This window comes from Podarcis cretensis (assembly GCF_951804945.1).
Source record: "Podarcis cretensis genome assembly, chromosome: 1".
Lineage (NCBI taxonomy): Eukaryota > Metazoa > Chordata > Lepidosauria > Squamata > Lacertidae > Podarcis > Podarcis cretensis.
In genome coordinates this window covers 3,764,490-3,967,943 of record NC_137170.1, presented here as the reverse complement: position 1 = coordinate 3,967,943, position 203,454 = coordinate 3,764,490, and the positions used below count along the sequence as shown (strand labels likewise).

At 47.4% G+C, this 203,454-nt stretch overlaps 5 protein-coding genes and 1 long non-coding RNA gene across 12 annotated transcripts; 3 read left to right on the top strand and 3 right to left on the bottom strand.

Moving 5' to 3' along the window:
• The first annotated feature begins 12,611 nt into the window (after positions 1-12,611).
• On the top strand, positions 12,612-111,225 carry MAP4K5 (mitogen-activated protein kinase kinase kinase kinase 5). Of its 3 annotated transcripts, XR_013841828.1 has the most exons (34): positions 12,612-12,758; positions 20,997-21,292; positions 50,027-50,084; positions 59,671-59,761; positions 60,502-60,566; positions 60,837-60,892; positions 63,208-63,255; positions 63,352-63,394; positions 63,846-63,918; positions 66,374-66,505; positions 67,556-67,618; positions 70,621-70,702; positions 72,708-72,824; positions 73,083-73,161; positions 78,421-78,479; positions 79,202-79,269; positions 85,736-85,780; positions 87,344-87,386; positions 88,107-88,317; positions 90,500-90,597; positions 91,434-91,475; positions 93,108-93,192; positions 93,294-93,373; positions 96,243-96,303; positions 96,616-96,730; positions 98,057-98,115; positions 98,454-98,557; positions 100,120-100,297; positions 101,309-101,377; positions 103,684-103,776; positions 105,718-105,788; positions 108,489-108,544; positions 109,416-109,976; positions 110,076-111,225. XR_013841828.1 is itself a non-coding variant. In XM_079988100.1 (33 exons), the coding sequence occupies exons 2-33, from the start codon at positions 21,185-21,187 to the stop codon at positions 109,501-109,503; spliced, it is 2,640 nt and encodes an 879-aa protein (XP_079844226.1). In that variant the 5' UTR covers positions 12,612-12,758; positions 20,997-21,184; the 3' UTR covers positions 109,504-111,225. The 3 variants fall into 3 exon arrangements, 2 of the variants coding, with proteins under 2 accessions (XP_079844226.1, XP_079844227.1); XM_079988100.1 differs by having other exon boundaries at positions 109,416-111,225; XM_079988101.1 differs by lacking the exon at positions 85,736-85,780 and having other exon boundaries at positions 109,416-111,225.
• LOC307209088 lies at positions 65,136-66,361 on the bottom strand. The gene is made up of 2 exons (XR_013835305.1): positions 65,957-66,361; positions 65,136-65,915 (listed from the first exon to the last, which is right to left on the bottom strand). It is a non-coding gene; the product is annotated as an uncharacterized lncRNA (long non-coding RNA).
• A 4,573-nt stretch (positions 111,226-115,798) lies between the features above and the next one.
• On the top strand, positions 115,799-149,761 carry CDKL1 (cyclin dependent kinase like 1). 4 transcript variants are annotated; one of them, XM_079957060.1, is made up of 11 exons: positions 115,799-115,848; positions 116,635-116,811; positions 119,909-120,181; positions 131,637-131,758; positions 138,581-138,653; positions 139,602-139,692; positions 139,936-140,136; positions 143,576-143,658; positions 144,661-144,717; positions 146,625-146,780; positions 148,968-149,761. In XM_079957060.1, exons 3-11 carry the CDS (start codon positions 120,014-120,016, stop codon positions 149,073-149,075), a joined length of 1,059 nt encoding a protein of 352 aa, XP_079813186.1. In that variant the 5' UTR covers positions 115,799-115,848; positions 116,635-116,811; positions 119,909-120,013; the 3' UTR covers positions 149,076-149,761. The 4 variants fall into 4 exon arrangements, with proteins under 4 accessions (XP_079813186.1, XP_079813189.1, XP_079813188.1 ...); XM_079957063.1 differs by having other exon boundaries at positions 115,802-115,848; positions 116,672-116,811; XM_079957062.1 differs by having other exon boundaries at positions 115,828-115,848; positions 116,666-116,811.
• A 4,056-nt stretch (positions 149,762-153,817) lies between these two features.
• Positions 153,818-162,619, bottom strand: DMAC2L (distal membrane arm assembly component 2 like). The gene is made up of 5 exons (XM_079963292.1): positions 162,595-162,619; positions 156,824-156,937; positions 155,357-155,565; positions 154,542-154,713; positions 153,818-153,948 (listed from the first exon to the last, which is right to left on the bottom strand). The coding sequence occupies exons 2-5, from the start codon at positions 156,928-156,930 to the stop codon at positions 153,834-153,836; spliced, it is 603 nt and encodes a 200-aa protein (XP_079819418.1). The 5' UTR covers positions 156,931-156,937; positions 162,595-162,619; the 3' UTR covers positions 153,818-153,833.
• On the top strand, positions 162,601-177,987 carry L2HGDH (L-2-hydroxyglutarate dehydrogenase). 2 transcript variants are annotated; one of them, XM_079957951.1, is made up of 10 exons: positions 162,601-162,863; positions 166,337-166,452; positions 167,040-167,191; positions 168,228-168,359; positions 171,025-171,187; positions 172,822-172,856; positions 173,696-173,863; positions 174,755-174,912; positions 175,853-175,984; positions 176,669-177,987. In XM_079957951.1, the coding sequence occupies exons 1-10, from the start codon at positions 162,745-162,747 to the stop codon at positions 176,862-176,864; spliced, it is 1,371 nt and encodes a 456-aa protein (XP_079814077.1). In that variant the 5' UTR covers positions 162,601-162,744; the 3' UTR covers positions 176,865-177,987. The 2 variants fall into 2 exon arrangements, with proteins under 2 accessions (XP_079814077.1, XP_079814076.1); XM_079957950.1 differs by lacking the exons at positions 162,601-162,863; positions 166,337-166,452 and having other exon boundaries at positions 167,053-167,196.
• Positions 177,988-193,095: 15,108 nt separating this feature from the next.
• On the bottom strand, positions 193,096-198,306 carry LOC307224156 (uncharacterized protein; the record flags this gene model as incomplete). Its single annotated transcript, XM_079990654.1, has 2 exons — positions 193,096-194,265; positions 194,314-198,306. 2 exons carry the CDS (start codon positions 198,304-198,306, stop codon positions 193,243-193,245), a joined length of 5,016 nt encoding a protein of 1,671 aa, XP_079846780.1. The 3' UTR covers positions 193,096-193,242.
• Positions 198,307-203,454: the final 5,148 nt, after the last annotated feature.

The following is a 203,454-nucleotide window of genomic DNA, read 5'->3' as shown; positions in this document are numbered from 1 at the left end:
TCCAGCACCAAAATTCAAAAGCATCCATTCTTTGGCGATCAGCCTTCTTGATGGTCCAGCTCTCACTTCCATACATCACTACTGGGAAAACCAGAGCTTGAACTATACGGACCTTTGTTGGCAAGGTGATGTCTCTACTTTTTAAGATGCTGTCTAGGTTTGCCATCGCCTTTCTCCCAAGGGGCAGGCGTCTTTTAATTTCGTGGCTGCTGTCACCATCTGCAGTGATCATGGAGCCCAAGAAACTAAAATCTCTCACTGCCTCCATTTCTTCCCCTTCTATTTGCCAGGAGGTGATGGGCCCAGTGGCCATGATCTTCATTTTTTTGATGTTGAGCTTCAGACCATATTTTGCGCTCTCCTCTTTCACCCTCAATAAAAGGTTCTTTAATTCCTCCTCACTTTCTGCCATCAAGGTTGCGTCATCTGCATATCTGAGGTTGTTGATATTTCTTCCAGCAATCTTAATTCCGGCTAGGGATTCATCCAGCCCAGCCTTTCGCATGATGAATTCTGCATATAAGTTAAATAAGCAGGGAGACAATATACAGCCTTGTCGTACTCCTTTCCCAATTTTGAACCAATCAGTTGTTCCATATCCAGTTCTAACTGTAGCTTCTTGTCCCGCATAGAGATTTCTCAGGAGACAGATGAGGTGATCAGGCACTCCCATTTCTTTAAGAACTTGCCATAGTTTGCTGTGGTCGACACAGTCAAAGGCTTTTGCATAGTCAATGAAGCAGAAGTAGATGTCTTTCTGGAACTCTCTAGCTTTCTCCATAATCCAGCGCATGTTTGCAATTTGGTCTCTGGTTCCTCTGCCTCTTCTAAATCCAGCTTGCACTTCTGGGAGTTCTCGGTCCACATACTGCTTAAGCCTGCCTTGTAGAATTTTAAGCATAAACTTGCTAGTGTGTGAAATGAGTGCAATTGTGCGGTAGTTGGAGCATTCTTTGGCACTGCCCTTCTTTGGGATTGGGATGTAGACTGATCTTCTCCAATCCTCTGGCCACTGCTGAGTTTTCCAGACTTGCTGGCATATTGAGTGTAGCACCTTAATAGCATCATCTTTTAAAATTTTAAATAGTTCAGCTGGAATATCATCACTTCCACTGGCCTTGTTATTTGCAGTGCTTTCTAAGGCCCATTTGACTTCACTCTCCAGGATGTCTGGCTCAAGGTCAGCAACCACACTACCTGGGGTGTGCGAGACATCCATATCTTTCTGGTATAATTCCTCTGTGTATTCTTGCCACCTCTTCATGTCTTCTGCTTCTGTTAGGTCCTTACCACTTTTGTCCTTTATTATGGTAATCTTTGTACGAAATGTTCCTTTCATAGCTCCAATTTTCTTGAACAGATCTCTGGTTCTTCCCATTCTGTTGTTTTCCTCTATTTCTTTGCATTGCTCCTTTAAGAAGGCCTTCTTGTCTCTCCTTGCTATTTTTTTGAAATCTGCATTCAATTTCCTGTATCTTTCACTATCTCCCTTGCATTTTGCTTGCCTTCTCTCCCCCGCTATTTGTAAGGCCTCATTGGACAGCCACTTTGCTTTCTTGCATTTCCTTTTCATTGGGATGGTTTTTGTTGCTGCCTCCTGTATAATGTTGCGAGCCTCCACCCATAGTTCTTCAGGCACTCTGTCCAGCAAATCTAAATCCTTAAACCTGTTCCTCACTTCCACTGTGTATTCATAAGGGATTTGACTTAGATTGTATCTTACCGGCCCAGTGGTTTTTCCTACTTTCTTCAGTTTAAGCTTGAAATTGCTATAAGAAGCTGATGATCTGAGCCACAGTCAGCTCCAGGTCTTGTTTTTGCTGACTGTATAGAGCTTCTCCATCTTTGGCTGCAGAGAATATAATCAATCTGATTTCGATGCTGCCCATCTGGTGATGTCCATGTGTAGAGTCGTCTCTTGTGTTGTTGGAAAAGCGTGTTTGTGATGACCAGCTTGTTCTCTTGACAGAACTCTATTAGCCTTTGCCCTGCTTTGTTTTTATCTCCAAGGCCAAACTTGCCAGTTGTTCCTTTTATCTCTTGATTCCCTACTTTAGCATTCCAATGCCCTATAATGAGAAGAACATCCTTCTTTGGTTAACCCCCAGCCTGGTTAACCCCCTAAAAACTCTGATACAATATGCTAAATATATAAATTGATATATATATAAATATATACAATATATTAAATACAATATACTCCCATAGAGATTACCTTAAAGGTAAAGGGACCCCTGACCATTAGTGGCCGACTCTGGGGTTGAGGCGCTCATCTCGCTTTACTGGCCAAGGGAGCCGGCGTACAGCTTCCGGGTCATGTGGCCAGCAGGACTAAGCCGCTTCTGGCGAACCAGAGCAGCACATGGAAACGCCATTTACCTTCTCCCCAGAGTGGTACCTATTTATCTACTTGCACTTTGATGTGCTTTCAAACTGCTAGGTTGGCAGGAGCAGGGACAGAGCAACAGGAGCTCACCCCGTCGCGGGGATTCGACCTTCCAATCAGCAAGCCCTAGGCTCTGTGGTTTAACCCAGAGCACCACCCGCATCCCGAAGAGACTACCTTACACTGCGTTTAAAACCAAAATCACATTTGGATAGAAACTGTTTCTTAGGCGGCTAGTCTTTATAACCCTGTACCTTCTTCCAGAAAGCAGAAGCTGAAAGAGATCATTTCCGGGGTGTGCACTATCTTGTACTATCTGTGCAGCTTTCTTATGACACCTGGAAGCATAGATTTGATCTAAGGTGGGAAGAGTGCACCCAGTTATTCTCTCTGCAGTTTTTACAACCCTGGACAGCATTGTTTTTCCCCTGACCGTGCAGCTCCCAAACCACACACACAGACCATAAGTGAATACACTCTCCACTGTACAATGGTAAAATGCCATCAACAGGTCCTTTGAGAGATTGTTTTTCCGGAGGATTCTCAGAGACCCACTAGAGACCCAAGTGAGATTTCTTCGGAGTGCTGCAGCAATTTCTAGACGGGGGCAACCTGACCGCAGGTTTGAGAGATTATTTTTTCCGGAGGATTCTCAACCAGATGCCTGTGGAAGGCTCACAAATGGGACCCGAGCGTAAGAACCACTCTGCTCACCTGTGGTCTCCAGCAAGTGTTATTCAGAAGCCTGATCCCATGTAAATTACTTCCCCGGCATATCTACTTAACATGGCAGAGGGAAGGGCTTACTGGCAGGCGTTACACTGGTATAAAGGTAAAGGTAAAGTGACCCCTGACCATTAGGTCCAGTTGTGACCGACTCTGGGGTTGCACTCTCATCTCGCTCTATAGGCTGAGGGAGCTGGCGTTTGTCCGCAGACAGCTTCCGGGTCATGTGGCCAGCATGACTAAGCCGCTTCTGGCAAACCAGAGAAGCACACGGAAACGCTGTTTACCTTCCTGCCGGAGTGGTACCTATTTATCTATTTGCACTTTGATGTGCTTTCGAACTGCTAGGGTGGCAGGAGCAGGGACTGAACAACGGGAGCTCACCCCGTTGCGGGGATTCGAACTGCCCACCTTCTGATCAGCAAGTCTTGGCTCTGTGGTTTAACCCACAGCACCACCTGCGTCCCTTTACACTGGTATAGAAGGCCAAAAAGGGGGGTTACGCCATGGGCAGGGGACGGATGTGTTGGAGGCAGGGCGACGGGTAAACAAAGCGACTGTATTCCCAGAATAGCCAATGAGCTGCCCTCCAGATGTTGGACTGCAGTTCCCCTGTCTGTTGGCCATGCTGCCTGAGGCTGGTGGGAGTTGTAGTCCAACAAGATCTGCAGGACACCACATTGGTCAGCCCTGCTGTACCCTAACTCCCTTCATTCACTGATTCTGTCCACATACCTCAGTGGAGTCTTTGCTATCAAAAATGCAGGTGCAACTGAATTTCCAGGAGTTGGGGTTCAGTCAAGTTGCTGCAGGAAACAATCAAAGTCCTGACAGATTAAATCAGATCTGTCAGTTAAAAGAACTGACAGATGTGATCTCAGAACCACTGGCAGTCATCTTTGAGAATTCCTGGAGAACAGGTGAAGTCCCGGCAGACTGGAGGAGGGCAAATGTTGTCCCTATTTTCAAAAAGGGGAAAAGAGAGGACCCAAATAATTACCGCCCAGTCAGTCTGACATCAATACCAGGGAAGATTCTGGAGCAGATCATTAAGCAAACAGTCTGTGAGCACCTAGAAAGGAATGCTGTGATCACCAATAGTCAGCATGGATTTCTGAAAAATAAGTCATGTCAGACTAACCTGATCTCGTTTTTTGACAGAATTACAAGCCTGGTAGATGAAGGGAACGCAGTGGATGTAGCCTACCTTGATTTCAGCAAGGCATTTGACAAGGTGCCCCATGATATTCTTGTAAAGAAGCTGGTAAAATGCGGTCTTGACTATGCTACCACTCAGTGGATTTGTAACTGGCTGACTGACCGAACCCAAAGGGTGCTCATCAATGGTTCCTCTTCATCCTGGAGAAGAGTGACTAGTGGGGTGCCACAGGGTTCTGTCTTGGGCCCAGTCTTATTCAACATCTTTATCAACGACTTGGATGATGCACTCAAGGGCATCCTGATCAAATTTGCAGATGACACCAAACTGGGAGGGGTGGCTAACACCCCAGAGGACAGGATCACACTTCAAAACGACCTTGACAGATTAGAGAACTGGGCCAAAACAAACAAGATGAATTTTAATAGGGAGAAATGTAAAGTATTGCACTTGGGCAAAAAAAATGAGAGGCACAAATACAAGATGGGTGACACCTGGCTTGAGAGCAGTACATGTGAAAAGGATCTAGGAGTCTTGGTTGACCACAAACTTGACATGAGCCAACAGTGTGACGCGGCAGCTAAAAAAGCCAATGCAATTCTGGGCTGCATCAATAGGAGTATAGCATCTAGATCAAGGGAAGTAATAGTGCCACTGTATTCTGCTCTGGTCAGACCTCACCTGGAGTACTGTGTCCAGTTCTGGGCACCACAGTTCAAGAAGGACACTGACAAACTGGAACGTGTCCAGAGGAGGGCAACCAAAATGGGCAAAGGCCTGGAAACGATGCCTTATGAGGAACGGCTAAGGGAGCTGGGCATATTTAGCCTGGAGAAGAGGAGGTTAAGGGGTGATATGATAGCCATGTTCAAATATATAAAAAGATGTCACATAGAGGAGGGAGAAAGGTTGTTTTCTGCTGCTCCAGAGAAGCGGACACGGAGCAATGGATCCAAACTACAAGAAAGAAGATTCCACCTAAACATTAGGAAGAACTTCCTGACAGCAGTAAGAGCTGTTCGACAGTGGAATTTGCTGCCAAGGAGTGTGGTGGAGTCTCCTTCTTTGGAGGTCTTTAAGCAGAGGCTTGACAACCATATGTCAGGAGTGCTCTGATGGTGTTTCCTGCTTGGCAGGGGGTTGCACTCGATGGCCCTTGTGGTCTCTTCCAACTCTATGATTCTATGATTCCGCTCACACAAAGGGTCATTCTCTCACTCCACCCCACCCATCCTAAATCTGCTCTGGATGGCCTGGGGGAATCCCACACTGTGTGCAGTTGTGTCTATTAACTTCACTGGACCTACCCAGAGTAAGACCACCATCGAAACAATCCAAAAAAGCATTTTAAGATTTATGCAAAGGATTAGGGTGCGTCATTAAAGTGGGTGGGATTCCCTTCCTAACCAGCCCTGCTTGCTTTTGCAGTTGGGCTCCCCCCCCCCCCAGGTACCCCCAAAGTGGCTTTTGAGTGTTTGGGAGGGCATGGGGTGGGAAAAGGGGGGGGGTTGTCAATCCGCCTGGATGCTCGAAGCAGACAGAATGACTGGAAGAGTGCAATATTTAATTCCCCCCTCTGTCTGCCTCATTGGCACAATCTTGCGCTTTGCTTTCTCAGAAATAAAGGAACAGAGGCAGGGGGATCTGGCCCACTCTGGTCTTGCATGTTAGAGATACAATGCGGCAGAGCAAGAATATGTGTGTGATTGTGCGTGTTTTTCTGGGCAGGCTGTGACAGAAGAAGCCTGTTTTACTGAACCCATGTGCAAGAACAGATTTTATGCGGCTCACCCCAAGAATGTGACTTCCAAGGGCCATATTGCTTTCTGGGCAATCTCCTTGGGGCCACATGCTGTTAGTGGGCGGAACCAAAAACAGGTAGCACAACAAATGTAAATGTTACCTTTGTACAGGAGATTAGTTTGCATACACATTCACCCCCGCCCCTTTGTATCCTCCTCCATCCAGGCAAGAAAAAGGCATTATCAATAATAATGATGATGATAATAATAATAATAATAATAATAATAATAATTTTATTTATACCCTGCCCTCCCCTGCCAAGGCCGGGCTCAGGGCGGCTAACAACCAATAATAAAAATGAGTTGAATGAATGCAACTTAAAAACATGATTAAAATACAACATTAAAACAATTAAAATGCAGCCTCATCACAGAAGGAGAAAGGAAAAAGAAAGAGGGAGAGGGAATCAAGTTGACTCCAAGTCAAAGGCCAGGTGGAACAACTCTGTCTTACAGGCCCTGCGGAAAGAAATCAGATCCTGCAGGGCCCTGGTCTCATGAGACAGAGTGTTCCACCAGGTGGAGCCAGTGTTGAGAAGGCTCTGGTTGAAGCTAATCTGACTTCTTTGGGGCCCAGGGTGTTGCTATTTATGGACCTTAAGGTCCTCCATGGGGCATACTGGGAGAGGCGGTCCCGTAGGTATGAGGGTCCTAGGCCGTGAAGAGCTTTAAAGGTCAAAAGCAGCACCTTAAATCTGACCCTGTACTCCACCGGGAGCCAGTGCAGCTGGAAAAGCACTGGGTGAATGTGCTTCCATGGCAGAGACCCCGTGAGGAGCCTCACTGCAGCATTCTGCACCCGCTGGAGTTTCTGGGACAGCTTCAAGGGCAGCCCCGCGTAGAGCGAATTACAGTAGTCAAGCCTGTAGGTGACCGTCGTGTGGATCACTGTGGCCAGGGCAGGGCGGGAGTTCTAGCCAAAACTAAATAGGATGAGAAGTAGGGTCAGTGATGAGTGTGGCCTGGGGAGAACTCCAAGGGCCAGTTAGAGAGGCCTGGGGGCTGCATCCAATCCCTGTGCCAGAGGCTCCCCAGCCCTGGCCTAGAGTTTTAATTTTTTTAAATTATATTGCTGACACTTCTCCACCGCTGTTTTAAGGTTCGTGGAGATTCATATTTCTAATATATGTTTACTTATGATTCCATGACACCACGGCAGCTGAACCAGTAGCATTCCATAGTAAGCAACAGCCCTTTTGTTAGCCCATAGTGTCTAATTATCAGCTTCAGTGATAACCCACATAATTGCTTTGGTTGGAGTCTTACATTACATTACAGAACCACTTCCTGTCTTTGGCAGGTGGGTTTTTAATGGTTTCTGATGAGAGTACTGATTATATTTCTGGTGGGCATGTATAGCCACAGGCCCTGCAGAGAATGCCACTGCTATATCGGGGGAGCAGCTTATTCTGCTGCTCCCCCAACAGCCCCCACCCCCAATGAGTTAATGCAGGATTTTCTCAGCCACTCACAAACACTCATCACGAGACTAAAAGCACTCATTTCAGTGGCGTTTTTTAAAAATAGCTGATCCTGCAACAATCAATAAAAATGCTAATATTTGAGTGGTCAGTTAGTTCCAGCTTGATACAGAACTATGCCATTATTATTATTATTATTATTATTATTATTATTATTTGCATTTCATGACCATTTAGTTTCACTGTTATAATCCCCACCCATGAATATGTCCGTCTGTTGGTATAGGCATGCATACATACAGCATATCTGCAAGATGTCGGTAGCACTTCATTAATCTGATAAACTGGGCTCTAATCTACTTATGCCAAAATTAATCTGCTACTTTTAAGCTTCTATAAGTCTGTTTAGAGGGGGGAGATACAGGCAGGAGCATCCGGCGTGCAGATGAGTTACACACAGAGATTAGCCATTTAACTTTATCCACATTCTAAGTGGAAAGCATAATGGACTTTCTCCTTACCCTATACCTTGTGCAGGATGCTTTGTAAGTGGAAACACACTCATATCAAGCTGGGTAGTCAATCGGGCTTCCAATCCAAGTAAGTGTTTGTGTGAATACAGAACCAGGGGAGTGGTGTTTATACAGAGCAGAGCCACAATGTGCGTTTAAAGCAAGACACATTTGAAGCACATGACTTCACCCAAAGAATCTGGGAACAGCAGTTTCACCCCCACAGAGCCACAATTCCCAGCCCTCTTAACAAACTACTGTTCCCAGAGTTCTTTGGGGAAAGTCATGCATGTTAAATGTGGGCTGGATGTGCTTTAAATGCACAGTGTGACCTTTATATTTGTGAATTTGGTGCACAGGTAGTCTTTCCTGCTGAAGGCCGTGGCCCAAGAGGAGTGAGGAAAGTATTTGAGGTGAACCACTGGCTTTTGGCTTCCTGGATCATGGTCTCCGCTTCCTTGAGGTAGGACTTCTGGCAAGAGATGGGCTGCACCTCACAGCAGTTGGCAAGAATGTGTTTGTCAAGAGTCTTGAGAATCTGATCGGGACAGCTTGAAACTAGATCTTGGGGAGGGAGAAAACAATACGGACAACAAAAGAACACCTGGGACTGGGGGCAACAGCTTCATTGATGCACAGGAAAGTGAGGTGGTGTTCCAGAAACCTGCTAAAGGGCAAGAAACCAAGGGAGGGAACCAGCTGCAGGGAACAACTCATGGTTCTGGTTGTCTCTACACAATGCACAGAGTATGGGATGAAGGAATTGAGGAGATGCTCATCAAATTTGCACATGGCACCAAACTGGGAGGGGTAGCTAATGCCGCAAAAAACAGAATCAGAATTAAAAATGACCTCAACAGATTGGAGACATGGGCACAAGCTAACAAAATGAATGTCAATAGGGACAGATGTCAGGTTCCGCCCTTAGGAAGAATCAGAAGCACAAATACAAGGCGGGTGACACCTGGCATACTAGCAGTACATGTGAAAAGGATCTAGGGGTCATGGTGGACCACAAGCTGAACATGAGTCCACAGTGTGATGCAGCAGCAAAAAAAAAGCGAATGCTATTCTAGGTTATAGAATCATAGAATCATAGAGTTGGAAGAGACCACAAGGGCCATCGAGTCCAACCCCCTGCCAAGCAGGAAACACCATCAGAGCACTCCTGACATATGGTTGTCAAGCCTCTGCTTAAAGACCTCCAAAGAAGGAGACTCCACCACACTCCTTGGCAGCAAATTCCACGGTCGAACAGCTCTTACTGTCAGGAAGTTCTTCCTAATGTTTAGGTGGAATCTTCTTTCTTGTAGTTTGGAACCATTGCTCCGTGTCCGCTTCTCTGGAGCAGCAGAAAACAACCTTTCTCCCTCCTCTATGTGACATCCTTTTATATATTTGAACATGGCTATCATATCACCCCTTAACCTCCTCTTCTCCAGGCTAAACATGCCCAGCTCCCTTAGCCGTAACTCATAAGGCATCGTTTCCAGGCCTTTGACCATTTTGGTTGCCCTCCTCTGGCCACGTTCCAGTTTGTCCGTGTCCTTCTTGAACTGTGGTGCCCAGAACTGGACACAGTACTCCAGGTGAGGTCTGACCAGAGCAGAATACAGTGGCACTATTACTTCCCTTGATCTAGATGCTATACTCCTATTGATGCAGCCCAGAATTGCATTGGCTTTTTTAGCTGCCGCGTCACACTGTTGGCTCATGTCAAGTTTGTGGTCAACCAAGACTCCTAGATCCTTTTCACATGTACTGCTCTCAAGCCAGGTGTCACCCATCTTGTATTTGTGCCTCTCATTTTTTTTTGCCTAAGTGCAATACTTTACATTTCTCCCTCTTAAAATTCATCTTGTTTGTTTCTAATCTCTAATCTGTCAAGGTCGTTTTGAAGTGTGATCCTGTCCTCTGGGGTGTTAGCCACCCCTCCCAGTTTGGTGTCATCTGCAAATTTGATCAGGATGCCCTTGAGTCCATCATCCAAGTCGTTGATAAAGATGTTGAATAAGACCGGGCCCAAGACAGAACCCTGTGGCACCCCACTAGTCACTCTTCTCCAGGATGAAGAGGAACCATTGATGAGCACCCTTTGGGTTCGGTCAGTCAGCCAGTTACAAATCCCACTGTTGCATCAACAGAAGTCTAGTGTCTAGATCAAGGGAAGTAATAGTGCCACTCTCTTCTGCCTTGGTCAGACCACACTTGGAATACTGCGTCCAATTTTGGGCATCACAATTTAAGAAGGATGTTGACAAGCTGGAAGGTGTGCAGAGGAGGGTGACCAAGATGATCAAGGGTCTGGAAACTAAGCCTTATGAGAAACGGTTGAAAGATCTGTGGATGCTTAGCCTGGAGAAGAGAAGACTGAGAGGAGATATGATAGCCAGCTTCGAATATCTTAAGGGCTGTCACATGGAGGAGGGAGCATGCTTGTTTTCTCCTGATCTGGAAGGTAGGACTGGAACGCATGGCTTCAAGTTACAGGAAAGGAGATTCAGACTAAACATTCAGAAAAACTTTCTGACAGTAAGAGCTGTTTGGCAGTGCAACAGACTCCCAAGCAAGGTGGTGGACTCTCTCCTTCCTTGGAGATTTTTCAGCAGAGGTTGGGTGGCCCTCAAACAGGGATACTTTAGCGGAGATTTCTGCATTGCAGGGGTTGGACTAGATGACCCTCAGGGTCCCTTATTATTATTATTATTATTATTATTATTATTATTATTACTATGAGCTTGCCCATTGGACGCACGTGTGCATGAGAGATAAAGATTGCCTGCTACTCCTTATGAGTTAATCTGGAACATTACAAGAACTCTGCCAATGGCCCCTCTAGCCTAGGATCCTCACAAGAGCAGTTCTCTCCGGGGTGGTTTGCAGCAAGTGGCCTTCCGAAAATGCTTCTGGCCCTGGAGGGAGAGCAGATCCATTGTGGCCAGTTGTAGCCACAGGCAGCTAGCTGCCTTCTCCACAAATTTGTCGCCTCCTCTTTTGAGGCCTGTTGTCTTTGTCCATGGAGTTTTCTTGGCAGGGATACTGGAGTGGCTTGCCGGTTCCTGCTCCAGGTGGATCACGTTTGGTCAAAACTCTCCACTATGACCTGTCCATCTTGGGTGGCCCTGCATGGCGTAGCTCATAGCTTCTCTGAGTTATTCAAGCCCCTTCGCCACGACAAGGCAGTGATCCATGAAGGGGAACAACTGACTGGTTCAAAATTGGGAAAGGAGTACGACAAGGCTGTATATTGTCTCCCTGCTTATTTAACTTATACGCAGAATTCATCATGCGAAAGGCTGGGCTGGATGAATCCCAAGCCGGAATTAAGATTGCCAGAAGAAATTAAAGAATCATTTAATGAGAGTGAAAGAGGAGAGTGCAAAATATGGTCTGAAGCTCAACATCAAAAAAACAAAGATCATGGCCACTGGGCCCATCACCTCCTGGCAAATAGAAGGGGAAGAAATGGAGGCAGTGAGAGATTTTACTTTCTTGGGCTCCATGATCACTGCAGATGGTGACAGCAGTCACGAAATTAAAAGACGCCTGCTTCTTGGGAGAAAAGCAATGACAAACCTAGACAGCAACTTAAAAAGCAGAGACATCACCTTGCTGACAAAGGTCCGTATAGTTCAAGCTCTGGTTTTCCCAGTAGTGATGTATGGAAGTGAGAACTGGACCATAAAGAAGACTGATCGCCAAAGAATTGATGCTTTTGAATTCTGGAGGAGACTCTTGAGAGTCCCATGGACTGCAAGGAGATCAAACCTATCCATTCTTAGGGAAATCAGCCCTGAGTGCTCACTGGAAGGACAAATCCTGAAGCTGAGGCTCCAAGACTCTGGCCACCTCATGAGAAGAGAAGACTCCCTGGAAAAGACCCTGATGTTGGGAAAGATGGAGGGCACAAGGAGAAGGGGACGATGGAGGACAAGATGGCTGGACAGTGTTCTCAAAGCTACCAGCATGAGTTTGACCAAATTGGGGGAGGCAGTGGAAGACAGGAGGGCCTGGCGTGCTCTGGCCCATGGGGTCACGAAGAGTCGGACACGACTAAACAACAACAACTTTTGCAGCCGCCCAGGTTGGTGGCCCCCGCTGCTGCCTCCTTGTGGGCAGGAGTTCCGCAGGTTAACAACGCGCTGCTTCGCGGAGGGGGGAAACCAACAGCCTCCATTTCCTCTGCCTTGAATCTCCAGGGTTGTCCCCGAGGGAATGGGAGACCCTTTTCCCTTTCTCCTTTCCCCCCGCTTTCATCCTGCCGCCTGTCACTTTCTCCCAATGAAGCAGCGCGGTCCTGGCGGATCCACCTGGCGGGCGGCGTTAATCCGGATTCCTTCACTCCGGATTCCTGAATTCGGAGTGGGAAGGAGGAGGAGGAGAGCGCGGCGGCGGCGGGGACCATGGCTCCTCCGAGGCCCGAGGAGGAGGCTGGCTGGGCGGCGGAAGCCCCGCTTCGGGGCGCTGTGGCTCCGCCTCAGCCGGGCGGCGGGCGAGGAGGCCGGGCCGAGGGCGGGGGAAGGCCAGGCGAAGGCGGCACCGGCGGCGGCGGCTGCCTGGGTCTGGCGTGGCCCGGAGAGGGTTCGAGCGGCGGCGGCGGCGTCGTCGGTGTGGGGCGAGGCGGCGCGGACTGAGGAGACCAGGCCGAGCCTGAGGAGACCAGGCCGGAGTGGCGCGGCTGAGGCGGCGGCGGCGGCGGGACAAAGAGGGGCCTCGTCCTCCTCCTCCTCCCTCCGAGGCCGGCTGAGAGAGGTAAGGACCCGGGCCGGGCCTGAGGAGAAAGGAGTTCGCTTGGTGGGGAATTGGGGGGTTCAGAGCCCCCCAACTAGAGGCCCCTCAGGCCTGGGGGTCAGGTAGACTGCGAGGCGGAGGGAGGCTCTCCTCGCAGGCTAGGCGGGAGGAGGTGGGTGCGGGGAGTCCATTGCCCCCCATTCAGAGAACACAGGCTGACCAGGGTGGGTGTGTGTGGGGGGTTTGGGGGGGCAGCTGGGATACCCCCTCTTTTGCACCCCCGAGGTGGGGTGGTGAGGGAAGGGCGTGTGAAAGCGGGGGATAGCGAGGCTTCTTGTGCACACGTGTACACGTATGTGTGTGTGTGTGCGCACGCACCGCAAGAGAACGGATGGTCTCCAGATAGGTGGAAAGTGGATCTGCCTCTCCTGGAGGATCTTTTCTGGGGGATCTGGAACAGACGCAGCTGTCTCCAAAAGAGAAGGATGGAGAAAGCTTGGAGGGACCTGGAGTGGGTTTGGGGGGGGGGGTGAGATCCACTCACTTCTGCCGCTCAAGACAAACCCCTGGACTCTGGAAATTTAAATTCTGTGTGTATGTCTTGACCACCAGGTTCTGAGTGGTGGTTCTTTTGGGGGCGGGGGGCGGGTGCCTAGCAAAAATACACACAACCCCCCCCCCCAAAAAAAAACCAGACCCTGCAAGCCTGAAGTCTGCCAAGATGGAAAGATGCCTCCCCAAGATGGTTTGGGGTAAGGTGGGTGAAGCCCCTGCCTTTATCCCTGGAGTTAGGGCTGAATGACTGGGTTTGGTGGGTTCCCACCTCCTCTTGCTTTTGAGACCCCTTGAGATCCTTTTGCTCTCTCCTCCATTCCGCCCTGCATGCAGTCACAGTCTCTGGTGGGCTGGATCCGGACATGGCCCATCTAGTGCAGCATCCTGTCCTCCAGGTGGCCAACCAGATCCCAGTGGGAAACCCGCAAGCTGGACCTGAGAACCTGAGCTCTTTCCCCTCCTGTAGTTTTTCCAGCAATCTGGTCCAGTAGTACCTTGGGTTACATACACTTCAGGTTACAGACTCTGCTAACCCAGAAATATTACCTCGGGTTAAGAACTTTGCTTCAGGATGAGAACAGAAATTGTGCTCCGACAGTGCGGTGGCAGCAGGAGGCCCCATTGGCTAAAGTGGTGCTTCAGGTTAAGAACGGACCTCCGGAACGAATTAAGTACTTAACCTGAGGTACCACTGTATTCAGAAGCAGAACAATGGAAGCAGACCAGTGACTAGTAAAGGGACCCCTGACCATTAGGTCCAGTCGTGGTCAACTCTGGGGTTGCGGCGTGCATCTTGCTTTACTGGCCAAGGGAGCCGGCGTACAGCTTCCGGGTCATGTGGCCAGCAGGACTAAGCCGCTTCTGGCAAACCAAAGCTGCGCACAGAAACGCTGCTTACCTTCCCGCCAGAGCGGTACCTATTTATCTACTTGCACTTTGCTGTGCTTTCGAACTGCTAGGTTGGCAGGAGCAGGGACCGAGCAACGGGAGCTCACCCCGTTGCAGGAATTCGAACCACCGACCTTCTGATCAGCAAGTCCTAGGCTCTGTGGTTTAACCCACAGTGACACCCGCGTCCCTAGTGACTAGTAGCTATCAGTAGCTTTCTCCTCCATCAATTTGTCTTATACCCTTTTAAAGCCATCTATGTTGGTGGCTATCACTGCCTTCTGTGGGAGCGAATTTCGTAGTTTAAACTGGCGCTGCGTAAATAAATACTTTATTTTATCTGTCCTAAATCTTCCAACATTCAGCTTATTAGGATGCCTGTGAATTCTAGTACTGTGAGAGGGAAGGAAACTCTTCTCTCCTTTCTTCTTGCCATGCATAATTTTATAAACCTCCATCATATTGCTTCTGACTTGCTTTTTCTCTAAACTTAAACGTCCCAAATGCTGCAACTCTTCTTCATCAGGACGTCACTCCATACCCTTAATTGTTTTGGTGGCCCTTTTCTGAAGCTCTACAATATCTTTCTCGTGGTGAGGCTACCAGAATTGTAAACAGTATTTGAGATTGTATAATGCCATTATGATACCAGCAGTTTAATTTTCAGTTCCCTTCCTGATGATTCTTTACATGGAATTTACCTTTTTCATGGGTGCCACACATGGGGTCGACATATTCACTGAGCTTTCTGCTACGACTCCAAGGTCTTATTCCTGGTCCGTCACCTCCAGTTTAGATCTCATGAGCATATATGTGAAAAAAAATATTTTTGGCTCCTACATGTATCTATCTCTGTTTACATTGAATTGCAATTACCATTTTACTTCCCATTCACTCAGCTTGGAGAGGTCCTTTAGGAGCTCCTTGCAATCTCATTTTAACAAGTGACTCCTAACTCTAGATCGTTTATGAACACGTTAAAATGCACAGGTCCCAGTCCTGATCCCTGGGGGACTCCACTTCCTACTTCTTTCCATTCAGAGAACCGTCCATTTATTCCTGCTATTTGCTTCCTGCAACTTAGCCAAGTCCTTATCCACAAGATGACTTCTCCTCTTATTCCTTGACTGCTAAGCTTACTCAAGAGCCTTTGGTGAGGTACTTTGTCGAAAGCTTTTTGAAAGTCCAAGTAAACAATGTAAGCCGGATCACCTCTGTTGATATGCTTGCTGACACTCTCAAATAACTAGGTTCGTGAGACAGAAGCTGTGCTGGGTTAGAAAACCCTGGTCTGTACGTGTTGGAAGCGCTTAAGGAAAAGTCTGCTGCCCATATTGAAATGCCACAATTTCCAGCACAACCCCTGGTGACAATTAAGTTCCTGATGTTTTGCTTTTTAATCTGCAACCCCAATTGGGCCTGTGCTCTTCTGATGCCATGTGATGTGTTTGAGAAGATCTGACTCCCTCTGATGGAATCTTCCTGGCTCAGAAGCCCGCTCAGGGTCTTCCTGCTAGCAAGGGGTTTATCTTCGGCCTCCTGTTTATATGGTTTAGTAAGAGACTGTGCAGGGATTCATGTGAAAGCAATTAGCTTTGTTGCAAACCCCTTTAACAGGAGCAGAGTAAGCTCCGTGCTAAGCGAATCCAAATTCAGCATCCGTGCTGTCTGTGCCAGGCTAAGCTGGAGGCTGCAGTAGCCTCTCTTGGTCAGCCAAGCAAGCAAATGTGAGTTATGTCTGTCCCTTGTATCCAAGTCTGCTTTTGTATTGACTCGTGCCTCCTGATTGCTGGAAATTCAGCTCTGGCTCTGCTCTTGCAAGTTTAATTGGTAAAATCGTCAGCTAAAGCTCTAATTGCCTCTTCAGTGGTGGAAGATCAAGAGGGAAGGCTCTGAAAGTTAAGGGCAGGCACACATTTTTGGTAGGTGGGGGGTTTTTTTGGAAGCGATTGCAGTTCTATTGGATTGTGGTCTGTTTGGCTGACAGCGAATGGTTGCTTTTGTTTATTGAATTCTGATTTCTTGCATGCCCTTTTGTGTCTCAAAAAGGTGTCTGTATTGAAGTTTCTGTAATACTCAAATTCATTTTGATAGGAAAGGCCATTAATAAACTAAAAATGTTTTTGACTTAGTCAGTTCTGCTTTGTTAGATCTCACCAAGCCTTGTACTGTACATATATTTTCAAGCCCACCTTTATGGTCTTGAGGGCTAGAAGCTTCATGTGTTTGTAAAAGCTGAAATTCTCAAATTGCTGAATTCTCTGCTGTGCATACATTCAGCATTCAATCATCCTGCCATAGCATACTTGGCACCCTGACCATAAAATGTATTTTGCCATTCTAAAAAGGGAATTTCTGGTGAATTTCTCTTTGATATTAAACATTATGAGGGCTGAAATAGATCCTTTGTTATGTAAATAGTTTTCTTTTCTCCTTTCTGGTTACTATTTGTATGGGGAAAACACTTTTTGAACCAAAGCGCAGCAGCCAAATAGTTTCTCTTGCAAAAAAACGTTTAGCCTTGGTCACTGTGAGAGATTTTTCCACTGGCAAATGTAGGGCTTCCTCTTGTGGGAGAATCCATAGCAGTCATCATCCTTATGGGGCCTGCCAGCTTGCTCTGCCTCTCCCCTGACTGTTTTGTCTGGCATTTGGAAAAGCAGCAGGTAAAGGCTTGGAACATGGAGAGACGGAAGGCAAACCTGTAGGAGACAGTGTGTGCAAGGGTACATACGTTGTGTTTCATTTCCCCAGTCTTCACTCAGGTGAGCAATCTGTTACTTTCATATAATATATTTATAAAATATAATTCAAAAATACCACAGATGCATCCAAACATAAAAACTAATAATTGTAATGAAACATTATCATCCCGGGAGCTACCTACCTAATTGGCATTTGCATTTCTATTTTTTGGTAAATACGGACATGCGCAGGATAATGCATTAATAAGCTTGGCAAAGAGAGAATACCTGGAAGGAATACTGTATACTTACCAATATCCCTGTTATATTGCTTCATCTAGTTAATAAGTGATACTCTTAGCTGCTCAGTATTGCTTATTTTATCTGCCTTTAATATATTCTGGGCCTTCAGTAATATCTGTTGCAGCTGAACATAAAAATCAGAAAATGATAAAAGCATCAGATAAACCACTATAAATATAACACATGGGTGGCTATTTAGACCCCTGTGACATGCAGTATCTCCTGCCGGTAACTGACAGCTCCTGTGCCAGTTTATTTCCTGGTCGAAGGAAAGACCTATAGGCATGTCAAGTCAGGGATGCAAACATTAAAGACAAGAGCCTTCTGGTTCCTGGGAATCCAGTGATTGTGCATAGCCAATCCCATGCCACTGCCTGCAAGATCAGATCACCACCTGGGGCCGTCTCCCAGTCTTGATATCTGTTCTCCAAAGGGAGCCTTAATGCTCTCTCTTCCCCATCTCTCCAGCTATCAAGGGTTATTAGACTTTTCTGCTGTTCAGAACCAGGCAGCTGGCACTCCTCTGTTGTGGTCATTGACTTATTTGTTTGCTTAAGGTGTTTCTGCACTCCCCCCCCCCCGAGGTTTACAATGTAGTGCTTCTTGTGTTTCTGTCTGCGTAAGGCCCAGAGCTGGGTTCCGTCATCCGTCGTTCCATAGGCAGCTTTTAACAGCCATTGCACCATTTCCCCATTGCACATTTCCTTGGTGTGTCCAGAAGATCAAAAGATCGCTGTGGCCCAGATGCCCGAGTGGGCATGTAACCTGCCTTGGGACACTGCAGTTGGGATGCTTCTAAGCTGACTGATGTTTCTGTCCCTGTGCCTTCAGGGAGGGGCTGAACACAGCCAATGCACGTGTAAACCTTTTGAAGGGACCTTGATACTGCAGCTGTTATTATTCTTTTTTTAATACATTTTTATTAATTTTTTAACATATCATTTCCAACAATCATTTAACATAACTTCTTATCTTATACAATATTTTGAAGATTTTCCGTTCTTTATCACTTATCACTTTATCACTTATTCTGCATTTCTTAATTTCTCTATTTTAATTATCATTAACAAATAGTTCTCTTCACAGTCTTCGTTGCAATATTTCACATAATCCTCCTTACAGAACTTCTTGCAGCCCTACTAGTGTAATCTGTTTATTACAGTTGCTTTTCAAATAATTCAAATATTTACCCCAGTCTTCTAAGAATCTCTGGTCCCGCAGGTTTCAAATCTTTCCTGTTAATTTATCTAATTCTGCATAGTCCATTGCTTTCATTTGCCACTCTTCTTGCTTCCATTTTTGTGCCAGTAGTAGTCTTGCTGCCGTTATTGCATATAAAAACAATTTACAGTCCTGTTTGTTAATGTCCTCCCCTACAATGCCAAGTAAAAATGCTTCTGGTTTTTTAATAAATGTATATTTCAACATCTTTTTCATCTCATTATATGTCATTTCCCAGAAGTTTTTCACTTTTTTACATTCCTGCAGCTGTAATTATTCTCGTCCATGTACAATAATCTTAGGTAGGGCTGCCTTCATTCATGATTTCACAGTGTGTGGACAGAAGAAACTGATATGTAGCACCTGCCAGGCTAAGAATCTTGAGTTGCATTTAAGAAGGACCCAAGTTCCTAAGAGATGTGCTTGCAGCATTTTATAACAAGATTTGCATCTGTGTAGGAAATAGATGTTATTAAGTAATGAAATATCAAGACCAGTGTGGGTCAATTGCTATTTACTCTCCCAACATTATGAGAGATGTTCACAAGTGTCTGCCTTCTCTTGCTCCAGAGGGAGCTCTTTGCAATCTGTCCCTCTGGACAATTAGTATTTTATTGGTCTCATTATGTTCCTGTTTCATTTAGGCTTTGAAAGTGTTCAAGCATCAGCTGGCACACTCTTGAAGTGTGGTTGGTTTGGGGTACCACATGAGTTCTAGTCACTGGGGGCAAAGTGACCCCCCAAGACAATTTTTTCCTGGAACTAGTAGAGGGATGGGAGTCAGATGTATTCTGAGAGAAGAAAGATGAGCTTATAGATATGAGAAAAATAAACAGAATCAATGATGAACGCAGCAAACTTCACAGAGGGCACAGAGTTTCATTTATACAGAGACTTTGAGTTATGTGGCGCAGAGTTTTAGCTGTTCTTTAGTGCATGTCTTTTTAATTTGGACAAACGAGATGTTGTGATGGAGCCTTGCCTGTGCTCCCAGTACCCTCGTAAGGCTCTGTTATTTTAGCAGATGAGTTCGGCCTTGTTTGGGCGTGACATATGGTGTCCCATGACGCTGGAAGTTTAAGTCTCGCCTCAGCTGCGAAAGTGGCAAGGTTTTTTTCTCTCCACATCAGCTCTCTCATTTGCGATATGCAGATAACGCTACTGGCATTGGGTTCTTGTAGTAAGTCACGGGTTTCCAGCCTTTTTGGCCCATGGGCACATTTGCAAGCTGGAGAAACTGTGGTGGACAATACTAGATGTACATGCATCCTGTGACCAAACACACCCCACAGCTACCATAGGATGCTTCTTTCAAGCCTAATCTCTAGGGCAGGGAAGGGAGGGCACCAGGGAAGGCCTCTGTGGGGATCAGGTTGGTAGCCCATGTCAAGCGTTTGAAATACTATTATTTATTAATTTTATATCCCGCCCTTCCTCCCAAAGGAGCCCAAGGCGACACCATGCACAGTAGCGCTAAAACAATACAGCTAAAAATAGGAAGCTGAAAACCACTTTAAAGTCTCTAAAACATTTAAATCAATCACATACCCCTCACAGCTAGTAATCTCAAGGTTGCTAGGAACAGTATCTTTGCCATCAAACGCCTGGAAGACAGACACACCTCACCCGGGTGGGCATTGCAGAAACTGCCTCCAAGAAGGCTCTGTCACGGGTCAGTGCCCTTGCCACTGACTGCCTTCGAAGACAGAAGCGTGGGTTAGCTAGCCTGGGTTGGTGAGGCTGTTTTTTGTGGCATGAGGCCAGGTGAGGGGACCCTCCTCTGCCAGTTACAGACAGCAGGGCATCTGAAGCCCTTCTCTATGTCCCTTCTCCGAGAGGTTTGGAGGGTGGCAACAAGAGAATGGGCCTTTTTTGTGGTCACCCCCTGTCTGTGGAATGCTCTCCCCAGGGAGGCTCGCCTGCCGCCATCATTACATGTCCTTAGGCACCAGGCAAAAACGTTCCTCTTTACCCAGGCCTTTAGCTGTTAAATAATAATTGCCCTGTTAAAGCTATCATTATGATTATTTTATTGCTATGCTGTCTGTTATTATGCTTTTTACAGTCAAACCTCGGTTTTCAAACGTCTCAGCTGCCAAACACCGGAAACCCGGAAGTGAATGCTTCTGTTTTTGATCACGCCTTGGAAGTCAAATGGCTTCCAAGGCGTGTTTTTCATTTTTTCCTGTTGACTTTGCAGCCAGCTCCTTGATCCTTGGTTTTCAAACGTTTCGGGAGTTGAACAGACTTCCGGCATGGATTATGTTCAAAAACCGAGGTTCCACTGTATTATGTTTTTATTATTGATGCTCTGTAAAATGTGTTCATAATGTTGTACAGCACCCTCGGATCTTTCGATGTTATCATTGTTACTATTATTATTTATTTGATTTATAATAATTGATGGAAAGATCCAACCCATGGGCCACAGTTTTCCAGATTTTTCTCTTGCGCAGGCCCATTGAAGTGAATGGAATCTGTACCCAGCAGGGCTGCCCCATGTTAGCTAGCAGGGATTCCATTTGGATTTTCTGCCTGAGCCACCAGAGCGATTTGACTACTTTCCAACAAGCTCTCATGGATGTTCCTTTCCCCTTAAATCTGCTAGGTCGAAAGAAGAGTGGACGGAAGCTATGCCTGCCGCCAGGGGATCACCTCGCTAGGACCTTGCTTGCGTTGCTTCTCGGTATTGCAAAAGCCAGAAGCAGGGGAAGGCAGAGGCGGCTGCACACCATTCCTGTTCCCCCTCGTGGAGGGGGGGCAGGGGGGAGGAAGTGGAGGCTGCATTACGGGACAATGGATCCTCTGGCCCGCTCGAGTGGGGATATTATGCGGCGGAATCCACAGCAAGACTACGAGCTGGTCCAGCGCGTGGGGAGCGGCACTTACGGAGATGTCTACAAGGTGAGAGTCCAAATGCCAAGGCCTTTTCCGCAGCGGTCATTTCCGTTGCAAATTGGGATTTCTCTCTCCCTGCCTCATGTGGCAGCTTGGGCTGCTTTACCGTTAAGGAAGGGTAAAATCAACATACGGTCATACCTCGAGTTGAATGTGCTTCGGGTTGAGCGCATTCGAGTTGTGCTCTGCGGCAACCTGGAAGTAACGGAGCGCGTTACTTCCAGGTTTCACCGCTCGCGCATGCACAGACACTCAAAATGACATCATGCGCATGTGCGGAAGCGGCGAAACATGACACGCGCGGACACGCCATCGCGTCTTGCGTTCCGTTTGGGATGCGAACGGGGCTCCGGAACGGATCCCGTTCTCATCCCAAGGTACCACTGTAACTGCTTCTGTGGGGAGAGTCATGGGCATGGTAGCTGGTCTCTTCGCCCCACTTTTGCATTGGAAGTCGCATTTTCACCAGCCTACAGAATTGTTACAATATGCAGATTCAAGTAGCTGTCTTAAATTATACGAATCAACCCTTTCTGTGTGTTGGGTGGGCTTCACCTAGCGAAGCCCATCAGCGGAAGCCCTGCGTGAGGATTTCTGCTTGTGCAAGAGAGTTGCCCCCCCTCTTCTCCCCTTCACCTGCCCCCTGCAATTGGCTCAGGGTGGGGTGGGGGAACCCCCAGAACAGCAGGTTCAGGGCGGGGGCTCATCGGTTCATCTGGCAAGCTGATATGCCTGTGCAGACAGAACATTGGTACACAGCGCAAGGCTGAATTCCACCTGCGGCTCCCCAGGTTTTGTCACGGAATTGGTTGGCATTTCTTAATGGGGCTTTTGCTCATTGTTCTCTTCACCCCAACACTGTAAAACAGTTTGAAATGGAGGGAAGGAGAGCAGCGAGAGCGCCCTGTATTCCTTACTTCAAGGGTTCAACATTACGGTGGTACCTTGGTTTAAGAACAGCTTAGTTTATGAACAACTTGGATTAAGAACGCTGCAAACCCGGAAGTAGGTCTTTTGGTTTGTGAACTTTGCCTTGGAATAAGAACGTGTTTCGCTTCCTGTTGAGTGTGTTCCATTTGTAAATTGAGTCCCCCGCTGCTATGGGAAAGCATGCCTTGGTTTAAGAATGCTTTGGTTTAAGAACGGACTTCCGGAACGGATTAAGTTCATAAACCAAGGTACCACTGTGCTTGTTCAGCATTAATTTTGAAACCCTGGCTGTGGCGCAGGTGAGGATTCTTGACTCAGCGCTGATAAATGAGGCTGCTGTTAGAAAGCTGGGGTGCTTTTTTCTGACTAGCGAAGAGAGGAGAATTCCCCCATATTTTTTCTTTAAAAAAGAAAGGTTTGCTGTCTGATTTAGCTCTGAGGAAAGAGGCAATTGGTCAGAGTTAGCCTGGTGGACTGGGCAGGCTGGGGGTAGGAAAAGAAGAAACTGGATCTGCAATGGGAGGGGTCAGGGTTGTTGGAGTTTGAGATCATCCATGCTTGTCTAAGAAAATTGTGACATCCCTGAAATCGGCTCAATTGCCACAGGTCCCCTTCCATCACTGCAGCGCGATTGACCTCACTTTTGTCTTCTCCTTGTGCCCTTCCCTTCTTCATGAGTATACTCATTTGGACTTTTGACTTGATTTTATATGACTAGGTGTCGTCCCAAGTTAAATGTGATAGTCAGAGGCTGTGAGGCAAAGTGAAGTGGAGACGTTTAGATGCTCTGAAGAGCAGCGGCAGCAGGGCAGGATACAAGATGGATCCGTCCCATGAGTCACAATCCCCTGGGAAGTTCTCCTGCACAAGACCCAGTGGGAAGGAGCAGAAGGCTGCTCACCAGGCTTGTGCAGGGGTGAATTTCTCACTGAATAAAGGAGGAGGCATGGTTGTGATTTTTCAACTCTGGCTCCAAATATCTTTGATGTGATCTGGTAAAACGTTCGACTATGGTCACAGTGACTGCTGCCCCAAAGGTTTGCTCCACAAACTTTTAATAAACTTGCCCTACAAGTCAGCAAAGTGAAGTCCAGCTTTAAAGGCTGATTAATTCTGCTTCTTTTATATCATGGGTAGGCAAACTAAGACTCGGGGACCGGATCTGGCCCAATCACTTTCTAAATCCAGCCCGCGGACGGGAATCAGTGTGTTTTTACATGAGTAGAATGTGTCCTTTTATTTAAAATGCATCTCTGGGTTATTTGTGGGGCATAGGAATTCGTTCATTTCCCAACCTTCAAAATATAGTCCGGCCCCCCACAAGGTCTGAGGGACAGTGGACCGGCCCCCTTCTGAAAAAGTTTGCTGACCCCTGTTATATGCTTCAAACTGTTACGGCGTTCTGTAAACAGTCCTTTGGGCTCTGTGAATTCAATGCTTATTGCAGAATTCCAGAATCCTCAGAAATGCAGTTTTCATTTAAAAAAACAAATAAATTACACTACTAACTAAATTTTATAATCCAGCTTTTGGCTCAAGAAACACCAGGGTGGTGAATGAAATAAAACCACCTTTAAAATATCAAGACACTGAAGCAATGAAACACACAAATAAATTCCCATGTGTGCCAGCAGCAGAGATGGGAGAGAGCAGCTCCTGTAGCCTTAGAAGACAACAAAACAGGCCTTAGGCCCAGCTGGCAATGCTTCCATAATGGTGAGGTTGCCATTGCTATGTGGCCCCATCCCCTGCCATTCAGATGATGGCGATGATATTGATATTTGTACCTCGCCCATCTGACTAGGTCCCCCCAGCTGCTCTGGGCAGCTTCCAGCAAAATATAAAAACAAATTAAAACATCAGCCATTAACAACTTCCCTACACAGGGCTGCCTTCAGATGTCTTCTAAAAGTCAGGTAGCTGTTTATTTCCTTGACATCTTATGGGAGGGCATTCCACAGGGCGGGCGCCACCACCGAGAAGGCCCTCCGCCTGGTTCCCTGTAACCTCACATCTCGCAGGGAGGGAACTGCCAGAAGGCCCTCAGAGCTGGACCTCAGTGTCTGGGATGAATGATGGGGGTGGAGACACTCCGCCAGGTATGCTGGGCTGAGGCCATTTAAGATGAGCAGAGGAAGATAATATTGGAGACAGAGAGAGCAGGTTGGGAGGAGCCGGTGATGTGGTTGTTACTGCCCCAAAGGCAGGAGACTTTAGTGTTTGGCACAGCCCCAGAGGCCAACAGGTTAGGTCAAGTTATGCAGATAAGTTATAGTTTCGCTTTGTGGAGGGACGGGGTGTGTGTCCGTTTTTATGTCTTGGCTGATTTTAAAGTCTTTTGGTGTTTTCCATTGTGCTTTTGCTATTGTTGTTATGTGAGATTCTCCTCTTAAAAAGTGGGATAAAAATCGGTTAAATAAATAATTCAGATAAAAGAAATTGGCTTTTCCTTGGCATGGAATTAGGATTTTTGTAGTAAGCACTGCTGCCCTTAATTAATTGGCTACTTCATATGCGCTCATCCTTTTTTAAAAAAAGAGTGGTTACATTTTTACTTTGTCAAAAAAGAGGCCCCTGCATCACTTTGGCCTAAGTCAGCCTGAACTTGATTTGATTTTAAATCAGTGCACTTATCATTCTATATGAAGAAACATTGTGTTTTAACACATTGGGTGAAGCATTACAAAGTATTAAAAAGCTGCAGAACTCCTGACTAAAACTGCTGCCTTCTCTATTCCTGACCCTCTCAGAGCAGGTGACTGTATATTTGTCTCTCTCTTGTGAGAATGTGGCATTTATAGGGTCAGATTAAAAGGACACAAATTGATCCCTAGGTTAAGAATAGCTCACAGGAAGCAGATTAAGGTGCACAGGCGGCTTGCAGCATGACTGGAGTTAAGATACGCCCAATTCCAGAGGTGCTTGTTTTGGTTGCTCTAATTCCATTTCCATCTTTGCTCAGGATTGTTCATATGGGCTGCCCTGGTTCTGGAACTGGTACCCAGTGGGGCACTGCCGCTAGTGCAAAGCCTGCTGGCTGCTCCTGGGAAGAATGCACAATGCTTCCTTACCTTATGCTGTCCGTCAAGGTTTGCAGCACTTCTCCAAGGTCTCAGGCAGCAGAAAAATATGATTTTCCCACAGGAAGCAGAGCATGCTGGCCAGATGACATTTCCAGTATGCAGAAGCATTGTAGGGATAGGATAGGCAGAATAAGATCCAAGAGAGGCAGTGCGATGAGTGCTTTTCATGGTATTCTTATTGATATTGTAAACGTGGTCCTCAGAAAGTTTTCAGAAGAGCAGGATGTCAGTGTCTTCTTTAAAAGGTAAAGGAATCCCTGACAGTTACCGTATTTTTCGCACCATAGGGCGCACCGGACGATAGGGCGCACCTAGTTTTGGGAGGCGGAAAACAAGAAAAAATTATTCTGAACCCCAGAAGCCAGAACAGCAAGAGGGATCTGGCTTCTGGGATACCGTGTGGCTGTTCTGGCTTCTGGGGTAACCGCGCCAAGCCTCTTCAGGGCAGCGGGATGAAGGCTCCCCCTGCCCAAAGAGGCTGCACAGGGCTAAAGCAGAAGCCAGGACAGACGCGTCGCTGAAGGAGCACTGCGCCTTCTCTCTCTCTGCCCAGCGCCCCTCCTTCACAGGAGAGGTGCTGCGCAGAGAGGGAGAAGGGGCATCGCCCTTCAGCGAACCTGGAAAAGGAACAGAAGGAGACCCTTCTGCCGCCCCAAGCCTCGCGCGCCTGGCGGGACCTACCGCCGGGCGCGCAAGGCTTGCAGACACTCGCCCGAAGTACGGGGAGCCCTCCGGAGGGCTCCGCGTGCTTCAGGCAGCAAGCTGCCGCCCCAAGCCTCGCGCGCCTGGCGGGACCTACCGCCGGGCGCGCAAGGCTTGCAGACACTCGCCCGAAGCACGGGGAGCCCTCCGGAGGGCTCCGCGTGCTTCGGGCGGCAAGCTGCCACCCCAAGCCTCGCGCGCCCGGCGGGAGCTCCTGCCGGGCGCGCAAGGCTTGCAGACACTCGCCCGAAGTACGGGGAGCCCTCCGGAGGGCTCCGTGTGCTTCGGGCGGCAGGCTGCCACCCCAAGCCTCGCGCGCCCGGCGGGAGCTCCTGCCGGGCGCGCAAGGCTTGCAGAAACTCGCCCGAAGCACGTGGAGCCCTCCGAAGGGCTCCCTGTGCTTTGGGCCACAGGCTGCCGCCCCAAGACTCGTGCGCTCGGCGGGACCTCCCGCCGGGCGCACCAGGCTTGTGGACACTCGCTGGGGCTGCAGGCTGCTGCCCAAGCCTTGTGAGCTCGCGGGAACTCCCGCTGGGCTTGCAAGGCTTGCGGATAGCTTCCTGAAGCCTGGAGAGCGAGAGGGGTCGGTGCGCACCGATGTCTCTCGCTCTCCAGGCTTCAGCGAAAGACTGCATTCGCACCATAGGACGCACACACATTTCCCCTTCATTTTTGGAGGGGAAAAAGTGCGTCCTATGGAGCGAAAAATACGGTAAATCCAGTTGCGAATGACTCTGGGATTGCGGCGCTCATCTCGCTTTACAGGCCAAGGGAGCTGGCGTTTGTCCACAGACAGTTTTTCCGGGTCATGTGGACAGGAGGACTAAGCCACTTCTGGCACAATGGAACACCAACACGAGAGCACACAGAAACGCCATTTACCTTGGTGCTGAGCCATCACACTCTCAAAGTGTGAAAGGAGCCTCTTTGTTGCAGAGAATGTGTTCTGAAAGCTTTTTTGGATTTGACTCTGCATACATTCAGTTTGCAGGGAGAGAGTCATCTCGACTGGTTCCAAAATCCTCCCTTCATCTTTTAAGCCCATAGAACCTTGATATGGAAAGGAGCAAAGGTCTTCCGGTTTAAGCCAAGACTGGCCTTCAGAGGCTGAATTATGTTCTTGTGTCCCTGCTGCTATTCCCAGAGGAGGTGCCTGGGACAGCCCCAGTTTTATGAATTATTATATGCATTTGTAGAGTTGCACACCAAAGTGTCTCAAAGTATCTGATTTGATAAAAATAGAAATAATGAAACATAGTAACACCAAATATGAAAACAGCAGCACAAGGCTTGTAGGGCAGCGGCTGAAGAAGGAGCAAAAAGGGTTTTCTCCTGTGTGTGTTTCTTGTGGCTGATTAGCTGTTCTCCCTGTGCAAAGGTCAGAGGGGGCAGGGTTTCTGTTGAGGCAGGTGATTAGCTGTGGGAGGAGCTTATCAGAGCTTGTAGGGCAGCGGCGCGCGCCGCCAGACGCGCGCAATTTGATCTATCTTTAGATTTAGGGGAGCTAGTCTCAAACGTTTGTGGGGGGAGACCTAGGGTTTTTTGAGGGGGAGTTACCTGTCCCTGTCTGCACGCTTCTTATGATGGAGGACCACTGTAGCCAGCCCCAACGACACGTTCTCAAGATGGAGAGTGAGGGAACAGCTGCAGTCGCCTGCGGTTCCTGCACAATGTTTGCCATCTTGCCAAAGGTTGCAGGCAGCTTTACCTGCAGCAATTGCATGTTGATTGCCCTCTTAAAAGACAAAGTCCAGCAACTGGAGGAACGTGTGGCTACTCTCCAAAGAATTAGAGAGCTGGAGCTCTTCTTGGAAGCAACAGAGCACACCGTCTCCACCAAGGAGGAGACAGGGGACTCCCCTGAGAAGGAGGCTAGTTCACCAACACAGGAGCCAGATATATGGAGAAACGTGACTCAAAGAAGTAGGAGGCCCAGGGTTCGCTCTGATTGTTTAGAAATACACAATCGCTTTGAGGTCCTCTCCCCTAGAATGGAAGACGAAGAGCAGACTCCATTTGAGGATCTCTCCCTCGTTACAGTCGATCAGGTATATGAAGACGAGCAGCAAAGTCAGTCCTCAGGGAATGTGCAGGCGACCTTGGAACGGACAGATTACGGAAGAACCCCGAACAAACCTAAGAGGAGGCGTGTAGTGGTGATAGGGGATTCCCTACTGAGGGGAACAGAAGCAGTGATCTGTGGGCCTGACAAGATGTCTCGGGAAGTGTGCTGTCTCCCCGGGGCTAAGATCCAAGATGTAACTGAACGACTACAAGGAATCATAAAACCCACCGACAAATACCCCTTTCTCTTGGTTCATGTGGGAACCAATGACACTGCAAGCAATAGCCTCCAGAAGATCAAAAGAGACTATGAGGCTCTGGGCAGGAAATTGAAGCAATTAAATGCACAAATTGTCATCTCATCTGTCCTCCCAGTTGAACGACGTGGCCCAGGGAGAGAGGGAAAAATAGTGGAAGTGAACAGCTGGCTTCGCAAATGGTGTAAACAGGAACGGTTTGGATTCTTAGATCACGGACTGCAGTTTCTTGAAGATGGACTTCTGGCAAGCGATGGGCTGCACCTCACAACGGTTGGGAGGAATGTTTTTGCCAAAAATCTCAGAAACCTCATCAGGAGGGCTTTAAACTGACTAATGTGGGGGAGGGAGACAGTGCTCCTGAAGGTAGGAGTCTATCAATTGATGAACATGATCATCCAAATGTCATAGACCAAATGGAGCAAACAGCACGCAGACCTAGTGGTGGGAGGAAAAAATCCTTAAATAAGAGACACGGGGGAATGATTAATGGACTTCAATGTCTGTACACTAATGCGCAAAGCATGGGTAATAAACAAGATGAGCTTGAGCTCTTGGTACAGCAAACTAAATATGACATAATAGGCATCACTGAAACCTGGTGGGATAAGTCCCACGACTGGAATGTAATAATGGAGGGTTACAATCTATTTCAGAGAAACAGACCAGACAAGAAAGGAGGAGGACTGGCGTTATATGTCAGGGATGTGTATACCTGTGAAGAGATCCAAGATTTAGAACCTCAAAGCCAAAGTGAGAGCATTTGGGTCAAAATTAAGGGAGAGATGAATAACAGGGACCTCATTGTGGGAGTTTACTATAGATCCCCAAGCCAAACGGAGGACATAGATGATGTCTTCCTGGAACAGATGGCCAAGCATGCAAAAGGAAGGGAGATAGTAGTAATGGGGGACTTCAATTACCCGGATATTTGCTGGATGTCAAACTCGGCCAAGAGCATAAGGTCAAACAGATTCCTCGCTGGCCTTGCAGACAACTTTGTTGTCCAGAAAGTGGGAGAAGCAACAAGAGGAACAGCCATTTTAGATCTGGTCCTAACCAATGTTGATGACCTGGTTAGTGGGGTAGAAGTGGAAGGATCATTAGGCGCGAGTGATCATGCTCTTCTGAAGTTTACTATACAGCGGAAAGGAGCAGCCAAGCATACTAGGACTCAATTTCTTGACTTTAAGAAAGTCGACTTCATAAAACTTAGGGAAGTGCTGGGTGAGATCCCATGGACAGTAATACTAAAAGGAAAGGGAGTTCATGATGGCTGGGAGTTTGTTAAGAGGGAGATAGTAAAAGCACAACTTCAGGCAATACCAATGAGACGGAAACATGGAAGGTGCCTAAAGAAGCCAGGGTGGCTATCTAAAGAACTTTTAACTGAGTTAAGATTAAAAAAGGATGTGTACAAAAAATGGAAAAGGGGGGAAACCACCAAAGAGGAATTCAAACAAATAGCCAGCACGTGTAGACACAAAGTCAGAAAAGCTAAAGCAAAGAATGAACTCAGGCTTGCTAGAGAGGTTAAAAGCAACAAAAAAGGCTTTTATGGGTATGTTCGTAGCAAAAGGAAAAACAAAGAAACAGTGGGGTCACTCAGAGGAGAAGATGGTGAAATGCAAACAGGGGACACAGAAAGGGCTGAACTCCTCAATGCCTTCTTTGCCTCAGTCTTCTCCGATAAAGAAAACAATGCCCAACCTGAAGAATTTGGAGCAAATGATTCAGCAGAGGAAACACGGCCCAGAATAACTAAGGAGATAGTACAAGAATACTTGGCTAGTTTAGATGTATTCAAGTCTCCAGGGCCAGATGAACTGCATCCAAGAGTATTAAAAGAACTGGCAGGTGTGATTTCAGAACCACTGGCAGTCATCTTTGAGAATTCCTGGAGAACAGGCGACTGGAGGAGGGCAAATGTTGTCCCTATTTTCAAAAAGGGGAAAAGAGAGGACCCAAATAATTACCGCCCAGTCAGTCTGACATCAATACCAGGGAAGATTCTGGAGCAGATCATTAAGCAAACAGTTTGTGAGCACCTAGAAAAGAATACTGTGATCACCAATAGTCAGCATGGATTTCTGAAAAATAAGTCGTGTCAGACTAACCTGATCTCGTTTTTTGACAGAATTACAAGCCTGGTAGATGAAGGGAACGCAGTGGATGTAGCCTACCTTGATTTCAGCAAGGCATTTGACAAGGTGCCCCATGATATTCTTGTAAAGAAGCTGGTAAAATGCGGTCTTGACTATGCTACCACTCAGTGGATTTGTAACTGGCTGACTGACCGAACCCAAAGGGTGCTCATCAATGGTTCCTCTTCATCCTGGAGAAGAGTGACTAGTGGGGTGCCACAGGGTTCTGTCTTGGGCCCGGTCTTATTCAACATCTTTATCAACGACTTGGATGATGGACTCAAGGGCATCCCGATCAAATTTGCAGATGACACCAAACTGGGAGGGGTGGCTAACACCCCAGAGGACAGGATCACACTTCAAAACGACCTTGACAGATTAGAGAACTGGGCCAAAACAAACAAGATGAATTTTAATAGGGAGAAATGTAAAGTATTGCACTTGGGCAAAAAAAAATGAGAGGCACAAATACAAGATGGGTGACACCTGGCTTGAGAGCAGTACATGTGAAAAGGATCTAGGAGTCTTGGTTGACCACAAACTTGACATGAGCCAACAGTGTGACGCGGCAGCTAAAAAAGCCAATGCAATTCTGGGCTGCATCAATAGGAGTATTGCATCTAGATCAAGGGAAGTAATAGTGCCACTGTATTCTGCTCTGGTCAGACCTCACCTGGAGTACTGTGTCCAGTTCTGGGCACCACAGTTCAAGAAGGACACTGACAAACTGGAACGTGTCCAGAGGAGGGCAACCAAAATGGTCAAAGGCCTGGAAACGATGCCTTATGAGGAACGGCTAAGGGAGCTGGGCATGTTTAGCCTGGAGAAGAGGAGGTTAAGGGGTGATATGATAGCCATGTTCAAATATATAAAAGGATGTCACATAGAGGAGGGAGAAAGGTTGTTTTCTGCTGCTCCAGAGAAGCGGACAAGGAGCAATGGTTCCAAACTACAAGAAAAAAGATTCCACCTAAACATTAGGAAGAACTTCCTGACAGTAAGAGCTGTTCGACAGTGGAATTTGCTGCCAAGGTGTGTGGTGGAGTCTCCTTCTTTGGAGGTCTTTAAGCAGAGGCTTGACAACCATATGTCAGGAGTGCTCTGATGGTGTTTCCTGCTTGGCAGGGGGTTGGACTCGATGGCCCTTGTGGTCTCTTCCAACTCTATGATTCTATGATTCTATGATTCTAAGGCTCATCTAAAAACATAAAGGGGGCTAAATTTTCCCATCTCACTTAAAAGGGTGAGCACAAATATAACTAGTTGTCCTCCCAATGAAAAACCAAAGGCCTGGGTAGGCAAAGTTGTTTTTGCCTGGAACCTAAAAACAGATAGCAATGGCTCCAGGCATGCTTCCCTGAGGAACCTACCACGGAAAAGGCGCATTCCTGTGCCACCACCATCCAGATCTCCCTTGAGGAGGACACACAGAAAAAGAGCCTCAGTTGATGACCACAGTGCCAGGGTTGGTTCATGTGGGGAGAAGCAGTCCTTGAGATGTTGGCGGCCGTGAGTCTCCAAACCAGCACTTTGAATTGTGCCTAGAAACTAATTGGTAGCACGTCCAGTTGTGCCAAGATTGGGGCTATAAGTCCAGGTCTACTTGCCTTAGTCAGCAATCTAGCCACTGAATTCTGCACCAGCTGCAGTTTCTGAAGAGTCTTCAAATGCAATGTAGAACTTAGAGGTGACCAGAGCATAGATAACCTAAGTTAGGCTGTCCCTATCCAGCTAGGGACATAGCTGGGCCACCAGCCGAAGCTGATGGAAAACACTCTGTGCCACCTGAGGCTCATGTGACAGTGATGGATCCAGGAGTAACCCCATGCTAAGCACCTGCTCCTTCAGAGGGAAGGTAGTGTCACCCAGAACAGTCTGAACCCTGCTCATCCAGTCTAGGGAACCACTCACTAACAGTGCCTTTTTCTTACCTGGATTAAGCTTCCATTGGGTCTCATCCAGTCTTTTACTGAGACCAGCCGTTGTTCTACAGCAGGGATGTCCAACAGGTCAATCGCGATCTACCGGTCAATCACGGGGTGTTTTGGTCGATCCTGGTTGATTGCGAGACCCCGACCCCCCCCCCCCAAAATGTTCAACAACTCTGGCTCCCTAAAAAAGCTCAGCAACTCTGGTCAATACAATGGGGTCTCTCGGAAGTTGGACATCCCTGTTCCACAGCATCCGCTGCCACACCTGCAGATGTAAAGGAGAAATAGGGCTGCATATTTCTAAACATTGGGAAGAACTTCCTGACAGTAAGAGCTGTTTGACAGTGGAATTTGCTGCCCAGGAGTGTGGTGGAGTCTCCTTCTTTGGAGGTCTTTAAGTAGAGGCTTGACAACCATATGTCAGGAGTGCTCTGATGGTGTTTCCTGCTTGGCAGGGGGTTGGACTCGATGGCCCTTGTGGTCTCTTCCAACTCTATGATTCTATATCATCAGCCTATAGGAACACTGGAAGCTGTCTTCTACTGAGTCAGACCATTCTCCAAATAGTCAGTGGCAGTGGTTCTCTGAGGTTTCAGACTCAGGGACATCCCCAGCCCTACACTGGGCTAGGAGCTAGAGCCATTGCCCTGACAATGCACGCCATTGAACAGCACGAGGGATAAGCTCGAATTCTGCAGCACCCAACACCGAAAGCTCAATGGTCCTGAACACCCTCCCTCTGCACTACCCGTTGGAGACAGCCATCCAAGTAGGACTGAAACCACCACAAACCAACGCTGCCCACCCCTAATTTGAACTGTCACTCGGGGAGAATGCTGTGGCCGATGGGATCAAAAGCTGCAGAGAGATCAAGGAGAATTAACAGGGACACTCTCCCCCTGATTTTCTCCTGACAAAGGATATCAAGCAGGATGACTAAGTCAGCTTCTGTGCCAAGACGGGGCCTGAACCCTGATCGAAATAGTTATAGAAAATCAGTTGGGGAAAGAGGTAGGGCAACGGATAGTCGGGGGGGGGGGGAGGAATGGGATTGGCGAGCAAAATAAAGGATGGGAAGCTGCGATTTATAGATCCAACTTGGTTCCTGCATAGCTTGTTTCTCGGTGCATTTTTACTACAAAAGGCAGGTGGGATTCTTACTAGGAAGAAGAAGAAGAGGAGTTTGGATTTGATATCCCGCTTTACCTAAGGAGTCTCAAAGCGGCTAACAATCTCCTTTCCCTTCCTTCCCCACAACAAACACTCTGTGAGGTGCGTGGGGCTGAGAGACTTCAGAGTAGTGTGACTGGCCCAAGGTCACCCAGTAGCTGCATGTGGAGGAGCAGGGAAGCGAACCCGGTTCCCCAGATTACGAGTCTACTGCTCTTAACCACTACACCACACTGGCCTGTGAGAAGCAGGGAAACAGTCCGGATTTGCTGGCCCTGAAAGTAAAACCATTCCCCCACCCCCCAAGAAGATCATAGCTGTTAAGAGAAGGGAGAAGCACTTCCCACCAAACATCTAACATGACGGGAGCTGTCTTAGCTGCTTAGTCTCCCCCCCAGCTGCACAGCCAACCTGTCGTCTGTGATTAGAGACTTTACTCTGGAAAACCATGTCACACGCTCATCTTAATGCCTTTCTTTTATCATTGTACTAGCTCTTTGTTGGGTTACTGGGTAGAGTTGAGGTAAGGGGCATCAGGCTTGAGCTTGTCCACACAGCTGAGAGTCAGGAGGTTGTTGTTTGAACTCAGGAGCAAGGAAATGCATGCTTTTGGGGGCATGGCCTTCTTGCCAGTTGCTTTCAGTACTGGGCTGTGCACAGCTGAGCACATAAGAAGAATCCTGCAGCTGCATCAGACCAGTTGGCCTTTTAGTCCAGCATCCTGTTTGCATGGTAGCCAACCAGATTCCTTGTGGGAAGAGTGCAAGCAGGACCTGAGCGCAACAGGACCCTCCCCTGTGGATTGCAGCAACTAGTATCCAGTTTGTGTTCGCTTGTGTTCCCCAGTAACTGGTATCCAGAGGCTGTGTATCATAATGGAGGTAGCCAGTGGGCTTATATAGTATCTGTTGAGTAACTCAGCATTGGGCCAAGAGACCTCTGGTTTGAGTTCGGGCTAATTTTGATGACCACTCTGAGCCCTAAATACCTGTTGCTTTTGACCAGAGAGCCGGACAAGCGCCTTTTCTGGACCTAATATAATTGAACCTGATGCGTGGGGTGCTGCTTGCCACCACGGTCGGTCCTCTAAATCTGGTACTGAGCACAGAAGTCTACTTCCTAAGGAATTCAGTTGATGGTTTGGTGTTGGGTTGGATTAGGTTGGATTAGGTTTTTAATCAGGTTTTTAGCCCTTCTTGTTGCAGAGGTAACACATGCTGTCAGTCACTGCGGGTCGAGGAAATTCTTTTTTTAAAAAATATTTTTTTATTATTTTCCTTATACATATTTTTACAATACATTGCAACAAATCACTTAAATACTTTTAGCTCTGCCGAGCTTGTGACTTCCCTCCATCACTTCAGCGAGTGTCCCTTATTTTCTTAAATTGCGTATTCTATTTTTTTTTAAAACCCCTATATCTGTCGTACTTTGTAAGAGCTGTTTCAGTCCTGCCAGTGTTCTTAAATTTTTACAAGTATCCTTTATATACACCATAAATTTACTCCAACTTTCTTTAAACCTCTGATTTTCCTGATCCCGAATTCTTCCCATCAGTTCGGCTATCTTTGCGTAGCCCATAATTTTCGTCTGCCACTCCGCAATAGTAGGAATTTCTTGCAGTTTCCAATTTTGGGCAAGCATATTTCTTGCCACTTCTGTGGCGTACAAAAAAAGTATTTGGTTCACTTTCTTAATTTCCTTCCCCATCAAACCCAGCAAGAAGGCTTCTGGTTTTTTGGGAAAGGTGTATTTAAATATTTTCTTAAGTTCATTATAAATTAGTTCCCAAAAGTTCTTAACTTTGCCACAAGTTTTCATCATATGTGATAAAAGTCACCGTCGGCCTCTTTGCATTTCCAACATTTTTTGTCCTTTAGATGGATGAGGAAATTCATGTCTACTGTGAAGTTCAGTCCCACACTGGCTATCTGCGTATTCTTCCCTGGAGCAAAGCCAGGGGGCTGAGAGCTTGGTGTGACTCTGGGTTGCCATCCCAGTTCAGGCAGAGGCCTCGCCAGGTGTCTGCAGACTTCTCCAAGCCTCAGTTGCTCAACTGTGTAATAATCAAATGCCGAGAGTGGGTGTGAATATGTGATACATTGCACAACCCTTTTTGCTGGTGCATAAGTGCATCTAAGAATAATCAGGTTGCCTCCCCCCCCCCCCCATCTGCCAGCATGTAGTATTTTGTGGACTGGCAGATATTTCTGACTTAGTCTTTTGATCTCAGAACTGGCTAGCAAGCACTGTCTGTGCTATCTGCTCCAGGTGATATTCCCATGGCAGCATTGCTAGAGGAGGTTGCTCCTGATGTATACTAGACTTTGTGTAGGACGTAAGTTTCTATCCCTCACGGCTGCAGAGTTAAACCAGAAAGTGAGCCCTGCAAAATGATTTGTGCAGCAGGGTGTTGGTGGGGTCGAGCAGGAGATTCGCCACCCAAGTGCGGCCAGACCGGAATGCTTTGCAGTTCACGGGCCCCTGCCTGTACGTATCAAGCAGAGGCAGAATGAATTGTGTGCAGAAGCAGATAGAAAGCTGGTATACAGTATTGGTTGGGAGGCTGAGCTAGGAACCAAGAAGCCCATTCTTCAAACCCCCACTCTAGCAAGAACTCATGTGTCACTTTAACCAAGGTTAGGGCTAACCAGGGTAAGATGCTTGTTAACAACCCTGGTGAAGGGGGGAACCTAGTTAGCCTTATGTGCAATTAACAGTGCAATGCTCACCATGGCGAAGACCAAGGAGGTTAATTTGTGCTCCAAAGAGGAAAAGGCTAGGAGAAGAAGTGTGCTGCTTAACGATGGATTGGCAGGCGTACTAGGTGTCTGTCCTGGATGCTTTAGTTGATATTCCTGCACTGTAGGGGGTTGGACTAGATGACCCTCAGGGTCCCTTCCAACTCTACAATTTTATGATTCTGTGCGTCTGCCACTCCTGAAATGTCTTAATGGCTGCTGCTCAGACAGTTCAAGAGTCAAATCCTGCTTGCTCGCTTGCTGGATCTGGAGGGCTGCTAGTTGTTAGTGTTAAATCAGAAGATACCTTCTTTTTCATGTTACATTTTGGCTAAGCTGCTAGGATTTTTCAAATCATTTCTGGATGGCTAGGCCAGAGACCTAGATTTGCTTTTGTTGCCTCTGGCTGTCAGAGCCAGGAGTTTGCCTGCATTTAAGATACTTAACAGAAAGGCCCGGTGGTTGTCAGGCTCAATATGGAAAAGTTAGAAGAAAGATTCTTCTCCGTTGGGCTCTTTTTTTTTAAAGCTACATAAGCAATTTATCCTTTGGTAACCAGGCTGTTGAGAATGGCATAGTATGCAGTATTTGTATCTGTTCCACTTGTGCAGCAGAACCTGCACCCCTACGCTTTGTGCGCCCCCTAAATCTTTTCTAGGGGTTCCCCTACTCTCCGGGGCAGATTGGGGGAGGGCGGGGGGGGGAAGAGGGGAGAAAGTCCCCTTGCACTAGTGGTAATCCTTGCACTGACAGAACAATTTAGTAGAATACCACCACCATTATTATTATTATTATTATTATTATTATTATTATTATTATTCATTACATTTCTATCCCACCCTTCATCCAAGGATTACAGGGCAGTTTACAGTATAAAAACATAAAAATATATAACATAATAACAAACAAAAACAATATGCCCCCACAGTTTAAAAAGGCCATAGATTGTTTAATTAGCCAAATTAATCTTGATTCCCACCCACCCTCTTTTAGGACTCACACAATTAAATACGTGTGCAGGGCGGGCAGGGGGCAGGAAGACAGAAGCCCCCTTGTGGGCTAGTATCACTTGTAGACTTATTTGCAAGGCCAACTTGAAGATATGTGGCTGTTGTTTTAATTCGTTTATTTAGCTAATTGAAACTGAAATCTAGGTGTTTCACACTGGGTATTAGTTGTCCTGCTGTAGTGTACAACAGTGTTTGTGCAATCATATTGGTGAAAAGCTATACAAAGGGGCTTCTGCTGGGTGGAGCTGAGGCAGCAGTCGGGTACAATTCTCTGGCGTTTGACTAAGCATCTGTTGCATAATGGCTTTGGGTTTGCTCCAAGCATTTCAGTGCTGTATGCACACGGCAGTGGCATGGTTTGTGCAAAGTTTGCAACTCTGCAGCTTATATGTCCTCTTGAAAGATTTTTGTGTGCCACAATGCAACTATAATCCCTCTCAGGGTGGGAAGTCACCACTCCCTGCCCCACATTGGGGTCTTTCCATGACCCCAGCTCACCCCATGGAAGCAAATGTGCTCAGGAAAGAAGAGGAAAGGGAAAGGAAAAGAGCAGCCATTGGAAGAGTAAGAATGAGAAAGATGGAAGCTTAGATGAGAGAAGTGAGCATAGGGAACATTTCTGCTTGGGAATAATCTTGCCTTTTTTATCAGATTGTAGTAGAAATTTATACTTGCCCACTTACCTTCCTGGCAAAATGTGCAATCTTGCAGGCATAAAACAAATAAGTTTTAGCTCACAAAAAAGGACTAACCCACCACGTGTACCTGTGTCAGTCGTGTGTGTGAAGTCTTTAAAAGTTTCTTCACCATCAGAGGCAACCAGCTTATTAAAGCCCTGCAACACAGCTACAGCCGAGGGCAGCCTTCCCCAACCATGTGCCCTCCAGTTGTTTTGGAGCACAACTCCCATCGGCCAACTCTCCTCAGCCCCGGGCTGGTGGAAGTTGCAGCCCAACACATCTGGAAAGCTTGGCTTAGAGTGGGTGGGAGGGCTCAGTTCTGTTAATCATCTAATGCTCATTCGCCACTAGGCTTTGCTGCCAAACTTGTTCCTCTTGCACCAGCCATGCCCAGCAGGCAGTTATGTAAGGGACCTGAATTCAGATTGCTGGATTTGGGCATTGGCCGCTGCAGGTCTCAGAAAGATAAAGCCTTTCTCTACTGTGCGCAGCTCTTGACATCAACAAACTACCTGTTGAGGCCTGCAGCTTGCTAGGTGGCAACTAGCTCAGGAGCTACCTGATTATTTTGCCGGAGGGCAAAGTAAGACTCCCGTCAAGGGCTTCTGCACAAAGACAGGCATGAAAAATTGCAATGCCATAAAAGAGATGGTGTGGGCTTGGATGTGGCAAAGTGGAGCCAGCGGCGGCCAAGGTGGGACCCTCTCTCACTAGGTAGCGCACCTGCTTTGTAAATGGGTGTGGATGTCCTAGGCTTAGTTTCTCGCATCTCTGCAGGTGGGGCTGGGAAACATCTCAGCCAGATCCCTCCTAAAGCAGAGTAAAATATTTCAAGAGGGCAGAGTAAGTTGTGTTGAACTGTTGTTCTGATTCAGCTTCATGCGGTCAGGTCACTGACTCTCCTTGAGCTTCTCATGGAAAAGGTTCAGCTTCAACCCATACACTTCTCAATGTGGGGCTTAAAGGCTGTTGCTTTGTCACGCTGGAAGTGTAGAATCCCCACTAATCCCACACCTGACACACTTAAGTGGCTCAGTGCCTTACATTGGCTGTCTCCATCCTTGCAACAGCCTTGCATGCTATGTCTCCATCGCTCCTGTTCTGTAAGCAGGGAGCTGCAGGGGTTGGGGGAGAGGGAGACAGAGGCCTTGCTCAAGGCTGCAGAATTAGGTCTTGCTAAAGAAAAGAGGAAATCCCAGGACCGGTCAACGCATTTTGGTGTGCTCCCCACCCCCGCCAGTTAATTTGTATGGGGTACAATTAGAGATGGCGAAGTCTGTCAGTTTCAGTTTCTCAGTTTTCTTTTCTTCGATTCAGTTCTCCACATTGCTGCATTAGTTTGCTATATTTTTAATGAGAATTTCTTAGCATTTTAGTGCTCATGTCTCCTAATACACACATTTTTAGATATAGTCTTGCTTTAATATATGGAATTTTGCAAGCAGTTTCTCCAGCACATTTCTGTGTGTTGTTTCCTGCAATAAATATATTTTCTACATACTTCCTCCTAATGGACACATTTCTGTATAGGCTTTTCACTTCAAGAATGGCATCACTGAATTTGGGGAAGTGCAAATTTCAAAAGAGAGCCGCATTTCTGTTTGCTTTACTGTTTTGGGAAGTGCAGATTAGATAGGCTCACATTACACTGCAGACCAGATGGCGTTCCGCCCCTACTTTCCCTATTCCTAGGTGAGATCCCCTGGGAAGTTCCCCTCTCCTCCTTTCAACCAGCTCCCATTGATTTCAGCATGAGATTCTGCCGAAGATCTGTTCTGTCCAGAAAGCCGGCCAGTAAGTATTTTTATTGGGTCCATGGCTCAGAGGAACTCAGGAAGCTGCTTTATTCTGAGTCAGACCATTTGGTCCATCTAGCTCAGTCTTGTCTGCACGGGCCGACAGCAACTCTCCAGAGTTTCCAGATGGTGGATATTGCCAACCTCTCTGGATTGAACCCTGGGCCTTCTATATTCCAAGCGGATGGGTTACCACTGAGCTATCAGCCTTCTCCTGTGGCTCAGATCTATCTGCCCTCCACTCCAGAATCCTTAAGCAATTCTACAGGGATCAAATGGTGTGTTATTCTCCCTTCCCATCCCAACAGCTTTTTTCAGGGCTGGATGGGAGACGGAGGGTCTGTGGTTGGGGAAGGCTGGTGTGGAGGGTGAACAATATTCCATGCGTGTCAGCCCATAGTCTTTGGTAGCTTAGCAGGCTTTGCTGTCCAGGCCTCCAATTTTGAGGTACAGTGGTGCCTCGCAAGACGAAAATAATCCGTTCCGCGAGTCTCTTCTTCTAGCGGTTTTTTCGTCTTGCGAAGCAAGCCCATTGACGGCTTAGTGGATTAGCGCTCTTAGCGGCTTTTAGCGGCTTTTATTGGCTTAGCGGATAAGCGGCTTAGTGGCTTAGAAAAAGGGGGGAAACCCGCAGGAACTTGCAAGACATTTTCGTCTTGCGAAGCAAGCCCATAGGAAATTCGTTTTGCGAAGCACCTCCAAAACGGAAAACTCTTTCGTCTAGCGGGTTTTCCGTCTTGCGAGGCATTCGTCTTGCGGGGCACCACTGTACAGTGGTGCCTCGCAAGACGAAATTAATCCGTTCCGCGATTCTCTTCGTCTAGCGGTTTTTTCGTCTTGCGAAGCAAGCCCATTGACTTTTAGTGGCTTATCGGATCAGCTGATAAGCGGCTTAGCGGCTTAGAAAAAAGGGGGGGGGAGAGGGAAAAAACCCCGCAGGAACTCGCAAGACATTTTCGTCTTGCGAAGCAAGCCCATAGGGAAATTCGTTTTGCGAAGCGCCTCCAAAACGGAAAACCCTTTCGTCTAGCGGGTTTTCCGTCTTGCGAGGCATTCGTCTTGCGGGGCACCACTGTACTCAGGGCTCAGTCCCGCCACTCGACCTCGACCCAAGGCAGGAACTGGATGTCTTCCTTTCCAAACATGGCTGGTCTCTGTAAACTGAATGTCACCTGAGAAGGGTTGTGCTGCCTGGAGCCAGTTGATATTCATGCAACCTTTCTCTCTCTCCCCCACTCCTTTGATTTTCTAACCATATTCCTAGTTCAGTCTAGGAGATGCTTGTGCTCTCTCTCTCTCTCTCCCCTGCTCTTGCTTCCTCTCCTTCCTGGCCTGGTGTGTTGTGCTGTTTTCAGCTGGCCTTGCAAGTGCTGGAATTGTACGTTGGAAAAAGGCAAAACCCAAAGGTTTTGCAGTCTGGTGGAGCACCTCTGTGCACTGTGTTGGGTGCTTTGCGTGTGAAGGGTCCCAGGTTTGATACATGGCACCTTCCAGTTAAAAGGGCCAGGTTGCAGGTGATGAAGACCCTGGAGAGCTGCTGGCAGTCAGAAGGGGCTGTGCTGGGTTAGGGGGTTTGATGTGGTGTGAAGGCAGCTTCGTATCTCATAGACTGTGCTAGACTAGTGCAACAAGCGATGGGCCAGAAGACAGCGTTTGGGAAGAAATGCAGGAAATAGCACTGTGTAGGATAGGAATGGTTCGGAGGAGAAAAATCTGCCTTGTCTAGACATGCCCAGCCATCTGGCTGTATCTGCTGGAGATCTGAACTTCTGGAACTGCTAGATGAATTGTTGATGGTCCCCCAAAGCAGAGCCTGTTCTGTTCCTCACCCTCTTCCCACATGGCTGGCTGCGTTCTCCTTTGCCAAGTTGAACTAGCTGTGTTCTAGGATTTTGTACTTCCTCTTGGTATCATTTTTCCTTTTTTTTTTTTTTTAGTTTTGTCTTTTGTTATTGATTCGTATTTCATGTCATTTTAGCAGTTATTCTGAGTCACCTGGGGAGCTCCTGTTTGGGTTGAAAGGCAGGACGGAAGTGTTTCTTTCTCCTCCTCTCGTTAACCTTCAGTTGGAATTTGCACCACCCTGAAAGTCTCTTATGGTTTAGGTGGGTTTTTTTGTTTGTTGTCATTAACTCAAGAAGACAAACCTGTTTGGGTAGTGTGCAAATCTTGCAGAAGGTCAAGAATTTGGTTCCTGTTCTTCTGTGCCTTCTTAAATAAAATTCTGGACTGCAGTTCCAGAGCAGAGGTGGGGAGAAGTTGGATCTGAATCTGCTGGTAGATCTTGGGGTGGTTTGCAGTAGATCACAAATAATTTCTACACATTTTTCATAGGTTTTCCCATGTTTCCCGTCCACGCTGGTGGCGGCGCTTGCAAGAATGTTCCTATGCTGTGTTCTCTGCTGCCTCCCTTCACTCACTGACTTCCACTACCATTTTCCACTCTGGGAATTTCTGTACCTGAGGGTGTGAACATTAAAATAAATCATCATTATTTATTTTAGTGCAAAAGATCAGAGGTTACCAGGCTTTATTTATCAAGCTCTCCAACATGCAGCGAAGAGACTTATCCCTTTTGGGCGGGGCCGGAGGTGGGGACAGCATGCATTTCTGTTTGGTGAGGGTGTTTGTTTTGTTTTAACGCCTGTGGATACCAGTTCCTGGGGAGCACAAATGGGGAGAGGGCTGCTGTTGTGCCTTGGTGCTGCTTGTGGGTTTGCCCTCTATGGGAAACAGGTCCTGACAGGCAGGGGTGAACGAAGGCTAACCGACACCTGGGGCGGGGCAAACCGTCAGCTGCGCATGCATGACACCGATATGTACGACGCATGTGCCATATGTAGCGATGCCGCACATGCAGCGTATATAGTGGTTTGACACCGGCACCGCTGACAGTGGTAGGATCCTCTGCTTGCAGCTGCAGCCGCAAATGGCTGTGGCAGTGCAATGGCTGCTTGTGCCGCCACGCCCGGGGGCGGTGGGGTGAGTACCCCGTGGGGTGCCTTTTTGTCACACACCCCCGACATGGCACCCAGGGCGCACCGCCTGCCCCCCTTGTGATGCCAATGCTGACAGGATTATGCCCTTGGACTATTCCATCAGGGCTCTCCTTAAGGTCCTAATTGAATTGCATTTGCCCTTTTCTATTTGAATGATTCCTACAGATACCTTACTATATTTTTATGGCTGCCATTTTAAAACTGTTACTCGCTAGATATGCTATTTTGGTTTTTTAAAAATGCTTTTTCGCTTCTTCTGTAAATTAATTTGGTCTGTGACAGGAAAAGCCTATATAAGTATTTCCAATAAATACATAAATAAATGGGACCTGGGACCACCTGCGTAGTCCTCCTAGGGCATTGTGCCTAGTAACCATTAGGAGCCTAATCCTCCATGAATCTGCCTAAATCCTCTTTTGAAGCCCTCCTTGCTGGAGTGAATTCCATAGCCATAGATGATGAGGATGATTTTATTATTTGAATCTCCGCCCATCTGACTGGGTTGTCTCAGCCACTTGGGTACTTTCAGGTATCTTCTAAAAGTTGTACAGTTATTTATCTCCTTGACATCTGTTGGGAAGGTGGGTGTGACTACCAAGATGACCCTCTGCCTGGTTCCCTATAACCTCGCTTCTTGCAGAGAGGGAACCGCCAGAAGGCCCTTGGAGCTGGACCACAGTGTCCGGGCTGGATGATGGGGCTGGAGATGCTCCTTCAGGTATACTGGGCCGATGCCATTTAAGGATGCTCTGCCTTCACAGTTGAAGGCAGCAATCCTTCTGAATCCCAGTTGCTGGAGACCACAGGAGGGGAGAAAGTTCTCTTGTTCTCAGATCCTGCTTGCTGGTTTCCCACTGAGGCATCTGGTCAGCCACTGTGAGAACAGGATGCTGGACTAGATGGGCCATTGGCCTGATCCAGCAGGCTTTTCTTATGTTCTTACATTTAACTATAGTCATACCTCGGGTTACAGACGCTTGGGTTGCGCGATTTTGGGTTGCGCACTCCTCCGAACCCGGAAGTACCGGAACGGGTTACTTCCTGGTTTCGGTGCTTTGCACATGCACAGAGGCACTAAGTCGCGCTTTGTGCATGCACAGAAGTGCCAAATCTCAACCCACGCATGCGCAGACGCGGTGCTGCGGGTTGCGGACGCCGCGGATTGCAAACATGCTTTCCGCACAGATCACGTTCGCAACCCAAGGATCCACTGTAGTTTAACCCTGTATGAAACCCACAAGCAGAACCTGAGTGCGCATCAGTCCCCACCGTAATCTTCAAATATACATTTGTGGTTTGGGGGAGGGGAAGCAAAATAATTGTCTTTTTCCCCCTGTTTGCCTTTTTTCCTTCCCTTCCCACGTGTGTGTGTGTTGTTGTTGTTGTTGCTGTTCCTGCTGCTGCTGCTGCTGTTGTTCCTTTCCTTGAAAAGGAGCAGGGGTGCCAGTTCCAAGAGACAGATCTCTTTAACGGTGGCGAGTCTGTAAAGTCTCTGTTTCGGCTGTGTTTTCTGAAATGCCCAAACGCCCTCCACGGCGATAATAATGGAGCCTGTCACGGCTCTGTCTCTCCGAGCTCCAGCTGGGGTGGTTAGGGCACAGAATCCACAATGGCCTCTGGCAGAGCTTTAAAAATGAAAAGAACTACAGCTACAAAGGCCGCCGGGGCTCCCTTTTTCCCCCTGGCAGCCGGCGCTGGCTTCATATTTGCTTAACTTGTGGGCACCAAACGCCCAGATGAGTAAGGGAATACCAGTGGGTGGTGAATGACTGCATCTTGGAAATAGTTCCAGGGGTGGCCAGCACCAAGCTGTTTATTCTACGCCTTTTCGCTCAGTGGCCGTGCAGGGCAGGGGAAGGGAGCGGAAGGCGCCACAGGCCAAATTTTGGCCAGGGTTGGGAGTGGGTACTAATCTGGAGCGGTGTGTTCCAGCAGCGGGGAGCCTCCAGCCTGCCAAACTGTTCTAGGCAAGCCTTGGGAGATCCTCGTTGAGGTGTTTCAACACAGGAGGGTCTGTGCAGAGCTAGAGCCAGTGTTAGAAACTAGCTAGGTGCCAGGCATGTTTTGCAAGTTGGCACAGGTCCTGTTGTGACCATGTGGAGATCTCTGGAAGCCAGGTTGGCGCCTAGGGAAAGCAAAATTTCACTTAGAGAAGGATCTGAAATATTTCCTTTGAAGCTTGAATTTGTTTTATTCTGGAGTGTTTTATGTGTTGTTTTAATGTGTTGTAAACTGCTTTGAGATTTGTTCTTTAGAATATAAAGCATTATAGAAATGAAATGAAAAACAGCAACAACAAATCCCTAGGTTTAAGGTGCCGTTTGGCAATTAGATTGTATGTTTGAGTTTCTAACACTGGTTAGAGCAGGTTTCCTTTTTTAAGTATGCATTTTATTGATTCTCAGTCTACAGGAAAGGAAAAATAAACAGTACAAAACACGGAGTGCAGATTATCTTTCACAAAACGAAGTTACAGTGCCACAGAGTTACATCTTATCCAGGAATCAGATCTCTCCATAATGGTACATGTGTCACAGGCAGTTCAGTTAAGGTGGCAAACTTATTAACATAAGCGAGAAACATAAACCAAGTAAACTTGCCTTCTTAACCTGACCTCTGACTACCCTGCTATGCTGAGCTAACCTCTCCAGAAACGCCATTTCCCAGACTCTGGCAAAACGGTTTTGTATCGTAAGCCCTAATTGAGCTGCAAATTCCACCCTAGCAGCCACCAATAAAAACGTTGTCAAATCCTTAAAATAACCTCCAGATTGATTTCATTTCCTAACGCGAGGAGAGCCAGTAAGTCCCGAGCTGGTTTCTGGGGACTTAAGGAATGTAGAAAGGGAGGTTATATTGAGTCAGGTCATGTGGTCCATCTAACTTAGTACTGCCCACACTGACTGGCAGTGGCTGTCTGGGTTTTCAGACAGGGACCTCTCCCAACCTTACCTGCAGATGCTGGGAATGGAAGCTGGCACCTTCTACAGCTGCATGTGGAGGAGCGGAGATGTGAACCTGGTTCCCCAGATTACGAGTCCACCGCTCTTAACCACTACACCACACTGGGGCAAGGAGCGGTGGCAGATGGTCTCTAGTAGCAGAGAATCGTAGTCATAGGGGGTTGAAGGAAGGTGATGGGAGGAGGGGTGAAGAGGGGTGCAAGCCAGCAGAAGAATTAAGCAAAATGGGAAGCTGTGTAAATGTGCCTCATTTATTCAGGAGACTGAAGCTGGGTTTGCATCTACAGTCGTACCTTGGTTCTCAAATGCCTTGGTACTTGAACATTTTGGCTTCCGAATGCCGAAAACCCAGAAGTGCCATATTTTTCCGCCCCCATGTATAAGACAGCCCCTATTTTTTGAGTCCCAAATTAAGAAATTAAGAAATAAATGAATGCAACATTCCGTGTATCAGACGACCCCCAATTTCAAACTTAAAAATTTGGGGGGAAATATGGTCTTATACATGGAAAAATACAGCAAGTGTTCTGGTTTTCGAATGTTCTGTGGAACCCGAACGTCCAATGCGACTTCTGTGGCTTCCGCTGCTTTCAGTTGAGTGCAGGAAGCTCCTGCAGCCAATCAGAAGCTGCGCCTTGGTTTTCGAACATTTTTGGAAGTCAAACAGACTTCCGGAATGGATTACGTTCCAGAACCAAGGTATGACTGTATATAAATTAAATCAGAAGGGAGGAAATGGAATTTAGCTGCAAGCTAAGCTGGAGATGCTTCAATGCTCCTGGGGAGGCCTGCACAACTTCTGATTGGCCAGGACCAGCGGACATGCACTATGATCTAGCAGGGGCTCCCCAAACTATTTGGGCTGGTGGATTCAGGTTGTATAGGCCTGGCAATGGGGTGTCTTGTGCTGATAGCCAGTGTGGTATAGTGTCAGGTTAGGACTTGGGAGACCAGGGTTCAAATCCCCACTCAACCATGAAGCTCACTGGGTGACCTTGGACCAGTCGCTGCCCCTCGGCCTAACCTCCTTCGCAGGATTGTTTGTGGGGATTAAATGAGGAGGGGGAGAACCATGTATGCCACTCCGAGCTCTTGGGAGAAAAAGGAGGGATATAGATGCAGATAATAGTAGGAGTAATAATAATAATAATAATAATAAGGCATGTGCACTGTCTTCCTAATACTTGAAAGGACCATTGCTCCATCTACCCCGGACCCACTACAGTATATTCTGCAAACAGTAATGGACATTAAAGGTAGGCAAGTCAGTGGGGAAATTGAGGGAGAATGTTTTGAGTATCGGTGGTGAGCTGGTAAAGGTAAAGGTACCCCTGCCCGTACGGGCCAGTCTTGACAGACTCTGGGGTTGTGTGCCCATCTCACTTAAGAGGCCGGGGGCCAGCGCTGTCCGGAGACACTTCCGGGTCACGTGGCCAGCGTGACATCGCTGCTCTGGCCAGAGCCAGAGCCAGAGCCGCACACGGAAACGCCGTTTACCTTCCCGCTGGTAAGCGGTCCCTATTTATCTACTTGCACCCGGAGGTGCTTTCGAACTGCTAGGTTGGCAGGCGCTGGGACCGAGCAGCGGGAGCGCACCCCGCCGCAGGGATTCGAACCGCCGACCTTTCGATCGGCAAGCCCTAGGCGCTGAGGCTTTAACCCACAGCGCCACCTGCGTCCCCTAAGGTGAGCTGAGCAATCCCCAAAAGTGAATCATAGAATCATAGAACTGTAGAGTTGGAAGGGACCCTGAGGATCATCTAGTCCAACCCCCCGCAATGCAGGAATATGCAGCTGGTCCATACAGGGATCGAACCTGCAACCTTGCCGTTATCAGCACCATGGTCTAACCAACTGAGCTATCCAGGCTCAGCTATCCTTGGATATCCAGCTGTCCAAGTGGCAGGTAGAGAGCTCACACCTGGAGGACAGAATATACGGCTGGAGGGGGAGGCTGTTGATCCTCACCATCTGATTTCAGTGTCCCCCCATTTGGGGGGGGGGTTGCTCTGTTTTATGGACCCTGGGATCCCAGGATTATGCCCTAAATCTGCCAGCCCAAGCTTGTAGCTTTGCTGTTATCTGTAGCTGTAGAGCAGGCTCCTTGCAATCCCTTTACCGTATTTTTCGCACCATAGGACGCACTTTTTCCCCTCCACAAATGAAGGGGAAATGTGTGCGCGTCCTATGGTGCGAATGCAGGCTTTCGCTGAAGCCTGGAGAGCGAGAGGGGTCGGTGCGCACCTACCCCTCTCGCTCTCCAGGCTTCAGGAGAGCCCCACCGCCAGCCCCACAAGCTTGGGGGACAGCGGGGAGGCGGAACGCCGCCATCCCACTGTCCCCCAACTTGGTTAGAAGGCTGGCGGGGGGAGAAGCCAGCTCCTCCCCGTCGCCAGCCCCGCAAACTCGGGGGACAGGGGAGAGGCGCAGCGCGCCCTTCCCGCTGTCCCCCGACTTGGCTAGAAGGCTGGTGGGGGGAGAAGCCTGCTCCTCCCCGTCGCCAGCCTCGCAGACTCGGGGGACAGCGCTGGGCTCCCGCTGCTTGCGGAGACTTGCCTGCATGCTGAAGCCTGCGCGCGCTGAGCTCAGCGCGTCCAGGCTTCGCGGACCTCTCCGCAAGCAGCGGGAGCGCTCGCACGGCTTGCGGAGACTTGCCTGTTTCGGGCCTGGGGTCGGGGGAAGCTCGAGCTTCCCCCGTCCCAGCCCCACACCTGGGGGGGAACTAATTTTTCCCCCTTTATTTCCCCCCAAAAAAACTGGGTGCGTCCTATGGTCCGGTGCGCCCTATGGTGTGAAAAATACGGTATTTAATTTTATTCTTCCTCCTTTTTTTTTGGTAATGTTTTATGTGTGTTTTTTTCACTCTTTTATCACTTGCAAAGGACTGAATGTACCCGGGTTTGGCACAGATATCATGTGCTTCCTGCAGGCAAGGAAGGAAGCAGCTGTCTTCCTGGATTTAGGGTCATCCTCGTCGTCCTTTCACCCTGTTGAGCAGTCAGGGAGGCAGTGGGGGATGCAGAAGGGGTGGGTGGGGGTGTGACCCCGAAGGCCTGGCTCGGATGTGGAGAGGGGCAGAAGGAAGACAAGCAGCGGGGGGGAGTAGGGAAATAAGACTCTTCTGCATCATTTTTCAACTGAGAGCACATTTGCAAAGCTAAGCAGAGTCCAGTGTGGTTTCAAATTGGATGGGGGACCACATGTTGAGATTCCTGCATTGCAAGGGCTTGGACTAGATGACGCTCTGGATCCCTTCCAACTCTACAATATGAAAATCTCAGCAAACATATTAAAAACAGAAAAACCAGAGCAGCAGATTTAAAAATGCACGGGTTAATAAGCCAGCAGAGAGCTAGATTGGCTCTAAAGACCATCCAAGTGAGATGAGCAGCAAGAAGGTCAAAAGTCAGAATCTAGCTGGAAGGGAAAAGTTTTCTAAGTGATGGTGCAATACCCATAAATAAAGAGATGTTGCAACCTCCTGGGGCAGTGAGTTCCATAGGCTGGATGTCACTACGAATCACTGCTTCACTTGCCTTTTCTATAGTGGCCTTGCTTTTTATATGGGTAGCCCCATTTCTGTATGGTATGGACTCGACATCTGCCAGCGAGGTCTATAACAGTGAGAGCGTAATGTGGTTGTGCATGTGTAGCCACTGTTCTGAGTACAGTACAGCCACATCTTACGCACGGATTTGGTTCCAAAGGCTACATACTTAAATGAAAATGCGTACTCTAACCACCTCCATGCGAGCATCCCAGGCACTGGCTCTGGAAGATTAGGGATGTCCGTGCAAGATTTCACGGGAACTTGGACAGCTCCATGAGATCTCGCAAGAGCATCCCAGGACCAGTGTGCCAACAAGGCCTTGCCCCCCACAAGCAAAGAGAGCTTAAAAGCTCTTTCTGTGCCAGGAAAACCCAGAGCAAAAAGAGCTTTTAAGCTCTCTGCCTTGCTTGCATTTAACTTGTGAAATTTTAACCAGCCGGCCTTTAACTACATATGGTTGAGATCACACAAGTTAACTGCCCCTAAGATGCACTTGTACTATAGTTGTGGCTTGACTGCCAAAGATTTAAGTGATGAGGGGCCTGTGCGTGTCCTACAATGTTTTCCTGCTACCTGGCTGCTCTTCCCTGCCCGCTTCATCTTTCTAGGTAGCAATTTCCCCAAATGATGCACATTCTGACACATAAGCCTCTTGGTTTAACACACGTGTACATTCCTTTGCACTCTGCTTAAATCTGCTGTCATTCTGTTTTTTCCTAGGCCAGAAATGTGCACAGCGGAGAGTTGGCTGCAGTAAAAATTATCAAGTTAGAACCAGGTGAGCTCTTCCCTTCTTTTCTCTTCAAAAAAATACTCATTTTTGATGGATTTGTTTCCCTGACAGCCTGTCTATCACACTCTTAGTCCACAGCGCTCTGGGTAGCTTTCCCTTTACCCCCCAGTTTATCCCCACATCAGCCCTGTGAAGTACGCTAGGATGGCAGGGGTTTGAACCTGCTTCTCCCTCATCCATCTCCACCGTTCCACAATACTGTGCCACACAATGAGGCTGGTTGGACTGAGGGGTTTTGTCTTAACCAAGCCAGCTCAAGGGACTCTTGGCTCAGTAGGTAGCTGAACCCTATAACATGCTCAGGTAACAACATATATCTATCAGTTCGTTTGCTCTATCATCCTGGCTCTTTGTGGCTGTCAAATTGACTGAGTTCTCTCTGCCTGCCTCTCTGTCTTTGTAGTAGCAATCCATTCTATTCCTATGAAAAGAGGTACGAAAGATCAGGTGCTCAAAGATGTCTTTTGACTCTTAATTCATATCACAGTCAACAATTTCTGCTTTTTTGATGTTTATTCTTTGCTAGGTAACAGTCGCAGCTTCATTTGAGCTGGGACTCTCGTTCCTGGGATGGTTGAATCAATGAATAACAGTAGTATGAATAACAGTACTTCTGAGCATGTGCAGGGTGTATCTCCTTCCCCGTTGGGTGGCCCAAACCAGATTACATACTAGCTGTGGATTGGAGGATAAAAATCAAGCCAGGGCAGATACCATTTTGGAAGTTAAACACCGGCATCTAAATGCCTGTGTACAATGCAGAATGCAAGAGCCATTCCTTATATCTTGAGTTGCTTTGGCATGCATCGCCGGTGACTGGGTCTTCTGTTGCAGGGAACTGTGCACTTTTCCTATTAGGTCTCCTGGGATCTTTGGTGAAATGGCTGGGAGATTCTGGTATTTTAAGATCAAAAGAGGTACCTTAGAATAAGTTCCAGCTATTGGATGGTGAGGACCCGCCCACCTTCGGTTTCTTGTTCTCCTCCAGTATTTCCTAATCACATAAGTGGAAGAAGCTCTGTGCGGCTCGTAGCCATTGATTTTGTCTAATCGTAGTCCTCCGTCCCCATCGCCATCAAATATGTCTTTATATCATTTTGTGACATAGAGGAGGCAGCTACAAACTGCAAAGAAGGACAAGCAGAACAAGAAAATGGATGAAAAATATTAATACAATGACAAAATAATTGTAATAGTTTTTTGTGATGGATAAAGATATAACGCAATAGGAAAGGTTTGAGTAAAAATACTGTGAAGGTGAAGGTGGGAAGTCGACTTATGAAACAATGTACAGTGGTACCTCGGGTTAAGTACTTAATTCGTTCCGGAGGTCCGTTCTTAACCTGAAACAGTTCTTAACCTGAAGCAGCACTTTAGCTAATGGGGCGTCCTGCTGCCGCCGCACCGCTGGAGCACGATTTCTGTTCTCATCCTGAAGCAAAGTTCTTAACCCGAGGTAATATTTCTGGGTTAGCGGAGTCTGTAACCTGAAGCATATGTAACCCGAGGTACCACTGTATTTGATTTGAAGGTTATTGTGAAAACGTTTGGAAAAGAACAATACAATAAAAGAACAATACAATGAAAGAGAGAAAAGTAGGCTATACAGCAAAGCTACAAATACTTAGCATTACATACCTTTTGGAAGAAAGCACCTCAAAGCTAAATTTGTAAAGTGTCATACAAATATTATATGAGTTATACCAAGAATCATGGGTGATTGCTGTCCTGAACTGTCTCCAAAAATTCAGCTGTGAGAGTGGAGGTTGAGTGAGCCCTTCTGACCAGGTAACAAACACCAGGAGAGACCATCAGATACCCTCAAACTTGTCAGTCTTAGGAAGACCTTTATACCAGCAGTAATCATGATTGGAAAAAAAAACAAATCCCAAAGCCATGCGAGCCAAAGGCCATTGGTGCATCTTGCAGAAGTGAATTCCATAAGTTAATTATTCATTGTGCAACAAGCAGTATTAAGAAATAAAAATTCCCCCATAAGACTAATCATGTCTGCAGGAAAAGGACAACGTCGAGCCTCAGAGAGTTCATGCATCCGATGAAACAAGTTCTTTCCACAATAAACAGTTTATATACTGTGGCGGGGATCTCTTTCAGCTCATGTAAACAGGGCTGTGTTAGATGCACCCTTTGTCTGCGAAGCAACTCCTTAGTTCTTTCTTTCTCATTGAAAGGATTTCCTCCTCCACCCTTTCAGCCAAAAGGGGTCTCAGAGCTACTTGTGGCCAGCAGTAGCTTCATTGATCTAGGTTGGAGGTAGAGCCCCAAGAATCGCCTCCACTGCATATGAAACGAGAATGCCCTTTAGCCCAGATGTGGGGAACCTTTGGCCCTTTAGATGTTGCTGAACCACAGCTCACATCAGCCTCAGCAAGCATGGCCAGGGACAATAGGAGATGTAGTCTCAGACCACAACCAGGTCACAGCCTGTTCTAAGGTGAATTGCACTAGCCAGCATGTAAAGATATGGTGAAAAAAATGAAGAAATGGGTTCCGAAATGCATGTTTGGGTTTAAGATGGATCCTGAGTCTGAAAAAAATTGAAGGCCAGCGCCTTAGGCAACACCCCTGCAAGGGGAAAGTCACAAGTCTGTTTGGGCATTAAGCGTTAAGCAAATAATAATTATATGCCATAAATAGTGCTGGGCTTGTCAGTCTTCTGGGCAGCTTGCCTTCCGTTAATGGCCATCTCCTTTTGACAAGATGCCCCCAGGGTTCACCTGGATGCCATTTGGGAATGCCTGCCGTCTTGTGGCTCTGCCCTCTAAGCCGTTGTGAGTGGGGCACAGTCACCAGGTGCTGGGACGGTTCCTCAGGCAACCAGCGCAAGCCAGCTGCCACACATGGGGAGGAAGAAGAGGAGCGTTTGCTCTGTTTGTAGAGCTTCAGAAGTGCCGTCCTGCTCTCTGAGCTGCGGTAGGCCGGAGAAGGATCTGCCCCGTGCCTGTGCAGGAGAAGGCAGGGAACCCTAAACAGGCTTGGCCCAGTATACCTGAAGGAGCGTCTCCACCCCCATCGTTCTGCCTGGACACGGAGGTCCAGCGCCGAGGGCCTTCTGGCGGTACCCTCACCATGAGAAGCCAAGTTACAGGAAAGCAGGCAGAGGGCCTTCTCGGTGGTGGCACCCGCCCTGTGGAACGCCCTCCCACCAGATGTCAAAGAGAAGAACAACTACCAGATTTTAGGGGACATTTGAAGGAAGTTTTTAATGTTTAACAGACCACTGTATTTTAATACTTTGTTGGAAGCCACCCAGGGTGGCTGGGGAGACCCAGCCAGATGGGCAGGATATAAATAATTAATAATAATAATAATAATAATAATAATAATAATAATAATAATAATTATCAGTGTTTGTAAAAAGCAAAAAAAAAAAAAAAAAAAGGAGGAAAGGGTTCTGACCTCCCTTTGTCTCCTCAGCCTGGTCCTCGGACCCTTGTCAGCACAAAAAGAGTCCACGTGAATATCCTTGCAGAGTTTTATTCTTAAAAGTCTTTGTGCAAAACACGACTGAATAAGAATACACACCAGCACCAACCAACCCAAATACCAGCCTCAGCACAAACTAACATTTCTCAATTTATATATACAACCTGCTGCAGGCCACTGAGTCATGCTGACCCAGCTTTATTCGCATTAAATAAACAGCGGCCATTTTAGCCGTGACAATTATTATTATTATTATTATTATTATTATTATTCCTGCGGCTATCATTTGTTTTCACGGTTTTTAGTACTGAACTTTAAATTGTTGTAGCCTGGGGCCTGTTGGTGAAGGATGGGTAATAAATTTCATCATCATCAAAATTGTCACCATCCCAGTTTGTTGTCCTGAGCCCACCAACCTTCCTGCTCCCCCTCCCAGATATAATCTTCAGTTGACCTCTGAGCCAGAAACATCTCCTCCACGCCACCCATTGAATTTCTTTCCTCCGCCTTAGACATTCCCAAGGTCTCCTCGCCAGATTCCAGGGGAATAAAACTGGTTTTACAGCCGGAATGTTTTGTGAAGTTTCCGTGATTACGGGACAAAATAAAAGCAAGGCCTGTCAGAGAGGCACGTTGTCTTGTCTGCCTCCTCGCAGTCTCCCTGCCTACTGCTGCTGCTGCTAAGCTGACTTTTCTGTCTGGTATTTGAGGTTTTGCGTTCAGCTTTTGAGCCACCGCTGCTATTTACAAGTTTCCAGGCCTGCCTTGGAGCCAGGGGTTGCTCTCTTGGTGCCGGGGCTGAGCCTGAAGGGCCTGTTTCTCTGCTGCAGGGTTCAGCTGTGGTGACTGTGTGAGAAAGAGAAGCCCTTGCAGCCAGACAGCCTCATTTATCTGCACAAGCCAGCAACTGCTTGCTGTTTTGCTCACTCTCTTGCATGTGGGATTCAGAACTTCCGTTTTCGGGGTTTGTGGCTTCCAAGCAGACCCAAAGACCTCGTATTTAAATAAAGAAACGTGCAGCGTTTTAACTCGAGCAGAGCTGACACGGTTGGATCCTCCTCCGGCTTATTATTTGCACAGCGCCACCAATGTTCCGGTGTTCTTTGCAGAGTTTCATAGGGACATATAAATGAGTCTCTGCCCCAAGGAGCTTGCAAGATGAAATAGACAATGAGAAGGAAAGGCAAACAAAGAGGCACACTGCTCTCGAAGGAACTTTGTTCACTGTAAAATCTCCCATCGGGTGGGAAATGGAGGAAATGCTTTTGAAACTTGGAAGCATTGCAAAGCCTTACGTAGCATGCATCCGTGAGCATTTTAGGGAACGATTGCCCAGGTTCACACATTGATCCAGGTCCTCTGAAATGGATTTTCCGCATCGCCCTGCCTACCTGGGTGCCCACCTTAAGAGGAGATGCTAAGGGCTGTATTTGGGAGTTTATGCCTACAAAGGAGGAGCTTGTCACTTAACGGCATCCCCTGTACTAAGAATGCAACTAACGCTTCCATTATTACTGTAAGAAAGCAAATATGTCAGTTCTATAGTTCCTGTTTGGGGTATGTAACTGACACATTTGGCAGCGCTCTGAATCCTTTTTACATGTGTCCTGAATTATCTAGGTGTTGGCTTGTGCTCAGTTAATAAAGAGTTGGGCAGAAAAGCAGCCTTCTCCTCCCCCAGTTAAGCGGTGGATGTTGAATTCGAATGTTACCAGCTGTTAACGCTGATTCTGAAATTAGACTAATGGGAATCTTTGCACTGTGCCATGTAACTGGAGCTATGTGCCTTCACTGTGCATATGCCCATCCTGTCCTGAGAATCTCTACTTTTATTTTATTTTATTTAAAAACAAAACAAAACCAGAAGGAATTGTAAAAATAGGATAGCTGTGTGTCACTAGCTTTTTGGCATGAAGCTAGCCCTCAACATTTTAAAAAACACAACGCTCTTGGATTATCTGGAAGCAGAACCAAAAACACGAAGGCATGAAGCTAGCCTTCAGCCCTTCAGAAACCACGAAAGAAGAATTTGGAAACATAGAGGCAAGAAATGTGAAGCTCCAGCTCATTCCCATTTTTCAGGGTTTGGCTGAGCTTGTTGTATTTGAGGGCAATAGGCTTTTGAATGGGGCCATTGTGCACAGGAAAGCCATTTGTGTGTGTTCTGGCGGGGGGCTCCTCATCTGCTTTCCTAAAAACGACATACAGATGTTGTTTATGTTCAAAACATACATATCAGCGGTGGCCCTCGCTGAGTCCCTCCCCTGATCAAGGACGAGGATGTCAGAAGGTCGTGATCTGCGTGACTTTTGACTTGTTCGGGGACTTTCCCCATATCTTCTCCTCGTCTGCGTGGGTAGGGTGGGGGAAGCTGAAGGCCACAGCAAGACTGCGGTCAGGGCCCAGTCAGTCAAGACACTGGATGCTGTGCCCTGGCAGGGGATCAAAAGCTGTTTTCAATTTCCCCTCTCCATACTTGTTGACGGTTGCTCTCTCGTCTTGGTATCTTGCTTTGGACGGCGTTTATAATGGGTGAGAAGCTGGAGACCAGCTTCCTGTTGTTTGCTGGATTGGTGCTGCTGAGTAAAGCCAAGTGGGTAGAAGGGCCCAAGTTTGGGGGGCGGAGGAATTGTGGGGTGGGCATGAGTGAGAAGAATGCTGCTATTATTATTATTATTATTACTACTACTACTACTACTACTATTTGTATCACACCCATCTGACTGAGTTTCCCCCAGCCACTCTGGGCGGCTTCCAGCAGAATATACAAAAACAAAACTTCCTGTACAGGGCTGCTTTCAGATGGGAGGGCGTTTCACGGGGAGGGTGCCACCACCGAGAAGGCCCTCTGCTTGGTTCCCTGTAATCTCACTTCTCGCAGCAAGGGAACTGTCAGAAGGCCCTTGGAGCTGGACCTCAGTGTCTTGCCTGAACGATGGGGGTGGAGACGCTCCTTCAGTTATACTGGGCCGAGGCTTTAAATGTCAGCCAATGAAGATCCTTTAGGACTAGTGTTACAGTGGTGCCCCACAAGACGAATGCCTCGCAAGACGGAAAACTCGCTAGACGAAAGAGTTTTCCATTTTGGAGGTGCTTCGCAAAACGAATTTCCTATGAGCTTGCTTCGCAAGACAAAAATGTCTTGCGAGTTCCTGCGGGTTTTTTTTCCTCCCCCCCCTCTTTTTCTAAGCCGCTAAAAGCCGCTAATCCGCTAATCCGTCAATGGGCTTGCTTCGCAAGACGAAAAAACCGCTAGACGAAGAGACTCGCGGAACGGATTCTTTTCGTCTTGCGAGGCACCACTGTATATGGTTCTGGCGGCCACTCCCAGTCCAGCAGTCACATTCTGGATCAGTTGTCGTTTCCGAGTCACCTTCAAAGGTAGTGCCACATAGAGTGCATTGCAGTAGTCCAAGCGGGAGATGTCCGCCCTGTGCCCCCCTGGCGAGACAGGGCACAGGCAGGTAGGGTCTCAGATGGAAGTGGTTATGTCGGTGTGAGAGGCCCCTCCTCTTGGTGGGTGCCAGAGCCCTGTTGGAGGTGGAGAGCCAGAGGTCTCATGTTGCACTGAGGTGGAGCATGGACGAAGCACATCCAACCTCTTCAAGGCTTACCACAGGCATAGGCAAACTCTGCCCTCCAGATGTTTTGGGACTACAACTCCCATCATCCCTAGCTAACAGGACCAGTGGTCAGGGATGATGGGAGTTATAATCCCAAAACATCTGGAGGGCCGCATTTGCCTATGCCTGGCTTAGCAGGTTGCAAGGGACCATCTCCTGAGTTCTTCGTCTCTCCCTGAGAATGTGCATGCTTTTTCTGCCGGCCAATTTGAAGCTTGGAACAGCTCCTTGCATAACTGGGCTATTCCCTTGTAAAACAGCAGGCAGTGCTGTCGCCCTCAGGCGTCCTAAGAGGCTCCCAGCCCATCTTGCGGGTCCTGAGCACATTCTTTCCAGAGTCACTGTGGCGCTTGAGCCCCCGAGGCTGCCAGCCCAGCCCTCTGAGGAGCAGTTTTGTCTTCAGCCAGAGAAAGTAATAAAACGTGGAAAACCAGTAGAGTGGAATTCGTTTAAGGGGGAGAAGTAGCGGTGGAGGGGACTTTTTTTAGCATCCGTCGAGCAGTTGTAGCATTCTGTATTGTATTGTTTTGTTAATAATTGCAAACATGTTATGGGATATATTTGTCAGGCTTGAGTCTTTTGTCGCTTTGGTTGCCTGAGCAGTCTGCTTTTCATACACCTAGACTGGGGTGCCAACCCCTACCCTGCGGCCAGTTGATGAGTAGACCTTGAGCTAGGATGACAAATGCTGGGTTCAAAGCGAGTGCTGTGGTTGGTGCCGCCTCTGGTCACTCCTGTGCCTCAGATAAGATTCGCAGTCCCATTGACAGAGCGAGAAAATGCACTCGCACACATTTCCCTGGGTAAAAGTCAGATCCTGGGGGAATTAATCCTTGAAAAGCATAGAGAGCTGAAAGAGGAAGTGGGAAAGAGCAACTCTCTTCCAACTTCCCATGTCATGTCTGTGTACAATTCAAGGGAGAAAAAGGTAACTACCCTCACCACCGCATGATGAAGAGGTCAGTGAGTAGGAAGAGAGAATCATAGAATCACAGAGTTAGAAGAGACCACAAGGGCCATCGAGTCCAACCCCCTGCCAAGCAGGAAACACCATCAGAGCACTCCTGACATATGGTTGTCAAGCCTCTGCTTAAAGACCTCCAAAGAAGGAGACTCCACCACACTCCTTGGCAGCAAATTCCACTGTCAAACAGCTCTTACTGTCAGGAAGTTCTTCCTAATGTTTAGGTGGAATCTTCTTTCTTGTAGTTTGGATCCATTGCTCCGTGTCCGCTTCTCTGGAGCAGCAGAAAACAACCTTTCTCCCTCCTCTATGTGACATCCTTTTATATATTGGAACATGGCTATCATATCACCCCTTAGCCTCCTCTTCTCCAGGCTAAACATATTGAGAGCTCAACTCCCACCCAGCTGCTCTCCCGTGATAACACAGAATCACGGAATCATGGAATTGTAGAGTTGGAAGGGACCCTAAGGGTCATCTAGTCCAACCCCTGCAATGTAGGAATCTCAGCACACGGTCCCCCATCCTTATGGAAACCATACCAGACCCTGCTTGCTTTTGCAAATGTGCTGGCCGTTTTATTGCTGCACCACTAGGATGAACGCATTAACTGCAGCTGTAAGAGAGCTTGCACACTACCAGTGTTTTATGAATTGTCATGTTTAGGGTTACATTTTTTCTGAAGTGTTTAGTTGATTGATCAAATTAGTCAGTCAAAATTAGTTTAATTGGTCCATAGCGCTGCTTGTGGAATTTGAATAGGAATCCATGGATTCTGCTGCACCTTTGGGTCATGATGTGAATCGGAACATAATTGTCCTTCAGATTTTGCACCTCTCCAAATTATGCAGGATAGCCCTTGGCTTTAAAAAATGCACCGAAATGCATATTATAGGATCAAAAAAAGACATATGGATGCATTGAGGTCTGATACATAGCTAATTATGTATTTTTTTTGACAAAATACGAATTCTCGTGAGGATTTAACAAAAAAAATGGTAGATTAATGCAGAATGGGATTATTATTATTATTATTATTATTATTATTATTGGCATGTATTTATTAATGAATACATGCAAAACTGACAAAGAGTGGAAATAGACTGATCCATCCTGCCTAGAAAGATGCCTCCAGTTATTTAATCCAGTAGATTAAAAAAATTAAAAGGATTCAGTTTTTAATATAAGCTCTTATGAGACCTTCAGGTGTCAAGCGCCATCATGGAAGGAGTATTCCCTCCTACGAGAGAGAGAGAGAGAGAGAGAGAGAGAGAGAGAGAGAAGGGGGGTTGTCTCTTCTTTGATGTTATCTGCTCCTACACACCTTGCAGGACATTATCTAAACCAGCCCTCCCATCTATTTTGGACTGCAACTCCCATCAGCCCCAGCCAGCACTATGCCTTTCCCACCTTTGGTGTTGTTGGGTTTATTTCCCCCTCATATTAAGATTCATACAGTCATTCAGCCAGGCTTCCTTTAACCAGGCAACAGCCCTGGTTAAAGTGAATAACAAATCTGCTTTGTGTTTTTTCCCAGGGGATGACTTTTCGTTGATACAGCAAGAGATCTACATGGTTAAGGAATGCAAGCATCCTAACATCGTAGCTTACTTTGGGAGCTATCTCAGGTAAGGCCTTCTGCATTCTGCTTTGTAGAAACGATTTGCTGTGCCAAATTCCTGCCAGGGACCTAAGGTTTTTCTGCACAAGCCCTAGGGAAGGTGGATTTCCCCGCTGGTTTTTGAGCTTGCTATCTGCTGCGGTGGTCCTACAGTGTCAGATACAGTGGTCCTACAGTGTCAAAGTCGATGGAACCTAGGTGCTGGGGCTACATAGAGCTGCTTTTTAAAGCTCTGGTGGGACAGAAGTGAAGTACTTCTCACCAAACCTGAAGCACCGTATTTTCCAGTCTGCTATAATTCTGCATTCTATTGGACGTGAATCTCTTGGGACATCCCTTATTCCTCAACAGATTTGATCCGTTTCCCTGCACTTGCATGTTCTGATATTCAGAAGTTTGCTGCATGCCCCCCCCCCCACCAAGAAATCAAGGGTTGTGTTTTATGTGATACTTAAAAATCTGCAAAGGGGTCAGAACTTGACGTTGCTGTGGGTCTTGAACCTATGATAGCTAACTGCGTAAAAAATGGACCTCCGACCTCAGTTCCTGTCTGTGTAATGGGAATAATGGTGACAAGGTGGCACCTAATCACTACAAAGCGCCTGTCTGAGATGGGTAAGAATTATTAACTACCCTGAGCCTCAGGGACAGGATTACCTATGAATATCAATGCAATACAAATAAATGTTTTTCGATTCGTTATAAGCATCAGGCATTCCTTTTGATAATATCTGCTTAATTTCATAGCCGTGAGAAGCTGTGGATTTGTATGGAGTACTGCGGAGGAGGATCCCTTCAAGATATTTATCATGGTAATTGGCAACCTTATTATTTTATACCATGCCCTTCCTTCAAGGGGTTGCGGTGGGATGCGCAACTCTTTTCTTCTCTTTAATTTGGGGCACAAATTACTGTAAAGTGCTGCAGTCCAAAACCTGCTGCAACAAATGAGAAAGCCCTGTTGACTTCCATACTTTAGTCATGTGCTGCACAACGAAGGACATCCTTTTATCAGCCCCACACGGGTCAAGAGCATGCCATCACATCATGCCTCATCATTTTATGTTTGATTTTCCTTTCAGTGACGGGGCCACTGTCGGAGTTTCAGATTGCGTTTGTTTGCAGAGAGACGTTGAAGGTAAGGCACTGCTGGGCAGGTCTTGGGTGACTTTTGGCGTAAGAAGAACGAAGCTGTTTCAGTAGAACTGCAGTCCAAAGTACATTCAGGGCAGCAGGAGAAGATCGCCAATAATAATCTTAGCTAATAAACTGCTCAGTTGTTGTTGTTTAGTCGTTTAGTCATGTCCGACTCTTCGTGACCCCCTGGACCAGAGCACGCCAGGCACTCCTGTCTTCCACTGCCTCCCGCAGTTTGGTCAAACTCATGCTGGTAGCTTCGAGAACAGTGTCCAACTATCTTGTCCTCTGCCGTCCCCTTCTCCTTGTGCCCTCCATCTTTCCCAACATCAGGGTCTTTTCCAGGGAGTCTTCTCTTCTCATGAGGTGGCCACAGTATTGGAGCCTCAGCTTCAGGATCTGTCCTTCCAGTGAGCACTCAGGGCTGATTTCCTTCAGAATGGAGAGGTTTGATCTTCTTGCAGTCCATGGGACTCTCAAGAGTCTCCTCCAGCACCAGAATTCAAAAGCATCCATTCTTTGGCAATCAGCCTTCTTTATGGTCCAGTTCTCACTTCCATACATCATTCCTGGGAAAACCATAGCTTGAACTATACGGACCTTTGTCGGCAAGGTAATGTCTCTGCTTTTTAAGATGTCTAGGTTTATCATCGCTTTTCTCCCAAGAAGCAGGTGTCTCTTAATTTCTTGACTGCTGTCACCATCTGCAGGGAAGGTAAACAGCATTTCCGAGCTCTCTGGTTTCTGTCATAGTGTTCCCTTGCACCAGAAGTGGTTTAGTCCTACTGGCCACATGACCCGGAAAGCTGTCTGTGGACAAACGCCGGCTCCCTCGGCCTGAAATCGAGATGAGCGCCACAACCCCATAGACGCCTTTGACTGGACTTAACCATCCAGGGGTCCTTTACCTTTACATTCTTACCTATATAGTGGAGATTGTTGCATATACATAGAATTAATAGAGGTTTCCTGTGTTCAAAGCACTTCACGTGCTTTCTCTCAGGAATCTGCACAACTGTCTAATAAGGTAGGTGATCATTTCTTATTCCCACCTTGCAAGTGAAAGAGGATACCCAAATTTGTTTCTCAAATTTGGGGCTCCAGCTTCAACTTCCACCATCCCTAGCTAGGATAACAGCTGGGGACCCAAGCTTGAGAAACACTAAGGTCACTTAGGAAGTGGCCCATCTGCAATTTGAAGTGGAGACAGCTTTGCCACAATGCAACCCCATCTGTTCACAGGAAGGGCTGTCCATTCTCCATTCTCTCTGTTAGCCACGTTACAGAGATGGTCTTTTATCCCACCCAAGCTGAGATTCTGTGGGTGTGAAATGTTGATCTTTGAATATACACTCAATTAGAGTCTAATTCAGCACTAAAAGAAGCCCTTCTAACGTGCGGTTTAAGGCTCTGTTCAGAACACTTTTGAATGAGAGTGTGATAGCTCAATACTGAGACACCTGTACTAAAAATACCTTTACCCAGAAGCAAATGTTTTTGATATCGCACTCCTGGACCTCATCTTCACAGCTCCGTTTTATTCTTTGTGGATGAGACAGAGGACCAGTACATTGGGGCTGCTTTGCTGAACCACACTGGGGAACAGGGACCCTCCCAAATCATGAATCACAATGTCTCCTCTAGCTCTAGTGATTTAGAGGAGCAAGGTCATGGACTGTAGAGTTGTAAGGGACCCTGAGGTTCATCTTATCCAGGGTTGTCCAACCGGTAGATCGCCTGGGTGATCGTGGTCATTCTGGTGCAAACAAAATCCCTGTATCCCGTCTCCAGCGCTGTCTCCCTCCTTCTGCTGCACTGCCATCCCTTCTTGCCAACCCCCCCAAAAGCTCAACAACTGTGGCCAACCCTCCCCAAAAAAACACACACTCCTCCCTCCCTCCAATGACGGTGGGTAGATCACTGACAGTTATTTTATACTTGGAGTAGATCACAGTCTCTTGGGCGTTGGAAGTGCCTGATCTAATCTAACCCCCTGCAATGCAGCAATCTTTCACGCAACGTGGGACTCGAACGCACAACCCTGAGATTACAGAGTCTCATGCTCTACCAACTGAGCTGTCCTTCAGACAGTAATAGCACAAATAAAGCATAGTAATGTGTTTGCATAAGGATTCATTTAAAAACATTTTGCATGCATTATCTCAGCAGTTCTTTTAATGTTAGTGAGGGCAGGTGAATGGGGCTCAGGCAGCAGCCCGTCGTCTCGTGGGGGAATTGGTTCTGGTCACTCTGGCCTTTGATTTCTTAGGCCATCTTGGAGTTCCATCCTCATCTTTGCCGCTGCTTTCTTTTTAGGGGCTCGATTATTTGCACAAGAAAGGCAAAATGCATCGGGATATTAAGGTAGGTGATTCCTGAATGGAGCTCTTTCTCCATTAAAGAAAGGGGGGGGGTGTTGGTGAGTGACCGTAAACTTAAGGTTTTATTTTTATTTTTCAGGGTGCAAATATTCTGCTGACAGACCATGGGGACATCAAGCTGGGTAAGTTTGCTTGCTCTCCTTGACTTCCTTGAGAGAGTAACATTTGCAGAGCAGCAGAGACTATCTCGGAGGCATCTTTGCTTCAGGCAGTGCAAATGTGCCTTCTCTTCTTGAGGTCATGCTCTGCATGCCACAAAAGCCAGATGTGGGTGGGACTGATTGGCTAGCTCCTGTGCCATCTCCAACCCCTAAAGGAATTGTGCAGTTTTTTTAAATTCCCTTTTAATTCAGCCTCCAGTTTCACCCACTCATCTGCCCCTTCCATTTTGGGTGGGAGCTTGGGAGGCAACGAGTGAGGCCCCTGTGGCTGGCACTATTGCAAATTTGGCACACATGCCTCTCTTCACCCTCCCCAACCCCTCCCAAGAAGGCCTACTTAGAGCCTTTGCCTTGGTCTGCATGAAATGGAATGCCAGCTTCTAGAAAACATCTTCCACTCTTTCTCCCACAGCTGACTTTGGCGTCGCGGCAAAAATAACGGCCACCATCGCAAAGAGGAAGTCGTTTATCGGCACTCCTTACTGGTAATAAATTCCTTGGGATTATTCAAACAAGGGTCTGTGATGCTGACCCAGGGTTTCTGGACTGTGCTATGAGGATGCAGAAAGAGGAGTTGAGGATGCAGTGAGTTGGCAGAAACAGACTATTGAGCTCTTTTCTGACTTCGTTGGCTGGGCATCACCTCTTCCACTGCTGCGGAATACCTTCTGCTGATTCACTTTAAGCCAGAGGTGGGGACTAAATGCAGCCCTCTAGTCCTCTGTTAAGCCCTTGAGACCCTTCCCAGTGCCTTTGCCAAGCTGGAATCAGTCTTTGAACTATGGCAGTGCTGCTTGCTGGACAGGATGGAGGTGTGTGTGTTTGTGCAGCATGGTTGGAGTGTGACCTTAACAGTTGCATCCGTTGCTCTGTCTACTCTTGCATCTGGCCCCCTTCACAACTGGCATGTGACACCCCCCCCCAAAAAAAAATTGTCAATGAGGGAATGTGACACTCAGGCTAAAAAAAGGTGTCTCACCTCTGCTTTAACAGCCTATACAAGGTGTCTACACAGGTGAGACAGAAGCACACAGATCTCAGCTGCAACAACTTTCAGAAATTGGAAGGTGAATATATATATATACACCTTGGGTTCCTGATTTACACCCTACACTCTTCACAGGAATAGGCAGCTTTTGTCAGCCAAGGAAGCAACCTTTGGATGAACATGGAAGTAGCACAGATGAGCAACTTGTGAAATGCAGGTTATGTTCAGCTTACTCTTTTTTTAAAAAAGAGTTATAAATATCCTGCCTTTACTTTGTTCGTTCTCCTTATGGTGGCAGAAGCAAGGCTGAATTTGCAACTGCGCCCTCAATAAAATAAAAAACAATCTGATCTTCCGGTTGGTTGTGCACAAATTGAGGATGGGTGCACCAGGTCTTTCAGCTGGGCTAATGGTCAAGTCTTCCTTGAAGGAATTGTTCCGAGAAGTGGCTCAGCATTCTCAGAACTGCAGTCCCCAAAATTGCTTAAGGGAGTCACCAACAGCTCAGTCAGTATAGCTTAACGCTGCTGGCTTACCAAAAGCTCCACAAACCTGGTGGGGTATGTGGGATCCCCTTCCTGCTCCACCCTAGGACTCCTTGAGGTCCACCAGCTGGAGCCAAGCGCAAATGAGTGACTTACAAGGAAGGTCAGACATACACTGAGAATTAAGGAAGGGGTGGGAGTTGCTTATCATCATCATCATCATCATTTATTTATTTATACTCTGCCTATCTGGCTGGGCTGCCCCGGCCACTTTGAGCGGCTGTTGTTAAACAATTCGGAGACAAAAAACGCCGGGTGATTTATTGCAAAAGAGATCCGCAAAGCACTCCCTGTCTGCCTTCTGCCCGCACCGCAGTCAGCCTCCTCTTTTTGCTGTCTCTCCAAAGTCTGCAGGACCAGGCGGCATGTCTGGCACCTGGTAGACAGCAGGATGTTTCTGTCAGGCTCCAGTTCTCCAGTCTTCTTTGTCTAGCCCTTAGGACTCTCCCCAGGCCTTCCTCCTCAGGCTACCCTACTCTTTCCAGGGTATGTGCCCTCATTGCTTCTCCTTAAAAAGCTGAAGGGACCCCTGATCATTAGGTCCAGTCGTGGCCAACTCTGGGGTTGCGGCGCTCATCTTGCTTTATTGGCCGAGGGAGCCAGCGTACATCTTCCGGGTCATGTGGCCAGCATGACTGAGCTGCTTCTGGCGAACCAGAGCAGCTCATGGAAACACCGTTTACCTTCCTGCTGGAGCGGTACCTATTTATCTACTTGCACTGGTGTGCTTTTGAACTGCTAGGTGGGCAGGAGCAGGGACCGAGCAACGGGAGCTCACCCCGTCGCAGGGATTCAAACCGCCGACCTTCTGAGCGGCAAGTCCTAGGCTCTGTGGTTTAACCCACAGCGCCACCCGCATCCCTAGCTTCTCCTTAAAGGACTGCAATAATACCTCTTGCTTGCTTGCGGGGGAGGATGCGTGTGAGAGTGTGTGTTTCTGTAGAAACCTCTGACTTCTGCATAACTGGGAATGCCACCTTCTGTGCAAACGAAAGGGCTGCATCCAGCGGCCCACCTGCTTTACAAACACAAATACCTTTATTGGCATTATGAGTTAAAACATTTCAAAACACTAGGATAAGTTTAAAAGGGACAGGGGTGAGGCTGTTGAGGATCACAAGGCACTCGATTGTTTTGCTTCACCCTGTCTATGCCCTAGAGAGGGATGATTAATTAAGAACCCTTTCGGGTAAGATGCTTTATGCCTCTGGCACTGCCTACCCCCAGCATGCAGCCTCCAGAAGGTTGCCCACGAGAAGATGTGGCCCTGGGGCTGCGAAAGGTTCCCCATGCCTGGGCTGCAAGCATAGGGGGGGCATTTGGGTTCATTCAAAAGCACCAAGGGGAGGGGGGGGGAGGTCTTGGCTCTTGCTGCCGCCTGACAGTGTTTTTGTTCCCCCCACAAAGGATGGCTCCGGAAGTTGCAGCTGTAGAAAAGAACGGCGGCTACAACCAGCTGTGCGACATCTGGGCGGTGGGCATCACAGCCATCGAGCTTGGGGAGCTGCAGCCACCCATGTTTGATCTTCATCCAATGAGGTTTGTGGACAGGAAGGGCTCCTCTCCCTGCACTCTCCCTGGCCCTGAAGTAGACGAGTGTTAAAAAGAACTCTAGTATCTGAGAGCTGGAAGGGACCCTAAAGGTCATTTGTTCCAACCCCCTTGCCAAGCAGGGAACCCAACACTCCAGCATCCTTGGGGGGGTGGTCCTCCCTCCTGCCCCTGCTACAGAATCTTTGGCTGGAGAAAGAGGAGAACATTCCACCTAGAATAATATTAGCACTCTGTAATTTGCTTTTACTGACCTATGGTCCCCCCCCCCCAAAAAAGAAAAACTAGTTCTTTAATTGACAGTTGGTGTTATTTTTAGATTTTCTATGTTGGTATTTTTTAATTGGTATGAAAATGTGCAAGCATCATCAAAAGAGGAAACAGATTCACAACACTTCAGTCTTTTGCAAATGCAACGTTTATAATATCGACATTTTGAGATGGTTGCTGATACCGTGTTTGCACGATACTGTGAGCTTCCATGAGTAGGCTGTGCCCTGAAAGGCAGCTCACAAATAAATGAATAAAGCCTGACCTGCCTGACTATTCCACCATCAATTCAGTGTGTGCAATCAGGAAGTTCTTCCTAATCTTTAGGGGTGTTGTGGACTGCAAATCCCATCATCCCCAGCCAGCGAGCCAACGGTAAGGAAAGATGGGAATTGTAGTACAAACCACCTGGCAGGCGCCACTTGGTCTACTCCGGTCAAAAACCCCTTTCTTCCCTTACAAATCTTTTCCTTCAGGTAGGTAGCCATGTTGGTCTGACACAGTCTAGATAGATAGATAGATAGATAGATAGATAGATAGATAGATGGTCCAGTTGCACCTTAGAGGCCGACTAAGTTTGTTCTGGGTATAAGCTTTCGTGTGCATGCATGGTATCTGAAGAAGTGTGCATGCACACGAAAGCTTATACCCAGAACAAACTTAGTTGGTCTTTAAGGTGCTACTGGACAATTTTTTACTTTATTTTGAATCCTTTCCTTGTACAGCTGTGTTCTGCACTTCTGACGGGGTGGTTTCCTTGTATTTCAGGGCCTTGTTCCTAATGTCCAAAAGCAACTTTCAGCCTCCAAAGCTAAAGGAAAAAACAAAATGGTAAGTCTGGGAGTGCCTTTTTCATTTATTTTTCCCCCAGTGGTCTCGCCCTTGATGGTTTGTGTCTAGTTCCTTTCCATGCCAATAGGGGCACCCTTTGGCTGGTGGTGGTGACCCCTGAAGGTGGCTGAAAGAGATGCTTAGAATATTCCATCACATACCCCCCCCCAAAAAAAGTGGGCTTAAGGGATGGGTGTGGGGAGCAGAAAGAGTTTGACCTGCTGATATTGACTGGCAGCCCCTCAAATCGCCCCTCCCTCCACTCTAGTCATGGGGCAGTACAATCCTTTGGTGGTTGCCTTTCTTTTTAACCGGGACGCGGGTGGCTCTGTGGGTTAAACCACAGAGCCTAGGACTTGCCGATCAGAAGGTCGGCGGTTCGAATCCCCACGACGGGGTGAGCTCCCGTAGCTTGGTCCCTGCTCCTGCCAACCTAGCAGTTTGAAAGCACGTCAAGTGCAAGTAGATAAATAGGTACTGCTCTGGCGGGAAGGTAAACGGCATTTCCGTGCGCTGCTCTGGTTCGCCAGAAGTGGCTTAGTCCTGCTGGCCACATGACCCGGAAGCTGTACGCTGGCTCCCTCGGCCAATAAAGTGAGATGAGTGCCGCAACCTCAGAGTCGGCCACAACTGGACCTAATGGTCAGGGGTCCCTTTACCTTTACTTTCTTTTTAACCAAAAGGCTCCTCACTGGATCATTTTGGACACCCCCATCCTGCAGTTCTTTTAGGGTACATGCAAAAGTCGCTTCAGGCTGGGCACATCCACCTTTGCTTTGTGCCTGACCAGGCAGAGGTAGAGGCAAGAGTGGAAGTATTCTCAGTTGACTGTGCCCCGTCCTCCAGCATACGGCTGGAGGTGTGATTAAGGGGTGAGGGAAAGGATTTTAGGCCACAAGTTTCTGCTTTCTTGCAGGCCTGCCTCTGCTCAGTCTCCGTTTTTAAGAAGTGGTATTTCTCTAGAATAAGGACAAAAGCAATTTCTGAAATTAGGTTACCTTTTGCTCTGGGAGGTTGGTCCGCCCAACATTTCATTTGCCTCCGCCTTATGTCAGTTGCGGTATCGTCATACTGTGTTGCCTCCCCTCATTGCCTGCGTGTGTTTTTCTAATAGGCTGCAGTTCAGTTGTGATCTCCATGTTAGCCATATTTTCCAGCACCCAGACAGTCAAACCACATTCTTTTGCTACAGATGTTTTTGCCATTTGCACAAGAGTCGCACTGGCCTTCTGTTCTTCCCTTCCCCTTTTTGGCAAAAAATGTAGTTAAAAAAAACACCCCAGACAGTTGGGGGGTGGGGGGAACGAACTTGAACTTTTTTTGTTAATTCTGCAGCACTACAAGGGCCAATGTAGATGGAAGGGGAATGCATAAGACTTAAGAAGAGCTCTGAGGTTGGGTCCGACCAAAGGCCCATGCAATCATAGAATCATCTAGTCCAACCCCATTCAATCCAGAAATCACAGCTCAAGAATCCCTGCATCTAGTCTCTGCTTTAAAAACCTCCAAGGAAGGAGAGTCCCCCCCCCCCCGCCTCACTCCCAAAGGAGTCCATTCCACTATCGAACAGCTCTTGCCGTCAGAAAGTTCTTCCTAATGTTTGGTTGGAATCTCCTTTCTTGTAATTTGAATCCATTGGTTTGTGCCTTGCCCTCTGGAGCAGGAGAAAACCAGCATGCTCCATCTTCCCTTTGAAAGCAGTTTGGATAGCTTAACATGGTCAAAGGCCTGGAAACGATGCCTTATGAGGAACGGCTAAGGGAGCTGGGCATGTTTAGCCTGGAGAAGAGGAGGTTAAGGGGTGATATGATAGCCATGTTCAAATATATAAAAGGATGTCACATAGAGGAGGGAGAAAGGTTGTTTTCTGCTGCTCCAGAGAAGCGGACAAGGAGCAATGGATCCAAACTACAAGAAAGAAGATTCCACCTAAACATTAGGAAGAACTTCCTGACAGTAAGAGCTGTTTGACAATGGAATTTGCTGCCAAGGAGTGTGGTGGAGTCTCCTTCTTTGGAGGTCTTTAAGCAGAGGCTTGACAACCATATGTCAGGAGTGCTCTGATGGTGTTTCCTGCTTGGCAGGGGGTTGGACTCGATGGCCCTTGTGGTCTCTTCCAACTCTAGGATTCTATGATTCTATGAACATTTGCTATGTTGAATTCCATCCTCTATTTCAGATAGAGATGATATAATTCCTATCTTTTGCACTTGCCCGCTAATGATTAGTCAACCTCTAATAACTGGAATTAAAAAGAGTACAGCTATGAGTTATCCATGGACCTTTTCCCGATTCCTCTTAAGCTACGTAAAGGAGATAATACCTCCAGATGATGGTTGAAACAGTACCTTCAAAGGCAGCCCCACGTAGAGCGCATTGCAGTAGTCCAAGTGCGAGATAACTAGAGCATGCACCACTCTGGCGAGACAGTCCACAGGCAGGGAGGGTCTCATCCTGCGTACCAGATGAAGGGCACTGTGGATGAAGGGCAGCGTACAAATTCAATAAATAATAATAATAATTCAGAAATTGGGATTCTTCATACATTATACCGGCCTTTCTGAACCTGATGCCTTCCAGATGTTCTGAACTACAAGCCCCAGCTAGCATTGCCAGTTTGTCAAGGATGATGGGGGTTGTAGTCTAGAGCATCTGGAAGACGCCAGGTTCGGGAAGGCTGCATTTATAGGAATGGTGAGGTACTAGATCCAGTGCAGCCACTGCGGCTATTTACGTTAAACTTTGCCTAAGAAAGCTTAGTTTATTTTATTGTTGACTTTCCTTTGCATATATGTTTATTTGTGTCATTTATATTTTGTATTTTTATTATATTCATTTTCTTATTGTGCAATGGTTGCCCATTATATAAAAAAACTTTGATAATACAGAATCTGAACGTCTTTTAATCGCCATGCAGACCCATCACATACGATAAAAGCTGCATTCTCTCTCTCTCTCTCTCTCTCTCTCTCTCTCTCTCTCTCTCTCTTTCTCTCTTTTAGGTCACCAACATTTCACAGTTTTGTGAAAGTAGCACTTACAAAAAACCCAAAGAAGAGGCCCGCGGCAGATAAACTTCTTACTGTAAGCCTGTTTTCTTTCTTTTTTGAAAGATGAGAGTAAAATCTCATCCCCGCTAGTGGAGTAAATGTTCTGGCTTTCAGGGTACACTCCAAAGGCCTTGTATACTTCTTTTTTAAATGCTGTAATGTGTGATGAATATCGAAAACTTTCCAGGCATGTAAAAAGCTTCTTGTTTTTACAAAAAACCCCAAACGCCTCTGTGTTAAGATTGTGCTGAGATAATTCCCTCCGCTACTAGATGAATCACGTTTTTTAAGTGTCTTAAAAACTTTAAGCAAACAGACAGACACTAAAATTCCCCAAATTGACCTCTAGTGCAGACGCTGTCAGAAAAGTGAAGAATTGGGAGATTTTGCCTTGTTTGGATGGAAGGCTAAACCATGTTGCATGCCCTGGACCAGCACTTCTTAAACTTCTGTTGCGCTGCAGGCTGCTGTTCCGGCTGGCATGTGTTTTGGGGACTGGCACATTTTCTTGCCTTACAGTTGCTTGAAAGCCTTTTGATATAAAGCTCAGCCTCCTGTGTTTGGTCTGTGCGGTGCTCACAATCCATGCAGGGGAGAAGCTGCAGAGGCAACCTCAGATTTTCACACACATGGGAAGAGAAACCTTTCTTTGGGGCCTGACTCTGCAGCAAGTCTTGCAGTGCTGAAGAAGCCAGCTGCCTTTTCATTTAAGTTGTAATATGCAAACTTCAGCATGCCTTAGAAATCTTGAAGAAGCCACATGTGATTGCTCCATTTATTTAGTCATTTATTTATTTTTAATTAAGTTAGTTGCTTTCTCTTGGTCAAGGCAACTCCGAGCAACTTACCAACAAACAAAAAGCCCAAATAGAAACATTAAAACAAAGGTGTAAAATACACTAAAAACATAATTTTATTATTAAAACTAAAGAGGAGCCACTTCATTGATAATAATAGTAATAGTAATAGTAGTAGTAGTAGTAGTAGTAGTAGTAGTAATAATAATAATAATAATAATATTTTATTTGTATTCCGCCCTCCCCAGCCAAAGCCGGGCTCAGAGTAACTGACAAGTAAAAATAGCACAGTGTACATAAAATCACACAGTCAATTAATTAAAATACATTCTAAAATCTTTCTAAGAAAGGGCAGCCAGGGATGTCTATAAAACATCGTAAAAAGCTTAACCACAGTCATGAAATCAGCATGTACCTCACACTTCTGGGATATTCTCTCAAAGAATAACTAGGCATAATGTTTATTATTATTATTATTATTATTATTATACATTTATATACTGCCTTTTCTTCTAAGGAGCTCAAGGTGGTGTGCGTGGTTCTTCTCCCCATTTCATCCTCACAACCCTATGAGGCAGGTTAGGCTGAGAGATGGCAACTGGCTCAAGGTCACCCAGTGAGCTGAGTGGCGAGATTCGAACCCTGGTCTCCCAGATCAGATCCCATCACTCTAACCCCTACACCCCGCTGGCTCTCCTAAACACTCGAGGCACAGCCTGGGGAAAGTTCCTGTTCGCAGGGGCAGCTAGCAGACAAAGGATCATAGCTTTGTGGTAGGGCTTTGGTTTCTGTGCACAAAGTCCCTGGTTCACTCCCCAGCTTCTCCAGGGAGCTGAAGAGCCTCTGCTAGCCGGTGCAGACCAACGCTTGCCAAACTGGTGCCCACCGCAGCTGTGCTGGCGAGGCCTGATGGGAGCCATGGTCCATCTGGAGGGCACCCGGGTAGCATTGGTATAGGCTGGTTTGAACTGGTCAAGGCTGGTTTGTGCTTGTCCAAACCAGTTTGAACAGGTCTAGGTTTGTTTGAATTGGCACAAGCCACTTTGAACAGTTCCAGACAGCTTCGAGCAGGTCCAGGCCGGTTGGATCAGGTGCAGGTCATTTGAAACTGGACCAAGCTGGTTAGAATGGGTCCAGGGCGGTTGGAACAGGTCTATGTCGCTTGGATCCAGCCCAGGCTGGCATGGACTGGCAAGTCCTGAACTCGCCCTCTCATTCTTTCCATGTATGTATATTTTTTAGCATACCTTCGTTGGGCAGCCCGGTCTCTCTCGGTCGCTGGCCGTTGAACTGTTGGACAAAGTGAACAATCCCGACAACCACCCTCATTACGCCGAGGCGGATGATGACGATTTTGAGGTGAGCAAGTCCCTCCTCTGGGCAGTTCCCTCGCCTTTGGGCCTCGTTCTCCCTTGGAGCTGGTGAGCCTGGGAGGCCTGGGTAGGTCTTCATTGTGGGGAGCTTACACGAGAGAATGCTCCCTCCGTGGGGGAAAATCCCTTTGCAACTATGAACATGCAGCCATACAGTTATGTGGGGCACCCCATTTCCCTTCGGTGGGCGATGAAGACTTGCATGTGTTGCAGCCTCTAATGTCTCCCTTTCTGATTCCTGCAGCCACACCCAGTTATCCGCCACACCATTCGCTCTACCAACCGGAACGTCAGAGCAGAGAGGACAGCATCTGAAATCAATTGTGAGCTTCTCCTATTTTATTTTATTTTATTTTATTTTATTTTATTTTATTTTATTTTATTTTATTTTATTTATTAGCAAAAACATACATCTATATATACACTGAATAAGACATAACGGGGGGGAGGGGCACACACAAAAACAAAGGTTAAAAACAAAAAACATTCATTAAAAATCAATAGAAACTAACCTTGCAGTATTTGTTCTTAGACTGATTTTGGTCTTTACTTATACATTCTAATATTGTCTGAAAATTTAAGATTTATTTACTAATATAGTTATATCATGCGAAAACAAAAATTAAGAAAAAAGAAAGAAAGAACGACTAAGTCGACGTAACAGCTTTAACAATAAAAATACAGTGGTACCTCGGGTTTGTTGGAATTCTGCCTGGGTCAGAGGAATGTGCCACAGCGTAGGAACCGGCAGATATTCCTTGGCGACCTCCCGGCTGCTACTCCCGGCAGATAAGCTGGCGAGGTCTCGGCGATTTTTCTCAGGCTGTGAGAAAAACACACCGTTCCTTCTCTCTCCCCTTTGGTGTCCCCAGGGAGGGGAAAGAAGCAGACAGAAAACTATTTACATCCTTTATTTCTGTCTTTCACTTCAGTACAGAGAAAACATGTCTGCACTCAACAGCAGTAAGAATAAACTCCACCCATGTACATCCTGTACAGGTCATATGACACACACACTGAGCTAACATCCGGTGCTCAGTACAGAATGGACTGCCCCTTTGTTCCCATGGCAACAGTCACACACTTCCTGTTTGGCTTTCCAGCCACAAGCAGCAGACTTGGCTGCTATAGCCTTTGCTTGCTGCTGCATTGCTGCTTTAGAATAACAGGGTTAAGTACTTAATTCGTTCCAGAGGTCCGTTCTTAACCTGAAACTGTTCTTAACCTGAAGCACCACTTAAGCTAATGGGCCTCCTGCTGCCGCCAGAGCACGATTTCTGTTCTCATCCTGAGGTAAAGTTCTTAACCTGAAGCACTATTTCTGGGTTAGCGGAGTCTGTAACCTGAAGCATATGTAACCTGAGATACCACTGTACCTATGTCTTGATAAGTATTACCTTTACATTTTGTTATATTATTGACTTCCTTCTACCTCGTTACGCTTTCTGTTTGACCATTCCTATTTTTACCCTGTATTTAATTGTTTCATCTTGATTTTGGAGTGAAGAGAAAATATTTTACTTCACTTCTCTATTTTAAAGCTAAACGCCTGCCCCCTAATTTAGCACCAGCTTAAGTGTTCATTATTACTCCGGGGGTGGGTGGGTGGTGATGATGATAAGGATGATTTCCTAATCTCAATAATCCATCTGTTGCCAAAAAGGTCTCCAAGAGACTTAGATTTAACGCATTAAACTAAACAAAACAGAACAAAACAAAAACAATTTAAAAACATACATCATACCATTTCAATGCCTTATCTTTCATTCCCTTGTTTCATCAACTTCCTCTCACCTCCCTTTTTGTATTCCACTTCTATTAATTGTTTCAGCGATTCCTTTCCATCTTTCACTATTTTCTGTCATATAAATATCTTAACTTATTTTAACCTTATTTTCCATTAATACTATAATACTTATATATGCTTAACTCCTTATAACACTTCTACTAAAGCCATATAATTTCATTCCAACATTTTTCTAACACTCATTAATTTAACCGTATTGCTATAAATAAACTTTAAACTTTTTCCAATCTTCTTCCACCGTCTCTTCTCCCTGGTCTCGGATTCTGCCAGTCATTTCCGTCAAATCCATATAGTCCATCAACCTGGTGACCTTCTATCCGAGGCTCTTAACTCTTTTCCAGGTCCCTTCTGCAAGTCTGCACTTAACTCGTTAATTTCCTTCCTTTGATGCTGAAGAGTAGGTCTCGGGGGAGCTCCAACCTAGCAATGTTTTTATTCCTTCTTGACATGTCATCCACATCTCCGTGGTTAAAACTAAAGTCCAAAAGATATTTCAGGACGTGTTTCAAAATCCCTGCAAATCTGAAGGTCCCCACAACTCCAATTTCCTCCTGACCCAAGTCCAGATCCCAAAGGTCAGTAAATCCCTGCATGATATGATCTGTCCAACTTTCCTTCTCCAGTCCAAGCAGGGTTCCAATCTGACTTTCTCTGAATTCAATCATAGAGGGCAACAACTTGTAGTCATCAAATTGCCTCTGTAAGGCTGGGGCTCTCTCCCTCTCCATTTGTATTACCTTAGGTTCTACAACCACAACTTTCTCCCTCGCTTTCTCCACCATTTGGCATGTCAAAGTAGATTCCTGTATCAGTTCCTGAATAGTTTCTGTGTAGATGTTCACTTTTTGTCCCAAATTAGTCGCTTTTTGTCCCAAAATATCAATTTTAATATTCATCACATCCGTCTTCTTGTGGAGCTGTTCCAATGACTCACTTATCTTGCCTAGTGCAATCACTAAGGCTTCTTCTGTTGACATTCTCAAGCGATCCAATGTCAATCTCACGGTTTTCTCTTGCAGCTGGAGATTCCACCAGCCCAACTCTTATAACAATTTCAAAAGCTCCCTCTAGAGGAAACAATTTCTGTTTGTATCAATCCTTTTAAGCACAGTTCAAGCAGTAAGGTTAGTTTCAATTTTCAGTACTTTTACTCCTTTTTAAGCGCAGAAGGAGACAATGGAAACAATGTATTTCTCTTATTTAACTAACTGTCACAGTTCCCAAAAACGTCAGTCTTACTAGCAGTCCGTTTCCAGGTTCAGAGCGGTGGTGATCCAACTTTCTTCACTCTCTCCTGCAGGCTTACACGATCCAAAAATTCCCCCCTCTTCTCCTGCCTCCAAGGGGGGATTAATGATTTTAGCCGATGGAAGTTTAATCCTTTACATAGGACTTTCCAGGACTTTAGCTTCCAAATTCCTTGCTTCAATCTATTTACAAAAGGGGAAGGCGGACTTCCTGTTTGAAACCTCCCCGTTTCGGTGCCAAATTAAGACGTTTAAAAATCCAATTTTCCGTTCTACTCACGGGTAGTTGTTTAGAATCAAATTGTCCACAGGAAAAAGTCAGCGCTCTCCAGCAACAGCAATGCGGCTTCACTCCGTGAAAGAAGCAGTCAATTCGAAGCACTGCGTCGCTCACCCCACATCACTCCGGATCCCCGAAACCGGGTCTCCCCGCGAGTAGGGGAGGCGCAAAGGTGCCTGCCGAATCCCACGTTCACAGGCTTCTCCCGCCTGCGATTTTTAATGGGTCTCCGCCTTCGCCATGGCGGCCAGACCCTGAATTCCACGGAGCAAATTCCTCCCGATCAGAGGAATTTCGCCATTGCCGGAGGCGCTAACCCGGAAGTCTTCTCTGTGTGTGTGTGTGTGTGTGTGTGTATAGACATAGATTCATTTATATGTTTTTTAAATTGTATTTTAATCAACTTGATTTTCTTATTGGTTGTTAGCCGCCCTGAGCCCCGTCTTGGCTGGGGAGGGCAGGGTATAAATAAAATTTATTATTGTTATATAAAATTGTTATATAAAATTTAACCAACACCTACAATTCTTTTATACAGTGGACGCTCGGGTTGCCAATGTGATCCGTGTGGGATGAACGATCGCAACCTGCAGCGTTCGCAACCCGCATGTGCGCAGACGCGGGTTGCGATTTGGCACTTCTGCGCATGTGCGACCGCCGAAACCCGGAAGTAACCCATTCCAGTACTTCCAGGTTTCGGGGGTCCGCAACCCGAAAAAACACAACCTGAAGCAGCTGTAACCCGAGGTATGACTGTATATGAATGCACACACAAGCACACAGCCTTAGGAAGCTTTGGCAGCACAGTAATAGCAGAACAATACCAGCTCTGTCCATCAAAGGCCTGGCAGGAAAGGTAAATATTCCTTTGGTGCGAAAAGGATGCCAGCGAAGCCACCGGGTGGTCCTCACTGGCGGAGAGCATTCCACAGACAGGGATCCAGAAATGGAAAGGATGGAGCAAAGTTCTCTGAGCTTCTTCATTGGCCCAAGAGAACCTTCTAGGCAGGCTGCTCCCTGGGTTGCTCATTAAGTAGTAAAAGGTAATGGGACCCCTGACCATTAGGTCCAGTCGTGGCCGACTCTGGGGTTGCAGCGCTCATCTCGCTTTATGAGCCAAGGGGGCCGGCGAACAGCTTCCGGGTCATGTGGCCAGCATGACTAAGCCGCTTCTGGCGAACCAGAACAGTGCACGAAAATGCCGTTTACCTTCCTGCCAGTGCGGTACCTATTTATCTACTTGCACTGGCGTGCTTTCAAACTGCTAGGTGGGCAGGAGCAGGGACCGAGCAATGGGAACGCACCCCGTTGTGGGGATTCAAACCGCTGACCTTCTGATTGGCAAGTCCTAGGCTCTGTGGTTTAACCCACAGTGCCACCCGCGTTCCCATGAAGTAGTAGTTGTGTGCAAAAAAATGCTAGCTAGCTCTGCCTCCTGACCTGTGCGCTGCTCTCTTCAAAATCCCTTGACAACGTGTGGTTGATCCGTGTTATTGCCTCACCTTAAAATAGATTGATTGGTTGATTAAAAAATAAATTTATATGCTGCTAAATCATAAAAATATATCAAAGCGCATTACAACATTAAAAAGATAAAAACCATAAAAGAAAAGTCTAAAAAAAGACCCCAAATCAATCCAAAAACAATTTAATAGCAAAAAAAGAAAATAAAAAACTTTCAGACTTTCAGAGATTCCTTCCCCTCTGCTTTTGGGCCAGGTGCCCACAATCTCAATTGTTTTATTTTAGTCTCCAAAAGAAATTGGTCAAGGATCCTACCATGATTAAAATCCTCTTTCCGTTGCTTCTTCGCCTTCCTCCCTAACTTCTCTTCAAAGCATGCCGCTCCAGAGGAAAGAGTTGGTAGTTGATATTCCTTCAAGCAGACACACTCCTTGCTAGTCTCATTTTTGCAGGGGGGTAGTTCTTGGAATCGCAGCCCCTCATAAAGAGTAGCGTTTCAGAAGAGAGTGTTTCAAACCGAAAACAAAACCCTCTACCTTTTCAGGCATGTTAAGAGGAAATACTGTTTAATTGTCTGATAATAAAACTTTTTAATAGGCTCTTCTAAGCCACTTTGAGTCCTTGTCAGGGAAGAAGGTCGGGTATAATTAAATATATCATCATCGTCTAAGTGGCTTATATTAATAAATTTGAACATTTTTGCTATGCCAGGGGACATGGCAGTTGAAAAAAAAGCCTTGTAAAAGTTTTGTTTATAAAGTTGTAAATGTCTCATGTCTTTCAGTTGACAAGCTGCAGTTTGAACCGCCTCTACGGAAAGAAACAGAAGCGCGAGATGAAGTGGTACGGATTTGTTTTATTTTTATTTTTTATTTAGTATTTGTTAATACCACTTCATATCTACAGAAATCTCTAGATGAGTTCACCACATGCTACATGCACACACACATCCCCCAGGGGTTTGCAGAACGCAGATTGGGATCTACAGGTAGATCCCTGGGTGATCTGTAGTAGATTGGCAAAGGATTTCTGGCTCCCAGTTTTAAGAAGAGCAAGAGCAAAGGAGCTTTTCCCACTTGTGCTAAGCTGATGAGATGGAAAAGTTGACCAGGACTGGCCATCTGCTTGGAAGAACTGGGAGCTCACTTCAGTTTCGGTACTGCTTAGAATGAACTCAGAGGCACTCTTGTTCTTTAATTCTAGTTGCATGTCGTTTGTACTTGGCTCCGATTGGCAGATTATTTTTCAGGAGGATTCTCAGAAAATATAACCTCTGTTGTGCTCTCTTCATCAGGTCTTTACTGTTTTTGAGGCTACTGTTGATAGCCTCAAGTCCACCTGTGGCCTTTGGCCATGCGACGGTTGAGACCTGGCGTTGGGCTGGTCCCCAGTCTGTGCCATGCCTTTCCTTGTGTACATTTCCCAGACCAGAAGCAGAACCGAGCAGATCCAGAAAACGCTACTCCTGAATCAGAGCCAGGGAATAGGACCTGATATTATAGTGGGGTGCCCTCATTAGATATTAGCTGGAGACATTGCTCAGCTGAACCTTTTCTCCTCTGCAGGTGGTGGCAGCTGGTGCACACTTCGCTTCACACTGGAATCCTTTTGTTGATGGCGGAAGCTGCGCAAAGTAAGTATGCCTGGCTCCGTCGTGAATAAATGACCCACACTCTGCATTTCAAGGTTACCACCTGCTTGGGAGGAAAAAGGGGGGCAGGAACCGGATGATCTGGGCAAGTCAGGCTTTTGAGTGAGTTCTGCAGGACAGACAGGGCCTTTTTAAAAAATAAAAAATAAGTTTTTACTGAGGGATTATCCAAAAGTAACAAAAGTACCTTTCGTATCTCTGTTTTTAAATCGTAGAATCCTTCATACAAATCCATTGCAGTCAGTTTGAGACATTTTTGTTGCAGGTAATGTGGGGGTGAGAGGGAAAGAGGAGAGAGAATAAAGCGTATATGGATAGCTTCTTTGTCAGCATCATGTGGATAGGTGTCCTATTTTTGCTGGTGGAGCAAGAGGTCAGCGGGACCTGGGTGTGGTTAGTTGCAGTTGATTGATTGCAGTGTGTTGTGTGTTTTTTGTGGGGGGGGGGATTGCTGGATTAGGTTAGCCATATTGATTTGTATGTTGTTGGGGAGATTGGTCATTGTCTTGTTGGGCTTTGTATGTGATAAAGGGGAGCCACACGGGGGTGAAGGCATCCTCCTTTGTCCCCGTGATAGTTTCAGTCAGTCAGTTAGTTAGTTAGTGAGTCAGGGCAGTTTCCTGCAGAGTTTGGTACCAGTGGTCCATATCTGGTTATGATGCTCCTAGCTGCTCAGAGTAAGTGACATTCATTCTTTGTCAAATAGAAACTTTTTTTCGCGTTAGCCAATGGCTAAAGCAACAATAAAACATTACAATATACACAGAAGAAAGGAAATTTAGTATAAAAGCACAGTTTAGGGTCCTGAATCAGCAGTCAGATTGTGGCCCTTATTCTGATTGCCCCTGCTAAGAACCTAGCAACCTTCGCTGTTATCTGCTCCATTTGGTCTGCCAGGAGAAAGGGCACTGTGGCAGTGGTTGTGCGCCCTGGGATGGTGAGTACGAGTGGGGTGATGACCTTGTTCCTCAGGTCTTTGTAGAGAGTGCAAGACAGGAGGACATGAGCCGCTGTTTCGGTGCTACCATCTCCACAGGGGCAAAGGCCTTTCTCAGGCGGGATCTTTTGGAATCGGCTCTCAAGTACCGCAGATGGCAAAACGTTCAGTCTTGCGAGTGTGAAAGCACGTCTGTATTTTGGGATAGCTAGTTTGTGCAGGTATGGAGCCAGATAATCAAAATGGGAAGATGGAAATTGATCATACCATGGGCAGAATTTCCTTACAGTGGCCAGGTTGTTCTGATGCCCGATACCTTTTAGACATTGACAAATTAGACTGTTTGCTTTGTTTGGCCCATAGTTAGGACCTTTGTCAAGTGAGTGTTCATTCTTGGGCAGATGTGGCCTTTGTGGGCCTGCCGAGATGCAGGTGGAGGACTTTGCTCTCGCTGAGCTCGGTTGGCAGCATGACATGGCGACCCTCTGCCATTTTCTTGCCTCTCCTGTCACACTTAGGATGTGAGTGGGAACGCACATGAGCCTCACTGCACCCTGACCATCATGCTGCTCCAGACCAGCTTTGTGGTGTGGTCAGCTTTCTGAGAGCTTCACTCAAGCCGTATCTTGGCGTGTGGAGAAAGGGTAGGGGAATCGCCCATGCTGCAGCTTAGATGTGGCTGCACCCCACAAATGACCTAATCTGGGGTCTGTGTGATTTCTGATGGGTGGGACAACAGGGGGAAGGAACGTTTGAAATAAGTAACTCCCATTGTCTCAGGGTAATGAGCTGGTAGTCTTTGGGCGCTCTTAAGTGTGGCTGCAGAATGAGGAGACTGGATCACTGGGCAGAATGTGGCTGGGGAGGTTCTGCGGCTCAAGGCCTGTTTCGTGGCGGGTGGGGCCCCTCTGTTCATGGTGTCTGTTTGTGCAGAGGAGTGCCGTTTGCATTTACTGCCTCAGGCATGCTTAGTGCAGCTGATCCAGAGTTTATTGAAGCAACAGCTGCCCATCTCAGCTTTCTCCCAACCTGGTATGCTCCAGATGTTTTGGGCTTCGATTCCCACTCGGCCCAGCCAGCACGGCTGATGGGAGATATTGTCTGGAACATCTGTAGGGCACTGGGTTGGGGAAGGCCAGGGCATCCCATTACTGCCTCCGTGATTTTAAATCCCTTAGAACAGTCTGGCGCTAAAAAACAAACCCTGACCTAAGCAACTTCGTGGTATTGCATTCCTGTGTCTCTCTGCAGCCGCAAAGACCAGCCAGTGTCTTTTGCAAGCCAGGATTCCCCCAGGTTACCATAAGGAAACCTCGAGTGCCACAAGTTGCTTGTGCTGGAATGTGAAGGAGCCCATGGAGGCGAAATACCTTTGCCTTAAAAGGCCTTCTCTGCTCTGGCTCCCTTGGCCATACAGCACAACTTGTGTTGCTTTTGGGGGAGCTGTTCCCTGAATGCCTTCCTCTTCCTTCTCCTGGTAAAGGCCTGCTCTCCTTTGGCCAGCTGGCTGTACAGCTGTTTCCGCAATCACTCACTAAGCACCATTAATGTACATGGCACTTCTGGCGTAGCAATTCCCCCCCCCCCCGGCCCTCCGCTTCTGTTGTAGGAGGAGAAAGAAGCCAGGCTCCCCACCACAAGCCGCTTCGAGTTTAATTTTTTACCACGGGGTAGGCAGCAACACGACTGTGCTGGGGGGAGAGAAAGGACAAATGTGAACAAATGCATTCCTATGTACTTGGGCTTCAAGGTGAGGGTGAAGCAGTCGTGCCAAAGTCTTTGTGGGTACCCACTTGGCAGATTTCCATTCTGTTTCCCGGTCTTCTCTAGACAGGATGCTGGAGTAAGTGGGCCCTCTTTGGTCTGATCCTGCAGCCAAGCTCACCTTATGCTCTCAAGTTCTTATCTTCTCTGGTTGTAAATATCCATAGTGGTTTTGTAGGTCCTGCCTTCTGTTGAACTAAGAGGTTTTGCCTTTCCTTTCCCCACTTTTCTTTTCTTTCCTCTTCCCCACCTCCTTTTCTTTTCTACTGTGCTTTTCTCTATGGCCAAAGCTGTTAAATCCTTGTGTGTACAACCAGGCTGGCGTTTTCTGCGCTGGCTTGTAGGACCAGGCAATTGATAAGGAGAGGAGCATGCAGGAAATGCGGGGCTTCTGGCGTCGTGTCTGGCATTTGCTGTGGCTTTGGGCGTGATCGGAGCTGGCTCGGGCACAGCTGCATTCCAGGCAGCTGCAGAGGAGCCCAGAGGCCAGCCCAGAGCACCACCCCACAGTCACCTGGGCAGACAAAGCCGGGTTGCTCATGGTCCCAAACCCCCAAAGAGAGGGAGCGTATCTGCCCCTCCAGCAGAGGGTCACGTTCTTCTCAGCACCGTAAACAGGAAATGCTTGGGGTTTTTGGAGGCTTGGAAAGCTGGATAATGTCACTGCCACACAGAAAGAAAAAGGAGCTGTGGCTTTTGGGCCGCTTTCCGTCCTCTTGGGCTCGTCCAGAAAAAACACAGCGCTGATTTATGGCCTCCGTCAAGGGGTCAGCTCTGTGTGAAAGGTCCGCCGTGGCCTGCCAGCCTTCTGCTGGAGGGATATTTGCTTTAAAGCTGCATAAACATAAAGTTGTATGCAGATGAAGGTATTGCTCGATTGCTTTCCCCCTGTCTCTCCCCACACTCCCCAAAAATAATTAAAGAGGGAGAGAGCTCTCCAGATCTTTTTCCAGTGTTGCACATATGAATTTTCCCTGTCATAGGTCTGGCTCTTGATCTGTTTAGCCCAGGGCTGAACCATCCAAGGTTTTCTGGAGAGCTTTTATTCTCCAGCCTGGATATTCTTTTTTACTTGGGAGATCAGGGATTGAACCTGAGGCTGTGTGTGCAAAACTTGTTCTCTGCCACTGAGCGATGGCCCCGATCCTTTTTTGGGGGGGCGGGGAGAGGAGTGCCTATTTTCCCTGTCCCTTCAGGAACATTTTTTTAAAGCCATTGCTAAATCCTCTTTATTGTTCCTCCACCACCATGACTCTGCCCATTCCCATTCATTGTGCGCCCCAGACCTGGGCTGGTCGCCAGAAATAATGTGGTCGTGGGAGGGCCTAAGAGAACATTGGGAGCATTGTAAGTCAGCGGGAGGCAGCCTTGACCCGAAGGCAAGAACTTAGAAGACGTTTCAATCGAAGTTACCGGATTTTGCGTTTCAGAGCACTAGTAATCCGGGAGGGTGAGGGAGAGCGCTTGCTCATCTCATTGCTTATTTGTTTAAAACTCTGTGGGTTTTTTATTTAAAAATAAATAAATTCCAAGACTTTATTGTGACGTTAAAGTAGAAAACATGAAATAAAACAGAGAAGGGCGCATAAAAGCAGTACCAAGAAATGAAACCAAAGCAAACCAGGGTTCACAGCCATTAGCTCATAAAATAAAGTACGTTCTCAAGAGAGACTACACCGTTGAGTTAGACGTTGCAACCCAAAATGGCCTGGTACAGAAACGGTACAAAACAAACATTTTGAATACCAAATAAAGCCATATTTCATCAGTGGGTGGAGGTGGAGAGAGAGAGTCCTTGTGATTCATTTCTGTAATGCTCCTGAGCGCAGAAGGTGCTTTGCATTTGAGTAGTTTAGGACCGGCCCTTCCTCAGCCTGCGTACCAAATGGAGCTGGTAAACAGCTGCCCTGGACACAGAGTTGACCTGCGCCTCCATGGACAGCTGTGAGTCCAAAATGACTCCCAGGCTGTGCACCTGGTCCTTCAGGGGCACAGTTACCCCATTCAGGACCAGGGAGTCCTCCACACCAGCCTGCCCCGTCCCCCCAAAACAGTACTTCTGTCTTGTCAGGATTCAACCTCAATCTGTTAGCCGCCATCCATCCTCCAACCACCTCCAGACACTCACACAGGACCTTCACCGCCTTCACTGGTTCTGATTTAAAGGAGAGGTAGAGCTGGGTGTCATCTGCATACTTCCGCTTGGGAGGCCGCTGCACAGGGTTGTTTCCGGAGGAGGCGATGTCGGCTCTTCCCTCTGTAGCTCAGTGGCAGAGCATTGGATCTGCTTGCAGCCCACGGCAGCATCCCCAGGCAGGCCTGAGATTGTCTGCTGCCTGAAGCCCTGGAGAGGCGCTGCCAGCCAGTGTAGACTGTGCCGGGGTACACGGACCAAAGGTCTGACTCAGGGTAAGGCAGCTTCCGGTGTTTCTCTCCTCCCTGCAGTGGGGGCCTAGTACCATGTAATAATAATAATAATAATAATAATAATAATAATAATAATAATAAGGCTAACACCAGCAAAATTACAATAGAAACATAATAGGGGAAAGAAGAAGAAACCATAAAAAATACAGGTTAAAATGCAATTTAGAATGCAGCCTCGTTTTAAAAGTAGCCCATGGATCAAAACCGTAAAGGGAGGGAAAACATAAGAGTCAGATTATCTATTGCATAATCTATTGCTGTTGTTTGTAGATTTGGAAGGGGCCCTGAGGATCATCTAGTCCAACCCCCTGCAATGCAAGAATATGCAGCTGTCGTATACGGGGATCGAACCTGCAACCTTGGCATTATCAGCACCATGCTCTAGCCAGCTGAGCTATCCAGACTGCCTCTGTTGCTATTATTAAATTTATAGCTCACCTTTCCTCCAAGGGAGCCTAAGGTGACAAACATGGTTCTCTAGCTCCCCCCTGTTATTTATTTATATTATTTGTTTATTTTGCCCTCACAACCGCCCCGTGAGGGAGGCTCAGCTGAGAGACAGCAACTGGGCCAAACTCACACTCAGTGAGTTTCATTGCTGAGCGGAGATTCGAACCCTGGACTCTCTGCTCCCAGCCTGGCACTCTTAATTTTCCTAGCGGCAGTTGCAAAGAGTGCTACGCGCCAGGTCACATACTTATCTATGTCTGCGAGGAGATATAAAATCATGTCAGGGGCCTTCTGGCTAGGGGACCTTGTCGTTATAGGTGCTAAAAACCGTTCTCTTGCTTCATTATATAAGGGGCAGCGCAGGATATAATGCATAAGGTCCTCCACTTCAAGACATCCAGCCTTGACAGATGCAGCTATGGATTACAGTAGCATTTTCATTCTTTAAATCCGTGTTTCCTGGCTGTTGCTGGACTACAACTCCCATCATCCCTAGCTAGCAGGGCCCAGCGGTCAGGGATGATAGGAGTTGTAGTCCAACAACAGCCAGGGACCTGAGTTTGAGAAACCACGGCTCAGTCAGGCTAAAGAAAGTCAGGCAGTATTAGAGAGCGGTTGTCACACGGTCTTAAGCCAGCAAAGTGCCACCCAGGACTTCAGGTATGCGAAGAAGCCCTTTGTCATCAGTGCTGATGGTTTTGTACAGAATTTCAGAAGCTTCTGGGGTCTCCTCCTGAGTTTGATTTTCCCCACGTAGCCGCTCTACAGATCACAATCCTGGAGCATAAGCCACAGGTGCTCTTCAGCCCTACTACCCCAGTCTAATTTTTTTTTAATAAAATAAAATAATTTTATCAACGTTTTATCTAGGGGGCTTCTTACCAAATTTGGCGACGGCCACGAAGATGCTGAGGAGTGAGTGATTTCTTTCTTGACGTTTGACTTTCCTCTCTCTCTCTCTCTCTCTCTCTCTCTCTCTCTCTGCTACCTAACAGAGTTGGCTTTCTTTAACAATGTCTCAGTCACCCTTGGAGACCCTAAAGGGGCTGGTGCTTCTGCTGAGTGGGCTGGGAAACCCTGTCTTTTGTTTCAGCCCAGCCTTTCTAAACTGTTCTGCATTCAGAGAGTACCTGAGATGTTTATAGCAGTTAGAATCATCGAATTGTAGAGGGACTCCAAGGCTCAATCCATTCCAACCCTCTGCTGTAGAGCAATAAAACACAATGCAGACCATAAAACAGCATAAAAACCAAACGCCATTTTTAAAAAATCCGTAGAAGTAAAATGTACTGATTTGGGAAGGCCTAGGGAGAAAAGGAGCGCTTTAAGTAAACATCGAAAATATAACAATGTTTGGATTTGCTTCACTTCTGAGGGAAGAGGGTTCCGGAGAATGTGATGCACAGAATTTTTGGCTCTGGGCAGGAAGCTTCTCGGGCTTCTCTCACTTCCCACCTGCAATGCAATGCCGGTGCGGTGCTCATTCGGTTTCCATGTGCAATCCTTTCAAAAAGTGTAGCTGGCTTAGCAAAATTCCATGACGCCATCTGCAAAGCTATTAACACATTGTCCCACCAAAAATATGTTCTCCTTCCGATGGCTTTTCTTTTTAATTGCCATCTGGCAGAATAATTCTGAAAAATCGAAGAATGGCAAGGCTGGAGTAATTAGAGGATGTGCTTTCTCTGTGCTTAAAAAACAACAACAACGCCCCGAAACTTTGCATTATGCTAACTGCAGTTCTGTCCTGTGCAGAGTTTTCAAACCACATGTGGTGAAGAGATCAGAATTGTGCGAGTTTACAGATCGCAGGGTTTGTGGGGGTGGCCATATTCAGATTTGGCAGGGGGAGAGGGAAGAGGGGTGGGACAGACAGTCACAGTCCTGATCTCGTCACCGTACCTTAGTCCCAGGTGTCTGTAGGGCTTCCTGTGCCAAAGAAAAACTAAGATCATGCAACCTCTATAAGTCAAGCACATCTTCCCCATTGAAGCTGGATTTTGGAAGTTTCAGGGCAGACGACAACAGAAGAGTCCTTCACGCTGCACATAGTTAAACTCTGCAGTTCGCTTCCAGAAGATGTAGAGATAGCTACCAACACAGAGAGAGAGCCTTGTTGGGCAGTCAAGGTGTTCATCTGAGAAACCCCAGAGGGATTTCAGAGGCTGCTCACATTTTCAGGGCCCTGCAGAAGTGAAGCATTTTCTGGTATGTGACAGATACTGACGGGAGGAGAGGGAAAACCCCACCGAGAAGGGTTGTCTTCCACCGTGTGTTTTATCCTGCTGGTTTTCCGCTGTCCTCACTAACACCCCTCCTTTTAAAAGTGACTTTCTGCAACCAGAGGCTTTGGTTTTGGAAAAATGAAATGATAGCCTTGTCAGCCAGCTAACCTTCCTTTTGAAAGCCTACGTGCACATCAAAGCCAGGTGGGAAGGAATACCATTTTCGTTGGCTATTCTTCTTGTTTCTTTTTAGATCAACGCTGAAAAGGGGAGGGCCCCCTCCATTACCTCCGAAGGTGAGTAAATGCCGCAGCCACATGACGTGTGCCTCCGGGCTGGAATGCTGAAAGTGTCTTCGTGGAGTGTACTGAACCGGTTAGCAAAGAGAGGGGGCAGATCATTTGGGAAGAACATGGGGCAAAAGAGGGCAGCAGCAGGGGGCAGGAGGAGAGGCCAAATTTTGCTAAATGTGGCATTTCCTCCAGGCAAGCTATTGAGGAAGGGGAGCGCTAGTACATCAGATTGCAAAGCAGCTGCCATCGCCATACTCAACAGCAGGCTCCATTGGCAGAACCGGTGCTGTTAACGTAACAGACATTCTGCATTTCTAAGAACTCGGATCTTTTTGTGTGGTGGCGCCTGCACTGTGGAACTCCCTGCCTCTTGATACCGTACCCTGTTCAACGCCTGCTGAAAACATCCATGTGTAGAGAAGCCTACCCTGGTGTTTAGAAAGCTGGTGGCGAGCTTAAAACTGTTTTTGGTCTATTGTCGTTTTAAAATTATTCCTTTGGTGCACATTTTTATTCTTATTTATTTATTATTTAAAATGTAAATCAAGGTTTAAAATATAAATGAAAGAATGAAAGAAAAAGAAAAATATATATTACTTTTAATTTGTTTTACTGATATATTTTTGTGCTTTCTCTTTTTTGTGGTTGGTTGGTTGGTTGATTTAACAATCAATGTTCTGAAATCAATCAATCTGTTTCACTTTCTGTGTCTTCTTGCTGTAGCCCAGGCTCAGTATCTACCAAGAGGAAGGCCTCGTCGATGATGAGAAGTCCCAGACGATCAAGTATTGCCCCGACTCTCACGGCCAAGCCCCACCGTCTCACCGGAGACAGAGCATCCCGGTGTGCGGGCCTCAGACAGAACCCTCCCCAATTGGGATGACCAGCAGCGTCAGCAGTCCTGGTTTGCTCACCACCAGGTACAGCGACTTGGGTGAGTATCCTCATCCCGGGATGGCCACCTGAGCTGGGTGCAGAATGCACTAAGCCTCTGAGCACCCCGGCCATCGGAGCCGCCCCACGAGATACCTAGGACTGCGGGGGGAAAGGTTAGAGGCAACCTCCGCTGGCAGTTTCCGAAGGTGAGGGTGCCAAATTAAGAGTCGGCTCCTTTGTGCTCCCATGCAGCTGTACTGAGAACAATCTAGGGGAGAGGAAGTTTTTGGTTTTTTCCCCTGTGGGGGGAGCAGTGCTTGCTGCCCCATGCCACTGATCTGCAAACGTCTCATTTCCCTTCGTTCGACCGTGGTTCATTCTTTTGGTTGGGTGTGCACAGTACAGCTGCACCAGAGTGTAGAAGGAGCTGGCGTTTTCGTTTCTGCTTTTAAGTCAGAAGTTTTCTTAGCAGACTTCTTAAATCATCTGAATCATCTGAAGGGTGCCAAATTGGTGAAGTGTGCTGTGATTTAAAAAATACGGTCTGCAGTCGAAACAGACCGGAATGTCACCATGTAGCATAGATTGACGTCTTGAGGCCCTGGCCAATAGCAAGGCGCCCCAGGCCAGAAGCTGGATTTTGCACCTTTGCCTCCCCAATCTACATTCTACACTCTCCCCACCATTCCATCCTGCCCCAGTTTTTTAAAAGCCCATGAACTGACCTTTAAAGCCCTAAACGGCCTCGGTCCTGTATACCTGAAGGAGCGTCTCCACCCCCATCGTTCAGCCCGGACGCTGAGGTCCAGCTCTCAGGGCCTTCTGGTGGTTCCCTCATTGTGAGAAGCAAAGCTACAGGGAACCAGGCAGAGGGCCTTCTTGGTGGTGGCACCCGCCCTGTGGAACGCCCTCCCACCAGATGTCAAGGCAACTATTTTACTTTTAAAAGACAACTGAAGGTGGCCCTGTTTAGGGAAGTTTTAAATGTTTGATGCTGTATTGTGATTTTGATATTCGGTTGGAGGCCGCCCAGAGTGGTTGAGGAAGCCCAGGCAGATGTGCAGGGTATAATTATTATTATTATTATTATTATTATTATTATTATTATTATTATTTATTAATATCTGGCTGCAAATTAACGATGAGCTGATTACTGTATCGTATTTTTCAATGTATTTATTAGTTTTTACACATTTTAGGCAATGCATGTACCGTATTTACTCAAGTCTAATGCGTCATCAGACCTAATACTCACCTCAATTATCAGAACCTTGAAACCCAAAAAAGGATTTGCCAGTGAATGTAGATGTGCCATCGAATCTAATGCGCACCTTGATTTTTGCATCATAATTTGTCCCAAAAAGGTGAATTTGGGTAAATACGGTATGTGTGTAACAATAAAACAACAATAGCAGAATAAATCACGTAGACATTTTGATAAGAAAAGCAAGTGAGAAGATACAAAAGGAGATCATACCGCATCGTCACATACGTTAAAGACTCGATTTGATTTACTGATTTATAGTATTTCTCTGCTGCTTTCCATTCAAATGAATTCCATAGCAGCTTACGAACAATAAATAACAGTAATGTAATGGAACATCACATCTACAGCGTAAAGAATATAATGTTATTAACAAATTACCAGTAAAACAATTACTATAATTACTATAAAATAATAATAAAACAATTACTATAAAATAATAATAAAACAATTACTATAAAATAATAATAATAATAATAATAATAATAATAATAATATAATTTATTATTTATACCCCGCCCATCTGGCTGGGTTTCCCCAGCCACTCTGGGCGGTTCCCAATCGAGTGTTAAAAACAATACAGCATTAAATAGTAAAAACTTCGCTAAACAGGGCTGCCTTCAGATGTCTTCTAAACATCAGATAGTTGTTTATTTCTTTGACGTCTGACGGGAGGGTGTTCCAGCCCTGTGTCTGGTTCCCTGTAACCTCACTTCTCGCAATGAGGGAACCGCCAGAAGGCCCTCAGAGCTGGACCTCAGCGTCCGGGCAGAACGATGGGGGCGGAGACGCTCCTTCAGGTATACTGGACCGAGGCCGTGTAGTGCTTTAAAGCTGCTAACAAGCCAGCAAGTAAAAAATAGACTAAACATCACCAGTATAGCATGTCATATTATACCATTAGCAAGTATATAAAGGCATCTGTAGTCTAAAAACAATATGAGCGAAGCAGCAACTTAATTTTTTGCTTCTTTAGGCAACGGGGACACTGTGCCAAAGCTTGCGGAGGAGAACGCTGACGGCTTGGGCTACGTGCCACAGCTGCCACGGAAGAAGGACAAGCGGGAATATCTGGTGGGTGGCTTTGCACTCGGCTCCCTTGCGTGGCCTCCTTGTGGCTGCTCCTTATTGCCTGCCTCCATCAATCTGTACCCAAGAACTGCTCTTATTCAGGGCTTTGGGAATTTAATTAATAGTAGTAATGTTGATGGGACGCAGGTGGCGCTGTGGGTTAAAGCCTCAGCGCCTAGGGCTTGCCGATCGAAAGGTCGGCGGTTCGAATCCCTGCGGCGGGGTGCGCTCCCGCTGCTCGGTCCCAGCGCCTGCCAACCTAGCAGTTCGAAAGCACCTCCGGGTGCAAGTAGATAAATAGGGACCGCTTACCAGCGGGAAGGTAAACGGCGTTTCCGTGTGCAGCTCTGGCTCTGGCTCTGGCTCTGGCCAGAGCAGCGATGTCACGCTGGCCACGTGACCCGGAAGTGTCTCCGGACAGCGCTGACCCCTGGCCTCTTAAGTGAGATGGGCGCACAACCCCAGAGTCTGTCAAGACTGGCCCGTACGGGCAGGGGTACCTTTACCTTTACCTTTACCTAGTAATGTTGATGATGATCCTGTACCAGGAGTGGTCATGTGTACCAGAATGTATTATTATTAGTATTATTAGTATTATTATTAGTATTAAAATTTGTATACTGCCCTGTACCTGCAGGTCTCAGGGTGGTTAATGTACAGATAACAGGGTGGCCTGATCCAGGCTTGACAACAGAAAGTTGCACACCCCTTTTGCGAAGCAACCGCATAATATGTCAGCTTGGATTTGAATTTCACCCCCATCCCTTTAAGGTGTTCCTCCCAGTGTTTGCCTTCCAAAGGTGGTTTGTGATACTCTTTTTTTTCCCCCCTATCCACAGAAGCCAGCAATCAATGGCCTCCCACCGACTCCCAAGGTGCTGGTAAGAAAGCTTTTTGATCAAGTACGAGGAGCTGAAACGGCACGTCTTGAAACTGCTCTGCATGTTGTGCCGATTCTAGCTTTGCTTAGCCCCGAGAGAAAGGGCCCGGACAGAGACAAATTCTCACTCTGCATCTCCTCAACGTTAGCTCCCTGCCTTTGAGCCAGGCTCCCATCTCTGTTTCTTCTAATGGAGATCAGGGTTTGCAAAAGCATCTGTGCCCAGGGTCAGCAGCAGCGCCTGGCATACTGGGGCATATACTGGGGTCTCTGCAGGGGTGCCCCCTTGCCTGCGCCCTCCTCTGTTTCAGCCCCCTGGGACTCCATTGCTTCCTGTTCATGCTTGCATGTGAGCTGGCTTTCCAGAGGCGGGGTGTGCATGCTGTCACCGGCCAGGAGCCCTCACGTTACAGTGGTGTTGATGTAGGGCAGCCCCCTTTCTCCAATCTTGAACAGGAGAGGGGTGCCAGTTGGGCTCCCCAGGGTTTTACGGTGTTGCTGCCTCTGCTTAATAATCCAATTTGCAGGAGAAAATGATCAAAAGCGAAGATCCTTGTGGGAGCCTGGCTCAAAGGCAGGGGGCTAACAGATTGAGGTTAAATCCTGACAAGACAGAAGTACTGTTTTGGGGGGACAGGAGGCGGGCGATTGTGGAGGACTCCCTGGTCCTGAGTGGGGTAACTGTTCCCCTGAAGGACCAGTTGCGCAGCCTGGGAGTCATTCTGGACTTACAGCTGTCCATGGAGGCGCAGGTCAATCAATTCTATGTCCAGGGCAGCTGTTTATCAGCTCCATCTGGTACGCAGGCTGAGACCCTACCTGCCTGCAGACTGTCTCGCCAGAGTGGTGCATGCTCTAGTTATCTCCCGCTTGGACTACTGCAATGCGCTCTACGTGGGGCTACCTTTGAAGGTGACCCGGAAACGGCAATTAATCTAGAATGCGGCAGCTAGACTGGTGACTTGGAGTGGCAGCCGAGACCATATAACACCGGTCTTGAAAGACCTACACTGGCTCCCAGTATGTTTCTGAGCACAATTCAAAGTGTTGGTGCTGACCTTGAAAGCCCTAAACGGCCTTGGTCCAGTATACCTGAAGGAGCGTCTCCACCCCCATCGTTCTGCCCAGACACTGAGGTCCAGTGCCAAGGGCCTTCTGGCATTTCCCTCGCTGTGAGAAGCCAAGTTACAGGGAACCAGGCAGAGGGCCTTCTCGGTGGTGGCACCCGCCCTGTGGAACGCCCTCCCACCAGATGTCAAAGAGAAAAATAACTACCAAACTTTTAGAAGACATCTGAAGGCAACCCTCTCTAGGGAAGCTTTTAATGTTTAATAGATTATTGTATTTTAATCTTTTGTTGGAAGTCACCCAGAGTGGCTGAGGAAACCCAGCCAGATGGGCGGGGTATAAATAATAATAATTATTATCATCATCATCATCATCATCATTGAAAGTCCCATCCCGGCACAACCGGTAATTTCTCTGGCCTCTGAGACATCCATTGGCAATTGCCCCCTCATCTGCTTTGTTTCTTTGTGTTTTCTTATGGTCAGAGGAACTAGAAACTTGTGTGTTGCATTTACGCCAATGAAGACACCCCGTGGTTTCCCCCCCCCTCTTTTTGCTGTTCCAGATGGGAGCCTGCTTCTCCAAAGTGTTTGACGGCTGCCCTTTGAAGATCAACTGCGCCACATCCTGGATACACCCAGACACAAAAGGTGAGGGTGACTTTCCGTTTTTGAGCTGGGGAGGAATTCACACCCCATCCCAGTTGCGTTTCCGAAGAGGCTAAGCCAGTTTCTCCTCTGCCATGTTCTAGATCAGTATATCATCTTTGGCACAGAAGAAGGCATCTACACTCTGAACCTCAACGAGCTCCACGAAGCCACCATGGAACAGGTAGGGGAGAACTGCTCAGGGCCAGCAGGATCCTTCTGGGAGGCCGAGGCCAGGGAGATGGGCAAAGCTCCCTTTCGGGATGGGGGACTAGGTGCGCCTCCTCCAGGGCAGGAGGGCTGGGTGGCCATTGTGGGTGGAGCAAAGGGCTCTCTAATCTTCCATGCTCTAAGTGCCATCATCTTAAGACAGCAGTGGAAAACCTGTGGCCTCCAGGTGCTGCTGGACTCCAACTCCCATCACCCCTGGGTCTTAGCCACACTGCTTGGGGCAGATGGGAGTTGGAGGCCAGCAATACCTGGAGAGACACAGGCTCCTCAAACTGAGAAAAATGTGAAACCAGCCATCGGAGCTTCTCAGGTTCCCCAATTTCCCTAGCTAGTATCTGCATGACTTAAGATCAGCCTTCCCCCAGCCTGTTGCCCTTCAGATGAACCACAGCTGCAGCCATCACCATGCCATGCTGATGGGAGCTGAAGTCTCTAAAACACGAGTTCGGCTTTTGTTTTACAGGTGAAACTCGAAAAATTAGAATATCGTGGAAAAGTTCCTTTATTTCAGTAAATCAACTTAAAAGGTGAAACTAATATATGAGATAGACTCATGACATGCAAAGCGAGATATGTCAAGCTTTGATTTGTTATCATTGTGATGATCATGGCATACAGGTGATGAAAACCCCAAATTAACAGTCTCAGAAAATTAGAATATTAAATGAAATCAGCAAAACAAGGATTGCTAATAGAGCAATATTGGACCTCTGAGAAGTAGAAGCATGCATATGTACTCAGTGCTTCGTTTGGGCCCCTTTTGCATCAGTTACTGCTGATAGCATCCATGCCACGCCGCATTGAGGCAGTAATAAAGGCTTGACATATCTCGCTTTGCATGTCATGAGTCTATCTCATATAGAATCATAGAATCATAGAGTTGGAAGAGACCACAAGGGCCATCGAGTCCAACCCCCTGCCAAGCAGGAAACACCATCAGAGCACTCCTGATATATGGTTGTCAAGCCTCTGCTTAAAGACCTCCAAAGAAGGGGACTCCACCACACTCCTTGGCAACAAATTCCATTGTCAAACAGCTCTTACTGTCAGGAAGTTCTTCCTAATGTTTAGGTGGAATCTTCTTTCTTGTAGTTTGGATCCATTGCTCCGTGTCCGCTTCTCTGGAGCAGCAGAAAACAACCTTTCTCCCTCCTCTATGTGACATCCTTTTATATATTTGAACATGGCTATCATATCACCCCTTAACCTCCTCTTCTCCAGGCTAAACATGCCCAGCTCCCTTAGCCGTTCCTCATAAGGCATCGTTTCCAGGCCTTTGACCATTTTGGTTGCCCTCCTCTGGACACGTTCCAGGTTCTCAGTTTCCTTCTTGAACTGTGGTGCCCAGAACTGGACACAGTACTCCAGGTGAGGTCTGACCAGAGCAGAATACAGTGGCACTATTACTTCCCTTGATCTAGATGCTATACTCCTATTGATGCAGCCCAGAATTGCATTGGCTTTTTTAGCTGCCGCGTCACACTGTTGGCTCATGTCAAGTTTGTTTTTAACCAAGACTCCTAGATCCTTTTCACATGTACTGCTCTCAAGCTAGGTGTCACCCATCTTGTATTTGTGCCTCTCATTTTTTTTTGCCCAAGTGCAATACTTTACATTTCTCCCTGTTAAAATTCATCTTGTTTGTTTTGGCCCAGTTCTCTAATCTGTCAAGGTCGTTTTGAAGTGTGATCCTGTCCTCTGGGGTGTTAGCCACCCCTCCCAGTTTGGTGTCATCTGCAAATTTGATCAGGATGCCCTTGAGTCCATCATCCAAGTCGTTGATAAAGATGTTGAATAAGACCGGGCCCAAGACAGAACCCTGTGGCACCCCACTAGTCACTCTTCTCCAGGATGAAGAGGAACCATTGATGAGCACCCTTTGGGTTCGGTCAGTCAGCCAGTTACAAATCCACAGAGTGGTAGCATAGTCAAGACCGCATTTTACCAGCTTCTTTACAAGAATATCATGGGGCACCTTGTCAAATGCCTTGCTGAAATCAAGGTAGGCTACATCCACTGCGTTCCCTTCATCTACCAGGCTTGTAATTCTGTCAAAAAATGAGATCAGGTTCGTCTGACATGACTTACTTTTCAGAAATCCATGCTGACTATTGGTGATATACTAGTTTCACCTTTTAAGCTGAATTACTGAAATAAATGAACTTTTCCATGATATTCTAATTTTTCGAGTTTCACCTGTACTCATTTAATTTCCCCAAGCCATCCTTTTAAGATACTGCCTGAAAGAGTTTTTATTCTGTGCTGCTGCCCTGCTTTTATTGTTTCTGCTGTTTTTCAATATATTTGCTTCCGATGTGTTGGTTCTCATTGTCTTTAGTTATTCAGTGTCATCTCAGGAGGTGACGAGGTCCACCCGTACTGGAGGCATTTAAAGAGAGGTCAGGCAGCCCTCCGTAAGAGAGGCTGAGGTTGCATCCTGCAATAGGGAGCCTCCTCTGAGGTGGACTCTGGCCTCCAAGTGTCTCCTTCTGACTGTAAATTTCTGTGGTCTGTGAGTCAGCCAGGAAGTGTGAGGGATAGAGAGAGGTTATATAAGCTATGTATATTTGAAAATAAAACAGATTAAAACCGAGTGTAACTCTTGAAAGCTTAATAGTAACCTCATGACCCAATGAATACTTATCTGGGTATACACCCCATTCATCACAGCAGGACCTAACTTCTGAGTTAACATAAATATGATTTTATGCTGGAAGGGACCAGCAAAATTTAACCTGAGTTGCCAGAAACTGCCTTCCATGCTTCCTTTAACGCCTCCCCAGTTTTTCACCCATGGGAATCTCTTCTGCTCCTTTTTCTAGCTGTTTCCACGGAGATGCACCTGGCTCTATGTGATCAACAATACCTTAATGTCGCTCTCAGGTATGTCAGCTGCTAAAGAAATGCACCGCAAAGCTTAAATGGGGGTTTGCAGGGGAATAGGATATTCTCTTAGGAAATCTTCCCTTTGGTGTGCTGAATTTAGCTTGGCTTACGGTAATGCCACGGAAGTCATTTTTAATTTGTTTCTTTCTCTTTTGCTCTCTGCAATTTGCTTGGACCTCTCTGGATGTTTTGGGGCTGTCCTTTTTAGAAGGTAACCTTTTCCCACTCTGTATTCTTTTTTTTTATTCAGTATTTGCATTATTGTTATAATATGCCAGAGTTTTGAGACAGGCCATGTTTCTGTTGCAGGGAGAACATTCCAGCTCTACTCTCATAACCTAATAGCTTTGTTTGAACAAGCCAAAAAAACAGGCCTTGCTGCTCATATTCAGACCCATCGGTTCCCCGACAGAATATTGCCCAGGTAAGCTAGCACTCTTGAACCCAGTTTCAGGGCTAGCTGACATAATAGGACTACAACTCCCATCAGTCCCAGCCAGTCAAGGATGATGGGAGTTGTAGTGCATCAGTGTTTGGAGAGCCCCACGTTCACTGCCCTGGCAGTAAGTGCGCCTTCCCTTGTTTTTTATTTTATTTAGATAACACAGATTGTCAGCTCTTGGAATTGTTAGGTGTGTGCGTGTTTTTCTCTATGAAGTAAATCATTTTTAAAAGTCAAGAAAAACTGCAGTTTCAAGAAACAGGAAAACATGGGGCAGAACTCAGTATTGCACTCTAAGAGTTGTTCCATCAGCACAAGGGTTTCGGCTTCCCTGATGGAGTGGTCACTCCTTTCCTCCCCCTCTGTGCTGTCCTGGGCATTTTCCAGAAAGCCACACGCACCCCAGGCAATTTGCAGCGATGTGGGTAAGCCCTGCTACACTAGCAGGAGTTGTTGCACTGGCTCCCACTAGCGCAAGTATTCAGTTGAATCCGTCCCCAAGTGCCCAGCATTGTGGTTTGGGCCTCTTCTTACCCCATGAGCCTGCCTGGACATGAAAAAATCTTCTTCCAACAACCTTCACTTACCTTCAGAGGTAAGTGGCAGCTTATCCAAAGAAACCTCATTTCTTAGATGGCCACCAACTTGCAGGGATGCCGTGATACAAAATGCAAAATGCCTTGATAAAGAACAGGATATGAAATCTTGCATGGGGTGGAGAAAGTGAGAAGGGGATTAGACTGTAATGAGGGCTATCAATCATCGCTTCCCATGATAACTGTGTTCTACCTCCGCTGTCAAGAGGCAAGTATATTGCTAGACACCAGGTGCTGGGGAAGAACAGAGGAAGAAGGCCATTGTGCTCATCTCCAGAGGCATATGGTTGGCCACTCTGGGTAGCCGGAGACTGGACTCAATAGGCCTAAGGCCTGATCCAGCAGCCCAGACTCTTCTTATCCTTGTAGATAGGAAGTCAGATAAAACACTGGAGGTCTGATTTGTGGGGGAAGGGGGGTTACATCAGGAGAGCCCTGCTGGCTCAGGGTCCATGCTTTTGGTAGGTCCTCCAAGGGAACACAAAGACTACCCACTTCCCTCTTGTATTCTTCCCCCGGCTGCTAGGCAGAGGTAGACTGCCTCTATCCATGGAGGGTCTATTTTGGGCCCATTTTGCAAGCTTGGGCAACAGTCACATTGGTTTTGCTCCATCTACGTTCCCGTTCATATTCAGCGGGCTGAATACAAAAGTGACATAAGAGATAGTCCTAGTTAAACCAACAAACCATTAACACTTAACTCTCATTTCAGGAAATTTGCCTTAACGACAAAGATCCCGGATACAAAAGGGTGCCATAAATGCTGTATAGGTAAGTCTTCCGCTTGAGCTTCTGGAGACTACCCTCTCCCAGTTTTGTGGACCTGCTTGGACCTTCTCGGCCGGGGCATCTGCTCCTCCCTCCCTCCCTCCAAAGTTTGTTACCTGCTTATGTCCACCTTCCTTCCATCCCGGAACCCAAAGCAACATATATGTGTTTTGCTACCAAGTAGTATGCAGAAGATTGGGGTGGGGGGTCAGTGTGATGGAGCTGGCCTGTCAAAGCAGAGCCAGCCAAGTGAGTTCTGCTCCCAGCTCTCCCTCTCCTGGAACTGACTCAGTCCTAACCCTTTGGGGTTGTTCCTCTGCTTTTGTTTTCTTCCTCTGCAGTGAGAAATCCCTATACAGGCCACAAATACCTCTGTGGAGCGTTGCAGCTGGGGATCGTTTTGCTTCAGTGGTATGAACCAATGCAGAAGTTCATGTTAATAAAGGTGCGTGAGGCCGTTTTTGCGCGACTTCGTGGTGGTGTTTCATGGGAATGTGTCCGCTGAGGGTGGAACCTAAAGGTTTCCGTGCAAGACGTTAAGCCGTTTCAGATCTGGAGTGGGAGTCGCATCTGCCGTCAGTTAACTTCTGTGCTTGGTTCAGGGTGTTGATGCTTCTCATCAGAGCCCTAATAGACCGTTTTGAAGGGGCAGCCAAGACTTGAGGGACAATGAGGACCCCTTCACCATTGACCCCTGTGCTGTGGGATACCAAGGCCCTCCCTGCAGCTCATCATCACACTGTCTCCAACTCCATTTAGAGTAGCAGATGAAGGGCTCCTTTTCAGGAGAGCCTTTTGCAAGTGATCCGGAGTCTTCTATACCTGTATATTTTTATGTTGACGTTGCTTTTGTTCATTTGCATTGCAAGGGGGGGGGTTGGACTAGATCAGGGTTTCCCAAACTTGGGTCTCCAGCAGTTTTGGGATGACAACTTCCATCATCCCTAGCTAGCAGGACCAGTGGTCAGGGATGATGGGAATTGTAGTCTGGAGACCCAAGTTTAGGAAACTCTGGACCCTTTGGCTTCCTCCCAACTCTGCAATTCTGACTCTATAGTGATCTTAATTTACCATATTTATCTGTGTATAACATGCCCCCAATGTATAAGATGACCCCTATTTTTTTAAACCCAAAATTAAGAAATTAAGTAGTTTAGCTTTTTTTGGAGGGTGGAGGAGGTCACTTCTGCCAATCGCTCACCCGCCTGCCCGCTACTGCCGATCGCACACCTTGCTGCAGCCGCCTATTGTCTGCCCGCTCGCTGCCACCAACTGCCCACCCGCTCACTTGCCACAGCCACCAATCACCCTCCCAATCACTGCTGTCAATCTCCTGCTTGCTGCTGCCATTAATCGCACGACCCGCCTCTGCATTCACTATCCATGTATAAGATGACACCCAATTTTTGCCTAATTTTTTTTTTATAGCATAAAGCATCGTCCTATACAGGGACGCGGGTGGCGCTGTGGGTTAAACCACGGAGCCTAGGACTTGCTGATCAGAAGGTCGGCGGTTCGAATCCCCACGACGGGGTGAGCTCCCGTTGCTCGGTCCCTGCTCCTGCCAACCTAGCAGTTCAAAAGCACGTCAAAGTGCAAGTAGATATATAGGTACCACTCCAGCAGGAAGGTAAACGGAGTTTCCGTGCACTGCTCTGGTTTGCAGAAGCGGCTTAGTCCTGCTGGCCACATGACCCGGAAGCTGTATGCTGGCTCCCTCGGCCAATAAAGCGAGATGAGCGCTGCAACCCCAGAGTCGGTCACGACTGGACCAAATGGTCAGGGGTCCCTTTACCTATCGTCTTATACACAGAAAAATACGGTACTTTTTTAAAAAAAATGCTGTTGAGGCTTGTCATTGTTTACAGAGTGAGATCTAAATGTTGAAAATACTTTAGATGTCCACTCAGTAAGAAGCCAGCTCTCAGAACAGGCCGGTTGCTGTTCAGTCTCATCTTTCCTTTCTTTTTGGTGGCCTTGTTGTTTCTTTCCCCCTGCCCCTTCCAGCACTTTGATTTCCCGCTGCCGACCCCCCTGAACGTCTTCGAAATGCTGGTGATCCCAGAGCAGGAGTACCCCATGGTGTGCGTGGCGATCAGCAAGGGAGTTGAACCAAACCAGGTCGTCCAGTTTGAGACAATTAACCTGAACTCTGCTTCTTCGTGGTTTACAGAAACTGGTGCAGGTGAGGCTCCGGCAGACCTGAGTTCAGTTTACTATAAGAGACAGTATGAGTTACTCACAGCGAAAGTGGGGAAGTGCAAGAGGTTGGAGGGGCCAGGTTCTTCTCAGAGGAAGGTTCTGTCACCTGGAAGGCTCTTTTGGGGGGGAGGGCAGCAGAAGAGGTGGCATTATAGCGTGGATAATAATAATAAATTTATACCCCACCCTCCCCATCCAAGAAAGCTCAGGGCGGCTAACAACCAATAATAAAAACAAGTTGATTAAAATACAATTTAAAAGAATTAAGATACAACATTAAAACAATTAGGGAGCAATCTCTTCATAGGAGGAGAAAGGAAAAAGAAAGAGGGGGAGGGAATCAAACTGATTCTGAGCCAAAAGCCAGGTGGAACAACTCTGTCTTACAGGCCCCACAAAAAGAGATCAGATCCCGCAGGCCCCTGGTCTCAAGATGCAGAGCATTCCACCAGGCCAGAGCCAGTGTTGAGAAGGCCCTGCTCTGGTTGAGGCTAATCTGACTTCCTTAGGGACCTCTAGGGTGTTGTTATTTGTGGACCTTAAGGTCCTCCGCGAGGCATACCAGGAGAGGCGGTCCCGTAGGTACGAGGGTCCTAGGCCATGAAGGGCTTTAAAGGTCAAAACCAGCACCTTAAATCTGACCCTGTACTCCACCGGGAGCCAGTGCAGCTTGAAAAGCACTGGGTGAATATGCTCCCATGGCAGAGACCCCGTGAGGAGCCTCGCTGCAGCATTCTGCACCCGCTGGAGTTTCTGGGACAGCTTCAAGGGCAGCCCCGCGTAGAGCAAATTACAGTAGTCAAGCCTGTAGGTGACCATCGCATGGATCACTGTGGCCAGGTCGGGGCGGGAAAGGTAAGGGACCAACTGCTTGATGCGGCGAAGGTGGAAAAATGATGGCGAGAGCAGAGAGAGAAGATTCAGGGGTTTGAGGAAGAGTTGCATCGGTGGGCTGGATGAAAATGGTTGCTCTCTTCTTCTCCCCTCCATCAAGGTTGCCAACAGCTTGATGCCATCCACGTCACCCAGCTGGAGAGGGACACAGTTCTTGTCTGCTTGGACAGTAAGTAGCAGGAGTTAGAGCTTGCTCCCCCCCCCTTTTCTTTTTTGAGCTCTGAGGCAGAAAGCAATAGAAAAGAGGGGACAAAAACAGAATAAACACAATAAAACATAATAATAAGCTAGCTAGGGGTGATGTGATGGCAGTTGTAGTTCAACAACATCTGGGGACCCACAGGTTGAGAAAGGCTGTTTTATGGCAGACAAAGATGATGGATTTTTTCGGAGCTGGCCAACCTGACTGGAAGAGTCCGCGACCTGAAGGAGGAGGAGTATCAGGAAGAATGGATGAAATTTAAAGACTATTTAGCTAAATATGTTAAGATAATTGGGAAAGCTTGCAAATATTACATAGGCTTAGGATTTAAATATGTAAGGATAGGATTTAAGATGTTTAAAGCTAATTGAGAAAGAATGAAAGATGTTAAGTGATCAAGTTAATTTTTTGAGAAATTGGATTTTGGAAAACTGTTAAAATGATATATAATGAAATTCAACCAAGGGGATTTGAGGAAGTCACTTAATAATGTTACAAAGATTGGTTTAATTACAAATAGGATATATGTGTGTTTGTTTGTTTGTTTTAAATTTTTGGAAAATCAATAAAATCTTTGAAAGAAAAAAAAAGAGAAAGGCTGTTTTAGAATAAGGCAGCCTGAAAGCAGCATTTAAGCATCAGTAATTACACATTAATTACACATTAAAACCCTACATAGATCAGTTCCTCAAAACACATAGCGTATTTTTCTTTTCTTTTTTTTATAAATATTTATTAAGCATTTTTTAAAACTATCAAAGACATAGGTAATAACATAGTATTTTCAAATATCCATGTTTCATGCACCTCCTTGGACTTCCTCACAGCTCTTGCTCCTGCATTCTAGACTTATAAATTTTGCTAGCAAATTATTAAATTAGTTCCATTCATATGATAAAATTTCCCCAAATTAATTCTCAAATTTCGGAATTTAAAATCACACTTATAAAGTACTTAATTATACAATACTGTTTAACCAAAATTTATCTTTTCTTCCAATTACGCTTAAATTTATGTTTTTTATGTTTGATTTGTTGAAGCCATGTTGTTACTAATCTTACATCTTTCTTAACATTCATACAATTTACAATATTTTTGTAAATAATCCTTAAATTTGTTCCAATCCTCCTCCACCAGTTCTTCTCCCAGGTTTCGGATTCTGCCCGTCATTTCCGCCAATTCCATATAGTCCATCAGTTGCATCTGCCATTCTTCCAGTGTGGGCAAGTCTTGAGTTTTCCAGCATTTAGCGATGAGTATCCTTGCTGCTGTTGTAGCATACATAAAAAAAGTTCGATCTTTCTTTTGCACACTCTGGCCGACAATGCCTAAAAGAAAGGCCTCTGGTTTCTTAGGGAAGGTATACTTAAATACCTTTTTCAGCTCATTATATATCATTTCCCAGAAAGCCTTCACTCTAGGGCAAGTCCACCAGAGGTGAAAGAATGTTCCTTCAGCTTCTTTACACTTCCAACATTTGTTATCACATAGCGTATTTTTCGCCCTATAGGACGCACTTTTCCCCCTCCAAAAATGAAGGGGAAATGTGTGTGCGTCCTATGGGGCGAATGCAGGCTTTCGCTGAAGCCTGGAGAGCGAGAGGCGTCGGTGCGCACCAACACCTCTCGCTCTCCAGGCTCCAGGAAGCTATCCGCAAGGCTTGCGGGCGGCAGCCTGCAGCGCGGAGCACGGGGCACCCTCCGGAGGACGCCCCGTGCTTCGCGCAGGTGTCTGCAAGCCTTGCGCGCCCGGGGGGAAGTAGAGCGCCCCGTATGCCGGACAGACATCCGCAGCGTGGGGAGCCCTGCAGGAGTTTCCCGCAGGGCTCCCCACCCTGAGGATAGCAGCCTGCCGCCTGGCGGGCGGGGCGCCCTGAAGCAGAGCGCCCCACGCACCGGACAGACATCGGCCAGCCCCACAAGCTCGGGGGACAGCGGGGAGGCGCAGCGCCGCCATCCCACTGTTCCCCAACCTGGTTTTGGGGGGGAAATAAAGGGGGGGAAATTTCCTTTATTCCCCCCCCCCCCCAAAATAAGTAGGTGCGTCCTATGGGACAAAAAATACGGTAGTTTATTAACATTCCTGTGTTATTATGATGGTGGTGGTGATTTTGCCCTCTGTCGCTGTGGTTCTCCCGCAGCAGCCATTGCATGTATTGTGGGCTGAGTGGCTGCTGCCGTGGACCCTGGCTCTTCCTGCTTCCCTATATTTGTTGGGGCAGCCTCTGAGCTGACCCAGCAACTCCAATTTGGCCCTCGTTTCTCCCTTTTAAGGATTTGTGAAAATTGTGAATCTGCATGGGAAACTGAAGTCGAGCAAGAAGCTGGCCTCCGAACTAAGCTTTGATTTCTGCATTGAATCTGTAGGTGAGCAGAGACCGTCTTCGCCATCGTTTCTTGTCTCCAAAGTGCATGCAAACTCGGAGTATGTTAACTGTGTAAAAGTGTATGTTAACTCGGAGGTGGGGGTCCCTTTTCAACCCGGGGGCCACATTCCCTTCTGGGCAACCTTCCAGGGTCTAAATGCCAGCAGTGGGTGGGGCCAGGTACCAAAGCAGGCAGGGAAACACATGGGAATTCCCTCTTTGTCCTCCACCAGAAGTTTTGTCAGAGTTCAAGGATGCATTCTAGCCAGGCAAAAATCCTCAAGGAGGGTGCCAAGCTGTGGCCGGTGAGAATGTGTAGCCTGGAGAGAGTCTTGGGGGCCAGGTAAAGAAGCCTGGAGGCCCCAAATCCCTGCGGTAGATTGCATGCAACCCCACAGGCTCAGAGTCTGCAAGACACAAGACAGGAAGATGTTGGAAAGAAAGCCCATAATGACATTCCTCAAATGCCTGGGAGGCTTTCCCTGGTGAGAACCAGCCATTGTTATGGCGGGAATGTTCCTCCTGAAAGCATGTTTGGGCCTTCTGTGCAGCTCCTGAGTGTTCAGAGTGTGTGATCAGTGTCCCTCATTGGCTGGAGGCTGGTGGGAGTTGAGGGGGGCAGCCCGTCTGTTGCCATGACCCTCTGACCTTGGAGGCTTGCGGTGGAGGCTGCAGACAGAGTTCTCTAGCCAGGGTTACAGCTGCAATCCAGAAGCCAGGCCTCTGTGCTGGCATTGAAAAATCAAGAGGCGACAATTGGGCATTGCCTTGGCAGACACTTCCTGGCATTGCCAAAGACCAGCTGTCTCCAAGACATGTCTCTGGACTCCTTCCCACCATTTAATGGACTTCTTACTCAGCATGTGGGGAGGTCTCTCCTGGAATCCCCTCCCCGTGCTCAGCAAGACCACCCCGTGAAACAGCCCTGATTGGCCTTGCCTTGTGTCTTGAGGCAGCGATGGCCGCCAGCCTGGATGGCTTTCAGAGGATTGGACGCATTCAGGTTGGAGAAGACCATGCATGGCTTTCAGCCACGGTGGCTGTGCTCTGCCTGCAGACTTGGAGGCAGCAATGCTTGTGAATACCAGTTGCAGAAGGTATTCAGGACAGGAGAACAGGACAGTCTTGCTTTTTGTGCTCAGGTCCTGCTTGCCGGTGTCCCATTGAGACATCTGGCCAGCCACTCTGAGAACAGGATGCTGGACTAGATAGCCCAGGGGCCTGATCCAGGTGTCCGACTCTTCGTGACCCCCTGGACCATAGCACGCCAGGCACTCCTGTCTTCCACTGCCTCCCACAGTTTGATCAAACTCATGCTGGTATCTTTGAGAACACTGTCCAACCACCTGGTCCTCTGTCGTCCCCTTCTCCTTGGGCCCTCCATCTTTCCCAACATCAGGGTCTTTTCCAGGGAGTCTTCTCTTCTCATGAGGTGGCCAAAGATTCAGGATCTGTCCTTCCAGTGAGCACTCAGGGCTGATTTCCTTCAGAATGGAGAGGTTTGATCTTCTTGCAGTCCATGGGACTCTCAAGAGTCTCCTCCAGCACCAGAATTCAAAAGCATCAGTCCTTCGGCGATCAGCCTTCTTGATGGTCCAGCTCTCACTTCCATGCATCACTACTGGGAAAACCAGAGCTTGAACTATACGGACCTTTGTTGGCAAGGTGATGTCTCTGCTTTTTGGTCAAAACTCTCCACTGTGACCTGTCCATCTTGGGTGGCCCTGCACGACATAGCTCATAGCTTCTCTGGGTTATTCAAGCCCCTTCGCCACGACAAGGCAGTGATCCATGAAGGAGTATTTTATGTTACTTAACATAATTCACAGTCCCACTCAACAACAACAACATCTATACGGACCTTTGTCAGCAAGGTGATGTCTCTGCTTTTTAAGATGCTGTCTAGGTTTGTCATTCTTACCTTATTGCATCTCTCCCGCAGTGTGCCTTCAAGACAGCGTTCTGGCCTTCTGGAAGCACGGAATGCAAGGGAAAAGCTTTAAGTCTGACGAAGTAAGTCTTGGGTTTGGGGAGGGGGGCTTGTTTTCCCAGTCTTGCTGCCCTCCGTGGAAGGAACGTGGTTGCTCTGCTGAGAGAGGGGAGCCCCTGCTGCTCTGGCCTAGTGAAGGATCATAGTTGGCCCATGTTCGGTTAAGATCTTATCACAGAATGTTGGGTGCCAGGTGAGGGGAAAGAGCCTTCTCTGGTCAAGATCCTGCAGAGCAACGGACAGTCAGAATAGAAGGGCAATTGGCCTGACCTGGTGTGAGATGGCTTCTTGTGGGGATGCCTTATTATTATCTTCCAGAGCAACTACCCTATTCCGAACTTAAAAATGGAAAGCGTAATGCTGGTGGTCAACAAAAGGTTTATAGACTGTCTCAAGGCAAATCTAAAAAATGTAGTATAAACACTAACAATTGGGAAACACTGGCCTGCGAGCGCTCCAGTTGGAGAACAGCCTTGACCAAAGGTGTCATGGGCTTTGAAGACACTTGAACTCAGGACACAAGGGAGAAACATGCTAAGAGGAAGGCACGCTTGGCAAATCCACACCGTGATCAACTACCGCCCAGACACCAATGTCCCCACTGTGGAAGGACGTGTGGATCCAGATTGTGCTCCACAGTCATTTACGGACTCATTGTTAAAACCGTGTTTATGGAAAACTTACTTGGCTATGAGGGATCGCCGAAGAAGAAGACATTCTCAAGTATAGGGACTTAAGGGTGGAGGGGCATCAGCAGTCAGGTTTGTAGCCCCCAGAACACATCACAGCTATGAAGTCACAAACAGGCCTTGCTCATTCCCACCACCATGGAGACAATAAGAGAATCAGGGAATTGTAGAGTTGCAAGGGTCTCCCAAGGGTCATCTAGTTGAACCCCCAAATAAAAGCGTATGAAGTTGCACAAACGCACTATACAAAGTTTTTGTGAAGTTTATCATGACGATGTGAAGTGCTATTTATTATTATTATTACTTACAGTTGGTTTATGTTGTTTTACCAGTACAACTGCCCACTAACTCTCGTGTAAGGCTTGCCATGATGGCACAAACAACGTGCTTATGGTTCTCACTTCATTATGGGAGGTACCACTGCCCAGTGGCGTAACACCTTCCTAGGGGCATTGTTTGCGGTCTTTGTGTTGAGTCAGGCCATTGGTCCGTCTAGCTCAATATTGTCGACACTGGCTGGCAGCGGTCTTCCTGGCTTTTAGGCAGGGGTCGTCCCCAGCCTCCCCCCAGGATAGCAGCACATAAGCATTCCTATCTAGCACATTTGGAGAGTGGGAAACATGATATGCACACGTTATCTCAGTAATAAACCTAACAATAACCCTGTAAGGCAGGCCAGGATAATACAGTGGTGCCTCGCAAGACAAAATTAATTCGTTCCGCAAGTTTTTTCTTCTTGCGAGTTTTTCGTCTTGCGAAGCACGGTTTCCCATAGGCATGCATTGAAAATCAATCAATGCGTTCCTATGGAAACCGCCTTCAGACCAGGTCCGGGGACAGTCTGTCCCCCGACCTCTTCTGAAGGCTGGGGGGACGGACGGACGGACAAGGGCTTTTCTTCCCACCGCCAGCCTTCAGAAGGCTGTTCTGAAGGCTGGCAGTGGGAAGAAAAGCCCTTCTCCCCACCTCCCGCCCCGCAAGCTCCGGGGACAGGAGGGCTTTGCTGCCGACCCCCAGCATTTTAAAAGCCCCCGGGACAGCGGAGGTCTTCTGAAGGCCGGCGGTGGGCGAAAGTCTTTGCTCCCCCGCGCCTGCCTTCAAAAGCCCTCCGGGACAGCGGAGAAATGCGCTGCGCTTCTCCGCTATGCCGGGAAGGCAGGCGGGGGGGAGCAAAGACTTTTGCCCCCCGCCGGCCTTCAGAAGAGGTCCAGGACCTCTTCTGAAGGCCGGAGGGGGGCGAAAGGCTTTGCTCCCCACCGCCAGCATTTAAAAGAGGTCCCCGGAGATTTCCCTATGGGCTTTCTTCTTGTGAAGCAAGCCCATAGGGAAATTCGTCTTGCGGAACAACTCAAAATTCGTCTTGCGAGTTTTTCGTTTTGCGAGGTGTTCGTCTTGCGAGGCACCACTGTAACAGCTTGCCTAAGGCCACAATGAGTCTGTGGTTGAAGTGAGATGGGCTTCCCAGTTCACACGAGAATCCTGCCCTTGGGCCACTACACTGTCGTACAAATTAAATGTAAGATACAACAAATAGCAATGCAACAATAATGTATATGGATAGATTTCTGTTTTGGCCTTTAGTACTGAGTGCTACAAACATGAGTCTGACCAAACTGCGGGAGGCAGTGGAAGACAGAAGTGCCTGGCGTGCTCTGGTCCAGGGGGTCACGAAGAGTCGGACACGACTAAACGACTAAACAACAACAACAACTGAGTGCTGCTGCACTCAGTTCCAGCGCAGAGGCAAGGAAAGAGTGCCTGGGCCTGACATCCATTCCCAGGTGGCTTAAACCAGAGGAGCAGAACCTGGATGGTGTCAGACTCCAGCTCCCTTGACCCCACCCAGCGTGGCCCAGAAGTCAGGAATGGTGGGAGCTGGAACCCAGCAGCATTGAGCCATGGTTCAGTAAGCTGCGAAGGTTGCTTCTGAACTAACTTGCTGTGCATTTTGTCAACAGTGACCGGACTATTTGACTCAACCCTCCTCCGCAGTCTTAGCTGGCTCAAGTGTCCCTTTCTCTGCCCCTTTTGCAGGTAACCCAGGAGATCTCAGACGAAACTCGGGTGTTCCGCTTGCTGGGCTCCGACAGGTGAGCTGAGAAGAGCCAAGCCTGTGCTGGGGTCTCTCACAGGGGTGGGGTGGGGGTTTTCTCCTGGATTGCCCCCTTGCTGCCTCCCCCTGCAGAGCGATGCTTCTGAATTTTCTCACCTTAACACCATGCTTCTCTGTCTATGCCCACATTGGGTTAATGTTCAAGTAATTATTTATTAAATTCATATGCCACCCACATACCACCGAAGATTTCAGGGCGGTTCGCAAGATAAAAATACAGGATAGAAGATTAAAAATACAAAATAAATAGTTCAAAGCACCAGGATGGTGTTGGAGTGGTTATTAGATTTCCAATCTTTCTGCATTAGAAAACTTCATGGCCACTTTCTTAAAAGAGATGCCTTTTCCCATGTCATGGGATGCATCCAGCAAGACGCACGCTTGTAGCATGTTAAATTATTATTATTATTACAGTGTTACCTCCAGTTGCGAACGGGATCTGTTCCGGAGGTCCGGCTGTATTCACAACCAGAGGATGGCTTTTGCGCATGCGCATGGCGCAGTTTAGCGCTTCTGCTCATGCGCGTGGTACGTAGAGCGCTTCTGCGCATGTGTGCGCAGCGAAACTCAGAAAAATACTTCCAGGTTTGCCGCATTCACATCCCGAAGTTTACGTATCCAGAGGGATACGTAAGCGGAGGTACGACTGTATTATTATTATTATTATTATTATTATTATTATTATTATTAAGTCCGATGTTGCATTACAGCTCCCAGCGCCCACGGTGGCTGGTGGCAGTCAGTGGGAGTTGTCGCCCCAACATCATGGGTGTGGTGCCAGGGAACACGGCCCCAGGGTGCCCACTTGCAGTGAAGGCTAACTTGCTCGTTGCTCCTTCCCCTCACAGGGTGGTGGTGCTGGAGAGCAGGCCAACCGACAACCCAACGGCCCACAGCAATCTCTACATTTTGGCCGGCCACGAAAACAGTTACTAGGCAACCGAAACCCGACTCGGAACCGCCAGCCAAGGAATACGTCACATAAGGAAGCAGCCCTCAAGGAAATGCTATCCAAGCCGGACTCTCCCTCCCTCCCTCTTGCGCTCTCTCTCTCTCTCTCTCTGTTTTCTCCCTCCCTCTCCATTTGCTCTACTGTGTCAATATCTAAACGGACCCATTTTTTTAGGAACGAGAGCCAAACGTCGCCTGGGCGTCTTGCAGCTGGGAAGCAGCTGATCTGTCACTTGCCACTGTGTGGTTGGTTATGTTGAGTTTGCTTAATAAAAGCTACGAGGTTAATAAGCCGCTCTGGTTCGTTAGGCCCAGGCGCTTTTTTGGGGGGGGGGCGGATCCCAAATGCGTTCACGGTGCCATGCGGTTCTCGACGCAGACTTCTTTTGTCTTCTGGTTAAAATACCAAGGCTGCCGCTGCCTTCCAATCTTGTGGCAACGCCAACTTTTGAATGCTGGTGGCCGAGATCAAAATCAGGAACATTGAGGCTGGCGGGGAAGGCGGGTGCGCTTTTGGGACACACCCCCCCCCCATGGGGAAGACTTCCTACGCAAAGCCCCTCTGGATCTTGTCCAAATGATCCGCTTTCAAGAGGTCATCAGCATTCCTGGGATATCGTGGGGTTTCTGTTTTTTAACGCAACTGTTCTCTGTGGGTTTGTAAAATAGACTATTTAATCCTTATTTATTAATCTGCTGCTAGGGTCGTGTGATGTATCCTAACTTCTAGCACATGAAGGTTGCAGAGCAGCTTTTGGGGGGGTTGAGGGAGGGCGGCCCCTCCCCCTCCCCGTCTTTATACAATTGTACAAAGAACCTGGTATTCATTTCACCCTTTTTGCCTCTTAGATGAAGCCCGTCGTCTGAGGGAGGTGTTTATATATAGATAAATATATATATAGGGGGACGCAGGGTGGGAGGAAAGACCTTTTGGCTATTCCTGCAGAAATGCTGTTTTGTACAAGAGTCTTTTGTAGGGGTTTTTGCTTGTGGGATTTGTTGCCAGAGGGAGCGTGTGGCAGAAATGCAAAGCCGTATCTCCGTGAGGAATCAAGGGTCCCTAGATTGGCTGGAAAGATAGATTGTGTGTGAGAGAGAGTGTGTGAGGGGACCACACAGGTGTGTCATCATCAGGAGCTCCTGAGAATGTACGGAGAAAAGGAGATGAAAGGAAAGCTCATCCAGGTCTTGGGAATCCCTGGATCCCCACCCAATGCAGTCCAGGTGTGGTGGAGGTCTCGGTTCAGGCTGGGTTCAAGGCCGATTCCAGAGGCCCCCTGGTCCTTGCAGCTGGGTCCCTGGTGCGAATCATCCCTTTCCCTGGAAACATTCCCCTTTCTGTCACGACAGATGCCAAACCGGGAGCGCAGGAAGCCACCGACTGGATGAGCCTTTCTAAAACTGCTTTCAGGGGAGAGCTTTTTTTAACGCTTCACGGACACATATTTTATTTATACTGTGCCAGAGGAGAAAAGGCAGTGCCTGGAAGAAAGGAACTAGATTTCCCCCAGACTGGGCGAGTTTCGAAAGGGTCTGTTTTTTTAAAAAAAACCCGGTGGTATAGTATAAATATATATATAAGGCGCAGTATTGTCTAATAAACCTTGGGGAATATCCTTTGTTCCATTATCCCTTTCTCAAGGCCCTCATCCATGTTTCTCCTCCCCGTCTCCCTTTCATCCATTAAAGTATCCTTTTTGCTCCTGATTTTTGTCTGGTTTCATTCATTACCCTTTAGTGGTTCTGCAGAGGAACACAGGGGGGGGGCATGGCTCTCTCAGCAGAGCAACTGCCTTCCATGCAGGAGGGCCCAGGTGGGGGTCTCTGGCGTCTCCAGGTGGGGCTGGGGGTGTCGTCTGAAATTCTGGAGAGCCACTGCCAGTCTGTGTAGGTAATATTGAGTTAGGCGGACGAGTGGCTTGGCTTGCTACAAGGCAGCTATGTTTACAAGGTAACCATTCTGCACTTCCTGCTAATTTGGTAAAGATTTGGATTCCCCCGCCCCCATAAGGAAAAGCTACCACATCAGGGATATTGCATCATTCCAGAACTTCGCAGAACTGTAAATTTGGAAAGGGACCCCAAGGGGCATCTAGTCGAACCCTCCCGCAGCTGTCCCATACGGGGATCAAACCTGAAGCCTTGACATTGTCAGCTCCACACTCTAGCCAACTGAGCTATCCAGGCACAATATACCATTGATGGGAAGGTGTGGTTCATTCCCCAGCTAGCAGGACCACTGGGATGTCAGAGCACTGCTCTCCAGATGTTTCAGACGAGTAATAGTAATAGTAATTTATTATTTGTACCCCGCCCATCTGGCCAGGTTTCCCCAGCCACTCTGGGTGGCTTCCAACAAAGATGTAAAATACATTAAAATGTCACACGTTAAAAACTTCCCTGAACAGGGCTGCCTTCAGATGTCTTCTAAATGTCAGGTAGTTGTTTATCTCCTTGACATCTGGTGGGAGGGCGTTCCACAGGGCGGGTGCCACCACCGAGAAGGCCCTCTGCCCAGTTCCCTGTAGCTTTGCTTCTCGCAATGAGGGAACCGCCAGAAGGCCCTCGGCGCTGGACTACAAATCCCATAGTCAGCACTGGAGTGGGAGTTTTAGTCCAGCACAACCCGAGGGCACCAGGTACCTGGCAAAGGCCGGTGTGGAGTTTGGTTACATAAGGGTCACTGGATACTGGCCGTGCCATCCCTGACATCAAGCATGACGACACTCCCCCTGCCCATGTCAAAACAGGAGCGTTGCCTGTAAAGATTAAAAGCTACAGTGGGAGCCAACATAAAGCAGAGAAGCCCCTGCTCACTCTGGCTCCCCTGTTTTCAAGACCCAAAGGGCTTGTTGGGCACACCAACCCCTCTCTGCCTGACCTGTGGGACTCTTGTCCCCTGGGGACACCCATCACCAGCTCATAGCTGTCAACTTCCAGATTTGAAAACAAGGGACCAGCAGCCTCGAAAATAAGGAATCAGCAGCAAAAATAAGGGATTTTGCTTAGCTTATACAGAAATCCGCCATTGATGGAGCCAGGCTGCTTTTGCTGCCACTGACTGTGTTTTGCAGGGGGTTGGACTAGATGATCCTAAGGGTCTACATCTCCGACCAAAGAAGAGTGGCAGACAAAACTGATGAACGACGTCGAGATGGCAAAGCTTCCAGGCAGAATTAGAAACCAGGAAGAGGACCTCTTTGATAAAGAATGGGGAAAGCTTATAATTTAGTTGAAAAGCTATTGTAGAGAGTTACATACATTGGTAGGATTGACAGAAAACTTGTAGTAAAAATTTGAACTATGGATGGACAAATGATTTATAAAATTAGAGTTATGAAAGGGATGCAGAGGAGGAAATCACTACATTAAGATGCTGCACTGGTTGGAGGGGATGCTAAGCAGCATGTTGGGGCTGCCGTCGTCCTGGCGCGAGGAGTTCCATAGGCCCTTCCCCGCCCGAGAGAGAGGGAGGGAGAGAGAGACTCACCCATGCTGCCCGTGAGCCCAGCATGAGGCGGTTGCAGTGCCACCCTTCTGCGTCCCTCCCCATACCCTCCTCTTCCTCCTCCCTCAGGCCGCCTCCTCAGCTGCCGCCGCCGCTGCCCCCTCCAGCTTCCCCAGGCAGCGCGGCGGAAGTCTCGCAAGAGAGGGGCTGCCTGCCCGCCCACCGCCACCCGTCTCCTCACGACGCGCCCCTGAGGGGGAAAAGGGAGAGACGGAGACGTGGCAGCTCGTGCACTCGCTCTCTCGCGGCGGAGGACCCCGAGCCGCTGCTTCCCTCCTGAGCCGGGCGAGCATGAAACCCGGGAAATTTAAGGGACATCATCAATAAGGGACAGCAGCGGGACACGGCGCTGGGATAAGGGAGTTTCCCGCCAAATAAGGGACGGTTGACAGCTATGCACTGGCTCTGCTCCACACCTCCTTCAATGGTTTTCATCTAGCTAGGTGGCCTCTTGCTTGCCTGGACGTGTGTGTGTGTGTGCAGAAACTTGCTGAGTTTTCCCTGGCAGGAATGCAGCCATGTACAAAGCTCGGAATCCTACCTGTTGCTCCGCCCACTTCCTGCCTCTGGCCCCGCCCTCACATGTATGGGTCCTTAAGGGGGTGTGGCCTTTGGCCTGAAAAATGTTCCCTATCTAGGGATAGGATTTTGTGCAACAGAAAGGGTACCTGAAGACTGGTACCAGGTGCATCTCCTTAACAGCAGCATTCTGTAGAAGGACACCACCCCCAGTTGGAGCACGGACTTTTGAAGGGCTTTTTCTGAAGACCACAGGGCCCGGGCCGGTTCACTTATTAATCTAATCAAGGGGGAGGGCCAGTTTCTAGCTGATGGGAGTTGTAGTCTGAAAACCTCTGGAGGGAACCAGCTTGACAAAGGCTGCCCTACAGGGAAGGTAGAACCTATTCACTGTGGCCATTGGCGAATCGGGATTCAAGAGGACCTTGACGGAGTGGAGACCTGGGCACAAGCTAACAAAATGAACGTCAACAGGGACAAATGTCAGGTTCTGCCCTTAGGAAGAACCAGAAGCACAAATACAAGGCGGGGGACATCTGGCATACTAGCAGTACATGTGAAAAGGATCTAGGGGTCTTGGTGCACCACAAGCTGAACATGAGTCAATCGTGTGATGCAGCAGCAAAAAAAGTGAATGCTATTCTAGGCTGCATCAGCAGATGTAAAGTGGTTCCTCAGGTTACAGACGCTTCAGGTTACAGACTCCGCTAACCCAGAAAGAGTACCTCGGGTTAAGAACTTTGCTTAAGGATGAGAACAGAAATCGTGCTCCGGCGGCGCGGCAGCAGCAGGAAGCCCCATTAGCTAAAGTGGTGCTTCAGGTTAAGAACAGTTTCAGGTTAAGAACAGACCTCCAGAACGAATTAAGTACTTAACCCGAGGTACCACTGTATAGTGTTCAGTTCAAGGGAAGTAATATTCCCAACCTCTTCTGCCTTGGCCAGACCACACTTGGAATACTGGGTCCAATTCTGGGCACCACAATTTAAGAAGGACATTGACAAGCTGGAAGGTGTGCAGAGGAGGGCAACCAAGATGATGAAGGGTCTGGAAACCAAAGCTGATGAGGAACGGTTGAAGGAGCTGGGTATGTTTAGCCTGGAGAAGAGAAGACTGAAAGGAGATATGAGAGCCATCTTCAGATATCTCAAGGGTTGCCCCATGGAAGAGGGAGCAAGCTTCCAGATGGGTGGGGTATAAATAATAAATTATTATTATTATTATTATTATTATTATTATTATTAATGATCCAAACCAACAGAACCAGATGCACAAATATAGGATGGGGGACACCTGGCTTACTAGCAGTACAAGTGAAAAGGATGTAGGGGACATAGTGGACCACAAGTTTAAAATGAGCCAAGAGTGTGATGCTGCAGCAAGAAAAGCTAATGCCATTCTAGGTTGCATCAAGAGAAGTCTAGTGTCAAGGAAAGTCATAGTTCTGCTTGATTCTGTCTTGGCCAGACCACACCTGGAGTACTGGGTCCAATTCTGGTCTCCACAATTTAAGAAGGACATTGACAAGCTGGAAGGTGTGCAGAGGAAGGCGACCAAGATGATCAAGGGTCTGGAAACCAAGCCTGGTGAGGAACGGTTGAAGGAGCTGGGTATGTTTAGCCTGGAGAAGAGAAGACTGAGAGGAGATAAGATAGCCGCCTTCAAATATCTTAAGGGCTGTCACACGAAGGAGGGAGCATGCTTGTTTTCTACTCCTCTGGAGGGTAGGACTCGAACCCATGGCTTCAAGTTACAGGAAAGGAGATTCGGACTAAACATTCAGAAAAAAACTTTCTGACAGTAAGAGCTGTTTGGCAGTGGAATGGACTCCCATTCCCTCTGCTTCCTTGGAGGTTTTGAAGCAGAGTTTGGGTGTCCATCTGTGCTGGATGCTTTAGCTGAGATTCTTGCATGGCAGGGGGTTGGACTAGATGAAATTGGGGGTCCCGTCCAACCCTACAGGTCCAGTCCAAGTGGGTGCCCTTCGCCACCTCCACCGTCTCAGCTGCGCGCTGCGCGAGGAAGGCCGTCGAGGATTCCTTGCTCTGCCCCAAGGAGTCTCCTGCTTCTGCCCAGCGCTTGGAGGGCAGTCTGTGCCAACGCAGGGAGACGCCTGCCTGCCTGCTCAGCCTCGCTCCTCCCGGGGGCGGGCATCGCCCCCTCTGCCCAGGCTCCGCCGCCCGCCCTGATTGGCTGCTGCGCGCCTTTAGCGGCTCCGCGCAGAGCTGCGCCCGGACAGAGCGAGAGACGACGGCGCTGGCGAGAGGAGGAGCGCGCGGGGCTGGCGGCGGAGGCAGCTGCAGGCAAGAGAGGCGGGAGGGAGGCGGGGGGGGGTGTAGAAAGAGCAAGGGGTCCTCTGAGCGCGTGCAGAGTGCCCAGCACCGGAGGGTTGCGCCAGCCCCAGGCGGCATGCCGGTCTCCCCCAAACTGCGCTCAGATGCTCCTCTGCGCTCTGGCTGCATGGGAGCCGACTTCTAGTTCCAAGGGTCCTTTGCCCCCCCCAAAATAAAATATTTGAAAGTGGTGCCCCCCCCTAAGTTGATGGGCACCTTTCAGATGATGTTTGTGTACTGCATCTTGTGATTATGTGGGACAGAGCTTACCTGCCCCCACCTAATATGTTACTCAGGTTGGCACCGCTAGCTGCCTGGAGGGGAGAGTGCCCCTGGGCATGTGCAGAGGGCCCTTTAGCGTGGGGATACTTTTCCTGCTCCAAGAGGAGCTCCCGTGGTTGAAGCTGCTTCGGAGGGGAGGAAGGTGTGCCAGGAGAGCCTTTTGGCTGGCAACAAGGGAGGTGGTCCCAGCAGAAGGGGGCTTGGGGGCTGCCTTTCCTCCCGGCTGCCCTTTTGCCCCTTCCCGGTGGCGGCGCAGGGTTCCCGCTGCGGGCGATGCCCTTCTCACCTCCTGTGCTCCCAAGGAGGCTCCTTCCTTCTGCAGACAAGGAAAGTGATCCACGAAACAGGATCCTGCCCGCCTCCTTTTTAAGAAGAGGCCCTTGTGGGTTTGCTGCTGATCTTGAAGCTGCCCGCAGAGCCTGCCTTGGCAACCTGCCTTCCCCCAAAGGGCCTGAATTAAATTTTAATTTCCAGACGGGCCTTCCTTTCGCAGGAGGAGGAGGAGGAGGAGGAGGAGGAGGAAGCTGGCCTGAAGATGCAGAGGCTGCTGGAGCCGCCCCAGAGATCGGCTTTCACGGCTGAAGCCACCGGCTCCTTGGCTTTGCGCTGACGACATCCGCGCCACCTCTGCCACAGGGTGCTCTCTCCCAAGTAAGTCCATCTGTGCCCAGTGGCGCTTATGCCAGAGCAAATGTGCGGGCCGTTGCTGGCTTAGAGGCAAGACTGGCTTCTCGTGGTGCTGGGAAACCTGCTGGGAGCTGCAAGGATTCTTGTGGCCCAAAAGTGGAAATCCCAAGAGTTACCAACCCTAATGGAGCAGCAGACGAAATTATTCGAGTTTATTGAATTGGCAAAAATGAGTTGTAAAATTCGAGACCAAAAAGTGACAAAGTTTGAGGAGGAGTGGAGTAAATTTGTCGTGTATATGCGAAATAACTGTAGAAGTTTAAAAACTGTAGCAGGGCTAACATAAATCTTGTATATAGAATGTAATTAAGAATCTGCAGGAATGGATGTAAATTGGGAAAACCAAAGGAGGGAAGGAGGAAGTCCGGGCGCGAAATTACGCAGGGTAAATAAGAAGATAAAAACGGTTGAATGTTAAATTTTAAGTTTTATTTAATTTTGTTTTGTTTTTGAAAATCAATAAAAAAGTGTACAGTAACCTGAAACCCTGCTGGGAAACAGCCTACAGTGCTAGGTGCACTATATGAATTACCATCAGCAACAGGGCCAGAATTAGGTTCAATGCGGCCCTCAGCTCCTGAAGGTAATGGGGCCCTTTCTATGTCCAGCTGTGCTTTGCCAACAACAAATTGCCGCTGTTTTTGTGTGCTGAATATATGCTATATGGTAATTTATGGACCCGACAGGTATCTAAAGCCATTTGCACATGTTGCCATGCGACCAGTCCATGCAGAATGTAGGCACCCTATATATAGAGAGGAGCAAACCAGTGATGTTTGAGGGAGCAGGCTAGCAGGCGGGGCCCATTATTTACATCACAGGAGCCTACACAACACAAAACACTGTTACTGTATGTAGGTTTTATTTTATTTGTTTTTTATCTTGTATTTTGGAAATGTACATCCAGGTGTGTTTTTTCCATTGAATTTTTTTGTGGGCCCCTAAGAGAGTGGGGCCCTAAGCTAGAGCTTGTCTAGCTTATACAGTGGTACCTCGGGTTACAGACGCTTCAGGTTACAGACGCTTCAGGTTACAGATGCTTCAGGTTACAGACTCCAACCCAGAAATAGTACCTCGGGTTAAGAACTTTGCTTCAGGATGAGAACAGAAATCAGGCCCCAGTGGCGCCGCAGCAGCAGGAGGCCCCATTAGCTAAAGTGGTAGGTTAAGAACAGTTTCAGGTTAAGAACGGACCTCTGGAACGAATTAAGTTCTTAACAGAGTACATAAATCCGGCACTGGTCGGCAATGAGATCTCCTTGATAACTAAACAAACGATTACTCCGTCTTTCCACCTGGCGCTTTTGCAAACAGAACAGGATTCAGAAAGCAAATAACCTCCTTCTCATCTCTTAACATCAGCCTGGAGCTGCATTGCCAAATCCTGGAAGTCTTAATAATTTGGACTGCTGGTACTCTAAGGCTTGGCAAATCACCCTCCGGGAAGTGATGTATCACAAACTAAGAGCAGAGCTTAAATGGCTGGTTTTTTAAATACGTGGCATGATTTTATTTCTTATTCAAATATTGAGGCACCTGGTCATTCGGTGCCATCAGTGCATGCAAATGTCTGGCTCATTTAAGACTATAGAGAAACTTCATTCTCAGTAATGATGGCATTCCCAGCTGGAGATAACTTATTTATATTTATTATTTGTAAGGGGAATCTGTGTGTAAGTTAATACTTGATTATTCCATTAGAGCTGTGCTGTGTCTTTGAACCTTTTTCCTTCCAGGCTGTGACACTTTATGGTTTAAATTTTCAATTATTTGTTTTATTTATTTGTGTCATGTTTGCACTTTATTTGGTTAACTAATCAATAATATGCCTATATATTTAAAATGAATGGCCTTTGGCAATCTTAACCTCACTTAAAACAATTTGAAAATGTAGAACAACTCTGTGATGCCATCACTGTGGAGACTTCATTTTATTTTTCAGTTTTTCAAATTAACAATAATAATCATCAAATACCATTGCATACATAATTGTTTAGACTTCCCTCCTCCCCTTCCTTGGTTCCCTATACAAACATTTTAAAAACTTCATCTCCTCCTTAACTCTTTTTACTTATCACTCTCTATATTTCTTCCAAAATCACCTTTAAACTGCTAGATTTTAAATTAATCCTGCTAAGGTACTTAATTGTTTACAGTTTTAGATATCTCCCCCATTCTTTGTTTAAAAACTCTTTTTTCTTGATTTCTGAATCTTCCCGTAAGTTTTGACATTTCTGCAGGGGCCATTACCTTCGCCATTCTTCCTTTGGAAGACTTCATGGGTGACATAAATGACTAGGAGCGCACAGAGTGTAAATTTTGTCAGGGGAGGAGAGTGGGATTTGAAGAGGAGGGTTTAACCAGACAAATGCAGCTGTGTATTAAGCTGAGTTTCTGTAGCTCAGCTTACCCGAGACTGGATCTCCCCAGATGTTTTGATCTACATCTCCCATCAGGTTCAGGGTTGGCGAGAGTTGTACTGTACTCCAGAACATCTGGAACAATAACAATAACAATAATTTATTATTTATACCCCACCCATCTGGCTGGGTTTCCCCAGCCACTCTCGGCGGCTTCCAACAGAATATTAAAATACAATAATCTATTAAACATTAAAAGCTTCCCTAAACAGGGCTGCCTTCAGATGTCTTCTAAAAGTCTGGCAGGTTTGCAAACAGTGTTGTATATCTAATGAGGCCAGTTAAAAAGAAAGGCGTTGTTAAAAGAATTCCCTACTGCTGCTAATTTGGATCACACCTCCAGGACCCCGCCCATTTATGAAAAAGAAAAAGGCGCCAAAATGGATTTTGCATGACCACAAAATGATGTATCTGAAGAAGTGTGCATGCACACGAAAGCTCATACCAAGTACTAACTCAGTTGGTCTTTAAGGTGCTACTGGAAGGAATTTTTTTATTTTGTTTTCACAAAATGATGGAAAGGGTCTGCTATAATCTGTGTTCAACTCCTGAGAAATGCCATCCTGTTTTCCTGTGAACTCTAAAGTTTCTGCAGCTGCTGACAGAGTGTTTGCTGTTGTGGTTTGCTCTCGTTTTTACAGGTTGAAAACATCACTGGTCACCTGAAGGATTCAGATACCCAAAAGGATAAATTAATTGCTGGGTGTCGCTTCGACTCTGGGCGGTATTTCCGTATCGTATTTGCAATGGAGAAATACGAAAAAATCAGCAAGATTGGCGAAGGCTCCTACGGGGTGGTGTTCAAGTGCCGGAACAGGGACACTGGTCAGATTGTGGCCATCAAGAAGTTTCTGGAATCAGAAGACGATCCCGTTATCAAAAAAATTGCCCTTCGGGAGATCCGCATGTTAAAGGTAATTTCGTCAGAACCTCGTTGTGGGGAATCCAGTTAAACGAGGGGCTGCCTACAGATTCATTTCCCCACAAATTAAATAATGTTCTTCTTTTTAACCAATCTTATTGACTGAATGATTTTAAGTTTAAAAAAGAAGACGAAATCATCTGCACATCACAGCATAGGTATATTCCCTAATACGCTAACTTTTGTGGAGCTTTGTTTGGTTAGAGACCTCCACTGGGAAATTTGGGCCGGTGCGAAATTCAAACCATGCCTGTGCTTTGGTTCTGGTAAACTTTTGGAACCTGCAAAAATCTGATAGATTGGGCTACTACAATGCGCTCTATGTGGGGCTACCTTTGAAGGTGACCCGGAAACTGCAACTAATCCAGAATGCGGCAGCTAGACTGGTGACTGGCAGCGGCCGCCGAGACCACATAACACCGGTCTTGAAAGACCTACATTGGCTCCCAGCATGTTTCCGAGCACAATTCAAAGTGTTGGTGCTGACCTTGAAAGCCTTAAAGGGCCTTGGTCCAGTATATCTGAAGGAGCGTCTCCACCCTCATCATTCTGCCCGGACACTGAGGTCCAGCGCTGAGGGCCTTCTGGTGGTTCCCTCGCTGCGAGAAGCAAAGCTACAGGGAGCCAGGCAGAGGGCCTTCTTGGTGGTGGCGCCCTCCCTGTGGAACGCCCTCCCATCAGATGTCAAAGAGAACAGCAACTACCAGACTTTTAGAAGACATCTGAAGGCAGCCCTGTTTAGGGAAGTTTTTAATGTCTGACATCTTAGTGTATTTTTGGTCTTTGTGGAAGCCGCCCAGAGTGGCTGGGGAAACCCAGCCAGATGGGCGAGGTACAAATAATAAATTATTATTATTATTATTATTATTATTATTATTATTATTATTATTATTTGAATGCAAACCGTATCAAATCACTTTCCCATCACGGCATCCCTGCCTGCCGTCCCTTCCTTTCTGGCAAACTGGGAGAAGCTGGCTGGTTTGAGATCTGGCGTCAGAAGCTGCCATTGGCCAAACATTGGGTCTGGCTGATGGTGACTGGTGTGGCCACCCCATTCTGCCCGCCCAGCTTTTGCGCAGTTTCTGCTGCGCAGGAGAACTTCCCTGGGAGTGTGCACCTTGGAGATCCAATCTCTTTCTAGCCCAGCCTTTGCCATTCTGGCGCCCTCCGCACTGCAACCTCCATCATCAACCCCTGACAGCATCTTTATTTCTTTTTTTGTTTGCATTTTATTTATTTATTAACATTCTTATATCACATTGGTAAACACTGTCATATTACATTACAGGACTTACTATAATATAATTTCCAACATGTATACAAAAATTATATACAAATTTTATATACCTAGAAAGAAAAGGAAAAAGAAAGAACAAAGGAAAAAAACAATTCCCCCCCCCAAAAAAAATCATATACATACCAACACACTAGACTTTCCGTCTTTCCCAGTGTATATTCTTTTTTTACAAATGAATGTACTCTTATTATTGCACATTTCTTTACATATTATCTAATACATTCCTGTATCAATATGTGCTCTTAGTCTTATTTCTCAACTCAGTCTCTCACCACCGTCAATCAAATGCTAGCACAGATAGCGAACCTTGACTGTATTTTTGAACGTATGTTTTATATCTATCCCACTTTTCCATAAATTTGTGTTTTGAGTAACAGGGTATTTGTTAACTGCACCGTTTCAGCAAATTATTGGAGCTTGTAATGCCAGTCCGTTATTGTCGGCGCTTCTTGTTCCTTCCAGCCCTTTGCCACCAAAATCCGAGCTGCGCCCGTTGCACATAAGAGCCCCTGACAGCATCACTCGGGCTGCTTTGCCCTTTAAGGACATATCCCACATCTCGGCTTTGTCTCAGGGTAGTGTTCTGAGCTTAAGGGACGTGAGAGCTCAACGCAGCCGCTGCTGTTTCCCCCCTTGCTAAGGATATATTTCCCGTCTCCCCTCTTTGTTGTGAACGGTTTTAAAGCCCAGCTTGGTGTCCCAGGGTGCAAGAATGTGTCACCTAGGAAACATCAGGGGGGGGGCTTGGGGGCGGCTTTTCCTGGGAGACGCTGGCCGAGCGCGCTAACTAAGCCATCTTACTCTGTGGCTCCTAATCTCTGGTTTCATCTTGGCGCATCTCCCAGAGCCCTTGGCATTCTCGCCGGCATTGTTGTAGGAACACAAGGAGCAGGCGGTGTGGTCTCCTTGGGCTGAATGGTCTGTGCTCTGCTCCCAGCAGGGAAGGATAAAATTGTAGAGTTGGAAAAGGGGCTCCAAGAGTTATCTAGTCCAACCCCCCTATAATGCAGGAATAGGCAGCTGTCCCTTACGGGGATCAAACCTGCAACCTTGGCGATATCACAACTGAGCTATCCAGGCCCAAGTATCACCTCTGGTGGAGATTTCCCTGAACCGCGGTGTAACGTCCGATAGAGGAACTGTCTAGCTAGAAGAGCTTTGTTTGCTCATTAATATTGTGAAATAATAATAATAGGGACGTGGGTGGCGCTGTGGGTTAAACCACAAAGCCTAGGGCTTGCTGATCAGAAGGTCGGCGGTTTGAATCCGCACGATGGGGTGAGCTCCCGTTGCTCGGTCCCTGCTCCTGCAATCCTAGCAGTTTGAAAGCACGTCAAAGTGCAAGTAGATAAATAGGTACCACTCCGGCGGGAAAGTAAATGCCGTTTCCGTGCACTGCTCTGGTTCGCCAGAAGCGGCTTAGTCATGCTGGCCACACGACCCGGAAGCTGTACGCCGGCTCCCTCAGCCAGTAAAGCGAGATGAGCACCGCAACCCCAGAGTCGTCCACATCTGGACCAAATGGTCAGGGGTCCCTTTACCTAATTATTATTATTATTATTATTATTATTATTATTATTATTATTAATACCCCGCCCTTCCTGGTTCAGAAAACCAGGCTCAGGGCAGCTAACAACAAATTTAAAACACTTAATTGATGCAACAAAAAACAGTTTAAATTCAGAATTCAAAAATCAATTTCGGGGGGAAATCCACCCAATAAACATTAGATGATCACCAGGGTTAGCTGGCTAAATTAGTCCTATCTGGGCCAGCAAGGAGACCAGGGGAGAATTAGCTGTGGGATCCCAGAGAGGGGAATCCTCATAAAAAGGAGAGGGAAGGAATGTGATTAAAATACCCCTGAGCTTCTGCGATGGTGCAGTACAATATTATACCTCTTGCTGTTTTCTTTTGCAAATTGTGAATATGTGTAGTGTGGACCTTTCACCGATGGGGCAAGCAGCTAGGTGCCAGAATCCCCCTCTTTTCCTGATTCGTTCCCTACCTGTTTCCACGCCCAGAACTTCTGTCTCCAGGTGGTGACAAGGAGATAGGTGCTCTCCCTGATGTTTAGTTGTAATCTCCTTCCTTGTAACTTTTTTTTATTAAAAAAATACTTTATTCCAAAACCGAAAAAGAATTACAAATATCAAATTCAAAATCCATATTCATTTTGTAGCATAAGCCGATTACATAGTTGACTAGATTAAAATATACCTAATTGCTATAGACTTCCCTTTGCTATATATAAATGCAACGCAATGAGAAATATTATATTAGAAATTTTTATAAATTCCCCTATACCCCCCACTCCCTTTCACCCATTTGTGAGCTCAATGTATTTTTTTTTTTAACTTCTTCCATCTTGTTGTGTTGTTGGAGTTTAATAATTATTCAGTTGGTTCTTTTATTATTTCCTTGCATACCCCTGCATGGTTTACACATTATCTATTAATATTCCAGTTCCGGAACCATATTTTTTCCTTCCTTGTAACTTGAAGCCACGGGTTCGAGTCCTACCCTCCAGAACAAGAGAAAACAAGCTATATATATATATATATATATAATATTTATTCCAATTTTAAAGATTACAAAAAAGACAAACAATCCAAGAAAAAAAAGAAAAAGAAAAAACACACAAATCCAACCTTCCCATAACTTATTTTTCATCTGCTTGTTTCCTTGACCTCCTCACACCTCCCTTTTTTGTATTCTAGTTCAATTAGATATTTCAGCAAATCCTTTCCATCCTTGTTATTATCCTAAAAAAATTATCTTGATATACTATATTTTTACATTCTCCTCTTTCACTAATTACCAATCCATTTTTACTTAATCCTTTATATCATTTCTGCTAAAACCACAGAACTTCATTCCAACATCCTTCTAACATTCCTTAATTTTACAATGTTTCTGTAAATAAACTTTAAATTTCTTCCAATCTTCTTCCACCAACTCTTCTCCTTGGTCTCGGATTCTGCCAGTCATTTCCGCCAGTTCCATGAAGTCCATCACCTTCATCTGCCATTCTTCCCGGGTGGGTAAATCTTGTGTCTTCCAGTACTTTGCAATAAGTATTCTTGCTGCTGTTGTGGCATACCAAGAGAAAACAAGCTTGCCCCCCTTGAGCTGGTGTTGGCTGCAGATGCACTTCTAGGCCTTGGGGTCCCAAGGCGCTGGACTACAACTCCCATCATCCCTAGCTAGCAGGACCAGTGGTCAGGGATGATGGGAGTCGCAGTCCATGTCGGGGGACCCAAAGTTGAGAAAAGCTTTTTCTGGGCTATCCATGGCGGTGATGGGATAAGAACAGAACACCAGCCCATCAGGCCTCTCTAAGTGAAGCATCCTGTTCTCACAGGGCCACCCACAGGTAGGATTTGAACACAAGAGCATCACTGTCTCCAGTGGCATGGAGTTCCACAGTTTAACTACGTGCTGTATGAAGAATTGGCTAGCTACCACCCTCTCCCTTTGCACTGTGTCTCAGGCGCAAGGCTAGCCGATGACCCAGACTATGCAAATGGTAGCCTGCAAATTAAAACACATTCTGCATATTATTATTATTATTATTATTATTATTATTATTATTATTAATCTGTAAGCTGCCTTGGGTCCCTGTCATGGAAAAAATGTCATCATTTTAATAATAATTTCAAGCAAGAAGCTTTGCAATCAGAGCCTGTTGCTTTTTCACCAGCCTTGCACTCTTAAAGGACCGTTCCCGACACTCTCTTCTGGCCTGCAGATGTCTGCATAACTTTTATCTGCCGCATCAGAGTCGCCGTTTCCTTGGTGCGAGATCTGCCGCGGGTGACGGCCGTTACCCACCGTGGACTGTGCCTGCCATAAGTCTTCCGTATACAATATCCTGGCACAGAACTTGAGTCACTGCCCATCCGCTAAGAGCTGGAGATTAGGCCGTTCGCAGGAATTTGCTTATCGTCGAAGCACAGAATTGTACAGCAGGAAGGGACCCCGAGGGTCATCTATCCCAACCCCCTGAAATGCATGTCATGCACATGACAGGTGCCCATCCAACCTCTTGCTTGATCGCATCAAAGTTCTATCCATTCCAGAGACACCTGAAGCCTGTTAGAGCCTGGCAGAATGGAAATATTTTCTGCAGGCATTTAAATGTTGGCACAGAAGGGGCTCGCTCAGTCTCCAGTGGCAGGGGGTTCTGCAGATGATCTCAAGGATCATGCTGGGATAGAAGGGTTCATGGGGCGTCCCTGAGACACCCCGGTCCTAAGCTGTTCAGGGCTTTGTAAATTACGGTAATACAAAAACCTTGAACCCGGGTTGGTAGTTAAGTGCCTCAGCTAAGCCTGCCTTCCCCCAAACTGGGGTCAATATCAGATGTTGCTCCTTTTAATTATTATTTAATCAATAATTAAATCAATAATTTAATTAATTACTACTCGTATAAATAAATAAATAAATCATTAATCTGATTATTAATCTAGTTAATTAATTAATTAATAAGTTGGTTGTCAATCAAACTAACAACTTAATTAATTATTAATTTAATTAATCTGTTTAGACGTGCAAACAAAAGGCAAAACAAGCACAGTATTTATGTAAGTTTTAGAGCAAATTATTTGCTCTCTGGAACTCACTCCCACTGGTGGCCGTGATGATCACCAACGTGGATGGCTTAAAAAGAGGACGGGACAAAATCAGGGAGGAGAGGACTATTCAGTGATGCCTCTGAATCCCGGTTGCAGGAAACCCCAGGAGGGGAGAAGGGCTTGGGTGCTGCTTGTGGGTTTCCCACTAGGGCAGCCTTTCTCAACCTGCGGGTCCCCAGATGTTGTTGGACTACAACTCCCATCACCCCTAGCTGGCAAGGCCAGAGCTCAGGGATGATGGGAGTTGTAGTCCAACAACATCTGGGGACCCACAGGTTGAGAATCACTGCACTAGGGCATCTGGTTGGCCACTGTGAGAACTTGATGGGTCATTGGCCCTGATCCAGCGAGTTCTCCTATGTTCCTAAGTTCAACAGGAAGCTCTGGAACATGCACTGACTGTATGAATCAGTGTGCCCACCCGAAAGCCTTTGCAGATGCAAATAATAATAATAATAATAATAATAATAATAATAATATATTACTTATACCCCGCCCACCTGGCTGGGTTTCCCCAGCCACTCTGGGCAGCTTCCAATACAACACTAAAATACAATAACCTATTAAACATTAAAAGCTTCCCTAAACAGGGCTGCCTTCAGATGTCTTCTCAAAGTTTGGTAGTTATTTTTCTCTTTGACATCTGCTGGAAGGGCGTTCCACAGGGCGGGCGCCACGACCGAGAAGGCCCTCTGCCTGGTTCCCTGTAGCTTTGCTTCTCGCAATGAGGGAACCGCCAGAAGGCCCTCGGCGCTGGACCTCAGTGTCCGGGCAGAACGATGGGGGTGGAGACGCTCCTTCAGGTATACTGGACCAAGGCCGTTTAGAGGTTTAAAGGTCAGCACCAATACTTTGAATTGTGCTTGGAAACGTGCTGGGAGCCAGTGTAGGTCTTTCAAGACTGGTGTTATATGGTCCTGGCGGCCACTCCCAGTCACCAGTCTAGCTGCCGCATTCTGGATTAGTTGTAGTTTCCGGGTCACCTTCAAAGGTAGCCCCACACGTTGACTGTGTAAGACCATCCTCAGCACAAATAATAATTAATGCTTGATTTTAAAGACTTTGGTGGTCCCCTTTGGCAGACCGGTTTGTGTGTCTTGATGGAAACCAGCTTCTTTCAGTGGGAACCTTTGGCCCTCCAGATGTTGAGGAACTGGAATCCAGCGGCATCTTGTGGGCGACAGATTCCTCTTCCTTGCTCTGCTGTCCCCAGTGCCCAAAACCCTCTTGCCGAAATAATAATAATTAATAATAATAATAATAATAATAATAATAATATATTATTTATACCCCGCCCATCTGGCTGGGCTTCCCCAGCCACTCTGGGCAGCTTCCAACACAATATTAAAATACAATAGTCCTTCAGATATTAAAAGCTTTCCTAAACAGGGCTGCCTTCAGATGTCTTCTAAAAGTCTGGTAGTTGTTCTTTTCTTTGACATCTGGTGGGAGGGAGTTCCACAGGGCGGGTGCCACCACCGAGAAGGCCCTCTGCCTGGTTCCCTGTAGCTTTGCTTCTCACAATGAGGGAACCACCAGAAGGCCCTGAGAGCTGGACCTCAGCGTCCGGGCAGAACCAAGGGGGTGGAGATGCTCCTTCAGGTATCCTGGGCTGAGACAATTTAGGGCTTTCAAGGTCAGCACCAACACTTTGAATTGTGCTCAGAAACGTACTGGGAGCCAATGCAGATCTTTCAAGATGGCTGTGGGTCTCTAGAGCCTGCAGAGAAACCCAGCAGCTCAGGCCAGGCTCCCGGGTGACAAATGTGCCTTCTGGCCATACACCCGTCGGTCAACAAAACGAGAAAGGCGATGGGGCTGAGTGCGGAGCGTTTGCCAGCCTCCGCTCTGGGTTGGTTCCGGCAAGTGTGGGCTTGCTGCTCTGCCATCTCTCAGAAAACACCTTCTCAGTCAATAGTAACAGCTTGTTTGTTTGAGAAGCGGAGAAGGGCCGAGCAACGGAAGAGCTTGTCCGACATCTCAGGCGGCTGCACGTTCAGCAGGGGGAAATGGGATTCCTGATCCGTCATTTTTCAGCCGTGTAAACACTTACAGGACAAAGGTCCCAGTGGCACACAGAAGTCCGGATCAGGGAGATTAAAGAGGCCCCGCTGTTTATCTTCCTTTCTCTCTCTCTCTCTCTCTCTCTCTCTCTCTCTGTTTGAGATGCAAATGGTGGGTTTTGAAATATATGGGAGGCAGAAGCGCCACAGCCCTTTCTCCTCCTCCTCCTCGCTGTGATGTTTTAAGCAGCTCTGTGTTGAGCTGGGCATTAAAGGGACTTTAAAGACGAAGATAATCAAAGGTGGGTTTCTGCAGCTGACAAAGGGAAAAGGCATGTTTATTGGAGAAAGGAGTTTGCAGGTGTGGAAGGAAAAACTGATACATGAGAGAGGCCAGCATAACAGGAATTCATGCCCACGTTTAGAATGGAAAGATTTCGCTTATTCATTTCGTTTATTCATTTCATCCCATTTGTTGTTGTTTAGTTGTTCAGTCATGTCCGCCTCTTCGTGACCCCATGGACCAGAGCACGCCAGGCACTCCTGTCTTCCACTGCCTCCCGCAGTTTGGTCAAACTCATGCTGGTAGCTTCAAGAACACTGTCCCACCATCTCGTCCTCTGTCGTCCCCTTCTCCTTGTGCCCTCCATCTTTCCCAACATCAGGGTCTTTTCCAGAGAGTCTTCTCTTCTCATGAGGAGGCCAAAGTCTTGGAGCCTCAGCTTCAGGATCTGTCCTTCCAGTGAGCACTCAGGGCTGATTTCCTTCAGAATGGATAGGCTTGATCTTCTTGCAGTCCATGGGACTCTCAAGAGTCTCCTCCAGCACCATAATTCAAAAGCATCAATTCTTCGGCAATCAGCCTTCTTTATGGTCCAGCTCTCGCTTCCATACATCACTACTGGGAAAACCATAGCTTTAACTATACAGACCTTTGTTGGCAAGGTGATGTCTCTGCTTTTTAAGATGCTGTCTAGGTTTGCCATCGCCTTTCTCCCAAGGAGCAGGCGTCTTTTAATTTCGTGGCTGCTGTCACCATCTGCAGTGATCATGGAGCCCAAGAAAGTAAAATCTCTCACTGCCTCCATTTCTTCCCCTTCTATTTGCCAGGAGGTGATGGGCCCAGTGGCCACAATCTTCGTTTTTTTGATGTTGAGCTTCAGACCATATTTTGCGCTCTCCTCTTTCACCCTCATTAAAAGGTTCTATAATTCCTCCTCACTTTCTGCCATCAAGGTTCCTTTTTCTCCAAAGAGTTCAAGGGGGCCTGCACATTTCTCTTCCTCCTCAATTAATTCCCGCAACGACCCTGTGAGCCAGTGACTGGCCTAAGACCACCCACTGAGGTTCATGCCCAAGTGGGAAGTGTCTTAATTTTGTTGTTGTTTGTTATTAAGTAGGACGTCCTTATTTTTATCATAGAGATATTGGAGGGTATGTAGCTTTAACTGATTTTTATTGTCTTTGGTTACTCATGTATTGCTAAGATATTGTTGTGATTAAGTGGTATGGCAAATTGTTTAAATATATATATATAATAAATACTTTCCATGGAAATGGAAACATTTACTTAATTCTTAGTGATGCCTCTCAACTTCCACATTCCTTTTTCTTCATACACTTTTAAAAATTATTCTTACACAACATGAAGATAAGGAAAGGGAAGGGAAGGAAAGCCCTCCACATTTTTTCTCCATCCATTTCTATGCAAAAAAGCAAAACGAACTCGGTAACCCCAGCAGAAGAATGCAAATAAAGTCAATGCACAACTGACCTGCAGACTCAACCTTGCAGCTGTTTAAAGGATGGAATTAAGAAATGCAGGGTTTTGGTTTTGGTTTGGGGTTTTTGTATTTGTATATTTGCAAGGAACGCAAGTCTGCTGAGAGAACGTCCCCTCTGCTCTGATCTTTTGTGGGGAAAGAGCTGTGGTTTGCACACTTTGCACATGCTCAGAGCTCTTTTCCCTCTCTGGGTTCTTGCTTTGACCAGGGAGCTCTGAGTTCAAGTCTCCATTTCGCCACAAAGCTGACTGGGTGACCTGAGCTTGCTTGTGTTTTCGTGTTCTCTCTCTCTATCTCTCTCTCTCCTACTTCACATGGTCGTTGTTAGAATAAAAAAGGGGGGACATTATTTACATTTTATTTTATTAGATTTACTTTAGTTTTCCAGCCTGCTTTTCAGGGTCTCGGCTCACCCAAAGCAGAGTGCAATGTACTTTAAAAAAAGAAAGAATTTCAAGCCATAAAGAGAGAAATACCCAGCTAATCATTATAACAACAAATAGCCACCTATTTATTCCAGTGTGCATTTGGCTAATTTTAGTGTACTGCGCTTGTAACTGTGGTTATTATCTGCGGCTGTTATCTTATTTATTGTCTTAAGAGTGCAGCAGCAGATAGTTCCTTGGTTACGGTTTCAATCCACAGTCCTCTTAGAATAAGGTTACCAGATTTTTTTTCAATGAATTCGGGGACACGTTAAATAAATAAACAAATAAATAAATAAATACTACACTTTGGGACGTTGATGCTGCAGCGATGGCAGTGGCAGAGGGGCTGCCGCCGCCTTGACCTCAGCCGCCATGTTTCCCCTTCCCCTTCCTCCGAGGCTTCTGTCTCCTCTCTCCATGAGCCTGGGGAGCCCCTGAGTTGTTGGTTCTTCAGTGGTGGTGGGTGGGAAGCGTTGCGCAGTGGTTCAGGCATGGAAGGCGGAGAAGGAGGGCTGAGAGTGGCGGCGGCGGCGAGGCTCGGGCAGCACGATGCCTCCCTTCCCATCGGAGCAGCCCCAATCCCACTCCTACTTGCGTGTAAGCAGGAAGGGGCAGCGATCTCTCAGGCAGCGTGATGCCTCCGTTCCCATTGGAGCAGCCCCAATCCCACTCCTACTTGCGTGACACTGCCATTCGGAGCAGCCCCATCCCAACTCCTACTTGCGTGTAAGCAGGAGGGGGCAGGGATCTCTCAGCCAGTGCGATGCCTCCCTTCCCATCAGAGCAGCCCCAATCCCATTCCTACCTGCGTGCAAGCAGGAGGGGGCTGGGATCCCTCAGTTGGGAAGGGAGGCTTCACACTGCCTAACTGAGAGATCCCTGCCCCCTCCTGCTTGCACACAAGCTCTGATAGGCAGCGTGAAGCCTCCCTTCCCAGCTGAGAGATCCCTGCTCCACAGGAGTTGGGAGGCTGCTCTGATAGGCAACATGAAGCCTCCCTTCTCAGCTTAGCTGCTGGGGTCAGGGAAGGTGGAGGCAGCCCGGAAGCTGCATCTGAGAGCCCCTGCACCACCAACACATGGGGACTTCCCAGCAGCTCCTGAAGCCAGCCAGAGCCGACTGCTCCGGGCTGCTGAGACTGCCACTGCTGCGTTTCCCGGGGACATTAGATGAAATCCGGGGACATTCCGGGGATGGAATTTGTTCGGGGACTTATTTGCAAATCCGGGGACTGTCCCCGGGAAATGGGGGACATCTGGTAGCCCTGTCTTAGAATGCCCTCCTGTCCTTTACAGCAACTGAAACACCCCAACCTGGTCAACCTTTTGGAGGTATTCCGGAGGAAGAGGAAACTCCACCTGGTCTTTGAATACTGCGACCACACAGTCCTCCATGAGCTGGACAAGAACCCACGGGGGTAAGTAACTAGTCCCTGGTGTGACTCCCCTGTAACCCCTCTCAGTCAACAAAACAAGCACACCATTTTGGCACCAGTTTAGAGCCAATTGGACCAGGCTGGGTTTGGGGCCCTTTACTCGTGACCCCGGTTTGAGTGGCAATTGCTCAGTTGGGGGGGGGGCGTCACAAAAAGTTGGGTTTGTGGCACAAAACCGGCACAAAACTTTGGCACCCGTTTGGAGTCAACCAGACAAGATTGGATTTTGGGGCATTAACTTGCGACCCCGTTTTTGCTTTATCAATTACTCGGTTGGAGGGGCAGCACGGAATGTGGAGTTCGCAGCACAAAATGGCACAAAACTATAGCACAAAACTTTGACATCAGTTTGAGGGGGGGTGCAGAATTTTGGGGTCACATGTTAATTAAGCTTCAGTGAATGCTGGGGAGAGACGATTTTGACTTACTGTTGCTGCGGTTTTATTGTTTTAAGTTAGGGTTAGGGTTACCAGACGTCCCCGGTTCCCAGGGACAGTCCCCGGATTTGCAAATCTGTCCCTGGACAAATTCCGTCCCTGGAATGTCCCCAGATTTGCAAATCTGTCCCCAGGAAATATGGCAGCGGCAGCCTCAGCAGCCCGGAGCCAGCCTGGTAACGCAGCTGGCTCTGGCTGGCTTCAGGAGCTGCTTGCTGCCGTGGCGCCCACCATTTTTCCTCGCCAGAAGTCCCCATATGATGTGTCTTGTGCAATCTCCTGCCCCCTTCCCCCTTTGTTTTGACTGATCGGGGGGGGGGGGGCTCAGCAGTTGCTGGCGGGCGGCTGTTGCCCAGTTTTTTAAAAACTCTGTGCATTTATGTTTCCCAGGGTGTGAAAGAAGGGCTTTGCACCTTTATACGATATGCATGTGTGCTTGGGCCCAGGGTCTTTTGCCTCAGCATCTCCACTACTGACTCCCTGTTGCTACGCGGCTTTAAAAAAAAAAGTGTCCCCAGATTCATTGAAAAAAATCTGGTAACCATATTTTAAGAACACAAGAAGAGGCTGCTGGATCAGGCCAGTGGCATAAGATGGAGATGCTCACTGCATTAGCATTCCTATTGAAGATCTTGCTAACCCATTAGGTGTCATTGTTTTTTTTGGGGGGGTCATAGCTTGGGACACAGCACAGAGAATGAGTCTGGCCTCTTCGCAGCTTCAGACAAGGATGTCCCCCGGCAGATTCCCTTACACCCAGGAAGACATTGTCTGCAGCCTGCCTTATATCAAGGGGCAGGGAGTTCCAAAGTGGATCATTGGCGGCCTTGTAAATGAGCAGTGTTACCATTTGGAGGCCCATTGACACCTTTAGGCAGACAAAATGGAATTGCCCAGTGCTTCTTTATCATGCCCCCTTCCCCCCCCTCTCTCTCTCTCTTTTAAGTATATCTTTATTGATTTAAAATAAATACCGTATTCTTTGCTCTATAAGACTCACTTTTTCCCTCCTAAAAAGTAAGGGAAAATGTGTATGCGTCTTATGGAGTGAATGCGGGCTGCGCAGCTATCCCAGAAGCCAGAACAGCAAGAGGAATTGCTGCTTTCACTGCGCAGCGATCCCTCTTGCTGCTCTGGCTTCTGAGATTCAGAATATTTTTTTTCTTGTTTTCTTCCTCCAAAAACTAGGTGCGTCTTGTGGTCTGGTACGTCTTATAGAGTGAAAAATATGGTACATTTATGGGAAGACAGACAAACGAACAAATAAACAAACATACAATCAAACAAACAAATAATGAAGAAGTCAAACAAACAACCACAATATAAGAAACAACAAAATTAGTATAACTAGCATCATTTATACTCCCGATACTGAAATCAGTTATAAAACTTATAAAGAAAGAAATTAAAAATGACTTCCAATTAATCTCACTGTACTTTATCTATCAATTACCTTATACCGCACAGTTGCATATTTCTTATATCGTCTCTTTTTATATCAGGCCTCAACAGCGTTTTTGCTCCGAGAATCAAGCAAACCACAGACTCCAGCCAAACCACAACCTGTGTTTTAGGGAGTGTGGGGTTAAGAACTGGACCTGCCGTCTGGGGTGCGGCCATCGTGAAAAGAAAGGCATTTAAATGATTTTCATTTTAAATCTTCAGGACAAGGAGGAAAAAAAGTCCCATACATGCTGCGAATTCCTGAGATGTTGGACTGGAAAAGTACGACATTTTAAAAAACAACCGCCATCCTGTGGGACACATGGTTTTCGGATTCCCCATGGATGAGACCCCATCTCTGGGGGAACGGGGCCAAGGGTGGTCCTGTGCAAGCAGTTGCCAGGGGGTCTCCTTCACTGCCTGCAGTATGTGGCAGCAGCAGCAATAAACCGTCTCCTAAAAGTCACACCGGGGCAGCTATTGTGACTTTCACTGGTTCCGGCGCCTGCGAGATCCCTTTCCCCTTTCATTTGTCATTTTTATCACCCCGTTTTTCTCCGCACAATGGTTTCAGAATTGCTGATTCTGTTCACATGAAAAGTTTTAAAAGTTGTGTCAGCTTCTTCTCTGAGCTTCCTTACGTTGGGACCTTCTGCATTCAAAGCAAGTTTTCTGACACTAAATTACGGCCAATCTCTGTGTGTGAACAGAGGATGATGCATTATACAAAGCCAGACTGTTTGTCCGCCTAGCTCAGTGTTGTCGACTGGTGTTGACTTGCAATCGCCCACCAGGTTTCAGACGAACGTTTTCGCCAAACCTACCTGGAGAGATATTGGGGTTTTCGGTGCATAGTTAAACTATGGAACTCGCTGCCACAGGAGTCAGTCATGGCCACTAACCTAGAAGGCTTTAAAAAAGAGAATTAGGCAAATTCATGGAGCAGAAAAAGGCTATTGATAGCTATTAGCTACGATGGTTCGGCTCAGGCTCCATACTTGGGGGCAGCAATGGATTTGAATACCAGTTTCTGGAAACCGCAGGTCCTGCAGCAGGGAGTTCCAAAGGTCCCTTGCACATTGCACAAGACAGCTCTGTTTATTTCCAACGCACATGAGCACATGTTCAGTGAGTGGCTACTAGCCGCAATGGCTAGGCCCTCCCTCCACAGTCGAAGGCAGCAATGGTTCCGAATACCAGATGCCGGAAAGCCAGGTAGGGGAAGATGGCTCTTGGGCTTGAATCCTGTTTGTGGGTTTCCCATAATAGACATCTGATTAGCCACTAGGAGAACAGGATGCTGGGCTTGATGGGCCTGGGGCCTGATCCAACATGGCTCATCGCAGGTATTTCAGGTTCCTGCTTAGAGGTGTTTTGATGTTGTTGTTGTTGAGTGGGACTGTGAATTATGTTAAGTAACATAAAATACTCCTTCATGGATCACTGCCTTGTCGTGGCGAAGGGGCTTGAATAACCCAGAGAAGCTATGAGCTATGTCGTGCAGGGCCACCCAAGGTGGACAGGTCATAGTGGAGAGTTTTGACCAAAAAGCAGAGACATCACCTTGCCAACAAAGGTCCGTATAGTTCAAGCTCTGGTTTTCCCAGTAGTGATGTATGGAAGTGAGAGCTGGACAATCAGGAAGGCTGATTGCCGAAGAACTGATGCTCTTGAATTATGGTGCTGGAGGAGACTCTTGAGAGTCCCATGGACTGCAAGAAGATCCAGCCTCTCCATTCTGAAGGAAATCAGCCCTGAGTGCTCACTGGAAGGACAGATCATGAAGCTGAGGCTCCAAGACTTTGGCCACCTCATGAGAAGTGAAGACTCCCTGGAAAAGACCCTGATGTTGGGAAAGATGGAGGGCACAAGGAGAAGGGGACGACAGAGGACGAGATGGTGGGACAGTGTTCTCGAAGCTACCAGCATGAGTTTGACCAAACTGCGGGAGGCAGTGGAAGACAGAAGTGCCTGGCGTGCTCTGGTCCAGGGGGTCACGAAGAGGCGGACACCACTAAACGACTAAGTAACAACAGCAGCAGCAGACTTCCGGGTTAGCGCGATCGGCTAATGGCGGATTCCCTCCGAGCTCCGGAGGGAATTGGCTCTGCTGAAGACGGGTCCTACCGCGCCGGCGACGCGGGGACCCTCAGAAACCGCAGGCGCGGAAGCCTGCGGACTTGGTGACTCGGTGGGCACCTTTAAGCGCCCTCCCTGACCCACGAAGAGCCTTTTTAAAGGCTACGGAGAGGGTACGGGGAGCGGCGTGGTGCTGAGAGTAGACCGCTACTTCAGTGAAGCAAAGCCGCGTGCCATGGCCGGACAGCGCTGACTTTTTTCCCAAAATTTGGACTGGAAACAAATAACCCGTGAGTAGAATGGAATTTGGACTTTAAAATCTATATCTTTGAATTCGGTACAACCGGGGGATGTGCTAAAGGGAAGTTCGCACCCCCCTATCTACAAACGATCTAAAGCAAGGATCGGTGGACTAAGGTGGAGAGTACTGTTTTTGGTGTTAGATAAAAAATATTTCCATGAGTTTGACAGAAGAAGTCTTTGTGCTGGAGAGAAAGTGAGGAGTTTTGGAAGCTTTTGTGTAAACCCCCCCCCCTCCCGAACCCGGGAGCGTCCTGTGTGCGAGCCGGAGGAAAAAGAACAAGGAGTTTGACAGCTGTCAAAGGAGCTGTCAAACGGGCGGCTAAAATTTAAGAACTTTGTTATTTAATAACTTTCTGAACTAAAAGTGTTGCTTTTGAACTGAGGTGGCTGGAAACAACGTAGTCATAAACAACAAAGTAACGGGCTGTTGGAAAAGGACTATCAAGCAACTGTAATCCCCCTGGCGGGGAACTAGAGACATTACAATGGCTGCAGAGGGAAAATTACTGGTAGAGATAGAAAGAATGTTTTTTCTCGTGGGAATCCTGCAAGAGCAGAATACGGCTATGAACAAAGAACTTATGACCTTGAATTGCAAAACAAACGACTCTGCTGAATGCATAAAGGATTTGCCTGATAAGGAATCTGCAGCTGAACCAGAAGAGACATTTTTGGAACAGGTGGAGAGAAAAGAAGGAATGGAAAAAGTGCAGGAAAATATCAATCAGAAGCCCATATTGTCAGGAAATAAAGAAGAAGATCTTTGGATTACAAATCTGCGAAAGATGAGAAAGATGAAGGAGGAAGTCCCGGGAGCACTTGGAATATTGGAATTCAAAAGAGTAAAGAAATATGATTGGGACTTCCTCCTTGAGTATGGGAGATCAACTGACTTTTTGCAGCAACTGCTATTAAGTATCTTGGATGGAAGAAAATATGATGTGACTGAGATAGAATTCCTTCGAGACCTGAGGACCAACAAAAAGGGCTACCAACAAAATCGGCAGAGAGAGACTGACAGAGACTTGAAGGCCTCTGATGTGAGGAATCCGGGCTAGGATAATTGCTTGGGAAGGGATGGAAACTGGGGTAGGGAGGGAGGGGAGAACAGAATTTCAAAATTTTATGATTTTTGTATTTGGCCATTATGACATATAATTAACAAAAATACAAAGGGAGAAATTCGTGGAAGGGTAATTAGGTCGACCTTAGAAAAAAAAAGATTTAATGTTTAAAAGAGAATTGGATAAATTAAATTTGGATAAGTAAAAAGGATTAAGTTTAAAAATAACAATAATATGTTAAAGATGGGAGATAAGAACTTGCTGAACTAATTTTTGGAATTGGGATGTATGAAGAGGGGGTGGGGGGAAGTCAGGGAAAGGGGGTAATGAAAATAAGAGTTCAAAAATATATATGTTTTGTTTTTGTTTTTGTTTTTGTTTTTGTTTTATAAAATGTGAAAACCTAATAAAAATTTTATAAAAAAAAAACAACAGCAGCAGCAGCAACAACAACAACAACAAACATAAAATAAAATAAAATAAACACTGATCTTTACAAAGGATGGTTGATACAGAAGAGGAGTTAATTCCCTGGACGTGGATTGAGGAGAGAAAACCTGTATTTGCCTATATTGAGCAAATGCCCTCTTCCTGAGATCATGTAGAAAAATTAACCAATAAACTGAAACTGACACGGGGACAAATGGAAGAAGACGCCTTCACCCTGGTATGGCTCCCCTTTATCCAGTGGCGAAGCGTGGGTTGTCAGCACCCGGGGCAAGGCAAGTAATTTGCACCCCCTAACCCGTGGATTTGCGCCCCCTAACCCTAACCCCCGAATTTTGCGCCTGGTGCGGCCGGCCCCCCCTGCACCCCCCACACTACGCCACTGCCTTTATTACATACACAGCCCAACAAGACAATGACAATAATCCACCAACAGCATCCAAATCAATATGGCTAACCTTTCACACATGAAAACAAAGACCACCACAGCGAACCACAAATGAACGACCGCACCTTAGGCCAACCCCAACCTCTCTCGCCACCAAAGGAACACAAGTGAATAGCAGAGGACTTGCACAAGCAACACTGACGCAAAACCCCACATATGGTATATTAAGGAAAATAGAAACATCGCCACCCGACCCCACCCCCACTCACCTTTCCCCCCTCCACCTCTTTCCCCCCTCTTCTTCCTAATGTCTCAACAAATGAAACTGATCTGTAAAAAATGTTACTTGGAAAAAAGAGAGAGAGACATTGCACATACTTTTGTAAACCAATAAAATCTTTAATAAAAATAAAGAATTAAAAGAAAACCCTCTTCTTCTTCCGAATCAACGTCATTCTTATGTCTTAAGCTGATGCTCTGCTGGTGTGACCAAGGCAGTTAACCAAACCAAAAAATTGCTTTACTACCCCAGTGCAGGAATACACGCTGTCACCATCCCTTCCCTTTGCTGATGGAATTGTGTCAAGCGGTTGTGGAATTTCAAGCTCTCTCCTCCTTTTCCTCTTTTTAATTCTCTTTGCAGAGTTCCGGAGCACCTCGTGAAAAGCATCACTTGGCAGACCCTCCAGGCAGTGAACTTTTGCCACAAGCACAACGTAAGTCTTGCTGTCAGCACAACCGACCTGCAATTCCATTTCCCCTACCATCTGTCCTCCCTAACCCTATTTCCATTGGCTGCCAGCGCTGGCCTCACTCTGCAAGCGATCAGATCATACCTCTGGCCAGAGCAGCCTGCCCACCCGCTTGCAGCCCCCTGGGGTGCGAAGGAAGGGAGAAGAAAGGGGTGGGGCCTGCTAGAGATAGGGGAGAAAGTTGGCGCTTTGCATTTAAAGGGGGGGGGTTTACCTAAGTCACACATTCCAAAATATTCGCAGACGGAAGCAGATGATCTTTGAACTTTGCACTTCTCTGAAACCTCACAGTGCAGCTCTTGGGCCAAGTATTTTGTGTGAAATAACTAGGATAAAGACTTCATAAAAATGCACATATTATTTTAAAAAAAGCATGCAAAAGTGCATTGTTTAAGGGGGGAATTGCTTTGCAAAACTTAGCGTCTTGGGCAGAATAGCTTGCAAACTTGTGTATATTAGAAACCCACACTAGAAGGCTGATGAATTCTCATGAGGATGGTGTTGTTGTTTTAAAAACAACAACAACCACAAACTGTTCTGGAAATGTGGAGAACAAAACTTAGGATTCTTTGAATATTGTACACCACCTTGATATTTTATGATATGGCAGTACAGACTGTCTCTATAAATAAATACTTTTCTCATATGTTAGGTACGGGGGGGTGGGAACTATTACAGTGTGGAATGTTTCTGTTTTTTACCATTTTTCTTCCTTATCCCTACAGACAAAAGTGGGCTTTTCAATATGCTAATAGTAATAATAATAATAATAATAATAATAGGCAGGCCCAGACTGCATCAAGGGCTAGATCCTAACTGGGGGTCCCCATTTGCCACCCCCAGTTTTAAATAAGGTGAAGCCTCTAGCTTTCTACTTGATTGTCACATTGACAGCTCTTCCTTTGCTTCCAGTGCATCCACAGAGACGTGAAACCAGAGAACATCCTCATAACCAAGCATTTTGTCATCAAACTCTGTGACTTTGGCTTTGCTCGCATCCTCAGTAAGTGCCTTTATTTATTGCTACAATTTCTGTCTCTCTATCTGCTAAGCAACTGGGCATGGCTTCCCCAGCATCTGCTTTCCCTATATAATCCTTGGAATGTATTAACAAAATTCAGCAAAGGAGGAATATATCGGGAAAGGGAGGAGCTCCTCTGGCACCCTTGACCCTTCGGGGCGATTGTTGGATAGATCACCTTTCGTGTGTAATTCTCATCTCCTGCTCCCACCCTCCCTTATCCAGCTGGACCCAGCGATTACTACACAGACTACGTGGCCACTCGGTGGTACCGGTCTCCCGAGCTGCTCGTGGGGGACACCCAGTATGGCCCCCCCGTGGATGTCTGGGCCATCGGCTGCGTCTTTGCAGAGCTGCTGTCTGGCATCCCTTTGTGGCCGGGGAAATCGGATGTGGACCAGCTTTACCTGATCAGAAGGACATTGGGTAAGTCCTTGAGAGGTGCCAAGGAAACAAAGAGGCGTTTTTCTTGACTGCAGCTGGCTAGAATCTGTCTCACTCTCCTCTCCGTGGTAATTGCCGTGGAAGGTAGTGGAACTATAGTGGAATAAAATGCAATTATGGCATTCGTTTCCATTTGGAAATGGATTTTCACCGGAAGCAAATAACCGAGAAAAGAGAACCAAACCTGCATTATATTCCACTATGGCGTGCGAAAGCTCACGCGTCATGCGAAACGTAACACGGAGGGGATGGTCGTGAGTGTCAGTTTGCATTTCTTAGTGCAGAAAGTATTGATCTGATGTGTAGAGATCTTTCCTATTCTACTTAATTCAAGAGGGTTCCGGAAGCTTCTCTGTGTGAGAGAAGCAGGCAGAAAGTTCATGACTGTTTGGGTTATATACCTTCAGAGAAACTGAGTACAGCTGGTTAAAACTGGTTCTCCTATCTCTTTATAAAAGTAAGGCCAGAAGGAGCCTGAGTTTCACTTTCTCTTTCTGTCTCTCTTTTCTGGTAGTATGCTGAGTGTTAAGGTTTAGACTTATTATAAGTTAAGTAATTGTAAGTTTGTTAAGTCTGCTGCAACTGGATTTCTTAGGGACAGTGCCAGTCCTGAATGTATTGGATTTGTGGCCATTATGCTCATTTGCCTTCAGTAGCAGTAAAAGCTCTGCTGGATGAAATTGCCTCTGGTCTATTTTTGGGAAATCCTGCAATGGGTTCAAGTTTTTACTCTGCTAACTATACACTCAAATCTACTCTGGATCACTATTAAGTAGACTTCCACGGACAGTGAGCCCGAAATACACTGCCCTGGGAATGTAGCCTGAGGTGTCCCCCGCATGGCCCATTTGGAATATCTCCTGCACAATCCCCACTATAAGGCACAGGACTTGCACACTGTTTTGAGAGAGACAGGTTGGCCAGGGAGAAGACTGTTGGAAAGGGGGCATGGAAGTGTAAGACACCCGTGGAAGGTGGAGAACAAGCCTCCTTCCCTCTTCATCAGCTGAGCAGCAGTTGCCCAGTTGCCTTTGCATTTGGGTTTTCACAGTGCAGGCTACTGAGCCAAGTGGGAATTGAGTTGGGGGTCAAAGGTGGCTTCTTCCATCCAAGGACATCAGCACGGCAATAGAGGATACCGTATTTTTCCGCTCTATAAGACGCACCTTTTCCCTCCTAAAAAGTAAGGGGAAATGTGTGTGCATCTTAGGGAGCGAATGCAGGCTGCGCAGCTATCCCAGAAGCCAGAACAGCGAAAGGGAGCGCTGTGCAGACTGCATAGACTGATTTCTTTGCCACCAATCAGTGGAAAAGCGTGGGGGGTGCAGGTGCGGACCGGGCGCAACATCTGAGGGTTAGGGTTAGGGGGTGCAAATCCACGGGTTAGGGGGTGCAAATCCACGGGTTAGGGGGCGCAAATTACTTGTCCTGCCCCGGGTGCTGACAACCCACGCTACGCCACTGCCACCAATGGTTCAGGACCTGCTTTCAGACAGGAATGATCAAATTACTTTAATAGTGGCTGAATTTTTGAGTGCTGTCCATGTAGAAAGACCGGGTCATTATAAAGAGAATTAGTGGTTCTTAATTGATGGGTGATGGGCTGTATTGTATTATATGCAAATTGATTTTCTCTGGAGTTAAAGATCTGACCGGGACAAACCTTGTTATGTTGAGCTCGTATTTTGCACCATTTGTATACGGTGTCTGTTTGATAATGTGTGGTTTGCTATGCCTAATAAAGGACTAAGCCGCTTCTGGCAAAAAAATAGAGGATAGACTGGTGGTGGGGCAGTTTATGGCCAAGCCATTCCTCCCACCAGGTGTGGAGCAGGGGAATTTGCTTCTGGGCTGAAAGGCAGTTTTGCAGTCTCCTGCAAAGATCCATCTTGGACTGCACTTTGCAAGCCCCCAGCCATCAGCTGGTTGCAGGAGCTTTCATAAGATGAATTCCCCACCTCTGGCCCAAACTGATTTTTGCATCGCAGCAAGGATCCAGCAAATTGATCTTTTAAAAAGCTGGGAATTAGGGGAGATCCACTTGTGGGACTGAAAGCTTGTTTAATGCTGTCAGAGCTGCCCAAGGTCCCAGCTCACAGAGGACCAACACCAGGTCGTGGTTATATACAAAAGTCTTTATTGAAGTTCAGTTTCCATTCCAAAGCCGTAGCGCGCACCTCTACGTCTTAAACCCTAGACCGCCGAAGTTCCGTCTGAGTCTCCTCCCCCTAGACACCAGTTTAAGACTCTAGCCTTACTCCACCTCTTCCGTTGTTCTTTCCTCCTCTGGGTCTGTCTGCCCGCCGGGGTGTTGCCCTTTCTGGACTCTTCTGATGCTGAGTCCCCGGATTCTTCCCCCTGCCTCCGGCGTGCTTTAGGACCTGGCTCCCAATCCGAGCTCCCTGCTGTCCCGCGCGCCTGTACATTTGAACTTGGCGCGCGCGCCCACCCGGCCACCTTCCTCCTGACCGTTACACTGCTCCTGTCACTGCTTCCCCCTTCGGGGGGGCCAGCTGGATCTGACTTCCCCTCCGTTCCCTCACTCAGCGATAGGGGCGTGGTCAGCCCTGACTCATGGGACTCTTCCCCCCCCGCTACGCTCTGGTGGGGAAACTGGTCCCGATCTCCAGCTGCTGCTTTGGGAGTCGCTGCTGGCCCCTAGCTTCTGGTGCGTCCCTCCCGGGACCCCCCTTGCCCTGGCCACCGGCGCCCCCTTCTGTGAATCTTCCGATTCGCTGGAGAGGCTCATGGAATCTCTCGGGCCACTGTCATCTTCCCCTACGCTGCCCTCAGATTCTTCCCCTTCGCTCTCCATCTCCCCTCTTCCCTGTGCTTCTGCTCCTGAGCCCCTGACAAGTGCTATTTGTGTCTTCCTTAGAAACAGGAAGGATTTTAGAAAAAAAGGATGATGGGATGTGGCAGAGGAAATGTGTAGGAATGCCTGTTTTTGGCTAAGGTGCAAGTTTGGGGCTGGTTGCTTTGGCGGCGATGCTTCTGCGTAAACATACGTGATTTGTCTTGCACCCCACATTGAGCAATTGCCCCCCCAAGATACTAAGATACTCCTGCTGCCAGCAGGAATGTTTGAATTTATTTATTTGTTTCATGAAATTTATCCGCTGCTTTGTTGTGGAAAGAAACCCCTGGAAGCTGTTTACAAACAAGGTAAAGCAGTAGACTTGTCAAGAAGGAAAACGAACGACAATAAGTTAAGATGTTCGGGGAATAAGTTGTAAGAGCAACAGACTAAAAACGGATTAAGACTCGCCTCCGCTTTCTAAACATCTGGGCAGGCAGGTCTGAACAAGGAAGTTTGCAGGGAGTTTCAAAGTTTGGGTGCTGCCACACTAAAAGACCGAGTTATTAGAAATGCAGAACAAATGCGGATTTGAGTGTGATTCGATTTCCTTCTTCTCCAAAGGGGACCTCATTCCCAGGCACCAGCAAGTCTTCAGCACAAACCAGTTCTTCAGTGGGGTGAGAGTTCCAGACCCAGAAAGCATGGTGAGAAAGCCCCCCCCCCCGCCTTGCACAAGTCCTGTTGCAAACAAGACATAGGAGGCTCCTCCGCTTCCTAGGTTTTTAAGGCCTTTTTGCGTCTCCAGGCAAAGGATTGCGTTTTTGTTTTCGGCTGCTTGGAGATGAGGCCCATTGTCTGGGATCTAGCGACCAGCTCAGTGGAATGGCTGGCTCCTGGACGTGGCTTCGGAGACACGTAGACGCTGGCAATTGGGACATCTGCGCCCGCATTTCAGTGTTTGGGAGGGAAGGATCACTCTTGGAAACGGAGCAGAAAATTGAAGGTCTCCAGGTCCAAAGGGGCAAGATTGGTGCTTCTTCTTTCTGACCAGTCCAGGGAGCGAGTTCTTCAAATATAGAACTGTAGCCACTCTGAGCCCGGCTTTGGCTGGGGAGGTGAAAGGTAAAGGGACCCCTGGCCATTAGGTCCAGTCGTGACCGACTCTGGGGTTGTGGCGCTCATCTCACTTTATTGGCCGAGGGAGTCGGCGTTTGTCCGCAGACAGTTTTTCCAGGTCATGTGGCCAGCATGACCAAGCTGCTTCTGGCGAACCAGAGCAGTGCACGGAAACGCCGTTTACCTTCCCGCCGGAGCGGTACCTATTTATCTACTTGCGCTGGCGTGCTTTCGAACTGCTAGGTTGGCAGGAGCAGGGACCGAGCAATGGGAGCTCACCCCGTCGCAGGGATTCAAACCACCAACCTTATGATCGGCAAGTCCTAGGCTATGTGTTTTAACCCACAGCGCCACCCGTGTCCCTTTTGGCTGGGGAGGGCGGGATATAAATAAATTATTGTGTTTTTATTATTATTATTATTATTATTATTATTATTATTATTAATACTACTACTACTACTACTACTACTACTAGTACTACTACTACTACTACTAGTGTTCAGTTTTTTTGATTGAAATAAAAACATGAAAGGGGAGAGGGAACCTCTAAGCTGATGATGCTCATTATTTTGTCCTCTTTTCCCCCCCAGGAGCCTCTAGAAATGAAATTCCCAGGCATTTCCTACTCGGCCCTCGGACTCATGAAGGTGAGCAAGTACTGTGGGTTTTTGAGGCTGGGCCAGGCTTCAATAGGCTGCTTTGCATGTAGAAGGTCCCAGATTCAGTCCCCAATGGCGGGACGAGATTTCAGGCTTAAGAGGACCCCTGACCGTTAGGTCCAGTTGTGACCGACTCTGGGGTTGCGCCGCTCATCTCGCTTGATTGGCCGAGGGAGCCGGCGTACAGCTTCCGGGTCATGTGGCCAGCATGACTAAGTCACTTCTGGCGAACCAGAGCAGTGCATGGAAACGCCATTTATCTTCCCGCTGGAGTGGTACCTATTTATCTACTTGCACTTTGATGTGCTTTCGAACTGCTAGGTTGGCAGGAGCAGGGACCGAGCAACGGGAGCTCACCCCATTGCGGGGATTTGAACCACCGACCTTCTGATTGGCAAGTCCTAGGCTCTGTGGTTTAACTCACAGCGCCACCTGTGTCCCTTATTTCAGGCTTACCATCCACATTAAAATGCACTAGCATTTTGAGACGGCTCTTTTGCCTTCATACCTGCTTCTTTACCGAAACCCAGTTTAGCAAGTTTAACCATCCATTTCCATTTTATTTGCCTAGATCTCATTTGAGAGGGCCATTTGGAACTCGCTGCTTTGCAAGCCAGTTCCGCTGCCAGCTTGCAATTAAGTTGATGATTGACCAAGCCCTCGGCAGTCTTTTTCCATTTCTTTTTTATATAAGCAAACCAGGAAAGGGGAGTAAACAAGCATTCACAGAGCGGAGTGTTTCTGCTCTGCCGCTCCATTTCAACCTTCTCCCAAATTCCCCCTCCCTTCTCCCCCAAAGTCAGCTCACATTCTATGCCCACTAAGTACTGCTGGGTTCAAGGGGTTTTTTTTGTGCACCCATGGGCTGTTTCCCTCCCCTTTTTTTGTCAGCTCTGCAAACCTTTGCAAGCCTTCCGTTCCCATTGAAAGAAAAAAATGTAAGGTCATATATATATATATATATATATATATATATATATATATATAAATGTTCATAACTGCATATCTAAACCACATGTCTGAAACCCCACAGAAAAAGTCCTGAAACCATTTTGTCCCTCCCAAATTGACCTCATATATTTCTCTGCAAGGTCAAAGGAAAATGGAAAAGCCTCCCCATTGTCTTTTCATTCACAAATCCCGTCTTAAGGGTACGTCTGTGTATGAATAGGATGAGCCTGTGACCTGGCTCAGGAAACTAAGTATTTGTCATTACAAAAGACTGGCCAGGCTCCCCAGGTAATCCAATCAAGTAACCTGCCAGGCAGGAGATAAACAACGCACTCAGATTTTTGTTGTAGACTGCCCTTTCTGTGATCTAGGTATGATGTTTCTGGGCGTGGTCTTGGACTCCAGGGCGGGCAATTTAAAATGTCTATATAAGGGTGAGCACACCTTTTTTCGGGGTCCCCCTCCTTTCCTGCGTGTGAGGGGAGCACCCTGTTGTAACATTCAATAAAGATCAGGTTAACGAGCTACTTTGCTTCTCAATATTCTCTGGTTGGCCTCTGTTATTCTCTCCTACCAATAGGAAACCTATGTAAGGACTCTATAAGGGCTCTTGTATCCCCCATAAGGGAATAAGGGCAGATTTTTGTTTATTATACCATTGTGGCATCTGGTTGGCCAAGGTGAGATCAGGATTTCAGGTGTTGGGCCACTGGTCTGACCCTGCAGGGCTGTTCTTACGTTCTTAACATAGGAAGCTGCCTTATATTGGGAGATGTGATCAGTCCATTTGCCTCAGTAATGCCTGGGACTTCAGGCAGCCGACATTCCCAGGCCAGAATTGAACCCAGAACCTTCTGTGTGGGGAAGCAGGCACTGTTGCCACTGAGCCACGGTGGGCTTGTGTCTGCATCCTCCAGACTCTTTGCTTTTTCCCCTTATCGCAGGGCTGCCTCCACATGGATCCTGCAGAGAGGCTGACCTGTGAGCAGCTCTTGCAGCACCCCTACTTTGACAGCGTCCGAGAGGTTGAGCTGGGGAGGGAAAGAGAGAGATCCCTCACGCGGAAGCCAAACCGGCCCACGCGGAAGCACATCCCCGGGGTAAGAGGCTGCTCAGATATTTCAGGGGTCTCAGGGATCAAATTGCACGGCAGCCAGGAACTACCCTCCTGCTACAGGCCACCGCAGTCCCTGCTGAGCCCTGCACAGGATCCCCAGATGTCTTGACCCTCAGCTCCATCTGGTACGCAGGATGAGACCCTCCCTGCCCGCAGACTGTCTTGCCAGAGTGATGCATGCTCTGGTTATCTCCCGCTTGGACTACTGCTATGCGCTCTATGTGGGGCTACCTGTGAAGCTAATCCAGAATGCGGCAGCTAGACTGGTGACTGGGAGCAGCCACTGAGACCACATAACACCGGTCGTGAAAGACCTACATTGGCTCCCAGTACGTTTCCGAGCACAATGCAAAGTGTTGGTGTTGACCTTTAAAGCCCTAAATGGCCTCGGTCCAGTAGACTTGAAGGAGCGTCTCCACCCCCATCGTTCAGCCCAGACACTGAGATCCAGCACCGAGGGCCTTCTGGCAGTTTCCTCGCTGCGAGAAGTGAGGTTACAGGGAACGTGGCAGAGGGCCTTCTCAGTGGTGGCACCCTCCCTGTAGAACGTCCTCCCACCAGATGTCAAAGAAATAAACAACTATCTGACGTTTAGAAGACATCTGAAAGCCGCCCTGTTTAGGGAAGTTTTTAATGACTGATGTTTTAATGTATTTCTAATCTTTTGTTGGAAGCCGCCCAGAGTGGCTGGGGAAACCCAGCCAGATGGGCAGGGTATAATATATTATGATTATGATTATGATTATGATTATGATTATGATTATGATTATTTGGGCCCGTGCTCCTTTGGACAATTGAAGATGTGGCGGTTTCTTAATGGCCCTAGCTTGGCCAGGTCCTTTTGCACAGGATAGCCCAGGAATTCCTCTGCAGCTGGCATTTCTTCCTTCATATCCCAAATAATCAAAATCTGCAATTTACTAATTTCTAGGGTTTAGGGGGGTCCCAGCCTCAAAACTATTGTGATACTTTTACCGGCATGGGTGGTGCCAGAGGTCAGCAGGCCTGGGTCTAGACTAGATGACCATTGTGGTAACTCCCAATTCTACGATTCTAATTTACAAACTTGGGGCCAGGATACTGCATGGATTGAACCCTTTTATCCCAGCTTGATCCATGAGATCTTCTACAGGAGCTCCTTTGGTCATTCCCCACCTTGGTGAGGCTCATTTCACAACAACAATAAACGGAGCCTTTAGTTATTGGCCCAGTCCTGTGGAACTCCCTGCCAACAACAGAGACTCAGGCAAGGACAATTCAGGGGCCAGGAGAAAGCACTCTTCAAACAAGCCTTTGGCTGATTAAACAACGTATGGCCTTTTAAATGTGTCTTGGAAGCTTTCGCTTTCTTGATATTATGCTATGTATCTTGTGCTTTTAAGTTGTAAGCTAGCCTGTGATCTTCAAATGAAGATAAAGGTAAAGGTAAAGGTACCCCTGCCCATACGGGCCAGTCTTGACAGACTCTGGGGTTGTGCGCCCATCTCACTTAAGAGGCCAGGAGCCAGCGCTGTCCGGAGACACTTCCGGGTCACGTGGCCAGCGTGACATCGCTGCTCTGGCGAGCCAGAGCCACACACAGAAACGCCGTTTACCTTCCCGCTGGTAAGCGGTCCCTATTTATCTACTTGCACCCGGAGGAGCTTTCGAACTGCTAGGTTGGCAGGCGCTGGGACCGAGCAGCGGGAGCGCACCCCGCCGCAGGGATTCGAACCGCCGACCTTTCGATCGGCAAGCCCTAGGCGCTGAGGCTTTAACCCACAGCGCCACCTGCGTCCCTTCGCCACCTGCGTCAAATGAAGATACATTTTTATTATTAAGCAGGTGTCTTCTATGCCAAACGTTGAACACCTACTGGAAATTTTTCTATTTTGTCAGGCCTGTGTTTAATAATGCATCTTTCCACAATAATGCATCTTTCCACCTTTTTAGTTATACGGTTTCATTGAATGGTTCTATTGTCGTAAACCACTTTTATTTCTTTATGTATAGTGGTATACAGATATCTTTTTAAAAAATAAAATAAATTCAAGACCAGCACCGCCAAAAAAGAGTGGATCCAGCCCCCAGCTGCCCGTTCACCTTTGTGTCATTTTCAGAACAGTTTGCATTGCTGTCCATTGCTAAACTGAAAACTGCCTGCAAGTTACTCTTTATTCTCTCTTCTTAGTTACAGTACCTGCCCCAGTTAACCAGCAGCAACATTCTACCTGCTTTGGATAACAAGAAGTACTATAGCAGCACAAGGAAACTGAACTACCGTTTCCCAAACATCTAAAAAAAATTAAAGTGTGGGTGTCATGGCTAAGCCGGATTTACCGCGGACAGCCTCAGCGCATTCCCAGCCTTGAAGTGAGCTTGAACGGAGAAAGGGATATTATTCTGTTGGTGCACAATGGAGCAAGCCGTGAAATTACCGTGTTAAGAATGGCAAAGCTTTAGAACGAAAATCTCTGCTCCGAGAGACAAGAGAGTCGGCTGAAGGTCTGGAACTTCTTGTGACTCGGCAGAAAATGCATCTCTCTGGGACTTTTGGGGGTGGGTTGGGGGCAGGATAATTGTGATTGCATCAGTTTAGGGTTCTCAAGAGCTCATCCTGTGTACTGTGTGGGGAGCAGAAAAGTCTGCTGCCTGTTTGGGAGTGGAAGCGGGGGGGTGGGGGTGGGGGGTGGGATCCAGCTATGCCAAATACATTTAATTCACAAAGTCCCATGGTGTCAAAGAAGGAGGGAGAACTTCCGTTCTCATGTGCATTTGTAGTTAATAGCACAGGCTGGTTGATCCTGCAAGACGCAGTTAAAGATGCAAAGAGCTCCGATTCTGTGAAATCTTGCATCAAACACAGATCTCCCAGCAGGGTGGTTAGAAATCAACGTCTTTCCTCTGTTTTTAAACTTGTAAATTTCTGTTTGTCTCTTTGAATGATACTTCCTAAAAATAATAATAACCTGGGTTAAAATGAAACCTCCATGTAATAAGCAAGCATGTTTGCCGAAATATAGGATTTGGTTGCAAGAGATGGAGACATGTTTGTTGTTGTTGTTTAGTCGTTTAGTCGTGTCCGACTCTTCGTGACCCCCTGGACCAGAGCACGCCAGGCCCTCCTGTCTTCCACTGCCTCCCCCAGTTTGGTCAGACTCATGTTTGTAGCTTCGAGAATGCTGTCCAACCATCTTGTCCTCTGTCGTCCCCTTCTTCTTGTGCCCTCCATCTTTCCCAACATCAGGGTCTTTTCCAGGGAGTCTTCTCTTCTCATGAGGTGGCCAAAGTCTTGGAGCCTCAGCTTCAGGATCTGTCCTTCCAGTGAGCACTCAGGGCTGATTTCCTTCAGAATGGAGAGGTTTGATCTTCTTGCAGTCCATGGGACTCTCAAGAGTCTCCTCCAGCACCAGAATTGAAAGCATCAATTCTTCGGTTATCAGCCTTCTTTAGGGTCCAGCTTTCACTTCCTTACATCACTACTGGGAAAACCATGGCTTTAACTATACGGACCTTTGTTGGCAAGGTCATGTCTCTGCTTTTTAAGATGCTGTCTAGGTTTGTCATTGCTTTCCTCCCAAGAAGCAGGCGTCTTTTAATTTTATGACTGCTGTCACCATCTGCAGTGATCATGGAGCCCAAGAAGGTAAAATCTCTCACTGCCTCCATTTCTTCCCCTTCTATTTGCCAGGAGGTGATGGGCCCAGTGGCCATGATCTTCGTTTTTTTGATGTTGAGCTTCAGACCATATTTTGCGCTCTCCTCTTTCACCCTCATTAAAAGGTTCTTTAATTCCTCCTCACTTTCTGCCATCAAGGTTGTGTCATCTGCATATCTGAGGTTGTTGATATTTCTTCCGGCGATCTTAATTCCGGCTTGGGATTCCTCCAGCCCAGCCTTTCACATGATGAATTCGGCATATAAGTTAAATAAGCAGGGAGACAATATACAGCCTTGCCGTACTCCTTTCCCAATTTTGAACCAATCAGTTGTTCCATATCCAGTCCTAACTGTAGCTTCTTGTCCCACATAGAGATTTCGCAGGAGACAGATGAGGTGATCAGGCACTCCCATTTCTTTAAGAACTTGCCATAGTTTGCCGTGGTCGACACAGTCAAAGGCTTTTGCATAGTCAATGAAGCAGAAGTAGATGTCTTTCTGGAACTCTCTAGCTTTCTCCATAATCCAGCGCATGTTTGCAATTTGGTCTCTGGTTCCTCTGCCTCTTCTAAACCCAGCTTGCACTTCTGGGAGTTCTCGGTCCACATACTGCTTGAGCCTTCCTTGTAGAATTTTAAGCATAACCTTGCTAGCGTGTGAAATGAGTGAAATTGTGCAGTAGTTGGAGCATTCTTTGGCACTGCCCTTCTTTGGGATTGGGATGTAGACTGATCTTCTCCAATCCTCTGGCCACTGCTGAGTTTTCCAAATTTGCTGGCATATTGAGTGTAGCACTTTAACAGCAGCATCTTTTAAAATTTTAAATAGTTCAGCTGGAATACCATCACTTCCACTGGCCTTGTTATTAGCAGTGCTTTCTAAGGCCCATCCATACCTTTCTGGTATAATTCCTCTGTGTATTCTTACACAGAGACACGTTATCGCACATTAATAGGACCGGGGGGTGGGAACCCTAACTTTTGAGTTCTATAGTTAGAAACTATACAATTAGTCATGCTTGTATTTATTATTGTGAGTTTCCTGCTGGACCCTAGAGATGCTCGATTGCCCACATGGTGATCCGACACTTTGCCTTGCAAATCCTTCAGTTCTTGGAGTATCTGGTACTCTGCAAACCCAAACAGGATGTGGCCCTTCTATTTTCCATCTCCTGGAGAAACACTGCTTTGCTCTAGTCCTTGCTCCAGAAACTCTGATGGAAACACACTGGTCCTCTGGATGTTCAGAAATCCCATTTCCCATCAGCTCTACGCAGACTGGCCAACAGCCGGGGGTCTTGGCAGTTGTGGCCCCAACATCTGGCGAGCCACAGATTTTACCATCCCAGCTGCATGCTTACTTGGAAAGCCCTACTTTGTTATTTCTTTAGTATCCTTGACTAGAGAGCAGCAGCAACAAAAAAGAAATCTGACTGTGACTAGGCACAATTCTGGGCTGTATAGCCAAAGGTTTTTGGATTACGCTCCTGGGTTTCACAAAGGTTCTGTGCAGTTGTGTTATAATATAATTGTTATAGCAACCAGGTATCACGCATGCTGGTTCAGGGAACAAATGTAAAATTCTCTTTTCCTGGTGATCTAGATCAAGGGGCAGCGAACTTTTTCAGCAGGGGGCCGGTCCACTGTCCCTCAGACCTTGTGGGGGGACAGACTATATTTTGAAAAAAATAATAATGAATGAATTCCTATGCCCCACAAATAACCCAGAGATGCATTTTAAATAAAAGCTCACATTCTACTCATGTAAAAACACGTTGATTCCCGGACCATCCGTGGGCCGGGTTGAGAAGGCAATTGGGCTGGATCCGGCCCCTGGGCCTTGGTTTGCCTACCCATGATCTAGATTCATTTGAATGGATGCATGGAATTCATCTTCTCCTTCAGGCTTCGCTCCTGCCTCATCTGCAAAAGGCAGGCTGTGATTAGGGGGTTTCTTCTTCCAGGGCTGCGGTCGTACGTAAAGAGAGTGTCAGGCTGCCTTGGCAACGACACCCTCTCCAACAGACAGGTCCAGCTGGAAGAAATGTGTACCTATGTGTTGTGCTTGCAAGATCAGCTCTCTGCAAAATCTGCTGGTTATCGGAGCTGCTCCATAGAAGCTGTAGCCAAGTTTTGCTAGGCCATGTTTCTGGCAAACAACTACCAGATTTTGCCTGGTATAAACCAATGTCTGTAATGCTTGCATAGGAAACAGTAAACTGCATATTACTCTGAGTTGTTTCTAGTTCATTTCCACCCCACCTACCCCGCTTACATTACTCTGTAAATTGCCATAACCGCCATAATCTCCTTGATGACGTGAGAGCATCAAAGCAAATATTTTTGGTTTGTCTAAGCCAGGCATGGCCAAACTTGGCCCCCAGATGTTTTGGGACTACAATTCCCATCATCCCTGACCACTGGTCCTGTTAGCTGGGGATGATGGGAGCTGTGGTCCCAAAACATCTGGAGGGCCAAGTTTGGCCATGCCTGGAAGCAGAAGGGGACAGGGGGTTAAGATGACTTTGTATTTTAAAAAAAAAAAATCTCTGCAAGAAGTACATACCATATTTTTTGCTCCATAAGACGCACCTAGTTTTTAGAGGGGGAATGCAAGAATTTTTTTTTTTTAAGGCTCTGCTCAGCGCTCCCTTTCACGAGCCGCGTGAAGCGTGTGTGCGGCGTTTGCAGGCTTTTCCCCAGGAGGGAGAAGGGCAGCCTGGGGGGCTTTTCCGGGAGGTGGGGGAAGGGACTGAGGGGCTGCCCTCTGTCCATTCCCCCACCTCCCGCAAAAGCCAGAAAGAGCTGCGCGCTCTTTAAAGGGAGTGCGGCTCTTGCGGGCTTTTCTACGAGGTGGGAGGACGACAGCCCGTCAGTGATGGGTTGCCCTTTTCCCTCCTCGGGGAAAAGCCCACAAGAGCCGCATGGAGCATGTGTGCGGCTCTTGGGGGCTTTTCCCGCCTGCCTCCCGCCTGCATTCGCTGCATAAGACGCACACACATTTCCCCTTACTTTTTAGGAGGGCAAAAGTGCATCTTACGGAGTGAAAAATACGGTAGTTCTCTGTAGGAATCTTTTTGACCTTAGATTGCCCAAACTTCCAGGATTTAGCACCCAAAGTCAACATCTTCAACAATAAACGAGTTCTTCAGAAAGTGGCCCAGGGGTGTTGTAGTCTTGATTTATGGAGGGGGGGGAGTAGCTTAAGGACAGATCACATGCCTAGCATTGGGCAATCTGTAGCATCACCTGTTAAGGGATTCCCAAAAGCAGAGGCCTCCCTTGAGAGGCTGGAGAGCGGAGATTCTGCAGAGACAGCAGTGGGCTGAGCAATTCTCCACCTCCACAACTTTCACAGGTTTACAAAGACTATGAGGCCCAGTGAGGTGGCAATTCCTTTAATCCAAGTCCAGTTCTAGCTGCAAGGCTGGCAATGATCGCCTGAGGGTCTGAGCAGTGCCTTCCTTCTCTTTTATCCCAGGTAAGTCGCTCAAAAACAAATATTCCAGATTACTGTAAAGAAGAAGAAGAAATATTTAATTTAGCAAAAGCTGCTGACTGCACTGAAAGACGGGCACACATTAAGCCCGCTATTCACAGATGCCTTTTATTTTCGTCCAACCAAATTTATATACTGCTTGATTGTAACATAACCTCTAAGTCAGTGGTTCTCAAAGGGTGCTGCAGGAGAGGGTGGCAAGTGTGGCGGGAAAGTTCAAGGACAATCAAAGAAGCATTTTAACATTTTAGTGTAGCGCAGGACCAAAATGTTTTTTTATTTGCAGAATATTGATAGACATCTTTTCAAAATGTGAGCAAGAGCATTCCGTGGCCCTGACGAAAATCCTAGTTGCGTTTTCCAACACCAATTTAAAAAAACTGATACAGCAGGAGCAAATTTTTATTCTGAAAGTGCGTCTCCCGTGTCCTCTCCAACAATTTGGCTTGGGGGAAAAAACGCCTTTCATGGTAGCCAAGGGAAGGAATCTTTGGAGCCTAACTGCAGCAGGGCGAGGGCTCCTGTAAGTCACCTATATTTTCCGTTGGTGGTTGCGAGAACAACAGGGTTCATGATGAAGCAAAAACGCAGGGCTGCCCTTGCATACCTGAGCTTATGCAGCGCAATGATGCCTTTGTCCGTGACGTTCCCGCAGGAAATGATCCACAGGCGCAGGAGGCTTCTCTGCAGGCTGGGCGTCTGGCTCAGCCGCTGCAAGCACTCATCGTAGATGTACATGCACTTGCAAAGCCGGATTTCCTCAACGTGCTCCAGGCCGTCTGAAACAGGCAGTACGTCAGGGAGGGGGACTTGCAACACACAACCGGCCTGAAGATCTACAGTTTTTGCCCATGCAAGTGATAAAGTCTCCTTGCGGAGACTTCACCACCTGAGAAAGGGCTGGGTCTATGTTCCACAGTGCGACCTGTATAAGCAGGCAGTGATCTAAACCAGCTTTCAACAACCTTTTTGGACCAGTTGTGTACATTTCAAATTTTGTGAGTGCTGGTGGACAGGGGTGTGTGGCATATTGGGAATATTGACGGACCAAGCTGGTAGCGTTTCAGCTAAAAGATAAAGGTAAAGGGACCCCTGACCATTAGGTCCAGTCACCGATGACTTTGGGCTTGCGGCGCTCATCTTGCTTTATTGGCCGAGGGAGCCGGCGTACAGCTTCCAGGTCATGTGGACTAAGCCGCCTCTGGCGAACCAGAGCAGCGCACGGAAACGCCATTTACCTTCCCGCCGGAGTGGTACCTATTTATCTACTTGCACTTTGACGTGCTTTCGAACTGCTAGGTTGGCAGGAGCAGGGACCGAGCAACGGGAACTCACCCCATCACGGGGATTCAAACCGCAAGTCCTAGGCTCTGTGGTTTAACCCACAGCGCCACCTGCATCCCTAGTGTTTCAGCTACTTACCCAAATAATCGAATCCCTTGGCCATGATGCAAGATTCTGTGGCATTAATTGACTGTATCTTATATTTCCCTAATGGTCCCGAAGGGAGAGCATTGTAATCTTGCTGCCATTTGTCCAAGCCTTGGTAACGCACGAGTGCCCCGCACCGAAGGAGCCATTCCGAAGCGGCTCTGTCTGGGCCAACAGCCTGGATCCGCTCATAGTCCACCCTGTAAACGAGGAGCAACAGCTACTTTTAAGGACAGTTTTGTTTTTATTATGCAATCCTCTTTTAAAGGCATTCAGGTTGGGTGGCCATTAGCACCTCTTGTTGAAGTGAGTGCCATAGGTTAACGGTGCGCTGGGTGTCCACTTACTTGCTCTGCCTTCTGTTATTGGGCCCTGCTAGGCCTATGCAGTGTAAACAAGTGTAAAGTGATTCAAGTCAGAGCAAGCAATAATTTCACATATATGCTTTTGGGGTCTGAAGTGGCAAGTGACCTGGGGTTTGTAGCAGATCGCTCAATGAATATGTCAACTCAGTGTGTGGCGGCCGTAAAAAAAGACCATTCCATGCCTAGAGATCATTAAAGGTAAAGGTAAAGGACCCCTGGATGGTTAAATCCAGTCAAAGGCGACTATGGGGTTGTGACGCTCATCTTGCTTTCAGGCTGAGGGAGTCGGCCTTTGTCCATAGCTTTCCGAGTCATGTGGCCAGCAGGACTAAACCGCTTCTGGCGCAATGGGACATCATGACGGAAACCGCAGCACATGGAAACATTGTTTACCTTCCCGCCGGAGTGGTACCTATTTATCTACTTGCACTGGCATGCTTTCAAACTGCTAGGTTGGCAGGAGCTGGGACAGAGCAACGGGAGCTCACTCTGTCGCAGGGATTCGAACCACCGACCTTCTGATCGGCAAACCCAAGAGGCTCAGTGGTTTAGAGCACAGCGCCACCCGCATCCCTATCTAGGGATCATTAGGCAAGGAATTGAATATAAAACTGCCGGCATCCTAATGTTTGGAATACTGTGCAAAGTTCCGATTGCCTCACCTCAAAAAGGATATTGTAGAGTTAGAAACATTTCAGGAAAGGGCGGGCAAAACAATTAAGGGGGTGGAGGGACTCCCCTACGGAAAGGCTGCAGCGTTTGGGGCTTTTCAGTTAAGAGAAAACGCAAGAAAGGAGCCACACGATTGAAGTTTACAAAATTATGCAGGGCACGGGGAAAGCGGACAGAGAAAAGTTTTTCGCCTTTTCCATCAGTGCTAGAACTCGGGGGCATTCAGTGAAGCAAAATGCTGGAAGACCCAGGACAGGCAAAAGAAAGGGCTTCTTCACATGGCACGTGGTTAATCTTTGGAACTCCTTGCCACAGTAGGCAGCAACGGCCACCAACCTAGAGGGCTTTAAAAGACAAATGGGTTTCAATTCGCAGTGTCCTTTGTGGGAGCTGATTTAGTTGTTCTGGCCAGCACACTTACTTGTTGAAAACGGCATTAAGCCACCCCCAAAAACCCCTGCCTGTATCCCAGGAGGGCTGCCTCTTTAATAAGCTCGTCTGACGTGTCAAAGCTCCAATCAGCATCATTCAGCTTCTGAAAAAGAAACAGCAGCAGTTTAGCGGATTCCCGCACAAAGAACACACATCAATTGTCGGCAGGTATAAGAGTTACCAATAAAGACCATCTATTAAGGACGTGATATAAAACACTAATAATAATGATCCTCAGCATTTATAGAACTCGTTTCAAGGATTCAAAAAATTCATAGGTTGTCTCGCTAAATGCTTAGAACAGGTTTGTGCGACAATATAACAACTGGTAGTCTTTAATATGCCACAAAATAGTACTTTTTGCAGCTGAGCTGAGGTTTCCTAGGTTGAATAGATCCAGATTAAAATTTAGGCCCAGTGGCGCCATGGGCATAGCCAGGATTTTTGTTGGGGGGGGGGCAGAACCACAGTTTTCTATGTATTTTTATGTAGTTTTATTTATTTATGGGGGGGACAGCTGCCTTTCCCTGCCCCCCTCCCCTTGGCCCATGAGTGGGGGATGTTTGCAATGACTTAATCTCAACGGTCTCAAAGGGAACTAGTTGCAATTTGCTAGTATGGATTTACCCTTTGAGTCCCTTCCAATTCTACCATCCTATATGACTCTAGGCAAAGGATCCCTGCTGCCCTGCAAGGGGCTGGACTAGATTGACTCTCGTGGTCCCTCCCAGCTCTACCATGCCATGCAGACCAGGGCTGGATTTAGGTTTCATGCGGCCCTAAGCTACTGAAGGTAACGGGGCCCTTTATATGTCCAGCTGTCCTTTGCCAACAACAAACTGTCGCTGTGTTTGTGTGTTGAATATATAATAATAATAATAATGTTGTTATTGTTTAGTCGTTTAGTCGTGTCCGCCTCTTCGTGACTCCCTGGACCAGAGCATGCCAGGCACTTCTGTCTTCCACTGCCTCCTGCAGTTTGGTCAAACTCATGCTGGTAGCTTAGAGAACACTGGAAAAAGAGGTCATATAGCAGCAGCAGCAACAGCAGCAACAACTTGCATAAACAACAACAATTTGCATAAACTACTTTTCTGAACCCAGGTCGCTTTACAAGATGCAAGTTGCTTTGGGCTGCCTTTTGGCAAGACAAAATAGCAATAGCAATAATAATATGATGGTGGTGGTGGTGGACGTGTACTGGGAGAAGAGGACATACAGCAGCAGCAACAGCAGCAACAACTTGCATAAACAACAACAATTTGCATAAACGACGTTTCTGAACGCAGGTCGCTTTGCAAGATGCAAGTCGCTTTGGGCTGCCTTAGTCAAGACAAAATAGCAATAATAATAATAATAATAATAATAATAATAATGAGATGGTGGTGGTGGGCGTGTCCTGGGAAAAGAGGGCATATGGCAGCAGCAGCAACAACAACAATTTGCATAAACGACGTTTCTGAACGCAGGTCGCTTTGCAAGATGCAAGTCGCTTTGGGCTGCCTTAGTCAAGACAAAATAGCAATAGCAGTAATAATAATAATAATAATAATAATAATAATAATAATAATGAGATGGTGGTGGTGGGCGTGTCCTGGGAAAAGAGGGCATATGGCAGCAGCAGCAGCAACAACAATTTGCATAAACGACGTTTCTGAACGCAGGTCGCTTTGCAAGATGCAAGTCGCTTTGGGCTGCCTTAGTCAAGACAAAATAGCAATAGCAATAATAATAATAATAATAATAATAATAATAATAATGAGATGGCGGTGGTGGGCGTGTCCTGGGAAAAGAGGGCATATGGCAGCAGCAGCAACAACAACAATTTGCATAAACGACGTTTCTGAACGCAGGTCGCTTTGCAAGATGCAAGTTGCTTTGGGCTGCCTTAGTCAAGACAAAATAGCAATAGCAATAATAACAATAATAATAATAATAATGAGATGGTGGTGGTGGGCGTGTCCTGGGAAAAGAGGGCATAGGGCAGCAGCAGCAACAACAACAATTTGCATAAACGACGTTTCTGAACGCAGGTCGCTTTGCAAATCGCTTTGGGCTGCCTTGGGCAAGACAAAACAACAGTAACAACAACAACAACAACAACAACAATAATATGGTGGTGGTGGGCGTGTCCTGGAAAAAGAGGGCATAGGGCAGCAGCAACAACAACAACAATTTGCATAAACGACGTTTCTGAACGCAGGTCGTTTTGCAAGATGCAAGTCGCTTTGGGCTGCCTTAGTCAAGACAAAATAGCAATAATAATAATAATAATAATAATAATAATAATGAGATGGTGGTGGTGGGCGTGTCCTGGGAAAAGAGGGCATATGGCAGCAGCAGCAACAACAACAATTTGCATAAACGACGTTTCTGAACGCAGGTCGCTTTGCAAGATGCAAGTCGCTTTGGGCTGCCTTAGTCAAGACAAAATAGCAATAGCAATAATAATAATAATAATAATAATAATAATGAGATGGTGGTGGTGGGCGTGTCCTGGGAAAAGAGGGCATAGGGCAGCAGCAGCAACAACAACAATTTGCATAAACGACGTTTCTGAACGCAGGTCGCTTTGCAAGATGCAAGTCGCTTTGGGCTGCCTTAGTCAAGACAAAATAGCAATAGCAATAATAATAATAATAATAATAATAATAATAATAATGAGATGGTGGTGGTGGGCGTGTCCTGGGAAAAGAGGGCATATGGCAGCAGCAGCAGCAACAACAATTTGCATAAACGACGTTTCTGAACGCAGGTCGCTTTGCAAGATGCAAGTCACTTTGGGCTGCCTTAGTCAAGACAAAATAGCAATAGCAATAATAATAATAATAATAATAATAATAATAATGAGATGGTGGTGGTGGGCGTGTCCTGGGAAAAGAGGGTATATGGCAGCAGCAGCAACAACAACAATTTGCATAAACGACGTTTCTGAACGCAGGTTGCTTTGCAAGATGCAAGTCGCTTTGGGCTGCCTTAGTCAAGACAAAATAGCAATAGCAATAATAATAATAATAATAATAATAATAATAATAATGAGATGGTGGTGGTGGGCGTGTCCTGGGAAAAGAGGGCATATGGCAGCAGCAGCAACAACAACAATTTGCATAAACGACGTTTCTGAACGCAGGTCGCTTTGCAAGATGCAAGTCGCTTTGGGCTGCCTTGGGCAAGACAAAATAGCAGTAACAACAACAACAACAACAACAACAACAACAACAATAATATGGTGGTGGTGGGCGTGTCCTGGGAAAAGAGGGCATAGGGCAGCAGCAGCAGCAACAACAATTTGCATAAACGACGTTTCTGAACGCAGGTCGCTTTGCAAGATGCAAGTCGCTTTGGGCTGCCTTAGTCAAGACAAAATAGCAATAGCAATAATAATAATAATAATAATAATAATAATAATGAGATGGCGGTGGTGGGCGTGTCCTGGGAAAAGAGGGCATATGGCAGCAGCAGCAGCAACAACAATTTGCATAAACGACGTTTCTGAACGCAGGTCGCTTTGCAAGATGCAAGTCACTTTGGGCTGCCTTAGTCAAGACAAAATAGCAATAGCAATAATAATAATAATAATAATAATAATAATAATAATAATGAGATGGTGGTGGTGGGCGTGTCCTGGGAAAAGAGGGCATATGGCAGCAGCAGCAACAACAACAATTTGCATAAACGACGTTTCTGAACGCAGGTCGCTTTGCAAGATGCAAGTCGCTTTGGGCTGCCTTAGTCAAGACAAAATAGCAATAGCAATAATAATAATAATAATAATAATAATAATAATAATGAGATGGTGGTGGTGGGCGTGTCCTGGGAAAAGAGGGCATATGGCAGCAGCAGCAACAACAACAATTTGCATAAACGACGTTTCTGAACGCAGGTCGCTTTGCAAGTCGCTTTGGGCTGCCTTGGGCAAGACAAAACAGCAGTAACAACAACAACAACAACAACAACAATAATATGGTGGTGGTGGGCGTGTCCTGGAAAAAGAGGGCATAGGGCAGCAGCAACAACAACAACAATTTGCATAAACGACGTTTCTGAACGCAGGTCGTTTTGCAAGATGCAAGTCGCTTTGGGCTGCCTTAGTCAAGACAAAATAGCAATAATAATAATAATAATAATAATAATAATAATAATAATGAGATGGTGGTGGTGGGCGTGTCCTGGGAAAAGAGGGCATATGGCAGCAGCAGCAACAACAACAATTTGCATAAACGACGTTTCTGAACGCAGGTCGCTTTGCAAGATGCAAGTCGCTTTGGGCTGCCTTGGGCAAGACAAAATAGCAATAATAATAATAATAATAATAATAATAATGAGATGGTGTGGTGGGCGTGTCCTGGGAAAAGAGGGCATATGGCAGCAGCAGCAGCAACAACAACAATTTGCATAAACGACGTTTCTGAATGCAGGTCGCTTTGCAAGATGCAAGTCGCTTTGGGCTGCCTTAGTCAAGACAAAATAGCAATAGCAATAATAATAATAATAATAATAATGATAATAATAATAATAATAATAATAATGAGATGGTGGTGGTGGGCGTGTCCTGGGAAAAGAGGGCATATGGCAGCAGCAGCAGCAACAACAATTTGCATAAACGACGTTTCTGAACGCAGGTCGCTTTGCAAGATGCAAGTCGCTTTGGGCTGCCTTAGTCAAGACAAAATAGCAATAGCAATAGCAATAGCAATAGCAATAATAATAATAATAATAATGAGATGGCGGTGGTGGGCGTGTCCTGGGAAAAGAGGGCATATGGCAGCAGCAGCAACAACAACAATTTGCATAAACGACGTTTCTGAACGCAGGTCGCTTTGCAAGATGCAAGTCGCTTTGGGCTGCCTTGGGCAAGACAAAATAGCAATAGCAATAATAATAATAATAATAATAATAATAATAATAATGAGATGGTGGTGGTGGGCGTGTCCTGGGAAAAGAGGGCATATGGCAGCAGCAGCAACAACAACAATTTGCATAAACGACGTTTCTGAACGCAGGTCGCTTTGCAAGATGCAAGTCGCTTTGGGCTGCCTTAAAGGTAAAGGTAAAGGTACCCCTGCCCGTACGGGCCAGTCTTGACAGACTCTGGGGTTGTGCGCCCATCTCACTCAAGAGGCCAGGGGCCAGCGCTGTCCAGAGACACTTCCGGGTCACGTGGCCAGCGTGACATCGCTGCTCTGGCGAGCCAGAGCCGCACACGGAAACGCCGTTTACCTTCCCGCCGGTAAGCGGTCCCTATTTATCTACTTGCACCCGGAGGTGCTTTCGAACTGCTAGGTTGGCAGGCGCTGGGACCGAGCAGCGGGAGCGCACCCCGCCGCAGGGATTCGAACCGCCGACCTTTCAATCGGCAAGCCCTAGGCGCTGAGGCTTTAACCCACAGCGCCACCTGCGTCCCTTGGGCTGCCTTAGTCAAGACAAAATAGCAATAGCAATAATAATAATAATAATAATAATAATAATAATGAGATGGTGGTGGTGGGCGTGTCCTGGGAAAAGAGGGCATATGGCAGCAGCAGCAGCAACAACAATTTGCATAAACGGCGTTTCTGAACGCAGGTCGCTTTGCAAGATGCAAGTCGCTTTGGGCTGCCTTGGGCAAGACAAAACAGCAGTAACAACAACAACAACAACAACAACAATATGGTGGTGGTGGGCGTGTCCTGGGAAAAGAGGGCATATGGCAGCAGCAGCAGCAACAACAACAAGTTGCCTAAACAGCAAGAATTTGCATCCAGAACAAGCCCCACTTGCCTTCTCGCCTCCCCCGGCCGGGCGCCTTCTTCTCTTCCTCCCCGGCCCTTGCTTCCTTGGCGGCGGCGGGGCGAGGGCGAGGCGAGGCCGGGCCGGCCTGGCTCCTCCTCGGGGCGGCGCCTGGGCGGGCGGGCGGAGCTCCAGAGCACCATGGCCCCGGTGTGCGGCCGGGCCTGCGTGTGGCGGGGCGGGCGGGCGCGCTGGCTGCGGCTCCCCCCGGCGCCGGCCCGCCTTCTCCCCGCCCGGCACCTCGCAGGGACCCCCGGGAGGTGAGCGGGGCGGGACGGGAGGGCAGGGGAACCGGCGCGGCTTCGGGGGAATTGACGTAGAAGGGAAGGGCAGGCCTAGGCCCGCCAGGTGTGCTTGGGGACTACAATTCCCATCATCCCACGCGCCGGTCCTGTTAGAGAGGGATCATGGGAGTTGTAGTCCCAAAACAGCTGCAGCCTGGCGTAGGGCCCCACTGTCTCTCCCCCCCCCCCCCCAATTAAAGGAAACAAAAAACTGGATGTCCATTTCCAAAATATAAGATAAAAAGCAAATAAAACCTACATTGTCAATATTTGAAGAGGGCTTGGCTGGGGGGGGGCATAAGGACCAGTGCTGGATTTACATATAAGCTAAACAAGCTATAGTTTAGGGCCCCACTCTATCTTTTCCCCACGGGAAAAAACACCTGGCTGTACATTTCCAAAATATAAGATAAAAAACAAAATAAAACCTACATCCAGCAACAGTGTTTTGTGTGGTGTAGGCTCCTACGATGTAAGTCATGGGCCCCACCTGCTAGCCTGCTCCCTCAAATATCACTGGTTTGCTCATTTCTATAGCAGTTACAGGGACGTGGGTGGCGCTGTGGGTTAAACCACAGAGCCTAGGGCTTGCCAATCAGAAGGTCAGCGGTTCGAATCCCCACGACGGGGTGAGCTCCTGTTGCTTGGTCCCAGCTCCTGCCAACCTAGCAGTTTGAAAGCACACCAGTGCAAGTAGATAATAGGTACCACACTGGCAGGAAGGTAAACGGTGTTTCCGTGCGCTGCTCTGGTTCGCCAGAAGCGGCTTAGTCCTGCTGGCCACATGACCCGGAAGCTGTACGCCGGCTCCCTCGGCCAATAAAGCGAGATGAGCACCGCAACCCCAGAGTCGGCCACGACTGGACCTAATGGTCAGGGGTCCCTTTACCCTTTACCTTTATATCAATTACAGTGGTACCTCAGGATGCAAACGGAATCCGTTCCAGAGCCCCGTTCGCATCCTGAAGCGAACGCAACCCGTGTCTGCGCATGCATGGGTCGCGATTCGCCACTTCCGCGCATGCGCGTGACGTCATTTTGACTGTCTGCGCATGCGCACAGCGAAACCCAGAAGTAACGCGCTCCGTTACTTCTGGGGCACCGCAGAGCGCAACCTGAAAATACTTAACTTGAAGCACATTTATCCCGAGGTATGACTGTATTTGGATAAAATAATTAAAAAATTGTCCAGTAGCACCTTAGAGACCACCTAAGTTTGTTCTGGGTATAAGTTTTTGTGTGCAGGCACATTTCTTCAGATATCTTCAGGTATCTGAAGAAGTGTGTGTGTGCATGAAAGCTTATACGAAAGCTTATACCCAGAACAAACTGAGTTGGTCTCTAAGGTTCTACTGGGCATTTATTTTATTTTATTTATTTATTTCGACTGCATCAGACTAACACGGCTGCCTACCTGAATTTAGATAAAATGCATATTTTGTTATGTGCAAATGGCTTTAGATACCTATTAGGTCCATAAATGACCATATAGCATATCTTCAACACACAAAAAGTGACAATTTGTTGTTGTAAAGGACAGCTGGACATATAAAGGGCCCCATTACCTTCAGTAGCTGAGGGCCTCATCAAACCTAAACCTGGCCCTGATCACCACCACCATCACTTACTGCATTTCATAGTCGCTTCCTCTGGCCCGGCTAAGGCAACCCAGAGCGACTCACCAACAAACAGAAACAAGAGGAGAAGAAGAAGAAGAAGAAGAAGAGTTTGGATTTGATATCCCGCCTTTCACTCCCTTTAAGGAGTCTCAAAGCGGCTAACATTCTCCTTTCCCTTCCTCCCCCACAACAAACACTCTGTGGGGTGAGTGGGGCTGAGAGACTTCAGAGAAGTGTGACTGGCCCAAGGTCACCCAGCAGCTGCATGTGGAGGAGCAGGGAAGCGAACCCGGTTCACCAGATTACGAGTCCACCGCTCTTAACCACTACACCACACTGGCTCTCAAGAGAACATGAAAACCCCTTTGGAGGGATCCTCATTCTCTTGGGGAACTTAAGAGCAGCCTGGCAGGCTGAAGTCTGGCCGGTGAAGCTTGCTTTCTATGGTAGGGGAGGGACATAGCTCAGTGGGAGAGCACCTGCTGCCATTATTATTATTATTATTATTATTATTATTATTATTATTATTATATTATTATTATTATTATTCCCCACCCATGCAGAAGGTCAAGTAGGACAGGGACTGTGTTCGAAGCTCCCCTTGTTCTGAGTGCATTTTGCAACAGAGAATTCCATTAGCGCAAGCCGTTTCTGAGCTCTGGGATTGTTCTTAGACCGAGGTACCGCTGTACTGTAGTCACTACAGGTAGGGAATTGAATTGTTAGTTTTCCCCCATTAAAACTTGGAGACGCAGCTTAGTGATAGAGCACTTGTTTCAACTAAGAACATAAGAAGTGCCTGCTGGATCTAACCCAGCCTCCTGCTCTTATGGTGGCTAACCAGATGCTTCTGGGAAAACCAAAAATAAGACCCCAGTGGAACAGTGTGCTCCTCACCTGGTTGTGGAGGTAAACATAGCCATCGTAGAGAAGGCTGTGATGATAAAATGAGACACAGGATGTACATATAACCAATAAATGAAATATGTAGTTTAAAGAGTCGGACAGGAACTTCCACACTTGTGTTTTGTGTGGAATTGCAATGCTTGGTTCCCTCATTTGTTCTGGGGCATCCACACGATGCTGTCTAGTCATCGCCATTCTGCCTTTTCCCTGCTGCTCTTCTGTCTTCTCAGCCCAAAGACAGTCAACGACTTTTTAGGGGAACAGAAGAGCAGTACAATCTTTAATGGTGTAAATGTGTATAATGTCACTCTCCCATCTTTTTTTAAAGGGTGGGGATTTTGGCATGGGCTGTGACGTAATGGGAGAGTGAACAGCTCAGCCCACATTCATTGTAACATTAATTTTTTTACTTAAAAAATCTTTTAAAGGTAAAGGGGCCCCTGACCATTAGGTCCAGTTGTGGCCGACTCTGGGGTTGCGGCGCTCATCTCGCTTTATTGGCCAAGGGAGCTGGCGTACAGCTTCCGGGTCATGTGGCCAGCATGACTAAGCCACTTCTGGCGAACCAGAGCAGCGCACGGAAACAACATTTACCTTCCCATCAGAGCGGTACCTATTTATCTACTTGCACTTTGACATGCTTTCGAACTGCTAGGTTGGCAGGAGCAGGGACCAAGCAACGGGAGCTCACCCCGTCGCGGGGATTCGAACCGCCGACTTTATGATCGGCAAGTCCTAGGCTCTGAGGTTTAACCCACAGTGCCACCCGCGTCCCTTACGTAAAAAAAATATTTTACGTAAATGCAAAAAAAGCAAAACAAAACAGACCCCTCTTGGAAATTGTCTGATAGCTTTTGACCGAAATAAGTGCTTTGCTTGTGTGGAGCGTGTGATTTTCATTCTTCTCAAACCTGTTTTTAATAGCACTTTTGATGTGGCTGTCGTCGGCGCTGGGATTGTGGGGCTGGCATCGGCCAGGGAGCTCAGCCTGCGACATCCATCCCTCACTTTTGGAGTGCTGGAAAAGGAGAAGGAGTTGGGTATGATATCTGAATCTGATAAAAGAGCTCATCGCCTTCCGTATTAGTTTCCCTCATGCATTTTTAACTTCTGCCTGCCCCATCTTCCAGATTTGGTGGTGGTTGTTTAAATGGCTCACTAAAAGGCATCCTTCAGTTAGGCACAATCCATTGGGAACATTTCTTGTAAGGGGCCAATTTTGTACAACTTTCCATTTATCTTAATAGGCCTACTGCATGGCTGGACATGCACCTGCAAAGGGGTGCTCTCTGCCCTGCCCCTTCTTCCACCAAAATAAGGCTTGGAAGAAGACTTTATTGTCACCAGTAAGAGCTTTTTTCCAAGCCTAATTGCAAAGGGGGGGGGGAGGGCAATTTGGAGGGGCAGTGGCAGTGGATGGGGGACGAGCTAATTCATCATTGCAAACTTTTCTTTATACATTTCTGGTCAGTTTACACCACATTTATAGTTACCTCTCATGGCTTGAAGTCTGAAAAATCACCTGGCAGTTTAAATATATATTTCACCTGACAGTTAAAAAGAATAATGGTCCATGCAGCATGTATTTCAACATCTCTCCTTATTTGTAACACATTTCTCTGACTAGCCTTCCATCAGAGTGGACACAACAGCGGTGTTATTCACAGTGGGATCTACTACAAACCGGGATCTCTAAAAGCGAAGCTGTGTGTGGAGGGGGCTGCCCTCTGCTATGAGTACTGTGACCAAAAGGGAATCCCGTATAAACAATGCGGCAAGGTATGGTAGGTGCAGCACTTTTTGCTTTTCTGTTCCAGCAACTCTTAATATCCTTGTAGAGCACTGTACATCAAAAGAGTCCTTACACCTTTGCTTTATACATTTGAATTTTCTGACTGCCATAAGAACAGTCTCTTAAGGCCATGCAGACAGAGCTGTTCTGCCTGGCCTTTGGTTTGGACTCAGTCTGATCCTTATGTTTCCCTCCCCTTATGGTTTTGATCTATGGGCTACTATTAAAATGAGGCTGCATTTTAAATTGTATTTTAACTTGTATTTTAAATTGGTTTTTTCCTTTCCTCCCCTATTATGTTTTTATTGTAATTTTACTGGTGTTGGCCGTCCTGAGCCTGGCTCTGGTGGGGGAGGGCAGGGTTTAAATAAATAAGAATAATTATTATTATTAGTGGTACATCGGCAATGAATTAACTGAGTTTCCTGGTCTTAATTAGGGGTCTTGCTCAGTGAAGCCCTAATCATGAACTGGACCCAGGATGAGATATAGCTATAAAAAAACCACTCTGAAAATGCTCTGAAAAAACCACTATAATGCTCACAATGCAAAATTTCATAGAGTTCCAATTTTGGCTCTACAGCGCCATCTAGTGTCACAGTGTTATAATGCATTTATAATGTTTTATTTTTACTAATGTCCTTGACCTTTTGGATATATCGGGAAAAACACACCAACTGGTAGATTGGTAGATCATCGGATGCCTGTGGCAGATCGTGGGACCCCTCGCACCCCCTTTCCCCCCAAAAAGCATAACAACTTTGACTTATCTAAATTTATCAACAACTTTCAGTGGGTAGGTCACTGTCTCTTGGAAGTTGGACAAGCCTGACCTATGTCACGTTTTTGAAAAGAGGATTAATTTCCATTCCATTAAACTTGTATTTAATTAATATGACAACATGACATTCCTCCTGCTCCATCCCACACAGCACGGTTGTCGTTACCTTTACTCTGTCGTTGCATTTTTACTCTGTGGCTGGCCCACGTTCCGCATTGTAAATTCCTTTATTTCTTCTGCAGCTGATCGTTGCAGCTGAACAGGAAGAAGTTCCGAGACTCAAGGCGCTGTATGAGAGGGGCCTGCAGAACGAGGTCCGCGGACTGAAACTCATCTCTTCCAAGGAAATACAAGTGAAGGAGCCCTACTGCCGGGTATGCAACCTCATTCGATGTGATGATGATCTGGCTGGGCTTCCCCAAAAAATATTAAAATACTGTAATACATCAAACATTAAAAGCTTCCCTAAACAGGGCTGCCTTCAAATGTCTTCTAAAAGTCTGGTAGTTGCTGTTTTCTTTGACATCTGGTGGGAGGGCGATCCACAGGGAGGGCGCCACTACCAAGAAGGCCCTCTGCCTGGTTCCCTGTAACTTGGCTTCTCGCAGTGAGGGAAACGCCAGAAGGCCCTCGGAGCTGGACCTCAGTGTCTGGGTAGAACGATGGGGGTGGAGACGCTCCTTCAGATATACTGGACCGAGGTCGTTTAGGGCTTTCAAGGTCAGCACCAACACTTTGAATTGTGCTCAGAAACATACTGGGAGCCAATGTAGGTCTTTCAAGACCGGTGTTATATGGTCTCGGCGGTCGCTCCCAGTCACCAGTCTAGCTGCCGCATTCTGGATTAGCTGCAGTTTCTGGTTCACTTCAAAGGTAGCCCCACGTAGAGCGCATTGCAGTAGTCCAAGCGGGGGATAACCAGAGCATGCACCACTCTGGCAAGGCAGTCCGCAGGCAGGTAGGGTCTCAGTCTGCGTACCAGATGGAGCTGGTAAACAGCTGCCCTGGACACGGATTTGGCCTGTGCCTCCATGGACAGCTGTGATGCATCTTTTTTGTTCTAGGAACCTTTCGGAGGGGGTTGGGATCTAGGGAAGCCCAGGGCAGCTATTCACCTCCCCATCTGAATTGCAGTGGTACCTCGGGTTACAAACGCTTCGGTTTACAAACTCCGCTAACCCGGAAGTAGTACCTCGGGTTGCAAACTTTGCCCCAGGATGAGAACGGAAATCGCGTGCAGGTGGTGTGGCGGCAGCAGGAGACCCTATTAGCGAAAGTGCATCTCAGGTTAAGAACGGTTTCGGGTTAAGAACGGACCTCCGGAACGAATTAAGTTTGTAACCCTCCATTAAAGGAGCATAAGAACCTGTCTTCTGACGAGTCACATCATTGATCCATCTAGATAAGAGGTAGAAGCCTCTGGCCAGCAGACCATTAATAGCCTATCAGGCTATAACCCCCCAAGCTTCACCCATGGTAGTGACCTCAGCTGATGGGCGTGAGGACAGGATTTAATTCTGCATTGGCTGCATGATTCTGTTCCCAGGCAGCAGGATTTAATCTCTGCTCATTTATATAGTGAGGGATAAAATGCTATGCAAAAGTGCCCTTTGAAGCAGCTCTCGAAGAGGCTCCTTCACCTCTGTGGTTTGAAGGAGAAGCGCAGAAAGCTCTTGGTAACATCCTTCTGTGAGGAGGTTTACAAACGTACAGAGGGCTCTTTGAAAGCCCTGTAGTTGTTTTGCGGTCCCAACAATCAGGTTCTTCAAAGTCAAGTGTGTGATGTCACTGCGACACCAGAGGATTGGCAGATGGGTGGCCCCACACACCTGCCAACTTTCACCTGCCCCAGGTGCAGGAGATAAAGATCAGGCCCTTCAGCCAGAAAAGGTTGCCCACCCTCTGTTTAGATCAGCTCTGTCTGCACTGACTGGCAGCAGTACTGTGCTGGTCCTAGGGGCTAACCATGCAGCGAGGTCCGAGTCCGGTCTGAGGTCGATGGTGCGGTATGGAGGCTGTCCGTCAAAGCTGTAGCTGGGTCCAAGGCAGGGAGTCAGGTGGGGTCAGGAGCTCTAGCAGAAGAGCAGGACAGGGTGCAAACAGGCTAGCAACAACGTTGCTCCCGCAACCTGGGACTGGGGCTGGCTGGCTTTTATCTGCCCCGAGGAATAGGGTAGCCCCAATCCTCAGGTGACTCGCCTCTCCTGGCCTGGAGGCGAGCACTCCTCCTGCGGGAACTTAGTTCCCTCCGCCTCTCTGCCCTGAGCCTCTGCAGCTCAGGAGAGGCTGGAGGGTAACTGGACCCAGAGGCAACCTCAGCTTCCCCTGACGGGGCTGAGAGTGGAGCACCTGCAGGCAATGGGTCCTCCATCACCTCAGGAGCCAGAGCAGACTCAACTGGTGCCTGCACCTGAGGATCCAGCACAGGTGAGGACCCTTCAGGCTCAGGCCCCAGCCCCGGCTCAGCTGGTTCTGGAGGTGGGGACTCCTGTGCAGGCTGGGATTCCTCAAGTTCAGCCTCTGAGTCCGAATCCCAGGCCATCACAAGTTCTCTAGCGTTTCAGACAGGTTTCTCCCAGCCCTGTCTCGAGATGCTGAGGGCTGAAACCACCACCTTCTCCACACACAGCAGATGCCGCTGAGGAAAAACATATCCACAGTGACACTCTTAATCGGCCTTGTATCTCTTTCTGTAGCTCAGAGGAAGGAGGCTACCGCAAATGTGCTGGAGAATCAAACTTTACCCAGAAAAAGCCCTCAAGCTACACAGGGACTTATATAAGCCCTGCTGGACCAAGCCAAAGGGGGCCTCCTGCAGCGGCCGAGTAGATGTTTGTGGGCGGCCCACAAGCTCTCTCCTGCTTGCAACCCCCAGCAACTGACTGGGAATTGGAGGTCCTTTGTGTTTACTGCTCAAGAGTGCTGCTTAGGAGTCTGTCTGGACTGGCAGCTTCTGAGCAGGCCTGAAATGGAGTCTTTCTGTCTTCCTCCTTCTTGAAAACTCTCTGTGGCCCTAAATCCCTTTGAATGCCTTTTCAGGGTTTGATGGCCCTGGAATCGCCATACACAGGCATTGTGAACTACAGGCAGGTGGCCTTTGCCTACGCTGAGGATTTCCAGGCAGCCGGAGGGACTGTGTTGACGGACTTTGAGGTCAAGGGCATGGAAATGGCCAAAGAAAGTCCTGCTGGAAGTGAAGATGGTAAGGAGCTTTCCTTCCAACTTCTTTGTCCTTCCTTCCCACTTTGGCAGTCTTCCTCCGTGAGGTTTTGTGGTGATATGCAGTCCTGGAGCTCACAGCCTCTCAGGAGATCCTGCGGTTCATGGGATGATCTAGGGGAGCGACGTGGAATGTTTTCAGGTGGACGCAGGAATTGCTTTAGAGACCATCCAGGGAGATGCAAAATTCCAGAACTAGCCCATAGCCTAAATTCAATGAAGCCGTAGCTGAGAGAGAGCTGCGGCAATTCAGTAAACTTTTCTTCCTTGCAGTTAAATAGGAAATCGTTAGTTTATAGCAAAGGTAAAGGGACCCCTGATCATTAGGTCCAGTCTTGACCGACTCTGGGGTTGCGGCGCTCATCTCGCTTTACTGGCCGAGGGAGCTGGCTTACAGCTTCCAGGTCATGTGGCCAGCAGGACTAAGCCACTTCTAGTGAACCAGAGCAGTGCACGGAAACACCGTTTACCTTCCCACCGGAGCAGTACCTATTTATCTACTTGCACTTTGACGTGCTTTCAAACTGCTAGGTTGGCAGGAGCAGGGACCGAGCAACGGGAGCTCACCCCGTCATTGCGGGGATTCGAACCACCGACCTGCTGATCTGCAAGTCCTAGGCTCTGTGGTTTAACCCTCAGCGCCACCTGCATCCCACTTAGTTTATAGTAGGCATTCTAAAATTATTTTAAAGCACAGCTGGTGCCTTGGAACTGAAGCCATTTTCTGAAACTTTTTGCTAAAACGGGATGATGGCACATTCTCTTTTTTGGCCCGTTCCGAATCCGGTGCAAGATGTGATCTGACTATTTTGTATTGTGGGTACATAGAAAATGTGACTATTTGTCACCATCTGAGTCTCCAAAGCAGTGGAGGCTGTGTGAAGGGAGAGGCAAGGAGAGGGTGAAAGAGGAAAGCTAAAGGCCTCTTGCTTATGGGTCACTTCTGAAAGAGCAGCTTGTCTCTCTTTAAGGGTAGAAACACTAGCTCTGTAGCAGAGAACCTCTCTTGTATTCAGAAGGTTTCAGGTTCAATCCCCAGTCTCTCTTGCCCCTCTTCTCTCTGCCCAAGATGCTGGAGATCTATTGCCCGTCACAGCAGATAATACTGGCCTAGAGGGACAAATATCCTGACCCTGAAATTAGAAGGCTGGTGAAAACTCATGTTCCATTCTGCTGGGTACAGCTTTGTTTTTAGCCTGGGCTGCCCTAAGTATTTAGGGCCTTGAATCTGCCTGACAAGTTACAGTGGTGCCCCGCAAGACGAATGCCTCGCAAGACGGAAAACTCGCTAGACGAAAGAGTTTTCCGTTTTGGAGGTGCTTCGCAAAACGAATTTCCTATGGGCTTGCTTTGCAAGACGAAAATGTCTTGCGAGTTCCTGCGGGTTTTTTTCCTTTTCCCCCCTTTTTCTAAGCCGCTTATCCGCTAAGCCGCTAATAGCGCTAATCCACTAAGCCGTCAATGGGCTTGCTTCGCAAGATGAAAAAACCACTAGATGAAGAGAATCGCGGAACGGATTCTTTTCGTCTTGCGAGGCACCACTGTTATTCTGTTTTGTCCTTGTGGTTCAGATGTTATATGTAGTGTCATTTATAGTTTTCATCTTATTATTTACAGGGATGAAATATCCAATTGTTGTTAGAAGCTCAAAGGTAAGTCCAAGCTTTCAGATTATATTTTACTTCTCAAGTGCAGAATATTTTCTTTGTGTTTTGGCATTTGTCGCATGTCAGGCATACAAAAACTTTAACCACAATTGCTGTCGTCGCCACAAAAACAGTTTGAGATGGATATTAATGTGAGTCAGGCAGCTCTTGCCTCGAGGGCTTCATAGTCCTTTCCCTGCTCAAGGTCTAGTCTTAAGAGAGGATGGTGCCTGACTCGCTCGGAAGGTGGTGGACTCTCCTTCATTGGAGGGTTTTAAATGGAGGTTGAATGGTCATCGGTCATGGAATTGAGATCCCTGCATAGCAGGCGCAGGACTGGATGACCCTTGGTGTCCCTTCCAACTCTACAATTCTGTGATTCTATGACTCTGCCCTTGAAGGACCTCAAGCGCCTCTCATGTGGAACCTGAATCTGCAGTTCTGCCTGTGCAGCAGCTGCCTAAGACCCCTTGCTCCCCTGCGAAGAAACAGAAAAGACACTGGCAGGTCACCCATTGAGGACCAACTGGGGGGTTCCAGGCTGGGATTCTGCACCTTTGATTCCTGCTGGCTTAGCTATCAGCAAGCCACACCAGCCTCCTCCAGGAGCTCTCCGTGGTCCTGAAGAGCCTGCCAGGTGCTCTTTGTCCTGTCAGACCACTCCTGGTCAAGATCAGGCCTCTTCACCTGTCACACTAGAGCAGGTACCTTCAAGCATGGGGAGCAGCAGGCTAGAAGGTGTGGAAATGGAAGGATAAACAGACAGCCTAGCGGGTCAGCTGGTTTTGTGATGATGTTAGATGGAGCTGTAGTTTTGCTGAGCCTCAACATCTTCTTTTGCGCAGGGGGAGGAAATCCATTGTCGGCATCTTGTGTCCTGTGCAGGGCTTTATTCGGACCGCATCTCTCAGATCAGTGGCTGCAGCCCAGAGCCTCGCATTGTTCCATTCCGGGGAGATTACTTGGTGCTGAAGCCAGAGAAGTGCTATTTGGTAAAAGGAAATATTTATCCGGTACGTCAGTTTACGGAGAGCTTGAGAAAGCCCCTGGTGCTTCTGGATGCTTTGAGTACTGGTGTTATTTATTTAATATTTATTTAATACAAAATTTAATATTTACTAAGCTGTACACATGGTGTGAGGCCTTCTAGTTTCAGGGCAGATCCACTCTGCAAACTTTAGCCTATTTGAACTATTTTGGCTTTCCTCTAATGAACCTTGGGATTGTCCTCTTCTGAGAATCCTTCTCAGCCACCCAGAAGATGAGTCCTGTGGCTTTGGTGGTCAAAGACATGTACAATGCCGGTGGGAAAGTTATATAGATATTGAAATTACCTAATCTTGAACCAGTCTGCTTTAGAGAGGGTATATTTGGGAAATGTCAGCTGCTCTAAGCAATTTCCCAGAATATTCCAAGTTACTGCTGCCAATTTCCCTTTCCTCCATTCTGACTTAAAAGCATCTCTCTCCACACCCCCCCAGGATGCTGATTTTTATATATCCGTACATTTAGCTCAGTAAGAGTTTGTATCTCGATAGACAAAATCCTCGGAGATGTATTTAGGTCCACACATGCACTAATCTTGGGAGGGCAGAAAAGAAGTGTGTGACTACAAGTGTTGTTGCTCATATTTATCATGTGATGTGCCTAGCCTAAAGATTGGCACTGAGACACATGGGGGGGGGGGAGAGCTCGACCTGATGAACTATAATTGCCAGATCCCCAGCTTTCATTTCAAAAGAGGGTGTGTGGGTGTGTGAGAGAGTCAAGCCTGCTCCCTTCTTTTCAATGTTTTCTTTGGTTTGCGCCATTCAGAGAGATGCTCCTTGGGCCATTCTTGTGTGATGCGGAGTGTGGTTCTTTCAAATGCATTTTGACTCCTGAGTGTGTTTCTCATGCTTTAGGTGCCTGATCCTCGTTTCCCCTTCCTGGGTATCCATTTCACCCCGAGGATGGATGGCAGTGTTTGGCTCGGGCCTAACGCCGTGCTTGCTTTCAAACGAGAGGGCTACAGATTCTATGACTTCAGTTTCCAAGACTTTGTAGACGCGGCGGCTTACAGGTAGTGTCCTCTTTCCATTCATCTGCAGGTGTAGAGCGAGAATCTCATTACCTCTGCCCTGCTCCACTTTCTGCAGTCTGTAGTATGAACTATAATCATCCCAGGAAGCATCACGCGGCTTGCTATGGGCGATGGACGCCTGCTTCTTGCATAGGTTGTTCTCCAGGGTGTTATGGGTTGAGCATGTGCATTTCTGATGCTGCAGGGAACACCAGGGGGTGGGTACAGTTTCTGTAATATATTTTTTTTCCTGTATTGTTGCTCTTTCCTCTTAAGTCAGCCAGCCCCTGAGCCCTTGACTTTGGCTGCATCTCGGAGCTAAGGACCAAAATCTTGTCACTTTTTAAAAAAGCATTAAGCACACCTGTAACATACAGTGTTAGTGAGGGACTACCATAGCTGTTATAAAAATGAAAGTTTGGTAGCGCCTTCAAAGTTGAACAGGTTTTTTAATGTTAACTGATGTGGTTAAACTATTTTTTTAACTAAAAACAAACCCCTTAGACGGAGTTTTAGCACACATGAAAAACTTAAAACAAATCATTATTTCCTGATGAATAGCCTTTGGACTATAACGTAACTTAAATAGAAAATTTAAAAATCTTTAGAAAGCTTTTTCCTCCGAAAGCATTTTATTTTAAAAATCCGATTTAAATCAAAAAAATCTGATTTGAATTTTAAAACATCCGATTTTTTTTTTTTAAATCATTGATTTTTATCCACCCTGCTTTGTGAATGGTAACTGCAAATAGTTTACACTTCATCATGAGGGACTTTTTTTGCATTTCTTTCATTTTTGACTGCTCTGCTTACATTTTTCCTTTACACTTGTGTGTGTGTGTTTGCATGCATGTGTATGTACATATCTACCTATCTATCTATCTATCTATCTATCTATGAATGGAAGCTACTTGCAATAAATGTTGCTTTCTCTCCCCAGTGGCCTATGGAAGCTGGTGTTGAGGAACTTCTCTTATGGAATGGGAGAAATGTACAGAGCGTGTTTCCTTAGTGCTCAGGTGAAGCAGCTGCAGAAGTTTATACCAGAAGTTACCATCGATGATATACTCAGGTAATCCTTTTGGGGATTCAGACATCACGGAAGAGGGGAAGAGCCCGGCTGCAAGTCCTGCACCTGGTTCTCACAGTGGCCAAACAGATCCCACTTCTGGGAAGCCTGAAAGCAACGGCAGGGCTCTCCTGACCTGCAATTCCCAGCAGCTGGCATTCAGATGCATACCACCTCCGACAGTGATGTTGGATAAAGGATGGTATATAAATCCAGTATATAGAGCCAGTGAGAGCCAGTGTGGTGTAGTGGTTAAGAGCGGTGGACTTGTAATCTGGTGAACCGGGTTTGCTTCCTCGCTCCTCCACCTGCAGCTGCTGGGTGACCTTGGGCCAGTCACACTTCTTTGAAATCTCTCAGCCCCACTCACCTCACAGAGTGTTTGTTGTGGGGGAAGAAGGGAAAGGAGAATGTTAGCCGCTTTGACACTCCTTCGGGTAGTGATAAAGCGGGATATCAAATCCAAATCCAAACTCTAATAAATTTTTTAAAGCGCCCGAGATACGCAGTTTCCACTTAAAACAGCATATGAGCATCTGTAGGGTCTAATAGCAATTTAAGCATTTTGTTCCTAGACAAGCAGGCTGGGTCCCAAGTCTCCTGTTGCATTAGCTGTGATAATCAGAGATACAATTCAAAGTCCACTTTGCCCTGTTTGAATGCCCAGCTTCTCCTTTCTTTTTGCAGAGGCCCAGCTGGTGTCAGAGCTCAGGCCTTGGACAACGACGGAAACTTGATTGACGACTTTGTGTTTGACGGAGGCACTGGAGACATCGGCAGCCGAATCCTCCATGTCAGAAATGCCCCTTCACCTGCTGCTACCTCCTCCCTTGCCATTGCGAAAATGATCGCTAACGAGGTGGAGCGGAGATTTGAGCTCTGATGGAATCCTGGAGGCCCGTTGGATCTCTTTTGTGTTCAGACACTGTGCTTGGAAGGGTGGCAGTCAAGGAAATGACAGGGAGGTGGCCTTTTGGGGAGAAGCAATCAGAAAGAGAGGCTGCCAAGTGGATTGCCTTGCCGAAGCCTCAAGCTTTGCAATGTTCCAAGGAGCCTCAGAAGTCATGCCACGTAAGGTCAAACACAGTGAACACCAGTCAGGTCCATTAGATGCCGTATTAATTTGGCCCTGTGGTGTACTCAGGAATGCAGTTAGAGCAGCAGACATCACCACTCCTTCTTATAATTTTGCTTTTGAACTAACTGGGTATGCAGGCGCTGTGGCTGTTTTAATTTCCCTCCATCCCAAAATCACCTGAAAAAGGCACAGAAGGAACACAGCCTGCTCTCCACAAAAAGGGGGTTGTCTGCCCAAAACACGGTAAACCCACAACTCTGTCTTCCTCCCTGCCCTTGCCAGGCCACACTGTGGGTTGTGGCAATTGCAATAACAGGCGGGTGGCACCATTGCCAATGTGCCCTGAGCCCCAGGGAAGGATACCTGTTTATCAGAGTATTGAATGTGATTCCCACCTTCCAACTTGCAGAACATAGGAAGTACACTGCTGGCACGATCCAGAGGGAAGTGCTAGTGGGGGGTTAGACTAGATGCCCCTCGGGATACCTTCCAACCTTACAATTCTACCATTCTAAGCCCCATTGAGTAGCTGAGAAGTGTGCAGGAGGACAGTAATAGATAGTCCTCTAAATATTGGATGCACAGAGTGGTTTGGTCACAGCAAGTGGTGCTTTTTCTTTGGAGGGTTTTTTTGGTTCAGTCTTCATTGAAAATGGGCAAACGAATTGGTGTTTCATTTTCTGGTTAGATCTACATATGCACACAATCTTCATTTACTGGATAGTCCAGATATGCAAAGATCAGGAAAAAATAAGTTTTATCTAATTAAATGGAAGCTATTTTTATAAAACAAAAGATAATGGGGGTATATGATTAGAAGCAAAAACAGCCATGATCTGGATCTACATTTTTAGAATGTGAATTCATGCAAAACTTGTGCATTACAATGATCAATAAACTTACACAAAAACTGTTGCATAAACGCAAATGCGTTGTCTTCATTGAGTTACGGTGTACAGTGGTACCTTGAGTTACATAAGCTTCAGGTTACATATGCTTCATGTTACAGACTCCGCTAACCCAGAAATAGTGCTTCAGGTTAAGAACTTTGCTTCAGGATAAGAACAGAAATAGAATCGTAGAACAACCAAAAGAAATAAAAAAGATATTCCAGAAATATTACAAGGACTTATATAAAAGAGGAAAGGAAACGGACTATGAAATAGATAGCTTTTTCCAAGAACAACATTTACAACAAATTGCAAAGGAAGAAAAAGAGCTATTAGACCAGATGATTACACAAGAAGAGATTAAAAAGGCCATAAAAAAGATGAAAATTGGGAAAGCACCGGGGCCGGACGGTTTACCGGCCAAATATTACAAAACATTAAGCGAACAAATATCCCCAATCCTGAGTGAAGTGATGAATAATATTTTAAAAGAGGGGGAAATCCCCAACTCCTGGAAGGAAGCATATATCACATTAATTCCTAAAAAAGATGTAGATGCTTTAGAGGTGAAGAACTACAGACCGATTTCGTTATTAAATAATGATTATAAGCTGTTTGCAGATGTGATGGCAGAAAGATTAAAAAAGGTCTTGAACAACAGAATTCACAAAGATCAAACGGGTTTCCTCCCAGGGAGACAACTGAGGGATAACGTAAGAAACGTAATAGACATCATTGAATACCTAGATACTAGAATAGACGTTCAGGCCGCCCTGGTATTCATAGACGCCGAAAAGGCATTTGATAATATTTCATGGGACTTCCTTAAGAAAAGTTTGACAGTGATGGGGATGGGAGAAAGATTTAGAAAAGGTATAGAAGCTATCTACTATGAACAAAAGGCAAAACTTGTAATAAACAATACAACATCAGAATTTTTTAATATACACAAAGGAACTAGACAAGGCTGCCCTTTATCTCCCCTACTATTTATAACAGTACTGGAAATATTTAATAAAAGATTGAGGGAAACAAAAGAAGTTAAAGGAATCAAGGTAGGATTGAATGAATATAAAATCAAAGCTTTTGCCGATGATATTGTACTAACTCTTCAAGATCCAAAGCATAGCGTAAAAGAAGCTCTACAAAAATTTGAAGAATTTGGCACTGTATCAGGACTCAAGGTTAATAAGAACAAAACTAAGATGTTGGTCAAAAATTTAACTAAGGAAGAAACGGTAGATCTAGAGCAAAGTGTGGGAATAATGACGGTAAAAAAGGTAAAATACCTTGGGGTATGGATTACGGCTAAAAATATTAACCTATTTAAAGATAATTACGAGACCACCTGGAAAAATATTAAGAAAGATTTGGAAATTTGGGACAGAATGAGACTATCCTTCTTAGGAAGGATAGCAGTTGTAAAAATGAATGTTCTACCCAGAATGTTGTTTTTATTTCAAACCATCCCGGTACTCAAAGGTCTAAAGCAATGTGAAGAATGGCAGAGAACTCTGGCAAAATACATCTGGCAGGGAAAAAGACCGCGAATTAAAATGAAAATATTAGTAGATAAAAAGGAAAGAGGGGGCTTTTCCCTACCGGATTTGAGTCTGTACTATGAAGCGGCATGTCTATTGTGGTTAAAAGATTGGATAAGATTGGAAAATAGAGAATTACTGGAGGGCTTCGACAATAGGTTCAGGTGGCACTCGTACGTGTGGTACGGAAAGGTGAAGGCACACAGGGGCTTCCTAAACCATATCTTTAGGGGTCCAATACTCCAGGTATGGGAGAGGAATAAAAATCTTTTGGAAAGGAAGACTCCCTGGTGGATTTCACCAATAGAGGTGTCGACTATTAAGAAAACCAATATGGAAGAGAAGAATGCCACTTATGAAGAACTTATAATCAAATCAGAACAAGGCTTGAAACTTAGACCATACGAGGAGATGAAATTTTTTTTCACAAGTTGGTTACAATACCATCAGGTGAATGGTTTGTTAACTGAAGACAAAAAGAAATTAGGATTTGAAGACAAAAAATCTAGGTTTAATGTGGAGGTAATAGAGGGAAAGAGTAAAGCATTGTCTAGGATATACGACATACTACTGGAGTGGTACACTAAAGATGAGGAGGTGAAGGAGGCGATGACAAAGTGGGCGATAGACGTGGGTTATAACATCGATTTTGAAAGGTGGTTAGAATTATGGAATAACAATATAAAGTTTACGGCGTGTATGGCATTGAGGGAAAATATGTGGAAGATGATATATAGGTGGTATCATACACTGGTGAAATTGGCTAAAATCTACAGGTTAAAGAATAAAAGATGCTGGAAATGTGGGGAAGCAGAAGGCGATTTCTACCATATGTGGTGGCTATGTAATAAAGTGAAAAGATTTTGGGAACTAATATATAATGAACTTTAAAAAATTCTCAAATATACTTTTCCAAAAAAACCTGAAGCCTTTCTGCTAGGAATGTTGGGTAAAGAGATTAAAAAAGAAGACAAGAGTATATTCCTCTATGCCACCACAGCCGCAAGAATTATGCTGGCACAAAACTGGAAAATGGAAACCATACCTAGTATAAGTGATTGGCAGGTTAAAATGGTGGAATACGCCGAACTTGCCAGATTAACGGGTAGAATACGAGACCAAGATGAGCAAAAATTTCATAAAAATTTGAGTAAATATTGGAAATATATTGAAAATAAACTGTAGAAGACACTGGTGGGGCTGGATTAACTCTAACAGAGAATATCTAATATTTAAGACTAAGAGAAAATACGTGAATGTAGGATTATTTGATACTTACCAATAGGGTGGAGGGAAGTCCAGGACTAAATAAAGTCCAAAGGTGTTTTTTTTTGTTTTTTTGTTTTTTCTTTTTTCTTTCGATGACAAGGAATTTTTATTTTTCAATTTATTTCCTTTTTTTCCTCTTTTTTCCTTTTCTTTGTATAAACAGAGGAAGAGATAAGTGTATTATGTAAACGAATAATAATTTATTTATATGTATGTTTATACGTTTAGTGATATGATTTGTACAGTGCATATTTATACAGACTTGTGTATTTCTAAAGTTTGAATAAAAATTATTTTTTTAAAAAAAAAGAACAGAAATCGTGCTCCGGCGGCGCAGCAGCAGCAGGAGTCCCCATTAGCTAAAGTGGTGCTTCAGGTTAAGAACAGTTTCAGGTTAAGAACAGACCTCCGGAACAAATTAAGTACTTAACCCAAGGTACCACTGTACATTACATTTTGTTTCTATTCCAAATAGACTGTGAATCGCTGCAGTTCTTGGTATTACAGTCATCTGCATCCCAATATTTTTTGGACCTAGCCATCCACTTAGGTGAGGAACATGAAAGCCTGACTTGTTGGCACCCCTTTCCTGTCTGCAGAACCCCTTCCAACCTTCCTGCTCAACCTCTGCCTTGTGAAGCAGGAAAACTTGCTTGTTGTACTTAAACCACATTTAGACACCAGTGAAAGCTGAAAGGGAGAGAAGCAAACCTGTTATACCCTGGACGGGGAAAGAGGCTGCAAATAAATTTCCCCCCGTAAATGTTTGTTGCCAGTACCTTTCAAGGGAGCAGAGGCAGGAGTTACGTGTTACCATTGCTTAATACCACTAGGAGAACCTAGTATTCTGGATCTGTTAGTGTAAGGGCAACATCGGCTATATATAACACCAAATCAGTCTGAAAATCAGTGTACTGTATATATTGTATATTGTTAAAATGATATTGTCAGGGGCTCAGGAGCAGAGGCACAGGGAAGAGAAGAGATGGAGAGCGAAGGGGAAGAATCCGAGGGGAGCGTAGGAGAAGAGGACAGTGGACCGAGGGATTCCATGAGCCTCTCCAGCGAATCGGAAGATTCACAGAAGGGGGCGCCGGTGGCCAGGGCAAGGGGGGTCCCAAGGGGGACACCCCAGAAGCAAGGGGCCAGCGGGGACTCCCAGAGCAGCAGTTGGAAATCAGGACCAGCTTCCCCACCAGAGCATAGTGGGGGGGAAGAGTCACAGGTATCGGGAGTAGCGTCTCCCCCAGCAGGGAGAGGAGAGGAGTCAGGGCTGACCACGCCTCCATCGGAGAGTCAGACAACGGAGGGGAGGTCAGATCCGGCCAGTATCCCGGAAGAGGGAAGCAGTGACAGAAGTAGTGTAACGGTCAGGAGGAAGGTCACTGGGTTGGCGCGAGAGGCAAGTTCAAATGTACAGGAGCGTGGGACAGCAGAGAATGAGGATTGGGAACCGGGTCCTAAAGCCCGCCGGAGGCAGGGGGAGGAGCTAAGCGACTCAGCGTCAGAGGAGTCCAGAAAGGGGAATGCCCCAGCGGGCAGGAGGACCCAGAGGAGAAGAGAGCAGCGGAAAAGGTGGAGCAGGGCTAGGATCTTAAACTGGTGTCAGAGGGGAGGAGATTCAGACGGGACTTCGCCGATCTAGGGTTTAAGACGTAGGGCTGCGCGCTGCGGCTTTGAAATGGAAATTGAACTTCAATAAAGACTTTTGTACATTATGACAGCCTAGCATTGGTCCTCTGTGAGCTGGGACCTAGAGGCAGCTCTGACAGTAAGTCCCGTCTCCTCTATACCTCGCAACATGAGTGGACGCAGCGAGGGGCGAAGATTAGTGCTTCGCGAGCTCACGGAAGCAGGACAGGATGACTACCGAAGAACAAATGGCAGCCCTGCAAGACGCAGTGACAAGGCTTAACATGGAGATATTAGCATCCAGAAAGAGAGAAGACGAAGCAGCCGCTGCCTGCCGGGATCTGCAAACCAGGTTGGAAATGTTGACCAAACAGGGGCTACCGGGTGCCAGACTAGAGGGGATTGGTCTAGGAAAGAGGGGAGGCAGCCTCGTGTCTCATTTCAATGGGAGCCTGCAGCAGTATCCTAACTTCAGAGCAGACATAGTTTATGCGCTCAAGTTACTGCAGAAGGACTTTAGAGATGAGGAGGAAAAAGTGGGCTTCATACTAACTCATCTCCATGGAGAAGCAAAAGCGTGGCTGCGCAATCTGTGGCGAGATAATGACCCAGCCCTCAGAAATGCGGATGCCTTTATTAAGGCGATGGACGCTTGTTTTTTATCAGCAGTAGATGTAGATGTCGCCAGAAGAGAGATACATGGACTGAGACAAGGCAAAGCCACTGTAAGACAATATCACTCCCGCTTTTTTGCATTGGTCAACGCGCTGGGATGGGAAAAAGACTCAGCTGCCGTCCGGGACCTGTTCTGGGAGGGGCTAAACGGGGCTGTGAAAGACGAAATTGCAAGGGGGGAGAGACCCCAGAGCACTAAAGAAGTGGTCCAGAAAGCGCTGGCGATTGGAGTGAGGCTGGAAGAACGTCCTTGGAGCAAGGACGAAGGGCGTTGGGGACGCACGCCAGCTAGATCACCTCCTTTCTTTCCCAAAGAAACAGCGCGCGCTCAGTCCACGCCTCCACTGGGAGGGGGAGAGGAGCCGATGGAGATAGGTGGTGCCAGGGCTCAGTCAGCAGCCAGAGCCCTCACACCGGGAGCAGTCAAAACGAAGGCTCCTAGAGGGAACAGGAAGTGTTACGTCTGTGACAGTGCTCAGCACATGGCGAAAGAGTGTCCCCAAAGGCTCCACAAGCACACTGCAGCCTCAGCAACAGTAAAGGGAACAGTTCACCAGGAGGAACCACTGCAGGGAAACGACGGAGTCTGGCTGGAGGCACAGGCACTGGGGCCCAGTCAGACGAGTCAGTGAAGAAGTCCCCAGAGATCTTACAGCCCACAGACCCCCTCCCGCCCAAACCGGTGGTGCAACTCACTGCATCACTCCAGCTACCCAATGGACTTACCATGGAAGTTCCTATCACCATTGATTCTGGTAGTAATGCGGACTTTGTAGGAGTGGACTTTGTCAAGCAACATAGCGTAGCACTCCTGCCGGCCACGATGCCCCTGCACGTTGTCACGGTCGATGGCAGAGAGCTACTGGGAGGACAAGTGGTACAGCAAACGCCGCCAATGGTGATGCAAATTGGAAATCACCGCGAAGTCATCAGCTTCAACGTCACCCAACTGTCGGACACCCCCATAGTGTTGGGCATGAGTTGGTTGGACAGGCACAGTCCGGCATTAGCATGGTACCAGCGCCAATTGACCTTCGGCTCCTCCTACTGCGCAGCAAACTGCATACTGCCTACCCAGGAAGATGAGGGGCAAGAAGATGGACCGCAGTTACACTTGGGCGTGCTGCAAGCAGTACCCGACAAGTACAGAGGGTTTTTGGAGGTCTTCTGCGAGAAGGAGGCGGACAAACTGCCCCCCCACAGACCATACGACTACAAGATTGACCTCCTGCCGGGGGCGACGCTGCCGACTGGAAAACTGTATTCCATGTCTGAAGACGAACTGCAAGAGCTCAGGGAGTTCATAGATCACAACTTGAAGCGGGGATTCATCCGGGAATCCAAAGCAGTGGGGGGCAGTCCTGTGTTCTTCGTGAAGAAAAAAGACATGCCCCAAAAGAGGCTGGTAGTTGATTTTAGAATTTTAAATTCGAAAACCAAGCCCACGGCTTTCCCGATGCCCAAGATCGACGACTTGCTCGCGACGGTGAGGAAGGGACGCATCTTCACCAAGTTGGATCTACGAGGGGCGTACAATCTTATACGCATGCGGGAGGGCGACGAGTAGAAGACGGCCATGTTTACGCCCTTGGGCACCTATGAATATAGGGTTATGCCGTTCGGTTTACAAAATGGCTCCCACTGCTTCCAAGCCTTCATGCACCACGTGTTAGCGGGGCTCCTCTACAAGAAGTGCGTATGCTTCCTGGACGACATTCTGATCTTCTCGGAATCGCAAGAGGCTCACGAGAGAGATGTCAAGGAAGTCCTGCAGAGACTACGGGAGCACAGACTTTACGCCAAACTGGAGAAGTGCCAGTTCGACATGACGGAGGTGGATTTCCTGGGCTACAAGCTGTCCGACAAGGGACCCGCCATGGACAGCGCCAAGGTACGCTCGGTACTGGACTGGAAAAGCCCGCGCAATCAGAAGGAGGTCCAGAAGTTTGTCGGCTTTGCCAACTTTTATCGCAAGTTTATCAAGGGTTTCGCTATGCAGACGGCGGCCATCACGGACACCCTCAGCTCCAAGAAGAAGAAGTTCATCTGGACGGAGCAGGCGGAGCAGTCCTTTCAGAAACTCAAGCGTCTCTTCGCGTCCGAAGAACAACTGCTACATGTGAACCCCAGCAAACCCATGAGGGTTGAGACGGATGCCTCCGACAGAGCCGTGGGGGCAGTCCTGTTGCAGCAAGATCCGCAAGGGGACTGGAGGCCGTGCGCTTTCTACTCCAGGAAACTCAGCAAGTCGGAGCAGAACTACACCATCTGGGACAGAGAGTTGCTGGCCATTCATGCAGCCTTCAAGGCGTGGCGGCACTTCCTCATCGGAGCCAAACACACAGTGCAAGTTTGCACGGACCATAAGAACCTGGAGTACTGGCGCACGGCGCGGTTCCTGAACCAGAGACACATCCGCTGGGCGGAGTTCTTTGCGGATTTCGACTTCAGGATAGAATATATCCCCGGAGACAACAACATCATGGCTGATGCGCTATCCAGGAAGCCACAGTATCTGGAGGAAGCAGCACCGGTGGCGGCCAAACACATTTTCGCACCTAAGGCATGGGCATGCGCTTCGGCCACCGTGGACCTGGAAGCAATACGTAGCGGGCTGTGAACGGATTCCTTCGCACGATCCAAGATGGAGGAAGTGCGCAGCGGCACAGCGAAGGATGACGAGTTCCAGATACGCGACGGACTGCTCCTCCGCAAAGGGGCCATCTACGTGCCGGGAGACGACCTCCGCGCGAGAGTACTGCAACAGTTACACGACGCACCCAGCGCCGGACATTTCGGCAAGGACAAGACGGTGGAATTAGTAGCCAGAGACTTTTGGTGGCCCAAGATGCGGGGAGAAGTCGCGGATTACGTCACTAGGTGCGACACATGCCAAAGGGCCAAGCCAGTACACAGACCGCCGGCGGGACTGTTGGAACCGCTACAGACCCCGTTCGAACCGTGGGAGAGGGTGGCCTTGGACTTTGTCACTGATCTGCCCAGCTCGAGGGGCAAAACAGCAGTACTCGTGGTAGTCGACATGTTCACCAAGATGGCGCACTTCATTCCTTGCACGAAGGTGGCCACAGCGGAACAGACAGCCAAGCTGTTCATAGACCACGTGTTCAAGATGCACGGCCTACCACGGTCTATCCTGTCCGACCGGGGGCGCCAGTTCATCTCGAGTTTCTGGCAGAAGCTGATGGGCATCCTGAACGTCAAGGTCAACCTAGCGTCGGCAAGACACCCGCAGACCAACGGACAAGCGGAGAGGGTCAACGCCATCATGCAGCAGTACCTGAGATGCTACGCGAACCAGCAGCCCTCGACCTGGGTGGACTACCTACCGCTGGCCGAGTTTGCCTACAACAACACGAAACACGTGTCCACGGGGGTGACACCGTTTTTTGCCAACAATGGGCGACATCCCAGGACCTTCCCGGGCTTAGAGAAAGAGGGGGAGGGGGAGCCGCAGGGAGCAGAGGCATTGGCAGCGGAGTTACAGGAGGTCCACGAACAGCTCCGAAGGCAGTTAGAGCTAGCAAAACACGCTTACAAGATGCAGGCAGACAGACACAGGAGAGTTGGGAAGGACATACGGGTAGGGGACTGGGTCTGGTTAGCAGCCCAGGCAGTGCCGGCCAGATCGTTAGCTAAGAAGAAACTCGGACACAAGCAGCTAGGCCCTTACCAAGTCGAGGCACAGATCAACCCAGTGGCCTTCCGGTTGACACTACCGGAGGGATCCAGGATGCACCCAGTCTTTCATAGATCGGTGCTCACGCCCTACAAGGCACCTCACAGGTTTCAGGCGCCAGGGACAGCTCCTAGCCCACTCAGAGACGCACCCACGAAAGGGGGGTCGCCGAGGGCGGAGCCGCTCAACAAGGTCACGGAGATTTTGGACTCAAGATGGGGGGAAGAGGGGGTTGAATATCTCCTCGCCAGGGAAGGTACCCCGGCCAGCGCCAACAGCTGGGTACCGTACTATGCGGTGGAGGAGCACTACCTCAAAGACGAGTTCCACGCACTTTTCCCACACAGGCCCATGCCGGCGGATTATTTCGACGAATATCTTTTCACACCCACACTTTCAGCCAGCACGTTCCGGGGTTTCTCTTCAGCTGAGGACACGGCGCCGGAGACTAGCTCCCCAGAGGGATCCCTCTCAGGGTTTGGCACAGGCGGCTCTTATTGGTGGGAAGATCAACCTGAGGTGGGGTGGCGCAGAGAACTGCCGAGCGGGCCCGCGCACGCAGCGTCACCCCAGGCGACAGGGGGAGAGGGGGTCATGGACGTGTTGGGGGAGGATCCGGGGTTGGAACACACCGGCAGAGAGATGGAAGCTGAGGAGATCGACGTCGACGAGCCCGTTGAGGACTGGCCGGATCTAACCGGCTGGAGGCACACCACGGGGGAAGAACTGTATCCTGCACTCACCCCCACAACACTGGAGCACCCAGAACCCATGCCAGAAGAGGGGGAGGGGGGAAGGGGGGGCTTCGAGGGGGGATGGATGTCAGGGGCTCAGGAGCAGAGGCACAGGGAAGAGAAGAGATGGAGAGCGAAGGGGAAGAATCCGAGGGGAGCGTAGGAGAAGAGGACAGTGGACCGAGGGATTCCATGAGCCTCTCCAGCGAATCGGAAGATTCACAGAAGGGGGCGCCGGTGACCAGGGCAAGGGGGGTCCCAAGGGGGACACCCCAGAAGCAAGGGGCCAGCGGGGACTCACAGAGCAGCAGTTGGAAATCAGGACCAGCTTCCCCACCAGAGCACAGTGGGGGGGAAGAGTCACAGGTATCGGGAGTAGCGTCTCCCCCAGCAGGGAGAGGAGAGGAGTCAGGGCTGACCACGCCTCCATCGGAGAGTCAGACAACGGAGGGGAGGTCAGATCCGGCCAGTATCCCGGAAGAGGGAAGCAGTGACAGAAGTAGTGTAACGGTCAGGAGGAAGGTCACTGGGTTGGCGCGAGAGGCAAGTTCAAATGTACAGGAGCGTGGGACAGCAGAGAATGAGGATTGGGAACCGGGTCCTAAAGCCCGCCGGAGGCAGGGGGAGGAGCTAAGCGACTCAGCGTCAGAGGAATCCAGAAAGGGGAATGCCCCAGCGGGCAGGAGGACCCAGAGGAGAAGAGAGCAGCGGAAAAGGTGGAGCATGGCTAGGATCTTAAACTGGTGTCAGAGGGGAGGAGATTCAGACGGGACTTCGCCGATCTAGGGTTTAAGACGTAGGGCTGCGCGCTGCGGCTTTGAAATGTAAATTGAACTTCAATAAAGACTTTTGTACATTACGACCGCCTAGCGTTGGTCCTCTGTGAGCTGGGACCTAGAGGCAGCTCTGACAGATATGTATGAAAATGATATACTAATGGTCTTCTTCGGCGATCATTCGTAGCCAAGTAAGATTGTCTTCCATAAACACAATTTTAACAATGAGTCCGTAAGTGACTGTGGAGGCCAATTCTGGATCCACACATCCTTCTACAGTGGGAACATTGGTGTCCAGCAGGAGTTGATCATGGTGAGGGTTTGCCAAGCATGCCTTCCTCTTAGCATGTTTCTCCCTTGCGTCCTGAATTCGAGTGTCTTCAAAGTCCATGACACCTTTGGTAAAGGCTGTTCTCCAACTGGAGCGCTTGCAGGCCAGTGTTTCCCAGTTGTCAGTGTTTATACTACATTTTTAAAGATTTGCGTTGAGACAGTCTTTAAACCTCTTTTGTTGACTACTAGCATTACACTTTCCATTTTTAAGTTCGGAATAGAGTAGTTGCTTTGGAAGACGATCATCAGGCATCTGCGCAACATCACCAGTCCAACAAAGTTGATGTTGGAGAATCATTGCTTCAACAATGGTGATCTTTGCTTCTTCCAGTACACTGGTATTAGTTCACCTGTCTTCCCAAGTGTTGTGTAAAATTTTTCGGAGACACCATTGAGGGAATCTTTCAAGCAATTGGAGATGGTGTTTATAAGTGGTCCATGTTTCACAAGCATACAGTAAGGTTGGTAGTACAATAGCTTTGTAATCAAGCATTTTGGTTTCCCTGCAAATGTCCCGGTTCTCAAACACTCTGCACTTCAGTTGGGAGAAAGCTGCACTCGCAGAACTCAGGCGATGCTGGATTTCGGCATCCATGTTGGCCCTTGTGGAAAGATAACTGCCTAGGTAGGAGAAGTGATCGACATTTTCCAACGTTACACCATTGAGTTGGATTTGTGGCGCTGTAGAAGGGTTATTTTGTACTTTGGTTTTTTGGATGTTGAGTGATAGACCAAGCTTTTCGTAAGCTTCAGCAAAGATATTTAGGATGGTTTGGAGATCATCCTCTGAGTGTGCGCACACTACGTTGTCATCAGCATACTGAAGCTCTATGACAGAAGTTACGGTAACCTTACTCTTTGCTTTCAGCCTGCTCAGATTGAAGAGCTTTCCATCTGTTCGATATATGATTTCTACTCCGGTGGGGAGTTTCCCTTCAATAAAGTATAGGATCATGGCAATGAGTATATTACACTGGCAAAAATGGCCAAAATGTATAGAACAAGCTCCAATAAATGTTGGAAATTTAAAGAAAAGGAAGGAACGTTCTATCACATGTGGTGGAACTGTAAAATAATTAAAAACTATTGGGATATGATTTATAATGAAATTAAAAGAATGTTTAAGAGAACCTTTGTTGAAAGACCAGAAGCTTTCTTATAAGGCATTTTAGGTCAAGATTTGCCAAAAGACAAGAAGAAAGTATTTATGTATGCTACAACAGCAGCTAGAATTTTACTAGCTCAAAGGTGGAAAAGCAATGAAATGCCAACAAAAGAACAATGGCAAGAAAAATTGATGGAATATGCTGAAATGGCGAAGTTTACTGAAAGACTTAAAGATGAGGACAATAGAGACTTTTTTAAAGACTGGGAACCTTTTATGATGTACCTACAGAAGCAATGTAAGGAAATGGACTCACTTGCAGGTTTGATTAAACACTTAAAATCAACAAACAGAACATGATAATGATATCTAACTTTACTATATTAGGGAATAAGATAATAAGCAGGAGAAGTGAATTCGTTATAAACCAGAAAGGATAGTTGGGGGAAGTCGTGGGGTGGGGGTGTAATTGGGAATTTATTTTGTGATTATCTCACCAACAGTGATTATGTTAAAATCAATGTACTGTAGTGTTGGAAGGTAACCTGAAGGTCATTTTAGTCCAACCCCTTGCAATGCAGTAATCTCAACTAAAGCATCCATGAGGAGATACGATATCCATCTTGGAATATCTTAAGGGCTGTCACATGGAAGAGGGAGCAAACTTGTTTTCTCCTGCTCTAAAGGGTAGGACTTAAGCCAATGACTTCAAGTTACAAGAAAGGAGATTCCAACTAGACAAAAAACTTTCTGACAGGAAGTGCTGTTTGACAGTGGAACAGTCTCCCTTGGGAGGTTGTGGACACTCCTTCCTTGGAGGTATTTAAGTAGAGGTTGGATGGCCATCTGTCCCTCTGCTTAAGAGCCTCCAAGGAAGCCGAGTCCACCACCACCTGAGGGACAACGTTCCACTGTCAAACAGCTCTTGCCGTCAGAAATTTCTTCCTGATTAGTGGGAATCCTCTTTCATGTAACTTGAAGCTACTGGTTCAGGTTCTACCCTCTGGAGCAAGAGAAAACAGACTTGCTCAGTCTTCCATGACATCCATTCAGATATTTGAACATAGCTGTCTCACCTCCTCTCAGTCTTCTTCAGGCTAAACATCCTCAACTGCTTCAACCATTCTTCATAAGGCTTGGCTTCCAGACCCCTGATCATCTTGATTGCCCTCCTATGCCCATGTTTCAGCTTGTCAATATCATCCTTAAATTGTGGTGCTCAGAAGTGGACTCCAGGCATGGTCTGGCCAAGGAAGAATAGAGTGGTACTCTTCATTCCCTATATTTCTATTGATGCAGCCTAGACTAGCATCAGCTTTTTTTTTTTTTTTGCAGCTGCATCACAGTTTTTGGGTTGTTGCCTTTTCATTAAATATTTTATTGGGATGCTTAAGCAACAGTTTTTCCTGACCCCATCTTCAGGTGAGACTGGGAATGAGTCTCTAGGCCCATGCTGCACTTTTTTCTTTCACTCCCCACAGACACAAATGGAAACATGTACAAGCAGGAAATCCCACCTGTATTTTTGAACGTGGGATCTCTATGAATGTTTGAAACTGAAAAGCTGCCCGCTTACTTGGGAGTAAGATCCACTGACTCTAGTGGAACTAACAGCATAATCCTAACCATATATAATTGGAAGGAAGACTATAATGAATCCATCAGGACTTAGGAGTTGGGAACGCCTTCGTTCCTAGGGGCATGTGCTCTATGTATGAGAAAGAGATGTACCAAATGGTCAGGTCAGGTCTACACATATTTATTTGGAATTGGAACCTATAAAAATAATTTGCTACACATCATAAAATAAATTAGGCTTATCTAGAAATTGATACAATCATTTTTAAATATGTGCCAATTTCTCATCCATGGTGTTTGCTTTAATGCCAGGGCAAAGAGCGTTTTAGGAACCAAACTGTAGTTAAACGGTGGAAGTGGGAGAGGGTCCTACAATTTTTTAGCCAGAAGAGTTTATGGGGAATAAACGAGGGACCATAGCACTTCTCACAGGCATGGGGGGGACCCCTAAAAGGCTCTGGGTGCAGGTACTTAGGAAAAACAGGGTCTGAGAGCCTGGGGAGCTGCTCCCAGTTAGTCCTGGGCTAACAGACCTGACTCAGTATAAGACAGTTTCATATAAAGATATGCAGATTACACCCAACCTCCCATATCAGTTTTTAGGTTCAGGACGACCTACTTTAAGACAAGGATCCTGACACCTCTGCACTTATGCAATGGAATTTTTTTGCTTCACAGAGAGCAATAAAGAGTTGGATGAGGCCACTGGGGTGCAGTGGTTGGAGTGGGGGGGATAGCGACCTCCAAGTGGAACTTACTTCTGAATAGACACACATAAAATCACACTATTAATAACCCAGGAAGGTCACAATGAGGCAGCCTATGTGCTACACTTGATGACTCCCAGCTGAATGTGGGAAAAGCTTCCAGTGGATTATGCACAGGACTGCATGCTTCAGGACCTTTCATTCACCTCTCCTCAATCTGGTGTCATCCAGATGTTCTGGAATGCAACTGGCTGGGGCTGATAGGAGTTGCAGTCCAAAACATCTGGAGGGCACTAGGTTGCAGAAGGGTGCTTTAGCTGATTAAGCAACGAGACCCAGATTTAATCAGGGGGGGGGGATTAATTGGTAGATCTTAGAATTAAGAGCATACTTGTTAACAACACACACACCTCCAGGCTGCTTCATGCTGGGGTGTCACAATAACTGGGAATTGGGGCGGGACGATTACAGATGACCTTCCTTATAACAACGATATCTTTCATTTGCCAAACTCTCAGGTATCTCACACTTCCTTCAATATCTCAATAAGTCACCTATATTGACCTTTTCTAACAGGCAAATTTATTTACATGTAATTCATTCATGAATGCATTAATTTGCTTAAAGACAGATCGGTCAAAATACTTTAGTCAGCCGGTAGCTCTGATTGTGTTGGAGGTGATGTGAGATAGTAGAATCATTCTGTTGGCGGGGTTTGATCACCTGAAGCCACAGCTACCAAGTGATGAATCTATTATCTTTAAACAGGACTGGAGTCTCGGCCTTATCTTTATGGCATAGAGGCAAGCAAATGAGGAACTGATATATCACTATTCGGTGGTGGCTGGTGCCCACTGGCACTGGTGGGGCAGAAGGCAGGGAGACCAACAGCAGGTGCAGCCAGAGCCAACTAATTCTAGTTTTGTCCCCATTCTCTTCCCTGCCGAGTTCTGTAAGGGCAACACTGAGTCGGAGGAGGAGGAGGAGGAAGCTGACAGCCAGGGCCACCCCCTGAACTGGATAGATAGGTGGTGGTTGGATCAGCCCCACGGGTGCTATTAAATCATTAAATATTCAAGCAGATGAAGCACAAAATAAACAGGTTTCCCCATTTTTATTCTGCCATCTGTTTTCCTGGGAGCTTTACTTTTGGTCTTGTAGCCATAGCTCTCCAAAATGCCATAGTCCTCTCCCACAGCAGGGTCAACTAACTCTCAGACGTCTCCAATCTCTTAAGGCCCTCCTCCTATCCACCAGGCATTGCAGGTTCCTCATATGGTTCATCACTGAGGTAGGTTGGCTGTGAACCTTCACTGATCTGCCTATCACTCAGGTCATATTGGCTCAGCTCAGGTGAATAGCTATCTCGCCTCTGGGCTGCTTGACCATCTGTTCCAGGCTTTTGAAAGGAAGACTCGTCTGTCTGCTGAGTATGAGATACCACCAGCCTGCCAGTTCTAATATTGATCCAGCTTCCTTCTGGCACAGAAACAACACTGTAAGTCACCTTTGATTCATGCTCCAGATCAACATATGTATCTACGCTCAGCAGCGTAGTTGCGCTCTGGTGGTTGCTTATCACTTTCTCATAAGGATCCTGCATTTCTTCCCAAGGTTGTACAATGCTGATGCTTGATGAACAACTTTCAGATTGGACACTGCTACAGCAGGAGTTTTCGCCAGATTTTCCTACAGATTGCATTACATCAGATTTCATTGGTTTTGTACTTCCAACTGTATCGCTGCCATCTTCCACAGCTCCTCCATTAGCACCACGAAGTGAACTTTTGTTTGTCTGCTGACCATGACTGAACAGGAACTTACCAGTTTTTCTGTTCAGCCAGATTCCATCTTCTAGAGAAATTATGCTATATGTCTGCTGAGCTGCATCTTCACCTTCTGTGTATGACGATAAGCTCCCAAGTGTTCCTTTGCTTGCAGACTCATCAGGCTGCTGGGTTGGATTTCCTAATGTATTCCATATGGTGTTACTAAAATGAAATTCATCACCCAAAACCTGCTGGGTTTTGTATTCCTGCTCCATTTTCAGCTCTTTGCCCTGCAGGCTTCCCTGTCTAGACTGTGGCACCACTGCCGGCTGGCTGCCACGTTGGGAACCTTGCACCTCCATCTGCTGGCTGCCCCGCCGGGACTCCTGAACCTCCACCTTCTGGCTGCCCCGTCGGGACGCCTGAACCACCGCCTGCTGGCTGCCCCGTCGGGACTCCTGAACCACTGCCTGCTGGCTGCCCCGCCGGGACTCCTGCACCTCTGTCTGCACCGCTGCCTGCTGGCTACCCCGCCGGGACTCCTGCACCTCTGCCTGCACCTCTGCCTGCTGGCTGCCCCGTCGGGATTCTTGCACCGCTGCCTGCTGGCTTCCCCGCCGGGACTCCTGCACCTCTGTCTGCACCTCTGCCTGCTGGCTGCCCCGTCGGGATTCTTGCACCACTGCCTGCTGGCTGCGCCGCCGGGACTCCTGCACCTCTGTCTGCACCTCTGCCTGCTGGCTGCCCCGTCTGGATTCTTGCACCGCTGCCTGATGGCTTCCCCGCCGGGACTCTTGCACCACTGCCTGCTGGCTGCCCCGCCGGGACTCCTGCACCTCCGTCTGCACCTCTGCCTGCTGGCTGCCCCGTCTGGATTCCTGCACTGCCGCCTGCTGGCTGCCCCACCGGGACTCTTGCACCACTGCCTGCTGGCTGCCCCACCAGGACTCCTGCTTCTCCGTCTGCACCTCTGCCTTCTGGCTGCCCCGTCGGGACTCCTGCATCTCTGCCTGCTGGCTGCCCCGTCGGGACTCCTGCACGACCTCCTGTTGACTGCCTCGTCGGGATTCTTTCACCTCCGCCTGCTGGCTGCCCCGCCGGGATTCCTGCACCTCTGGTTGCTGGCTGCCCCGTCGGGACTCCTGCACCGCCGCCTGCTGGCTGCCCCGCCGGGATTCTTGCACCTCCGTCTGCACCTCTGCCTGCTGGCTGCTCCGCCGGGACTCCTGCATCTCCGCCTGCTGGCTGCCCCGCCGGGATTCTTGCACCTCCGTCTGCACCTCCGCCTGCTGGCTGCCCCGTCTGGATTCTTGCACCGCTGCCTGCTGGCTGCCCCGCCGGGATTCTTGCACCACCGCCTGCTGGCTGCCCCGCCGGGATTCTTGCACCACCGCCTGCTGGCTGCCCCGCCGGGATTCTTGCACCTCTGTCTTCACCTCCGCCTGCTGGCTGCCCCGTCTGGATTCTTGCACCGCCGCCTGCTGGCTGCCTCGCCGGGATTCTTGCACCACCGCCTGCTGGCTGCCCCGCCGGGATTCTTGCACCACCGCCTGCTGGCTGCCCCGCCGGGACTCTACCATATCTGGCTCTGGAACCCCCCTCTTTTGGCTGTCCCATTGGAACTGTGGCATATCCTCCTGTATGCACTCTCCCTGGGATGGTGGCATCTCATTCTGTTGGCTCCTCACTGCAAGTTTGTTTTCAAGCTGCAACAGTTCTCCTTCTGCTTCTTCAGGAGACATTAGGGTTTGGGCTGCAATTAGCTCTGCTGTTGCCCCCTTATTCTCAGTTGGAAATTCTTTCTTACAGGTGAGCTCCTGCTCTACTTCATCTTTTACATCACTCTCAGATCCAGGCTTACTTGGTTCAGGTGCAGCACTCCTATCCATACTTCCTTTAGATGCACGCCTTAGTTTTTTTGCTATATAATCCTGAAGCCAGCTTCCCTCAGTTTGTTGACTGCTACAAGACATTAATGTGCCAGTTTTCCTGTTAATCCAAGTATTTATCTCAAGGGAAATAATACTATATGTTTGTTGAGCCTTTGCAGAAAAAGAAGTTTTCCGTTTTGTTTGACTTGTCTCACTTGCAGCAGCACTTGGCACTTCAGACTCTTTTTCAGCACCCAACTTGGCTCTGGTCCCAAGTGATTTGTCACTTTGGGATTCTGGCACAACAGGCTGCTCACTTCCCCTCCGGGACACTGCTGCAGTAGGTGGTTGGCTGTCTTTCTGAGATTCTGGCAGGGTGCGGAGTTCACTATGCTTCCGGGATTCAGGCACAACGGACTGCTCACTTCCCCTCCGGGACACTGCTGCAGTAGGTGGCTGGCTGTCTTTCTGAGACTCAGGCAGGGTGCGGAGTTCACTTTGCTTCCGGGACTCAGGCACAACAGGCTGCTCACTTTCCCTCCGGGACACTGCTGCAGTAGGTGGTTGGCTGTCTTTCTGAGATTCTGGCAGGGTGCGGAGTTCACTGGGTTTCCGGGACTCAGGCACACCCAGCTGCTCACTTCCCCTCCGGGACACTGCTGCAGTAGGTGGTTGGCTGTCTTTCTGGGGCTCAGGCAGGGTCCGGAGTTCACTTTGCTTCCGGGATTCAGGCACAACGAACTGCTCACTTCCCCTCCGGGACACTGCTGCAGTAGGTGGCTGGCTGTCTTTCTGGGGCTCAGGCAGGGTGCGGAGTTCACTTTGCTTCCGGGACTCAGGCACAAAGGGCTGCTCACTTCCTCTCCGGGACACTGCTGCAGTAGGTGGCTGGCTGTCTTTCTGAGACTCAGGCAGGGTGCGGAGTTCACTTTGCTTCCGGGACTCAGGCACAAAGGGCTGCTCACTTCCTCTCCGGGACACTGCTGCACTAGGTGGTTGGCTGTCTTTCTGAGACTCAGGCAGGGTGCAGAGTTCACTTTGCTTCCGGGACTCAGGCACAAAGGGCTGCTCACTTCCTCTCCGGGACACTGCTGCAGTAGGTGGTTGGCTGTCTTTCTGAGACTCAGGCAGGGTGCGGAGTTCACTTTGCTTCCGGGATTCAGGAACAACGGGCTGCTCACTTCCCCTCCAGGACACTGCTGCACTAGGTGGTTGGCTGTCTTTCTGAGACTCAGGCAGGGTGCGGAGTTCACTTTGCTTCCGGGACTCAGGCACAAAGGGCTGCTCACTTCCTCTCCGGGACACTGCTGCAGTAGGTGGTTGGCTGTCTTTCTGAGACTCAGGCAGGGTGCGGAGTTCACTTTGCTTCCGGGATTCAGGAACAACGGGCTGCTCACTTCCCCTCCAGGACACTGCTGCAGTAGGTAGTTGGCTGTCTTTCTGGGGCTCAGGCAGGGTGCGGAGTTCACTGGGTTTCCGGGATTCAGGCTGATCACTTCCCCTCCGGGACACTGCTGCAGTAGGTGGTTGGCTGTCTTTCTGAGATTCTGGCAGGGTGCGGAGTTCACTGGGTTTCCGGGACTCAGGCACACCAGGCTGCTCACTTCCCCTCCGGGACACTGCTGCAGTAGGTGGCTGGCTGTCTTTCTGGGGCTCAGGCAGGGTCCAGGGTTCACTGGGTTTCCGGGATTCAGGCACACCAGGCTGATCACTTCCCCTCCGGGACACTGCTGCAGTAGGTGGTTGGCTGTCTTTCTGAGACTCAGGCAGGGTGCGGAGTTCACTTTGCTTCCGGGACTCAGGCACACCAGGCTGATCACTTCCCCTCCGGGACACTGCTGCAGTAGGTGGTTGGCTGTCTTTCTGGGGCTCAGGCAGGGTGCGGAGTTCACTTTGCTTCCGGGATTCAGGCACAATGGACTGCTCACTTCCTCTCCGGGACACTGCTGCAGTAGGTGGCTGGCTGTCTTTCTGAGGCTCAGGCAGGGTGCGGAGTTCACTTTGCTTCCGGGACTCAGGCACAAAGGGCTGCTCACTTCCTCTCCGGGACACTGCTGCAGTAGGTGGTTGGCTGTCTTTCTGAGGCTCAGGCAGGGTGCGGAGTTCACTTTGCTTCCGGGACTCAGGCACAAAGGGCTGCTCACTTCCTCTCCGGGACACTGCTGCAGTAGGTGGTTGGCTGTGTTTCTCAGGCTCAGGCATAACAGGCTCTTCACTGCCCATCCAGGACTTGGGCACAGCAGGCTGGTCACTATCCAGCTTGGATTCCAGCACAAGGGACTGTTGGCTACCCCTCTGTGAGTCAAGCATGAAGAGCTGTTTACTGCTTTGCAGCAACTCAGGCACAGTGGACAGATCACCTGTCTTCTCAGGTCCAGTGAACTCGGGCTGTTCACTGTCCTTTGGGATTTCTAGAGCAGCAGCGTCCCTCCAATTCTCAGGCATGCTGGGCTGTCCAGTGCTCCTCAAGTACTCTGGCATTTCACTGCCTCTTCGAGATTTGAGTCCCATTAACACTTCACTGTCTTTCTGAGGCATAGCAGACTGTTTTCTGACCAGCCAGGGGTCATCCTCCATAGGCTTCTCAATATCCTTCCAGGCAGGTGCTTGTACTTCTTTTTCAGACTTGGGGCAGGTTGATTTTTGAACCCCAGTTTCACAACTTGTCATCATTTCTTGATCACCAAGCTTCTTTTCTTTCTCTCTATTAGCCTGGAGCCAACTGCAATCAGTCTGCTGACTGAGGTTTCTTATTAATTTGCCAGATCTTCTGTTTAGCCAGGTAGATTCCTCAATTGAAATGATACTATATGTTTGCTGAGCAAATGAGGCCTTTTGCTTCAGTGGTGTTGTCTTACTATCCAAAGAAGTGGGCCCCTCGGTCTCAGTTTCACGATCCACCTTGCATTCTGTCTCTTGGGGCTTTTGGTTGTCATGCTGGGAGTCCTGCTCAATATCCTGTTGATTAGGTTGGGGGCATACTTCCAGTTCAAGTGGGGGACTGCTCTGAAAATTCTCTTCCTCAGCCTCCAGAGGAGTTTCCCCAAGATCTTCCACTGCAGTGAGGATATTGCTATAACGGAACTCTTGAATTTCAGCCTGCTTGCTATTGCGGAGGGAATCTTGCAAATCCAGAGGGAGGCTACACCTGCGGAATTCTTGTACCTCATGTTGTAAATGAGCTGGAAGACTGCCACGGTGGAGGTCTTGAACATCAAATTGCTTGGTGCCATTGGAGGAAAGTTCATGTGGGAGGCTGCCATGGTAAATCCCAGGTGCTTCAGAGGGCTGGTTGCCCGAAGAGGGATCTTGTAACTGAACTGGAAAACTCTCCTGATCAATTTTTTGCAAGTTAGACTGGCGGCTGCCATGGCGGGAACCTTGCAATTCACTTGTTGCACTAATTGCTGAACTGCCACGGCTATCTGTCTGTAGACTCTTTTCAAACAGTTCTCTTTTCAGAGATTCTGCACTATCTGTCTGCTGTGCCTGGTCAGTTATATTTCTGTGCATTTTTTTCAGTCTCTTTATTCTTTTATCTTCTGGCATTTGGTAGGACCCCTGTCTTTTTGGCAGCTGGTTGCCAGTCTTGGACTCCTGCTCTTTTGGCTGTTGAGTAATGTAATAAGATTCTTCTGCTAAAGCCTGTTGACTAGTTTGCCTTGATTCCTTTCCCTCTGGCTGCTGAATGCTGCAGCGAGATTCGTGTACTGCATTCTGTTGCCTACCTTTTATTGATTCCTTTCTCTCTGCCACTTGTGGAATACTGCGGCGAGACTCGTTTGCTATAGGTAGTTGACTAGCCTGCCTTGATTCTTGCCCCTCTGGTTGTTGAATACTGTGGTGAGAATCTTGCGCTATCAGCTGTTGACTAGCTCGCCTTGATTCTTGCCCCTCTGGTTGTTGAATACTGTGGTGAGAGTCTTGAGCTACTGGTGGTTCTACTTTTGTATTTGCGTAAGCAGCCCTGCTTATTGCAGCCTCATGAAAAGGACGCAGAATTTCTTCAAGTGTTTCTGGACCCCAAACAAAACTAGTTTGCTGACTGCCAGATATCATTTTTATGCCTGTTTTTTCGCTGATCCAACACCGTTCATCCATTAATTCAGTTTTGTCTAAGGCCTTACCTTGGGAAGATTTTCTGCTCTGCGGATTCTGGCCATGAATGGACTGCTGACTGCTACGCCGAGATTCCAGTTTCTCATATCTGGAGTCTTGCACAACAGGTTGCTCTGTCTCTTCAAGTAAACTAATAGCCTGTTCCTGGCCTAGGATGTGAGGGCTGCTGCTGCGGGATTGTTTCCTAAAAGATGTTTCACTCTCTGGTTGGCACATCTCATTGCAATTCTGTTCCTCAGCACCCAGCATTTCTTCATTTCCAGGGATTACTTGGTCAAATGCAGGTTCAGAGTCATCCATTCTTCCTTTCACTTACAAACTGCTACAGTAGACACTTGAGGTCCACAGGTGCAGATCTGGCAAGCCAAGTATCTACCTCTTGCCAATCTCCACCTTTAGTTTAAAAAGCTATAAAGGAAACATGAGAGCTACCTTGTCTGATCCCACTTCACGGGGGTTGTTTTATTCTTTTCATCAGGGCTGCGACTTGTATGTAGATGGCGTCATTGTCTGGATGGGTGGCAGACTTTTTTTGTTTCTTGTTTTCTATTTACAGCCGGCTGGAATCATGGCCCTTATGACAAAACAACAGCCCTGGATTAGGTGGTCACCAACTCTCCCCCTGTAGTGGTCTTCATGTTCTCACTCCAACTGCCTTTGTTCTAGAAGCTTCAGTAACAGGTCTATGACATCATTGCCTTTTCTGCTCCAGCCATTCATACGATAAGAAGGCATTACTCCAGGGCTCTAGAACTGGGCACAGACTTCTTTGTGGTTGCCATTCAGGCACAGAAACTAAGCCTTTGGCTGTTCTAATAGGCTGGACTACAATTTGCTTTCTATGGAAACTAACTTTAGGAGGAGGTAACTAATAACTATTTCCATTAATGGAACTCTTAAAGTGTGGTGTTAAGCTTGCTCAGCTGGTTTAGGGATTGGAGGGTTGGTCACCCCGTTGATGGACCACGTTGCTGAATAGTAGTCAGTCAAAGAAAAGCTGGTGTTTTTGTCCCTAGGCCACGGCATGAGTGATATGAGGCTTGAAGGTCAGATGGTTTCAAGCAGGGCTTGCCTGGGATCAGCATTCAATATACAGTACTGTACACATCTAACAACAACAGTGGTCTCTCTTTTCCATGTGTATGTGTTTCAATTTCAATGTCAGAAAGTTTGTTGCTTAATACTATGCCTAAAGAAGTAGGCATAGTATTAAGCAATAAGCGACCGTGTATTTTATAAGGACACCCAAACAAACAACAAGAAGACATTGCCCCAAATGAACTGAAGAGATGAGAAGCACCAGAGAAAATTACCAATGCAATTAACCGTTTTGCAGGGACCCAAAATGGGAACCATCACAATTTATAACGCACAAGGACCTGATGCACAGGGTTATTTTGTTTTTAAAAAAGAAAACACTGTGGTAAGAAGTCACATAACAATACCTGGTTAATCTGATTCGCTGCCAAATAACAAATATTTCATGTGTTTTTATTTTATTTATTAAATTTGTATACCACCCTTCATCCATAGATCTGAAACTCCACAAAATTAAGTTCTGGAATCATAGCTCTCTGGACTTTTTTTTTTAATAAGTTGCTATGGAGCATGTACCAGGACCTCAAGGCACACCTCACTGACAGGGATCTACCCTGGTGTAGGACTGTAGGAGGCCTGCAAGGCTTTGTTGGAAGCTTAAGCTTTGGGAGTCCGACACTGCAAAGGCTGCGTTGACATTTCCTCATGCCAGATAATTCTCTTAGATGTGTTAGCATACCTGCATTGTAATTTATTCATCTATCTATATGCATGGGAAAGTTATTCCTCATTTTTTAATCAGTCATGACAAAGCTTTTCCTGCAGCTAATCCCCACACAATTTGACATTAACTTTTGGCAATTAATCATCACATTAAGCAGTACATGCAACAGTATATTCAAAAATAAAAGCAATGCCTTCAGTAATACTGTACTTTTTAGAACTGATACTTTTCCTATCCAGGAAATCTTCAAAAATACCCATCATGTACATTTACCTCCTGTACAAGTTTGTCACAGTTGAATACAGTTATGTTAAAAGCCTGGGTAAATACGGTAAATATGTTTTAAACAGCTGGTGAAAGCTCACCACATTAGGTGCCTGCTATACCTCATTGGGGAGCTCATTCAACACACATTCAACGGGGGCCCACTGCAGAGAAGGCCCTTCTCCAAATTGCTAAGAAGTAAACCTCGGTAGGCTTTGCCAGACCTCTGTAGGCTGAGGGCAACCTCCAAAGATTTTAGTGAACAGGCAGGCCTATATGGAATAAGTCATTATTTTAACATTATTTTAGATAAGCTGGCCATAAATTGTTTAGGCTTTTCCAAGTTAATAACAACATCTGAAACTTGGCTCAGTAGCACAGTTAACCTGTGAGGGAGGGAGGCTGCAGGGCAAAATACATTCCATCATCTTCAGACCACATTGGCCCTGAGAAAAATGAAACAATTAATCCTGATATAAGAAATGAAATAACATTACAAACTAAACCTCAGTAGGGGAAGCCCCAGATGTAAACTCAAAATTCCACTTCACCAGTTATAAATCCTGTAACAGTAAGAGCTAGTGAATACTAACACCAGGAAACTCCAGGTTACATCCCTGCTTTGCCATAAATCTCATTGGGTGAGCAACAGTAATTGTACACATCTGTATTTAGTGTCTATTCCCTGCATCATCAGCATTCTCTGTATCATCAGCATTCTCCTTTAAAAACTGGAGCCAAGTACAGGACTAAGGAGTCCAAGGCTCCCATCCAAGACTCTCATCCCGTGAGTGATTTGATGACATCTTTATATTCATATGGGAGGAAACTAGGATGTTAGACTCTTTTAACATGTTTAGTCCACTTGCAAACTGTGTGCCTCACTTTCTACCCCTCTTGCAATGAACAGATCACACAGTAAGCATAAAATGCTTTAACTACAAAATGTTCCAAAGGTCAGATTCATGCATTTAATGTAGCAGCACCAAGGAGAACACAGGCAGAATACTCTTGGGTAGAAAAAACAGAAAGATAACTTCCAACCCATGCTCGAAGCTGGGATCAAAGCTAAGACACATCCTTCCTCATAGAAGAAGAGTTTGGATTTAATATCCCGCTTTATCACTACCCTAAGGAGTCTCAAAGCAGCTAACATTCTCCTTTCCCTTCCTCCCCCACAACAAACACTCTGTGAGGTGAGTGGGGCTGAAGGCAAGAAGAGAGAGGACAGGAAGAAAAGACTTCACTTCCCCTTTATCAGAAGAGGAGTGAGTCTACAAATCTAACTCTGTAGTCTTAACCCCTTCATGCACTAACTAGCACTCATACATAGTTATGTTTGACTGCAATTTTCCACAAATATTTATTAGATTCCTTACCTGTGCTTCACCATTAGTTCCCTGCACGGGTTACAACAGTTAAAAAATACATTATAAAAAAGCTAAAACATATTACAATGAATAGACTGGGGGGGGGTTAAAATACATATTTCATGTGTCAAAGATGTGCGTCTTCAACATCCCATAAGAACTACATGAAAGGGCTGGACACACCTATGGGGAGGGAATTCCATCCACTGGGGAAACCCAGCCAGATGGGCAGGTTATAATAATAATATTATTAATAATAATTTATTATTTATACCCCGCCCATCTGGCTGGGCCTCCCCAGCC

What these genes read in the sequence shown, in the direction of transcription:
- MAP4K5 (XM_079988100.1), top strand. Translation starts at nt 21,185, where the DNA reads ATGGATCCTCTGGCCCGCTCGAGTGGGGATATTATGCGGCGGAATCCA. An exon ending in GACAGCATCTGAAATCAATT is followed by an intron (nt 73,162 to 78,420) that starts GTGAGCTTCTCC and finishes CATGTCTTTCAG; the next exon opens with TTGACAAGCTGCAGTTTGAA. An exon ending in GATACACCCAGACACAAAAG is followed by an intron (nt 93,193 to 93,293) that starts GTGAGGGTGACT and finishes GCCATGTTCTAG; the next exon opens with ATCAGTATATCATCTTTGGC.
- CDKL1 (XM_079957060.1), top strand. Translation starts at nt 120,014, where the DNA reads ATGGAGAAATACGAAAAAATCAGCAAGATTGGCGAAGGCTCCTACGGG. An exon ending in CTGGACAAGAACCCACGGGG is followed by an intron (nt 131,759 to 138,580) that starts GTAAGTAACTAG and finishes TTCTCTTTGCAG; the next exon opens with AGTTCCGGAGCACCTCGTGA. An exon ending in CGGCCCTCGGACTCATGAAG is followed by an intron (nt 144,718 to 146,624) that starts GTGAGCAAGTAC and finishes CCCTTATCGCAG; the next exon opens with GGCTGCCTCCACATGGATCC.
- DMAC2L (XM_079963292.1), bottom strand. Translation starts at nt 156,930, where the DNA reads ATGATGCTGATTGGAGCTTTGACACGTCAGACGAGCTTATTAAAGAGG. An exon ending in CTTAATGCCGTTTTCAACAA is followed by an intron (nt 155,566 to 156,823) that starts GTAAGTGTGCTG and finishes CCTCGTTTACAG; the next exon opens with GGTGGACTATGAGCGGATCC. An exon ending in CAAGGGATTCGATTATTTGG is followed by an intron (nt 154,714 to 155,356) that starts GTAAGTAGCTGA and finishes TGCCTGTTTCAG; the next exon opens with ACGGCCTGGAGCACGTTGAG.
- L2HGDH (XM_079957951.1), top strand. Translation starts at nt 162,745, where the DNA reads ATGGCCCCGGTGTGCGGCCGGGCCTGCGTGTGGCGGGGCGGGCGGGCG. An exon ending in TTGTTGTTAGAAGCTCAAAG is followed by an intron (nt 172,857 to 173,695) that starts GTAAGTCCAAGC and finishes TCTTTTGCGCAG; the next exon opens with GGGGAGGAAATCCATTGTCG. An exon ending in TAAAAGGAAATATTTATCCG is followed by an intron (nt 173,864 to 174,754) that starts GTACGTCAGTTT and finishes CTCATGCTTTAG; the next exon opens with GTGCCTGATCCTCGTTTCCC.